The sequence below is a fragment of the Miniopterus natalensis genome, chromosome 1 (assembly GCF_054644295.1).
Source record: "Miniopterus natalensis isolate mMinNat1 chromosome 1, mMinNat1.hap1, whole genome shotgun sequence".
Taxonomy (NCBI): Eukaryota; Metazoa; Chordata; class Mammalia; order Chiroptera; family Miniopteridae; genus Miniopterus; species Miniopterus natalensis.
This window is the reverse complement of record NC_142081.1, coordinates 165,395,935-165,684,292: the sequence shown is the minus strand read 5'-3', so window position 1 is coordinate 165,684,292 and position 288,358 is coordinate 165,395,935. Positions and strand designations below refer to the sequence as shown.

The 288,358-nt window shown below is 37.2% G+C and overlaps 1 protein-coding gene across 1 annotated transcript; it reads right to left on the bottom strand.

Annotated features, from left to right (window-relative positions):
- Positions 1–130,480: 130,480 nt before the first annotated feature.
- On the bottom strand, positions 130,481–278,092 carry EPHA5 (EPH receptor A5). Its single transcript, XM_087827578.1, has 15 exons — positions 278,080–278,092; positions 274,417–274,572; positions 269,940–270,275; positions 212,368–212,492; positions 205,491–205,650; positions 197,805–197,910; positions 166,057–166,124; positions 164,625–164,750; positions 163,727–163,912; positions 152,164–152,225; positions 150,502–150,711; positions 147,549–147,698; positions 141,114–141,307; positions 137,623–137,778; positions 130,481–130,645 (listed from the first exon to the last, which is right to left on the bottom strand). The coding sequence occupies exons 1-15, from the start codon at positions 278,090–278,092 to the stop codon at positions 130,540–130,542; spliced, it is 2,154 nt and encodes a 717-aa protein (XP_087683704.1). The 3' UTR covers positions 130,481–130,539.
- Positions 278,093–288,358: the final 10,266 nt, after the last annotated feature.

The window sequence follows — 288,358 nt, the reverse complement described above, 5'->3', positions numbered from 1 at the left end:
CGCAACCCCGGGCATGTGCCCTGACCTGGAATCCAATCTCCTGGGTCCTAGGTCGATGCTCAACCGCTGAGCCACGGGCTCTCTTAGGTGTTTTCACTTGTTCCTTCCGGTGCCTAGGGTGTTTTTCTCCTAGGTCTCTGCAGGGATGGCTCCCGCCACCGCCTAGAACTCGGCTCCTGTGTGCCCTCCTTCAGGGCACCTTCACTGGCCACCGCCTCTGCGGCAGCCCTGCCCTGGCCGCAGGCCCTGCCCGTCCGGCGCCCTGGGGGTACCCAGCCCCTCGTGCGGCGCCCTCACTTTTCCTGAGTTTGCCACGAGCTGGCTCTTCCCGCTCAGCCCAGCTACTCGTTCCTCGGCTCGGTGACAGGGGGGCTCTCCTTGGCTGCACCTGAGAGCAGCTCTGAAGCCCCCCTCTGCCCTCCGCAGGGAAAGAAGGGGACTGATGGCAGGTAAGTTAGGAGGCGGGCAGGTGTCTGCTCCGCTGCTTTGCTTTGCCTGGGGCCTGGCTGTGTGAACAGAGCGTGCTCTGGCCCGTGTTCAGGGGTTCGTTAGCACCCCAGCTCTCTGGTGACCTTTGTCAGTAGCGCCTGTGACTGCGTAGCAAGCTTGCCAAGTTCAGAAAAGCAACGTCAGCAGTTGGCCGCTTACGCTCTGCCGCAGTGCACTGTGCTTGAGAAATGTGAGTTTAATCGAAATAATATGACCGTTATATCCAAGGTGTCTATGTTTGCGGAGTACGCTTTAAAAAGTAAGTCTCTTTTTCATTTCAAAGTTAGGTCTGAGCTATGTGATGTTATTTTGTTTGTTTTGACCGAGGGATGGAAAGGGCAGGGTTGGTTTTAAGTGGTGAAGCCCAGGTGAACAGCTTTAGGACTTAGGTGTTTAGCAAGCAGGGAGTTTTGATCTTGGTGTATTTGTTAATCTAACGGCAACTGTGCCACACAGGTGACAGACATTTTATACAGCAAAGCTTTTTAAAACGTCAGGCTCACGGGCACTCGCAAAATGGGCATGGCCCTCACTGGCCTTAGTAGATGAATGGCCACGTGCGGGTCAAACAGCTTGACCTTGAAATGTGGAAAGATGGGGCAGCCTGGCGCTCAGGAGACCGAAGCGGGAGTCAGGTCCTGGTGGCCTGGGGTCTGCAGGACAGTTGTGTGCCTCTGGGGTACCTCTAGGCAGGCCCAGGGCCAGGGCGCTAGGCTGCAATGTGAGCTTGTTTTGCAGTTGCTGCAGATCATTAGCGATGCTTGATCTTTACACGTCAGTGCATACCCCATTCTTTCGTATATTTTCAACGACTTTCAGGAGGAGGGGGGTTCTTGAATTTATGTTGCTTGTCCATGGGACCTGAATAATTTACCCTCGCTATGTGGTCTCAAGCTGCCAGCCCTCTGAAAGCTGGGGTTCAAACACCCCAAAACATCACTGCCACAGCTTCTAGTGGTCAGAGCCAAATCTCTGCAGGTGGGAAGGCTGACCTTTTGTTCCCTGTGTTTTTTGGTGCTGTTGTTCCGTAACCTGCACTCCCCTCTTCCCCCAGCCCCCACCACCTCATCCCCGCATCCCCGCTCAACTATATGTTGCAGTCAGTTCACAACAGTAAACACAGGTCTTCTTTCTCAACACTTTTGTGGCTACATAATATTTCTATTGTGCCATAAGCATTGAACATACCCTTGCCGGTCTAGAGACCCTTCTTGCCCTTGGAAAATTCCTTTCCCCAGAGGAAAGAGAAATAACAACTAAGCATCCCCTAATGGCTGGGACCAGAACTGCCTGGTGCCTGGCCCCAGTGGTGCCAAACCTCCCTGGGATTTGGGGGATCCCCAAGTGCTTGGTGTCCAATCTTGATCAAGGTCTGTATCCCCCCCTGCATATATAGGACTCACTCTGAGTCCAGCTGGTGGTGATTTCAGACTAGTCGTGTGAGTGGGAAGAGAGGCTTTGCCTTAAGAATATGCCTTTTGTGCCCTGGCCGGCGTGGCTTAGTTGGTTGGAGCGAAGTGTGGCGGGTTCAATCCCCGGTAGTACGATGCTCTATATTTCTCTCTCTCCCTTCCTCAGTCTCTAAAATAATAATAATAATAATAATAATAATAATAATAATAATAATTTCTTAAAAGCATGTCTTTTGTAAACTGTCTGTGCATTTGTTCTGAGTCTTAAGTTGCTCTGGTAGCACCCCTGGCTCAAGTGGGGTCATTCTCTGTGGGCCAACGTTCTGGGGATGGGAACCCCTAAGTAGCTTAGGGCTTCAGAAACACAGTTTCTGTCTCAGCGTTGCCAACGCACTGAATGGTCTCATCCAGTTCCTCCCACTCTGCCCTGAGGCACTCTACTGAATTGGGGTAAGTATGGAGTTGGAACCTGAAGACTTGGGGTCTATCATTTATCAGTTGGGGGGCCTAGGCAGGGCCTGTGGTCAGGGAGTTATTTTCACTGATCAAACTGGAACCAGGATCCTGCCTTATCCCTCTGTCAGGAAATGTGTGTGAAATCGTGAGTCTTACTCCACTTTTTCTCAGGATTACAGCTGTATCTCAGAAATCAGTGCAAGATATGGAATTAGCAGGGATCCCATGGCTTCTCTTTTAGCAACATTAACTGCTAATTATCACTTCAAAACATAACAATTGGGAGGCAGAGCGGCTTGAAAGTGAAAAAATTGTATTTCTGTCAGAACAGCGATAGAATGTTACCCTCGGTTCAGCCTTCTATATTCGAAAAAAAAGTACTATTTTTTGTTTTCTTTTAGGATAATATCCAATAATAAAAGCAGACATACATGTATGCAAAAGTAACATTCAAATTAATCAATTATATCTAACTCAGATTGCAGTGTTAGGAGACCCTGAGCAGAAGACCCAGCTAAACTATCCCAAACTCCTACAACATGGGAGCAATGAGATATTAAATGTATGCTGTTTAAACCACTCTTTGTGATACTTTGTTATGTAGCAATAGAAATTCACTATCACCTGAAAGGGGGGGGGGGAGGGATTACACCTGTACACTGAACATATATTGTGCATACAAACCACTTGGGAGTGATATCATGAGATTTTGATTGAGAAATATGGAGTGAAGCATTTCTTATAAGCTCCCACCTGATGCTGATACTGCTGGTCTGCAGACCACACTTGGAGTAGCAAGGATTTAGACTGCACAACAAATTCAAACCATATCATTAAAACAATTCTGGATTTGTGGCCGTCTGCTTTATGTTTGAGGAAATAAGTATGTAACTGAATAGAAATCCTATATAAGCTGTAAGAGTTTATGCTAAAGTACAGAGAAAATAAAAGTTTACATTCATTAAGTTTAAAAACAAAAGGGAGGAATATATTGAAAGAGACTGATTGTACCAGAAAAATCTAGGCAGAGAAAAGCTATTGCAATTGAATGTAAACCTTAATTCTGACTTTCTAACTAATCAAACAATATTTTCATCAAAGGAGAAAAATATTTTCCTGGCTCTGAGATTTTAATCTGTGAGTTTCATAGAACTAATTTTGTTCTATGCTATAAATTAGAGTTCTGATTATTTTCATTGGTTAAATTGATTAAGTTAATCATCAGATCCCATAGGCATATAGTTTTCTAGGTCTAATTTAGCGTAGGCAGCCTCCAAAGAGTATATTCACATACATCGTGGGAGTTCTAGCATTCTGCGCCTCAGCCTTTTTCAGTTCAACAGAGCTACATAGAGTGGTGTCTCCACGTAAAAAATGAGGATGACACAGATTCCCAGCCCAAGCTGGACATGGTCAAGGAGTCAGTGCCCTTGGCCCAGCCCCACATTGCCAGTCTAGCACATTTCAGAAAAACCCTGCAGATCTAGGGGAACGTCTGGCTTTTCTTCAAGGCTGCTACTTCCACCTGTGTTCGTAAACTCATTTCCTCCCCCGTATTTCCACTAGCGCCTTATTGCTTCAGGAATTTCAACTCTTGTTTACATGTTAAGCCACACCTCTTTTAAAACAAACAAACAAAACCCATTTGTTTTCCAGTATGTATGAGCATGCTCTCCCACTATAAAACAGAACTTTTCATTTAATCTTTCTCTAGTTTTGCCACACCTTTCGCATTCCCTTCCTGCCAGTTCCCTGGGGTGGGGATAGTGATAGAAAGCACACATTGTTATCACTTTCTTATTTTGCTAACACTTATTCATTTATCATATCAAGTATGAGTTTATATTTTCTCTTCTGATGCTCTATGTATGTCCAAATGTACCTACGTACTGTGGCCCCCACAGATTTCTGACTCGGCATTTTCTTGTTTTCATAACTATCTCTCCCACCAGATTTTCAAATTCTTAAGAGTGAGATCAATTACTCATGTTAATATCACCACCACCCAACATGTAGGTCAGTGCTTTCTACAAGGTCAGCACATCAAATACTTGCATGTATATCAAATGTGTATATATATATATATTATATATATAATATATTATAAACATATATGTTTACAGCTGCTGAATTTTCATAAATTGGACACAGTTTTGTACTCAACACCCAGATTGAGAGACAAAATATTACCAACATACCAGAAGCTCCCTAATTCTATTTTCTAGCCACAAATTCACTTCTTCATGGTAATAACTATTCAGAATTTACAGCATAGATTATTTTCAACATGATTTTATACCTTTAAAAATGGCAATATATTGTTTGTGCTCTTGTATTTGAATTCTTTTATTCAACATTTGTTTGTGAAATTCTTCCACATTAATTTTGTCATTTCCCAATGTCATCCATTACAGCTTTAAATCTTTAAACTCTACTTACCCATTTCTCATCTTTCATGTTATTGTTATCATCCACGGTAGTTTGACATATATTTCAAGCTTCATGTGTTAACTTTCCATGCTGTGTATCAAATTGCCATACACTTAATGGCTTAAAACAAAATTTATTAGCTCACAGTTTCCAAGGGTGAGGTCTTCAGGCACAGCTTAACTGAGTTATCTGCTCAGTCTCACATGGCTGCAATCAAGGTATCACACAACTGTGGTCCCATATGAAGGCTCTACTGAGGAAGAACCCACTTCCAAGCTCACTTAGGTTAATGGCAAAATTTATTTACTTGTGGCAGAAGGACTGAGGGCCCCAGCTTCTTGCTGACGGGGGCTGGAGATCATTGTTAGCTCCTAGAGGCCTCTCTAAGCGCCTAGGACCTGACCACAGTTTAGAGACTGGCTGCTGTTCTTTGTCACATGCCCTTCCTCATCGTGGCCACTTACTTCAGTAAGCCAGCCAGGAGAGTTCCTAGAGCAAGTGTGCTGGGAAGGCAGAGTCTCATGGAACCGAGCATGATCTTCAGAGTAACATCCCATATCTTTGCCATATTTTGTTGTTTATAAGTGAGTCAAAGATCCTACTCCACAGGGGAGGGCATTATTAAGAGACATGAGTACTAGAATGTACTCATGTCTAGTACTCATGAGGATTTTTAAGGGTCTCCTTAGGGTCGGACACATTCCAGGAGACAATAAATATTGTTTTACATTCTCCATAGTCAATTTTATGTACCCACACTGTTACCCTTGCTGGTGTTCTTCATTCCTTTCTGCATTTCCTGTTTCTTGGTTTTATTATTTTCTTTCAGGAGAAATATTTTTTATTATTTATTTCTTAATTGTTTTATTTTGTTTCTAATTTAGGTGTTTTCAGCTTATCAAAAAATTATCTCTGTATTTGTCCAAAACTCTTTTTATTTATTCTCCATGTTTAAGGTTATTTTTGCTGTAGCATAGAGATGGCAGCTATTTTCTTTCATCGATTTAAAGATGTCATTCCACCACCTTCAGGCTTCCATTGCTTGGCCCAAAAAGTCAGTTTTCATTATGATCATCATTCTTTTGAATGTAATATTTCTTTTTCATTCACTGATTTTTAACTTTTACTGAATATATTTTATGTTCTGTTCTGTATTCTCATTATTTTTACTCTTTTTGTTTTAGTTTGAGCATTTCTTTTTTCCCCCCAGCATTTCAAATTCAACATTTATGTGTTATGCCTTGTCCAATCTACTGTCAAACCTATTCATTATTTCAGATGTTGTATATTTTTTATCTATAAAATCCAGTTCATTTTACTTCAATTTCCTGAAAATATCCATTATTTTGTATACTTTCCAATTTCTTTTCTTATTTTCTTAAACATATTAACTGTCATTTGAAAGTAGTCTTATGCTAACTCTCATATCTGGATAAAACAGGATTTATTTATACTGCCTGCTTTTCTATTAATGGTAAATCACATCTGTTACCTTCTCTCATACATAGCAATTTTGAATTGTATTCCAGCAATATGGAAAAAAAGTGCAGGGGTTCAAGATAATCATATCTTCTTTTAGAGAAGGTTTTCTCTTTCCTCTTCCCTCTTTAGTCATATAGGTTGAGAGGCTGATTATTTAAACTCTATCAGAAATTAACCTGGATTGAGACTGGGTGCAATTTTGGTAAGACTGAGTCTACCGTTAGTCCACTTCTGTTCTTAGCTTGGGCTCTGGAGCCAGACTGACTGGGTCATAATCTCTTCTCTACATTTTCCTAGATATATAATTATAAGAAAATAAATTAATTGATTTTTTATAACTCTGTGTCTTCACTTGGATAATAGGAATAATAATATCTATAACATATTTTGCTTTGTGCGTTCCAAGACTCAACAAAAATGCTTGAAAAAGAATTAGGCCGGTGTCTGGCACACAGTAATTACACCAAATAACAATAGGTCTTTTGGTATTTTCTACACAATTTTACACATAACCTAGTTTATAGATATATACTCACAATTGTTAGTGAAATCTACTTTGGCTTTCTGACCCCTAAAGCTGTAGAGAAATATAAGTACAGATTAATGTTAAAAAATAAATGAAAAATTATTTTATAAGATATTATCAAATCCTGCAAGACAGCATTTCTAGTTGCTTATTCTCATATCCTGTCTACTAAGAAAACTCTAATTTTATTCAAATAGAGAAGATGGGTCAAATGTCTATCAGGAAAAAAAAAGCTACATTTCTCATCTCATAGACTTATAGGCAGGTTAGAGATTCAAGAGGAAGCCACTAAGTGGAGCTACCTTGAAAACTTTTACAGGAGAACAATCTAGGTGAGAATGTATTGTTTTGCTCTTTTGTTTTTTTCCCTAACGAAGCCAGCACAAACACTGGAGGCCAAGCAGTGATCTTGTAACAAGTTGAAAATCATGAGAACAAAACCCCTGTTCCAAGAATGCCTTGGTTAAGAGATAGGGATTGCTTCAGCCCTGTTGTAGACTTACTGTGGTAGCCCTGACTGTCTACACCTGCATATTTCATGTGAGAAAAATAAAACTGTTATTTGGTTAAACGATTGTAAAGCTGGTTTCGCATTATATTTCAACAAGAAATCGGAGGAAGGAAGTTAGACGGAGTTTGAAACCCATTCTGAAGAAGTTGAGAATGCTGAATGCAAAAATGAATCCTATATATTAAAGGTCACTAGAGAAAAATGTTGCCCATTGAATTCTTCTTTATTCACTTGTCTTTCACAAGCTCCAATATTTCTATAAATAATTCTTCAAATATTACAGGTCTCTTATTTGTTATAATGGGTCAGATAGTTGTCCATACACAAAGTTATTATTTTGTTTAAATATCCCAGAAGTATAAAGAAAGATTGGTTATTCACCCAGCTGACAAATTTAAAGGGTATTTATATATGTTTTTAGTAAAAATTATCTTAATTATTTTTATGTTTTCTTAAGCTTATTTAAAATACCTTTTTATGAGCTGTAAGCTCTGCTTCTTGAGGGTAAAAAAATTAACAATATACTGAATATAAATTATACTATATTATTGCTGTACGGATGCACATGTTCTTGTGCTAGTATACCAGGATTTTTTGTAATGCTACCTAGTTGTGAATTTACGGACCTTAAAACCTGTCTCCACTTCCTTGGCCTTAGTTGTCTGAATTAAAGTACACTAATAGCAATATTTTATATTCCTTCATTGATCCACTTTATAAGCTCTGCCCCTCCTTTGCACTTTCTCCATGTTCAGTGAACTTTTGTACAACTTATAGAAAGTAAAATTCATTCCTGTTCTTGATGTAAACATTACAACATCACATAAGTCAGTCCAGTGATGTAAGTTTTGTTTCCAGTACGGTTCCAGCTGATGCCCAACATTTTCCTGGTCCTTTTGTTCTCACCACTTTACTGTACCAGGTTCCTTAGGACAAAACATAGAGCATATCACTCATGTACATTTGTGACATATCACAGAGATAATTACATAATAGTTTTATTCCCAAATTGCGTTATTTCATCTTTAGTTATATTAAATTTCTCTTGCAAAACTTTCTGTATTTTCATCCTTGGTTTATTCACATGAGCTTGATATCTACTATTTTTTCCAGATAAGCAAATGATGAGTATCAACCATAGTGAATAAAAATAAGATCTTTCTAGACATTTAAAACAAACTGCATTTCTAACATAAACCTTTTGTTCTGGGAAAGTCATTTCACACTTTAATTATTTGACTTCCCAAAGCTTCCCATTACAAAATCTGGATGTGAACATAAAGATAAAAATGTAATTCCTTTGTTATTAACAAGACTCATAGCACTATTTAAAGTATTGAATAAATGTTAACCAAATTCTGGATGGCAGGATATAATGTTATAGACTCAGCTTGAATCAAACATAAGATGAACAGTAGTGGTCATAAGAAGAAAGTCAATGAATGCATTCTTAAACCAGAGAGGATTTTAAATTCCAAAGACCATTTCAGTTATTCCTTTTAAATAGAACCAAATTTCCCATGCAGATTTGTCTGTTCTACATATAGTGGAAGCCTGGACATTGAGAGATTAATATTCACCACAACCTTTTTTATTTCCACAATTTTACCTTATTTTTCATTGTGATAGTATTATAATAGTTATATTTAAATTATAAAACCTGCAACTTTTGCTATTAGTGTCAAAACATGTTGTATTAAAGCATATAGATTAACTTTATATTTATGGAATTAAATTGATTTATCTTTGGCCTTTTGGAGGTCGCTAATATGTTACAATTGAAATATATATTGCATTTTCTACAATTTCAATTGCTTTTCAGATAAATGAACCTATATTTCTCTTTGTAAGCTAGTTATTTGAGGGAAAATATCTGTATTTTGCAATAAAGTAAGCAAAGGCGTTGTAAAGTTAAAACCACCATCCAAATCTGCCTAATAATGTCTGGATGTGAACCAAATGTTAACATTTTAAAAAGTGAAAATTTAAAAACAGCTATAAAACATTATGCATGTTTAAAATAAATCAATAAAATGGCTAGTGAAATGTGTCAAGGCACAGAAATGTCCGTCTAACCGGTTCGATGCCCTGAAGTAGGCATGTGCTCACACCCGCAGTGAAACCTCTGCCCTGTGTGCGGCTGTTCCTTAGTCAGGTGCAGAGGAGCCGAAAACGCTTGTGAGTCTGTTTCCATCATCCCCCATCTCCACGCTGCTTCCTTTCCTTCCCCTTCCGCGTGAGGATGCGAAAAGCTAAGAAGGGGAGCAGGGAGGGGAAAGGGGATGCCGGGTGCCTCGGGGAGGCCGGTTAGTGGGGTGGAGCGAAGCAGGGGCGAGATGAGACGAAGGCCCACTGCTGGCTGAGAAGGTCAGGAACTGCCCTGAGGACACTGAGGGCCGGCTTCTCGCTGTCCCAACAGAGCTCACAGCGGGACCCGGCTGGTGCGGCATGTGGGGGGGTGTGAATACATATGTAAATACAGCTGTGTGCTTATGTATATATGTTAATGTAAGCACAAACACTCATTCACATGTTGAATTCATATACATGTGTGCAAACATATAGGTGTATGTAGATATATGTATGCAAGTTATATGTAACACTATATATGCATATATCTACACACATATCTTAGTAAAGGGAACGCTGGAGTCCTTTGTTCCTTAAAAGTTTTCTATTTTTATCTAGATTTGAAGCTATTTGAAAATAGAAAAGTACTTTCTAAAAATAAATTTCCTCAGAAAGTTGTTTTTTCATAGACTTCTAAAAATTAAGTCCTTTAAAAACTATTGGTATGGGCCAAGAACTTCTAAAGCAAAATATCAAGTGGTCAATATTAATTTTTTAAAAATCATGCTCAACAAGCAATTCCTGAATCTCCATCTTAAGTCATCTCTGGGATTGACTTAGAAAAATGTTTTGGGTAAAAAATAGCAACCTTGTAGGAAAGTTTTTTAATGCCACTTAAAATATTTTGAATATTTGAAAACACAAAACTATTTGGTTCCTAAAGAACTTCTTCCTTCTCATGTCTTAGTCTTAGTGTTGAATAGAAATGTACCAAAGTTATCTTCAAAAATCTTGAGGTGAGGACATATAATTCTATAGCATTGCAGGGTATGCTCTTAAAAGTCATTTTGATGATTTTTCTAATTTGGCATTTATAATTCTCTATTACACTGCCTTTCACCAGACAAATAATGTGAGCAGAAAAATTGCTTATCCCAAGAAATACACACATAGTATATAAGCCAGAAATAGTTTTGATTAATTGCTTAGGTGAACTCACTTAGTAAGCATACCCCTTTAAAATATAACCAATTTGCTGAAATTGATCAAATTTAGAAATAAAACAACATCCATTCATGAAATCATCAATCAGTCACCTAAGGTTATTCTTGTATAGTATTATGAGGTTAAACTAAAGTAGAATCTTGGTTTTTGATAATAAATATAATAGTAATAACAATAGGTTGTTATTTATTAAAGCTCTATAATATTTTTAGTATAAACTTTGCTTATATTATTTAATAGAATATTCATGATAAGCTTGGAGAATGAAGAGGAGAGTAAGTTAATATTTTGCAACTACTGTGTCAGGCAGCATTCCAGGCAATTTAAATATGTTACTTCATTTAATATGAATGTGTATATGTTTAAAAGATAAGAGAATTAAATCTGAAAGTTCTATCACTAGTAAATAACAGTGCAAGGAATTGAACTGATATATGATTTTAAAATTCAAGCTCATTTAGTCAGACATTAAATGTAACAATGTAATATGTATTTATTAATTAAATGAAACAGATCAAACTTGTCAGTCAAAAACAATTTCCATTTAATCCAAAATATGTATTAAGTACTTTCTGATTGCAAACAAATATTTAAGTTGTTGTGGGAAGTTTTAAAAATATATAATTTATGATTATTTTTACTTATAATAGTATTAGGAAGATAAAAAGATGAATATCTTTAATATTAGATACTTCAAGTGATTAAGAGTGAAGACAGTAAATTTAAATGCAGGGGATATTTTTCTCATTGTTATGGAGAAACAGAAGTTTGATCTGGGCTCAAAACTAATCCATCTCTTTCTCTCTCAATATCACTTAATTTAGAACAAATTTCAAAGTTCTAGAAACACTGGGATAGTTTCTCACAGTCTAGTCACCCAAAAACAAATATCAGAACCTTCTGTTAGGACTTCTCTGTTTTAAAGAAAAATTACAGTTAAGTATTAAGACACCATTTTCCCATTGATTGACAAAGTCAGTAGTTCAAAGTCCATAAGCATCATATATTTGACTCTAACTTTCAGTCATTCAACAAACTTGAGCTTTTAAGTTTCTACTTCTTTTCAGGTGTTCAGCTCTTTCATGAATGTGAGACACATTTACACCTACAGTATAGATATTATTACTAATTATTAGATAGAATTGGCTGCTGACATTGGTCATCAGATTCTCAGACTCGGATTTGCATACAGAATGGTTTTGAGGGAGTGTCTCAAGAATACCTTTTAGTGAAGCAGGATTGGGCAGAAGAGGAGCTGTCATACAGTCTCAGTAAAGGTCTCAGCAATCCCACAGGGACGAACCTGAGAATTACTATTCTCTTAATGGCTAGAGTAATGAGCATTTTAATCCTGAAGAGATCAGAGTATATCACCATAGCATCCGCTACAGTGTGAACAGCTTTAACTAAATGAGAATTTCTGAGGAACATGTGAAATTTTATTTTGTTAACTTTTAACTCAACTGTGATTTTTTGATATTGCAATGCTTCTGAAATTAGGACATCTCTTATAATCAATGATTACCTTTAGGTTCTTTTTCTGAAAAGTTTTGAAACCAGCATTATACTTTATAAGAAATCCCACTATAAAGCGGAGAAAACAGAGTATGTATCAAGTGGTGAAATTTAAGGTAACACATCATATCTTTATAGGGATATACCTGGCTTTAAGAGGTCCTTGCTGATGTCTTCAAAGCACATTAAGTATGTAACTAATATTCTACCTATGAATCCATGGAGAGGCCTTCTGCTAGGCTTTTGCTTTATGGTCTTTCTGCAAATCCCAGGGAATTGACCTTCAGTCATATTGATTCAAATCCTATCAGGCTGACCTGGGATAGTTGTGTCTTTTTATGTTTGAATAAATAATTTGTAGACTATTAGCATCCACAAGTCTTTCTGCAGACTTCTATACTTCCACTTATCTTCTCACTGCACAATTTTTAAATCATTTTGCTTCACTCCAATTACCAAACATAATTAGGTACCTATGGAATTCCCAGGCTAGTACATCCCTGTTTTGAGAGGTCATTTCTTTAATTGAGAGAAATGTCTTTAAGTGGACGTAGTAGGGTTAATAATTTTCAACAAGGTTCATGGGAGAATCTCTATAACATCATATTGGCTGACTAGTGAAGACTCCTTGAAACCACAGGTTGAGAAAGTGCACATAAAAAATTTGTATATGATAATTCTATAGTGAAAGTGCCAACATATCTTTCCACATGGAATCAGATTAAAATCTGATTAAAGTTAGATTAAAATCTGATTTCACATCTGAAATCAGAATGTTTCCTTAAATTTAATTTTCTAACCTTTCATACAATGTATTTCTAGGATCACACTTTTTTTTTTAATAAACCCACCTCTAGAGAACAAAGGCTCTATGATCTCTATACACCCTCCTTGAATGAAATACTATTAGATACTGACATAAGGAATGGAAATATTAAGAAGACTCCAGTGAAAGGTTGACTCCATTTCTATAATCTATAGACAGACAATCTTTACTTCTCTTCACAGAAAGCAGTGACTAAATTTATTACCAAAAATATTAATAGTATAATACATCACACTCTCAAGTTCTAGTTTTAAATAATCATACATTCTCAGTATTGGTACAACAAATAAACATTACTTGAAAAAATATATTTCTAAGTATGTATTACTCACTGTAAATCAAATGGTTTTTAGAGTTTTGCCTGTGTCAAAAAAACAAACAATCATGATCATATGTGGTCAGCCTAATTCACATCACTCTGCTGAATTCCATGCAGAACGAATGAGTCAGTGCAAGACAGAAATGGTTGATTTAAGGTGACTGAGTAGATATCTGTGTATGCCATTGAGTGGGTTCATATTAGAAGAAACATTCATTTCTAGGGTTCATATATGAATGTAAGCATCCAGGATGCCACAATAAGTTACAGATGATCTGAACATTGTGCTAGTCCAGTGGCTCACCATATAACCTCAAATGCTGAAAGCACATAAGCAACAGAGTGAACTCCGAGACTCAGAGAAATTGCAAGAAAAGTAACTTCCGATGAGGGAGGAAAAATAGGAATAAAAAAAATCAATGAAATATTTATGGGTTTTGCACGTATCATTTTAATAAGAATGCAAATATTGTGAATGCTTTCTACTCATACAGTACTGACATTTGCCAAATAGAATTCCGTTATTTGACCTCCTCCTGTAAACATTGACATTGCACTCCCATTTATAATAGGTTTCTGTCTGTTTTGCCACCGTCGAATGTTTCCACCGGGAATGTTATTAGTTATTATGGCTGAAAATGCACCTGCACCAGCTGTGCGGATAAGTGTAAAGAAGGCACCAGCCCAAATCCCGGAGCCTCTTAACAGACCTTTGCTGCATTATTGCCACGGATCCAGCATCCATCCTGAACGGCAGGGAAGAAAGCTGCTCCCCACGCTTCATTTCCATAGAAATAAGGATCTGACTTCTACACTTGCTTTCCCTCTTAGCAGTATCTACAGTCCCCTTCCTTGCTTTTACCCATTAGCTGTAGACAGTCTCATGTTGCATTAGTAAAACTATTGAAAACCGAGAATGAAGTCAACAGAGTTATAGGAATATAGAAATGTTAAGAGAAAGATCAATACAAGCAAGTTTACTTGAAAGCACAAAGAGAATGGGGAAAAGCAGGAGCTTAGTCTGTTTTACTTGTGTGTTTTTTTAAACTATTGAATTGTTCACACAAATTGCATTACTGAGATGCTCTCTGAGATCAGAAATTATTTTCCAAATAAATTTTCTATTTAGAGCAAGCTCTTTTAGTCATTATATTTCTTATAATTTTGTGGATGTTGGAGTTGGGGACAGAAATCAGATCAATTTAGAGTAAAACAGCTAAGAACAGTCTACGCAGCAGCTCAAGCTGGAAGAAGAAAACACCAACCCAAAATATGAATTAAAATACATCTTTCATAAATATTGTCTCTAAATCAATAAGTGAAATTTCATTAGAGGAAATCGGATGTGCAAAGGCCCAGCTATAGTTTGTAGCTATAAAATAATAATGATAGTGACTAAATAATAAAAATATATTTTATTTTCACCCTGGCCAGTGTGGCTCAGTTGGATGAGGATCATTCTATACACCAAAGGATCAAGTAGTGGTCAGGGCACATACTCAGGTTGTGGGTTCCGGTTGGGACCAATCAATGTTTCTCTCTGTCTCACTTTTTTGCCCTCTCTTTCAAAAATCAATTAAAAAATTAAATTAAATTTTAAAATATATATATTTTATTTTCATCATTACAACAAAGTTTAGCATAGCATACGGTAAACCTCACACCTGGAGTTCTAAAGGGTTTTGCAAAATATTTGAAGCTATAGAAGGTATGAATAGTGGTTATTCTAACCACTAATAGTGAGATAATATTTGTGTGTGTGTGTGTGTGTGCATATGAGTATGTATATTTTATCTGAGGGTGTTTTAAAAGAAGTGTAAACAAACAAAACCTTGCAATTTATGCTTTTCCTAAAACTATTTCCAGAAGCCCTTTTGCCGTCACAAAAGCAAAATCAGGCATACATGATTCCTCTCTCCTCCAGACATTTTCAACACTAGAAACTTCCATGCCCCCTAGTGTTTCAGCTACTCTTAGTCAATACTTTTATTTGAAAGAAAAATCACATTACCTTGAAAAGAGCATCAGCTCTGAAGCCACGCAGAGATGGGTCCCATTATGCTTGGGCACTAATTAATTGTGAGCTCCAGTCAATTTTAATTGCAGCTCTTATCCTTAAGGTTTTCCATCTCTAAAAGGAAAATGATACTACCACACACAGTTTTAAGAATTAAGAATAATTCTGCAGTATTTTTCAAGCATATAAAAGTATGAACTCTTATTATCATGAGGCTTTATTGCCTTGATTTCACCTCAATAAAGTAATTTTGAATGACTATGTTGGGCAGCCTAATATAATTTGTGTAGGGAGTAGGTCCCACTTGAAGTGGCCTTATGCATCATAACCCTTTCTGCTTTCTTGTTCACACCATTTTATAAAGTAACTGAATTATGAAACTGCCATATTACTACTTATCTCCAATTGAGATAAAAATAAAAATAGTAAAAACAAATGATAAAAGCTAGGTATAATATTCCTGTGATTCAACAAATGCAAAATCTAAATAAATTTTGATCAAATATAGAACAAAATAGAATGGAAGAGAAAAAGAATTTAACTCTCTTCATCAATTAATTTCTTTATCAAATATTAAGCCAAATTCAAAGCAATTCTCTAGATTTGTGTAAGGGAAATGTGAAGAATGAGAGAGAAATTATGATCACTATAGCTTTGACAGAAGTGGAACTTCATATATTCTGGAGATATAACAAGAATTAAATGTGTGAATATAATTCAACATAATACAGTTGCAATTAAAATTCTGCCAACTATTTATGGTCTTGGGAAAAGCAACCGATTGAGTAAGAACTAAATTATTCTTAGATCACTTTATATGTGTCATAGCAGTTGCCTCACTCACTTTATTAATCAATGTGTTCCCAAGTCAAAGTACCATTCTTATTATCTAGAAACTATTGTGGAGAATAAGTAGTTCCATGCTGCTCACAGCAGTCGAGGCAAAAAAATTAGTAGAAAATAAGGATGTCAAGTTTAGATGAGCAAGGTTGATAAATATCCTATATGTTATGTTTACATATCTTAAAAATATTTGCTAAATAATTAATGCAGTCAACAGCAGGATTGGACGCCTGAACCAGAAAGAAAATAATTTCAAACAGTCCAACATTTTAATCTGACTAAATGAAAACCTTGTACCAATGTTCTTTTTCCCCCCATAATGGTTAGTATTTTCAAAGAAGCTAGACCAGATATTATAGGATAGCCTTTCTTAGGGACAGGACAAATCATACTTCCACAAATCAGTGGAATTTCCTATTTTGTAAACTCAGGAATATTGTGGCTCCAACCATTGCTTTAGTAATTAGTTCTATGACTGGGCATTGTTTCAGAAGAATTTCCATTGCAATGACAATGACATTATAAATAGATCTATTTTATATAGAAAACTAAAAGTCCACTAAATAGAATTATAATATAGTTTTTTTGTAACATTAATATTCCAATTAGCTTTTCATTAGAAATATTATTTGCCATTGCAGAAACAACAATAAGAGCAACAACAAGATAGTTGACTTATTTGGAACATCTATTCTGTGACGAATTGTACAAACCATTAAAAAATGTCAGATGTTACTTAATGTTCACAAGAGCCTTGAATCAGATGTAATTATTACACCGTATAGTAAATGAGGAAAGTGAAGGGTGGAGAAATAATCTACTCTAGGTCAGTTATTCCGTGATGGAGTCGGAATTCAAACTCTCATCTGTATTGAACAAAGTACATGGGATTTAATTCAGGAGAAAAAACAATGTAAAAAGTTTCCTGGGTTCTATACCTTGATTTTTCCCTTCATTAAAATGATACTTTTAAGAATAAAACTGAAAGTACACAATACACCAAAATCAGTTTGTCTAGTTTAAGGCAGAATATAAAATGAACTCAGATCCAAGCAATGCCCCAAACACTGATAAATCTATCCTTAGCATTACATAACTCAAGGGAGCATCATTTTTAAATATTCAGGACTCTGTAATCTCATTAGGACTCTGTAATCTCATTAATGAAATAAGACTTTCTGACTAGTTGATTTCTAAGGTGTTTTTAGATCCTACAACCTATGTTTTATTTACGCAAAATTATCAAAGAAAAAGCCACCAATACACCCTGAAAATGAGACTGCGGAGGTCCCTGTAACCTATGTAATGAGAAGTAATTGAAGAATTGTCTCTTAATAATAACCAAGTTATTAATATCTATCAATAACGTAATGTTATTAAGAGATGGCTCTGCCCAGAGTAGAAGAATGGCAGATGTAAAGGGTCAGCATTTGATTTTGACTGCCCAGGGAACGGGGGAAGCGGATTGCTGAGGCGGAACGGCTGGCTGAGTAGAAGCAACGCTGACTGAGGCGACGGGCTTGGCTGGAATGGGGTTAGTCTGAGGGGACACGTCTGAGTGTTGTTTCGCACAGGGACAACTTGATGAGATGTGGTAGGTACTAGATTTGGCTCTTGGGTTGAATTATCCAATAAACAGAAGTAATAAAGAAGAATAACTTTAAGGCTTTAAAACCTATTGCCAAGTTATGCTTTAAAGAAGTTGGTACACTTTAGCATCCCATTGGCATTGTACGGGAGCGCCTGCTTTTGCACACCCCTGCCCGGTGCTAATATTTAATATCTACAAACACCCTTGCCAGTTTTACAGGCCAAAACAAGATGCCACCTTTAGGAGAGAAGCATAATAGAGGGTTGCTTTTAAAAAGCTTAATCTGTGATGTAAATTTTATCCAAAGATGTCATCAATGGCTATAAAAGGGTGAAATAATTAATAAAAATTTCAGATCATTGGAAAACAAATGTTATGTTGTCATAGAGGCCTCAGTTTGAGATTTGGTGAATTTGAGGTAATTGTGAAATTAAAAATACCTATTAGAACAAGTATTGGTGACCTGATGGGTTAGTCATCAAGTACTGCATCATGAATTACCCAAAGCATAGAGGCCTCAAATCGCATGCACATATTGTCCCATGCTAGCATAGTCGGGAATCCGAGCGTGGTTTGACCGGAGCAGGCTCAGGGCCTTACAGGACTGCAGTCAAGGCGTTGCTAGGCTGGGCTCTTTCCTGGAGCTCAGTGTCCTCTCTCAAGCTCGCTCTTTCTTTTCTTTTTCTTTTATTGCTGTCAGCCAGGGCTGCACTCCGCTACCTTCAGTTCTTTGCAATGTGGCCCTTAGGGGAATTCACTCTAGTCTGCTAAAAGAGAGTCTTATAATGTAAGCTAACCTAACCTAACCCCCTCCCCATACTCTCCCGGTTAGAAGCAACGTACACATTTGCCCACAAGGACAGGGGTTACCCATGGGCACGATTCGTGGTCACCCTAGGGTAAATCCGTCACGCCTATCCTTCAGGTTACTGAAGTGTGTTGTTCTTGCCATGAAAATAGAATCACTCTGTTTTGGTTAGGATATGTGGAGCTACAAGTATCATCTCACAATGTAAGAAGAATGATGGTAGGGCAATTCCAGCATTGATGCTGCAACTTCATGAAATAGCTAATGACGGTGGTGGTGGTCATCTCCCCCCATGCCATCCGCAGCTTGCACGCTGTTTCTCGCCTCATGGTCACAAATTGGGCTCAGTGGATGCCAGGCTTCATGTGCATACATCAAGCAATGAAGAGACAGAATGTCTTTCATTCACTTTTAATAAGGAGGAACATTTCTCAGGCTTCTCAGATCTGCTGGCTAGGATTGGATTACATAACCAGCCCTAGCAGCAAGGGTTTCTGGGAAAACATGTGTTATTTTCAGATTCTAGAGTTTTGGAAAGAAGTCTTTCATGAAGGATGGACCATGAGAGCACGACTGTTGGAAGTAGCAGCAGAAATTTCTTTTGTATTATTTAAAAATTCTTTTTAATTTAAAAAGTAAACAAACAAAAAACACCTTTTTTTCCAAAGCCTACATACAGGTACATTCAGTATATCCAAAACTTGTAGAACAAACTACACTCCTAAGAGACTCAAATTTTCATCTTATCAATAAGAAGCATCTGCTATATTTCAGTTTCAACTTTGACTCTTGCAGAGAAATGTGTTTCTAATATTTTACATAATGACTCCTCAGAAAAGAAAGAAAATACCAGTGAGAAATGTCCCACCCTTCTCACCCCCAAACTCACTGGAAACAAACTGCTTCCCTCAAGACTTCAAAGAGCCTCGAAATTAGAAATCCCCATAAACAGCTATGTTTTAGATCTCCTTTCAGTATGTGCCGGACAATGTGTCCAATTCAGCTTCTCATCTAAGGAAGGCTTTGCATGCAAGATGACACAGCGTGTGCTTGTTTTAAATGATGCTTTGGCTCAAGTCAAACGGAACTCCCTTCTATTATCCCTACTTAAAAGAAAAATGTCATTTGAAATCCCAAGATAAGGCAACAAATTGGCCATAATTCAACAATGTCTATGGTTTTATATGGCATTTGGCACATTTTAAATCCTCAAGCAAAACTGGAGTTTCAAATTAACTTGACTATCTTCCTGCATCATGAAAATTGCTTCAAAAGACTTTCAGGCACTAATATATTTAGGATCCAATTACAGGCTTTCTGTAAACAAGTAATTTCCCTAAGTAGCTAATAAAGTTTTGTGTCTTCATTCATTGTACTGTTGTTGATAAATGGCAAAGAAAATCCAACTATGTCAGAGGATTTTTGTTCTAGCAACTGAGCTTTTTAGAAATTGTTTATTCTCTTGTAATATAAATTACAAACTACTATTGCTTGTTTTCACTGACAAAAAAAAAACTGTTTTCCAGATGTGACAACAACAAAACAAAAAAATCAGATAACAGGATTTAGATAATTAAATAATTGAAATAAAACATAATTTAAAATAATAGCAGTTGATAAGCAGGATAAATATTACCCAAAGCTAACACATGTTTTATCTTAGATGCCAAGTGGAGGAAGTGCAATTTTATTCATCAGAAAATACTTTTATATCACTTACTGTTTATTTTAGCCTTCTCACAAAGTGATGCTTTTGTGGTTTGTTTGGCTTTTTTGGTAGTTATTGTTATTTTAAGTTAAAATGAGTCTCTTTGTTTCCAAAAGACAACTATGATTATGGGGGGAAAAAATTGCTGAATTTCAAATAAATTTGCTTGAAATCCCTATTTAGTTAAGATAATAACCTAAAAATACTAATAAATGAAAATTTGAATTTATGTAACAAGATGCATTCTTATACACGCTTTATTTTTGGATATGTAAATCATATCACCTCTTCAATGTCTAGAATAACTACAATATTTTCCATTCCATTGCTTAGATCATTGCAGCTGAAGTTAGTTTCTCATTTACCTAAGAACGTTAGCTATGCTGCTCTACTGACACCGCTTTTCAGGTCATATTATATTTACATTCCTGTCCTATCTATCCATGAACAACTTGAAGATGAGATATAAGCTTTTCTCATCTAAAGCCTCTCTCAAATCATTAATATTAAATGTTATTTAATGACTACATGGATGATTAAATATGTTGAATAAGCTGTAAACTTATCTACACTACCTTTTTCAACAGGTAGTGTTTTTCTAAGACTAAAGACAATTTATAGTTATAATGATGGACTTCAACTATTAGGATAGTTATGGAATGTATCTTCTATTAACATCCATACATCTGGAAAAACACTTGACACAAAGTAAATATGTTAAGATTTACAAAATAGATGTACATGGTTAATAGATATATTATTACACTGCTTCTTCAGGGGATACTAGTTATGTTGGTTTCTGAGAAGAATGCAGTTCAAGATAAAAGGAATGATGCTGTTTTAACTAAAAATGAATGCCTACTATGTACATGAAACTCTTACATATTATCTCAGTAAGTCAACAAAATAGCAGCACTTGGGTAGCATCTTTGCCTTCATCGCGCAGGTGGTGAAACCTGCCCAGCTTCACACAGCCAATAAGCAACAGAAGAGGAATTCAAAGGCAGAAGGTTGATGTTAGATCCATATGCTAAACCACAATTTGTTATGAAAAATTTAGAGGAAGATAATTTGGGGTTGGAAGGAGGAAATTTAGAGCTGAAATAAAATGCCTACAAATAATTTCTCAAATTCAAGGGTTGTAGCAAATACAGTTCTAGGATGTCAATTGAGGTCCCGAGTGGATTTAGAAGAACAGAGGAGCTTAATTAGAACATCTGATTCAGCTCCTGTTTCCCTAAAATAAGATAAGAGAGGCTAAGGAGAGCATTTTTTAGGATTGCATACGGGCCAAATAGGTAATGACCTGTCTGTCTCTTTCATGTCCTGAACAGGACACTGAAATATTTTGATGAAAGTGTCAGCTTTACTATGATAAATAGCTGAGTGGAGGTCATGACTTTGGATCTGTTAACAAAAGCCTTGGTAATACTGCTACTGAAATAGAGCACCTTACTGCCATCGTCTTTCCCGCAGCCCTTGGCACCGCACAGGTTCCAGCCAGAGGGCCCTGCCACGCAAGGTCCAGGACCTCCAGGCTCTTGACTCAACAGGAACTAATTCAAGAACAAGCCTGAGTGAGTTTTATTCAGGGAGAGAAAAAGAAGGGAGCCAGGACGCAGGTTCCTGGAGACAGGGCCAGGGGTTGAGCCCTCCGCTGCCCCCCTAGTTGCAAGTCTCACAGGGCACTGCTGTGAAAGGGGCAAAAGGAAACATCTGCGTGGACGTGGGCAAAGGCGCAAGTGAGTCGCACGTGTGGTCAGTCAGTTCTTGGGATTGTATGTGTTTCCAAGGGTGGGTTGTTTCTGAACTTTGCGACACCAAATACTGACTCTGCCTTTTGGTTGGCGGGGAGCCTTGTTCCTAATGCACTCATTTCTGGAAGTGTCATGGCATTCCCCTCCCCTCTTCTATTTGTGGTGTCAGTTTTCATTGTGATAATGGTATAATGAGCTTTGTGGTCATTCTCTGGTCAATTTTCCCTCCATCTCGGATTGATCTGAGTTTAGCCGGTCCTCTTTGTTGTTGACTTCTGCAACCAAGGAAGAAGTTTAAGGAGTTTCCTGCCATAAACTATTTTGCTCTGATTACGGGTGGAGGTAGGGGCTCTGGTGAGAGGGCCTCGCAACTATTGGCTGTGATGTCCTGTCCTGCTTTCTCATTACACTTGTGGGGAGTTTTCCCTAACTTCTTACCTTGCCCACCTTCGCTGGCTCAGTAGGACACCACAGGTCCCACACTGAGGGTCCCAGCCCATCACTTCAGCTTATTTCAGAGCAAAGAGCAAACCAGGCTGCACTGTCTCTGAGGCAGGAAGATTCCAAAAGAGGCACAGACAGAGCCGGCCAGTCTGCACAGGTCCCCTGCTTCACCTGGCAGGCACTCACCTTCCAGCAGGAGCGACAGAGGCCAGGCGGAGCTGTTTTGGGGGAGCTCCTCGGGATGGTAACATGGAGTCAGGGAGACAGAGGGTTCCCCTCAAAGGACTAAACCTCGGGAAGTTGATCTGCCTGGGGGGCGGGGGGGATAACCAAACAGACTAGAGCAGTCTAACAGGAACCCGGAGAGCATAATCCCAGTTATTCAGATCAAAACACGTGGATGGGATCAGAAGGCTATGCATAATAGTTCAGTCAGAAACACGACGAGTTAGACGTGGATACAAAAGAAACTCTAAGGAGACAACTTTCAAGAAGATGAGACGCTATAAAAAATAACATTTGATAAAATTTTAAATAATTCCAGTGAAAAAATAGAGGGAACTGTGTATAGGCCTTCCTTGCCTTGCCTAGCACATTTAATAATTCAAGATTTGTCATCCAGTAGGTCTCTTTACGATAGCAAGAGATTACATAGGATACTTCCTAATGAGATGAGATTTATTTTTAATGACAAAAGTGATTGATAATCATTGTAAATATAATTAGAAAGGCAAAAGGAAAAAAATTAACTCTTTGAATGCTCATTCTATACAAAGTTCATCTAAGTGATTTACATATAATAACTAATCTAATCATTAGAATAACTAAAGCAAATACTATTAATATTACCATATTTAATGGAGAAAATGAGCCACCGAGATTCAGATATTTTATAATTTGTGAAGCCAGGGTTTTGAAGTCAGAGACCCCAGCTCTTAACATCTAATAAAAGCTCTCAAAAGCTAATACCATCATAAATTCCACCATTTAGACATAACAATCTTTAAGAATTTGTTGTGATATTTTGGGAGATTTTTTTCCAATATGAACATATACACATATATACATTTTATAACAAAAAATCCAATTATTCTATAATGTTTTATAATCTTGTTGAGATTTAAACTATATCATCAATATTCTTCCATGTCATAATAGATTTAAATCATTATTAAGAACAAATTTTGAATTTATCTTAATTGTTTAACCAAATTTTATTATTGAACATTTAGTTTGTTTTCCAGTTTTTAATCTCATACAAAATACAAAGATTAGAAATCTGTACATGTATTGTTTAGAGATATGTGATTATTTACTTATGACAAATTTTTAGTTTATACATATTTTATGAATTTTGATATATTTAATTATAATTTACCAAAGGAACAATTTTTAGAATTTACATGAAGTAGACAGTAAGATTGTGTGTTTCTCCACACTTATTTCATTACTGATATATTAGAATCTTTAAACAATAGACATCTCATTTTAATTGGCACAGTTTTAACACCATTTCTTGATTGTTTCTGTTTTTTCCCCCCTAGTGAATGTTTAATAAAATAGTTGACTTTTTTACAATGTGTTACATATATGTTTTTGTGTTGACATTTAAGAGCAATTTATATAGTATGAATACTTTAAAGGTGTAAGATACAAATCAAATACTATTCCCAATTCATGAATGGCATTTCAAAATTATTTACTATTTCAATTATTAAAAATTATTGTAGGAAAAGATAGTCATGATTTGATTCTGGTTTCTATGGCACTTTAGGATAAAGACTGCAGGGCTCTTTCCAGAAAATGCCATTCACATAGTGTTCAGAAACAGAGACACCAATCACTTAATGTTCTAGGTAAGAATTTTCCTGAAGTTGAACAATATTATAACCCTTCTTAGAAAGGGCTTTCCTGTCTACAAAATCATTTAAATATCTACGAACATTTTCTCCTGTTTTTTATGGTTTAATTTTTCACAATTGAATTTTTAACTCACCCGAAATATGTTTTTATTTGGAATATGAGATTTATTTTCAAACTTTAAATAGACATTTAAAATCTTCCCTCAAAAAGTAAGTTCCAGCATTGGTTTCAAATAATCCATTTATTTACCTTTGATGTTAACAATTCTAAGAATTAAAATTTAGCATATATTAAATAGTACTAGGTATGTGAATGTCCATTCATCTCATTCATAGTTTATTTATCTTTGTGGAAGTATCATGTTGTTCTGATTACGGTGACTTTCTAATATGAATTTTTATCTAGTAAGATGATACTCCCCCCTTTTCCCATCCATTACCCATTCAGGTATTATTCTAAATAGAAAAAAATGAATAAAACCTTCTTTAGATTTCTGAAAAGTTATCCTACAGAAATAAAATGGAATCATTTGGTTAAAGGGCAAAGTATGAGGTTTCGTGTTCAGCTTGTGCTTGACCAATCAGTCATTTAGTAAGTAGCTGTCGATTGCCTTCTCTTTTCCAGGACCCACACAGTGGTTTGGGGACAAACAAGCAGACAATTAGTAATGGGCTGTACCTTTATGGAGTTTTCAGGCTATGAGGCATGGCATACCTTAAATCATGACAAACATGACGTGTTCAAAATGAAATATGAGGGATGCTTCACCTGCAGGAGGGAGGAACGGTCTGGGGGGTCAGGCCAAGCTTCCATGGGGAGATGCTCCAGCTTCCACATAGAGTATCAGTGCCCCTTAGTCAGTAAGGGGAGTGGAAGTCAACTTGGTCAAAACAAATATTTACTCGTATATTTGCTCATTTGCTATCTTCTCACGTTGGGTGTAAGCTCCACAAGGGCCTCGCCGTCTCTTATTCATCGGTGTGCGCCTGGCAGAGAAGGGGTGTGAGGAGAGAGGGAGCGGAGGGAGCACCCCGGGGGGAGTGTCATGTTTGAAAAGCCCAAAGACGAATGGGGACATGTGTGCGGAGTTTAAAGGTCTATTGTGTCTAGCGTGGAAAAAGCAAGAAGGGAAGCAGCTTTGGAAGAATTTTAAAGGCCGTCCTAAAGAACGAGGGTAATGCCGTGGGCACGGGGAAAGCACTGTGCGGCCTTCGAGGGGAAGTGATAATGAGGGACTTTTCTCTCCGAAAGGCCCTCCGGCTGCAGTGAGTGTGGATTTGACTTACAGGAATTACTGACGGGTTAGAACAGTGGCAGCGGTGATGCAATGGGCAGAATAAGAATTCCCGCAGGCTGTGGAAAAGCGGGACTTCATTCCAAGTTGCAGAGCTTGAGAACGGGATAAACTGAGAAGAGAAGGTGACAAGGAAATTGCTGGACGTGTAAGTGCGGCGTATCCATGGCATCTCCAGGCAGATATACCAAAAAGGCAGCTAAACCCGAATCTACTGCCAATAAATTAAGAACACCTCTGGTGGTGTATTGACCAACTCTGTTCTTCACTTTTTAAGTTTTCTTTATTTGTGGCATACTATACGTTTATCAAATTTTCAGATGACAAAAATCGAAAACTATGTAATTGGATAGAAAATGAAAATAGTATATTTTGTATATGATTTCTGCTAAGTAAGATAACTCCTTAGCACTGGCTGTGAATTACCAAGTGCTCAACAAATGTCAAATTTTAATAGCATGATAATATTTTCAGGAGAAAAAAAAATTGTGACAGCGCTGAGGAGATGTCAGGTAATAGAAATAACTATAAACATGAAGTTGTTTTACAAAGAAAATTCAACTGCAGAATGGAAGCTGTGGATTCATACCAGTTTGTGAGCAAAAGTTCCAGAGGTTTCAGTTTAATAATAGTTCAGTCTGAGCCCACAATGCGTAGTATTGAAGCAGCTACGGTGAGAGAGAAATCCATGCCCTGCACTAGACAGAGATATGTGACAGCCTGCCTTCAAAATTGAGTATTACACACAGGATTGTATTCAGACAGCAACCGATACAATGAAGGGTTCAGGAGAATTTCATATGAAATTGAAAGAATTATTATTTTGCTTCAGAAGAATTCTGGGGAAATAAGAGAAACTTGAGAAATAGTTACTAACTTAATCAGCTTTTCTAGAAAACAAAATAGAACTGACTGTAAAATTTTAATGAAATCTCTTTTTAAGGGAATCACTTATTCACTGTAAAGATTAAATCCACAAAACCTCAAGAAGTAAGCTTTCCATTAGTATAATATGTGAATGATGGTGAGGTACCCTTTGCTGGAATGTGGCCAGAAATTGAAGAGCATCTAAAACTTTATTATCAATAAAATTCATAAAATGACATCAATGATGCACTAAAAGAATATATAACAAACTATAATTCCAGAGTTGTCAGATAGCACATGGTTAACTGTGCATAGGTTTTACAGGCTATTTGTAACACTGGGTATTTGACTCAAGATGAATTTTGGTAGTTGTATTTAGTTTAATATACTTTATTTTTAAAAATCACATTTAGTCCCTCACAATTTGCTTAAAGCATATTTGTGACATTAGAGTGACTGTATATTTAAGAACATGAAATCAAAATAGCAGATATTAATTCAGATTATTACCTAAAGTTCTGGGATCAGGAGATCTTGAGCTCTGTCTTATTACTTAGATTCTGTATTTTATATTAAAGGGCTGAGATTTAGAGCCCTCCAAATAAATAACCAAGAAGAAAAATTTAAAAATATAATTACAGCCACTCTCTAGAATAGGATGAAGAAACTGAAGCACGGGAACATTGAGATTTTAAAACACAAAAAATTCTAGCCTCTATGTGTTCTATTTTCACAGAAAGGAAGAGTTAAGGTTCCAGAAAAGAAAAATTAAAAAAAAATGCTTAACCAACTAGCATTGTGAAGAAATAACTTTAATAATAATGCCAAAAGTAGCTGATTGTAACGTTGGGTATTTTACTCAAGGTGAATTTTCGAAGTTTGGAAGACTTCTAATTTTCAAGTATATATTAGTCACCAGGCTAATTTCCATGTATGAACTAATTCATGTATCATCACAGCCATTCTCTGGGGTAAAATGAAGAAGCCGAAGAACAGAAATACTGATTTACTAGTCCAAGGTCACACAGCAAGTAAATGCCTCAGCCAGGATTTGATTTCAGTCAGTGTGGTTACAGAATCTTTGTTTTTAACATTTTATTTAATTATTTTAAAGGAATAGTTTTAAAATTGAGAATGTCAAATTGTAAAGGGTAAAACAATAAATAAATTTCAAGGATAATGGTATTGATTATCTCCACAAATAATAAAGAAAAAAATCAGGACCAAAAATGCAGCCCAATATAATATAATAAGAAATATCTCATTTGCTTTGTTTTTTCTAAAGGTTTTAGTGATATAGAGAATCTTACCATAAGCACTCTTTAGAATTTCCTTGAAAAGATTTTAAAGGGAGGTTTGAAATCATTGCAAACTGTAGGCCTTTCCTCACCTTGTATAGCCAGATATTTAAAGAAACTTTATCTCATCTAAAGCTGGATGCATCTCACAAAACTTAGCTATTTGGTAACATTATGTTGTTGCCATTTTCCTTGACCTTCCACCAGATGGAAAGCATCAACTGGAGTAATTTTGCCTTGGAAACCCTAATGTTTGCTGTTTTGTGAGAGAGGAAATAGCATATTGTTACATCTTCTCCAACAGTGTCCTTATTATTAAATCAATGATGCCATTTTCCATAAAAAGGGTTCCATGAGAGCATAACAATCTCATCAATAAAACAGGCCCAGCTCATCTGGGAAACTTTCTTCCACATCAAATGGTGCCAGATGCTTTAATACTGGTACTGGTCCACAATGTTATTTCGACCACATTATTTATATTGCATTCATTCATCCAGTTCTTTCCCTAAATAAGTATCATTATTTTGTTAGCCTTAGCACAATTTTAAAGGCTCCTGGTAATTTAATAATGATTTTTCCAATAGGAAGCTAAATATTCAAATCAGATCCGAATCATGGAAACAGGCCAGGGCTACCTAGGAGTGACAGGATTCTCGTCATCTCGTCAGACTTGACAGTGTGATTTCTTACAGATCAAAACATCGCTATTGGTGGCTTGAGGAAAGTAAGCTGCTTTACCTTTAGAGAAACATTTTTTTTTCTTGATGAAATTCGTAAGCTTGTAACTCTTTAGCCAGACACTGTGTCCCATAATATAGAGGTTAACTAGCAGTGAACCAATGTGGGGATATACCCACGAATATGGGGAGGTTTGCTTTTATTCACGCCCAGTGACAAAGGAGCCACAGTTTCATTGTATACAACATATAAAGACATGCACACACCACCACCACACCCATATTGGATCCTTCAGAATTAAAAACGGAATAACCATATAATCACAAGGGAGACCATTTGGTTAGCATTTTTAGGAACCATGTTTAGGATTTATAATGCTTTTCTATATTTGATCTTATATGTATATATCATATATATCCTATATATATATATAATCACATATTCCCAGTTAAAATGATATAATTGTATACATAATCACATATTCCCAGTTAAAATGATATAATTGATATAATTGTAAGTACTGAAGGAATGTAAGATCCAAGCACTGTTATATAAATAAATGTATAATTGTTAATGAAGTCTTCTTTTACCCTTTGTGTTGTGTAACCTTAACACAGTCAAAATCACATTCTATAGTAAGAATATATTATATTCACCCTTGTAAAAACATACTCCTAATTCGTTATATATATGAAATTAAACCTTCAAAGTGATCAAATTATGAGAAATTTTCTGAGTATTTTCAGCAATGGCAAACCAAGAACATTAACTATTATTAATTATTATTAGCTCATATTTAGTGAGCGCTTATGTTCTAGGAATTTTGCTTAATGTTTTATGTTACTACATCATATAGCCTTACCTTTGGGATATTATAGAAATATTATTGACCCCATTTTACTGAGTTATCACGGTACTAAGTAACTGAGAAACAAAGAAGAGACATAAGTTATGTTTCTAGAACCTGGAGGGTCTATATTTTGACTAACAGATATAAAACTAACGATGCCAAAACATTAAAAAAATTGATAATTATAGCTCAAAATATTTGAAGATTAGTACGGATTGAAGCAATACATTTTGAGTTTGTAGGCAGTGTAAAAGCTGAGCTGAATTTAGCATAATGGGTAGAATTTGTATAATTAAAAGAATAAAAGGAATTCCTTCCAGAGTGAGGACCATGTGTGACAAAGCACAGAGGTTGTCATTCATGACAAATGTATCAAAAGGAAGCTCCCAAAAGGGCCAAAGGGATTACTCTGGGTAACAGGGAGAAACAGGATTAAATGGACAGAAGAGAAAACTAGTGCCACGATCTAGAATGCCGAGCGCCGGAGTTTAGGTTTGACATGAAAAACCACTGAGAACAGAGTTCAGAGCAAAGCCTTACCCGTCTCGACCTATCCAAATAAGAATCTGCGTGATAGTCAGCCATTCGACGGCCTTTTTGTGGTAAAACATAAATATTTCACTATAACTGATTCCCATGCCTGACTGCATGTAGCAGGCCATCTGTTAGGGGCTGTTCTTGCTAGCGGCGCGGGCTGAGGGGTGGGGTGGGTGGGCTGGGGGAGGCGGCAGGTGCAGAGCCGCGGTGCCTGCGAAGCGTCGCCAGTGCCCCGGCCGTGTGCCCGGTGGCTGGGGCGGCACAAGCCTATCCCCAGCCAAGGCCACTCCACCGGGCTGCGGGTTCAATCTCTGGCCCCCCGGGGAGTGTTCGGGAGGCAGCCAATCGATGTCTCTCTCACATGGACGTTTCCCTCTCCCTCCCTCCCTCCCTCCCTCCCTCCCTCCCTCCCTCCCTCCCTCCCTCCCTCCCTCCCTCCTTTTCTAAAAATCAATGGAAAAAATATCCTGCAATGAGAATTAACAAACAAACAAAGGAACAACGTATCAGTGGTGGGAGAAGAGCTGAGGATGCACCATGAGCCCAGACGGGAAGGTGTCGAAAGGGAAACAGACTAAGGAACGTATCTCAGAAGCCCCTGGGTGACGCAGTGTGACTGCTCTGGGTGGTGCTCAGAGAGGAGCTGTGGTGACACACAATCTGTGCTCCCCTTCCAGGCCTGGGCGGGTGCAGAGGCTAGAACTCAACGCTGGCGACAGTGATGAGCGACAGGGAAGAGCATCTGCGTTCAGGGAGCAGGTCGACTGGGCCTGACATTTATGTATCTCTAGTAAACAGGAAAACGCAGGCTTTCGTCTGAAGAAGAGCTACCTCGACAAATGCATACAGAGCAATTCAAGATTAGTCAACGCGTTTTCAACCTTTGATTGCTGATTCGATTTCAAAGGCATCGTCCTTCAGCAGGGATGGCGAAGTAGGCTGAAATTAATGTTAGGACGAAGCCCAAAATAAAGAGAAACGTCTTTGAAAGCACTTACATAACTCAAAATATCTTCCTTCAGTGTTTTCTTTCTTTTTTAAATTGAGTTAATGCAAATTTTCAGGAGAACAATAAATAATACTCAGTTGGTCCATTCTTTGAACAGTGTCCAACTTTCCTATAGACATTGCTTATGAAAACTAAAACACCCTTCAAAATATGTTTGTCTTTTTTATCTGTTTTTAAAAATATCTGTTTGATCAGATATTCCTGCTACGAGCAAAGTGACTGTTTCAAATTATAACTGTCAGCCTCACGGCATTTTCAAAGGCTGTTGCGTTTGGAGAACATCTTACTCTCATTTGTCTGGCCTGGAAGAATGACCGGGGCTACTTTGATCGCAATATGTGTGACCAAATTTAAATGTATCGACAGCCATTTGCCTAGAGAATACTCCATATGATGATCTTTTTCCATTTAATTCCCTCAAGGTAGTCTCAACCCATAGAATTTTTCATGTATACTTATCAGAGAGGTTATAATTTGACGTAATTTGGAGGGAAAGTTCTATTAATACAGCTAGTCCTAACTCTGTTTAGGAATCCGTTTAAAATTTTGGCCTTTGCTTATCTTCAGTAAGCAAAGTATATCCATAATAAATTGCTTTCAAAATGGTTTATTTTCTTAGGTATGCATGTGGTGCGAGTGCATATTTAACTCATTAAGTTGAATAATGTATACAAATCGATTTTCTTCTGAACTCATTTTGTTTCAATGAAACAAATATAGTTTAATAAAGTCATTATTGCTTGTCAATAAATGTCATTGCCTTTGGTCATAAATGGATAGACATTTTCATAGACCACGACTTTTATGCAGATAATAAGTGTTTTAGCTAATGAGTTGTTAGCTTTTACAAAATAAATAATAGGTGGCAGCATTGTCGATGAACGTGATTATATTGTTTACTGTTTATGGATAGTTACTGAGCTTTTTAGTCTTTAGCTTAGTAAACTATTCTTTCAGGATTTCACTTTCACAAGTTTCCAATAATTTGTATCCTGAGAAGGATTGCAAAGGTGTGGAAATACACATTCAGTATATGTCAATAATATGAATGGATTGAATCACTAGTCTTTAGAGGAGGTAGAAAAAGAGCAGGAGGGTAAGATGAAAATTGTCCTGTTTCACTCTTGTACGTTTCCCTATCCTAATGGTTCTGCACATTATAGGACTTTATCCAGATTTTCTGTTTCTCAGCTTAGAAAAAAAAATAATGTTTCATTTCTTCCTTCCTAATACCTTCAAGTAACAAACTTAAATTATCTAGAATGATTAAAACAACTGTTGTATAGCAGAAGAGCTACAAAATAAATAATCTCATCTCTAGCACATCCTAGCATAAGACCTGGCCTCTCTATGAGTCAGTTTCTTTGTTTATAAAATGGAAAAACCACCTAAATTATAGAGTGATTGTGACACTGTTGTGAATACATTAACCTTTAGCTGTTGCATTAGATTTCTATGCTGTATAATAAATAACAACTTTAGCTTCTAGAACAATACATTTTTATTATCTCACAGTTTTAATGGGCCAGGAATCTGGGAATGACTCATCTGGGTTCGTTGCTCAGAGTCTCACAGGGTTGCAATCATGGTGTTGGCAGGACCTGGGTTCTCATCTGAGGCTTCAGATTCTCTTCCAAGGTGATGTGATTTGGGACAGAATTCATTTCCTTGTGGCTATAGGGCATAGAGAACCTATTTATTCAAAGCCAACAGGAAACTGTTTCTCTTCAGGAAGGACCTAGTATTTCTTTCATTAATTAAGTCAGGCCCACTCAAGTAAATCTCCCTTTTATTTTTATTTTTTTAAATATATTTTTATTGATTTCAGAGAGAGGAAGAGAGACAGAGAGAGAGATAGAAACATCAATGATGAGAGAGTCATTGATCAGCTGCCTTCTGCACACCTCCTACTGGGGATCAAGCCCAAAATCAGGGTCTGTTTTCTGATCAGGAATGAAACTGTGATCTCCTGGATCATAGGTTGATGCTCAACCTTTGAGCTACACTGGCCAGGCTAAATCTCCCTTTTAATTAATTGCCTCAAACTCAACTGATTTGGCATCTTAATTACCTCTGCAAAATTCCTTTACCTTATAACATAACTTAATCACAGGTGTCAGTCATATTCACATGTCCTGCTCCAGGCAAAGCAAGGGGGTTATACAGGGTGTGGACACCAGGAAATGGGAGTCAAAGAACTTTCTTAGAGTTCTGCCTACCACAGTTACCTGTCTACAATGGGGTATTTTGGTTCTTTCCTTTCTGTACATCTGGTAAGATTTCAATTTTTTACCTCTTTGGAGTGAGCTGGTAACTATCTTATTTTCTTTGACCAATGAAATGGGAAAAGTGATAGGCATAATCTGCATAATATTACTTTAATAGTAATGGGAGCATGGTGGTGATGAAGCTCCTGTCAGCCTACATCCCGAAGTGACCATGCTATGCAGATGCCCTGCTCACCCAAGAGGGGCAGGTAATAAGAAAGTTATTGAATTAAGCCACTGAGATTTGTGGGATTCTTTGTTATTGCAACATAACCATTCTATCAGACTATTTAAGCCCCATTGATATCTGGCATGTAATAAGCATTAGTACATGCAAATTTCATATTGTATATGCTCCAAATATAGGCACAGTCAACCCACTTTCAGAGATGGGTACTCCAATTTATTATTTATATCTTGAATTGACAGAAAATAATACATTTAGTATAAGAAAATTTTTTATTCTAAGAAACACAGAGTGAATAATTATAGCAAAAAAAAAAAAAAAGGAACAAATTTAACAATATTGGTAGGAAAACAATTAGTGCAAAGTCATTTTACAAGAAACCCTGATCTATACCTATGTCTGCATCTATCTGTATTGACATGTCCTGAGTAGCAGTCCTTTGAACTGCTTCCTTAGTTTGCTGCGGATTCTCTCAGCAGGTCAAGGCTGTGAGAACTGTAGGAAATCTCAGCCCTCAGCCTGCAAGCTGGGAATGGGGGAGACTAAGTAGTAGCTGTGTGAACCGAACAGAGAACGCATAACAGGTGTAGCCAGTGCAGTTGTGACGGCTGCCCTGTGTGGCACCGGTGCCATGGGAGTTCGGGATGGCAGTGGCAGTGTGGCCTGGTTCTGTAAAGGGAGGCTTCATGGAGAAATGGGGAATCTTGAAGCAGGTAGACATTTAGATTAGTAAGAAGGAAAGGGGCTTTTCCTAGGGGTGTGTTAGAAATGTAGGTTTAATCCAGGAACCTCCTTAATTAGAATAAAAATTCACCACGACTTTTCTCTCAGCTATACATGTATATGTCATCTGACATTTCTATTTATTTTTGAAATTACAGACTTTCAATGTGTGGGAAAGATGCAGCACGTGTAACTGCTTTTTGAAGGATTGCACAATGTTTGTTTAAATAATCACTTATAAAGTTTTAACCTAAACACAGAAAGGTATGTGCATCATAGGTGTGCAGATCTACCCGTTTTCACAGAATGAGCACACTTTATGCCCATTGTCCAGATAAAGAAATGATAAAGAAATAAGCCTCACTTGTGCACTACCTGTCGTTCCTTCCTTCACCAGCATAACAATTACCTTCACTTCCAAAATTAAGATTAATTTTACTTGATTCTAAACTTTATATAAACCAAGTCAGTATTTATTCTTCAGTGTCTCTTTTCTTTTGCTCAGAGTTGTTTGTAAAGTGCATGTGTACTGGTGCATGTGGCAGTGGTCCAGTCTTTTTACTGCCACACAGTATTCAGTGTACAAATATACCAAATTTGGTTACGGACACTATTGATGGGTTTTGAGGTCCTTTCTAGTCTTTGGCTATTGAGAATATGAATATTTGTACCCACCTGTGTTAGGAGTATGATTAGCAGTAAAGTTGCTAGAACAGGTTCTACATATGGTCAGACTTAGTCTATAGTGTTCGTTTTCCTAAGTCTTTGCACCCATTTTAACTGCCACCTGCTGTAGTTCAGAATTCTAGTCACTTATTAACTTGGTCAATAATTGGTATTATCAGTCTTTTTGAATTTTATTTCTTAATGTGTAGTGTTACCCCATTGTTGTTAAGGATGCCTTTCTCATCTGAAATCTTCTGTCTCAAATAAAGGCAAGCAAATATTTTTTCTCTTCCTGGAGTGTCAACTATGTCCAAGAAAGCATTACCCGTGTCCAAGGTGGTGTATATACCAAGTGTCAGGTGTAGAAGCAGTCTTCTCAGTCACTTTCGTGATGTCGGGCTCTGTGGGAACAACTGTAGTGTTTTTCTTTAAAGCCCGAGAGCCCACAGTAAGGCTCCAAGTAGAGAACTTCCAGTAGTGGGCAGGTTTGGCCCGTGAGTCTGTACTGCGGAGATACTTGACTGTTCTCCGCTTTTCCACGTGCCCCACAGTCTCTCCCCGATAAACACCTTTCCAGCTGATCACCGTGCCCATGTACGTGCAGGCCTGGTTCTCTGAAGCTTCCTTTCTCCCAAAGTGCGAGCCCTCAGCGGTTGTGCCCGGGGCAAGTCGCTGGGGATGCTCCCCCAGCAGCTACAGGGCCGCTGCGAGCTGTCCTCTCTGATTTCCAGCGAAGAAGGCCTTTGGGACATGTGCAGCGTGCCCTCCACAGTAAACATGCCTGGCCCTTCTTTTCCTTTATTTGTCCTGAAACACTCGACCTTCTCTCTTTGGCAAGACAGTATGAACTTGACCAAGGGCGTCCCCTTCCCTCGCGGCGGCCGGGCAGCATGCTCCCTCTCTCTGGGGTCCCCTTCCAAAGGGCGCCGAACGGCCGTCGCGGTTCTCACCTTGACCAGCACAGGTTTCCTCTTCCCCCTGTTCCTCTTTAACAAACCATTTTGCTCTTGGTTCTACTTGTCACTTGCTCCCCGTTGCTCAGATATCCTTAGGCTCCATATTCAAGACAAACCAGACACCCAGGAAAGGCTCCTCCTGCGCGGCCGGAGACGGCTGCTGGTCGGAAGGCACTCGCCATGCCGCTGCGCAAACCTCGGTGTGTACTGGCTTCATTAGAAGCTTGGCCAGCTGGGCCTGGCCATACGAACTTTTTTATTTTATTTATCTTTATTGTTGAGATAATTATAGATGTCCCCATTTTTTCCCCATTGACCCCCTTCTACCCCACCTCCACCCCCACCCCAGGCCTTCACCACATCACTGTCTGTGTGGTGGAACCGCTATGGAAACAGTATGGAGGGTCCTCAAAAGACCCAGCGATCCCACTCCTAGGAATGTATCCTAAGAATCCTGAAACACTCATCAGAAAGAATATATGCACCCCGATGTTCATAGCAGCACAGTTTACAATAGCTAAGATCTGGAAACAGCCCAAGTGCCATTACACTAACTTTTTACAAGCTTCATTATTACGGACTAGTATGTCAGGACAAAATTTTCCTTGGCTAAATGACCATATTTGGCCAGGAGTGTTCCTCCATTCTCCTTTTGTTAGATGTTGCTGTAGTTTTCAATTCCCAATTCTCTCTTAGATCTGATGGTGGCTCATTTGTACTCCTGTCCTGATTCAGAGAGGATGCTGGTTGCCCCATAGAACCAACGAGATTAGTGTTCTCTTCCAGGGTCTGAATGACTCCTTCACTCTGAGCATGTCAGGTTTATCGGGAGCTGTTTTGGTGGTTAGCACGTAAGAGTCAGCTTGGATTCCTTCATGGTTTTGCTTTCTTTAGTTTAGTATGTGACTATAGTTTTTGGTTGTTTGGCATTTTATTCATTTACCACATCAACTTTTGAGAGTTTTGTGATTTTTTTTATATGAATGGAGTAATGGGTTCAGATACACTTATTTTAATCTTTTTAAACTTTTCTTAAGGTGTCAGGCATTGCTGAGGGCAGGTTTCCCCCCAGCTGTGACTAAAATGTGTCCTTCACCCTAATTTTCCGAGTTAAATCTCAGTAGGTCAGCTTGGATAACAGCTTCATTTCTCTGAAGAGGTTGGGCATTTCCCCTGGGTGTTTGGTTCAACAGCAACCTTGAAGATAGGGATAGTTTCCAGTGGAGTGGTGTAAATTCTGGGCAGGACAGGAAGCTTCACAGTGCTGCAGGTATCAGTGCAAACTCTTACAGACCCCTTATAGCACATGTCCTGGAGATAGCTCGTCCGGATCTTCCAGTTCCCAGTTCCATTCTAATCGGAAGAGCACTGAATGGCGCCTAATGGGACCTCAGTTAAAACCTCACTAGGACTGTACCTGGGGCCTCTTTCTTTTCTTTTCTTTCTTTCCTCTTCAAGCCAAATGCAATAAAACCTCCTTGATTATTTCCTTCCTAAGACACAAGTTGAGGGGTCACAGCCGCCACCTGCTGCATCTTACCTTTTTACCCTCCCCTCCTTGGATTTGTTTCAAGGGCATTCCTGTTTTGGGTGGGCCCCAAAGGTGCCTGCCTCTGAGCTGCTGCCAGCTTCTCCATGGGCCTTGGTCTCACCTCCTCACGTCTTTGAAGACTTCTTCTTGAGTGGGAGATCATGTCTTATTCTGAGGCAATATTCCCAAAACAAATATGAAAACTGGAGGAGTGGCTGTACTTGTACATCTCATAAAAGCTACACTCAGTGCCTGGGTGTCTTGTGGAAGGGAATCAAACATGTGCCCTCTTGTGCACATTAGTTTCTTCACCTACCTCAGCTATAACATCAAAGAAACTCTGAACTTTCTGACACACTTTTCAAGAACTGCTTGAGACATAGCGGCCATTGACAGCAAATGGCATTGAATGAACCTTATTATCTGAATACAGTGCCTCCTGTGCTCCAATATTTTATCCTAAAGAACTCACTATCTTATCAATGTTTTCTTTGTTCTTTGCCCACACAGCATCCTATAAACCCGATATATCTTCCGGGATCAGATTTAAATACTCGTTTCTTTCCTTTTGCCTGATCAATCCTCCTACTCTACTTATTCTTCATATTCATATAATAATCTCTTCACAGGTTTTCAAAAGAACTTCCTTTTTGATGACAATCTTTTGACAGGAACTTGTCAAAGAGCTCAGTTCCTAAGCCCGCCCACCCATTGCGCTGGGAAACACCACATTTCTTTGCTCTGGAGAGAAGTGAAACTGAGAATCATCCGTATCTTCCCAGCCAGTGCTCCCCGCAGACACTCACCCTTCTTGCTCAGAATCTGGATTCACTTGCAGTTTAGTCTCTCTCTCTAGTCTTCCTTCTAGGACTGTAGAAGTAAAAGAGTTGCTGTGAGTGCATTAATCTCTGCTGAAATATGCTTGAGGTAGGAACAGGCCTTTTGTGGAGCGAATTTCACTTCCACTCTCAAGCGTTCTTTCTTACTAATTACTAAAACTAGACAGATATATTTGATCTGGAATTGTCACAGAACCACCTGTATCTGCAGACAGAGTCCTTCCCTCACATCAACCACAGTGATGCACCCATGACAAATGCACCTGGCAGTTTATACTTCAAGAGGTGAAATCCACGTATCCTGAAGAGTCTGTGAGATTAATCAGGACTCCTCACTGCCTGGGTAGACGAAGGGCAGGGGTGGCCTGCCAGTCTATCTACCCTCGGGCCAGTTAGAGCTCTCTCTGTACATCTACTCCCAGACTGCTTGACTCTTTTGCATGATGTAGTGAAATGACAGTGGATTTCATAGCTATGCTGTACACCTGCTCATTTTCTCTGCAGTCCCTGTACCTTAACTGACTCTTCTTCAAAGGCATCTTGGCTATTACTGGCCTTTTGTTCTTCTGTATGAATAGTAGAGTCAGCATATCAAGCTCTTGCCTGCAGGGCAACTGCCATTGCCAGACAGAAGACAGTCAGCCCCATCTACATGAGCCAAAACAGATTTTCCTGATGTGTTTCTCTGGAGTTGAAACATTTTATCTCAACTAGTGAACCTGATGGCCACTTTATTTCTTGTGACAGCTTTGACTGCCAACTCAGCTCTAGCCCTTGGCACCCAGCTCACTACATTTAAGTGAGGCCCAGGGATCTCCAAGATTTTTTTTTTTTTTTTTTTTTAACAAATCAACCTCTCTTTTAAATAAGCTTGTGGTTGAGAAACCCTTCTGCTGCCAACTGACTCCTTTAAAAGCCTAAAGAAATGAATCAAACATCTCTGAGGCCTTGCTGGGTATTGGGCTAGTGGATGAGGGGGCCACTTGACATTTCCTTTGGAAAAATAACTCCTTTTGTGCTTGGAACAGACGCCTCAGCAGTCTCTTTAGAGGAGAGAAGCTAGCTAACTCCATAGTCAGCCTGCTCACTCAGAGCTAACAGAGAATGACCTGTCATCAAAATTAGGAAAAAAATAGTACACACCCATGAACAGACCAAAACCCATAGCCCTGCAAAAGTGGAGAATGTCCCTTCACGGTCAACAGCTGTCTTAATAAAGCAGTTGTGGAAACGAAACCATAGTACCATCGAATTACAGATATAAGAAGGGGGTATGCTGGGGAAAACTAAGACAGAGAAGGAACAGAGTGCCCAGAATCTCTTGTTAAGGATCCTATCCCACAGCTTCCACAGTTTATAAGTGAACGGCATGCATAGTGGCCAATATTTGAAGAGAGAGAGGGCTGCCTCAGTAATCCCCTACTTAGCTATAGGAGCAGGGAAGATATATGGGACTATGTAAAAGTGGAACTTCCTTGGCTTGGGAAGTGAGTTGTTAGAAGGGTGATGTTGTGAAACCCATGGACTATCAAACTCCTCTGCAACTGAGCTGATGCCGATGATGTGAGCCAGGCATCTGGAAAGGTACCAAAAGGGAAAAGAGATGAGCTACCATCATCTTTCAACCCTTTCTGCAGTGATGTTTAAAAATCTGGTCGTGAAAACATTCTTTTCTGTTACTTCCTAGAAGTGTGGGATTCTATTACATTTCTTATGTTTAAATCTACTATCCATTTTGTGTTTTTTGTGTGTGTAAAACAGAAATCAGTGTGTGTATTTGTGTGTAAATATATTACGTTATAAAGTAGCAGTGAATGGGATCTTGGCAAAAGAAATTAAATTATATTTAATATAACATATCTTTACATACACACGCATACACATTTTCTCATATGGATATCTAACTGATTAACACAACAGTTTACTGAGAAGGCTGCTTTTCCTGAGTGAGTGCCACTGCAGTGGTGCACCTGTAAAGTAACTACATCTGTAGGTTGGTTGCTTGACTCTCTCTCCCTTGGTTTCTTTTGCCAATGTCTTATTTACTTTTGCTTTATAATAACTCTTGATATTTCTGGAAGAAATTCTTCAGGTGTCTCTCAGATTTCTGTATGTTTTGTAAGCAGAGAAACTGATTTCCATTCTTCTGGTTTAACTTTTCAAGGGTGTTTGTAAAGCGAACAGTCTTAGAAGATAAGAGACACTGTCTTTTTCCAGAGCAAAGGGAAACTTGGCTTATAGCCTCAGCAGGTAGAGATAGTATCTATCTCTGGAGCAAAAAGCAAGAAGGCCCACTATCTGTTCTAAAAGATTCGGGCCTGTAAGCTCATGATTGATCTCCCATAATGCAGCCTGCATGGGCTGGTGTCATCCCGATCTCTTTGTATCACCTCCTGGGGATTGGGGCTTAGGGAACTGACACAAATATGCTGGTGCTCCGGATCCTCTCTTGCTGTGAATAACAACGTCCTGACCCTAGGCTAGATGCTCGTGTGATTTCCTTATGAGTGATGCTGGCCTCAACTGTTAGCTTTCCTTCCTTCATTAGACTGGATCATAACACCAGGCCAAGGGTGAGTTTAAGTCTGCAAAAGCATACTGCTTTCCGGTGAAGTGCATAGAAGCAAACCAGAAAGATTCATCCACGAGAACAAGAAAGGGAGATATCACTACAACTGCAAACAGAATCCACTCTCATGTTTTGAGCATGCTATAATGTGCTATGTCCTAGAAATAGAAATTTTATAGTGATATTTTAAGCAAGCTGAGGCCAGCCTAACATCACAGGTCTCCTTTTCTATTCATAGATTTATTTTTTGAATTGATACAGTGGTTAACACAATTCTCTAAAAGGGTGATACCTAAGCATTTCATTTTCAGACATTGAGAAGTAACTGGTACAACTTACATGGTATTAGAAGAGATTACCCTGGCTGGGTGGCTCAGCTGGCATCACCTCCTACACCAAAAAGCTGCAGGTTTAATTCCCCGCTGGTCAGGCCACATACCTAGTTTGCGGGTTGGATCCCGTGTCAGGGCCTTTACTCGAGGCAGCCGACTGATGTCTCTCTTTCTCTCTCTCTCATTCCGTTCCTGCCTCTAAAATCAATAAAAAACATATCTTCAGGTGAGGATTAAAAATTAATTAAAAAAGAGGGATTAGATGGGTGAGATTTAGACTGGCTAAGTTTACCCAGTGTTAACACTGTCGGTCCTCTTTGGTTAGTATCATTTTCTCTTTTCCTGTAGCTGGAGAATGTCCTTATATCCATCTTGTCTCGACAAAACATGCTTACAGGTTCGAAAAGCTAAAGAATGTCAGGATTTAGTATGACATTTAAAAGACAAAGTGTTTCAAACTAATTAATTAAATTTGGCCTCATGTCAGAGAAAAAAAATCGCCATATAATAAAGTCCTGAGAAACTGAGGCAAAAATCTAAGAATTAAAGCAGCTAGTTGTCGGCCTACATCCTATGGATTTAATTCGTCGAGATGTGGGGGTTCGTGTTCACCACCTCATACCCTGCCCCCACACACCACTAAACCGAAATGTTCTTGCATTTTTTGTTTCCTACTAGATCTTGACATCCTTTTGAATTTATTTTACGTACTTGGGGAACATGAATGCAGCTTCATGCTTTTATCTTTTATAAGGCATTCATTATGTGCATTAACTGACAGCTGTGAAATTATCTGCCACTTGTCTTAAATAAAAGCAAGAAAATTCAAAATAGATGTACATTCTGTACTTAGGCAAATTTCACAGAACCTTCTTTAATTCAAATTTCTCTAGACATTTCTTTTAAATATGCTTTAAGTACAGTGAATATGTTCAGTCATTACTGCGTATTGAGTGTCGGGTGGCTGTGAAAGCTCAGAAGGCAGTCTCCGCTTTTCTCACTTGTTTTTAGTGTAACTGGGTTTGGCAGCTCCGTATGAGTCTTTGCATCTTTTAAAAATCTTCATCTCTATTGCATTTCATTGTATATTAATGTTCTTTAAAATTCTTAAATATTCATTTTGCCATTTATGTCAAAGTTGTCCAGGAAGAAATGACTAGTGAGCACAACATCTGCAGCCATTGAAGCTGGTGCTATTTTTTTAAAGATCTTTTTTAGGGGGACAAATATGAAAAAATAGCTAGTGGGACGATTATGTTTCCCTTGGGGAAGGCAATCTGGAAAAAATAGAGATGTTCATTTCTAGACATAGGCCTTTGTTCTGTTTTTCAGAACGATGAAGATACGATTAGATCAGAAGACAAGGATTAGAAATTTTAAAAAGCAGAAGTGTTCAAAACGAGTAAAAGCCAAAAGCCGTATCCTGGAAATTCAACCGTGGCGACTCCCACCCTCTTTTCACTATTATTTAGGTTTTTATAGCAGCTAATTGCAGTGAACAAAGTAACAGCTGCTCTTTGGAATAAGAGAACATTCAGCCCTTAGTTTCAATTGCTTGGGCGAAAACATCAACTGGAACATGCTCACGTGCATTACCAAACTAATGCTCACTTTTACATTAAGATATAGATATTAGACAGATAAGTAGATGGATAAATAGATAAACAATGCACCAATCTCTCAGTAATTAAATCAGCATACAGATTTAATTTGGCATTATTGTTTTTTAATTTGACTTCTCTTTTTTTATTGCTAGGCTTATATTTACCTATATAAAAGTGTAGGTGATGAGCAGATCATACTATTTAATATCTTGTGCTTCAGAGATCTTCTTTGGAAAGTGTAGGTCTGCACTGGGAATCTGTTCGCTAAGACAGTAACTCTAGTCACTACGGTATACTGCATCTCGTCAGGATTTGTGTGTGTCTGTGTGTTGACTCAGTATTCGTGTATATGTTCTTCTTCTTATTATTATTATCACCATCATAAATGGGGAAAAATCATAGACAAAATCCCAGAGATAAATATAAAAATGTAACTATAGTGGTGCAACTAAACAGGTGTATATTTCAGGGAGATAATATGATAGGGGGATATAACACTCTTGGAGAAATCATGGGTTGTTTTTAAATAGAAGAATCAATTTCGATGACATTTGAAAGATGATTAGGTGTTAATTAAGTTAGGTATTTGCAATTCCAGTAAAACTCTATCAGTATTATTCATGTGGTTTGACAAGCTGCTTCTCTATTTTATTTAGAAAAAACAAAGTACAAGAAGAGTCATGTTAATTTGGGGGATGGAGAGAGTAAGGTGGAGACACTTGCCCTACATTATATTAAGGTACATAATGAAAAATATGATGTTAGCCAATGAAGAGATGATTAGAAAAATGAAACTAAATAGAGAATGCAGAAGGGAACTCATGCTTATAAGAAAATGAAGTCTGATACAGGGGCATTGTAGATAAATGTGAAGAGATGGACTATTTATCAAATGCTTCAGGGACAATTGGTTATGCTTATGGGACAAATATCCATACCTGATATCATAAATATTAAAAATGTTAATTTTAAAACTGGCTTTTTAATTTAGGAAGAAAATATAATAGACTATCTTTATAAAATTGAAGATTTCTTTAAAAAGACATAAAAACACAAACATTAAAGAAAAATGTTGATAAATTTGATTACATTTTAATTTCCAACCATTTGTATTCATAGAAATACACCAGAAAGCTAAAATGTAATTTCATATTCAGAAATATTTACAAGAGTTTTTATCCATAATATATTTTTTAAAATGAAAACTTAATGAGAAGAAAGTCAACCCAATATATTAGCAAGCAAGGTGTTTGATTAGACTACTTATAGATGAAAATAATAAACGTAAAAATCAGCTTAAAATTTATAGTACCAAAAGAATGTAATTAAAATTTAGTAAAATAAAATTTTACACTACATGATAATAAAGATACAGAGCAATGACATCTCTTTTATTCTGCTAAAGAAATATAAATTATTACAACTACTTTGAATAGCATATGATAATTCCTAGAAAAATTGAAGACATTCATACAATGCATGTTATGCAACAATACATACATACATGAGGGAAACATGCCACATCACTCATATTGGCATTTGTTTCATCACTCTAAGAAGGACGATAGGATGGAAGGATTGGGGGAAGGAAGAAAGGAAGGGAAAGAGGGAGTTTAAAACCTAAATGTAAACTTTAGAAGAATGGTTAACAAACCATATTGTATTTACATATGAAATATTAGGTAGCTATGAAAATAGATAAACTAGTTATTTCTATATAAATATGGATAAATTCCACAAGTAAAATTTTGTGTAACAAAGTAAATTACATAAGAATATATTCCATGATATTCAATGGTATATACCATGATCTCATTTCCATGAAGTTTGAAAACATGTAAAACAATGATTTATTGGTTAGGAATAATACATAAATATAATATAAAATATTTGTTAAATGTGTGGGGTTGACAAAACTTCAAATCAGAACATTGGTTATCTGAGGTTGAGAGTAGAAGAGGAAGTAGATATGATTGGAGTGCACAGGAATTCAGCTCTATTGGCAATGTTAATGTCTTAAACTGAGCGATGTAACCATGATTGTTGGATATATTCTCTACTATATGTGTGTGTGTGTGTGTGTGTGTGTGTGTGTATTTGATATATCTGACAGGACTTAAAATAGAAGGACTTTGCAAACGGAAATCGATGTATAGGTGCATAGGAAGGAAAAGGCATGGGACGTAAAAGGCCAGTGTGTTCAGATGAAGCCCATCGGGGCAAACTGAGTTGAGGCCAGATTAGTTAGGTCGGTAGAAATATCATGCAGTATTGCTACCTATGGTTCGAGAACTTTGTTCTCAAGGCTGTGGGAAATTTGGGGGGATATTAAGTAGAAAAATTATGTGATCATATTTTTCTTGTAAAACAATATATTCCCAATTTCATTGTTTAATAGTATTTCCTTCTGCCTGATCTCATGGATATAATCTACATTTAATAATATATACATATTATAATAATATAATTTAAATTTGTGCTGTCCTATGCAAAAGAACACCTACAGAGATATAGGGTGTGCTTGATGTTTCGCTGGAATTTTCCAGCTCACTCACTTTTCCTGGGAATGAAATTTCTAGAGGGCAACAGATTATTTACATAATGCCACTCATGTCCCTGGAAGAAAGTGTTTTCAAGAGTTAGTGTACTACAGGCTTCCAGTCAAGATGGCAAAGCAGGTAAAACTTCCTCCCACAACCACATTAAAATAACAACTAAATTACAGAATAACCATCAATAAGAACCACCTGAAATCTAGCTGAACAAAAGTACTATAAGTAAGGATATACAGAAGCCACCTCAACACTTGTAGGAGGGGTGGAGACGTGAAGTGGGCTTGTCCCACACCCACCTTTGGGGGATATGAATTGGGAGGGGTATCTCAGCTCTGGAGCTACCCTCTAAGGATCCAGGAGTCCCAGTCCCACACCAAGCTCCCCTGCCCAGGGTTCCAGTGACAGGAAGAGAAGCCCCATAACTTCTGTCTGTAAAGACCAACAGAGATCGTGGCTGACTGAGACAGAGAGCTGGTGGAGTCCCAGGCATTCCTTTTAAAAGGCCTGTGCAAGGACTGGGTCCTGATGGGCTCACTTGCTCTGAGCTCCAGTGTTGGTGCAGGAGCTCTAAAGACCCTAGGGACAAACCAGAAGAAACTGAATAATCTGGTTTCAGGAGGAGGAAGAGAGGGGTAGCTTTCCTCCAGACAGGAGTGCTTGCAGAAGCCGTTGTTCCTAAACCGGACCCTCCGCCAGCAGGTGCAGGCGGGCGCCCTATCTCAGCCTCCATCAACCTGTCTAACACTGTCTGCCATGTCCCGGTGATTCCCTGAGGCCTAGCCCCACCAAACCTAAGCCACTTCCAGTGACTTTCCCATACAAATGGCTTGTCTTGGCTTATGCTTTGGACTTTCTTAAAGTCTCTCAAAGGTTCACAAACTCTGAACACGCAGCCTGTGTCCTTGGCGTGACCCACACTTCTTGATAAGCGTCTCCTAGCTGAGCATTAGCAGCAGCTGCCTCAACGCACGCTTTAGCCCCTTCCAGGCACCTCCAAGCCCAGCACAAGCGGCAACCATTGCAGATCACTTTGTAGCTCACATCAGGTGGCCTTGGGCAGGGGCAGGCAGTGGCTGACCCTTGGGCTTGCACCTCCCAAGAGTCCCCTAAACCAACACACTGGGGGCCAGCTTCGGACCACACCCGAACACCACCTAATTACCTCCACAGGACACGGTTTAAGAGCACACTGAACAGGCATCAGAACCCCGCTAAAGTGAACCCTGCTTTGTAGGCTCAGGCCTTGCGCACAACAGCTCCTCCGCTGTGGTCACAGCCGGTCCTCACAACCAGTCAGCCCGAGGCCAATTCCTCCCGCTGACAACAGCAAGGAAGCCTCAGCCACAACAGGGGGGCACACACAGCCCCCACAAAGGACATACACGGAGTTCTCGGTTCAAATAAACTCACAAGAATTCTTCAGAGGTTTGAAATTTTCTTACATTGACATAAGTTTCTTTGCGGATTACAGACTCTTAGTGTTACCCAACCCAGGCTTGGCTGCCTGCCGCAATGAAAGCCGAACTCATCAGACAGGCGCTGGTGAAAAGGGAAGGCGGTGTGTTTGAATGCCAGCATCTGAAGAAGATGAGGGGCTTTTCACAGTCCTCAAAAACCTCTCTATCTTCTCTCAGTGCCCAAAGTTTTTGTAAGAAAGGAGAGGGAGACAGGACAGAGAGCCCAGGGGCAGGGGTGTGAACAAGTAATCTCTTACCAGAGTAAAGGGAGAGGGAGCCGAAAGGGAGCATGGAGCACTGCTTCTCCTGAGACAGGGGAATTCGGGAAGGGCAGGGGGCTGGTGGAGGGTTGCTTCCCAAGGTTTCCTCTTCTCTTTTCATGTTTATCTCTCCTCCTTCAAACTGGAATTTGTAGTTTATTGGGGACACTTCTAGGCTTGCAACTGGTTGGCATAGTTTTCTCCCTGGGAAAAGCCTTCTTTTAAACTGTAAGAGGAGACTAGATAAAAAAGAATGACATGAGGCTTTATTTACACACTCTTAAGAAACCAGAAGGTCAACTTCAGCTTAAAACAAACAGAATGCATAGCCTTTATCTCTTAATTGAAATGTTAATTTGTAGTTACAGTAGGGAGATAAGAATAGGATTAAGGAGACTGGTTAGTAGGCTATTGAAGTAGTGGAGATAATAGGGTGATATATTAGTGTCTGATTGCTGCTGTAAGAAATTACCACAAATTTAGCAGCTTAAAACAGTGGACATTTATTATCAATTAGTTCTCCAGGGTCAAAATTCTGAAAAGGCATTGCTGGGCTAAAATCAATGTGTCAGCAGGGTTGCATTTCCAGAGTCTCTGGGGAAGAATCTGTTCCATGCTTTTTCTGGTTTTTGGTGGCAACTCACATTTCTTGGTTCCTGGGCTTTTCCTCCATCTTCAAAGTCAGCCATGTCCTGTCGAGTATTTCTCATGCTGCTATTGTCGCTGGTTCTCCCTCTCCTCCCTCCCTCCTCCATGTATAAGGACCCCTGTGACTACGCTGGGCCACCCAGCTAATCCTGGGTCATCTTCCCTTTTAAGGTCCACTGATTAGCAACCTGAATTCTACCCACAAGCTTAATTCCTCTTTGCCACATAACTTAGCATATTTACAAGACCCAGGAACTGGGACAGGAACATATTTGGTGGCCTGTTGTTCTGCCTACCACTGATGGTAACAGTATAAGTAAGAAGAGGTGGTCAGACTCCAAATAAAATGACAGGAGAACCACCAGGATTTATAGATGCAGTGGAGTAGGAAGGAAAAAATAGTAAGGGAAGATTGCTCATTTTGTGGTCTGAGAAAAAGGTGGTACCGTTTGCTGAGAGTGGGAAGTTCATGATAAGAGGCTTGGGCTTCCCTCCCAGGAGTAAGCCACCCCTTCCCCCACCCCTTCTCCTAAAAATAAAAGTAAAAAAAGGTTTGATTTCAGGGGAAGGAATAAAGCTGGAGATACACATTTTGGACAATTCAGTTGTCAGTTTTTAATTTTTCTTAAAGATGTTCTATTCAGCTCTCTACTTTGCATGCCATGACACTAGTAAATGAATTATTCTTCACTCTTTCTCACTTACTTGATTGTATAATAGTTGTTTTACGTGTGTCTTCTTATGCAAATTTTAATTATTTGGTGCTAAACAAAAGAGTAATTTAATTTGGAAAAGAGACATTGCCATCCATCACTCATGTGTTCTGACAACGAAATGAGAAATCTCTTACTTGGTTTGCTCTCTTTAACAATTCAGAGCACTCATCACAGTCCTGCTGGAAATGCTGCATTAAACCAAAGAATAGATCATTACTTCTCTTACTTTTAAAGAAATTCTTAATTTGCTCCATTTAAAAAATGACTATAATTCTAGTAAAGAAGTCTGTAGATCTTCTGAAACTTAAATCACCTGTAGGAAGAGGTCACTGCCCTGAGATTTTTCAGATTATGCATTCAATATATGAAAATTAATATTATAACCACTAATAGTAGGTAAGCAATTTACATGCATGCACATTTTATCCTTACCTTTGTTGGAGAAGCACATGTAATAAAGTAGAAGGACATTTTATGACAATGTGTGCCTGTCTCTCACACCAAGTGTGCTTGTCCGGCCCCTCTTCAGGGCAGCTCTCTTGGGGCTGTGACTTGAGGATCCTCACGACGTGGGGATCCTGGCTCTCTCCTTGTTGTGATTCTGCCGACTCACCAAAAAGCCTAGGGAATTACGCATTTAGTCATGCAATTCACGGGTTAGAAATGGAGTCACCCAGCAGCTACTAGAAGATTTAGGAGGTTGTTAGTGAAAAATATGTTGTTAATGATTCTGTGACTTGCAGATTGGGTTTCATTTCATTGTCATCGCCAAGTTGCTGTGTGTAAAATAACGCTCTGTGGCCTCAAAGGATTTTTCAAAGACTTTTTTTTAGCAACTCCAGCCCTCATTTTATATAAAGTTGGCTTTTTAGGAACTAAGAAGAAACCAAGCAAACTTCAAAAGGATCTCTAAATACCCTTTGCCTCAGGACAGCGCCCTCCCTCTGCTGCCAGGGCACTTGGACCGAGCGCTCCCCTAACCTACCTTAATACGGTACGAATTTCCAACTCTCCCAGGCACAGCACCTCTTGGAGATCTCTCCATTATAAAAATATATTTTGTATGAATTAAGGACATAGGGCCAGATTCTCATCCTTTGTAACTCCTGGAGATGCCTAGTCATCAGACCTACTTACACACGGTATTTCCCTAGAGTTAGGAGAAGGGGACCTGTAGTACTTTATTCTCTTGCCTTAGAGTGCGCTAACTTTTTCTGAGACTTTGTCATTTGAAAATCATGTTGTTCCAATTTTCTCTACTTCTAATATATTTTGGCTAAAGTCTGAGTCTTATCACTTTGCCTTAGCTTTCATCCTTGGCTTCTTTGGCACATAATCTTCTCTGCAGTCAGATGCAGTGAGATGCAGTGTCTGTGTGTGCGCGTGCGTGCATGTGTGTGTGTGGGTGTGTGTGTTTCCATTTTGTTCAGATGAACAAGAGTAAGAAGTAAAAGGAAATGCTTGATTTTTTTTTCAGTAAACATAGATCGTGGATAGAATTTATTTTGAGACAAAGAAAAGCAGTACCAGAGATCTTTTTTTGCCTAATATATGTACTTAGACCTCAGACAAAAGGTAGTCCTTTATTTACTTAAAGTAAATTCATAGGCATATATGAAGCACATAGTAGGAAATCAATTGTTATTTGGTGAATAATTGAATGAAAAGAAAAAAGTGCAGCAACTCATTGAAAAATACAGGTCTCCTCAATATTTTTAACCATTGTGGCAGCTTCTTCATATCATTCAGAGAATGATCGTTCTTTAACTGATCTATCTAATTGATATGGGTGTCAAAAGTGCTGACATACAAACATATTCTTAATTTTTGTTTGATTTTTAGTTCAATCTTCTTGTCTTCAGAATGTGTTACTACCTTTATGCAGCCATCTCTTTCTATAGATCAATTAATAGGTTATTAATTCAGTCTATTAAGTCATTTTTTGTGTGGCTGGTGCTGGCACCGTTTTAATCAATCAGGATTTTCAGTAGGAGAGAAAATATACTCTCCTTAATGGAACTCACCTGAAAGAAGAGGTGTGATTAAAAAAACAAAAACACTTAGAAATTAGAAAATAATATGATATGGTACTAATTTAAAAATACAATGAACAAACAAAAGAAAAAATAGAGCAGAGTAAAGAGAAACAAAAGTGCAGCTTTCACTGGGGAGATCACTTCTCTGTTTCATATTCCTAAATCACCTCGGGCTTTTTGCCCTTGATGCTTTCTCTGCTGTGATTTTGTACCCCAGGTTCCAGTTCCCTTCCTCCCTTCCTTCAGGCCTTAACTCAAAGGGCATCTTCTCAGTGAGGCCTTTCCTGGCCAGAACCTACTCAAAATTATGACTGCCCTCTCCTTCCCACCACGGAAATATAAGAAGGTAGCAATAGAAACAGATCAGTAGGAAAAGACCAGGCAGGCAGCCCCTGGGGACCAGACCTCCAGCAGCTCCCTTGTTAATGCAAATTGAGACAAGAGCAACCGCTGACCAGCCTGCTGTGTGTCTTGCTTCAGCTCCTTGGTCCCCAGCGCCCCAGCCCAGTGGAGCAGGGGCCTCCGCATTGAAAAGGACGGCTTTGATAAAATGTTGAAAGTCCTTTAGAAAATAACGAGCTATATTAATTAAGGATGAATACTGGAAAATAATTGCTTTTTATCTTCTGTTTTTACCATCTCTAAATGCTTGTCTACACTTGAGGTTCTGAATTTGAAATGCTACCAAAACAGAAATTTTTAGAAACTGAGTTAATAACCCATGCCTGGCAATTTTAGGTGATTTCCTTTTTTTCTCCTTGAGTCAAATGAAGAGCTGCTCTTTCAGAGAATGCATTTGAGTTCAGGTGGAGGGAGAGGACCTGTCAGGAGGAATTGTACAGGTTTCCCCTACTTTTCCAAAATTCGCTTTACTCGAGTTCTGACCGTCTCTTCCTGCTTTCATAGTACTTCTAAAAAGCCCAACCTATAATAATAAGTAGATAATTAGTAGATTAGTAAAAAACATTTAAGTAAGCCTGAGCATTTACAAACTTGCACCCCGTACACCACCAAAGGGAGCAATGTGTCATGGTTGGCATTGCCGCTCATCGAACACTGGGCAAGTTGTAGGAAAATAGTATCTGGAGGGGGGGAAACCCCAACTTCATTACCACATATAACTTCTGCTGGAAGCACAAAGCTTCCCTTAAAGCTTCTGTTTACAATAGTAGTGGCTCAGGAAATGGTCAAATTGTTTTATTCCTAAAATAATATGTAATTTGTATATAAAGATGATAATGCTTTTTAATACCTTGTGTGTTTTTGTACTGAAGACTTGAATCTTTCCACCACCGAGGTGACCATGTGATAAGCAGGCTGTACACGTTTTCAGGCCATATTCCAGGATGGTGGCCAGGTTGCTTCCCACCGCCTCCCCTCTTGAGCCTTCCTGTGTTATTTTGGTCTTTTGTCCCCATCATCAGCCCTAGCCAGCATATTTTTTCCTCTCTCTAAGCATTAAGATGACCACAGAATAGGCATTTTAACCAAGGATTCAATTTAGATGGAAATATAATCACATCTGCCACTACTGTCTAATCCATAATGATTTGGGTTAACCACAAAGAGAGTTGTGATTCAGCTTTTGGAATTTGTCAATTTTATTGTATTAAAAAATAATCTAGACATTTAAGTGGTACCACATATATATATGGGCACAATAATATAATTCTGCAGGCCCCTTAATGATTTTAAGTGTACTTTGGTAAGGAAAGAACACTATTTTTTTCTTTCCTGAGAATATGTACTGTTCATCTAATTTTGTATAGAGAAATATGGGAGGGATGAAATAAACTGTTTGGATAATAATCTTCCATTGAGTAACAATTATCAGAAGAAATTGAGCTTAAGTCTATGAGTATTTAAATTAATGAAACCAATGGGCTCTTCTTATTTAAGGAAACATAACTGTCGTACTGAATTTATAATTTATAAAAAACTCAAATTCTCACTCATCTTGTTGAAAAAACAAGATGAGTTAGTTCCTTAAACACCTATTGTGTACCAGGCATTATTCTGAGTGCAGGATTCCAGAATAATAGATTCCCTGCCCTTACGGGGCTTGTAATCAAGTAGCAGAAATGGAAAGTAAATATGCAAACAACTAAAAATGTAAGACATATATTAAAATTTACTGTGAAGAAGAGTACTAGGAGTAGTTAGTGGGAGCTGCTCTTTGTGAGGATGGATTTGCATTAGGGTGAAGGAAGAGGACCAGGCCAAAGGAACCATACAGGTTTCCCTGCTTTTCCAAAGTTCGCTTTTCCTGACCTGGCTTTTATGAAAGACCGACATCAGTGCCTGCTTTTGCTAAAGAAAAGAAATCAGAGAGGATTTTTGTTAAACAGAAAAAGGCACAGAGCCAAAATAGCATTCTGCATTTGTTTTGCAGCGAGGCAGTGAGCACCCGGAGCAGGGAGGGAGGCCCCACCAAGCTCCTGCCCTGGGGCCCTCACTTAGCATCAGGCTGCCTTGGCTTCCTTCGAACTGTGTCTGCGAGCATCTGTGTTCTCTCTTGATTTATTTTGTGCATCTTTAGTAAGATGTGTCTTAAGGTGACTGCATCTTCACATTAGGCCATTTCAATATAAGAAAAGTTTCTTAGAAAGGCTGTACTCTCAGATAGCGGGGGAAACCTGTATTTGAATTCCTACCTCAAGGTGGGAAGGACACACTTAGGAGCTACAGAAAGAACAAAATCAACAAGACCCAAAGCACCATAAATATATAACTGAGTTCAATGAAATTTACAAAACCTAGGAAAGTTAAAAAAAAGAAAAAGAAAAAGAAAAGAAGGAAGGAAGGAAGAGCTGAGAATTAGAGCCAGTAAAAGGATTGATGTGAAATATACGTTTTCAAGAGTCAAGCAATTATAACAAAATTTAAGAGATTCCTGGGGGATTAAAAAAAAAAAAGGAAAGAATAATAATCTTTATCTTTGCGCATCTGATTCAGTTTAGAGGTTATTTTTCCACTGAACTGTAAATAAAATATCATCCTCTGGGATTTTGAAACACTTCACTTTATGAGAAATCAGTACCGCTATTCTGGGTTTCCTGTTTTGAAAGAAATCAGATAATTGCTACACAGAAAAGAAATAAAAATGTTCGGGACAAAAGTCTCTATATAAATAGCAATGAAAATCAGAGAGGAGCACTCTACTAACTAGACAAGGAGACGAAAAATCTGAGCAGCTATATCATTGCTTCTAATTTTGAAGCAAAAAAAGATTAAAATACTGTCAATTCCATAGTGGCATTTTCAAAAAGGAAGGACCACAGCTCTTTGGGAAAAATAAAACGTTTCCAAGAAACAAAATCTAAAACTAATTCTTCAGTCTCTAATTTCTTGAGCAACACCGTGATGCACAACACAGTCACCATTTTAACTGCACAAGTGAAGAATTTGACATGATTATTCTTATAATCTATGTTGTGTGGTTCTTTTTACAGTCCTCTGATGGAAGTTAAGGACACTATATAAAAATGCATTACACTGAAAATATTTTTTTGTGAAACTAAGATATTATACCGGAAAATATTTGGTTTTCTAATGATCAGGCTTTACTTCAGGGTGGTGAGGAAAGTGTAAGGACTGCACATCTTTTAGAAATTTCCCCTAAATTTCTTTGCAGTATGGGCTTTTGACAGGAATTTGAGAGAAAATACTTTATTTAAAAGGAACCTCAATTGTTAGTACATTAAGGTGCAAGGTGAAGTTGCAGATCTGCTGTATGAGGGTTAGAAAGCCAAGTAAAACAGGTATTCTTTGTGAAAAGTTAGGAGCCTAAGCCAAATTTCCAGTTACTGATTTTAGTTTAATTGGATTTTTAATATTATTTTAATGGCTTTCTTTTCTATATTACATCAGTAGACATCAGCCACTCATTTGGGTTAGTGACATAAGGCAGGCTCTTAATCTAACGCATGTGACAGTCCCCGGTATCCTCACGACGAACATGCTCTGGAGGCCGGCGTTTCTGTTCCTACTCTAAGCAGCAGGAGCAGATCACGCCAGTTTCTAAGGTAGTGTCGCTTTGCTGCTTTCTTAACTGTTCTCTCTTGTTTTTCTGTTTTACAAAGTATATCAGTATGAAATTAGCCACATTTTTGTAGTTCTGTCTTATTTGGAAACAACCATTGGTATTAATGTTATGTAAGTGCCTTTTTTTCTTCTTCTTTCTGCATCTTGATATCTTTCTGTCACTTTTCTCTGACTATAAGTGGTAAAAGCTGAGAGGGGGTTCCCATGATGACGCAGTATACAATGGAAATCCACCAGATGTCCAAGGTGAGACCCTTAAAAGGGTGACAAAAGTAACGGAAGCCAGAAAATAATTAAAATATTTCAACCCTGAAGACAGCTAACATACTATGTAGATAAATGTAGCGGTGTTTTCTGTGGGTCCTTTTTGGAAGCCATCAAATGGAGCAGACTCTCCTCCAAGTCTTGGACAGCCTTTAAAAAGGGCTTTTCTATTTTACAAAAGAAATTGTGGAAATAAGTTTGGGATATGCTAAGTTAAATAAAATTAAATAGATTATGGTAAGATAGCTCAGTCTTTCAAATACTAGCTCACTGTTCAAATTTCCATCAGGAGAAATATAAAATGTGTCTTTTCCCAGATGGAATGCTTCTTTCTCATGTGACATCTATTAATCTCATAGAACTTGTATTGTTCCGTAGAGTACAGTTGGGGATCTTGGCTTTAAAATATCAATTATCTTTCTGCTGGCTTTCTCTTTTATGTCACCGAGCTGCTATGAGTAACTCGGTGACATAAGAGAGTCCAGAGGGGTTTTCCATTCATCTGTTTGTCATTCCGCTGACTGTGTAAAGAAACTGAGTTCCTTTTCCCACACATGAAGGCTTGCGTGAGCGACACGGGGCAGCCTGAGCTGTACCAAGAGATGAAATGAAGCTGTTCTCTTTCCTGATTTCTGATTCACCATCGCTACCCACACACTATTGTTTCCTTGCCTGAATTACAGAAGAGCCATCTCTTTCCCTGTGGGCTTTCCAGTTCTCTGTAGCTTATACCAAGAAACACACTTGTTTCATGCATTAAGAACAGGTATCTAATTTTTGTCTTATGTTTAAGCTACAATAAAAAAATATTTTGGTGAAAGTTATATTGGCAATTTCAAGAGCTTTCATTCTACCCTTTTATTCTAAAACTTGATTTTAACTGTATCTCCCATTTCTCATCTTTCTAATCCAAGTAATGTTTGGTGCATAGCAGTTGAGGCAGAATTCATACAACTGCATATTGCTATATGTACTTGTCTACTTCTAGATTACCATATGTCTCTTATTAATACTGTATGTAGAAATATGATTGATTTGTTTCACCACATTTATTGTTAGTAAAGCTGTTTAAAACCTATAATTTAATTTAACTTACTTAAGTCATTCTATAGTACCTGCTCCCCCCCATAATGAGATATTTTACCAAATTTGTGAATACTTGTTTTTTTCCTCTTTTGTTCTATTTTAAACTAATATATTCTGATGAACCAAAACAGTGATGAAAAATATTGATAACTGAAAGTTCCTTGGATTTTTTTTCTTGCAACTACTTAAAGATTTACCTGTATCATGTGTTTTCTTTGGAACTCTAAATTGTAAATATTTTGTATTCAGAGTAAAAGGCCCACAGCTACTTCCACCTTTAATTGACAGTGCTCCTCAAGAAAGTGGTTGATTCATAATATATATGCTTTTGGAGAAGTACAATTTTATTTCATTCCTTTTGAGAACACAAGTCTTTCTGAAACTGAACATATGTTTCATTTTACACCCGGTCTCACTTATTGTAGATGTATTTCTTTCCAACCTGGCTTACATATTTTCCAAATAGTTTCATAGAGAGAGAGAGTGTTTAAATAGTTATGTGACAAAAAGTATTACAAATATGTGTATGAGTGTTTGAGTGTTTGTGGGTCTCTCTCTCTCATCTTTTAAAAAATGTGATGCTTTCTGGAAGCAGGGCAGAATGTTATTGTTTGAAATTAGCCAGTAACCAAGTACGTTTGAAACAAGTATTGGCCCCACTTAAAGCCAAAGCTTAAAATGGTAAAACACCGAAACTAAAAAGAACTGGTTTTCATGGGTAGTGAATAATCATAAATACCCATGAACAGGCCAAGTGAATAAGCTCATGAATGATGAATACCTTAAGTCAGGGATCACGTTTATTTTTGTATTGCCCTCATAATCTAGTTTATGATGTAAATGCTTATTGAGTAAATAATTAAATAAATTAATAGATGAACACATCAAAATACATCACTTTCTATATATAGATATTACTATTATTAATGTTTATTACTATGTGGTTATTACTGTATATAAATATAAGACATGCACACATATGTGCTATATGTTAATATGTGTATGTATAACACATGGATGCTAACATACTTACATACCTATACATATGTAGTGAAAGAGAGAATCTCACATCATTGAAGATGAGATCAACATGAAATATCAATTTGAAAAAAAATTCAGATTTATTTGTGCATTTATTAAAATATATATGTTGAAAAGAATACTGAAAATCTACCACATGCCAGCACATATATGCATTTAGAGCATTCCAAGTTGTATAATGTGAATATCTTGCCCTTACTATATTCCCAGGCTAGTTTTACTGACCCCAAAAGAATTTCTCTTTCTCTCTCTCTCTCTCTCTCTCTTTCTCCTATTTTCTTGCATAAAAAATATCTGTTAAAGAAGAATATATTAATAGAAAGCTTAAGAATCTATTCTGTCCTAAGGCTATGACAATACGCCAACTATTCGACAACTTTAAAAAATGCAAAGTACATAAAAGATTTTCAGCTCTGAACCAATGTTGCAATGAAAGCTACTAGGGTTCTTGTGATGTTTAAAAGTGTATGTGCAGCCAAGCACTGTTCTGCTTCTCAGGATGTGAGCAAAATTTCTGACTACTGCTGCTCTCAGCAGAATATAAATCCAGACTAGACTCCTTTTGACAGAGCAGATCTAAAGCAAGGCAAGAGATACCCTGAATTCCCAAAGTGTCTCACTATCTCCTGATATTCTCAAAAATCCTGTTGGGAATGTCTGTGGTTAGTTTCTATTCTGCTTCACCTAAGTAATTTTGATACTTTTGCTAGTATTACTGCTAGAGGTTACAGTGAAATAACTTATGATTAATGTGGTGCCAGATAATAATGCTATTTTATGAATTTTACTGAATTTAGATAATATTTATTGCTTCTCAACACAAGTACCTGTCTGATAGCAAGGCTGATACCGGACAGCTGCTATGATGAAGAAGGCAGGACTCTGAAAAAAGATTTGTGACTTTTCTCCATTGGCCTTCAGGCACAATAGTTTTACAGAGTCCTATACAACAAATTCTAATGGACAGTTTATATGTAATTTATACACTCAAGGTTTTGGATTTTAAATGTTGATAGTTTCTATAAAACAAAAGGTATTTTTCATATACCTTTGCCAAAAGAGCATTGGATCAAACTTCTGAAATATGCTGTTTACTCAATGCAGCTTCCAAAATATGATTATTTCACCTCTTAATAACAAAAAATATTGTGAAAACATCGTGTACATTGGGTTAGTATACCTGAAGTATAAATAATAGAAGTTAAATTCCTGGGTTAAAGTAAAAATACATTTAACATTTTGATGAATAGTAACATATTTCCCTCCTAGATAGCTGACAAGGATTTATAAGTTCACAAGTTTCCAAAAGGTATTTTTTCTTATACCATTGCCAAAAGAGCATTGGATCAAACTTCTGAAATATTTTCCAAACTATTCAGGTGAAGAAAAAACTATGTATTTTTAAAAAGTTTATTTAAAGATGAATATAAGATTTTTTATATTTTATTGGACATTTGTACTTATTTTTCTAATAACAACCTTTTAATGCCATTTCGATATTTTTCGTTGGGTTACTAGTTTTCTTTGGAAAAACTAGAAACCTGGATACTACACAACCTACCTTCTCTATATGAATGCTACCTGCTGAGAAAAACAAAAAAATTAAATCATCATTAACAATAAATAACACACACACACACACACACACACACACAAAATCCTATCAACCTTTCTTGAGGTAGAAACCGGGGAGGATAGTGGTATGAGATTCAAACCTTAGAAGTAAAGTACTTTAAAGAAAACAAATAAACAGAATGCTTGTAGGAGTATCAGGATATGTTAGTGTTTTATTTCTTTGCTCACATACTCTATCAGTAAAAAGTTTCAGTGGATTAGGCAGGGAAAACTATAGGTAATTACTTAACTCCAGCAGAACTGCACAAGATGCACGATTACTAGATTCTAGGAATCCGAGTGGCCACTGTTACTGCTCTCCACCAAGTCTGAAAAATCAGAATATGTGACAAATACTCTATAAGCCATTGGAAATGAATGCAATCTGACTCTTGGCAAATGATGAGTCATGAAAAAATTTTTCAAATGGGTATATTAAAAACCACTCACACACACAAAACTATAGAATAGTTTTGAGTATTGGAGTAAAGCAATTGTGTTTATGTTCTCAATGTATTTTCCTAGCAATGTGAAGAAGAGAGACATAAGCATGTACATAACCTCCTAGGTGAGTTATTAAAGTAGCCCAGGCAACATAAAAAATAATAAATAAATAAGAAGGATGGTAAGGATTCTGAGGTATTAAAGGTAGACATGGAAAAATGGTGACATATCCGATTTATTTCAAGATAGAGGTAACAACATTTGGTATGTGAAAGCATATTGAGTGGTGGCACGTCAGGAAAGGAAGCATCCCTGAGGACATGGTGGCAGCCTGGGAAGAGCTATTAGGCCGGAGAGATTAACCAGAGAACTTATATGCATAACCCATGGACACAGGCAATAGCGTGGGGAAGGCCAGGGTTGGGGGGGGGGGGGTAGAAGGGGTCAATGGGGGGGGAGGGGGACATCTGTAATTCTTTCAACACTAAAGATAAATTAAAAAAAAAAAAAGATGGGCTTGAGGAAAAGGGCAATGTTTATGTTCCCAAACCATCTGAGAACTGACACCGTTTAAATTAAAAACTTGAAAAATATTGGGGTTTTTTACAAAAAAATGGTCAATATATTTTATTTTGTTTGTGGTTTTAAAATGTTATAAAAGAGAACTATAATATCTTGAGACATTAAAGGTAAGAGAAGAATCGAAGTTTACTAATAAGGTACGGAGTAGGGAGTGACAGGCAATTTCAAACCGAACGATTGCATCTTTTCAGCGCTGTCATAGCTGCACCGCCAAGGAAACTGTCACATCTTCAGAGAACACTAATTTTAAGAGTCCCTGTCAACTTCTTTCATCTTGTTTTATTTCACCTGACAAAAGTATTTACCTCGTGATAGGAACAGTTTCATAGGAGTAATTAAGAAAATGTCACGAACAGAGGTTGGTGGCAAAACACTTTATTATTACTTTTTGTTGTGTTTTTCCATCGTACATACAACTTATAAACTGAGGGTATTATTGTCATTTATAGATTGAATACGATCAGGATCTCTAATAAAAATTGTGATATTTAGTAAGTAAAATCTCATAAACAAATCACATTTTTCAATGAAACACATTCCTTAATTGTGAAAATCACAAAATTGATACATTAGTATCATCAAATTATATTTTCATTCCAGTCATTGCCCTGTTTTCCTCAAGTTAACTACACGTTTTTGTTACATGATATTTTACCTTCCTTCCTCTAAGTATATATCACAACCTATATTTCCATGGCAGCACTGCCAGCAATCAGATATGGGGAAAATGGGAATATACCTTTTATGGTAAATGGTTAGGTAAAATGAAACCATTGGCCATGTATGAGACATATACTGGGAGATAACTTATACCATATTCTATTGGAAAACCTGAATTTAATGAAAACAACATAAATTTTAATACGTTTATCAGAGTGCTTTATCAAAACAAATTGCATTTTGGAAGATCAATCACTCAGTTGAATCGCTTACTACTTAACTGTTAGAGATATCTCAGTGTTCATTGTACAATAAATTTGTGGAATAATAACAAGCATTACAGGTTAAAAAAGTTTCATGGGAGAAGATATTTGGAAATGCTTATTTAAATAATGCAAATTATTACTGACTGAAGAACTTGTCAGAGCATTTACAAGATCTGTGAAGGTCTGGGCCTTTACCTTACTTGAAAGGTAACAAGTTAACCTGCTGTAGTTTCACGGATGCTGGCAGAAGCCCAGGACTCCTGGGTCAGAGACAAATGACTGTGTTGCTCCTGGCACAGCAGGCAGCAAGAACATCAGCACGTTTGCTGCAGGTCCCCTCGTCCTTACGTTTTGTGGAGGTGATAGGAATGGGCCCAGAGGAAGGCAGCGCATACAGTGGCTTGTAATGCAACAGAGGAGCCCTGAGCTCAGGAAACTCAAATTTTTTGTAATGGGTAATAAGAACGCTTCTCCTTTGCTCCTGTTTCAAGGCTGTTCACTATACAAATATACTTGAAAAGATAGTTCAGATGAAAAGACATCCTGTGCCTCCTTCCACCCACAAAACATTCAGAAATGCAATATCCCACAGAGATGTGTCCTGAGAATCTTTTAAAATGCTTACTTGTATTGTGAATCTTAAGGATGGACTAGGACTTCCCAGATTTAATTTGACTATGAAAATTGTGTGTGTGTGTGTGTGTGTGTGTGTGTGTGTGTGTGTGTGTGTGTAAAATTGTTAGAGGGTGTAGAAGTCATAAAATAATTGAAGCAATTATTTCTTATGCTGCCTAAGATTTCCAATCAACTTGACATTATCTTACCACTGCATTCTTAACATTTTACTGTAATAAGAAATATAACTCTTTCCTGAAGTTTAATTAAAATATTTATTTAGGTCTAATGGCCTGTGTTGGAATTCCAGCTCCAACACTTACTGTTTAGATATAGGGGAAAAGAGGAGAAAAACCTCTCAGAACTTCAAGGTTTTATCTGCAACATTTTACCTTGTGAATTTTTTTTTTATTAAATAAAATAATACATATAAACATTAATATTTATGTTTATAAACCATGGATATTTTGTCTAGTAAATAGATATTTTATATTATTATATTAAAATATATTTATTATGCATTGTTTTGTTTTGTAAAATATTAAATTATAAACACATTGTTTGCGGGTAGTTTTTATCATGCGCTCTACTACCAGTCAACGTAAAACGTATAAATACGTTTCCCACATACAATGTGTAAATAATTATACCATAAATCTAAAATTATATTAATATAAAAGTGCTAAAGTAAGGGTTAAGTGAAAACTGATGGAAGCAGTGTATACACAGAGACACATGCACATACACATATAAAACATTTATTAGAAACTTACAAATGCTAAAAACCAAGGAATTCAAAATTTCAAACAAAGATCAAATTTATGATAGAAACGTTAAGAATTAGGACCAAAAAACCCATTTTGTTTTTAAATTACCTATACTAATGTAATAAGAAAGCAAAGTTGTTAACTGTTCATCATACTTATAGTCTGGAAGCAAAAACCAGAGATATTAATATTCCACTTAAAAGTTGTAAGGACAACCTCTTGGGAAAGAGGTTGACATTTGTTAACTTCCTGGTCTAAATAGCTGCATCATATGCCCAGAGCATTTGTTCTTTCTACCTATTATCCCATGTGCTCAAGAGTATGTGAAAACAATGCCAACAGTCAAGTTTATATTCAAGTTTTTTTTAGTAAGAATTAATATTATAATTCAGAGGAGCCATAATCATGTTAACATTAACAGTTTAGAAATAATTTATTTTAGTTACTTACAATTGCTGTAATATGTGTTGAAATAACTTGTAAGTAGAAAAAAATATTTTCCTCTTACTGAAATCTAAACCAAAAGATCTTAATGTTTCAACCAAATTCCTTCTAAGATGCATGGAGTTCACATTAAAATTAACCTTGCTGGCCAGGTGTGGCTCAGTGGTTGAGCATCCACCTAGGATCCAGGAGGTCAAGGCTCGATTCTGGGTCAGGGCACATGCCCGGGTTGGGGGCTCCATCCCCAGTAGGGGGCGTGCAGGAGGCAGCTGATCAATGACTCTCTCATCATTGGTGTTTCTACCTCTCTAACCTCTCTCTCCCTCTCCCTTCCTCTCTCTGAAATCAATAAAGATATATTTTAAAAAATAATAATAACCTTAATAGGTTCCAAGAATAACAGCATCCAAGAATAAGATTTGAACTTAATGTCCTCATTACTTGTGCTGTACTCAATCGTTTCACCTTGTTTCTGTTTGTGTATAGTAGTTAATTAATACAAAAAGAAGAGCATTTTTTTCAATTTTACTGTTGATTGTCTCTGCCTACTTATTCTAATAAATTAACCAAAGTAAAATATATTTTTAAGTATGCAATTTAAAAAGTTATATAAAGAAATTGGTCTGGGAGTTGTGGATTGTGTAAACTACCAAAGTTTCAAAATACTTTGGCAGTGTTGCCTTCATTAATGAACTTGGCATAACGATTCTCCAGATGAGATATTAAATTAAAGTGTTTTCTGTAAAGTCAAATATTCTTACATGTATCTTTCCAGATGGCCTTATGCAGGCCATCATTTTTTCAGCTGTCCATGAAACAAATGCTAGGCCATCCATTTGTTTGGGAATTACTTTGCCAGAATCATTAAACCCATTTTGAAGGTAGCCCTGTGGGAATTCCATGAAAAGTTTGGGGAACGTTTGGAGATAGTAATGAAATATTTGAACAGGTAAAGTGCTTAAAATAGAGAGTATCTGTGAATGCAGGAAAGGTAATTTCTCACACAAGGCTAATTTGCCCGGCTGCATGGCCTTAGTTTAGTTGGATGCAATTTCTGTTCAAACCCTCTATAGGTTTTTGAATATTTCCTTAATAAAAGAAAATGAGCATATTATTTTTAGTCAAAATTATCATATGTGGGGCAATTCTGGAAACTTTAAAGGAGTATCATAAGTAAAACAAGAATAAATTATTTTCCAACAAAAAAGGAGGAAAAAAAATCTGACAATGATCGTAGTTCTGAAGATGTGTGTATTTGGCTATTTTAAAAATGTTCCTGCTAAGCAAAGATAACGGATCTATTACTCTTGAAAGCAAATAATCTTTACAAACATGTGGCGTTAGACTCTAGAGATAAGGTAATAGGGCGTTAGATTTAGGGAGACTAAGAATTTCTGAAATGTAAAATGGTTTCTATCTGTACTTAAATATATTTTAGACCGTATCTGTCTCTCTGTCTGTCAGCCTACGTGCTCATGTGTATAGTGTGTCCAGCTGCTGTCACTCACCCCTTCTTTCAACTTTATTTTCTTGGAATGTGAGTTAGTCAAAGGCTCTGAAATAATTACTTATATTAAATATCATTGAGGGTTTTAATTTTATCCCTGGCAGTTATAAAAAAATCACTCTGGCTATATTAATATATACCATATCAAAATTAGTGAGCCAAGTCAGGCTCCTTTTTATGAAGCCATTTTCTTAATCGTTTTCATTTTCTAAATAAATTAGTTTAAGGGAAAAACCAAATACAGTTGAATTTCAATGAAACTGCTCTGTAGAACCAAGCTAAAGTGCAGTCGCTTATTTCAAAGACAAAATGGAAATGGTTAATTTATGCACAGAATAGAAACCTAAACTGACTGGAATTTCTAGCATTCCCATGAAGTAGCAGAGGACACCAGCCAACCCCCAAATGCCAAGTGTGTGCACACAGTCTCCGGACTCCTTCAGTCCTCTAGCCCAGCTACCCTCATCCAAATAAGACCTCTAGGCAACCAACCAGCTGAAAAAGGCCAATGACTTCTTTATTTAGCCCATAAAAATTCCTTAGTCTGTGAGCACCTCAAAACATTGCTCCCCTAGGCTTGAATTTCTCAGCCTGCAGGTCGAAATGCTTGAAATAAACGCATCCTTCTACTTTGTTTCCGTCAGTGTGCAGAGCTTGGTATTTGACAGTTCTTACACAGCAAATGCATCCATTTTTTTCACCATATTTCTAGTAAAAGTTAAAACTATAAGAATCTAGAAAAGGGGCATACCTGGTGATAGTTAATAGAGTACAAAAACAAACAAACGATGAAATTGCCTGGAGAGAAAATATGGGGGGAAACAGTGTAGGAGCCACTTGAGGAACCCAGACACTTGGGAAAAGAGACAAACTGGGGAAAGGCCGGAGCATGTTGCCCAAGCGGTAGGGGAGGACCAGGTGAAGGGTGCAGTGATCAGCTAGGCCCCTGATTCTCAAGTGGCAGAGGAGTGGGGATTACGACCAAATGCAACAGAATAGATTCAAGGACATGGAAGCATGGATGAGACTGACGAGTGTCAGAGGGAGGGAGGAGGGCGGGTGGGTGGAGGGGGAGAGAGCAACCAGAGAATTTATATGCATATATGCACAACCCAAGGACACAGACAATGGTGGGGAGAGGGACTGGGGGGGGGAGGGGACAGGGTGGACAGGGTCATTGGGGAGAAAAAAGGACATCTGTGATATTTTAAACAAAAATAAAATTTAAAAATTAAAAACCAAAAAACTAAATGCAACAAAAGTGTGAGTTTGGGTATGTTAATATAAAATTAGGCTCAGAGAATTAGTGCATTTACTATATATTAAGTATATTATTAAGTGGTAAAATTTTTCATCTCATCAGCCAGAAGGGGGTGCTTCTAATATGTTACCTCTTTGAAACTGATACTTCTCAAGTATTCCGGGCACGTAATTGTACGTGGGGTGCAACACAGGATGGGAATAAGAACATTGGCCCCGAAGAGATAACACGTTGAATCAAAGCTCAGCTTGACTGGCTAGAAGTGTGCATCTTTTGTGAACCTCAGCACCTTGAATAGCAAGTTTAATGGTAATAACTAACTTATATCTAAGGATTATTTGAAGATTTAGAAAGAAAAGAAATAAGAAATATACTGGATAACTTTTTTTTTAATCTACAAAGGTGTAAAGAAATTATACAAGACTGATTGTGTATATTAATCTGATTGTGTATATTAATATCCTAAATAATGTTTCTACCTCTGCTCTTGCTGCCTAGTATTTCAACCTACACTCTCTGCCTTTCAGCCCCACTATTTTCCCCTCTGAACTTTAAGTAGTGAGCAAAATGTTTATGTCTTTTGTATCTTTGTGTGTTCCTGGAGTACTCAAGGCAATGCTTTTCACATAGTATAGCCTGAAAAATGATTATGGAAATCACAAAAAATATGTGTTAGATAAATATATTCTTTATTACGTGTTCAGACATACCTAGGAAGCTTCTCCTTCAGGACTGCCCTGTGTTACTGTGTTCAAACAATAATTATTTCTTCTAGTGGCTTTTAAAAATTGTAATTAATTGAAGTAAATAGTTACAAAGCAAATTAGTCAGTATTGACAGTTGTCTCCTTTAAAACATGTTGAATCAGCCTCATCTACACATTCATTTGAAGCCAAAATGTTGACAAACTGTTATTAAATACATTTATTTGTTCTAACTCTTTTTAAAACACATTGTGTTTCCCCTTCCTTCCTCACTGCTTTGTCTTCTACTGCTTCTGCTTTGAATCAGTTAAGGAGGGCCGTGTCTCACTCAGTGCTAAAGGATATACACAGACTTAGCTTAATAAATACCAAGTGGAATCCTGACAGGAATCGCTGTGCCCCTCTCCAGATTGATGGGCCCTTTCTAGGAAGCTTTAATGTGCACATAAAATGTCAACTCTGAAATAATTTGCAGAAGATTAGCTCCATGGTGATTCAATTTGATAAGAATGGGTATTAAGAACTACCTCGGTGGACTTATTTGTACCAGTCTGACTTATTGGTCATTTCCATAAAGATCACTGAAGTGTAGATGATAAACTAGCAGGAGGAATAGCTCCTGAACGCCCAGCCCGCAAACATTCCGACCTATGTGCCTCTGGTTGCCCAGTGCTTTTAGTTTGCCTAATGTATTTCCCCATTACATTTATGACCCAGGATGCGAATATGCAGCCGTCACTGCCAGCCTTTGGCCTCGAATTATAGCACCTGAATTCCAGTTGTCTTCATTACATTTTGTTTCTAAGTGAGGGACTTGTACTATTATTTGTCACCTTAAAAGTAATAAATGGAAGGGAAATATGTCAAAATAGAAAACATATTTGCCTGTGAATGGTGGAATTATGGGTAACATTTCAGTTTTGTTTCACTTTTCATATTAAATTTTCTTTACTTTTCAGATTCTTTGGTCATCAGGAAAAAAAATGAAATAGACTTAAAATAAAGAATGGATACTAATATATCAGCCACAGAGATCATTAAAAATACCCAGAAATAGTAAAACAAGGATTTCCCTCAAACCCAAAAAAGATCCCCTATTATTTTAATTGAGACTATGAGTATCATCAAACTTAATATATGAGAAAAAGTGTTAGGCAGACACATAAAAACTCTTTACACATAAATAAAGGAGTATGAAGAGTATTTATTGCAGTGTAGTAGCTTTTACTCAGCGAATCCGAGAATGAAAGTATGTGCTTTTCAAGTAACACTTAATGATTATTTTCTGGAGCTGAGTTTTTGTGAACCTTTTTTTTTTTTTTTTTACACTTTCTAAAGTCTTTGGAACAAGGCTCACATTCATACATTTACTCTCTTTTTCACCTCCTATTTCTTCTCTTTGAGCTTAAAAGTAGTACTTTATTTTCTTAAGAATTTTTCATTTGTTCACTCTCTTCAAATGTTTTTCTACTTCAATGTTGGGAAATACATTGAAATAGATTCTACAGAATCAGGTAAACTGAACTACAAAATTAGGCCTTTAATATAATACTTCGGCGACAACACTAAAGTCACTTAGAAAATGGGCTTTTAATACTAAACTTAACCTGATGGGAATGCGTGTGGTGATCTTGATCCCAGATGAAAATCCTGCATGGCCCTTACGCACACGGACCCGCACAGACGGACGCTGCATAGGGCAGGAGCCCTGGTTTAACGTATGTTTATTTGTACCTTCCTAAGTGCATGCGGTAGAGAGGGTGCCCAGGTGTTTTGGTGTTTCTCTGCTAGATGTCTTTTAAAAGGCATGAGAAGTGCAGCCTCTCCCGAGTGGTGCTTACACAGCAGCATCGCTCCTTCCCTTGGCCACGGACCACTCACTCCCGCTGTTCCAGGGAAGAGCCATTGCTGTCCCACGAGGGCACCGTTGGCCCCACGCGCTGCTGCTGCCGGTCAAGCAGGGCCACCTCTGTCGGCACCCGCACTTCGCCTCGCTCCGCCTGTGACCTTGCAGTGTGCTCCATTCCTCAGTGTGCTGGAGACACGTTTGGCACATAGAGGTCAGAAGCTAATGATTCTTTGTCTTTTCTCCTGTACTTGGGTAAAGCTACTTTAACTCCTAATCCCAATTCCACCAAGTTTTTCATGAAACTGCTGTTGCAGATTTGAATGGCAGATTGCATTTGTTTCCATGAGGTGGGCTAGAGAGGGGTTTGGGTGACAAACCACAGGACAGGACGTTAAAATCATTTCTTCTCGGTAAACTTGATACGCTCTTATGAAGTCATGTTTGATCCCACTAAATTCATCTTTACTTAAAAACATTTATAACGCACTTAATTTGTGCAAAGCATGTTTCAAATACTTTGTTAGCGTTAACCCACTTAATGCTCACTACAATTCTCAGAATCAGGTACGATTATTCGACTCATTTCACAGATGAGGATAGTACAGCAGTGAAAGGTTAAGTTACTTGCTCAAGGTCATACAGCTAATAAAAGGAAGACTTAGGGCTTCAAACCCAGGCGTGTCGGCTCCAACACTGCTCCTCGCCTCTCCAGGGGGGCAGGTTGCCTCTCCTCATGGAAAGCGACTCGGTATCTCATGTAAACAGACATTCGCAACCCTGCCCCACCAGTTCAGCACACACGCCGGTTAGCCTGAAACCACAGCCCACCGCAGGGGGATCACGCCCTGGCAAGGCTTCGTTCGTAACAAATTTACTACACATGTTGAGCAGTGTAGTTTCAAAGCTGAGGACGTTGCTCGGTTGCATGTGAATCCTCTTTGCTTACACTTCTAAACACTCCCCTTGGAATTATGCTCTCTTGTTCTTGTGAAGTGCTAGGCAGGTAGCTAGAACAGAATTAAGAGCCTGGATTTTGCAGGAAGACTGCCTGAGTGGGAATGCAGACCGTCACTTATCGCGTAACCGTAGGCAAGTCACTTACCCTCTTTGTGGCTCGGGTTACTTATGTGCAAAATAGGAATAATTACAGAACTTACTTTTAAGGTTGATACGGGAAATAAATTAGTTATAGTGTGTAAAGCACCTCAACAATGCCTAGTATGTGGTGAACTTATGTCAGTGTGTAGGTTATATAAGATTTGTATAGTATGTTATGGTTTTGTATGCTATTAGTTTGGCCTTGGCCAGTTATTGGATAATTATTATTCAGACTTGTTTTGTAATTCTATGGGGGGGCATAAAGAATTTGTTCCCTAAGTTTCAGAAGTATAGTAAAAAAAAGTTACTTATTAAACCCATTTACCTATACATTGTTAAGAAGCCAGTTAAAACTTAAAGACTTGAAAACTGGAACATAGCACAAATGACTCTGGGTTGCTCATGGCCCTGGCTTTGTGTAATTCCACCTAGACTTTAGATCGCCTTCTAATTATGTGAGAATCACACACATTAATTTACAGACACTTTCAATGGTAAAATATCAATGAGATACTGGAAATTTGATAATTTTTTAACTTTTTGGTTAATATACAAATAGACTGAGAATCAGACATATTTAAATGCTCCAAACAAAGCATACAATGGCCCATTTTCTCATGCATTTTAACCACTTAATGTATGATAGGTTGACATTAGAAATGTCAGGCCAAACAGTATACATATACATATATGTATTTCCCATAGCATGTATAAACATGAGCACAAAACAGTTCAGTTTGCATGGAGATGTTATTATTGAGTGGCATTTTAAAACTCTGATGAAGTAGGAGGATTTGATCATATGTGATTACAAATATACTCATGAACTGAAGTAAAATGTAAGATGATCAGTCGAGTTATATCTAATACTGTTATAATCCTGTGCTATTTAGAAATGTCAACTGAACAGGAACAAAAAAATTGAGACTCCATTTTCTTATCTTTTTTTAAAAAAATGTCATACCAAAGAGCAAAATAGCTGTGGACCAGAATATTTTGAGTTGTTTTCAGACTAAGAATTTTATATGTTGACGTCAATATGTATTTTCGCCTCATTTATGTGATAATATGTCAACTTATTTTAATGAAACATGTAGCAAATATGTTGAATTACAGCATGAAAGAGAAAAACCTAAAGAGGGGACAGCGAAAGAAAAAAAAGAGAGCTCACTGCCTCCAATTCTGCTGCAGGGACCGTTCAAGCTCGTGTCAACTCTTCTATGTACATTCGACAGGAGAGACGGGTAGAAGGAGTGTTCTTTCACGTGTCCTTTATTTTCTTCATGTTATCGGACACTTCCAGATTTAGAATTCAGATTTGATTCACACTGTGGCTCTGGGAGCTCCTGACATACATTTACCGGCTTTCCACTGGGTATGTAACTCCCTTTATTCGTGCAACATATATTCGTTGAAACTTTAATATGTGACATTCTCTGTGCTGGGTTCTGAGAGAGTCCCCACTATGGAAATGTTGACAGTTCACTGAGGAAAATATACAAGCTAGCAATCTCAGTCTGAATGATAACTTCACCTGGGAAATGTTTGTAAGATGTGACGGAGGCTCATGGGAGAGGCACCCGATTCAGAGGGGGGCACGCAGAGAAGGGATCGGACAGAAGGAGAGACAACGCATCTGAGCTTGAAGTATTGACAGGAGCTATTTGCGAGTCTGAAGCGTGCAGTAGTGACAAGCACAAGCCTTGGACTAGCTGAATCTCATTTCTACCAATAAAAGGCTGCATGGCCTGGCATGGATACCAAACAGAGTTGTGCACAGTGTTCACTGTACCAAGGTCCCTGGTCAAGGGAACAAGTCACGGTGAAAACCAACCAGAGCTCTACTTACTAACCCATGGAGAGGACTGTGGCTGCTCAGAGGGGGCACATTTTTTCTAATTCATGTGCACAGTAGGCGTTAAAGACGGATCTGATTTGATTAGTTACTTAACCACATTAGCCCTCAGATACCTAAAATGGTTATAATAATAGTAGTATTTCACAGTGTTATAAGGATTGTGAGAGATAATTCCTATAATTTGCTTTGCATGCACCTAGTAACAGCACAATAAATGTTATTTTAAATAGAATATATTTAATTACTGAGAACGAAGGGCTGCCAGACTCTATTCTACACCAACTGAATGCAAATCAATCACTAGCAAAGATGACGGGGGAAGGTAAGCATGGATGAGTGGTTACCACCAACACCTTCCTCCCAGATTGAAGGCTCGTGATATCAAAATGAAAAAAAGGTAAAACATTCCGAGATACGGGATAATCCCAAACATGAACTATATCTGACATCCTGGATTTAGAATGTTACTTTTCATTAGATGAAAGTTTTTCTCTACTTCTTGTATATTTTTTTCTTTCTACCTTCCATCCACATTTTATTTCTTCTTTTCACGTTGTTTCCTCTCCTTTCCCCACACGCACAGTGTGTCACAGCAACAACTAAAAAACGTCAAAGCCCCAAAACACCCACATGGTGAGCCAGGAACTTATTTTTTATATATAAATGTCTCTGAATCTGCTAATAGAGAAAAAAATTAACTTTCATTTTAATATTTCAACAAAATAGAGAGAGAATGATATTTCAGATATCATACGCTTTGCCCCTGCTGATTCTGTGTCTTCTTCCTGAACTACTCAGACCGGTGCCAGTGCCAAGGAAATGACCCTTTTGATTAGAAAATAAATGGAAATTGAAGATCTGTCACAATGTACCCAGTACAATCGCACAAAGCAAAATAATTCTTCAACTCTGTGATGAAAGGATGAGCTCCCTCTGTGATCATCACTTCCTAGGATTGAAGAGTTCATGGTTGTGTGGTTTGAAATTAAACCGAGTTCAAAAGTGTGAAAGAATTTTTTTTTTCTGTTTATCTCTCTGGGTAAAAATCTTGAAAGGACCATACCGATGGGATATTTGGATTACTATGAAGTGTAACTCATTATTAATAGGTAAACAAGTGACAATGGTTATTAATAATTTCTTATATTGTTATAATAATCAGGAGGACATAAAATTAAAACAGAAATTATTATGATTTTAGCCTACATATTTTGATCTTTAATTTTCTGTTATATCATATATTTATGCTGCCAAGCACATATGAAAACTTCCTGAACATATTATTACAGACTATGAGAGATAACAATTATGGTTAGTTTATATAGAATGATAAATAAAAATAACCAGGAACATGGAAACATTTTTATCATAAATAAAATGAGGTGCTGAGTCATCTTCTTCTTACCTGAGCCATCCCTATCTTACACTATCCTTAATGGGTTTTCTCTGCCAAAAGACATAACTCCATTATCTTTAAACTATTATTCTAATTGCTCAACTTGATCATCTGTTATCCACACTTTCTTTCAAATACTATATTCAATACATCACCCTTGGGTATTAATATTTTTACATCTATTTGTTCCTACTCATTTTAATTTAACAATGAGCTATTCATATACTCAGCACCTTAATCTTGAGTATTTCTTTCTAAAATACCAGATTTTAGGCCAAATATGTGGTGACAGAGATGATTTGGCTTTGGGTAGTGGGCACACAATGCACTACACAGATCATTTATCCTAGAAATGTATACTTGAAGCCTGTATGATCTTATTAGCCAATGTCACCTCAATAAATTTAACAAAAATAAAATAACAGGTTTCTTCTGTTTTAAAACGTTTTAATGTCTTAGATTAAACTCCTCCTATGGTTGCCCAATGCATATATACACTGAAGGAAGATTCCTCCTTCCTCAGCTGTCTAATTATATTAAAGAAATATATTTCCTCAAAGAAAAATTCAATTCCCACTTTCTCATCCTTTATCAAAATGCATTAGTCACAATGATGATACTATTGAATTTATTTTCTATATTATATTTGATTACTTAATTACATGGGGCTTTATAGTCTTTTACTTAATTATCATTTTTTCACTATTCACTTAATTATCATTGTTTCACTGTTTCACAAGGAAACTGTTTCACTGTTTATAGTCTTTTACTTAATTTAATTATCATTGTTTCACTGTTTCAAAGGTCCTAAACAAAATTCTTTGAGGTAAACTTTGATTTGCATATCTTCTCAATGACTAGTAAAATGCTCTATGTTAAAGGGTGCTTAGTAAATATTATTTGCATAAATACAGTTCTTACTGATTTCAACTAACAACATTGCACAACAACTTAATTCATTTTGTTCAAGCATTCTTTAATTGTACTGATTTGGGTGGACAGTCAAATGAGTATTTGGAAAGAATGCTTTTTTAAAAAATTGAAATTGTGATATGAAAAGCCACAGCAAGAAGTCTTCCAAATGTGCTTTAGGGGAAAAAATATACCATGTGGTTCTAACAGCAACAAAATCTAATTCGACGCAGTTCTGTGTGTGTGATGGATGGAGTTGTATCCCAAATATGTTGGTTTGCTAATGAATTCATTTCAGTGTGATTAACTTCTGGATTGCAGCAAACCTGTTTATGTATGAAATTAGGGTTTAGAATGACCACTTGTTGGCTTCTAAATCAAATAATTTGGTTTGTTATGTAGAAAAATCCATTGTGTGTATGATATAAATGCCAGTGTAAAACTATAATTCATAGAAAATGGATATGTGAATTTGTGGTGACTTTGTAAATTGGCTGACAACTTATTTTGTGACATACACCAGAAAAAATATTTTATTTAGCCCACAAAAGAGGGTTTAAAATCCTAAATTTTATTTTCTCCGATTACTTTAATAACTTAAAAAAATTGTGAAAGAGCCATATGAAATATTTTTAACAATTCTATGTTCTTATATGTAGAGTATTTATGCTCTCTGCATTGCATGACTTTTAGGAAGTGGTAAAAATTAAGACATCTTCAGACCATTGAAATCTGCGCAATACCAGGTAAGACAAGGAAGGCTTTTGAACTAAATGTTTACAAGGGTTTTTTATAGCAACCATTTTCTTTAGTTTCACCTAGAGAATGCCATTTGAGTTAGTTCATCAGGCTATTTGTAAAGATTTCAATTTCTGAGAATATAGAAAAAAACAACCCTAAAAAATTCTCCTGACAAAAAACAACTGGAAATGTTCGACTGCATGTTTAGCTTTTAAACTAACTATAAATCAATAATAAATACCGTATGTGAATTACTGATTTTCTAACATAGAAATCTATTTCACTATAAAGATATGTGTGTTGCCCCCCAACCACTGAATACCTTGAACATAATCTTTTCCCCATTGCTGTGTTTTGTTTTGTTTTGTTTTCCATTAGTGTTGACACCGCAGTGATCCTCTCGGAGCACCCAGGCTGTAATACAGTTTTGTCAGAATGATGTGACAAAGCGAAAGGACCTCAACCCATTTTAATATCAAGGGATGAAATACACCTTAGTGCTGTGCTCTGTCCTCACTATAAACCCCGCCAACCAGCAAGATTCAGGCAGAGCTAGAGGGAAGCAATTCAGCAGTCACTGAGTGCTTAGCATGGCCTAACAATCTGCTACACTTTATAATGGAAAAAGACAGTAAATGTTTATTTACATAGATTCCAGAGGTAATAAATAGTATTTCCTCTTTTGACTTGACATCTTTCCCGGTATGTTCCCAGTAGTGTCAAATATTTAAAAGGACTATATCCCATATCTAGCACCAGGCCTGAGAACCACACAAGGACTTTGGCAAAAATGCAATGCTTGTTATGATGGAGTTATAATATTTTTTAAATAATTGAATTTTAAATATGAAATCTCATCAATATATAACTGCCATTTCTTATTCCATTTACTAAAGCCTGTTTAAATTGATGGGTTCAGAATTTTGTTCTGACTTGAAAATTTTGGATAAAGATATCTGAGTGTGCTCAGAAATAAAACTAGTTATATCACATGAAAATCAGGAACTTTCCCAAGAGTCAGAAAGATTAAGGGAATGATTGTGGCTTCATCAGAAGTACTGCAGTATATCTTTTAAGACTGCTTTTTAAGAGCCATTTAGATTCACAGCATAATTATGAGGAAAGTACAGAGACTTCACACATACGCAGTGACCCCTCACATGCATAGCACCCCCATTCTTAAAATCCCAACAGTTAGTTGATGAACCTACATTGGCACATTGTAATCATCTGAAGTCCCTCATTTACATTAGGGTTCACTCTTGGTGAACATTCTATGGGCCTCGACAAATATATGACATGTATTCATCATTATAGTATCATACAGAGTATTTTCACTGCCCTAAAAATCCTGTTTGCCTTACCTAGTCATCCTTCTCAACCCCCTGCCCCAAACCCTGGTCACCACTGATCTTTTTACTTTCTCCTTTTCAAAAACATATAGTTGGAATCATTCAGTATGTAGCCTTTTCAGATTGGCTTATTTCACTTAGTAATAAGCATTTAAGTTTCTTTCATGTTTCAGTGTTTGTCTTTATATGCAATATTCAAAGGACAACTTTTTCACTGAAAATTTAAAAAGAATAAAGTAGAACAATTCATAAATTCTGATGATGTAGACAAAGGTGAAATAGTGATGGGAAAATTTTGCTAAACTTGACTTTGGACTTAGTGTCATAGGCTCTCCTTTGCTCCGGGTATCTAAAAGACATACTCCCAGAGGATTCTCTAGCAGATGGCTTTTGGACCTCATCTGCATGGTCACCTCTCTTAGGCCTCCAGCCTGCTGGCCTTTGGCCTGGAACTGGAAAGTGAGCTCTCCTGGGTTTGCAGCCTGCCAACCCACACTGCAGGTTTTAGACCAGCCAGTTTCCTTAATGGCATGAGTCAATTCTTTGTAATAAATATCTTTCTCTATTTAGTCACATCCTATTAGTTATCTTTCTCTGAATAATCTTAATAACCCTGTTCTCTCACTGATAGGCATTCCAAACCTGAGACCTGTATATACGTTTATGTGTATATGTGTGTATATATGAATGTGTGCATATGATTATGTGTGTGTATATGACAGAAAAGATAGCAATAACCATAAAGATGGAGATAGAGTGAGAGATGTGGCCAGTGATCTTTGAACAATCCTGCCTCTAGTGGTCTAGGGGATTTTAGGCCTTTCCCATGTGACAATGCTCTGTCATCTATAAACACTTGGAATTGTTAAATTGTCACAAAGAATACTGATAGAACCAGGCATAAGCCCTGCCATTCCCATGAGGTAATTTAAGTAAACTATAGTAAGGAAATGGAATGAAAGCGCACAGTGTTTCTTTGTTTTTGTTTCCCACATTATGTCATGAGAAGTTCTTTCATGCATACCACGTTTTGATATCTCTGATGGTGAATAGAGAAGCCAGCCTCTTAGTGATGCAAATGGGAATGAAAAAGTTGTAATTAGATGTCATGACAGTCAATCATTTTAGGCATAAATGAGGGAGGGAAGTTATCTCAGGGGGCGGGGGTGGGGGCTAGGAGGAGTAGTGTGTCCAGATTGTGTCCATGGAAACACAACCTCTTTGTCTACACTTCCTCAAACATAGGGCCTGGAATCCTAAGATCAGTAACTAGGACCTGTCAAGGAAAGAGATTTCATCATCAGAAGACAAGGAAACAAGGGTCAGTGGTTGTATTTATTGCCTCATGTTAGCTTTGTTAAAGGGTAATACGCTCACCTTGATTAAAAAAAAATTGCTTCTGATCTACATCTCAGGCTTTCTGATATCTCAAGAGTTCCAATTGGCAAAAGAAACAGATATTACTAGAAACTTTGGCAAATTGGACGACATCTTTTCTAATGTTGGCCCAAATTCCCTTCAAACAATATGTTTATCCTTAATTCTAAAGACAAAACTTGTGATTTTAAGGAATTAAATAACTTGCCCAAGGTAACCCAGCTTCTTAGTGTCCATACTTTCATTTCTGAAGGAGACTGATTCCCAATCCCAGGCCTATGACTAGAGCATGCTTATCACAAAGCCACCCTCCTCTTTCTTTCTCTCCCTGTTGGAACCTAAGTGCCACAGGACAGTGTTTTGTGTGTGTGTGTGTGTGTGTGTGTGTGTGTAAACACATGCGCATATATATGTACATATATGAGAAGCATTATTCAAGCTAATGAATAGATTATTATCTGTATCTTTCTGTATTCTAATCTGTTTCATTCATATTTTCCACTGGCAAATCAAGTAAGCAAGAAAGTGGACATATTTGCTATTTAAAAAAAAACAATATACTATGTAAAGTCTATGGTTGGTTCAGGCCTTGAATCTTTTCTCTGATATCAGTCTTGGGCACAAGCCACTGAGCAGGCCAAACCTGAAAAGAATGTCATTTACTTTTGTCAACATTTACTGCTTAAGTATGTAAATATTTCATGCGAGATTTTGTTGATATTAGAATACTTGAGATAGCTTCTTGGTGTCCCAAATGAAGTCAATGACCTGTGATATTTGCTGCTAGAAAGATAAAAATAAAATAAATTAATTACAGTACTGATAACTTGAGCCTCTGCAGTGTTTTTCCTTCTCACCCACTATTAGAGGCTTATTTTCTGTAGGTTGATTCGCTCACAGAAGGCCTCTTTACTCCAATACTGCAGCATTTTTGCCTGTGTACAAGAACTGCATTTTGGTTTAAGAACATTATTAAACCTTGGGTCTATGTTTAAATGTCAACCTTGAAATGTATTGCACTTCAAAAAATCAGTAGTGTTTCAATTTACTTTTGGTAAATATATCTTTTATTTGAAGAAACATAAGAAACTGTCAGAGGATCTACTCTCATGTGGTCACTAATATAGTATTTCTTCTAATTTATGTAGAGCCTTCTAAAAAAACACTCTGTTGGTCAGTGTCACTGTTTTGGATTTGTGTGTGTTTCCAAATTCTTGAAAATCAAGCAAGTCAGATGTTTTTTTCTTAATGATTAGATGGCTGATCCATGTCTATTTGTCTGCTTGTTTGTTTATTATTTATCTATTTTACTTAAAAAACCTTATATTCTGAATGAAAATGATGTGTTAGATGCATTTATAATAGTTAATTTTCTAATTATTTTATCATTGGAAACACATGACTTACTGTTTCCCTTTTGTTGTAGAGCACGTGTGTGTTTATGTTGGGGGGAGGGCAGGAGCAACCTCTGATGCATCCAGAAAGATGTACGTTTTGTTTTTTTGTTTTTCTTTTCAGTTAACAATCTGTTGTCTGACTTCAGTCTTTTCCAACAGCAAAGAAATGTCAGTCCATGGCTCAAGAGAGAAACGATTCAAGGAATTGTTTCTTTCAATAAACCTGCAGTTGACTCCCATGGTCTATTTAGAAGATATGGGTCAGACTGGCGAAATGTTATTTCTGTGGTTTGTCTTTTGCAGTTTGTAAACTTGGAATGCTGCAGGAGTGCAAGATCCAAGAGCAACACTGGCATGATCTTAAGCTCACCAATATCTTAACACATGCCCAAAACAGGATGGTGGAGTTCAAAACACCTTAAGTTCAAAGAAAAAGATATAGAAAAGTTTGTATGCCAAGTTTTCAGCTGCAATACTTCTGTGAAATTATTCTACTAACCTAAACCATTTGATGTGTACTTCTGTAGCTCCTGAAGTCATCTAAAAATATGGAGCACCTGTCTAAACAGCAGATGTATGCTATGTATTAACTATATTTTATGGATGTCAACACTTGGTTTCCACTAGAGAGCCTTGGGTGCCTCTGAGGACTGGCAGATGAAGCAGACTCTGCCAGTAGCCCTGCCCCCAAATACAAACACGTACCATCATAACTATGCTATATTCAGACATATGGACTTTATATTTTATTAAGAACACAATTAGCCTGCCTAAAATTAATTTCTTAGAGCTTTTGATTCTCCAGAAAGTCTGTATAACTACCACCACCATCTTCATCATGACTAAGTATTTTATTTCTTGGGACTGTTTTGAGGTCTTCTGCTGTAATATGTCATTTAATCTTTGGCAAAAACGTTATGAGATACAAACTACAATTATTCTCATTTTACAGATGAGGAAATAGAGACACAAAAATACTAACTCACTTGCTCAAGTTCCAACAGCTCATAAGTATAAAAGCAAGATTGAGCTCAGGAATTCTGGCTCTAGTGACAAACCTGTTTCTAAATATGAACATAACTATATATGACTTAAAAATTCTCACAGTTCTGGATGCGGGAAGCCTGAGAGCAGGGTGCCAGCCTGATCAGTTCCTGGGAGGTCTCTCCCCTCAGCTTGCAGGCAGCACCTTTTCCCTCATTTCTCAGAGGGCTTTTCTTCTGTGTGCACACATGGAGAGAAAAGTCTCTCATGCCTCTTCTTTTTTTTTTAAATAAAAACAGCAGTTCTATTGAATTCAGGTCTCAGCCTTATAACTTTTTAAACTTTAATTACTGCTTTCAAGGCTCTACCTACAAATACAGTTACATTAGAGGTTAGGGACTCGACATACGAGTTTGGGGAACACAATTTAGTCTATGACAAAAAAAAAAAAAAAATGCAATACTATCCAAAAAAGGTTGCTCTAGAAATCTAAGCTTTTAATTACATTGGTTCAACTTATTTTATATCCAACCAGATTAAAAAGATTTTATGCTTCGCTAATGCCAAATCTAAAATATCCTTACTGTTGCGAGCTTTCTGAGCTGGAGAGAGGTCAATAACCTCTTGGACAGTCCATGCCTAGACTATATTTTAAAGTGTAAATAGTACATGAATGAGATTTTCAAGTGTAACTATGAAGCTGGGTATGAAAGAAGGCAGAGTTAGAACTAAGGACATGGAACACCTTCTAGACTCATTCTAGTCTCAGGCCTCACTGTCAGCCTACTGAACCAGAATCTAAGTTTCTCTCAAGGTCCTTCAGTAAACTGCATAACAATTGTTGCCTAAGAAGCACTAATATAAGGACCGTGTTCATGTAGTGATGAGAGATTGGCAAGTAGGCACAATTCTTGGATATTTGTCTTGTTCTGTTCCATTACTATAGAACAAGGATCACATGCTCTGACTTTTAGAGATCATATTAGAACTATCTACTGACTGATTTATTTTTGTTAGATTATCAAAAGGGATCATAAGGAAAATGGCTTTAAAATGTTGAAAATATTTCTTCATATAAAAGATATATATTTGTTGTTTTTAGACAGACTTTATTGCTTTCACTTAAACTTGGACTTTTGCTTTAACTAATATATAAAACACATTTGATTCAGAGACAACTTAACAATATGAAGCAAATACTGAGAAAACCTTCAGACATTAATCAGTCCATTAAATAAAAATTCTAAAACTGTTCTACCGATAAAAGTGGACTAGTGTAAAAATCAGAAAGCAGAAGCAGATTGATATAAAAATGGAATATGTTACTATTAAAAAGTGGACTATAGTCAACTTTAAGTTCCTTGAAGGCAGGTATTCTCCAGAATTTTTTTTTTAATATATTCCCATTGCCTATCAGAGTTCTTGGCTCATAAATGGTGAAAAGTAATACTTGACAGAACTAATGAAATTTTGATAGAAAGTTTCCTAAAATAAAGAGAGGGTTCAAACTTTTATAGCTTTTCAAATAGAGACCTCTAAGTCACCATGCCATCTGACCTGTGGATGGAATTCAAGGATGTTCTCATAGCTTTAGCTGATACTAGTCTAAATGATTGACCTTGTTATATTTTTTACTGACACTTAAGCTGTTTCCAAAAGTGTAGCTGTTTTGTCTGCCACTTTGATGACTACAGACTGACATGAAAAATATCCATATCCTGTCAATATGGAAATAAATCATGGCTGTCAATTGAACTGTCCAGGTGACTCATGTAGATGTCATGGAAGGACGTTATCTGATGAGCCTGACTGAAATCAAGCTACAGGTTAAGTCTTCACTCCCCAGATTACCACCCTTGCTTCCTGGAATCATCATCATCCATACATGGCAGCACATTTTCCATCACAAACTGGGCAGGAACAAATCTATGTTTTTGATGCACACATTACCACCACATGCCAGTTGCATGACACCTGTCAGAAGTTGACTTTTTAGTTTCTTCATAAAAATAGCGACATTGCATGGGATGTGGCTTCTAATTGCCCCTGGCAGATTTATTACATTGGACCCTCGATCACCACCACCTCTTTGGTCTATTAGAGTGATTTCTCTGCTGCCGGCACATTTTCAGATTAAGCTGTTGTTATTCCAGATTTATCAGCTCAATCCAGCCCCACTGTAGTAGTTTCCTATTGCTGCTATAACAAATTACCAACAATTTAGAGGCCTAAAACCACACAATTAATTCTCTTTGCGTTCTGGAGGTAAAAAATTCTGGGGGAAAAAAAAAGTCTTAAGAGGTAAAATCAAAGTGTCAACATGGTTGGTTTCTCTTGGAAGCTTCAGGAGGGATCTGTCCATGTCTCTTCCATCCTCGAAGCTGCCAGCGCTCCTTGGCTTATTGCCTTATGGCTGCATCACTACGGTCTCTGCTTCCGCTGTCACATTGTCTTCTCCTAACCTGCTGTGGTATCTCCTTCTGCTTCATTCTTATAAGGACACTGTGATCATACCATTGGGCCCACTTGGATAATCCAGGGTAATCTCCTCATCTCAAGATTCTTAACCTAATGTCATCTGTTAAGTCCCCTTTGCTGTATAAGGTAACATATTCAGTTCTTGTGATTGGGGCATACACATTTTTTTTTTTTAATTTTTTTTTTTTAATATATCTTTATTGATCTCAGAGAGAGGAAAGGAGAGGGAGAGAGAGAGAGAGAGAGAAACATCAATGATGAGAGAGTCATTGATTGAGCCCGCAACCCAGGCATGTGCCCTGACCGGGAATCGAACCCCGATGGCCTGGATCCTAGGTCGACGCTCAACCGCTGAGCCACGCCCGGCTGGGCGAGGCATATACATTTTAAGAAAACCTACTCTGCTCACTGCACCCACTGTTTTGACCTTAAAAGTAAGCTGTGTTATGTTTTTGGCTTTCTGGACACTTTTCAGTCTGGCTATGGTGTTCCTATTATCACAAAAGCCACTCAACAATGTGCTGAGTATTGATTATTTAATGTAACCAGTGCTCTCTACCAACCACAGTAATCAGGTGCTGTTGAGTGTTGGAAGAGCCTCTTCAAACATTGACTCAAAATATCTCTGAGCTTCCTTCCTTTACTTCTTCTTGAACCATACCCCTCAGTAAAGCTTTTTGGTCATTAAATGTGGCTATCTTTAGAAAAGGATCTTCTCTTTTCCCATGTGTTTTGAGCAATGATCAGTATGAAAGGGGTGGGAAATTGTATTGACCTACTTGAAAACTCAGGACTCTCCCCTGACCATTCCTGAACATGCTTCCCCACTCCCAATTCCTCAATGATAAACCAGGCTGGCTTGGTACATATATCATGCAGTCTAAGGGCTTTAAACTTAATTCTGATTCAGCCACTTGTACTTTCTTGTTGGACTGACATAATTCTGAATCATAAAGATAATGGATCTTTGGCTGAGTACACCGCTCACCAAACATGGGCCAAAAAATATAAGTAATTAGTTTCTGTACATTTTATAAAATGTCCTTGTTCCTCTTGCCCCTGATCCTTCTGGATGAAAGGCCTGGTGTGAGTAGGAGATGGTTAAGAAAAAAGGTGATGTTATGATTACTGGAGTAACACATCAGTTTCGTGGAGAGAAAAAAAATTATGGCACATGGAGAAAAAGTACATTAGACTCAGAGAAGTATAATTATGAGAGAGACATTAATAATCTTTCAGAAACACCCCTGAAGGCTTCCTGAAGAAACAGCAGGAGACTGTCCAACTTCCTGCTTCTCCCATGCAATATATCTGCCAGAACCTCCCAAAGCCTGCACCCCCACTCCCATAGCTATCTCTTAGTTATTCCATTTTTGGACAGATATCATCCAGTTAGCGAACAGACAAACAAAACAGGTTGTATTGACTGCCTTTAGGCAGCTTTTTCCCAAAAGCATGCACTAAGCGTGATTATTCTAACTGAACTGGAAACTCTAAGGCTTTCCAGCCAGCCAGAGGCCATGTTGAAGGTACCACCTATTTGCATTTCCTGACTGATGTAGGTCAGATCTGCAGATCACCAACAATTGTCAAAACTTTCAGTTCAGTGGCATCACATACATCCCCAAACTGTACTTCTTGTGGAAAGCCAGGAATTTACTTGTCTCCATCCTGGAAACATGGTGATTGCACCTTAGCGGTGGTTCTGACAGACCTCCAATTGTTTAGGGAAACACCACAGTAGACTATGTAGCCCTCAGATGACTATAGAGATAATCTAAAAAAAAACACCACTAAGCTATACATGGTTATTTGTTGTACTTAGCTGAATGGTGACCTCCAAAATAGATATCTACACCTTAATCCTCAGAACCTGTGAAGCTTTCCTTATGTAGAAAAAGGGCCTTTGCAGATGCAATTCAGTTAAGAATGTTGTGATGAGAGTGCCTTGGGTTGTCCAAGTGTCCTTAACTTCAGTGACAAGTATGTCTATGAGAGAAAAGCAGAGGGAGGTTTGACAGACAGAGGTGGATAAAGCATTGTGCCCACAGAGGCAGAGATTGGAGTGATTTAGCTGCAGAAGAAAGGAAGTCTGGAGCCACCAAAAGCTGATAAAGGCAAGAAACAGATTCTTCCTGAGAGCCTGTACCCTGTCAACACCTTGATTTTGGACTTCTGGCCTCTCAAACTGTAAAATAATATATTTCAGTTGCTTTAAGTGACCAAATTTGTGGTAATTTGTTATAATAGTGATAGAAAACAAATACATTTGAGGAAGTTTCCCAGATGGATAACATTAATTTTTGTGTTTCTTACAGACCATCATCTCAAAGAAAGGAGTAATTTAATTACAAAAGATCATATAAAATCGGTACCTGACTTTAGTCAAAGTGATCAGTTACACAGCCCTGGGCCTTGGAAGCAGTTAGGTCATCCTCAACTTACTGGTAAAGGTTGTCATGAATGACAGATTTGCTCTAATTTCCTCCCTATGGACCAAGGCAGCAGCTGTATAGTGGCTTATATATCCTGCTGCACCTAAAGTAATACCTTCTGTCAAGAGGAAAATCAATTCATAAACCTAAGAAGAAAGTCACTTGACTTTCTAGGGACACTGATGGTTTGGTTTACGGGTTTGTTCTCCAGATTTGATTTAGGACTCTAGAGTACATGGTTAAGGTCAATATGTCAAACTAACCTCAGCATAATCCTTGGAATTTTGTTGATAATAGTCTTAATTAAATACTGACTAGATAAACTGAGCAGTTTTGGTCCCAGTCTCTGTTATTGAGGTTAATCAGTATACCCATGTGAAAATTCACTGGAAGCCAAGATGGTGGAGCAACACAGAGTGGATATTGGTGAGACATTTCTCCAGGGTCCCTCCTATCTCTAAACATCTTACAAGCAGAGGCACTGATTTTTTTTTATTCTGACAATTTTTTCAAGAGTATTTATAGGAAAAAAATAGTCTTAGGAGATAGAGATGCTATCTCCCTCCAGAAGAGAGGGCAGTTTTCTTTAACTGTCCAGTATAATAAAGATAAAGCCTCCCTCTGGGAAAAAGTTGACAACCATTATAAAATATTCAGGTTCCCTAAACTGGGGAGTCCTTTCCTGTAATGTACCTCCCTGTATACGCAGGTATCATCTGGCCCTCTTTGCATTGTGCTGTGGGGGTTGTGGTTCAGAAAACTGGAGGAAATGCTGCTATTGTGAGTAATAAAGTCCTTTGTTTCTGATCCAAGAGTCTCTTCTGCCAGGCTAACTTGTTAGCTTGCATTCCTTGTTTTTGCTACTGTAAAACAACAAAAATGATGAATTTTATTGTATACACATATACTTTATTAAAAAATTATAGGACAAAGTGATTAAAAATCCAGGGGGCAAGCTTTTTGTTTTGTTTGCATTACTGTTTCTTTTTCCTAAAATACAAATCACATCTGTTACTTCATTTGATTAATATTAATCTTATTAAGTTTAGTCCTAGATTATGTGTATATAATCAATTCTTCAATAAGTTTATTGTATTATACAGGGTATAGGTAAATTTTGTTAAATTCCATTCAGGTTGATAAGTGTTACTGCAGAAGTATAGAATGAGATGTTTGCTCTAGAATTAAATGTGAGGGACATTAGCACTGATGTGTATTTGGTGAGTGGGGGGAAGGAGGTGTCAATCATGAAGAGCTTCCTGACTGTCATTACAATGATTTTAGAAATTGTGACTCGAGAATTTCTGGAGATACATAGAATCAAGTCAGCTGTCATTTAAAAGTATATAAAATTACGAAAAGAATATTAAAATAATTCATCGTAAGCTAGAATAATAAATACATTAGTTGAATCCAATTAAGTAATACAGCTACAGGAAGTTTGACTGTTGGGCAGTGAAACTTGAATTATGGGGGCATTGACTATTAAAGTAGCCTTTGGACTCAAAGTCATATATTTTTGTAGACATGGTACATGAAGGCTCAACATAGCAGTTTAAGTGTGGGAAAACTGGCTTAAATTTCTGGCAAATACGCAAATATTCTGAGATGCTATCTTCAGAATTTGCTTGGGACTTATATTAGTTTTATATTGCTTCTGTAACATCACAGAGTTAACCACTTAAACAGTACCAATGTATTGTCTTAGAATGTTATGGGTTATAACTCCTACACGCTTCATAAAGCTAAAATCAAAGTATTAACGAGGCTATATTTCTTTCTGGAGACTTTAAAGGAGACTCAGTTTTCTTGTTCATTCAGGTTTTTGGTGGAATTCTAGTTTTTTTGGTGATTTTCAGACTGGTTGTCAGCTGAGGTACATTCCCAGCTTCTAGAAACCACCCACATTCTTTGGTTCACATCTTCCGTCTTCTAGCTTCAAAGTCTGCGTGAGTGCTTTCAGTCCTTCTCATGTCACATCTCTCTTCCTTTCTTCCATTGTCATATTTCTCAAGACCAGGCCAGGAAAATTTCTTCCTTTTAAGAATTTATGTGATGAGAGCAGGCTAAAGCAGAAAACCCAGGACCATCTCGCCACCTCCAGGTCGACCCCCCTTAATTTCTCTACAAAATTACTTTTTCCACATTTGGTTTCCACAGATTAGGGTGTGGGCATCTGGAAGGAGAGGAGTTTTATTCTGCCTGCTGAAGGACTACATAATTGTTCCTTAGTGGGTCAGTGTGTTTTACCCACAGGAATATTTAGAGTTTGGTGTAGAAATAATGAAATAAACACATAGAAATTGCTTTTATGTTAAGGAATATGTCCTGTGCATATTTGGTACTATTAGAATGTATAATGCTTGAGGAAATTTAGCTTAATTGAGTAACAGTTCTTCCCAAAATATATTATTATAATATGTGTAATTACTATTATAAGTTGAAATTTTATTCAGGTTATAAACTTTACTGGAACACTTAAATGAACTTAAGAATAAAGATATTTATAATTTCAATTTATCAGATTCATAAGTATTATTTAAGTACTTGTGAAGATTTATTGGAGTACTTAATAAGAAAACCAAATGTATTAAATATGTAAATGCAGTTTAAAATTTTGCTGAATTATTCTGTTTATAGACTGGAATGAATATTAATCAAAAGACCATATAAAGTAATTGTTAAATTTTCTGGTTTTATAAATAGAGGAGTAATATTTATAAGGTGTAAATAACATTTAAGAAAAATACAGAGCCCTGGCTAGTGTGGATTAGTTGGTTGGAGTGTTACCCTGTGCACTAAAAAGTCAGGGGTTCGATTCCTTGTCAGGGTCCATACCCAGGTTGTGGGTTCGATCCCCAGAGGGGGCGTGTTCAGGAAGCAACCTATCAGTGTTTCATTCTCACATCGATATTTCTCTCTCTCTCTTTCTTCTTCTCTATTTAAAAGTTAAGAAAAAAGTATGTCCTTGAGTGAGGATTAAAAAGAAAAATATAAAGTTTAATCACTTGAATTAATAGAATTAAATTTACTTTTATATAAAAGAAATATCTGAGTCACATTTTCTGTACGTAGGATGTTAACGGGCTAATGCATATATTGTATTTGTTAGCTCGGTCCCCCCACATGTATGAATCAGCCATGCTTAGAACAGGGAGGGTAAGAGGGAGAATGGGCACCTAGTGAATTAAGTGAAGAAAAAGAGAAAAGTGGGTTGTTTTAAGCCAACAGAACAGCTTTTATAAAGACATCAAGATAAGAAAGCAAGGAGCATTCTTTACCCCAAGCTATTGGAATCTTTTGTTGGTTAGTTAATTCTAACAATCCATTATGGGGAAAATGGTAAACATACATATATTAAGCATTTCATTTTAAATTCAAATATATGTAAATATGTTTATTAAGGATTTTTTTATAGTAAAGGGGCCACAAATTGGACTTCCATGTAATTTTTTGTAAGTCATACTCATAATTCGTGATCTATACTTTCTATTATTTTTCTTTAGAATGGAGCTAAAATGTAAAGAAGTTTGTAAAGCAATAGAAGTTCATATTTTCCCCTGATATAGTTATCCATTTCACTTAATTAACACAGCTTCATTCTATCTAAAATATTTAATTTAGTTTTCATAGAAATAATGGCTTTTTCTCATGCACATTTCATTGGTTTACTCAAAAGTTAATTAAATTGTAATAACAATAACATGATTACTACATAAAAAAGATTTGGAAACATATATACTTTTAGCTTGGATCAAACTCACTAGACAAGAGCAGAAGTCAGGGAGATCCATCAGTAGGATCTGCAGAGGAAATAGAGAACCTTAGTCAGAGAAGAGGTAAAGTGGAGATGGGTTATTTAGGAGATTAACTTTATTTTGTTATCAAAGCAGCATGGAGTTTGGTAGGTGAAAAAAGTTCTGAAATTAAGAAAACATTAGATAATTAAAGTCCTTGTATGCCATAATGAATAGATTAATTATCCTGAAGGAAAATTTTTAACATTGTTTTTCATACCTTTTATCATATTGAGTATCCTGCCTTCTGCACAGTTACTATATTGAATCTAAGTGAGGTGCGAGCCAGAAAAGAAAACTTGCACAGAGGAGACATGCCTCTAGAAACAAATTGTACCGTGGAGCTTGGAGGGCCTAGTAAAGTTGGAAATAGCATGTGCAGTTGCTATAGTTCACTGATTTGTAAACTATTTTTATCATCTCAGATGCTCAGGTTATTATAATAACATCTCCTCAAGTGAAAGAAGAGATGGTGGGAAATCCACAAACTCCTCCATCACTAAAGGGATTGAAATACCTGATTCTCTTTTAGCAGCGAATCCTAAACCTATCAATTATCTTCTCTCCCATTGATCTAACCAGGTGACTTTCACAGCCCTAAAACTGCACTGTCTTTGGCTCACGATGGAACATGATTGAATCTACTTCTCATGAACTAAAATCAGGAGTAAGAAACTCACATGTTCTCTCTTTCAGAGCCAATGAAGCTGTAGGTATCTAACGAAAGATGCTCCCTAGAAGAATGGCCCCTCGGGAAATAGCTTTCTAAGTAGATCTCTAGTTTCCAAAGCTTTCTTTCACATGAAGACAAAGCTTAATAACTGGCAGTGCTTTGCATCCCATGCATCTCATAGGATTTGGTGACGTCTCACCATTATACTAAAATGAAATCACCACCCTATCCAAGTTTAAATATGTGAAAGTCAGTGAGAGCTTAGCAAGAGAAGGGAACAAAGGGAAATGAACAAAGAACCAATCTGAACGACTTCAGGCTAGGTGAGGTTTTTAATTTAGCCAGGTGTTATCTCATTAGCAAGGTGTCTTTATGCCTAGAAGCTGTCTTCATTCCAACCCTCCTCCCCCTTTTTTTTCTATTAGAAACAAATTACTCAGCTGGCCCCCTTGTTATCCAGCTGCATCACACAGTCTTCAATTCTGAGGTTTCTCATGATTTGTAACATGAAGACAGGAGGGCAAAAGGGTTGCTCAAATTCATCATGGATAGTGTTCCATTCAAATTGTCTTATTATATTCCTAGGAATGTTGACCTCTCAGTGCAGGGGAGGAGATTTTCTCTTTTCAGTTGCAATTTTTCATCAAAATGATTTTAAAACGTTGGATGTATAGTTCATTCCAAATACGACCATGGAAGCAAAGTGCTGCTGATTATTCAGAGCCAAATTTATAGTCAGAAATGTTCTGTCCCCATGCACATCACTATTTCATGGAGTCAGGACAGTAATGAATAAAATATTTGTGCAGGAGAATTTATTTTAAGTGAATGGAATATTTGTTTCATTGGTGCTCTGCTAACTAGTGCTCTACTAACTAGTGTTCTACTAACTAGTGCTCTATTAGTTTTGCTATTTTTAATTGTATGTAAGTCTCCAGACACATAAATAGCACCTGGATGGTTTAAATTTCTGTTATTCAAAATAAGCTGAGAACTTTGCTTTCCGATATCACACGGATCCCTTTGCAAACACTCCCACAGAATGTTGATCTCCAATTAAATGTCACAGAAGCTTGTGGCTGGGAGTACTGCAGATTGCCAAAAATTTCCCCCTGAACCTGCAGCTGGTGTGCCACAAGAAATACAAACCATCCAACTCCACAGAACTTTTAAAAATAGTCTTATATCAGGGATCACCCTCTATTTTCTATCCAAATAATAGCATTTCTCAGCCTCCACACTCCCTGGTACATTCTAGGCATAATTTATATGCAAATCGCCTTCTTATTATAAACCTCGATCTTTCTTAGATGAAGCTTACAGAGGATTTTTAAACGTCCTTTTGGCTTGCTGACAACAAACATGTTTAGAAAAGAAAGATTGCAACTTACAAAAGCTTCCTTTCAAAAGCTAAACTGGCTTCGAGGCCTCTGAGCTAATCACGTAGAATTAGCAGGGAGGAGGGTGAGGGTGAGTGAGGAGCCTGCTAAGTGTTAAGAATCTCATGGCGGGTTGCTTCCTCTCAGGGCCTGGCAGCCTTGATCAGCTAGTTAGGAAACCTTTGCCCAAACTAGTGTTAATTTGTTACTTAACCTCATGGGAAATTTTCACAGCCAGAAGTCACTTGTGTTAGAATATGTAGAAATATTTAGTTTGAAAACAGGGGGAACCTAGAAAGCTATGGGGAGATAAAGGGAGGGCCTGCCTTCCAAGTGATCTTTTTTGTTATTTTATGCCATATAAAGGATCATCTTCAGAATGAGAAGAGACATTCCTGTGCAGTGTGTCAGCTTCTGATCATTTGACATATAATGTGAATCATATGGCTGATTAAATCCATCTCTTATGCTAAGCATGGAGCTTAATTATATCAAAAATCGCTGAAGCCCCACTGGCTGGCTGAGCCTGACTGACAGGAACAGTATTTACTGTCAGGTTCCATCTAAGCCTGGACTCTCTCTTCATGTCTTAGGGCTTTCATTCAGCAGACAGTATGAATGTTAGACCCCATCTCTTGGGATGGGATTTCTCAAATAATGAGAAGCACTCTGTCTAATGATTTACTTATGTTTTTGAAAGCTAACTACAATGGGCGCCTGCACAGGAAGAAAAGCAGTAGCTTGCTTGGAGGCCTGACCTTTGATTGTTTCATTGCAAACCACAATTTTTAAGGGGTGCTGTTTTTCTGTATTACACATGTTTTACTTCTAGGGAATAAAAATGGTCTTTTACAAAATTCAAATACTTAGAGAACTCTAGCATGTTAAACACTTCCAGAAATAAAATACTTGATTCAAATATATGTAAAACCTGCAGATTTTATTTTCCTTAAATTAAAAAAAAAAATCTTTAGACAAAAACATTTAAAATTCACTTTTAATCTTTCACAATATTACAAATGAATTTAAGAGAAGCTGAAGAATTCCAGTTTAAGATAAAGAACACAATATTAGGTGAAGGAAACTGGAGTACGTCACCCCAAAATATTTCCCTTTGACTTAAAAATTATTTCGACTTGAAGGGAATTAAGAAGCAGTAAATGCAGAAAAGGCTCCCCCTTTTCTGCCTCAGGGAGAAAGTAAATTTTCCTTTTACTAGAGACAGACTCTTATCAGCCCAAAGATGGCACCAGAGGAATCTGCAAGCAACCTTGTTAAGCTAACTAACCCTTATCTTCCAAGTTAAGGCAGATAAGAACCACAAGGCCCTAGTATGACTGTCCTTGGCCCAAGCCCTTTTGGCTTGTCAATTCTTCACAAATTTATTGTTTCTTTGTCTCAAAGGTAAAAAAAAAAAAAAGCCTGTTTCTGGTTACTTCTTGGGTTCTTTGTTCTCTTGTGAAGGCTCCCATGAAAAAGTCATCAACATTTCTAAGCTTTTCTACTTTTAGTCTGTCTTTCTCAGGTTACTCTTCAGCGCAGTCAGAGGTCCCAGGAGAGTTGAGGAAAACTTTTTCCTCTGTTACATGGGCGTTGTGAGCACTTTATGTGAACTAACTCGTTTAATTCTCACAAGCACCATGTGAGGGAGGTTCATTGCTGTCTCCATTATGGAAGGGTAAGGCTGTATGAGGAACATATTGGGCGATGAATTAAAGGTTCTGACTTGGGCAGGTTTTGCTGGATGTACGCTATCAGACTTTGAGTGCAGATATCTCATAATAAATTGGGCAGCATGTCTTCAGTTAAAGGCCCAGGTCTAGGAGGGATAAATCCAGAATCATCTGCATAGAGATAAGATCATGAGACTGAATGAAATTCCTAGGGGACGACAGGAAATCTGAGCAATGATTCCCAAGGGACCACAATGCCTATAACATCAGACACATTGAGCAAGAAGCCTGTGATTTAGAAGTTGCTCAAAATGGACCAACCAACTGTAGATTGGTGACACAAAGTAACATTATGGAGTTAAAGTGTATGGAAACATACAGTAGAGTTCAGTAAATATAAACTGAAAATTTCACACACGATCTACTGTAGTTTTCATAAAATTAGCATTCTCCAGGTAAAGACTGTCAGGGCTTAAGCATCACTGCTCCCCAATGTTTCCAGGGCCAGAAAGTTGTTTATTTGAATTGTGATTTGAATCTGCTTACAAGTGTACTAAATGAGTAATCAAAAGACCTCAGTGGATTAGGATAATGTCTTTTGTTCCAGGAGCCTCTCTTATTAACATTTGCCTTTTGTATTAACATCTGATTTTGCATTGCCACCTCTGTTCCCATTTTTATGTAAATAAAGGCTGACCTCTGGCATTAGATGTGTTATTAAAAATGCACACTTGAAAGCACGTGTGTTTACTAATTAGAATGACTCAGAGGCTTTGTAGGAGCAGTAAACAGCGTTCATGGTGGCTAAGTTTTTCCACTTCTTGCTGTTGCTTAAATTTTAGAACGTTATTCTTTGTTCAACTGAACTCCATTTATTTTTTTAAAATAACATTTTAAAAAACAACACCAAAGGTGCTCAGCAAATAATTTAAGGAAATCTTACTCAGTGGACCTAAAAGATTCTGAAAGCTCCATAAATCTAAAATAAATTTGAAATCTGACATTTTCTATTAAGTTTGTATGTAGGAGAACTTAGGCATTTTTGTTATTGTGTGGGAAGCTTAAATTCATATTTGTGATCTCATGAAGTCATTCTTTAGGATTTTCCAACTCCAATTTATTTTAAATTGATTTTTTGCTGTAATAACATTTAAAAATCTTATTTTTGAGTCCCCAACAAAAAAATTATATAATAATATAGTTACTTCAGATTAAATAGTAACACACTGGAATTTCACTAGCATTTATAGATGATGCCTTGTGTTACTTAGAAGAAAGCGTGTCTCAGGACATTTTTTAATATTGGTGATTTTGTTATTGGGGAAGCTGGGGTATCTCTTTCCTCGCTGAGTGCCGTGGCTGATCTCCTTATGATATCTCAAGAAAAAGAATTTTCTGAGATTTGAATGGGATCATGAGTGATTTTTATTTGCATGAAATTACATCCCTGTGTTTCCAAAGTCCCATTTCCCTTAACCCTGGAAGAAGTGTAGACGGGGATTCAGTAGAGCTAAAGCAAAGCCAGTGTCCAGCTTCCGCTCCATGGTGCAGCCGCGGCCAGCTCAGCGTCCGGCTGCTTGAAGTTCATTAGTCCAAACTGTGTGGCGTCCGCGGGGCTGCGGACAACGTGGCAGATGCAGGGAAGCAGGAGCATGAGAGCCCCACAAGCCGGGAGTTGACCAAGAGCACAAGAGGAGCCAAGAGAGCAAACTCCTTTGTTTAGGGAACTGAATATCCCAAATTTTGCACCCTTGCGGGGGCCATACCCATTCTGGCCAATGACCTGTTCCCAGGTGTGACTGACCAGCAAGTGCCTTTGCTAGTCCCCCAGCTTCCCTGGGCGAGCGTCTGTCTCCCCTGCTGGCTCCCTGGGGGGTGTAAAGCTGTAGCTTCCTGGGAAGCTGCCCAAATGAATGCCTGTAATAGTTGGTCTAACCTTTGCTCCTTTCCTGTCATTAATAACTAGATTAATTACAACGGTATTAATTTGATAGCAAATACCATTAAAATGGTAATGTAATATTAATAACCATTATAAAAGTTTTTAAAAAGATACTTTAAACATTTAGTATTTTTTTTCTTTCATTTGATCACATAAACAGAACAAATATGAACAGATAATTGAGTTCATTAGCATTACTCTTATTTTTATATGTAGGTATGGGTGTGAGATACTCTCTCCCCCTTAAAAAAAAACAGTGGTAGAACTTCCATAATATTTTATAATTTGGTTGTTTTCATTTAACAGTATATGGTGAATATTTCATAGATTCATAAATATTGTTATTATCCTGTAACGAGTATATAGCTTTATATTATGTTGAGGCATTATAATTTACTTACCCAAACCCTTCTCAATTGACATTTTCGTTGATGTTGCTCTTTTGACACCATAAATAATACTGTGAAAAGTATTTTTTGTACATCTCTGTATTTTTTAAATTATTTTTCTTTGCATAAATCACTAGAGATGAAATTGCTAGGTCAAAGTACATGCATATTTTTCATTTTTATGCATATTGCCTTACAGAAAGATCGAACAAATTTCCACGCTGATCAATAGGATATGATGGTGATTATTTATACACACCCTCACCGATTAAATGTGTTAAAGTCCCAATCAAGAGAAATGATATCTCTTTATTTAACTGGTGACTTTTTCAAAAATTACTGATGCTTGCAAACACCTTTACATATGTATATCGTAGTTTTATAGACTTTGAAAAATAAAATTTATCTGCCATATGTGGGGCACATTTTTTCTTATTATTTCCTTCTCAATGTTGTTTACAAGTGATTGGCATTGTTTGTCTCAGAGCAGAAGTTTTACTTTTCTATGAATTACTAGTTAAATTGATTAAAGTTTTGAAGTACAAATGAATGTGTTCACTACTTCCACAGAGTTATTTTTCCTTATTTATTACTTTAGCTCATTTAAAAAATTCAAGCAGTCCTCAAAGCAATGTGACCTTATATTTTCAGGCAATTCGCTCTAAAGTCAAGAATAGGCTCATCTTTCTGTAAAACAATTGCAGTAAAAAGTACGAACTTAGCTTCTCTACCACTTGTCCCCAGAAAAAACAAAGACTTTTATCCCCCTTTTGTCTTCTTTCTCTCCTTCCTATTGTTGCCAGAGAGGGGGCCTGGCCTTGGCGGGTGTGCCAGGGCCAGCTGGTGGTGTGGGTTCCTGACTTCCTGCAGGAAAAACTTCACAGCCCGAGTCCAGATGGCCGTGAGGGAACATTTATTAAACTTGGGGACAGTCAGACAAGAAAGGGCTTCGCACAGAGGAAGCAAAACAGGAGAGCCTAGGCTGGGCTGCCCTGGCTCTGGGAATTCAGAGAAAAGGGGGCCTTGGGAACAGGTTCTGGGGATTCGCCTGCCATGAGCCGCCTCTGCCCATTGCTGCCCTGGTTGCAAGTCTCCTGGGGTCCCTTAGAGTTTAGGAGATGCAGGCCTGTGGGAAGAAAAGGGGAAAGGAATAGCGGGGGGGGGGGGGGGAGGTAACCCCCAAAGGGAGAGCACACCGGGTCCTTTGTCTTGAGGCTTTTATTTCTCCCTTGAAGGCTGGAATCTTAAGGGAGGCCTCAGGGGAGGGTCTCAGTAGAATATTCACCAGCTTTCCAGGTGTGCTCTTCAGGGTCATGGTCTCCACTGACTGGTAGGTGCCAGGACAGGGGTCCTTAGTCAATGTAGCTGGTCCTGAGGCAGCCAGGGCACCACTTGTCTGGTGGCCTCACTGCTTATCTGGGCCTGGAGCTGAAATACAACTGAGGCCTAGATGTTACCTTTAGGGAGGAAAGCTCAGGGGTCTAAACTGCATGACCATTGATATGTTGGGGAAGGTAGGTTACCCTGGGGACAAAGTTCTTGTTTTCCCAGTTTCTCCCCTTACTAGGCATCCGGGGCTTCCTGCCCTGCTGAGTTTCTGTACCTGGCCCATTAACACAAACCATTTACTCTCAAGTGTCTTTGATTTAGGGAAGACAGGATATACTAGGTGGCTGCAAACTGCTCTTTAACAATCTGTCTTAGTTTCCCTATTCTGCTTGTCCTGGCTTGCTGGCCTGTCTCACTATTTCCAAGATTTGTGTGTGTGTTCCTATTGGGTATAGGTAACTCTAGCCCATGTATATTTCATAGCTATATTTTGTATTTGTTGTGACAGAAGATTTTCTTGAGAAATATTGTGCCAGTATCTACCTAAAAGTTAGGCACACTGCCTGAAGCCCCATAAATGAATCACAGTGCAGACTTAGGACTTCGGAGCCAAGCTTTCCCATCCTCTCTTGACAACTGCGGTCTTTTTGAGAAGCAGCTTTGGTCTGCTACTGACCTTTAGTAAAGATGGACACTTAACCATGGGCCATCATTACTATGCGATCTGAACCACCCTTTGTGAACTGGGCCTTATCGGACCCATAAACCCTAAAGTTGGGCTTGCAGAGCAGTGCTCCACCATCAAACAGAATTAGCACATGTGAAATCCAGCTGAGCAGGGCCTCAGGGCACAAGGAAGTCCCATGAATAAGTGGCCCAGGTGTCATGGTCTCTGCTTCTGCTACGCCAACTTCCCTCTCCCAGCCCTCACCTGTGGCCTTTTGGGGTCTCCCTGACCAGGGAAAAGAAGACCCAGGCCAGGGCCACAGACGGTTCAGCAGGACGTGCTGGCACCACCTGCAGGCAGACCGCTGTAGCCCTACAGAGCCTTTCTGGGACAAAGTACAAATAAAGTTGTCAAAGGCTGAGTGAGTTATGCTGAATTTTAGGTGTCAACTTGGCTTAGCCACAGTGTCTATATATTTGTATTTGGTGAAACGTTATTCTGGATGTTTCTGTAAAGGTGTTTATTTGGATGAAATTAATATTTAAATCATTGTATATACATGCACACTATATATTTATATATACATATATATGCTATATGTGTATGTATGTGTGTGTGTGTGTATATATATATATATATATATATACACACGCACACATACTACCATCATTCTCTGAATATATATGGAGCTTCTATCTTCCATGCATTGCTAAAGGAAGTCTCTCTGACTGAGTTTTGTCCCTCCCTATTTCATGCTAGCATATAAAACACAAATCTAATTTTCAATGCCAAACTAAAATGCTATGTACTTGCAGGTTTAAGATAGACTCAGGCTAAAAAGCATTGTGCTTGAAACTGTACTTCTAGTTGAAAGATAGAGTACTGAACATTCCCAAAGAAACCTGGAGAAAACATCGAAGAATTTTATAAATATACTATTGAATTCAGAACAGAGCTCAGAACAAGAACAGGAACTCTCTCAGAACCAAAAACAGGGCTAAAGAAAGAAGCCGACAAGATACTGTAGTGTTATTACTTGTGAAAACCTCAGCTGTTTTCCCCATCTGCTTCAAACTAGATTCTTTGCTACTGATGTTGTAACCTAGAAACCAGTGTAACCAGGCCCTGAAGCATTTGCAAACACACTCCACGAGGAGATGGGATCATTGTGATGCAGAACGTGACCCACAACTATTAAAGGCAGATGCCTGAAAATAGACACAAAATAATGAACAGGGAAAAATATAACTTAAGGAGATGATTAATAGAGAAATCAGATAATATCTTGAGATAAAAATGTGTGGGAGTCTCTGAGATAAGGACTGTCATTGCATCTATAAAAACAAAAAAGCTGGAAGAAACTGCACAAATATAAGGCAAATAAAGGCAATGAAGAAAATCCATGGTTGAGAAATAAGAGCTGTTATTTTCTCTGAATTGGAGAATAAAAGTAGTCATCAGTTTCACTCCTTGCAGCCACTTTTAATACCAGGGCTATAGAGATGGCTAAGCCAGACCTCACCAAGCCTCTCTCCTTAGTCCGAGAAGGCTACATGAGAAAGACAGAGCTGCACAGGTTATTAATTCCAAAAATTGCCATGCACTATTAATGCTCTTTTCCAGGCTCCGCCGTTGCTTTTGTTGTACGTAAAATGTGTACTTCAGATCGAACTCACTTTCCTTTGCTCATCCCAGTGTTATCTTTATGCTAACAAACTTATTTTTCATAGAGTTCTCAATAACTGCATGTAAGTGATCAATAAATAATGAATGCATGAATAAATATTTGACATGGAGTAAATATAACACTTGGTGAGCCTATTAAAGAAAACAGAAGGTATTTTAGAGATAAAATAATTATGTGGGCTAAAGTGAAGACCGAGGCCTCCAAAAATTGTAGAAACCCTGTTGGCTCATCTCACATTCTAAATTATTCATGAAGGTGCTAGATTGAACTAATAATTTATACACACACACACATACACACATATATATATCCCCAATTATAATTATGTAATTTGTCATGAAACACTGGGAACTATATCTATTCAGATGAACCAAATATACAGATGTTTCTGGCATATTATAGAAATAAATGGGTTTACTTGTTTGTGCCCTAGACATTTCTCTCCGTTTTATTCTCTCTGTGTTTATCCTATGTTTATGCAAAGTAAATCATTTGGGTAAATTTCTTTATAGGGTGATATAATACCAAGGTTGAAAGAGTCCTTAAAAAGATTTTAGCCACTCACATCCATCAGGAAGTAGACTTAGGCTACTCCTTAGGTAATGTGTACTTTGCGATAAGAGAAAGCAGCAATAGGCTAGGGCTAGATATTCTGTCATGATAGACCTCCAAATTCTTGTACAGATAAGAGCTGCTCATGATATAAACCAGATGATCTCTTCTCTTTCCCTGTCTGCTTTTTAAGGCTGCAAGAATGGGAAAGCAGAAGTAGTTTACTATTTCAATATAATATTCCAATTCTCTACCAATGGAATAAATATTACACATGCCCTTCTAATTGTCATGGCGTGTTTTTCTAAGGCTCAACATGAATACAGAAACTGGAAACCATTGGGATGCTCTTATTCTTTCACCTGTTCTCTCACATACATTTAGACTGTACTGTATCCAGTTCATGGAGATACAAAGATGAACGGAATAACTCTTCGTTTATGTTCTCAGGTTCTGCAGTGTGGACCAGAGTTGAAAATATGCATGTGCATGACTATGTCTATTGGAGTTTCAAAGGAGGATCTCAGAGACATAAAAGTAAAATGTTGCAATAAGGAGAGTTTGAAATAGGGCTTCGCAGACCATGTACTTGAGAGAGGGTTTATCGTGAGGCTAAAAAAGAGGGACATTCTGACCAGAAGAATGAGTATATAAAGAGTGCAGGGGCAAGAAAGATAATAGGATTTTCAAAAATTGCAAGTGTTTAAAGTATCTAAAGACTCGAATTTATATGCCATTGTGACACGATTGGACTGGGCCCACACATCATAGGCCTTGTATGCCAGGGATTTGAGTCTTACTTTAATAGGCCTAGTGGAAACTATTATACATATTCTAGCAGCAAGATCATCTAGTTTAGTAATGTCACTATGGTGGTAGTATTGAGCCATGGTTTTTATTTATTTTCATTTTTTGCATAGGAATCTTTTTCATACTAGAATATATTGTGATAATGTTGCAGTGTCTCAGAGCTGAGAAGTCATTTCATGGAGAATAGGTTGAGGGACATAAAGGCAGAAGGCACCTACAGCAGGGATTCTCCAACTTGAATGTGCATGTGGATGACCTGGGCATCTTGTTAAACGTAAGCCATGATTCTGCAGGTCTGGCCAAGTTCTAGAGACTGTGTTTCTCACAAGCTCCAGTTGGACACATTGAGTAAGAGTACATTGCTCTTTGTGCATCCAAGTTAGAAAGCCCAGTCACTGGTTAAAACCACTCTCTTCTCCAGTTCTGGAGGGAGTGCTTGGTGCTTCTCATGCTAAGAACACAGTAAATATTCTCTATAATAAAACAAAAGCAGAAAGCCTCAATCCAATTGAATAGCATCTAACACTGCTACTAATTTTATGTCAATTTCAAATTTTTCAACTAATTTCTGCCTGATTTTTTTTCACAGTGATCACCTAGAATTCAAATACTTTAAATGTGTACTCCTATGAGAAATTTTGAGTGGTTTTAGAATTCAACATGCTTAGGATATTTTTTTAATCTGTATGCATTTTACTTTCTCACCTGCATTGTTGGATAACTTTAATGAGAATTTCAGGATAATCTTTCTAAATCCCTAGTATCTTCCTTACTTTTATCTCTCAAGACAAGTCAAAGGGAACATCTAACTATTGCTGCTTACATTGATATGTAAATTTGGTCATACATATTTTATAGAGGCTTGTAAATGACTCAGCTGAAGCAGAGTCACCTGTTTATCCCTTGGATAGATGTGTGTACCCCTCTTAACTGCACAACAGTTGCAGACATCTGATTAGCATAAGCAGCTTATTAAAATGCAGTAAGGAGGAGAATTGTGAGCAATTTTTTTATAGTATTAATAATCCTGATGGAAAAACAATAGAATCAGATATGGACCTTTTCACCATTGAACTGTCTTAACTTCTCAGTGTGAATGAATACAAAAGGCTTAATAGTTTCAGGGAGGTTAATGCCCAATGAAAAGGTTCAAGTTACTTGAAAAGGCCCAGGGGAAGCAGAATGAAAGATTTCTCTTTGACCTGAAAAGAAAATCCATGGAAAACACTGTAGAATTTTTTCAACAATATAAACTAGGCCTTTTACTGCCTTTCCTGGACTTTCAGCAGCTCTTACAGATAGAGGCTGACTGTGGAAGGTGGTGGTGATGGGAGTTGTTCCTCTTCACAGACGGTAATGAATTACGTTGGGGAGACGCAACTGGCTCTCAGCTCAACTCTCCAGGGTAAACTAGATCATTCCAAATACTACATTTTCTTTTCTGTTTGATATCACTAGTTTTGCGTATATTAGCACATTTATTTTAGCATTGCCAGTGATCTGTTTACCTGTCTATTCTTAGGAATCTCCTGAACTGGTTTTAACATCTGACTGGCTCCCTTATCAATTAATGAGTCAAGTGAGATCTTTGACACATGATTTTTTTTATTTATGTATATGTGAGTCCCAATTTTACCTTTAAAATATATATAGCCTTTGCCACTTTTTGATAAAAAGATAGAACCTCTTATCTTTAGGCATCGACTATTGTTCAAATTTTAGAACATGGATGTCTGGAGAAAGCATACTACACTCACGGCCACATACATTTTCAGGTTGATGTGAGAATATCATGCAAGTGGAGACATTTCTTTTACTTTGAAAACCATTGAATTATTAAGTAAAGTAGTTCTTAAAACAAGGTATATGGGAAAGTCCATTTGACAAATTGCAATAATCTCATTTTTTCACACTACATAGCAAAGGCTACATCTTTTCATGTTCAGAAAATTCTGTCACTACTTACATTTTAATTATGTACTCCAGTTTTATTTACCGTTCCACATAATTGGTCACTTATTCGGTGTGATGAATGGCCCCCTCCAATCTTAAAATATGTTATATACCTTTTAGTTTTCTTTGCAATTAACAGGAATCATTATTCACATCATTTATATAGACAAAAGTATTTAGGAAATGTATAATATACTATTTGAGAAGCATAGAATCATAAGCCAGACTAGATGTAGAGTCTTGTAACCTGTGTGCCGGAAACAGGTTACATTTTAAAAGCTGATGTAATGATGCAGTAGAGAGGGGGACATTTATGATTCAGACCAGAAAGAAGATAACTCTGATGCAAAGACCTTGAGACAGTAAACAAAGAATGGGCTCTGAAGCACGTTGGAGAGGGGTTGGATTCGGATGGGAGGCTGAATACTGCATGTAATGACCGAAATGCAAAAAAAGAAAAAATAGATTGGTAAATACAATAGTGGTTAGTCCTTAAACATTTGCAGCTATTTCCTCTCTGTAGTATGAGGTAGGGTCATCAGATGAGACTCAGCCATTGTTATTCCAGTTTTAGAAATGAGAAGATGACACTCAGAAGCGAAGGGAGGAACATGGACAGGTGGAAAAACATACAAAGTCTTCAGGACACTATGAGCTGACTGGTGTTAAATAAACTCTCTCACACACACCACACACACACACACACACACACACACATATTAAAGAGGAAATAATTTATGACCCACTATTACCAGTAGTCGAAAAGCTCTGTTTTCTCTTTGGTAAGAACCTTATCATTCATCGTATTTTCATCTTATATGTAGGAAAAATTAAACAAAAGACATTAAAATCTAAATTAAACAGACAAAAGCAACCTGTGATAGGTTACTTATAATGAGTGATAAAATTGCTTTGTTTTTGTTTTTACAAAGTCTTTTTTATATTTCACTTGGATTCTTCACAGCTTAGAAAAAAATCGCCCGCATCAGGATTCATGGTTTGCACTCAAGGACGGATGTGCCGTATTGGTGTATGACAAAAATGGTTTTGTCTGTAGATGCATAGCCACTTCCCTGGAGTTATTTTTCAAAGTGCTCATCATAACCTCCTTCCATGTGCCAGTTCAAGTGTGCGGAGACCAACTCTTTGGACAGATTTTGAAGTGTCCTCACTTTCATATCCCCGAGGTCCCTCTTTACTGGCCATGTGACAGTCCTCCAAGAGTCCCCAAGGGTGAGAGGACATGGGCGACACATGCGACTGCCAACCTTTCTCACTATATAGAAATTTAAAGACATTCAAAATAGAATCTATAAATGTATCATTAAGTAATCCGGCTTACTTAAAAGTCATGTTTATAACTAGCTTAAGCATTTACGATTTAGGCTTCAGTAACATATGTAATATTCACATTATTTAGTTTCTCTATAAGAATTATTTCTAAGATTTCTTTTTTTTGATCTTTCAGGATATGCCAGAAGATAAAAAGCCATGATAAAGATAAATAAAAATAAAAATTGCGTTGTATTTGAAGAAAAAATATTGTAAAGAAAAGACATATACTCAATAAAAATAAATAGCCAAAATATTTATTTTATCCATCGACAAGAATAATACCAAGAGCCCAGTTTAAGAGGTGTGCTAGGAGTTCCTCCGGTTATTGCTGGATGATTCCAAAGGAATGTAAGGGGGGAAGGGGCAGGCGCTGCCCAGAGGGGCCCTGAGCCACTAGCTCCCGCCCTCCAAGAGGGGTCTCCGTGGACATCAACTCTTCTTCCTATTATTACATGTTTTTTTGTTTCCCACTTTGTTAAAGTCTTTGGACCATTCGCTTATTTCTTTTTTCTTTTACATAAACTTAAAGAATAATTTTAATAAAGCTGCTGGTGTCTGTCCCTTCACGCATATACATGCATAGACTTTTTTACTTCCCCGATTATTATCTGCAGTCCTTTATATCTTTTACATTTGTTTCATTTTTTTGTATTTCTAAAACCACACATTCCTGTCTCGTTTTCTACAAATTTCACTTTCATATAGAATTCTTTCTAATCTCCAGCTTCCATTCTCATTCTTTAAGGAACTGTAAATGTGGACATGATTAAAATAAATTATGTTTTACTCACGAGAGGCACGCGTAGCAAGAGACAGTAACATCGTGACAAAATAAGCGCGGTGGGGCGCGATGGGGACATGGCAGGAAGATACGCGAGATGAACAAGAGCTTATTCACGTAAATCAGGGGCCATATCGTCATCACTGTCCGATAATGTGCACAGAGAATTAAATAAAAAATCACACTCTCTTTTAAACTTTAAATTTTTTTTCTTTAAAGAAATAAGAACCACAATTTGTTGTATGGCTACATTTGTTTTAAAGCCCTTTCCTTTACCGCCTTAATATCATTGCATTTTGCCCTGGTGGGTGTGGCTCCGTTAGATGGAGCTTCAGCCCTACACCAGCAGGTTGCGGGTTCGAGTCCCAGTCAAGGCATGCACCCAGCTGTGGGTTTGGTCCCTGGTTGGGGCGCGTAAGAGAGGCAACCAGTCCATGTTTCTCTCTCAGGTTGAGGCTTCTTTCTCTCGTCCTTCCTTCCTCTCTCTAAACTCAGTAAACATATCCTCGAGTGAGGATTTAAAACAAGGCGTTACATTTCATAGTACTTTTCCAAAGTGTACCTTTTTCCATAACACCTTTTATAAAAATGATTGAATATGCCATAGAGAAAAAACACAAACAACAACCAAGAGGGCAGCAGGAGAGACACCTGTAGCATGAGAGAGGGACAGTGGCGACCGTCAGGCCGGGCGCTGTCCGGAGCTGGGGCGGGAGCTGGAGGAATTGCAGGGCAGGCGGCTCACTCTGCGGAACAGAGAATACATCCATTACCAAGGAGGGAACTTTAACTTCCTTAGTTTCAGTAATTCTCCATTGTAAAAATGAAATATATTTTTTAGAATTGCATTAAAAATGATGAAGAAAAATGAGCAGAGTTTTAAAAGCTTTTTAAATCTGGTTTCCATGCTTATTCTATTACTGCGTTCCAGTAAGTAGACTCAAATATCTCATCTTTTATGACTGGTGTTTTTTTCAGTGTAGAGACAGAAAAATAGATTTTATTATGGATCACCCTCTAGAGGATATTCTTTTTGATTTAGTTTCTTCTTTTCAGTATTGTTAGGTACTGAAAGCAATTAGAAGAATTAAGGCTAATCCAAAAAAATTTTAATTACATTAATTACGTTTTATCTATGATAGAAAATCTTAACATAATGGTCCAAGTATCAGAGTGATTTGATTGTATCATTACTGCATAACTATGTGTTTGATTGAAAAGCCCAGTTTTAAAAATATACATGATGACATTAGGCCATATATTATCCAGAAATTGCCCAGAAATCCTGTAATCTGCTTTGTGATCTTTTATTAAATTGTTTTATGAGGTTATATGATGTTAAGGAAAAAGAACATATTTTGTCTTGCTATAACTGAAAAGAAAAAATTTTCTGAAAGCAAATCTGAGGGTATTGGGAAGACTATAAAAAGAACATTAACTATTGGTCCAAATGCATGCACCGTCTTACTGGGGCCCCTGAAAACTCAAAATAACCACTCCACTAAATAAGAACGGGTGATAAGACCATAATGATTAATACATTTAAGAAAATCTGATGAATGTGCTCTTTGTTATTTGAAAAAAAATTAAAGCAAGAAAACGAGATGAAACAAAACTATAGGAGTGATATTCTACTTCTATAGAATATTTTGTGGAGATTGGAGTAGGGAGAGAGATGAAGAAAGATGCCTGTGGCTAATACCTTCTGCCCTTATATATTACTGTAAATATAAATTACACAATCTAAGTTTCCTCTAAATGATAATATTGCTTACATCCTATTTTGATCATTTTAATAACCTACTAATTTTCAGGTAAGTAAAAAATTAACTCCTTACAGGAAATATAATTAAGAAACATGAAATATTAGTTGTGGTAAAGCAAAAATAATAGGAATTTTAATTGATCTCATGCCCTTCACTACCTAATATTAACTGTGATTTTCTTTACATTGGCATTTAATTTTCAGGGCTGGAGATGTCAATAAACTTGTGCAAGAAGCTAGGCTACCCATCTAAGATAAAATAGAATGCAAGCCTAAGATACAGTATTTTGCTATTACTAAAATATATCTAGTATAGTCATCTAAGATGTGATTCTGTGCTCATGAAATTAAAACCAAGTAAGAGAGAGAGCTATTAATGTAATAGAATCACACTATAAGAGTATACTTTTAAACTCAGGACAGTACTCTATCTCAGTCATTCAGAAAGCGTAATGTGCACACAAACCACCATGAAATTTGCCAAAATGTTAAAATGTAAATTATGTGTCAGTAGGTCCAGGGTGGAACTCAAGATTCTGTATTTTAATCAAGCTCTTTGGTGAAATTGATGCTGCTAGACCATGGACCACATTTGAGCAGTGTTTTGTTCAAAGTTCTGGAGATAAACAGAACCAATATGAAACAGGTTATATATATGTGTGTGTGTGTGTGTGTATAATTTATATAATTATATGATCTATTTTATATATATATATAACATATATAATATATACATGATTTTTAAGGAATTGGTTCTTGCAATTGTAGAGGCTAGCAAGTCCAAAATTCATAGGGTAGGCTGTTGGCAATTCCAGAAGCAGCCAATGCTGTAGTCTTGAGTCCAAAGAAAGACTGGAGGCCAAATTCCTTCTTTTTTGGGAAACCTCCGTCTTGTCTCCTAAGGCCTTCAACTGATTGAACAAGACCTACTCACACTATGGAGAGTAATTCATATGACTAAAAAATATACTGATTTAAATGTCAATCACATCTAAAAATTTCCTTCACAGAAGCATCTGAATAGGTGTTTGATCAAACAAATAGATACCATGGCCTGGCAAAGTGAATATGTGAAATGAATCATCACAAGGATCTACGTGCTAAGGCAGACATGGGCAAACTATTACCCCTGGACCAAATTTGGTCAGCCTTTCGTCTCCTTCTGTGCATCTCACAGACTAACTATGGTTTTTAAATTTTAAAAATGGCTGAAAAAGTTAAAAGAATAGTATTTCAATGCCAGGAAAAATTATATAAAATCCAAATTTCTATGCACCTAAATAAACTAATATTGATGCACAGCCACACATTCATTGCATCCTGTGTAGACACAGAGTTGAACTATCGTGACAGAGCTAGTATTACCCACAAAGCATAAAGTAAATCTCGTCTTTTACAGAAAAAGATTGTTGACACCTGCTTTAAAGGAAAGAACATGGTTTTATGTGAGTAGATTTGAGATGCGAACACAGAGTAGGAGAAACGAGAATGAAAAGTAGTTCTCACACTTTATTCTGCATCAGAATAATTTGGATCACTTGTTAAATACAGATTTCTGGCCTCCACTCTGAGTTTGTAATTCAGATATCTTTCTTTATAAAAGTACAGAATGATGAAAAACGCTCTGTTACTCATTTTGTATTGTTAAGGTTGAGCAGTTTGTGGACAATGGAATAGTTGCAGTCTAGCAGAGCCAGATTCAACAGACTTCATATAAGCAATTATTTTTCTACTACTTTTACTCTAAAAGTTAGATGATATTTTATTATTAAAAATTAGATTCTTAGATGGAATACACTTACAGCATTGCAAATTTTCCAAATTAACCTCAAAATGACAATTAACTTTCAAAGAATAAAATAATTTCAAGGCAAAGACAATAACTTTCTGATAAAATATTAACCATGTTGTAATACTGAACACACTCAAACTATGAACAGTTCTACAATGTTATAAAAAGTTATCAAATAAAAATACAGGTAGAATATAGTATAGTACACAAACTTTATTAGACAACTGTGTTTCAAATATGCAAGTTTCAATGTTTAAACAATTGCAATTTGAACAATTTTAGGATTTTTACAGTTTTTAAAAATGCTGTTATTTAAGCTAATGTATTTTTATGGTTACTTGTTTTTAACGACACGGATAAAACATATTGTTTAATTATATAAATATGTTCCCAGTCAATATGACCTGTTATAATTACGTGGCCTGTGACTGCATTCTTGTAGCAGAGAAGAAGAGAGGAGATGAGAGAGGGAAGGTAGGGGGAGGGGGTCAGAGAGAGACAAGGCAGAGCAGGGAGGCGAGGAGGAACGAAAATAGGAGGAAAACCTACAAACAACTAAGGCCATGGTGAAAAAGAAAAGGAAGTTATATGAATATAGAGCATTCTGTTACAAACCCAGGGATTCTTAAAATCTGCGGCTTCATTTAGTTATTCACTGAGTGCCAGGTAGATTTGGCTGGATTTTAGTAAGGTGCTGGACGAGCCTCAGAGATGTGGGAAATAACCATTTAGCTAGAGGAGACCAGCAAGACAAAGCCTTGTCAGATCTCCTTATGCTCTAAGTATTCTGTATTATTTTCCTCTGTTCTATTGTTCTTCTTAGAGTGGACATGTGACTGCATTATTAATTTATAACTTCTGACTGAATTTCTGGAAAACGTTGTTTATAATTGAATAGCTTGTTTCATTTGTTCACAGATAGAAACATCCAAAACAACACAGTTCAGTTTTTACTGCTGTGCTAATCATGTACTCAAGGTATTGAATAATGTAACATTTATCTCACTATGTCAGTGGGTGTTTATGAAATAAGTTTTACCCTTTTATCCATTATAATTTCTGCTGTAATAAAAGTTATTTAAAAGCATATTGATACTATTTATCAGATTTATTCAAAGTTTCTTCCACCCACTACCTTATTTAGTTTTTTCTTAGCTCTGTGGTGGACTTGCAAGTAATTTCATCATCATTATGGTGATCATGTATGGGAAATCAAATAATTTTCCCCAAATAAGAAGTTTGTCTATTTCTCCAGAAGCATTTATTTTCCTCAGACAAAAATAAATGACCTAAAGGGACAACTATATAGTTTCACTATACTGACTGAGTTCCCTGAATATACATATTGTAATGATTACACTTAACTCCTAAATTGGTTGTGTCCCAGAGCCTTTTTTTAATCTGTTCATTCAACAAGTTTTTACAGGGCAGCTGATTTTCCCTTTAGTCACAGTGTTTTGCGACTGAGATGCAATGGAAAGAATAAATATCACTTGGTGTCCTCTAGACATTACAATCCTGCTGGATATTTAGATAATATACTGGCAGTTGTGGTAAATACGGTCATTCCTCTTACCAAATTGCCTTCTCGTTTTTAATAAAGATTTAATCTATTTCATTTTTGTGCATAATTCAACACCATTTAAATCATTCTTCTCCTTCCCAAAGGATGACTTATTAATCATTTTTTTTTCCTGTTGAACACTTGTGTGTCAGTTACTTATCTGGACAATGTAATAATGGGGAAAAGCAAAGCAGATGCAATCTTTGTTCTTAGTGAGCTTACACTCTAGCAGTTCAAACAGACACTAGGGGCACACAAAAGCATACACAACTTAAAGTAGTAATGAGTTCTGTGATAAATAAAACAGGATGAAAAGTAAGAGAATCATGGTGAGCGGGGAAGGGAAGTTTTGAGCAGAAACCTGAGGAAAGAAGGAGAATCATGAAAATGTCTTTGCAAGAGTAGTTTAGGAGGAGAGAAGAGAAAGTGGTGGGAGGAACGTGCTGTACTTGAGGCCCTTCCGTGGGACCAGGCCAATGTGACTGAAATTAATTAAGGGAAGGAAATAACAAACAACAACAATTTAGGAAATAGAATCCGAGAATTATGTAGGGCACACTCTAAAGTTCTGTCAGACACCTTTAAAACTTGGATTTTGGAACAAGATACTAACGATTGTAGAGTAGGCATAGCAGGCTAACATAATGCAATTTAATTTATTTTTTTTGTTAATCCTTACTTGAGGCTATTTTTTCCATTGATTTTTAGAGATAATGAAAGGGAGAGAGGGAGGGAGAGAGAAACACACACACACACAGGCACCTATGTGAAAGAGACACATCAATTGGTTGCCTCCCACCAGGACCAGGGCTGGGGACTGAACCTGCAACCCAGGTGTGTGCCCTTGAGCAGGAATTGAACCTGCGACCCTTAGGTATTCTCACCACTGAGCAAGGCCGGCCAAGGCAATGCAATTTAATTTTTTAAAAAACCCACAATTCTAGTCATTTTATGAAGAATTTACTTAAGGGAATAAGAAAGAACAGAAACATGAAGATCAGTTCGGACGTATCTTATGCAATAGAAATGAAGGTGATGGATGAGAAGTGGTCAGATTTGAAATGTATTTTGAGTGTAGAGCTCATAGAACTTGCTAAGAAATTTAGGTCGAGAGGACAGTAATGAATTCTAGGCTTTCAGCCTGAGCAAATGGGTAAGAGTAAGAGAGAAGCAGGCTTTAGAGCACAAGGATGGAACAAGACCTCTGTTTTGGACCTGTCAAATTCATGGTGCTTTTTACATACCCAAATGGATATATTGGAAAGACAGTTGGAAATGTGTCTGTAAATGAAAGAGTGTCAGTTTTTAAAGGAAGTGTTTTGGAGATACAGAAATTAATTACAGTTATGAACCTGAGTGGGTCTAGTGTAGACTGGGCATGGATAAAGACAAGTTTGCTTTAGAGGGTCAAGGGTGTGTTAGGGAAAATAGTTTGATATCTCAAAGGTCGAGTAAGAGAAGCACTAAGACTGACTATTGCATTTGTCAATACTCTTAGTAAACTTGACAGAAAAAGAATAGTTAGAGTAGGTTAAGGAGAGCACATGAGTTGGGAAAATGGAGCAGTTATTTAGAAAAACATTTTTAAAATTTTTTCTGCATAATGTAGAGAAGTGGAACATTAACTGAAAACAGCTGAGGGACCAAGGGATGGCCATTTCAGGATGGAGGATATTGCTGCATGTTTGTATCCTGGTAAAAATGACATAACAGAAGATAGCATGGATGGTGATGTGGAGACAGGAGCTAGTTTCTGGAAAAAAATCACTAAGTGAAGGGGATGACAGAGAAATGACTAGATACAAATGCAATGAGATTGCTATGCAATGCTATGAGCTCACTTGGAATTTGTGATACCAAGTAGAAAGTGATTCCATTGAAAATGGCCTATTTTTCTCTACCCAGGCTCTACAGGCAATTAGGAGACAAAGAGTAAATTTAAATAGGGTGACACTTTTGCCAATTGAGGAAGACAGATGGAGATGGAGCCAAAGATTTAAGAGTGTCTATGAATGTTATTTTATTCATATAGTGATGGATCATGACATCTAAATTGTATAAGGACATTTTGAGATGGCCAATGGAAGTGAAAATGGCACCATTAAAGGACTGGAAACTGCAGAATTATTACAATGGGTAGGATAAGTGAGCTGGAAATGTTAGTGATTGTGGCCAGAGAAAGGGTTGAATTTAGTGGCGTTTTGGGGGTTATTCAGTTATAGTAGAAGTTATGGTATGAGCCTGGGAGTTGGTGGCAAAGGTAGGGTAGAGGTAAAGTCATTGACAATGATGAAAATTTGAAAGAGAGAGAGAGAGAGAGAGAGAGAGAGAAGAAAGAAGGAAGGAAGGAAGGAAGGAAGGAAGGAAGGAAGGAAGGAAGGAAGGAAGGAAGGAAGGAAGGAAGGAAGGAAGGAAGGAAGGAAGGAAGGAAGGAAGGAAGGAGAGAGAGAGAGAGAGAGAGAGAGAGAGAGAGAGAGAGAGAGAGAGAGAAAGAAAGAAAGAAAGAAAGAAAGAAAGAAAGAAAGAAAGAAAGAAAGAAAGAAAGAAAGAAAGAAAGAAAGAAAGAAAGAAAGAAAGAAAGAAAGAAAGAAAGAAAGAAAGAAAGAAAATTGAGGGACTCTTTGCTTGGGATGATCTGGAACCTACGGAGTCTACGGTCTCTACAGTCTACTTCCTGCTCTGGGCTCTGGACAGAAGCTAACCTGAGATTGATGAAAGTAACTCCTTTTAAAAATCATCTGCCCAAAGGTAGTGCCTCTATTGAAATTGATGCACACAGCAGAAGCCGTTTAAAATAATTTAAACAAATACACTTTTTGTGCCACTGGGCCCTGGTTTGAAATCGTCAAGCTGTAGTAACGAGATAAGGTGTTAACATTTTCAATGAATGAGAAGGACTGTCAGGAAGGTTAGCACATGAGCACAAAAAAGGGTAGTAGATTATACTGTTGAGTTGAGGTTTTAGCTAAATGAGGAGAAGAGCCACAGTCTTGAAGAGCTCTGAGACACATAGAAGACACCTCTCTATTGCAGGTCCTTTGGATGTAAAATCATCCATTACTTGATAGGGCTGCAAGGTAAGCCAGGTCTTGAGGTGACAGATTTCAATTAGATTAAAAATGATGAAGAAAATTTTTTTGTTTTTTTTCAGAGAACAGTTTGTATATAGCTTTACAACTTGTGCGTTGTTTCCTAGTTATTTAATTTCTTTGTGCTTCAATTTTTTCATATAATGTGGAAATAATAATACTATTGAATTGTCAGGTTGCTGTGAAGCTTAAAAAGGTAGTATACACAAAGGACACAAAACATTTTCTAACACATAGTAAATACTTAAATATGACTTACTATTCCTTATTAAATAGTTCTGAGTGTGCTGTTGGTATGTGTACATGACACAGAAGGTGAGTGTGGGCGTGGTGTGTGGGAGGGTGTGGGTAGTGACAGTCTTACCAGGAGAACTCTTAGGTGGGAGGTTCCTTCATGGGTGCATTGCCAATCACTCTTCCCCCTTTGTATGTAAAACCTCTTCTGTTTTATGAATGCATGACTCAAATACAATATTCACTACCCACACACATTTTCAACTATTTTTGAAGTGTTTTACCCTGTCTTATGTTCTTCTTACTCAGATTTGTTTATTCTAATTTTAACTGTGTGGAATGGTGGTCCAGCTAACACCTGGCCTTTCACCCCTGAAATTCTCCATCTTCAGAATCACCAAGTCAGACATGTCCATTTACAATAATGTTTATGTCAGGTGGCTTGAGGGACAGATGGAAATTAAGGTGAAGCTAACTTTCCTATATTACTCCCACTTTGGAGTAGAGCCTGGGATATTGGAGAGTATAGCAGATTTTCTTAACTACCAATGTCACATATTCTTTTCTGATGTCTGCATTTCAGCCGCATGGGTTGGACCATTCAGACTTACTCTGAGTCAGCCATCTCCAGGACCTAGCTCTTTTCTCTTCACTTTGCTGGAATGGGGGTGGGGGTACAGGTAGTGATTGTTTAACAGGCAGCTGAGGCAATGCTTAGGAGGGGAGGGCAGGAATCAAACCCTGACTTATAGCATTTGATGATTTCCATGGTGTAAATATCCCCACCATGGACAATTTCAAGTTATAACATGATGTACTGAGTGCATTTCTGGGAAGAGATATGCAGTAGCAATCCATTGTATTCGTATTCCACCATAAAGATAATAGACGAATAATCACAAGAGGGTAGATAATAGAAAACAATTAGGACAAGATGATTTTGAGTGTTAATTGCTTTTGTTTTTATATAATTTATTTAATTATAAATTACTGGAATTGAAATTTTAATGATAACTGTGTTTTACAATAGGCTTTCAAATTTTCTGAAAGATTTCTGCAGCAGGAACATCTCTAAACCATGGCTTTCTTTAGAGCCATCATAGCTCTATTGGCAAACTAATGCCGCCTGAAAGAATGAAAGAGTTGACACCCCCAAGGGCAACCTGCAACAAATACAAATGAAAGCTATTAAATAGGTACCCCTGCATCCCATGCCTTGGACAGACATCTATGGAAGGGAATTTTTTATGCTTCTTGGTGATTCTAGCTGAAATCTCAATTACCCACCCACCCCGATGTTTTCCCCCTCTTTTCCTGTCTTACTTTTCCTGCTCACCAGCTCCTACTCTCTAGAAATCTCATAAATAGATGGCCTACAGCCATGGCTTTCACCCAGGCTATGCTTTGGAAAAATCCCCCAAAATTAAGAAACTAAAACCAGAAGAGTTCCTGGTAAGCAACAATTCAGAAAGAGATTCTGAAGCTAGGTCAGGGTAAGATAAAGTTATCTTAAAATGGAACTGCTTGTCTGTCTTATCTGTGGAGATGCTAGAACTCTGATTCTGACTCTAGGCCAAGGTAATGAGCACATAGGCTAGCTAGTAATTTAGCTATTTAATGTTTGAAACCCCTGCAGACCCCAAACCACCTTGTTTATGTTGTTTAGGGATGCTTAAATTGATGACTTGCACCTGGCGGAATCATTTATCAGCTGGCTTGGATACATGTCCAACGGAACATAAAAGACCCTCCTGGAAACCTTTGCCCTAGGTCTCCTGAAACCAAGGTGCCTCATATACATCTTGGTAGTTCACAATTCAGAGTTAAAGAGCATTCCGTGTGACTGAGAAAAGGCTCTGAAGAGCTGTGCCTAGAAGCTTATTGGGCCCCCATGCTTACTTACACATTATTTCTCTTGTTCTGTACAAAATCATTTAGCTTCATTTATGCCTTACATTAGGATGCTCTGTGGAGTTCAGTGAGTCCTTTCAATGTGTAATCATTGTAGCTCCCATCGTCAGAATGTAGCAGGATTCCGTGCTGCAACACCGAGATTAATAATATTCTCATCTGAGCTGATTTGGGATAAGGTACAGGCAAAGTGAAAACACCGGGTTATGTAGCCTTGTAGCATTCCTCTGGCCTGATGAACTGCTGGGCAGTATTAGATACTGATAATAAGGGACTTCATCACTTGATAGAGCTTCTGGGAATTATCAGTTCTAATTCATAGGATGCACCTAATTCATGAGGTTCAGTGGGTATAGCCACAATCCATCTTTCAATAGAAAGGGCACATTCTGGATCAAGCTCTAGCATATCTGGTGGACCTAAGTCAGTGGCAAGAAGTGGTGTCTCTGTCTCCCTGCTTGTGTGGAACTGGCATCTCTCTTTCAGCTCACACCTATGTGACACAAGGGGGTAGGATCCTCGTGACTAACTGATGACCATGGAAAACTGGGGGTCTGTTTTACAAATTGTTTAGCTTGTTGCATTGGTATTAGTTGAAGAACCACAGACTGGATGACTTAAGCCTCAAGCAGACCTGTGAGAAGTACATGCAGGTGCATACTTTAGAGGAGTGAGAAGAGGCCTGAGGTAATGATATACCTAGAGCCTGGGTAGTGGTGGACACCTTGATAGCTTTGCTTAGGTGCCTGGAGGGGAAGATTGGAAAGTCAGAGGCAAGGGCATCTGGAAAAGTGACATGCTACTTGGATGGATCTATGGGAATGAGCACGAAGTGAGCGAATTTTTGTATTTCACAGTGATGACCATCACAGGGCATCCAAGCATGCCAGCTAGCCCTATCTGCTGATTCTTCAGGGCTTATACAATGGGTTCATGAGTGGAACAGTCATGGTGACAGAGATTTAAGCTATGCAGGGTCCAACAGCCCTGTAATTACAAGGCTGATTTAGCTACTGCTTTTCTGGCTGTGGGCACTTGATATCAGACCAATCATTTGGCTACAGATAAATCATATCTGATGCCTTCTACCCTTTCATACTTATACCAGTATGGGTTTACCCACCCTGATTATAGTGTCTCTGCCAGAGCCATTAAGGGAATGCTGATACTATGGCTGACTTCCTCATATTGGATGCCACATAACAGGACCTCAAACCAAAGATCCATTCTTCAGTAAGGAATTTGTGACTGAGTTTATGATCAAAGAACCCACTGATCCCACCATATGCACATTATTCCAAAATACTTAGACAAATATAACCCTGGATGCCCTCACCTAAGGCATCATATGGGAAATGAAAAACTGCAAAGTCATGGTGCTGTCCTCTGGGATGCAGTACTTATAATAACTCAAGAACAAATTAATGCTCCTTTATCACCAAGAGCTACAATATCTGTGTCCAGAGACCAAAGATTTAAAGTAAGATTTATCATTAAGCTCAGTGACTGATATGGGCTGAACCCCATCCCTTCCCACCCACCACCCGCCCCTGCCCACCAATTCATATATTGAAGTTCTAATGCCCAGTATCTCAGAATGTGACTGTATTTGAAGATAGGATCTTTACAGATGGAATTTGGTTAAAATTAGGTCATTAGGGAGGCCCTAATCCAATGAGAGATGATGTCCTTATAAGAAGAGATTTAGGACACACAAAAGGGAGACCATGTGAAGACATAGGGGGGAGAAGGTGGCCATCTATAAGCCAAGGAGAAAGTCTCAGAAGGAACAACCCTTGCAGACACCTTGATCTTCAACCTACATTTAGCCTCCTGAATTGTGCAAAACGAAATTTCTATTGCTTAAGTCACCCAATATGTGATATGTTGTTATGGCAGCTCTAGCAAACTTATACAGTGACCAACTTACAGAATTTACATTTTCTGTGTTTGCACCTTGGGCTCTTCTGTATTAAACATTCTGGTTTGGGACTGGAAGGAAATCTTCCTTTACTGAACTTGAGTTTTTATTACTGAACCAGCAGCCTATTGAATTATTACTTTCACAGGCATAACTGACCCTCATTATAATGAGGAGCTGGGACTGTCCTTTCATAATAGGGACAAAGAGTAATGTGTCAAATTTGAAGAAGTCACTGGGGAATTTCCCCAGGCTTCAAAGCTTGTTGAACAGGTAATTGCAGTGACTAGAGTGTGAAAAGACCAACACATTTAAGGACTCATATCACTCAGGGTTGACAGTGAAGCCCCTCATCAGACAGGCAAACTCAACTGGCTGCAATGCTGGCTGAGGGAGAGAGGAAATTAGAATGGGTGGTGGAGGGGAGCGGAGATGAATATCATTTACAGCTTTGGTGTAGGTGTAACCGTTGTTTCTTCTGTATTGCACCCTTTTTTAGTGATCTTGATTGGCCACTTCCTTGTAACTGGCTGGCTAAATGATTTGTGAGGCCCAATGCAAAATAAAAACACAGAGCTTCTCTTTCAAAAGAGAGAAAGACAATGCTGTTGAAGATACTGGGATACTATAAAAAACTGTTTCCTTTCTTTGTTCCAGTCTCTCTCTTAACCAGTCAGGGTGTTTCTAATTTGCTTTTTAGTGCCATGCTCCCTCCAAAGAATACAACTCAGGGATAGCGTAGACCTTTGCAGGTGTCCAGGATGACCCCTCAACTCAGCCTGTACTCAAGTGGCCTTTGGGCTGTTGGGCTGGCCCTCCTGCCAGCTGCAGGACCAACACGCCATGCAGGGCAGGGAGAGGGTGTGGCAGGGCAGTCAAGTTTTCTTTTCCAGGCTCTGCTCATAGTCCCAGCCCACAGTGGGCTGGTGGCCTGCAAGGGAATTGAGAGCAGCCTACATGTTGGGAAGCACTGTGTCTTTGCTCACAGGTGGGTTATGGGTTTGTTCCTGATTAGTTGCCTGCGATGATGCTGCAGATTGGGAACAAGACTGCCACTGACATGCCCCACTGTGACACACTGTGAGGCAGGCAGCCCAACACCAGCCCTCTTTTCACTTGTACCCAGGCCTTGGTAGTGTCAAATGGGGATGGTGGTACATAGGTTTTTGACATTGATGTGACCTGGTCTCTGCAGGGGAGGGGGGGTGGGCAGTGGTGCTCTATGGGTGAGGGCTGGTGGGGGGAGCCAGGCACCTGCAGTGCTGGTGGGAGGGGACAGGCAGCCTGGCACCCTTCTCATAGATGTGGTGAGAGGTGGGGCGGTTCCAAAGTTATAAGGCAGTTCAGGAGCCCAGGCTCCATGTACCTGCCTCCCTTGTCAACCGGCACAGACACACAGACACAGACACAACACATGCTTCATTGTTCCATCAGATTTCACTTACAAAAGTTCAAAGATAACATTTTATTTTTTATTTTTTTTTAATTTTTAAAATATATATATATCTTTATTGATTTCAGAGAGAGGAAAGGAGAGGCAGAGAGAGAGAGACAGAAACATCAATGATGAGAGAGTCATTGATCGAGCCCACAACCCAGGCATGTGCCCTGACCGGGAATCGAACCCCGATCGCCTGGATCCTAGGTCAATGCTCAACTGCTGAGCCACACCCGGCTGGGCCAAAGATAACATTTTAAAGATTTTCAAGAAAATTATTGCAAAGCATTAAACTTCAAGTACAAAATCTTACTGAGCATGGCCCTTGTAGCATTGCACTGGTCACAGGCCAATGAGGATGGCTCTGTCCTGAAGAGTGGAATTACTATGAGGCCTGGTGGATCTGAGCAGTGTGAGAGTTAGGCTACAGTAAACGCTTGTGGTGTCATGAGACACACTCCCTGGCCTGACTCTGACTGTATCTACACTTAGGGTGGATAGTTCTGACCTGTGAAAACACAACCTTGACTGTGTGTTGTACATACAGCTCTACTGCTCTTCTTTCGGGCCATTGCTGAAGCCAAGGAACTGGCAAGCCTGTGTGCAAGTGCAGCGTGAAAGTCTGTGGATGTGAAAGCACCTGAGAGCACCTTGTAGTCAATGTGGGATGGGAGCTGGTGCACAAATGCCCACAGCCTTTCATCCACTAGAGGCTCAATTCTGAGAGGCCCTGTCAAAGCTTCCCTGAGACCCTGGTGGAAATGGAGTCCGGAGTCTCTACAGCAGCATCATGGTGGCTTCTGCTCCTCACCTTTTCCTCACTCTTGGCTTTCTGGAGTCATCTCCCAAATAAATTCCATGCATCCAAGTCATTGCATTAGCCACTCCCTTCAGGGGCAGCAAATCAAGATGTGAGTGGGAGAAATGAGCCTTGGTACCAGTATATCTTTCACACTGTACCCCTCAGGCATTCTCCAGTGCTTTAGCGATAATTTCTAATAATTTGATTATGTGAATCGTAGTCTTGAACGAAGTTCCCAAGATGTTGATGAGACTCCAGAATCTGGGGCAATCAAAGCTTCAGTTGAAAGCTGCATTTTTCTGTCTTCCAAAAAAGCGGAGATCTTCAACCCTTCCTCCCCTAGCCATTTTTCAAACATATTTTTCTCCTTTATTCTAATATTCTGGGAGAATCTCAAGAATTATCCTTCAACTCCCGACATTCACAGCAAATACATAAACCACTGTTTGGGATGAAATCTTTGAGGTAGTAACGGAATTTTAAACTTCTAAGCCCAGTGTTCTTTTAATAATGTAGATTGATGGTCATGCCTTTTTGAGTCAGCGCTTTGTCAATAAAAATCATGTTGCTCTTTTTCAGAGAAATGATTTTTTCCCAGATATAGATTGTACCTGCGCTGTGTGGCATGCCGATGCTTATTGGTGTGGACATGAATGATTTCATATTCAAACAGTCATGGAGGCCAGAGCTGAAATCCAGTGGCCTGCAGACAAGATATAAAAGTTTGGTTGGCCTTTCATCAAAGAAATAACCTTGAAAATGACTAGGCTAGATTGGTTGAAGCTTACCCTGTTCCACAGGATACAATGTTCTTCTTTAGCCACCAGAGCCAGAAACTTGGGACTCATCCATCTCTTTTCCTAACCAAATGACATTGGTCCATATGTGTGCTCTATTAATTCTCTTTATTTTTTATTAGGTCCTTCCTCTCTATCAGCCCCACTATCACCACTATGCCCTTGGTCTAAGCATTTCTCATCTACCTCACTATACCTCTCTAACTGGTCTTTTTGCCTCTCTTCTTTCCTACTCTAAGACATCTACACAGAGTAACAGTAAGACTGTCAGCCTCTAGATCAGCGCTGTCCAACAGAACTCCCTGCAACACCAGGCATGTTCTATACCTGCAGCGTCTAAGAGGATGACCACTAGCCACATGCGAGCGCTTGAAATAGGGCCAGTGAGACTGAGAAAAAGAAATGTTTAATTTTAATTTATTCAAATTAAAAATTAAGCAGCCACATTCGGCTAGGGGCTATCATATCGGACAGTACACATTTAGAGTATAAACTCCATGAAGAGGCCTTTCCTTAGCCACAGAGATTGACCATTATTTCCAACTTGCTCCTAAAACCCACACACACATGATGCTTTACTGTACTTAATTTCTCTACTGGTGTGTCTCATCCTGATCAGTTGTACCTTCTTGAGGACAGAGATCTCATCCTGAAAAATCACAATAACAATAAAACAATAACCTCAAGGGCAATAATTGGGGATGATTAACACTTACTCTTCTATGTTCCTGACTTATTCTCAGAAAATATTCCACAAACAATTACACTTTCTTGGAAATGTCATTGGAAGATCACCTTTTTCTCTTACTCAACCAATTATAAACTTGCTCTTCTTTATTGAGAAAAGATTATGATACCTGATTGCAGAAAGCCTAACACTCATTGGGATGCACCATATGTACTAATTGGTGGGGTTACTTTGCTTCAAAAATTGGTAACAAAGAAATACATCTTGACCAGGCTTTGGGACAGCCTTTTGAAAGAAATCTTGGTGACTCAGAGACTCTCCATACTCTTTTCTACCTTCTACTATGTCAGAAACTGAGTTCGTGAGGTAGGCTACTTTTCTCTATGAAGGGTGTGTAAGTATATTTGAAGTTACCTTTGTAGACCTGATTTTACCAACAGGAGGCTTCCAAAGTCTTGACTGGAAGGGGCAACTATAAAGCTCCAGTTTGCTCTCGAATGTAAACCTCACACTGCAATTCAGTGTGGGATGTTGGAGCCCTCTGCATTAGGACTTAAGTGTTTCATCTAAGAATGCTTCAACTCCCATTGGTTCTTCTGTCTTGTCTCAACTGGTTAAAACCTAGAGGGAAGAACTGATTAAAGCTTGGTATTCCTAGTTCCCCAAGACTGATACTAGCATTTATTCTGGACTTTGTGCCATGATGTGATGAATACTTTATTCTTCCTTTCATTTAAACAGCATGTTCTAGGAACCGTGCGAGGTGATAGGGATACAGCAGCAGCAAAATAGACCTGGGCTCTGCTTTTATCGAGCTTATGTTCCAGATGGAAGACAGGTAATAAACAAATGTGAAAATAGGGGAAATTTTACATGTTTGAAAGGTGTTTTGAAGGAACTACACCTACTGCCATGACGAAAAAGTTGGGGCATGGTGTGATACTTTAAACAAACTGAGTGAGGAACCCCAACAGACATTTAATCAGAAATCTTAAGAACAACAAAGTTCTGGGAGAGGAGAGTCCCCAGTGTTAGAAACAGCACATACAGTGATCCTGAGGTAGACAGCAGCTTGAAGATCCACGGGACAGGAACTCAGAAACTATGGAGCAAAATCCTCATAGTAAATTTGTTATTATCCACACTGCAGATGAGGAGTCTCGGGCAATAGAGATGTGTAGACTAACTTTCCCAAAGTCACAGAGTTGGTAAGTGACAGAGCCAGAATTTGAACCATGTCTATAGGTCTCCAGAGCCCATGCTCTGAACCTTGAGTGTGTAACAAAATCGGTGCTTAAATGAGTAAGAAGATGAATGAGTGTTGGAAAGAATCTATGTAGACCATTAAAGTTCATCTGATTAGCCAAATTGCCCGTACTAGTCTAACAATAAGGATGTTATTTAAGGTAAAAGTCAAATTAATGATAGTCACTGAAGCCATATAGGCATATAATGCCACCAGCTGGGGATAAGCCTTGAGTTTAGGTTTAACAGGATAAAATATGCTAAAAATCCTGCTGTGAAAACAAGCCTATTAGACTTCACATCCATATAATTTAGCAGTTAGGTTACTTTTTATTATTTTAAAGTTGTTCTCTAAGTTAATATCATTGTTTTAGCTACACAGTAAAATATGTTTAGTGTTGAGTTTTCTATTTAAGGTAATAAAAAAGCAGAAATCAGACTATGTTATCTCTAGGTCCCACTATGGTTCGAGGCTGTGACTATCAATATATTTTATATGCTGCTCATGAAAGAAAGAAGCTAATCTCCTAAGAGTAATATCTCAGAACAGCTCCCTAAGACTTGGATTACATTTTGGAAAAATAAGTGGAAATAGTAGGAGAATATTATTACAAATTGTGTGCTTACAGATCCAAGATGTCACCGGTTAGAAGGTAGTCAATGATTACTTTGTCATTATTTTTAGTATTTTATGGTCAGGTAGTCCTTTGAGGGTTCATGAAGACTGAGTCCTCTCCTTCCAAAATATATTCAGACAAATTCTGAAGTTTTGCGGGGTTTCCCAGGCCCCTAAGGCTATCACCAATGTTTATGAATAACATTTTATAAAGTTAATAATGTTTGCTTTAAGCCTTTGGGTTCTATATCATTTCTCCAGAAATATCTATACAAAACTGCCACGTCCTTCCTTTGTTTACTTCACTTATTCCTTGATTTTCTGAGTCCTATATATATGTACTTCTATTTTTTTATACTTTTTTCACATCAAACATAATATCCGTAAAGTTTAACACAATGTGTGTATGCCTGTGTGTATACACACGGTTGATTGTTTACGTATGTGCATCCTTCTAACACCTCCTCGATTTTGAGCCTTGCTTCAGGTCAGGCCTGGGGCTGACGCCCTCGTTTCCACTGAGATGCTGCCTCCAGGGACAGCTGCTTGTCACGCATTTCTTTCCCCTCAGACAAGCTCTGCTCCCCAAGTCTATTGCCTTCTTTGGCTTAGAAGGTGGAAGCATTTTTATAACTTTTAATATCAAATGACACATTTGTTAAGGTAATGCGAGTAATAAAACCAATGTTAAATGTTTGTTTTAACATTTTATTCAGTAACCCCTTAGTTTAAGGCCATATCCTGAGTATGAGAAAATAATGAAACGCAGTCCACACTTCCAAGGTAGTAAACTGAAGTGGTTATGCTCGATGTTTCGGGGCCCACCCCGCTGCACCCGGGTGCACGGTGACTGTGCCACTGCGCTGGTCTCCGGGGGACGCGGCCGTATTCAGACACATGGCACCGACAGAGCTGGTACAACTCAGAGCTGATATTTTTTCAGTGCTTTGGTTGAAAACACACAACATTCTTATCGCTACCTTGAGAGGCGCCCAGCACAGGGACAGCAATCCTCTCAGTTCCCGTGTGGTGGTGGTAAAACAGCTACCAGCTAAAAGGGTCCCTGGGCAGGCCTTTGGGAAGTCACTGAATTAAACTCGGTTAACTTCTGTGCTTTAGGCTGTCCTGTGGAGCTCCAGGGGAGGAGAATCTAGGCAGCATCCTGATCTATGTAACGCTGACCTTTGGACCAGTTCTCTTATAGACAAGGAGCATCTATTTTTTGGACACTTTCTTCCGTATTATTGAAATCAGGGTCATGTGCTCTGACAGGAATGAAAAGGGCAGTTTATGATTAATCATGGGGAACAGGCGACCAATCCCGAAAAAGACCCAGGCTTCACCACGAGAATATCGTAATTCCTTCCCCTTCCTCGGTATTAACAGAGCGGAGGGCTGAGAAGCCTGCAATGTGCTCGTCCTGAAAACACACTGAGGCTGCACATTTCTGAAACACTTCCTTTGATTATTAATATTAATTATAATTGGATTTCACATATTTGTAGAGCATAGGATGACTGAAAAACATGCGTTCTTGGGTCTGACCTCCATACGCAATATAGTTAGGACGGTGATCACTCCAGGGAGGATTCAATAAATCGTTTTACTTTATCCCTAAACCACAGTAGGAGCCTTTCAAGGTTTATCCTTTCAAATGGCTGTGACTAAATTTTATTATCTTTGGAAAAAAATTTCCATCTAATCCAAGCCACCTTATTTGCTGACATGATTCTGAGCACCTTCTCTATGGGGTATATCTATTTATTTAGACAAATGATCAGTCAACCTGATGCTTTCTAATTATTTCATTCATGTTCCAAGATTATTCTAGTTGGCAGTTGTTTGGATAAAAATATGCTCTATAATGTTCATAACTGATTGCTAAATGGTGTTCAATTGCTACTAAATTCCCATTATAAAAATACATTAATGTATCAAGAAAGAGTGTCTCTTTGGTTCTGGGTGATGTATTTAATTTTCTAGGCTATGTTTCCTACTTTGTGTTACTTATTTTCTAATTTTTTCTACACTCTCTAGTAATAACAGGGGTGGGAAAAGTAAGTTTACAGTTGTGAGTACGCAAAGCAAGTTTATTCTTGTGTCATTATTTATTAATTATTGCATTATTTATTTGTATTACAACTGTAAACCTGCTTTTGCTCACCCCTGTATATCTGAGAAACATATTCAGTATGAAACAAATAAAATTTTCTGACAAGTTTTACATGGACCTGAGAACAAAGGAAACTTAAAATACAAATGTTAGCTATCTACTCTTGTTAACAGTATATAAGGTAGTATCTTCCACTGTAAGTATGGGAGGAGATATAAGTTACTTTGAAGGTAAGATCAGCGTGAGATATGCTTATTTTAAAATGCTGACATTAAAGCCAATTGGATATCATCAGTTAAAATGTATAGAAATGAAGCTATATTTCAACAAAAAAGTGGGCATTGGAGAATAAGTGTGGACTCCCATTCCCATAGATGTTAAAGTTGAAGGCTTCTGAGTTGATGAGGTTTTTGAGGGAAAGCATGTGGCCTGGGATGGCAAGAGGACTAAGGCCCAGTCCTGGAGCCCGGCGGGCGGCTCGGCCGTTTGGAGCACCTCCCGTACCGGAGGCCGCGGGTTCCAGTCCCCCGTCGGAGCACAGGCCTGGGCGGTGGGACTGGCGGGCTTGGGAGGCAACCAACCCATGCTTCTCTCGTGCGTCAGTGTTTCTCGCTCGCTCGCTCTCTTCCTTCCCCCTCTCTAAGAAAATCAATAAAAACCATATCTTTGGGTGAATATCTAAAAAACAAGATAAAATTGTTGCAATTTAGCATTTAAAAGGAACGCAGAATAATAAAAGGTAGTGGAATTGACTGAGAATAAGTGGCCAGAAATGTGGGACAAGATTGAGCTCTAGGATGCCAAGAGAGGAGGGCACTTAAGGTGGGCATAATATCAAAAAGACCTTCTTGATGCTGGTAAGACTTTAATCAAGATGAGATTAGAGAAAATGAGGAAAGACAGACAATCAAAGATGACATCAGGCCCAATAGCCACAGATGGGACATTTGAGCATTTGATCATTTAAATATGACAGAAAACACACCACCGATCAGCTGTTCTGTTTGCCTACACAAACTCAACCTCAGAGTAGCTGAACAGTTAATGAAGGGAAATTAGTTGTTATAAAAGTTGCATGACAATTAAATGAAGAAAGAATGATGAACATCACCATTTTGAATTGATTAATGAATCAGGATTTGGCAATGATCACCAGCTACTGTTGACAGTACAGAAAGATGGCTTGACTTTGTTCATTGATGCAAGCACACAAAACTACCTATGATATACTTAAAAAAAAAAAAAAAATCAAACCTGAATCTGACTCACCTGAATCTATGAGCCCAACTGCCAATTCACAGAAAATAAAGGGAGCATTTGCATACTGATTCAAGTGAACTGTAGAAAATACATAATGAAAGAGGGGAATACTGATAACTTGAAAATATTTTAACAGGTTGTGAAAGTTTAGGTAGTGTAATAGGATTATAAAAACATTCAAAAATAATCCCTCTATTTTGGAGATACATACTGAAATATTTTATGAAATGATAAAATATCTGGGGTTTTTAAAATCTGGAAGTCTGTGGAGTTATATGCAAAGCAAAACTGGCATTGCGTTGATAATTGTTGAAACTGGCTTCCATGTACAAGGGAGTTTATTAAAGTTTTCTCAAACTTTCTACATGTTTGAGGTTTTGATGACATTAAGGTAGAGAATGAGAGGAAAGATTTCAGTGAAATGAATGAGACGAGGTGATAAGAAATAAAACTCCTGTATATGTTTTGAGAGTGAAAAAATGGTGAAGTAGAATTTATAAAATTACATTTACTGAAAGTTTATCACATGGTGGGCACTATTTTCACTATGTATGTATTTTTAGATTCTCATAGTAGCCATAGTATTTCCTCATGTACTAGATGAGGTACCTGAATGAAGGGAGGTTTAGTGGTTTCCTGAGTTCACACAACTAGTTGGAGACAGAGCAATTTTGACAGCTGGCTCCAGACCACAGCCTGCTACGTATTCCCTCCTGTAAGTGCAGAGGGTGAGGTGAAGGGAGCCACGGAGACTCATAGCTCAGGATATTCAAGAGCAGGGACAATTGATGAACAGATTCAAAAGCAGGAAGGCATCACCTGGAACTCAGAGGCAGGATTCCCTTTAAAAGAGGGAAGGGATGCATTAATGAGCTGTGTGATCTGAGGACAGCCACTTAGCCTTGAAATGGAGTAGGCTCCATCTCTACCTCTGTTCAAAGAAAAACAGAATAAATGTCTCGCTTAAAGAATTGCCATGAAAACTGAATGAAAAGTTTTACTTTCTGGAAACTTAGAATCACTAAGAAACTTAAAGATTGAAATTAATAACCCAATACATTAATATTTTCCATTAACAATTTTTTTAAATTAAAGATTTAAGAATAACTTTTTCTGTGAAAAAAATTTACCTATACTCCAGCATTTCTGCTAACTTTATTCCAATTTATTATTTTTAGCCTGCTAAATGCAAGTGAAATTATATTTATTATACAATATGAAACTCATGCTTGATTTGGATGGCTACTGTTGATTTTCATAAATAACAACTTACTTTACTTTTGCTTACTTGGTAATGAATCACCTATAGATTTCAAAAGTTCCAGAACTAAAGTTTAATATCATAGCTGGAAATGTCATAAGTATTTATAGCAATTTCCTGAGCTCGTAGTTGAAAAAACTATGACGAACACTAGAAAAATATACTAAATTAGATTGTGCTATTCAGTGGAAGAGTCACAGGCATAACTATTTTTGACTCTAAAAGTTTGGCTTATTCCAGAAACCAAATATGTTAGAAATATAATAAGTTAGACCCTGGTTCCCACCCAAGTTTTACACTTTGCTTAGTGAAAATGTGCTAATCACTTTGTTCTCATTTACCTTCATTTCCTGCAGCAGTTGAATGAGGCTGGCCTGAAAGGCCCCCGTCTAGACGGCATGGTCAGCACGGTTCCATCAGTGTAGGGAAGGCCACGGGTTCCCTCTGACATAAAGGGGGGTCCTCCTGCCTTTGAAGAGCGGTCGGGGCTCGGGCAGTTTCTCAAGAGCTTTGACTCCTGGTTTCCTCACGAGTAAAGTGGAGACAATAAAATGCATCTCGAAGATGAGAGTGACAAATTCTAATACAGAATAGTGCCCGATTCTTAAACGTTAACTTCCCCACCACCCAGTCCCTCTATCTGGTCAAAGATGCCTGTAGGATGGGGGGGGGGTCCCTCTTATCATAGAATAGTCACCTCTGTAGCAAAGCAGGGGCAAGAAGAGTCTACTTGCTGAGAAATAATTCAGAGTCTTTACATGAATACCTACTAAAGTATCAAATAACATCCCTTGTAACGACTTTATGCATAGGAACAGGAGTTACGGATTATTTTCATAGGCATGCGATGTCACTTTTTAAGAGTAGGAATGCAACAAAACTCCAACATGATTCATTTCCTTGAATACAGCAGATTATTGTCTGTGCTCTTTACAAAAGGAGACAATTCATCCAATACGGAGGGAGGAAGCGGGAGCCGCGAGCGCAATCCCCCCACCGGCCACGCCGGCGCCGGCGACCAGCTGGCCAGCTGCTGCCCGGCCAGCGCAAGGTCGAGCCTTGCAGATGGGAAACACAGTTTTCTGTTTTTCCAAGTAATGTTACATTACCGTGTTACAAATCAACTTCTAATTAGGTTCACATAATTAAGCTCATGTCCCACAATCTCAGTGTCAAACTCTAGTTGAAAAAACATTCAAATACAAAGATTCATAAATATGTCTTTGAGAAAATGGATGCTGATTGCATTTAAAATATTTAGCAAAAGAAATGCCAACATTTTTATTAGAACTAACTGAAATCATTATACAAAGGCTGTCAATTTAAAGTCTTCTGGGAGAGGGTGAAGCATGACAGTCGGATTTAACTGTGTTCAAAGGATTTTTATTTTTTGAAAAAATATAAAATTTCATATCTTACACTACAAAAACATGTACACAAACCAAATGCACAGAGAACTTCAAATGGGGAAAATGCAGAAGTGCTAATCCTTCCTTGAATTAACTCTGAGGCAGGGACTGGAGACACCCTGATGCCTGGCATAAAATATGATACACTTGGCCTGAATCTAAGAGATCTTAATTCACATATTAACAAATGAGTGAGTCTAAGTTTTATTCTCAGACTGTTATAAGTGAAATTTACATACTTATAAATAATTAATTGTAAAACTATAGCAGTCTAAAGATTCACAAGTATGTTGACCACTGAAATTTCTACTGTTAATATAACTCAGCCTTAATAAACATATTTTGCCACCTTCCATTTTTTCACTTATATTTAGAAGAAACAACTAATATTTGATGCTGATTATTATAAATAGACTTTTTTTAAAGAATTGGTTTCTTCTTTATAATTATGTGGTCATTCTGAACAAGGACATTTAATCATTTATGTCAAAAGGCTTTTTCATAAGTCAACAAGAAATGAAAAGAAACATTTTATCTACTTTTCCTTTGATACATTACTATGTAATTAACAGCATAATAGAGACAAATATTCAATGTAACCAGCTATGTTATATAGTTGCAAAAATGATGACTTAGTGTTTTGTTTCATCATCACTGTCATCATCATCATCATCATCATTTTATTGTACCTACTTTAATTTACTTTGAGATTATGCATCTGGTGGGACATAAGCAGTTTACTATCATACTAAGCTTTCCTCTTTTTCTTTTTTAAGAAAGAACAACATGAGAAATGATCTTATTCCACTATGCAACAATATTCATCTAGTAAGTGTCTAACAACTGACTCAAATAGCATTTGCTACCCAATCCACAATTACAGCCACTGATGTCTCCCATGGGTAACTATCTCTGCTTGTGCTTCCGAGAACCCACTTTGGGAGAAAGAACGGTGTCAAAATCCTTTAACTTTCACATAGAGATTAAATAGCAGACATGCAAACATATAAGTATTCAACTGATATTAATTTTTCATTTAGACTTGAAATGTGAAACTATTTCTTCACCATTGCACACTGGTTAAAACTCCATTACAAATTGATTCTTAACTTTTGGCAACTCTGACACTAATAATGCTGGCCACATTTAAGTTCGATGGAATACTGGAATATAATTTTTACAGTAATCTTACAACTTCAGAACACTGGCTTGGTGATTAAAATACAAGAAATCAAAGATCATGCACATTAATTTTTTAAATAAGAAGATTAAAAATCTTTACATTTTTACATATAATTCATACATTTTGATGGCCAAGAAGAACAACAGGTTATATGGCATTTTTACATGTGAACAAAAGGCAAGATTAGGAAACAAATTATGATTGATATAAGCAGTATTTATGTGACTTCAAATGATATCAGTAAGTTGAAAACTACTCCCTGCTTGTAGTCATTTTTCAAAGTAACATTGAGAAAGACTCACACCCTAAAGATATTGCTACTGATAGTTACAAAAACATTATGTATCATTTGACAAATCTATCTTTTGTGGTAAAATTATTGAGTCTATGTTTTGTTTTCAGTTGTCTGATGGGTGACAAATTGAACCAAAATGACAGGAAATCACACAATCAAGATTTGTCAAACCTGGCCCCAGGTTACCGTCGCACTGCATTTCACAAGCGCCCTTCCTCCCCCTGTGCCACTTCTCACATTTATAGATGAGGCTGGCACTTCCCAGTTGGTGATACATCCAGTGGTGAACAAATATTTTTTAAATGAATTCCTTCCTCTTTTAGGGAAAGTACATCTTGTTTGAGAGTCTTCTTATTCCTTCTAAAATCATACTGACATTCTTTAGAAATTCTGAACCAAAATCAGATATGGATAAAAGTTAGGTGTCTATTTAACATTTATCTTAATTTACTTTCCAAAATAAACACCAAGATTGCAAAGGAAGCAAATCAATTTGATCCAAATTAATACATAATGTTCTTTTGTGAAAAAAGAGGAAATCTATATTGTTACTTCAAATTCTAATCAAATGTATTCTATCCTGACCTTCTAATCATATTCGAACATTTAAAGCTGGAAAACAATTTAGAAACTATATTTCTTATGTGTAACTAATTGTGGCTAGTCTTTCAGCTCTAAAATTTATGGTAGTTTCTTTTTTAAGTCAATAACTCTATTCTTGAAAGTTTCTCAATTACTACTTTATCACTTAGTGTTTTTTTTTTTTTTTTACAAAATCCAATACAATGCAACACAATCTCCAATCACTTTATGTAAAAGAAATTAATTTTATGTTTACTGAAATGAACAAACGCATCTTTACTAATGGTGATGCCTACTAATTAATTCCACCTCTCTACTTTCTCTTGAAATTTCACCGAACCAGGGTACACTGAAGCATAGATTGTGTGGAACCAAAGTGCAGTACAGACCTACTAAGGAGTTATAGCTATAATTAGAAAGAACTCAATATATCGTTTTCTTTTCTGTTTTTCTTTTGGGCCTTGTTCTTTAGCAATACGGCTACTTCACTGCTTACATGAAAAGAGGGCATAGTAGAAACAAGTCATTTCTCTAAAGTTTACTCACTTATGTGCTAACGTTCAACTAATACAAGTGCTTGGGAAAGAGAAAGGAGGTGCCGTTAGTATAATGCAGTTTTTTCTTTCCTATGTATTTCCCTAATCCAGCCTACTCCAACATACCATTTGATGTTTAAATGCTGTGCTCTTTGAATCACATGCCATTCCATGATTTCTATAAAGTGTAGTAATACAGAAAAAACAGTTGGTTATTTTTACCAAGCAGCACGGTTTTGTTCAAATTCTAATAAACTTTATAATTGGTACCACAAATGTCAGTCTTCATCAAGTATGGTATATAGAGTAGACATAGGATATATCTTATAATCCTTAATAAAGATGATTAAATAATACTTTGGATTAGTTCATCGAAATAAATTCAATTTGATGTAACTGAATACAAGATGACATTTTCAAATGAGCAGACAGCCATCAAAAATAAAATGTGTCAAGTCTTGAAACAGAAAATTCTGATGGAAATATATACATTTGCCATCATTTCATTGCTGCCTCAATATCAAAATTCCTAGAGCTGAGCTACAAGGGAAATGCTTACAAAGGATTAACCCTTAGGGGTGGCGCTTAGTGCTATGTGCCTGGATTTCACAACATTAACAGAAGCCTGCACAGCTCAATCCTCCTACATACTTCTGAAAATGTGCCCTTCGGTGTCAATGTTGCTTGACAAGATTTTCTGGGACTCAGAAAGGTGAAATTTCTTACAGGGGTGCAAGATTAATGTCTGGAAGAACTGCATTGCCATAGATATCACAAAGTGTTTTTAAAAAGCTGAAGGGGATTTCATCTTACAGACATTTCCTGTTAGTGAATAAAGAGTTTTAGTAGCCGTTGGAAACACGAGAGGAGGAAAGACACAAGCTTGTGTTAAATTTTGTTTCACTGCTTCCCTATTTCTCCTATTCACAGTCCACTCTGGAACACTTGTTCCTGCACGTTGCAAATGAAAACTACTAAAAATGCAAGCAGAATGGTCCTTCACACACACGCACAGCTCAACCTAAGCCGAGTCCTGGGTGTCCAGCAAACGATACAGTATATACACATTTACTACCTAATCGTTTCTAGAAGAGCAACCGCAAGTAAATTTTATAACACAGAAAAATAAATACACACCCTGTATTGTACTTGTCCTTGACCAAGCAACATGTTTATACACTCGTTCCTATAACTTAACGCTGTGTAACAGCACTTTACAATTACAAAAGAAGTTACCTATTAAGAAACCATCTTATCATATTGCTCTTCAATACACTTATGTAGACAATTAAGACTTGAAGTAAACTTTAGTAAATTGCAGCTTTTGTTAGCCCACAAGTGACTATAAAACTTTTCCTTTCAAGTAGATTCTTGGAAGTTTTGAAAGGTGCTGCCTCAAGGTGCTGTATATAGTTATATATTTCACGTATAAAATTTTGTCGAAGTAGCAGGAAGAACTTTTTGCTGTAAGATGATGTTTAACCTTGTGGTGTTATCCCCAGCAGGCCGCATTTGTTTCGTACAAAATGAAGACACTGAGAAGTAGCTAAGGAGATCTTAGTAAAACACTGATTACAAATTCTGTGGCTGAAAGAGATGCTCTCAAAAGGTTTAGAAATCACTGAGTTTTCCCTCCCCCCCCCTTTCTTTGTTAAAACAAATCTCAGGGCTTGTTTACAAAGTGCAGAATCATTCATTCAGCGGAGTGACATTACAGTGTAGTTACAATGGCACCATCCCATTGACCAGCTGCACCTTCATTTCTTGAAGGCTGTTCATGATCTTCTTCTGGTGACCGACAAGAGTCACTCCAAGGCGTCTCAAATCCCTGCATGAAGAAAGCACACATTGGGTGTATGTATTGACTCGATTTGCAGCACACCTCCCTATCTCACGCTGGCACAGAGGTAAACACTCTGCAGACACTGACTTGATCACAGGCCCAATTTGGACATACAGGGTCCGATTTTCAAAGGCAGGCTCCAAAATCGTACTTCGAAGACCTATTTGCCGGCCAAGAACTATTTCTAATGAGGACTGATGTAATATATGTTTGCCCCCTTTTTAGACAACATTGTGTTGGAGGCACAGAGTGGTGGGAAAAAAACCCAAATTTGCACGTTTACCAACAAATATGTACATTTACAGGTACAGTTTCATAGAGCAGTTTTGAAAATGTGTACCTATAACAGGAATAAGACCTTTTTTTGCTAAAAGCAGTAAGCATAAAATATACTTTCAAAAAATCAAAGCTAAGTAATTGAAGACTAAACTCTTCAAATGACTCAGTCAGTACAATCATTTTATATAACAGATATATTTAGAATATAGTCACCACTACATTGCTTTTATAAAACTTCCAAATATTTTATTTTTTGCTTGGAATCCAAAGTACCAGAGCTTTATTCCTTTGCTAAACAACATCTAGGCATTTAGAGCATTCTGAAGATTATACACTCTCAGAAAGTCTTTTCAACCAAGTTACTTCCATTCTGTTTCTTTGAAACAAGTTTATTATCCAAAAGAAAATTATAAATGGTTAGATTTCAAAACTAACAGCATATTATGGAGCTCAAGGCCAGTGCCCATGGTTTTAAAATGTTATTTCTTGGGATATTAGGAATTCTATCACCTTCAAGTATATATTTGGCAACTATAATGACTCATGTATGTTTGGCAAATGATAACATTAATTATAAGAAAAAATGACCATGAGCAATTCAACATTTTTAAATAACAAAGTTGTCATGTTAGGTTTCTTAGATAATTACTTTATAGAACACACTATGCTAGAATATGTTTGCATTCAGTCCATGTATTCATTTCAGATTGTCTTAGAAGTTTATGAAATTGGATACAATGACATTAGAATAATTATATATAAAAGTGAATAGTCCTGGAAACTAAAAAACATTTCTTAGTTATCAGAGGATAGAATTTAAGTAAATGGGTACTTAGGCCCCATATGCATTAGTATTGGAAATAATTGTTTATTTAAATAATGTCTTGGGTTTCTTTTTCTCTTTATAGGTTTTTTTTCTTCTTTTTTCTTTTTCTTATGAGAGATTTAGGAAATGGCAAGCAGCTAAAAAAAGAAAAAAAATACTTATGGTGGAAACACATTTCTTAGAATGTGACTATTAAACATTAAACTTAGAAATTCTCATAGCTACAATATACCAGAGTACAATATAAGAATAATAATAATGGAAGGCATGGAAGACGACCATCAGCAAAACTAAACAGTAAAAATTCACTTTGAAACAAAATCACTAGTTAGTTATGAAATAGCTAGTTATACTCACATAGAAATAAAAGTGGTTTCAGTTTAATCTTGTTTCTTTTAAATTAAATCAGAGTTTCTCAGCCTTGCCCCTGCTTAGCATTAGGCTGGACAGTTCTTTGTGTAGGGCTATCTGGTGCATCCCTGGCCTCTCTCTGTGAAATGCCAGAATGGATGTCCCACCTCTGGCCATTTTTTTGTGACAAGATAAAATGTCCCCAGATATTGTCATATGTCCCCTAAGTGGCAAAATCTCCCCTGGTTCAGAACCACTGCACCAAATATAAAAATAATAGGTGACAGTTAAGATGCCTTATTTCTGTATGTTTGAAAAATATTCATCCCTATGAAATAAATATTTGGTAATCTCCTTTTATGAATGAGGAAACAAAGTCTTAGGGATTCTAAATTAGTTGGCGAGGTAACACAGCCAGGGGTGGCAGAGCAGGAATCAAACGAGGAACCTGACACCAAGTTCATACTCCTTTAACTTCTCAGTATTCTCAGATATGATATTGAGCAAAGTACTTCAAATTGCTTGTAATTATTTATTCATCTGTAAAATGAGAACTCTGTAGACATACATCAAATATCCAAAGTTCTCAAAGAAAGAAGACAGTTAATGAAGGACACTGAACACACACTTCTTTGTCTGAGGCTGTGGTTCCCCAACCTCTACCGCATGGACATTTCAGCTATGAGCTAAACAGTCTTCTCGTGTTTCCACATGTAACGTATGAATCATGCAGAGTTTTGCAGAGGTGGGTGTTCATGGGTGCTCGCTAGCATACTCTGGGCCTAAGTCAGGAAAAGGGAACTAACATTTCTTAACCTAAAACAATCAATACTGACTGGAGAATTTAAATAGCCAGGATTTGAAATAAAGTTCTAAAACGCGTTTGATCGTATGCTGTATAGACCCCAGGTTCAAAAGTACTGATGTAATATATGTACTGAAATTACACAATTCATAGGGTTAATCCAAATATTAGGAATGAGTTTTTGAATATAACCATTATAGTTTATTCTGAAAGACCTTAAAAAAAAAAAAAGTATAGGTTTCCCACTAAAAAATGCACGGGTTTTTCATATACACCAAAACATTAATTTGAAGTGTGTGTACATGTGTTTATGCATGTTTGTAGGTGTCTGTGTTTTTTCCGTATTCCACCTCTTGGTTGCTTCGTCTAACTGATTTCCACTGTTTTGACTTACTATTGTATTGTGGGTAAACAGAACTGCCTTCTCTGAAAATAACACAAGACAGACTCTGGTCAGTGCTTTCTAATATTTGTAACAATACTGCAAATGAGAATGAATATTGTATTAGAAAAATGTTTCCAGTAAAGGTTAAATGACTTTATCTCTATATTGTTAAATGTATTATTTTCTTTTAAGTAGTTTTGCCTCACACTTTTGTAATTTCTAACAATTCCCATTTTACTCCTCAAAGTACACATTAAATGATCAATTTAGCAGTAAAAATGTGAGAGAAATTTGATAAAAATTAAAGTATTTTACATTTATTGGTAAAGTTGATGCTCTAGTTCAAAAAATTTTGAAAAACATTTAGAAACAATGCATGATATTCTATTTTACTCATCTCATTTTTCTGTATAGAAAATGTTATAGCTAGGCAAGGTTTTAAGTATATTACCTTTATAAATATCATGCTAACTTTATCATGACCACGTGGAATCTTAATACCAAAGCCACTTCTAATGATAAAAACTACATTTTCGCATAAGCTTATATAAATGTAAACGTGGCGGGAATAGCATTGTTACGTGAAAATAGTTTGGGCTGCGCCAACAAAGCGGGGCTAGTTTGGGAAAAGCCGCCACTCCAATGACCAGCCAGTGCGGCTTTGTCCCAGTGTCACTCATGATGTAAACAGGGAGAGCGCGAGGACGCGAAGGGGCGGGATGAGGGGTGAGGCAATGGGGGGCCTCGCGATGGGGAGCACCTCTTGACTACTCGGGACTTCACGTGTCCACTGTGGGTGGGCCCCTCATTCTTCCCGCTTCTGCTCTACACACTTGTAGCCATTTCCCTGGTACTTAGCCCCCAGCACTGGCCGGACGGGGGGAGGGAGGAGAGACTGAGGAGTATCCCCGGATTCAGTGTTGCTCCTTGTGTCCTGCACTTGTACGTCTGGAATGTTCCGGTTCTTTAGAGGAACCCTGAGAACCACCTACAGGTCTATTGCACAAGACAGATATTTTTACTTTTGGCAGGAGAAGGCTCACCACGGCCTGGTCATGATCTTCAGTGGACGAGGCATCGTGAGGGTTGGACTGGAAGTTTTGGCTTAATTACGTGGAACAAATAGGATAGTAAGTATTCTCATGGGCACGTTAACTGTATAAAATTAGCACAATGACTGTATCTAAAAGTTAAGAAATCTATTTGAATTAGTGTGCACAAATCCTGGCTCGGGATTTAGGGAGTTTTCATTTTAGTAGTTTACGACCCCATCTTCATGAATGGTATTAACAGGAGCACCCTCCGCTGAAGCACCATCGGTATAATGCTTAAATTCATTGGATTGCAATCACTTTCTGAATGACCAGTGTTGATAATACAGGTCTGACAAGAAGTTTAACAAACAACTGTAATACTGCCCTCAAGTCCAATCTCTGGATTCGCTGCGCAACTCACCTCCAGCTCACCCCCGTGAAGGAGCTCGCTGCGGGCCCCAGGGCGCAGGCGGTGCGGCTCCTGCAGCTGCTCCAGGGTGAGCGCTGCCGACTGCCCAGGGCCCCCGGCGCCGCAGGCGGGGCGTCTGGCTAGAGCCGCTCCCCCGCACACGCCTTGGCTCTAGGATCCCAACAGGTTTTATTATTTCCTTTCCACACTCAGTCATATTTGCATGTGTTGGCAAAAAAATTCATAATCAAATAAAATTAAACCTTTACGAAGAAAATTTTTACTTAAGTGTGTGGTTTTAAAAACCTAATCGTTTACTCTTCTTTTTCTAAACCCACTATGAGAACAAATTTGATAGCATGAATTATAGGTATTTTCTAAATTAGGTATATGGCAATTTGATCTTTTGCTTTATATCGATGACTTTCACATTTTTTCTAAGCATTTATTACAAGTGTGACTATATTCTTCCAGTTCTCAGTTTCTATTCTGGCAATAACACTGGCGATAGCATTTTATTATAATATTATACATAAATCATAAAATTAATATTAGATATGGGTAAAGACCACGTGTAAAAAATCATTATCAAAGTGTTTTAAAAGCTTGTTTTTTGTTTCAGCTGGCATTCCAGCTCCTTTGCCAAAAGTCATTAATAATGACTGATATTTTTTTGGTGAAGGACAAGCAGAATTCACAGATAATCTTTTCTGTATACTTTATATTTCTGACCAAAGAAGCAACTGATTACTATTTTGTGAGTTATTTACCATAGTATTTGATAAATATACTCTTACCAAATAGGAAAAACTGTGGTCAAAAACACAATAAACAAGAGGACATACAGTCTGAGGTGCTGGACTCTCCAAGAAACCGGGTGGACTGGCGCTAGTTAACCTTCAGCGGCCCAGTTCCTCGTAGGGAATGTGACGGGAACACATTCTCACGGCCCCGGCTCGGAAGCTGCGGACCCGCGAGGGCCACATTCCCTGCACTGGAAGGTTCCACCTTCCTCTCCTGCTCAGAGGAAATGAATTACAACACAAAACTCTGACGGAGGCACTACAGCAAGACGCAAGAAGCTGCCAAAGTAAAAGAGATACAGAGAAGAAACTGAACCAAGCAGAGAAAAATTCACCAGTCAAAAGTTACTGGAGAAAACACGTGAAGTGGAGAACCATTATAGGAGATAGAATAGGCTCTCTGGGCTCGAAAGAAACAAACCAAATGAAGAGAGTTTGGGGCTAGGAATGCAAAAAGAAAAGAATGAAAAGAAATAAGAAAATGTGAAACCATAATGCTAAAATATTACACACAATTCTAGTATTTTGGAGCCCCAATGAGTCATAGTAAAACAGATAGTGCAAAACCCATTATTTGTGGTTATAACTATTCTGTGAAGGCGGAAGCTAAATACTAGTAGATGTAAATATATATGTGTATGTGCTATTTAAATAAAAAAAGAGACACTGTTTAATGCAAATAATTTTATTATATATTTACAAGTAATCTGACATTGGGTAGAAGAAATACCTACAGCATCATTTTAATATAAAATGACAAATGACTTTAATAAATAAAAATGACCATTTTTACTGAAAAATTAAATAGCAATCATGTAAAAATAGTTTAAAATTATCAGTAAAATTTTGTTTACTATTTTAAATATAGCACAAATGAGCTCTTTGAGTGTCCAAAGAAATAATGGGCCAACAAAATGTGTGATCGAATAGATATGATTTAGCGGTGACAGTGAGAATGAGATTCAGTAAATTAGGAGAGCAAGCTGAGTGGTGGTTTTCGGTCCTTTCAGTTATAGGTATAATGGAAGAGAAATGTTGAGAATGTGATATTAACCGGTGAAAAATGATAGTACCCTGTTACCTTTTTTGTGGATGTGCAGTGGATTCAATGAATCAGAGCATGCCAGGATAATACAAATGGTGAAAGAGAACTGCTCATATTTTGTGAAGTAATGGAATATGGACTGTGGCTTACCGCTTTAGAATGTTCTACCATGTTCTAATCCTTATAACAATATTTTAACCTTTGAATCTGCAGGTCCTTTGAAGTAATTTATCATTATATTCACAGGTTAAAACATCATTCATGTTTATGTAATCTAGATGGAACCACCATAATGACAGTTCATTTTCACAAATAACAAATATTAGGCTAAAATAATTACACATACAGAGTATATAATAAAATACAAACAACTTACAACCTTAAAGAATTTCATATTTAACTCTAGTGATTTTTATTCAATAAGATTTGATAAATTTCATCTTAAACGTGCAAACAGAAAAGGGCACAATTGGTTCCACTGAGACTGTACCAAATAACAAATCAGAGGCAGGACCCAATATATGCTTGGATTGCAAGACTATAAGGTGCACCACTTAGAGATTTCATGAGGTCCCTGCCCGAGAGGCTTAGTTTAGGCTGCTGTTTCCTGGGTGTTCATCACAGCTGAAATTTAAGGATGTTTTGTTATGTAGGACTGGTCAGACCAATTGTGCTTACATTTGTTTTGTATTTACAGTCATATAACACAGGTACCAGTATAAAAATTTTGTCAAGAAAACATCTTTTCCACAACATAAAATACCAGTATTTTGCCAAAGAACTGTTATTCCAAATAATTCAAATATTCAAATGCTGTTTGTTTAAAGCAAAGAGGCAAAGATACTGGCCGCAAGTAGCATTAACCATGCAGTTGTTAACAATACAGGCTAAAAGGTAGCGGTTCTTTGAAAGCTGCCGCACACGGGCAAGAGTTAATTGATTTCCCTTGACCTCATCCAGATTGGTTTCTGAACACATTTTCTCGCCCCAGCAATTATGTAAAAATTATCAGAAAAATTACTCACTCCAAGGTCACCTGAGCCACAGCGTCCATTGAACTGTATCCATTTTCCATGAAAATCTCTGTATACCGGCCCATTTTGATTGCTTCTAGCCATTCACCTACTGATCTGTAGGCCCCAGAGCCCAGCGAGACATGTTCTGCCAATAAATTAGATACTCTAAAACACATAAAACATAAATATTAAAACAACATTTTAATTTTTATAACAAATTATATTGTAATGTTAGCTCAGTCAATGGATCTTCGGGTGTGTAAGTATATGGATAAGGGGGAAGTCTATGAGTGCAAAGGTAGAAAATAATGTTTTGAAATATAGAACACAAAATCAGTCTGTTCAGATGTTTTTCTATCCTTAGTTTATGAGGAATTATAATGGCTCAATACATTAATTCTCTTAATATAAAACATCAGCTATAATTTTCACATAATGGTTTAGATGCATTTATTTCCTACTATTATTTTGTTTGCAAAAATTATATAGAAACTGCTACCAAATACAAATATGCAGGATAATCTGTACAACACCAACTGCTTCTAGACTTTGCTAGAGAAACTTAATTTAATTTCTTAGGAAGTCTAGGACTTATTCTTTATCTCATTCTTTTGTGTAGGGGCACTTGTAAATTCACTTAGGAGTAGTAGAATCTGGAAAACAAAATGTAACCCCAAACACATAAGAAAATTAAATAGGACCAATCAAACCATGACATGTTTTTCACTATACTAAATTCATACTCTTTGGACAATAATAATATGATGACAATGACAATCATTTTTAGAAATGTATCTTAAGGAAATAATTGGGGGAAATGGCAAAGAGTCCATGGATGATCTTTTTGCTACTGAGATTAAACATTAATGACAATTTGAATTTCCATCGATGAGTGTTTAGTTAAGTAAATTTCAACCATAAGATATAGGATATCTTTCTTTCTAGTTATGTTCGCTCCATTTTCTCATATCCGATTTACATCTCAAACTATCCCAGTACAGTTTCTTCCAAACCAATTCTATAAAAATTGCTCTGGTTGAGGTGAGCAAAGACCTCTATTTTGTCAAAATCTGTGAACATTTTCCAAAGTGTAAGGTGACTGACCTCTCAGAAACACCCAACAACCACCACTACCATCTCCCTCTCGAACCCTCGCTTACTCACTTTTTGAATCCCTCTTTCACTTTCTTGGCTACATGACATTGAATGTTCCTGGTTTCCTCTTACTCTCCTTCGCCTATTATTCCTTCTTTTCCTGACTTTAAAATCTGGAGGGAACTATGACTCGACCTTATACTTTTTCTGCTCAGGCTATCACTCCACTCTACGTAGACAATTTTACCTAATTTCTTGCTTCAAATAGAATCTACAATTACCCAATTTTTATCTCCCATCTAGGTCTCTCATATAGTCACGTGCCTACATCATACCTCCAGATATCTCACAGGAATATTACCCCAACATTTCCAAAAACATCCTCATCTTTTTTACATCCAGTTCCTCCTGAAGTGCTCCCACTATTGCATATGACACAATGGTTTGCTGTCCCTTGTCTTCGATTCCCTTATAATCTATCATTGTGTGTACTATCCATTTGACCTCCCAAATGTCGCACATCTGAGCACTTCTTTCTATCTCATTTGTTACCATCTTAGTTCAAGACAGCATCATGTCTTACCCACACAACTCCTCTGGCCTCCCAGGTATTCTCTTAAATTGTACTCTCACTCTCCATTCCAAAACCAAAGCTGTATTTAATGTTTTTATTTTGTTCAGTGTCCCCCTCCCATAACAGTGAGTTGCTCAATGCTGTACACTCAGCACCTAGCTCACAGCATGACACAGAGTAGACACATGAGGATCTGTGGCACGAGTAAATGGATATCTTATAGTGATTTGTAGCCATGAAGCATTGGGGTCAAAGATTCCTTGAAGATGAAACAGAAGGAAGCAGCTGGAGAGTAGGATCTTGAAGTTGAGGTTGTGGAAGAGTTGCCATTTCTGTTAATAGCAAAGTTTAGAATGTGACTAGGACAAGAAGATTCCAAGATATTTTAGAGACCAAAAATTGCTAAAGGAGAAAATTTCAAGGTACTGAGAGATATTCAAACATCATGCACATGGCTACTGAAATCACCGAGTTTTGTGACGAACAGGAATGTAAAGAAAGAGAATGAATCAGGAACTAACACCTTCTCAGGTCAGGATTTGTAGATGGCTGAACAAAGACGGGTAATAAGTGGTATAGTTTTAAGCCAAATCTGTTTCAATGAAACCTAGCAAGCTGATTCTACATATTACACACAAGAAAATGTGAAAATTCTTTGCGGATTTTTAAACTGCTCTCAAGCTGTAATGATAATGCTGATATAAATTAACACAATTTAGAACATAAAAATGTCTTTTTTTATTTCCTTTCTTCATGTCCATTTGTGGAAGCTTGACATAATTCAAACAGACAGATGAGAGAAATGTTTAATATTTTACATGACAATAAACAATTTAAAAGCAGATATTTCAGGAACAACACAAGGAATAATTGTTAAAAAGATGCATTCTCCAGTTGCTGCCAGAGAAAGTTAATGATCCCTGAACAGAGTCTGAAGACTCATTCCTCATTTGTATTTAAAAATGATTTTTTTAAATGTCACAATCATAGAACTTATGGAAGTTTATCAACAAATTGTTTCTCTCATTTAGCTCATTTTAATATGTGGCCAAATCAGTTCCTGGCATGACACTTTTTTTCTTGTAAAAATAAACAATTGCTTCAAATACAGTGAAAATAACAATCTGCAAGTTTTATAGCAAAGGATCAAACTGATTAATTTTTTGAGAGGATAATTCTGTAACTTTTCAGGTTAATGTCTGCTTTATAAACATGCAACATTATTTAAATACATTCATAAAAGTAAAAAATATGCTTATTTGCTCATATAAAATCTTTCCACAAAATTACTCATATTTGTTTAGCCAAATATCTGTGTACAATTAGATATGAGTCAAGGGTCCCTAAAAGGATTATTAATATTCATAAAATATGACAGACACTAAAATCTATTCTAAAGAAATCAAAAGTAATTTTGGTAGCTCTCTCTAGTGTAAAATATATCAGTGCTTAATTGGCTTTTCCTTGTGGTCTCACAATCTTATTTCTTCCCCAGCCACTTCCCATGTGGGATCCAAACACAAGAAAATATATGCACTTCAGTGTGTGTGTTTTTTCGGTTTCTGTTTTTTATAATACTACCCGAACTTGGCTACAGTTAGCATTTTTCTGAAATGGTCATGTTACTATATTAGATTAGGTATAGGTGTTTTTAGGTCTAATCACTTATATTTCATTCATTGTAAGAAAGTAACTTTATGCAAAAATTGTAGGCAGATAAATTAGTGTCATATAGATTTAGAGGTTCACATGTGCACAGAAATGGTTTAGTATTTGTGTCATCAGCCAGAATTAGCTAAATTCAGGAAAAACTCTCAGGTCTGGCCTGTACCTGCTCGATGCATTAACCAGCGTCTTCAAGCTACTTGGGTTACGTATCAGCTTGTCCAGCATGTTCACGATTTCGTCGAACTTGGGCCTGCTATTTCGGTCTTTCTGCCAGCAATCCAGCATTAATTGGTAGAGGGCAGCGGGACAGTCCATGGGGCTTGGCAGACGGTAGCCTTCCTCGACTGCCTTAATCACCTGCGTAAAAAAAACAGAACCGGTCCCAACACCACACATTTAGTGGAGAAATTTCCCCCTATTTAACTTTTACCCTTTCTTGTGCTTACTCTTGCAATAACACCCAGGTTCACTATCTCTAAAATCCCCAATTACGTCCATTTGCTGTGAAATAAAACAACATAAAGAAATAAATATGTTCTCACAATATAAAAAGATAGGTTTTCTTCACATACTGTAAGGAAAATAAATGGTAATCACTTTTACCTAAGATCCTGATGAAGGGTGATTTGTAAAATTAATTGACAAAAATAAACAGTTCATGTTTTATTTATCCTTGAATTCTGGAATCAAATCGAGATTACATCTTGTGATTTCTCTGAAAAGTTAATGTCTTTTTAATGAAAATTTATGAGCAGAACCACATTTTTGAAAGTAATGAAATGGCAATTTTATTTCAAAAGAGAGTTTTGGATGGTAAATGATGGGTAAGTCAAAGGCTAAATTAGTATAACTATCTCGTGTATCATTTAATAATGTCTAGGTCTTGCTGTTTATTATCATCTGCTGATTTCTGTCATGAATTTAGAATAATTGTCTAGTAGCAGAGGCATTACAAACATCACTGATTTTAAATGTAACCACACGTATGAATATCAGTCTAATTGTGAGATTGTTTTATCAAAAACATTTGTAACGTCTAAGTCTGGAAAAAATTTATTTATGCTACTGAATATAATAATACAGGTTTTATTCAATTATTAAAAATTAAACGTTTCAGTGATACCAAAACACAGTAATAATGAATATATTTCTTAAAATCCTATTCTGAATGTTTCCTTAATATTGAAAATTAACTACATTTTTTCATAAAAACTTTAGATTTGATCTGACAAATGGAAAAAAATACACTGATTAGAACAGGAAATTTATAAACATACTGTAAATGATTGCAAAGAAACCAGTCTCTCTGTGACAAAGGAAATGTCCTTTGGACGAGATCAGTGACAGATGGAAAGAGCATAAAATAGCAGATTTAAGGAAATTTACGACAAAGAGGTTGGGGGGAGACAAGAGAAAGTATTCGAGACAAAACAAGTTCAGGCTTATCACGCTGGATAGTTGTTGCTGCTAAGTTTAAGCAAGTACATAAATGGGGTAATGGATGTTGACAGATATAATTTGAGCTAGTTTTATTTTATATGAAGAGGGGACATTCATATGGCAATTTGCAGAAAGAGCACAAGAGATATTTGGGCTGATAATACAGATGTGAGGGTCATCAGCACTCAGCACTTTCTTGGGAAAGGCTTAAGATAAAGGGTTCTGAGAAGCACCAACAGTTAAGTTCAGGCAGAGAAATAAAAAATAGTTGAGGATCTAAAAATAAATGGTTAAATAAATATTGAATTACTATGAGCAAAATACAAATGCTCCTCCACCTACATTGGGGCTATGTCCCAATAAACCCATTGTAAATTGAAAATGTATTAAGTTGAAAATTCACTATAGAACGTCACAGCTTAGCCTAGCTTACCTTAAAACTGCTTAGAGCACTTACATTAGCCTACAGTTGGGCAAAATCATCTAACACAAAGCCCATTTTATAATAAAGTGTTGACTAGCTCATGTAATTTATTATTTTTCACCATCATAAAGCTAAAAATTGTAAGTCAAACCATTGTAAGTCAGAGACTATCTGTACCTGAGAGTCACCTACCACTTTAGTTAGCAGCTCAAAATCAAATTAAAAAACAAAAAGGAAAACTACAGTAGAAAATAGTAGAAAAACTATAACATGATTAATATATCTAATGTATTTAAAGCTCATGCATATTGAAAAATGAAATAGATAAATGAGAAATATTAAAAAACATAAAAGAAAAATTTAAAATGTTAAATAAATTTGGAGAAAATGTTATTCTCATTGATGATATTAAATAAAAAGTAGAAAGAGAATAAAAGTACCATTTGCACTCATATATTAATGTAAGTTCATTTATTAATTTGCCTATAGATTCCTCATTGCTGATAAGGACAGTGGCACTTTTCTCACTATCAAATCTTGGTAATTTACAGTACTTGGGTGAGAATGAAACTCCTCATACTTTAGTTAATTATATTCGGTGTCACTGTAAAAGATTCTCTTTGCTTTACTATAAACTATTCCAACAATATAAGAGGAATCATATATACATGTACATAATTATACCTATATTTACACCTGTATCTATTCTGAAAATTGAAACAAATAAGAGAAAGAAGAGAGGCACACCCAGTGCAAAGGGGGGTGACACCCTTTTGGAGTCAAATATTCTGCTTCTTTGTAGGTAAGATCAAGGCCAACAGAAATAGTAATAGAAAACTGCCCCCACCTGCAAAAAAGGCAAAAGTAATTCTAACGTGAGAAGACTGAAAAACAATTACTTAAGTGAATTATTAAAACACTTTATAATCTATGTGCTTAGTATAATCTATATGTTCATATATTTCACAATAAATACAAGAGAAAAACACTGCCACTAAGTATAAAAATGCAATGCAATGAAATCTCTTTTTGTCATTTGAAGTTCTGAAAAATGTTGACATTTAAAATGTTCGTTATCAATAAAGAGGCTTCTACTGACGATAGGATATTATCTTAGCTCCCAAGCTTGAATGAGAGTTCATGGTCTGGTATTTACCTAATTCATTCTAGTCATTCTGGCTTATATTTATTATGCATTGTTATGATTTTTCTCTGTGATGACACAGGCAATCCTAAATCAAAAGAAGCCTACTGCAGCATTCTCTCCCCCTGACACAGTGAAAGGTCTTCTTTGAAGGACTGAGATGATTCTGCATGTCTTGGTAATATAACATTTTCATGGTGGCAAAGTCCTTTTTGAATCAGATAGTATCTGGAGTGTAGAGATTATTAAATATATCATTTGAAACGGCTAAATCAGTACTTCTTTGTTCTCTGATAATTTTTCCAAAGAGATATTAAGTAATCATGATTTTCAAATATAGTAGATCTGTCATGTTTCCTGGATACAAATTTAGATAGAAACTGAAGCCTATCAAAGTCAGTGCTATATCTAAAAGCTAAGTGCCACTAATGATTTCAAACTTGCTGAGGGAATACAAAGCACATGCTGGACAGTCTAGTAAAGGCAAACATTTTAGAAAGATGTGTAACTGTATAATCATTTTCTGTAAACCTCATTTAAATTCTCATGAAACCCAGCCAAAGCCAAAATATTAGTTCTTATTTTTATAACTTTCTGAAACTATTACATTAGCATTTCCTTGTATTTTTAAAAAATATTTTGAAATAAAGTTATCTGGAAAAGTATCAAGACTCTCAAATGGCTGAAATCAGGAAAAAACTATGTCCCAAATTCTTCACATCTCCTTGTTCTTATGTTCTTCCCCTTGTATCTTTATACAGTCCACTCACCTGGCACCATGTTCTACTTTGGTCTATAATTTTATTTGTGACAGATACAACTATCTCAGATATAACTGCCAACAATATGGATGGCAATGCTGCGCATATTATACATATAGTTGGGACATACAAATAATTCTGAGTGACAGATTCAGAATTCAAAATATCTCAATTATGAGATGGTAACTAAGGGACAAATAAGGGACAAATGTTTTTCTTAAGTAAAGGGACCAGGCTTGTTAGCAAGACACAATAAAATACTTTCACAAAATGTCAACAAAAGAATAGCATTGAAATGAGCCTTGAAAGAAGACAGAAGCCAAAGCATGAAGAGCTCTGTAGCTCAAATTAGCATTTGGCATTTATCTGGAGAACAGAAAGTAGCACATAGGTCTAACCATTGTCTAGACTAGATCAATCCAGAATAATCATTAAATATTGAATTGAATATCTTATATTCAATTAGAAGGGTGATCTAAGATCACTGGCTGGAAACAAAAGAAAGAGACATTGATTTAATTAGAAATGGTGGTGGTTAGGTACAAAAAATCTGTAGAATCAGATTGAAATTTCTGATACAATAATTTTTGTTACCTTAAGAAAGTCATTTAATCTCTCTAGGTCTTAATTTCTTGACTGCAAAATAGGACCTCTCTGATGGTTTGTTAAATATATACCAAGAGTTCAATGATACTTTTATCATAGTCCTGCCCCTAAAATCGTAAAGTTGAGGACAACAGATACTACGTTCTCTCAAATTTAACGGAATAGAAGTCTGCAGCCCCTTCTTAAATCAGGTGAGTCTACATAGCACAAAGAAAGCCAATTGTGGCAATTTTAGATGACTACAGAGAGATTTTAGATGTCTTGCTGTACACTTGCTGAGAGGCAGGAATCCATCGGCCCAGCTTACTACTGCTCTCAGAGAAGGATGCTATGAGATGCAGGTGACCCTTGAGCGACACGGGTTTGAACTGCATGAGTCGTTGACCTGTGAATTTTCTTCATTAAGTACTTTACATGTATATTCTCTCCCTTATGATTTTCTTAATATTTTTTTTGTAGCTTACTTTATTGTAAGACTACAGTATATAACACATATAACATACAAAATATGTATTAATTTACTACGCTATCTATAAGGCTTCCAGTCAATAGCAGGCCATGAGTAATTAGGTTTTGGGGGCGTGAAAAGCTCTATGTGGGTTTTCAAGGGTGCGGGGTTTGGTCCCCGGAAGCCTGCAGGGCTCAGAGGTCGGCTGTCGTCCTTGGGGAAGCTGCAGTGCGGCCCTAGCTCCTCTCCTGGGGGGGTCTGAGTAAGGGCGGCTGGCCGGGCCGGCCTGCGGTAGCTTCCAAACAGCGCGCACCGGGAGAGCCTCCAACATTCCTGCTTCAGCAGGGCCGCCAGTCACGGGTGCGGTGAGTGAGAGGCTGAGTGGGAGCCGGTGCAGGGAGAGGCGCCGGGAGAAGTGGGGCGGGGTCACCCTCTTCCTGAGGCCTCGGGACAGGGCACCGCCCCAAGGGCCTGTGGAAGAGCTCAGACACGAGCCTCGCTGGAGAACAAGGTTGGCTTCCTACCCGGCGGGAGGCCCCAGCAACCCAGCTTTACAGAAACGTGCCCGCCCCTTCCTTTCTGCCTCTCCGTCTGGGAAGATCCTGAAAAGTCAGGCACAGGCCTTGGCAGAGGAGGGGGAACAGCAAAAACCTGACCATCCTTCCTTCCCACTCGGGCACCGAGGGTGAGGCTGGCCCCTGGTTGTGGAAAACACTTTGAAGCGGGTCTGGTATGGACTTTCATTCAGATTGGACTTGAACTTTTAGATCTGAAAGTGAGTCTTAATCACTGGCACGGGACTGTTGTTTCAACAAAATGAGGTCAAAAGATATAGCACTTACCAACCCTAGAAGGCATAAGAGAAGGAGATATTGCAGAGTATGGGTGAAAGAAATAATTAGAGGGAAAAGTGTTTTAAAGCATGCTATTGAGGTAAGACTTCAATACACTGGTTTTATAAAGGAGTAGTAAGATATTAGTTGGTAAAGCACTTGAGGCAGTGTATGGCACATAGTGAGGGCTCAGTAAAGTTTAGCTGCTTTTATAATTGTTGTCATTAGACAGACATCATATCAAATTTAAAGGTGACGCAAAACAGAAAAGGCTTCATGGAATAGCAACAATGGAAAATCACAAAAGCAAAGGCCACAAAAGCCATGTGTTAGGTGTCATGTAATAAGCATTCTGAGCTTGACTAGAAGATTCTATCATGGTTCCTTTAATTCTAAATTCTATTATTCTACGCATGAATTATTTTTTTCCATGTGAGGAAAAATCTGTTTTTTCCCTAAATTAAACAGACAATACAACTCTTCCTACTTTTTTTTTATTTTTTATTTAAAAAAACACAGACTGTTCCTTTTTCCCCTCTAAGAGCATCCACTATGAAGCCAATATCATTCATCCTTTTGCACTGGAGTAGTAGCTGCCTCTATCAAATGCAAATCACGAAACCTCGCCTGTCAGTGCTGATTCTTTGATGGCTCTTCCTTTATCTTTGAAATCGATGCTGACATAAAATGAGGGGAACAACACGACAGTGCAGCTAGAACTGGCCGGCAAGGGACCGAGCTTTTACACGACAGTAACTTGCTTTCCTGTGTGCTAACGCGTCTTGAGCTTCCGCAGACAGGGTATTTTAACAGCAAAGCAGATCAGAGGGTAAGCAAGGCGTTCCATTTTTTTAAGCAACTGCCATGTTCAGAGATGAAACTATTATAGTGTCCAGAGAGCGGAGCATTTCACCCCAAGCCGAGGGGCAGCTCCGTACTTACGTCCTGGTTGGTCATCTCCCAGTAGGGTCTCTCCCCGTAGGACACGACCTCCCACATCACGATCCCGTAGCTCCACGCGTCGCTGGCAGAGGTGAACTTTCGGAAAGCTATGGCTTCGGGCGCCGTCCATCGTATCGGAATTTTGCCTCCCTGAAATTGAAAAGCAATAAAACAATTCTCACACACGTCGAATGTATTCGGGGACAGCGCCGCCTCACCGAACAGGCCTAGACAGAGGCGCGGCCCTTTTAAAGGAATCTGTCTTTGCCATCCCGTAGTCTCTTTTCACCTATCAGGCCACAGGCGCTCGCGGACTGATTACTAAGTGGCTGTCTGGAAGGCTTCGGGTTAAATCCAGTCTCACGACTGGAACACACACGGCACGCGCCGCTCCACTCCAGTATCCGGGTGGCCGCTCTAAGGGGGCGCGAGCAGTCGCGCAGATCGATGAGGTGTAAGGTATACTCTCGTGACTTTCCACCACAGTAAAGCACTCGGCTTCCCGGTGCTTTATTTTTCTCTTCTATGAGAATTGTCAGTGTTGTCTCAGTTGCTGAACGCAAGCCTGAGAAATTTAACAGTTAATAAGACAAGCATGAAAATCAGATATATTAAAAACTTAGCTATACTTTCCCCTAACATTGTGCAATTTCTTTTAGACTTGATTTCTCTTATTTTCTGTTGGCATACTTTAATATTTGTCCGGATAGGATTTTTTGTTTTTTTAACCTAAGAAGTAGGTTTCTCATTTAATTCAACCATTTAAAAAAATTTTTAATTAGATGATGGGGAAAAACTTACCCCATTATCAAGTTTGAGATTTTTTTAACATGGTAAAAAAAATTTGCTTCTGTGGGTTTTTCTCTTAGTTCACAAAATAAACATTTAACCTGCTCCTTTTAAGGGTGAACATTTTTCCTCTTAATTTTTAAAAGCAGGCAACCCCAAGCAACCAAACATTTCACTTATAAGCAAACTAACTAACTAAATCGATCAAGTGGGGATGGGGGGAGAGAGGTGTAGGTTTTGAACATGTTCTCATAAAAAGACTAGCATATGCCTCCCCATTTTGCAAGAAGGGAATAAGTACTTCAAAGCAGAAAAATGGAACTTAAACTGCTGTTTATGCACCAAAGTTTGAAGACATAGGAGAAAATCACAGTATCAGGTGATGCCTGAGACCCCTGAGGTGACATTAATTTGAACGATCCAAACTCCATTTGGATTATTTGTTTCTTGGAGACATGGCGATGCCACTTTCAAAAGACTTTCCGGAAACATACTTCTGTTAATTAAATATTCATAGGTATGGTCACACAATTAGCCCTGGCTGTTAGATCTGTGACGTTCTACAACATATTATCATTATACCTCTTATAATTACAGTTTGTGGATTACTTTAAACTTCAGCCTAGAATTTTTCTCTTGGTCTCTGACCATCAAATTTGCCATCAGTGTTATCTGAAGTTCCCTTATTTTTTAACCTCTTAGGCTATGCATTTTCCACAAACTGCCACTATAACTCATTTCATAGAAATAATTTTTGATGGTATCAGGATCTCTGCTTTCCCTGGGCTTCCCTCTCTCCCAGCACAACACGTTGACACACACGTTTACAATCTACTCTGTGCGTTTAGGACATCAAATAATCATACTGGGAATGGACTTTCCTATAACCGCAATCTTGTGTAGGCCAAGTTTATTAAGTGTAACATAGCACTAAGTCTAGGGTAATTCTTAACTGAGATTTCATTTAATGCAAATAATGACAGAGATAATTAAGTCTAGAAAAAGAAGATTGATATGCCATCAATTCTTTTATTGATTGATTAAGCTGACCATTAAAGGACTTTGTTTGCTTATAAAACTTGCTCTTGATCTTCAGCATAATAGAGTCTCTAAGAAACTGAGTCACAAAACAACATTGAAAAAGAAAGCCTTATAATCTATGAATGAATGTACTGTTAGACTATGAGTAGAAGTAATTTTAAAAAGCTGAATTAAATAAGAAGATGTGTAACACATCTGTCATAAAAATAAGAGATGACAAAAGTGTTCTTTTGTATGGGAACCAAAGTGAATCAAATTGCTGAGTGGAAAAGATGCACTGATAAAGTCCTGTCTTCACAAGAAGTTTAAACATTGATCTTGATGACATTGTAAAGATAAATAAATGTAGTTTACCATACAGTACACAAACTGAAGAGGTACAATATATAGATTGCCCCCAAAATCTCACTGTACTAATACTCACAGTATTCCACAGAAAGAATGGTCAATTATATAACTTATCAATTCAGGAACCAATTACATTGCTGGAATGGAATATTAATTTATGCTAATTACAATGTAAGTTAGTGACCAACTTTCCAAAGATATGGGCTTAACGGTTTACATAGTATGTAAGAAAAGACATTAGATATACCTTCAGGAAATTGAAAGTTTTTGAAGGAATAGTTCATTTATTCCATACTATGTGAATACTTAAAACATAGGTTTAGATATTTATGTATTTGTTTTACAGGTCAAGATACTACACTGCAGAGAGTTTAAGCTACCTAATAATGCTAGTACATTCATATATACTGTGTATGTATATACAACATATTTATTGTTTCTAATATAGGATATTCTCTAAATATTTTTTACATTTAAAACTTTATATGATTTTTACATTGTGTATCCACTCTAAATTTGAACCTTTCTTATTTTCAGCATCCATAGGAAAAAATAAATGATTGAGACTCATACGGTGAATAATTTTCTTACCTGAGTTTAATAGTTGAACTTTCTGATATCTAGCAAGGCACATCATCTGGATATTTTATTCCCCCACACTCCCTCTCTCTTTGCCTATGTTGGAGAAATGTCCTTTTAACTATTTCCTTTAAAATCCTTAAAAATTAAATGCCTCTAGTCTAGTGTTTCAGAAATGCATTCTGTTAGATCTCACCCGTGTGGTGTAGGCTGCCTCAGGATCATCTTCCAGTACCCTGGAAAGTCCAAAGTCAGACACTTTGCACACAAGGTTACTGTTGATTAAGATGTTTCTGGCCGCGAGGTCTCTGTGCACGTAGCCCATGTCGGAGAGGTACTTCATTCCCGCAGCGATGCCTCTCAGCATGCCAACAAGCTGAATCACAGTGAACTGCCCATCGTTTTTCTGTGAAGACGATGCAGAAATATTAGCCCAGCAACATCAATCACTGGGGGAAAACAGGAAAGGGTCTTCCTTCAGTCCCAAACTAATACCATCACCAAATTCATAGGCAAATTCTATCTGAACAACAGAAAAAGTTGGAAAATACATAGTGAGTTAACTTGGTAACGCTTATCAGCTCTTTGCATAGTCAAAGCAGATAAAGGTTTTGAAAGGCCTTCTGGAAAATCTCGTTTAATTGCCCTCCTCTGCACTGTAACTCCTTTATTCTCGGTCGGAGGAGTGTGCTCCTCACTCAGCCTGGGGTCTGCCTAGGGTTAGCCCTGCACACTGCTGAGGTGCTTTAAAAGAAGCTGGCTCGGCAGGCATGTTGCTGTAAAGATGAAACGGCCAGAGGAGAGAGAGAGAGAGAAAATATTCTTCAGCAGCAGATGGGGGAGGGGGGGAGGCTGAGCAATGGCCAGGGCGACATCAGCATTTGTTGGAAGCTTGCTGTCTCTGTCCAGGGCACTGAACTTAATGCAGACACACAGGCAAAGGCTCATCTGATGATTATTTGGGGGGGGGGAAAAAAGATGTGACCTTATGAGACTGGAGAACTGGAAGATATGTATAAGAATTTTGGCAACAGAATCTGGTGGAGGCTGGGGAGTGGAAGGGAAGGTTGCCTTGTCAGGGACCACTGTCATATTCAATGCACGGGCCCCTCTTATGATCGTTATTAATGCCATTTCCTATCACCTTTCCTAATCCACAGCAATAATCATTATTGAAGATGAAAAACTGCCAGCCTACAGGTTTAATCAGGCCTGCAAATGTGTTACATTTCTATATTTCTAGCACGAACTATTTATTAATAAAATTAGTTGCCATCATTTAAAATTTGGGTACTTGAACATTAAAAAAGAATATCTTTTTTTCTGAGCCCACGAGACCAGACGATATAGGACTGGTATTGTCTGTTACCATATGATGGCTCCACCGGCCCAAGCGAGGCTGGCTTCAGGTGGGTTATAAGCCTATTTAACCTCTTACTGTAGATAATTAGTGCGGACCTTCTAGACATTTTTTCCTTGCTCTGCCTGATAATATAAACTTTGAGAAAGTTAAGTATGTGTACGAGCTTCTTTTTTTCCTTTCCTTTTTCCCCCTTCTTCCCTACTTTTTATCTCCCTCCCTCCCTCCGTCCCTCCTTTCCTTCCTGTTCCTCTCTTCCTTGCTTTCCTCTTTCTTCTATTTTTTTCAGACAAATCAGAATATAAATAAATAAAACAGTAGATACACATAAGTTGAGTTTGTATAAGTTTTCTGAGAAGAAAAATTATTCTGGCTCCAGGTATTTCTGTCTGTTTTAAAATTTAGCTTTAAAGAGGGTCAACTTCAACATCAATAGCATTATATAAATAACAATATATAAATAACCCTTTGAATAATTAAACTTGCCTCAAATCTTACCTTTAAAAATGTATCTAAAGAGCCATTTTCCATATACTCTGTCACTATCATCACTGGTTTGCCTGCAAAGAAAACAATGGGTGAGCTGCTGTTATTTTACATTCTTATCTAGAACGTTTACCTGGAAGTTTTTATTAGTGTTCAAATGATACACATTTATTTTTTCTTCTAAAAAGTCCCCCATGAGTAGCAAGTAAGTTCCTGCCACTGGGGTATCTTAGTAAAGTGGTGGGGTCAGTGAGGAGAAAGCGTCACAAGAGCAGTACCAGGCTGACACGGCGACCGTGAGTGTGAAATCAGCGTGTGGACAGCGAGCCGAGGGGTGAGCATTGCTTTAACAGAGGCGGCGATGCAACGTGCCAGGTGACAACAGCCAGCAGAGCACCGCGGGCACAGGCGTCCTTTCCAACACCGCAGCAGAGCTCCGACCCAGCCTAGCGCCTTCTTCACGATCCCTTGAGTCTATGTTGTATTTTTATAACTCCCTTTCTATGTTCTTGTAACTCCTTCCCTTATGGCCGCCTCCCTTTTCCCTCTGTCACACACTTAGAATCTCCATCTAGCCAAAGTTTATCACTCTTCCAAGTGCGGTCCTAGCTCCTCTTGTTATCTGGAGCTTCCCTTGCAGTCATCATTTCTGAGGGAAGGGTCCTCCTACGTCTGGAACAGGAGGAGGGCCTGGCAATTAGCTGGGAGGACTCTGGAGCCACACTGCTCGGCTCTGGGCCACATATCACTCACTACTATGTGATTTGGGGCAGATCAACTATCTCTGTGTTTCAGTTTTCTCATCAGTAAAATTAGGATATTAATCGCACCTGCTCATAGGGTTGTTGTGAGTATACCAGTCAAATGGGCATTCAAGGCCCTTAGAATAGTACCTACAACTTAGAATTTGCTATGTATTATTATTTTAGAAACTTAGCCAACTTTGTTTCTGTGGGTTAACTTCCTTGTTATATGTCAGTTGGCTAAGGGAATAAATCATAGTTTATCCCCCATAAAATTATGCTACTTTGTTTATAATATGTCTGTGATACAGGATAAAAAATACAAGATAAAAAATCCTTGTTAAATGAGAAAATACTTAGGACACGGTTGTTAGTTGTATCACTCCACATTAACCTCACTGTACTTCAGAACATGCCCCCTTTTATATTATCTACTACATACATTTTAAATGTTAATTTAAACTATTCTGAGATTAGTAAAACAAGACTTTATGACAGAAAAATTACTATCTTCTGCATCTACTAATTAACTTTTGTGTATTATGAAGGGAAAAAAGCCTATACAACCATCATGAAATACATTATAATTAACTTAATGGCATTCTCCAGAGGGGCATCTGTATTTTACTTGAGAAGTGGTTAATTCAAGTCATGGAATTAGAGCTTGCATACTGACCCATTCCCCATCATCCAGGAGTGTAAGTAGAGATATGGAAAGTATACAATTACCTACAAATAAGAAATAACTAGGAGGAAAAAGGATCTTTCATCTCAAAATCACCTAAAACTCACTGTTTAGAATAATAAGGTAAATCAGTGTTATTGCTCACTCAGATAATTATCTTCTTTGAAAATATTTTAGGAGCAATATTCTTCTCATGGAATGTGACAAGCATGTTACAAAGGCAGAGACATTCCTCTCCTCCTTTTTAAAGTTTATAAAAGTTATAAAAATACGCTCACCTAAAATAATTCTTGGCATATAATTGTAGATGCCTACGTTAGGGGAAACATCATATAGGCATAGAATATGCATTGGGGATGTCATCTGGTACAAAGCTTGGAGACTGAAAGGGTCACTGGTGTAACAAAAGGTGACAGATATTCCAAGAGGAGGAGGCAGGGTGTGCCAAGGGATCTTGTCATGAGAGAGCCTATCAAGTTCAGATATAGTCATATATTTAATTTTTCTGAAGAGCTGTGGATTTTTTCTTTGTAAATCAGGAAGTGACAGGAGATGAGTTGGGGAATACTGATTTTAAAACGGACTGGAAATACAATATCTTTGTTTTGTTTTTTTTTTTAAAGGAAAGATTCATATTGTATTTGTAAATGGCTCTGACAGCACAAGAGTAAAAAAGATTAAAAATGTTTTATCTTTTTAGTATAATTGTAATCTAAGTTCAAGAATAGAGAAATGCTTCCAATTTAACTTTATTTTCATGATATTACCTGTTTTAATGGACTTCACACAAACTCTAAAGTAGACAAAATTCTGCTTTGGGTCCCTTTAGTCCCATTCTCACCTGTCAGAGCCCATTTCAACCTTTTGTTAATGTTGAAGCCCTTTTTCTTTCAAAAGTCCAAGCTAATATATATTCCCCAAGGGTAATATCCAAAATATTTGGTTACTGCTTTGGCACAGGTACCCACATGACAGAAGTTACGCCAGCCATAAGGCGGGGTTTCCTGGAAAATGCCCTGCACCAGGCATCACCCATTCATTTGCCTCATTTCAGGATTCAGAGGTACCCGGGGATGAAGCTGAGCAGCCGGGTGACGGGGGCACACGGGTAGTCCAGGCACCAGCTTTCAGTCAAGCACAGCAGGAGTATTTCAGCAAATTCACAGCTAATAGAGCCAAAAGGCTATCGCGCTTGCTGAAAACACCCGCCCTCGCCCAACCACATTTCCTGGAATCGGCCTGTGATTCCAGCATCCCGAGGCTGGCCGATTTCGTCTCTTGCTTACAGAAATTCATTGAGAGCGTTGTCACACTGTAAAGGATGACAAGAGCTGAACTCGGGCGGATATCCAGGATCAGCTTTCTCGCATGGCACCTCTCAGCTCAGCCACACAAGCAAAGCGAAGCCCTAATCTACGTCTATCATCTACTCGACCCAAGTCATTATGTCTCTGCCCTTTCCATACGGTTCTACTTACAAAACTTTGTTCCTTCTCTCTTTTTCTAGAATGTTTTCCTGCTGTCCTCTAATGTTTTAGATTCTCTCCTTACAGTTACAGGTCCGTGGTAAATATTGACTACTGCGCACCCAAGGTCTACTGAGCAGGAATTGGACAGAATTCCCATGTAAAATATCTCTTTTGGGGTAAATATGTTCTTTAAATTCAACCCAAATCACTGAGTTTAGAAGAAAGAATTTATACTCTAAAAAGAATGAACTGATCAGAAAACTCATTGACATTTAATAATATACAGCTGGAAAGAAAAATGATTACTTTTTAGGGAGATGGGCACTCGGTATTCATCCTGTAAGATTTTAAAGCTAGCATCACCTGGTTTTAAAAGTCAGATTAATTATGTATGACAGCGTTGGTTGTAATGTCAATAACAAAAATGCTACTTGAGAAATATGATAGGGACCTAAAACACCTCTCATATTTCAGAAAATGAGGGGAAAGCAATTAAAATGAATGCTTGCAAACAAGCAGGATATTTTTTTGTTGACAAAAATAAGACACTTCAGGACCTATTTGATTATATTTTATGCTTGAGTCATTTGAATGCTAATTCTATTTAGTTTGGCTTATGTTTTGTCTCAGTTCCTGCTAGCCTGCAAGAATGACATAGCAATAATTAACGTGGCTTACTCTAGCCCTTGTAAATTCAATAAAACTGTATAAATCATTTTCCATTATCCAGCTTCAAGTACAAAGAGATCTGCCAATAATTTTGAAAGCATATTATCAAAAATCCATACAAAGAGAGCTCATAAAGCATGTCAAAACATGATTTTAATCACAGACTAGGGCTTTTATATTACTGTATATATTTACTGAAGACCCAGCCCAGGCAGAGTCTAACTAGTAATAGAAACATTATCTGAGGAATTCATATTTATTGTTGATAATTATAAAAGAGCTACACTTTATTGATTTATTTTCTACTCTTTATAATGCACAATGTTATTTTGAATTGTTATCAAAACTCTATAAAAATATTACAAGAGACATTTCTCAGAGAAAGAAAAGTGAAATTTAAAAAGATTCGATATATTTATTTGGCTGATTAGAGCAACTTGTGTAAGCAGCAAAATTGGGAATCAAATTTATGTCCATCTGACTATAAAAGCTGTTTTCCTTTCTTCCATACTATGATGTCTGTAATTTCAAAATATTTATTTTAATTTCAAGTTTTATTTCTATATCTCACAAATATTTACTATTCTGTATTAATACAAGCTCAGTAATCATGACTATGCCATGCCAAACTATTCAACCACTGATGGCAGATCTGGTGGGAATTCAGCCTCTTTCAGTAATTAATATATTCTTACATATGATCATTACACATACATGCTGTGAGTGTTCCGGAGTGTTCTACAGTGGAATGGCCCTGGATTCTATTTATCTGAGGGATCCATAGTAGTCAGAGCCATAGAAGCAGAGGTAAGAAAGGTGGTTGCCGGAGGCTGGGGTGAGGAAGGAGGAGCTGCTGATCAGTGAGTGTAGAGTTCCAGTTATGCAGTCTGAAAGTTCTAGAGACCCCTACACAACACTGTGCTTGTAATTAATATTGTACTGAACACTTAAAAAGTTAAGAGGGTAGATTTCATATTTGAGGGTTTTTTCCTACCAAAATTAAAAAATTGAGTTTGTTTTGCTAGTACATGATTTTTGGTGCCCAATGTTCATCACAAACCCAAGAGAGAGGAGAGTGAGCCACTTTTGGTAAGTTAACCCTTTTCCATAAAATCTCACATGATACCAGTTAAGGACATAAAGGAGCATCTGATTTAGCAGCTTTGTGATTCACTAGAAAATAACTGTCACTGGGTTTAGCTGCAAAACAATTTACAAGACTTGTAAATAATTAAAAGTAGGCCAGTGCTTACATTTGTGGATCTATAGTCTTATTTCACTATGCCATTCTATTTGGGTTGTATACCATTTAGTATACTCACACTTGTAATGGTTTGAAATTACTTTTCTTTTTTACCCAAGGAAACATGGGATAATGCAAATGTCATGATTCAATTATTCATGGTTAATAGACACGAAATGGGATTTTGTGCTTTTAATAAAAATAGAAAATGTTTATAAGGTGGGGAGGGTGGGGACACAGTATGGGGCAGTTAGAAGGATGCTCAGATATTTTCATTCCATTATGGTCCTTATTTGTTGGTTAACACTTTAGGAAAAGTCAATCATATATAATTATTTTGGGAAAGATGATAAAATCTAAAACCTGTACTAATGCAGGAACATAAAAACATCAAATCTTTCTTTATGTAGAAGTTCTAAACTTTACATATTTTTCTCTTTTATTTCATATTGTTTATATTGATATAAACTTTTCCATTAGATATTCATTTCTCATATTAAAAATGGATTAGAATTATTCTGACATTAATGTAAGTAGATAACAATTTGTTATGGAATCAGAAATTATAGACTTTTCAGAGTAGGTGAGGACTCTAAGAATTATCAAATCTAGTCACTCTAAGAGGCATTAAATCTATTTCCATAGATTTATATTCTTTCAGATGAGTAGGACTTAGATTTTATCAGGAAGAGCACTTATAAATCCCTAATAATTATTTTATATGTATTTATTAAACCTCTGTATATGCCCTAACAAAGGAAAATGAGTGCCAAATTAGTGAGCTGACTTCTGTCTCTACTTCAGTTTTAAAGTTATTTCCATCATGGTTTAGCATATTCATACTTCAAACAGTTCAATATACACTTCCCAGGACTAAAGGTAAATCACACTTTATATACAACATATGTAACTAGATGCTTATAAGCATCTCAACTTTAATTTATCCACAGCTGAACTACTAATTACCAACCATAGTCTTATTCCTTCCAGATGGCAATTCCTTTCTTCAAGGTTCCCATGACAAATAATTTACAATTATCATTCACTCCTCTCTTTTCCTCACACTCCACTTCCAAACCATAAGAAGCTGTGATTGCCCTCAAAAAAATATACGGAATTCGCCCTGCCAGTGTGGCTCTGTTGGTTGGGTGTTGTCCCGTGCACCCAGAGGCTGCATGTTCAATTCCCGGTCAGGGCACATGCCCCGGGTGCAGGCTGGATCCCTGGCGAGGGGCGTGCAGGAGGCAGCCAATCAATGTTTCACTTTCACATCAATGCTTCTCTCTCCTTCCCTCTCCCTTCCCCTCCTACTAAAAATCAGTTTAAAAAATCTTGAAATAAAATATTCAAAGAATTCAACTACTGCCTTCCATCTTGCTAGATCACTACCCTGGTCTAATCAATAATTGGGTGTGAACACCGTCAGCGGCCTCCTCACTGCTCCCTGCTAAACACTGGCTCCCACCATCTATACTCAACAGAGCAGCCTGACTGATCCGGTTAATGCACAAATTAGATTCCATCTTGGCTACCTAGGCTCCAAACTCATATTAAGAGGTTGTTTTCACAGGGACCAGGCTTCTTACGTTTCTCTCCTCCTACCGCATCTTTAAGTTAAGCTCTTTCCAGACTGCTCTCATTCATTCTACTGAAGCGACAGTGGCCTTCTTGCTGTTTCCTGCACACTCCATACAAGTTGCATTGGAAGAGATACCCCTGGGATCTGTAAGGTCTAAACCTTCACTTTAGTCAAGCCTTTTCAGAGAGGCCTTTCTCTAAGTAAAATAGAAACCACCAACCCTTGATAGAACCAATCCCTAAGATCCTAACTTAGCTTTAGTTTCTTCATTTAATATAATGTAAGAGTATATGTTCATTTAATTTGTCTCCCCCACCCAAAAAGGTAAGCTCCATAAAGTCAGGAACTCAGTCTGTTTACTCTCTACTGGATCCCACTGATTAATAGGTATAAACATGTATTAGGTGATCAGTTAATACTTTAAAAATATACATGTCTTTATTGATTTCAGAGAGAGAAAGGGGGAGAGAGAGAGAGAGAGAGAGAGAGAGAGAAACATCAATGATGAGAGAGTCACTGATCAGCTGCTCTCTACGGGGGATCGGGCCCATAACCTAGGCATGTGCCCTGGCCTGGAATCGAACAGTGACCTCCTGGATCGTAGATTGATGCTCAACCACTGAGCAATGCCAGCCAGGCCCACTTAATGTTTTTTGAATAAATAAATATTTCTTCTCAAGTGTATACTGAATGACATATGGTTGGTAATGCACACTTTTTAAGAGCTTGGGTTCTGGGGTCATACAGAACTGCTTTAAAATCTTACATTATCCTGTGCTTAGTTTTATTATATTGGGTAATATGATATTTAACCTCTTTAAAGTTAATTTTTCCCATCTGTAAAATAAGAATAAATACTAGTGTCCACAGGATAGTACTACTGTGCAGACTAATGGAGAAATTCATAAATAGCATTAAGTTTAGTAAACTTTTAAAGTAATGTTAATGGTAAGTAGCAGTGATAACTTATATGCAAGATCCTGTAAAAAGATTTCAGGCAATTTCCTTTGTATGAACTTTAATTGTTTTCTGAAACACCTATGGTTTTATAGAACAAAAATTTCAAAATTAAAATAAAAGCTCTGGGTTTAAATATTTGCATAATTGTAATTTAGTCATTCACTCATTTAGTATCATTTATGCCCTTTAAAAATTATTTAATGTCTCTAGTCCTATCATAGACTATAAAAATATATCACTTTTAAGAATGTTACTGTGTAGTAAGGAGAACTAACTTTATTTTTACATGATCCCAGATTAAGAAATGTAACTATGAATAATTTAAGATTCAACAGAAATATTCATTCAATCAATTTTGATAATAATTTCCATGGGTGAGAAAAAAATCTTAAAGTACGGATGCTGCAATGGAAAATTATAATTTCTTCTCCTTTTAATTTTATTCCTGAATCTTTTTACATAGTAAAAGCTGGCACTGTGTATATTACACTAAAGCATCTTGCATTGCCAATGAGTCAGTTAAGCCAGGACCTGTGGCTTTTTTACATCATGTGTCATGAGGCCTCTCTTGAATATGTATCTATGTGTCTTGCTTAACATCGAAACACGGAAGGAATCTGAATGAGGGCCCACGGTTCTGGTGTGTAGGGCAGTGATACAGAAGAGATGAAGGCTCATGATGGCACCATGCATGGGACTACTACTTCAGACTCCACCTCAGCTTCAATCAGAAAAATCACAAGATTCGGTTGCACTTATGTCTCATTATCTGTGTGCTGCAGGTTGAGAATAATTGCTGAATAAATTAGCATCAGATCAGAGAGCATGAAATTAAGGACACAAATAAAGTGAGTTGCAACATGGTAAATTAAAAACAAGTTGAAGACTTCCTAAGTTGAACATCAAGAGCTACATTATTAAGGGGAAATATAATTTTGATTCACATAGAACACAAAATAAAGAGAAATACTTAAAATATTTACATTTTGCTTTACTCTTATATGTGTAGCCTTATGGAAGCTACATCAAATAGGATATTTGGTTAGGAGACTGGACATTTAAAAACTATTTCCAACTACAGTACCATTTTTTAGATTAGCATTTTTTAGATTAGATATTGGTTGTGGATATTGATACTTGCTTCTATAAATAAAGTCTTCATGTGCATATAAAGCATGTGACAAATTCAGTTGTTTTACTCTGAGAAGTTTAGTTCTCTTAGTTTTTCAGTCATGGTCTATTCATATAAGTTTGGTAACAAATCAGGAATCTATAAAAGTAGGTGAATATTAGTTCTAATAAATATTGGATGTTGCCTACTAATATCTGATACATTCTCTTAAAAAGATGGAGATAAATGCTTACTCACTACTATAATTGTCTGTAATTTTGTACATACGCATGTGTAATTGGATGCGTTTAGTTATCTCAACTTTAACTTTTCCACAACTGAACTAATTATCAACCAACAGTCTTAATTTGATCTGAACAGCAATGTTATAAAGTAGGTATTATTTCCCCTTTTGTGTGTGACATTGAGGTTCAAAGTGTTTAAGTACGGTTAGGTGCAATAGGTTTACATAAATATTTGTGACATGGTCTGTGTTCTCATGGAGCAGATTTTTTTTTTTTTTAAGCTAGGAAGCTAAAAAATATATGAAAAAGAGCCAAAATTAGATGGACCAAGAGTTTGGGACAAATGAAGCAACATTATAGGCTGTTGCAAAAATCCTTACATAGGCAAAGTGTTCAAAAGAAGGAAACATTACTTCAGGGTGAAATGATGAGGGATATTTCATGGAGGTGATCATTTGAATAAGGGTTTGAAGGAATTTAAAAAGTAGTGACTATGAGGGTGTCAGTTTCAGAGAAAGAGGCAATGTAGGTAGGACAAAATATCAGGTACATTAAAATGGACCAAGAATAAAATGGATATGGGGGAGTTCAGAGCATAGCAACAGAGATAAATGAATAGTAGTAACTATATAATCATTCAGTACCTACTCTGCCACGCCCATACTAAACTTTCCCTGTGTGCATGTCACCTTTACAACATGACTATGAGGCGTTCTTACTCCATGTCCTTGATGAAGACACTGAGGCTGCTGAATGTTTAACTCACCGGTGCAGTCACATAGTAGTTTATGGTAGAACCACAATAAAATCAGATGGCTAGATCCATGGTCCATGCTCCTGACCAATACACACGACTGTCTCCCATGGTAGCAACAGTAGTCTGGCACAGTTCTAAACATTACCTGAACTCATTACAGAGGGTAGAATGGCTGCCCCAGGAGCTTTACATTTACCCTGGCTAGTAGGAAGTCATGGTCAGAATTTAGTTTGAGGAAGTTAAATTTAGCAGTCATAGTAAATGTGAAACGAAGACACAAAACTTTTCAGATATTTGCATGCTATTCTTAGGATGAGTATCGTTAAGAACTGTTTTATATTAGATAAGACCATTCCTGCATAGGAGATAATTACTCAATTGTCATAATTCTTGTTCCTAGCATATCTAGCACATATGCTGTCGCTGATATCCCTTCAAGGTACTTCCCTTGACAGAATATAGTCTAGCAGATAGACTATAGGCAAATTCAAATTGTAGCTCATTTTATTGTACCCGTGACCATGTTCTTCATACTCTATTTTTATTTCAAATACCCCCGCCAATTCGTTCGTAGTGTATAAGTTTGTAACATATTTTTTAGTTTATTTCTTTCAAAAAATGTAGTTATTACATGGTCCCCACCTGCCTTTCTGTTGTCCCTGCCTCCCAACTTTCTTTAGCAACTCGGTCGTTCCCGTAAGGCCCCAGGGTGTTCTTGCTCCAGCAGTACTCTCTCTGCGTTGCTGTCCAGGGGTAATAATGTATGGGCGAGTGCTCAACTGGAGGAAAACCACCTAAGTTATGCAGAAACCCACGTGTCCTGCAGGCTATTCTACTCCTATGCTACAGTCCTCTACAGGCATTCTTACTGCAGATGTGTGTCTCCTTGAGACACGGGGCAAAACATTCTCATAGCAATACGGACTCATTCGAAAGTTCAGCCAATCACCAGCACGATACTTTTGCTCTGGTCTTTTTCTTAAACTTGTGAGAAGGCTTCTGTATTCTCATCTGTGACCCACTGTGACTGCATTGTGATCTGGGAATTAACTTGTTATATACTAAATATCTATCTTGTTTTGTTTCTTTTGTCCCTATTTATTTTGAAAATCTGTGTTTTGTTTTGTTTTCCATTTTTAAAAGCTAAATGGAGTAAATGGATATCTAATTAATTAAAATTCCTTAGTCAGTTCAGATCATTTATTAAATACACATTACTAGTATGCATTTGGGCATATATAATTTAAAACTTGATTAATAGGAACTGGAGGTTGAACAAATTGCTTGAAAGGAAGTCTAAAGAATGTTCCTTGCCATAGTTTTTCGATGATTTAGTAAGTGATATATAGGGCATGAATGGTAAAGAAAGGAATGAGAATAAATAGAAATGGCAAAGAAAAAATAGGTTAAAAGAGCTCAGTTATGTGCCACATAAATACTTTATTAGATGACTGAAAAATTATTTGAAATCCTTATATTGGGAAACTCACCACAAACCTACATTTATAAGACACTAATACAAACTCAAAAGAGATGTGAAATTCTAAATATTTCTGAGTAAAAATCTGATTTAACAAAATTAGTCTCAAGGAACTTCCAATACCTTCTGAGACTGTTGCTCTCCCTAGAACTATTAAAATACCCCAATGGGAAAAAAAGTGAACAGAGGAACACATCTGGCTGTAAAAACTACATAAAAGGTTTTGAAAAAGGCAGGGCACCTATGGTTATAGTAATTCTATTAGATGTTTAACTTCAATGCCTCAATCAAAACTTTAAAGTTAATATTTCATTAGAATAAAAAGTGAAAGAGCCAGGAGAAAGAAAAATTGGTACCTTTGCTGCTTCTTTTATCTGGATACATTTGCTGTGGTGCTGAATTAATAGTAAATGAGTTAATACATAGGTATTGAAAAAAATAAATAGAAATTCAGGTTCACTGAAGATCAGCTTTGACCAGAATCTACTAAAATACAGGATAATTATTATTTATATTAGAGAAATTATTGATAACATTACTATGGCTCTACCCTGAAAGTAATAACAGCCTAACAGAAGAAACCCAGATATTCATGATACACATACACACACAGGGAATTTGTCGCCGTACTTACTTTTGGTCACCACACCTTCTAAGTGAATGATGTTAGGATGATCAAACTGCCCCATAATACTTGCTTCACCCAGGAAATCTCTACGTTGCTTCTCAGTATAGCCTACTTTAAGGGTTTTGATCGCCACAGGTAATTCTCTTTTGCCTGGAAGTTTCAAACGTCCACTACAAACTTCACCAAATTCACCTGTGACAAAGATGGGAAAAAAGTACACAAAATCATCTGAAATCCTTAACCTAATAATAATAATATAAAGCACTTTTAGAATATCAAGGTATAGATGAAAGAGAGTTAAAAGGAGAGTCCAACTCCATTACTGTTGTTAACAGAAATTAATGGTGTGCTGGGAAAAGTCATCTACAGGTGATCAGGAAGCACTACAGGGCTATTATCTCCATCTCACCCTACAAAACCCTTAATGGAAATGGTGCAAGGAAATTAAATGCAATGGACTTAAATCATTTCTTTCTTCCTTCTTTTTCTACTCTAGCAGTGCCATTAATGAGAAGAGAAAGGTTATAGCAGGACAAAAAAGAATAAGTGTAAGGAAGAAATGATTCTTAAACAGAATAACTGTGTGCTTGAATTATGTAAATATTTCTGGCATTACAAAAATTATATTTGTATATGTACTAACATAAACAGTAGATGGTGAAACACTATGTTTGAATATATATATATATTTTGCAGATTTATTTTTTATTTCATAAAGTAGACATTTGCTGGTTAAAGTGTGAGCTACACAGAACGTAGCATTAAAATATGATCAATTATATACCACTTTGAAAATGAGTCGGTTACAAAAGATCAAAAACATCTCTGTTAGATCAGGACACTGACATATTACAGCCTATTATTAAACACAAGTTAACAGTCTGAGTTAAATACACTGTGGTACCTGCTCCAATAACTCTTTCAATGGTGATGCATGAAGCTTCTATCTCCTTGGCAAATTCATGGACAGCTTGATTGGGATCCTCATAGGTATGTGGATCAATATAAGTTCTTACTCCTGGCAGCTTAACTGTAAAAATAAATGGGCATTAAAATAGAAGTGCTTGTGATGGATGAGTGAAATTACAAGTATTGTTAACATGCAACTATGGCTTAAAACCCTAATTCCTAAGTGGCTGAGCTAGAAAGACAGACCCTCTCCTGAATTATAGGAGTCATTTATTCAGCTATGTCACTTCTGTAATTTTAGAAATCTGGATGGTTTGCACGTACAAGAAATGTATATGTGCCAATATATATGAGTAAATACATCTTTCAACATCAATGTTCAGAGTTAGTCTCTGAGGCAAATTAAGACAGTTTCATTTACTAAAGGGGACAATGAAATGCCGGTGGTTTATTTGTTGGCTTGTTAGTCTGTGTCCCACTTAAATTATCATCAGAGATAATTAATTTTGGCTTTACAGAAAAGTAATTTAAAATAAATTTTCAGGTGTTTTGGTCCAATAAGACTTACAGAAAGAGAAGTCAAAGAAAAAGAGAAGCTCTACTCCTCACTCTGCCTGTGTTACTGCACAGACTCTATGTTCCATGACCTACAGTTTCATCACAATTAAAAGATACCAATATCACCCTCACAGTGTTTTTGAGGATCAGTAACATTAAATAACATAATAGTATGAAAAGGGACTCCATGCTTTGCAGCATGACTTATGGCTTTATGATCTTGACTTTAATGGTCATGGCAGAGTGACAAAAGTAAAAGAAACTCTTTTTGTCATTTCCTTGATGAAACATCTCATGCTGTAATATTAATGGCAAAATAAACATATTAAAACACCATTTAATTAAAAATTATTTACTAATTTTTAAAGCTCATTGTTAAAACTTGATTTTCTGCATTTCTTAAAGGTGTGGAAGTTTTCAAATCATTTGAACCAAGGTTGCTGCCACAGGATCTGCTCCGGGAAATTCCTGCTATAACGCTAGAAAAAATACTGAGGAATTTTATTCCTCTGATCTGGTGGTGTTATTTTTAAAAAGATTTCTACTGAATGAGTTGCTAGCAATTAGAATCACCTTAGATATCTGGTCTGAAAAATAATAGCTTTATATTAAGCAAAGTTTTTATTTTAATGATTACAATAGGTATGCTTTAAAGAACTGAGGACACCATCTCTCTGTTTCCCAGGGTCAGCTGGCAATGTCCCAAGCTTACATGCTTTCCAGAAATGTAAAAAAACACATCTTTAAAACAATGTAAGTTTTAAAAAATATTTTTGGTCAGTTATTAGAAATCTCGCCTGAAAAGAAACCAAAATAACAAAAATGTCACCCCAATGTGGCGTTCTTCTGAGTTTTTACAATTCGCTTACTGTGCCCATTATGAAAATGCATCTTTTCCTCCTCTGGGTCTTGCTTGGCTTTGCTGTAACCGCACCGCCTGGAACAGAGGAACCTGCCATTAGCCGCATCTCCGGGTGGCGAACCCCCCGAGCCCGGGCGTGTGAAATGCAACAGCGATGAGCGCAGGCCTAGCTCGTGGTCACACTGGCCCTGACGTCACCAGCGCTCCTCTGGTCACACCCCTCTAGCCCACGTCCCTCATTCTTCCCATATTTCATGGAGGACTCTGAATCCATCCAAGCCCATTTTTTAACTTCTCTTCAACATACACTTAACAGCAGAGATTTTTTGTTCCACTTTCTCTTTTACTTTTTTATTTTCCGCCAGTTCAGAAGTCACTGACTCTTTTCAGGATGAACAGTCCAAAATGTTTCTGCCTCATTAGTCTCCCGCCTTCAGCTCCTTACTCTATCATTTATTTTTTTCCTCTTGTTTTGGAGTCGTTTGTTGCTCCACTAGCTCTTTTCCACTCGGATCACTATTAAGTTGATCACGCCTGCCTCCCTCTCAGCTCCATTCTCCAAATCTTACTCCTTTGTTTTTCTCAGCTACTCCCTAATTTGCAAGTCCTTTAAACCTGCTTCTATTACTTACAAAAATCTTTCCTTCAAAGTTTCACTAATGACATATTCACCTCTAAATCCAATGACCTTTTCTTAGTTTTTAAGCATTCATGATCACCTGAAATCCCCAACTACTTTTTCATGCTTTTCGCTCCTCTTCATCTATGTCAATAGGTCTTCAGCATGACCTCCTCTGGTTCTCTCCTGTCAACCCATCCATGTCTATCAGTTTAATTAATATCATCTATTACCTCTGGTTGAATTGTTTTGAAACTTACACTCTTATTTCTCATAAATTTATTTTATAGAGATATTCACTGGCATTCAACTCAATAGATTTGAAAAAGGCAATCTATTTCTCTTCACTTTTGATCTTGATCTATAGCCTTTTTATCCTGTTAATAATACTGCCACGGCCTTGGTCCCTTAAGATCAAAGCCCTGTTCTCTTGCGCTTTAACAACAAATTAGTTGCCAAATCCCAGGTATTACATAACCTAGATGTCTTAAGATCCATCTCTTCCTTTTCATTAGCTCGATTTCTTCGTTTAAGGCCTTGTTATTTTTCACGTGGCTCGCTATTAGTGCCTCTGAGCTGATGGCCCTGCATTCCAAAACTGCTCTCCCAAACTACACTCGACACGGCTGGAGGCAAATTACTGTAAATGAAATACTTTTCTATTGTTAGCTGCCTCCTGCAAAGCCTTCAATAAAATAATAAAGGTTCCTAAATGTAGTGCTAATGCACATCTCTTAGGTCATCTCCAACTGTCATCAAGTGTGCTAAACTTTACCCCTCTGGTCTCCAAGATATTTCTCCATGCTTCCATACATTTGCACATACTGGTTCCTGAACCTAGGATGTTCTTCCTAACCATGTCCACTTATCAACATCCAGTTCCATTTTTGCATTTATGTTTTTTTCCTGATACCTCAATTTTCTCCTCTCTGAACCCAGTAACTTTTTATACCCCTTTCATGGTATGACTTCCATTCTGTTATGCAACATAGTCATTTGCATATAGTTTTGGCTCTCTTACAACTTGTCAGTTTCTTGAATGGCAGCAACTAGCATTCATCTATAAATTTCTGTAGTGGCCCACTGCCTGGCTCAGAGTTGACATTAAAAATATTTGTCACATTAATGAATGAATGAATGAATTAGTAGATGATATTTCAATTGTGTTTACACAATGACAAATGTTTGGAGAAGAAATTCACTGATGAGTACTGGGTTGATATGGTACATAATTAACCATATAATATTAAAATAACCAACTAAAATGAAAATATTTCAATTATTTTTAGTGAAGCTCCAAGGATGCGAATTTACTATTCATAAACTCTCATAACAAAATTGAATGTATTAACTACAAAATTTCCATTTATTTCTGTATAAAGAAAATACAGCCAAAGTGATAGATTCACAAAATATTTTCATTACAAAATTGGTTGAAAACTACTATGTGATCTAAATGAAATGTCCAGCTAACATGTGCTAATGAGGATTAGTCCTTGGTTACATATCCTAAGATGTTTCATAGGTACGTGTATATTTTGGTATAAAAATAAAACCTATTTTATTGTATATTATTTCTTAGTGAATAATTATATACATATTATAAAAAATAGATAACAAAACTCACCCATGTGTTATTTTTTGGAAAAAAACACACAATTATCTTCATTTTATCATCTTAAAGAACTGGCAATTTATTAGTAAAGTACAGCTAGTAAAATTTGAGCAAACTTAATATATTTAACACATATAGTGTTCTTGAATGAGGAACAATACACAGTTGAGATCTGGTGGCTTTTCAAGTTCTGTTCATAACACTTAGGTGCATTTGTCATTCAAGAGCCCTTAAGACATCTTGCAATACCTCACCACAGTGAAATGAAGAGAAAAAACAAATACAATTATGCTGCAATTAAGTCTGGTCTATTCAAGCTGACATTTAAACTATTCTAATACAGCTCATAATTTTTATAAATATTACATTATTCTTTCAACTTTATGTATATGCCTCTAGAGAGAAGTTATTGATACTTTTATTTTTACCAATGTTTTAAATACAATTGTGTTAAATCTTTCTAAGGTTTATGCTATTTAAATAATACTGACAAAAATTTTTTTCTAAAGGGAATTCTAAAGAGTCCTTAAAAAATACCAGTTCTTGCAGTCTATGTTAGAAAACAAACATCCAATTTTTTTGTTGTTGTTCTATTTCTTTAAAAAATGCCCTTGGTATTTTGATGGGGATTGTTTTAAATCTGTGTATTGCTTTGGGTGCTATGGTCATTTTAACCATGTTGATTCTTCCAATCCATGGACGTGGAATATTTTTCCATTTCATCGTGTTTTCAATCTCTTTGACTTATGCTATGTAGTTTTCAGCGTATAGGTCCTTCACGTCCTTTGTTAAGTGTATTCCTAGGTATTCTATTCATTTTGTTGTAATGGCAAAAGCCATAAGAAAAGATGAAATACTGCCATTTGTGACAACATGGATGGATCTTCAGAATATGCCTAGCAAAAGAAAAAGTTAAGAACCACGTGGTTTCACTCATACATGGGATATAAACCGAAAGCAACAACTGAACAAACAAGAAAAACCAACAAAAACTCCTAGACGCAGTCAACAGTATGGAGGTTACCAGAAGGAGGGAGGAAGGGGTAGTAAAGAGTCAAGTGGATCAAACAGATAGTGATGAGAGAAGACTGGACTTTGGGTGGTGGGCACACACTGCAATATACAGATGATGTATCACAGATCTGTGCACTTGAAACCTATATAATCTTATTAATCAATATCACCCCAATAAATTTAATAAAAAAGCAAACATCCATTTCATCTCCAACTTCTCTACCTTCAAAAAAATTAAGCTTTCAAACTTGTTTCCTCAAATAGCTTTTATCACTAAATAAGCCTCATAGATATGTAAATTGCATGCAGATTCCTCATATGAAAATGGAAATAAAACTTTGGATCTTATCTAAAAATTTCTTTGGGAATACCTCGGTGAGGAGCAGTTGACATTTTAATACCCAGGGTGAGATTCAGGAGGGCAATGGAGTTATTTTTGACTATGGGCATCTCTGGAGCTCTGTAATATATACAGCTGCATGTCACATTAACATATAGAAATTAAGTTCTGGAACCCTCCTCCCCCCAAAGCATCATTAAAACAAGGTGCAGCAAGATCAACAAATAAAAGTGCAGCTGGCAGAGACTAGCACTCAAGCAGTGGATCAGCCTCGCTACGCTAACAAGGCATTTTGGGAAACCTGCTCATTCAGTATCATCTTCTGTACCTGATCCGGATGCATCATTTTAAACCAACAGACAATCAATAAACATGCCATTCTGTGCATGAATTATACCTCCTACTTCTTAGAACCATTTTTTTTTTTTCTGAAAGGAAAAGAAACAGTTTCTTCATTTTGCTTCCTATTACAATTTTAATGAGCTTTGATATCATTGTATTAAAAATATCTGTAGTGTAATTAGGGGAATCACCTAATAGCCATTTATACTCATTTTCCTCTGGAAAACAATGTTTTATTTTTAGTAGTAGAGATGAACATGATAAATCGTATAAAATGTAGGCATTATTCATATTCATTAATATTTACTAAGACATCCTAGAGATATTCTTAATATATAAATATAGCAATGCCTTTATAGGTAATTTAGAAGTCAATCTATTTTCTTTCACACCTGTCTTAAGAATTCGAGTACCACATCCTTGATGACATTAATGGTGAGTTTAAAAGCTTGGACCCAGCCATAACATCTTAAAATTGGATATTTGAAATTTCCATTATACATGAAATAGTAAACAATAATATTTATGTAGGGATGAATATGCTAATGAATAATTTAGTTCTTAGATGCAAATTAAGGATTTGATAAGAAATCTGAGGTTTAGATGCCAAGCCCTCCAGAGCACAAAGCGATACACAGAATCAGTAACTTACTAAACGGCAACCTTTGGCCAATGAGGAGAGATGAGTGAATGAAACAGCCTGAGGAGATAGATTTCTTGCTCAACTATAGCTTCCACTGAATCAGATTTTTCCATTGCTAGCCTACAGAAATAAAAATTGGATATACAACTTTTCACCTCAATTCTAAATAAAGATGGGGAGGGGTGGAGTGGTGGGAGAAGGAGTGGTTTTGCATTCTGATTTCTTTAAAAGACTGAACATAAGCAGCCACTGGATCAGAAATGGTCACTCATATATGTATTGTTCCTCAATTTTCCTGGTTGATTAAGAAATGCTTTCCTTGTGCTTTAAAACAAAACTCAGCCTCATAAAATAAAGGAGCATATGAACATTAGTTTATTAATATATCTAATAAAGACTGGGTTATATATCGTTTTGTTTTACAGGACCACATTCTTTAAAAAGAATGTGAGTGCAAATGCAGTAAAATAGGACATCTGATAGTAGGATGCCCTGCCAGCAGGACTGAGACTCCCATTCACACAGGCCTCATCTGTCTACACAAGTCCTGGGACTTTGAGTTCCTTACTATGTAAGGTACACAAAAAATGCAACTAATCTACTATTGTTTACTAAAATTCTTAAATATACTTCTCAAAGGAAGTGTGCTTATGCCGAAAAACATACTTTTCTTGAAAATGGTTTGCAGTAATGATTATACCACATAAAATGAGGACATAGATTACTAGGTTCCCATCTCACATTCTATCAAGGATACGAACTACTCAGTGATGAGTGGCAATGTGAGAAGCTAACTTATTTCTTATTTTATGTCTTAAATATAATTTTTTATTTCCATAGTCTAAAAGACAAAGAAAAATAACTTTAGAAATAATACCTTGCAAAATAATGTAGTACATATGAATTTGTCAATTGTTCATTAATGAACTATTCAAATCCTTTTAGAATAAGCAATACTAGGAAGACGAAGAATTTCAAATACTTCAATAAATTCAAAGATGAATTATAGACTTTCCAATATTGAGTTAAATTTTAATTGACTTAGAAATTTAATATAAAGACATTCATAAAATATGGTATTTGTGGGTTAAGTCCCCAGTTTTCAGTAAATTTTGTCCTAATGCTAGAGTAGCTAATTTTCTATTAATTTTAAACTATTTCATGAAGTGACCTTTGGATATCTCTAATACAGTAAGCCACTTAGTATCTCCTATAGTCTGAGATTCCCTAGAAAAAGGATTTTGGAGCAATTTACATAGCAAGCCTTCAGTTGGAATTTAGTATGTTCTAGTAGGTAAACCTTGGATCTGCTGCTATGAGCAGTTTAAATAGAGTCTAGAATTATTACAAAGGGATCACTTCATTCTCTTTTTCCAAATTCTATAAAATAAAATAGTCCTTCCACTATTCTCCAGCAGAAATCTCATGGAAATAAATGAAGTAATCTGGGTTAAGTATAGGTAAAAATAAAATAATTACTTACTTCAAATTTCAGGAAACTTTCAGTTAAAATAGAGGAAGAAATATGGTTCATTGAAAAATTAAGATACTAGTTAATGTTTCAATGTAATTCAGAATACATTTTTTCAGTAAGATTTGTTTTTTTAGTTTTAATCTCTGCATTATAAGAGAAGATAGAATTTATCCCTTGTGTTTCTGATTAAAAATATTTTTTAAAATTCTAAGAAATTGAAGTGATTGTCTAAAATCACAGACTGGATAAATAAACAAATTAAGAATATAATATCTTTACTTTCAGAATAATAAACTATTTCCCTTGCCACTTAAACTTTTCAGAAGCACTAAGTAATATGAAATCACTGGGAACCCTAAAAACTTATAAATGAAGAAACTAGTCTGACACAGCGGAATACTACCCTGCCATAAAAAGGAAGACAACTGTTCCCTTTGCGACAGAAAGGATGGACCTGGAGAGTATTATGCTAAATGAAATAAGCCACAGAAAGACAAGTTCCACATGACTTCACTCATATGCGGAATTTAATGAACAAACCCAACTACCAAGCAAAACAGAGACAGACACATAGATGGAGAGCAGGCTGACAGCACTGGGGGGGGGGGGGGGGGCTGTTGAGGGGCTGAAGGGATTGAGCAAAATAGAAAAAAAATATAGAGAGAGAACTCAGGGACATGGAAACTGGTGGTGATTGCGTGGGGGAGAGGGTGAGGGTGTGGAAGACGGCACAGAGGGGATAAATGGAGATGGAAAAAATAAAATAACAAATATAAAAAGAAATAAATTTTTTTAAAAAAATGAATGAAAAAACTACTTTGGGACCATGGCATATTTCAGACTGACTTCTAATAAATATTATGCTATAAATACATAATTGTTTCTATAATTATAAGTACACATGAATATCAAGAGACAAGTTATGTTATTTATAAATGTTATTTTTGAAATTACACACAGTATCTTACATTAAAAACAATTCAACATTGAATGTTTATAAATATAGATTTCTGTGTGAATTGATACAATGCTTAGTCTCACGCCAGTTGTAATTGTGTAAAGTCAAAGATCACTAATAAAAAATACCTCTGCTAAAAATGTAGGCAGTCTAGGGGATAAGGTGCCTAAAATCCAGGCATTTGCGTTTCATTCAGAAATATTACAGAAATATCTTCCAGCACTGGGTAGATTTCAGTCAAAGCTGGAAACAATATTTGAAGTATTACCATTATGTGTATGTGTACTAGAGTGGGGAAAAGTTATTTGGGATCAAAGGTGGCCTCATGTAATTACCGATTTCATCTTATAAGTGGCACATCACACATTTGAAAAATAATGGAGGAAAGTTGCATTAAAGAGCCAAAGATCTAGGTCAACAGTTTTCAAATTATGCTTTTTAGACCCTGAAATTTCCACAAGGTATATCTAGGTACTTCTAAAACCCAGTACATTTACAGTGGGCATTTTTCATGTAGATGCTTTGCATTAAATTAAGGTCAAAACTAACCACACAAATATTCATTAGTGGTCTTTCAAAAAGTAGAAGACAAAAGAGTCCAAAATTTCAAAACATCTCACCACCTCTATTTTATAATTGTAATATCTATTCACAAATGATGATGACAGAATGTTCCTTGGGGATTATTTATGTGGTAACTGACAAATGCTGCTTTGATTTCACATACAAAATCAAGTGGCAAGATATCAGGTCAAGACTTCCCAGTATTTTGCTAACTCTACTAGAAAAATTATTCTTCTCAGCCTTCATTTCCACTATCTAAGGTTTTCTCCCCTAACGACTTTCGATTAAAGCCCTTACACTAAACAAATAGTATCTTTAACTAAGACCTCATAGTGACTTGACATTATAAAGTGGAAGTTCAGAAAGTACAGCAATAAAAACATTTTTAGCTTCCATTCCTCCCCAGTAATAATTTTGGATAATTTTCTTACTGTCTGATTTATGGGATCTCAATTAAAGTGTGTTTCTTTTGCTTTATTTTGTTTTGTTTTATTACAAATGCATTAGGAACTCTTGGCTGTTCCATAAATCTTTCCACGAAAACTATTACCATTTTATTGGGTGTACCTAAGCACATTTTTGGATAAATCATTTCTTTTCCTTTTTGGTTGTGGGTTTTTTTTGTGTGGAAACACACACACGCACACGCACACACACACGAGGCCCTTGCTGCCTCCATAATTACTAACATTACTTGAAGACAGATATTAGAAAATGAGTCTGCCTTAGGTTTCCTGGTGTGTTCTTTGTGAAGGAAGTGTTCCGCCTTCCCATTTTTCCTCTTTTATTTTATAAACTCTCTGAAGTCAACGACACAGTAGAGAATGATACTGTTTTAAAAATCAAGCATTTTAAATTCAGCTAAAGTTAGTTTTTGCCAATACTTTCTAAGTCATGGATGGCTTCGTAAATGTTCATACTCCCATTAAGATAGCTTTAAGATTTAGGTCAAGGTAACTCTGGATGCCAGTTTTTCTCCCAAGATGTAAATTCTGTCTTTTCTGCTTTAGTGGTGATTTATCTCTTATAACACTATACTCCAGACTCAAGAAATTTTTCACAGAAAAAAACAACAACAGTGTAAGTCCATTTATATCACACTTTAGCCATTGCCAGATTTCAGGGGTTTTTGGTTTATCATTGAAGCCCCAGGATCATATAAGACTTTCCTAGTAAATTAAATAATTTGGAACAAATCTGTAATTTCATATTAATGTCCCATTTTTTTCAAATATAAAAATTTCAAAATGTTGAGAAAGACATTTCTGAATTTTATCAATTTGTGTTTGATGACTTTCTCCTGTTCTCAGGTCACTGGTATCCGTTACACCACTTCTCACATCTATACATGTGTGCACATTCATTCATACTACAGGTTTTTCAAACAACAGATACTAATCTCCACCTACAGAATACAAGTAACAACTTAAAATACCACAAGGTAACCCTATAATTCTCTAAAATGCATTTCAGAATAACTTTTCTTGGCAGATTTTGACTACAAATAACTCAATACATTAGCACGGGATTTGGGCTCTAATCTAGAAAAAAATCATCTGGAGAACTTCACTTTTTACACGGTTGTTCAAAGTCCTTCTAAACCTGTGACTAGAGGTCTCCTGTTTTATGTTCTAGCCTACAGTTTATAGCTATCACCCAGCTATATATTTAGGATTTGCATTGGTAAGTAGTTAAGGATATCCCATTTGGACACTAATCCTTAGAATGTGCATATTTTTTACTTCAGAGATATCAAATTCAGAATATCACTTCTAATATCTGAAATAATTCAAGCGGAAAAATAGGAACTAAACCCTTTACAATTCCACACGGTTCTGTTCTCCAAGTCCACAATGATTATGAAAACAGAAGAGCCCAGCTACGTTATGGCCATTCCATGGTTCTGGGAGACAAAGAAGGTGATTCCACCCTGACAGGGTGTCATGCTAATTCCACGTATGATATGATTTTAATCTTAATGGGACAACGAAAACAGTGACATGTGACATGGAAAACAGATGCGACAGCCTTCTAAATTCCTGGTTTAAATGAGGACCACGGCAAAAGCCTTGGGAGAGGAGCATGAGCGTCGGACACAGGGGCGATGGACCGTGCGGACGTGTCACTTGAAATCACTTATGATGACATCGCTTGAGAGTCCCCTTTGGGAATCTGTTTCACTCTATCCTGTTACAGCGTAACTGGCATACTAACCGTTACAAGGCACACAAATGGGAAAAAAAAGAAGGAATGCTGACGGGAGCACACGGGCGGGACATGGCGCGGGAGCGCGAGCGGAGGGGACACTGACCACATTAGGCCTGGGTGGGCAACAGCGCACAGGGGGGAAGCCCGTCCACAGCCCCACTCGCAGCAACTGGAAAGGAAACAAGAGAGCCCACGTGAGGAAGAGTCCCGCTCCCTCCGCGCAGCACCAACCCTGCCCTCGGCGCTCCGCCTGCACGCGGGGCCCGACCTGCAGTCAGCGGCCGCCGTGCCTTGCAAGTTAAGCGGCACGTTATGGACTTACTTGTCCTTATTTTACTTAAAGTGCTTGTTCCGCAGAATATAATGAGCCAAAGCATTTGCTTACGCAATTAATATAGAAATACGAAAAGATGTAAGCCCATGTAAATATACATCTCCTCCTAAATTCCTGCAAACTTTATATTCAGAAGACGTTTCAAATAGCCCTCCAAATACATGCTTCTCACAGGGCCTACAAATTCCAGATGGAGGGAGATGTCTTGTTCCTTTGACCCACTGATTTCTTACGCCACCAGCATGGTTTATCACAGCCTATTGAACATGTTATGAAAGCGTGACTTCGATCGCTTATGGAAGGCTTCCGATTTAAATTTACATTTTCGGATTTTAAAAATGCATCTTCAAATATATATCTGCAAAGCTATTGCTATGTTAAAAATAAAGAAGCTATATATAACACATGCACTTTCTGGATATTGAAACATTTAAGCTTATTTTAAATTTTCCGCACATGCATGCATATTCACAGTAAAAAAAAAGATCCAGAAAATACCAAGCAAATTGTCTAATAAAATGCACTTTATTGTTGGGAATCTGCATAAATTGATGGCAGAATATAACACAGAAGGTATTTAGTGCTTCAATGCATTCACTTTTAAGTGTATTTTATGAATAGCATTTATAGTTATTTTGAGAGAACTGTGGAATCAGCTTAGAAATGGACCCAGTAAATTTAGGCTTTTGTTTAAAATCTGTCTATTTTGAATTTTAATTCCTTGACATGTATCTACTCTATTTTGTATCAAATAAGGAGAAGAAAATAAAACACAATGCTAGAGAAGGTAGACAAGTATTTCCAAATCAAATTCCAATATATCTTTTTCAAAGAAAATGTAGGCAATGTTCCATATATTTTCTTTGCAGTATTAATGATGCTTTAACTTTTAGTGCTATTAACTGACAATTTGGTTGTCATGAAAAAGGAATCCTAGTACACAGAAATGGCTACTATGACATTTATTTCCAGTTTCACAACTTATTATATTTTAAAGAATATCCCGAATAATTATTTTCATTATAAAGATATTGAAAGTCAAAGTTACAGTACATCAAAATATTAAAACACAGAGTAGGTAAAGCATCTGTAAAATTCTTTGGCACATCTTGATATATCTCTTTATAATTACATTTATTTATTAACATAATTATAAGACATTTATTAATGTCTTATACAATTATTGATATTTAAGTTAACTTTCCCACTGCTTCTGTTTGTCTTAGCACTCAGATTAGGGGTTGGCAAACTATGGTGCATGGGCCAAATCCAGCCTACCACTTACTTTTGTAAATACAGTGTTACTGGAACCAGCCACACTATTTGTTTATGGCTTCTTTAGTGCTGTTCTGGCAGAGTTGAGTAGCTGTGAAAGAGAATATAGGGCCTACAAAGGCTAAAACTTACTTCCTCACCGTTAAAAAAAAGTTCATCTTCCCCTTTTCTTAGACTGTTAGTTTCCTGACATGAAGGTGATTCTTTAATTATTTTTTCTTCTTCACACTTTAAACATAATAAATGAAAGCCTATAAGTAGTCAGTGTTTTAGTGTAATTGGTATTAACTAATGGCACAATTATCTCAATGTATTAGTATGAAAAATTTGCATATGTGTTCATTTTAATTAGCCCAGTTCCAACTCGATAAATAATAATTGATTTTTTAAAAAATGCACCTGATTAATTTTTAGTGATAAAACAGATTATGTCATCTCCTAATAAAGTATAAATGTTCTTCTAGATGTGTGTGCACAGTCTGTAAACTCAGGCAGGATTATGCTTAGGAAGTGGCTGCATGCTGTGGCCACTGCCTCATAAGATTGCTTTACACTTAGTAGGTGTTCTAAGACTCAAAACGCACACTAATGATTCTACAAAAAATAATATTTTATTCATTCTTCTTAATTTAAAAAATTATAAGAATTTTGTCTTAAAAATTAGTACATGCACATACACACACACACACACATACAATTCACTATGACACCGTGTCCACAAATTTTAGTTCTGAAGAATTTAAATCATCTTGCCTATCATTAGAACTCTAATTCATAGTTTTAATAATTTAATGAAAAATCTGAAATCATCTAATATTCAGTATTTGTATATCTATCTTTTCTGAGCCCTTTTTTCAGATTTTGTACTGATATTTTCTTTGACTTGTTTTAAGATAGTGCAAATAAATTTCCTTGGGTAACTGTGTGTTTCAGTTGACAGATAAGAATCCTACTTCATAGGTTTTGTGAAAATAAAGTGAGAGAATATATATATTCACCTTGGTCAGTATCTGGCAGATCATATATTTTGGGGAAAAAATTGTAGCTATTACTCTTAGTAATATCATAGTTAAAGTGATAGAAAAAAAAATCATCATTATATCAGAGGAATTGATATTTTTCATGATTCATATAATATTACCATATTAAATACTTCCACTTATACTATAAGTAACTAATTACACTCAGACCAATTCATATACATACAAAATGGCCAATGCCAATTTTTAAAGAATCATTTTCACAAAATAAATTTTCTAAAAATTTAGTAATCAGAGCATACTGTGCTTTAATATGTTATTAAGAAAATTAAAATTGAAGTATCTTTTCTATAAATATCTGAAATGAGATAGATCCTGTAAGTGATTTGAATCCTCTAAATAAGTCTTTTAAAATAACCCCAGTACCTCGACACCAGATGGTATAAAGTTCATGTTCTTTCCTTAATCAATAAATACTTGCAGAAGTACAGGTTGAAAATGCTTATAAGCCTCAGAGGTAATTTGGGAATAGAAACCCAAATGTGCTAAAAATAGTGGCTAATCTGATGTATGTGAGCCGTGGTTCAACACAGGGCACATCTGCATCTCCATCAGTTCCCTGCACCTGGAGGCCTGTGAGTAACTGCGCGGAACTGAAACAAGGTCATTATTAACCCAGTTTAAAATAGCTTAGCCCTTCTAGGCTTATACACAAAAATGGTTGCTCTTTGTCTTAAGGCTATTTCGATTTGTCCTTTGGATGATTAAAACGTGATAACAGAAGCTTTCCAGGCCCAAAGAAGATTTAAATGAAATTACTTCAGCCAGGCCTTACCCAGAGTTGATCAATATATGTATTAAGCGCGTCAGTGTAAGTGAGATAACCTCTCTCCTACCGAAGCAAGGTGATTGTAACTTTAGGGAAGAAATTCTCACAGATACTAGATCAGAGAAGCAAGACTATGGGCTGTGGATAAAGGATGGCTTAAATTCTAAACAAGAGATCATACAAGTGGGTAAGAAAAACAGCAAGATCCTGACAGATAAGTGAGAGAAAGGCAGGAAAAGTAATTTCACAAAAGAAGTATTTTAACAAGACAGAACATATTTTCAGTTTACCAGTTTAAAAAAAGGAATATATTGAAAAGACTGCACAGTTTACCCATTTAAAAAAAACAACAGAAATGATGGTATCAATGCAGAGGAAAAGAGTAGAGCTTGTGCCCTCACAGGTGGCAAGCCACAGTGAAAAGTGACACCAATCTTTTAGAAAACAATCCTCCAAAACCGATCAACGAGTAATAAAAATGTCCTTAACTTTTGACACCACTGTGTAGCAAAATAGTTAAGATCCTGGCATTTGTACTCAGATTAGGAGCAGTCCTGGATGTATACTTTGGGTAAACTAGTTACTGATGTAAACGAGATAATAATGGCAACTACACCACATAGGGCTGCTCTGAAGAATGAGCTTAATAATATGTGTAAAGCTCTCTGCATTGTCATGGGCTCACAGTCAACACTTGAATAGCTTTGTGTTTTTTTAGCTGATATAATAACCTGATCTCGGGCAAAGAGTGCAGTACAGATAATGTGCCTCAGGCTGGCCATAGATTTTACAGGAAGTAAATAACTAATAAATATTTTGTAGTGAACAAAATATATTTGTGGAAGCTATGATGTAATGAAAATCAATATAGTATAATATTATTTTTCTTAATTAGGTGAAAATTGTGCAGGAAAATGAAATGGTGGCATGAAAGTATATCAAACTTCTAAGAGCTATTATGTTGGAGTGTTACATTAATTCACATTGTGGGTTAAATTTTAGTTTTCTCAAATTTCAAATTGTTTGTGGTTATTTAATTTTACACTCTGTAGAAAATTAAGAAAAGAATTCAAACAATTCCAATTATGATGCTTATCACAATGATATCACGAATGTAAACATGTAACAAATATATATAACAAAAGCAGCTGAGGAAATTGTTCACTGGTAATTAACACTGATAATGTTAATTGTTTTATATATTTCTTAACCGTTTGCGGTCGTTTGTCTACTCTCAGCCACCAAAGCTTTTTTACTGTTCCGGTCATATGTCTGCTCTCAGCCACCACAGCAAGGAACCGTACGAATCTTAACTCCATTCATGTATCAGGTCATAATTTCTCTGAAAGCCCTTAATTCCGACCAGTATGACACCCATGTCCAAATTTAATATGACCGCAAAGGGTTAAAATGTCTCATAATGCAATATCTTTTGCATGTGTATCTTAATTCATTGCCACTGTCCTAAGATTTGATACTGATTTTCTGATGAAGCCAAGCTAAAACTCTGCAGATTTTTTTTTTTTTTTCCCCAAAAACTGGGAAAGGGCGAAAAAGCATAATGATTATATATGAGGTTCCCAAACTCTCTTCTTTATTTCCCATACTTCTGACACAAAGGCATAAAATTATTCCACCCACAGGAGAGAAGGCGATGCAAAATGGTTAGAAAGACCTTCCTATTTTATTATTTTAAGCGTGCTTTTGAATAACTCTGTGGGGAATGCCACATCTACGGCACATGCTGGGATTTATGTGCACAATCCCATCACTAGTCCCAAGCTGTCATCTAGGCATATCGGGATATAGTTACATGCGATCATTTTTAACACTTTCGTTTTTAGTTCTCTGCTTCCTTCTCACTGCTGAGCGTCTTGCCCCTCCCTGACGATTATAGGTGTCTACCTGTTACCTCCTAGGGCCCTTTTCCAAAACTGTACTATCTGAGCAACAGTCCCTGGTCCATGGGTCCTGAAGCATCAGATCTCTCAGTGCCTCCCAATCAAGTGCCAAGCCTGGCACTCTCACATCTTGATGGTGAGCAATAAGAAATCTTTATCCTGGCCTCTTCCCCGGTTCCTGATACAGATCTCCTATAAGCCTTGCAAACAGGGTGCTAGGAGAACCTTTTGTCTGTCATTTAGTCTTTGACCCTAGTTCCTGACACAAAGCTCCTAAATCTCTTGGCATTCCCTGGTTGGTAAGACTGTCTTTGTTCTAAGGAGGCAACTCTTGGTGGCTCCCTGATCCATCATAACTTGGCCGAGTCATCACAAAGACCAAGTTATGATTAGAAGCTTGGAATTTTCACCCTCACCCCTCATTCTCCAGAGGAGAAAGAAGGGCTGGAAAGAGAGTAACTGATCAATGATGCCTGCATGATGAAAACCTGGAAAGTAAGGGATTCGGAGCTTTTCTGGGTTGATGAACTCATGCATTCCGCAACTCCAAGGAACAGAGAGTTCCCACACTGGGGAGCGTTGTGGACTCTGCCTTACACATCCCCTGGTCCGGCTACTCATCCGTGACCTTTATTATATCATTTACTATATAATAAATGGTCAACCTAAGAGTGTGATTCCCAGAGTTCTATGAGCTGTACTAGCAAACGACTGAATTCAAAGAGGGGGAGGGTCGAGGGAAAACTCCAATGTGTAATGTGAAAAATGATATAAATGGAGCTCCTTAAAATAGAGGCAGCTACCATCCCAGAACGGCCTTGCACATCTGATGCCTCAGTCTTTGCAATGTTAAAATTGGGCAAAATAACCTTTGGCCTGGGCTTAAAGAATCACTGTACCCTAAACAACTGTTTGCAAAGATAATAAGAATGCCCACTAAGGGACTGGAAATTAGAGGCATTCTTTAGAATTAACATCACTATATTAGTTTATCTTTATCTATAGAAATCCCTTCCTTCTATTCACGTAATTAGTCCCCTTTCCTTTCTCATAAATACCTCTAGCCTTCACCCCCTAACGGGAACACGACTTGGGTTTCTGGCTGAATAGTGTTTCTGGAATAAAAGTTTGTTGCCTCTCACTTTAGCTGTCTATTTTTAAATTAACAGTAGCCATGTGGGACAGAAATTGTAGGTAACCAAGGGAGCTACTACTTGCAATTGGTATCTGAAGTAGGGAGCAGCCATCTGGGGTGAGCCCTGAAACCTACGGTGCAAACTCCAGTTAGTGTCAGAATGGAATTAAATTTTGGGAAACCCAGGTGAAGTTACAGAGAATTACCTGGTGTGGATAAAAAGACAAAAAACAAACACGTATCAGGCATCAGAAGTGTAGCGTGTTTGGCAGTAATGTGACAATAAACTAAAAGCACATAGGAGGAGTATGTCTGTCCAACACGTTTGCTTTTCCCTGGTTTCCTGTTTCAAGACTGAAATGTTCTCTTATGATTTTCACCTTAGAGCTGAGAATCCTGGGACTCGGCGAAGGAAACAGCTGTCCCTGGACGGCAGGGCCGCGGCGCTGCGGAGGCGCGACGGGGCAGCAGGCACCGCCTGGCACTGCCCTGGCAGCCCAGCTTCTCCTTCCACACCTCCCAGCTTCCTGCATCCCCGCAGGCCCTCGGCCTCTCCTTTTCCTCCCCTTGAAGAAAGAACATTTCTTTCTTCCTTCCTTAATAGATTATTACCAGGTTTGCCTGGCCGTGTGGCTCAGTGGTTGAGCATCGACCTAGGAGATCCCGGTTCGATTCCCGGTCAGGGCACATGCCCGGGTTGCTGGTTTGATCCCCAGCAGGAGGCGTGCAAGAGGCAGCCAATCAATGACTCTCTCATCGTTGATGTTTCTATCTCTCTCCCTCTCTCTCTGAAATCAATAAAGATATATTAAAAAAATAGTTTATAGCAGGTTAAAAAAAATTTAATAAATTAATTCACAATAAATTACATACATATTTTAAAATGCCTTTATGTAAGTCTAGCCCTTACTGTAACAAAATTTACCAAATATTGTTTGAAAGTATTAAAAGATGAAGGCCATAAAAGTACTCAACGATGCAAAGTCTGCTATTAATTATATTCATATGTAAAACAGAGATTAAATAAGGGAAGTGACTGAGATAAATTTTAAGTAAATTATACATATTTCAAGTTCTAAAATAAAATAAAAACCCCACAAAACTACAAATCTAAGTGTTCCATGTGCATATATTCCTTTGTCTTAAGTACAACATCACACACACAAAAACAACAAAAAACTAATTCACTTTAACTTTGGAATCAAGAACTGTCCTATTTCTTTCTCTAAAGACAGGTAGGAGGACCTAACAACAGCAAACTGAACGAAAGCAGAAAGAGAACTTGAGGTGAGTTATCTTTAGATTGCACTTGACTTGGTTTATATCCCAAACTATACTTTACTGATGACTCACTGTTCTCTTTTAATCAATTTAATGGACCAGAGATCATAACAATACAGGCTCTTCTTCCATGAATACCATAGGTAAAGGCATTGATACAATTAGTGTATATTATTGAACATGGTAGATTCAGTTAGCTTACTCTAGTATATATTTGGGAAATCAAAATAAATGTCACCAAATATTTACCACCTTTTGGGAACTGTGCAGTTATAGACATAATCATTCTCATTATTAGCAAACATGCACTGAGAATCTAGGTGCTAATGCTTTAAGAATAATAAATTAATTTAAAAAACAGTGTTCTACTCACATTATACAATGCTTCTAAACCTGTATACAGATTAGAGTCAACCAGGGAGATTAAAACAACAACAAACAAATAAAAACAAAACACACACACAAAGAAAAACCAAGGCCCTGGTCTCACCCCAGAACAATAAATCAGAACATCTTGGTTGTGGGACCCGGGTATTATTTTTCAAAATCTGTTAGTTGGTCCTAAATTTTCTTGAGGTTGAGAACCACTGATCCAATGGGTACTCAACAAATACTTGGAGTGAGGTGTCTTACAATAATCTTAGAAGAACTGACTTAATCAGTAAATGGGAAAGGTTTATAATTAGCATATCAATAGTCTGCATGTTAATAAAACTTCTAAAGTTCCTATAGGTGTTTAAAACAATTTGCTTTCTGGTAAGTACTTGAAATAATTCTCCTACGATTTGTTTACAATGTTACTTTATCTACAAATGAAGGCTGGTTTAGTAATTATAAATTTCATCCTAGCCTCTATCTTTTTAAACCACAAGATTTTTTCTCTAACATTTATCTCTACTGGTTTCTTTTCACTGCAAGTTTAATGTTAAATGGCAGAATTTTTGTTCTCCTGTATTTCACTACTAGATACTTGTATTATCTGGGAATCATAATATCTCAAACGAAATAACAAAACTGGAAAATTATCTTTATTCTGTGTCTCTCTTTTGCCCTTCTGAGTTACTGAACCACAGACTCACGATATAAGGTTGTGTCAAAGCAAAGCTTAGTTTTGCCACAGACGGGTCAGGAGAGCTTCAAGAAGTGGTGAACATTTTGACAAACAAGGTTTTCTCTTTAAACTGTTACTGAGCTACAGTAAACCAGAACTATATATATTGTCCCCCCAAAATGTATACACACACTTTGAACAATTCTAAAGGCAGTGTTTAAAATACATTTCATTTTCTAAATTGAGCTGTCAGCTGTTAAAGTGTGTGTACATTTTGGGAGGACGCCCTGCAGGTACACACGTGTTTATTACATTTGTATACGGCAGAGCTCATGCTGTCAGTGAAGCAGGGAGAAATGGGGATGCGGCTGGGGCCGGCCGCGGCAGAGGCCGAGGAGGCCTTGCAGACCCCTCGCAGTCAGGGAGCTGGACGTGCCGGGCGCCTTCATGCCTCCAGCCTGCCTCATACACACCAGCAGCCGCCTGTAAGCTTCACCCTCGCCCTCCAGGTCCGGCTGAAATTTGCCATCTCTGCAACAATTTCTGTACTCACTGAGGCAAAGATAACCATATCCTTTACTTTATTCTTTCACCAACTTGTTTAAAATACAACATTAATTGTGTTACATTAAAATTATCTGGTTGCATGACTATCTCACTCTTAGACTGTCCACGTTAAATAACCAAAAACCGTATCAAAGAGTCAGATTCCACCACAAAAGCAAACTCTATAGCTCACCAAGGTCAGAAAAATCTACTTTAATGAGCCCCTGACAAAAGAGGGGTTACATGATCCACAAGTAGTTTTGCAAAAAGCAGCTCCAGTGTGATATTTGGAGCAGGAAAATTAGATTGTTTCACCTTTATATACATTATTTAATTTTTTATTATTCAAATTTAAATAATTAAATGTCAGTACTATATTAGTATAGACACTTATGTGTTTACATATGTACATATGTATTTATACATAGATGTATAAATATATATACATGGGTGTATATATATATATACACATATACATATACATATATGTGTGTGTATATATATATATATTTACAGTTTTGTTAAGTTATTTGATAAATCAAAATCCTTCTTAAACAATTTCTATTCTCTAATATCAAAATCACATTGTTTCATAAATGAGTAACATTCAAAGCGATACTGATTTGAAATAGTTACTCACCTGATCACTTAATAAAAGGAATTCACAGTATTATGACTGCACTCCTTAAAGTGCTTTCTCCTCTTTTTAATTAAGAAAAAATATTGAACACTAAGTTTATAAAAATATGTACTACTATTTGATAAAATGTATGAAATAACAGACTGAATATACCGATGGACAATGGTTAAACCAAATAAAAATATAAAACTCTGACCCCAAATCTGCAGCAACCAGTCCAGGTAGCCAAACCACAACTTCTACAGCAATCAACCAGACAATCAGGACTTTATAAAGAACTGCCAGCTTCCTTAATTTTTGCCCCCACTTCCAACTTAGGACCAGCTGGAGGAAGCCAAATATGCTCCCCTAGCCAACAGCATAGCACGTCCCACTTCTAGCGAGCCCGCCTCCAGCTTCCTTTGTCAATAATCTCCAATCAGGGTAAACCTGAAGACGTTGCTTTCCTTTTTTTCATTAAAAAGCTTACACACTCCGCCGCCTGCCTTTGGGTCCCCACCAAATGCAACTCATGGTGGCTGATCCCCTTGCTCCTAATAAACAGCCTTTGCTTGTTCTCATTCGGGTACTTCTTGTCTATTTCCACGGAAGAGATCATCTTTACCAGCTCAATAGAGAGAAATCACAGAGGTTCTCCTTTGCAATCACCCACCATCCTAGTTCTGTTCTGGCCCAACAATATGTTGATACACAAAACACTGAATGATGTGTTTGTGTTGCAGGATGACACCTTGACCGAACTAACACGTTACCTCCGTTTCTAGAAGCTTAAAGTTGCTCTGAGCGCCTCCCAGGGGACTTCCTTTGGCAGTCACCTCACAGCTGAACCAGGCCTGTCTCTAAGTCCTCTTAGAGAAGTGTCTGTCATGCTAACCTGCCCGTGCTTAGTATTTTAGGTTTCAATTTATTTTGAGAGAAGTAGAAAGGAAAAAAGTTAGGGCAGACAAAGTTGCAAAAAAGTCATGCTAATTTTGCCAGCTTAAAAAATAAATTCTTATTTGAAGCACAACTCTGATAGGAGCACTCATGTCTTAAACAAAGAGTAATATTAATTAAAAACATGAGTGACTCAAAAAAGGAGATTAGTCAAAAAAAAAAAAAAAAAGCCAAATATTTAAGTTCTGATTTATTTAGCTCTCTTCATTATGGCTGTTGCATATTTTTCTAAAGTTGAATCATACCTATCAAAATTATACTTATAAGGCAGAGGAACAAGAAGGACTAATGTTTCAATTTAATTACTTCACTCTCAAAAAATTAAAGTAATTGTGGAAGTATACTGAAATTATCAAAACACAGGAATGTGTGTATCTTGTGAGAAAATATTACGGGAATTGAATGATGAGAACTCTTTAAAAGGAGGTTATTCATTTTCACGTCAAACTGTTCAAATTCCATGTAAGGACATTTTTTTTTCTATTCATATTGGTCAGTAGGATTAAAATCATACAGTATGATAATTGTCATGTATTTAAAATTAAGTGTAATGATAACAAATGTTAACTTTTAATATATTACACTTGTATATAACATAACAGTGATTAATTATGATTACAATTGCTTTATATAAGACAATGGTGTATAAATGTATGTGTGTAAGTGTATAATGGTGTATAAATACGTATGTGTAAGTACAAAAGTATTCATATAAAATATTTGTAATTGTGACCATATGTGATTTCCCAAGAGGAGTTCACCTGGCTAAACATCAAAATATGTTTTTATACTATAATATTTAAATGGATACGATCTTGGTACAAATTAGATTAAAAGAATAGATTTGATATCCCAGGGACTATATAGATATGCAAACATAAAATAATATCTATATAAACACTATTTAGTATGCCAAAGGTGAAGACCTACAACAAGTTGAGGAGAGGGTGATAAACAGTGCTGCTACATACATAAGCCTGTAGAAAACATCAGTTTAGAGACCTAAAAATAACATTTTTCATATCCCATGCAAAATAAATATTATTATAAAGCAAACAAAGCTTGCCAATTTTAATGATATACGTTTACTATAGGAAAAGCTAAGATCCTAGTAGCCTAAATGGTAAAGAGCATGCACATGTAATTTATAAAACAGGTAATAAAAATAGCAAATAACAACTCTACTTATTATATATATTAATGAAACTATTAAATTTCAAAAATAAAAGAACAATTAAAAATATAGAACTCTTTTTCCCCTATTACATTAGCCGAAAGCGACTACCTTGTGAACCACCAGTCCATTCCATGCACTGTTGTAGGGCATGGTAATTGGTACAAAGATTTAGGAGGGCCATTGCCATTACGTATCATCAGTCTTTAAAATATTAATACTCATTTGCCCTTACTCTGAATTATACAAATGTGTTCTAAGGACATTAAAAATAGAAATCCCTCTCCCAGAAAATAATAGAAATAAAACAAAATAAAACAAAAGGGAAAGCATATAGGAAAGTTTAAATATTAGAATAACAAATAGGTATTAAATGTTTGCTTTTAAAACATTTTCAATTACACAGGGAATGTCTATTATAGTGTTAAATAAAAAAAACTACAAATTATGAACTCAATTATGTATAGAAAAATTTCTTAAATAAATGGCAAAATATAGTGATTGCTTCTGGAGGAAAACTATTACTGATTTTTCTTTCTACATTTTGTCTTGTGTGTCCTATATAATCTTTTTTTATATGCATATATCTTTATTGATTTCAGAGAGGGGCAGGACGAGGGAGAGAGAGAAACATCAATGATGAGAGAGTCATCCATCAGCTGCCTCCCACACGCCCCCTACTGGGGATGGACCAAGCCTGCAACCCAGGCATGTGTCCTGACCAGGAATTGAACTGTGACGTCTCGGTTCATGGGTCGATGTCCAACCATTGAGCCACGCTGGCCTGGCCTATATAATCTTTAACTAGAAAATTAAGAAATGCATACATAAATATAATAGCAGCTAGTAAGAAATTGGCACAATCATTGTAACCATGCCAACTATGCAACATGCGATATATAAATGGACTGTAATGTGGAGGAAGGCAGTCAACAAGATGTCTTAGAAAAAACAAAACACAGTAAGTACGTATAAGGAAATGGGCATTAATCTAACCTCCAAAGATATGTTGGAACACAGCTGAAACCACCCAGCATTTTGAATATTTGAGGTCTAAGGAGATGCAATGCAAGGGTGGTCAGATGGAAGCAACATCGGTGGTGACTGTCACTTCAGGGCGTATGATGTACTGAGATGGATCCCTCGGACACTTCCAAGCTGGATTATTTAAGAGCTCTCTTAGAGTGGTGGGATTTCAAAGGGCTGGAGACACAGGAACAGGATCTAGTCACCCTTGCTTTGGGAACTGATGGGAATAAATAAGTCAAACTTCCCATGTTCCAACCATATATGTAAGATATACAGAAGGGCTTTGCATTTCAATTTATTGGATGGAGATTTAGAAGCCTGGGGGCTTGAGCAGAAAGACACTGGGTTGAAATTGAGATGCTAATCTATTAGAAACATTTCTTTCCAGGTTCACACAAATTTTAAAACAGGGTGCAGATCATGAACAAATGTGACTTTTAGCTGGTGTTTAATAATCATTTGGAACTTCCAGTGCTCGTTTGCTTCATTTCTCCGCAATGGGCACACTCCTAGACATGGCTCAGGAAACTAGCTGGCTGTTTTGCTGAATAGAGTCCTACCCTTTGGCCTAGGGCGGTGCTATTGACTCTCCCTGGAGCCGGTATCGAGTTCCTGTGAGAGCCTGTGCTACTGTGGTCTCTTAGAGACGTGGTAGGGTTCCCAGAAACCTAGCGGAGCCTTCCCGCAGAGGCCAGCATCCCCTGGCCTGCTGCTCTGCCTTTCAGGTGGGGATCACATTCTCAGAGAACTGAGGCTGCACAGAAAAAATGCACTTTTCTCTTGTCCTTACTCTTCTGACCTGCCCTGTGATTAACACTTGAAATCTGAGTCTCCAGATTCTTTGCTCAGATCATTTTCAGTTTTGCAAATCAATGATATTAACTTGTTTCCATTACCTGAGAGTTTTTCCTTCCAAACATTTGCTTCAGTGTAACTTCCTGAGTGTTTGATCTGCGAGAAGCCACAGGTGGGATATTCAATAATGTTGAGTAATTTAGCCAGTAACCCTCTTGAGTTCAGTTTCCTAGGACGATTTACTTCCCACGGTGGGTAATTAGTTGCTGCGATGCTCCTAGTCTTTCTGGCACTACTCTGCCCTGATCCCCATTTGTCAGTTATTAATAAATTACGAACTGCTCACTAATTATCTTTGATTCAGAACCTTTGAAGAAAAAAGCACACAATCATGAGAAAATAGAAGGGATAACAACTCTTAGAGAATAAATCAATACACACACCTGGATTTATTACAGTCTTATAAAATCACATCTATTGCTAATTCATAAACCACTGAGATTTGCTTTTGATGAGCTCTTTTCTAAAATCAGTGATTGCATATGTGATTATAAATGTTTGTCTATAATTATTTTAAAATAAAATAGTATTAGATCAAAATATGTTCATGTAGTATTTTTAATCAAAACTTATCAAGTTCTGAAACTAAATAACCACAGTTATATTGGAGATGCCAAATATCCATGATGCCCCTAACTTGAAGGGAATCAGGAGAGAAATACAAATACGATGACATATATTGTTACTTATAAAAATTAATGCCACTTGAGATCACCAGAAGCATCATCACACTGTCATTAGCATGTCCCAATGTCAAATAAATAATATAAACTAGTGAAGATTTCTTAACTCCTATGTAATACGTCTCTGAAATCATTCCATTTATTTTGTGATGATACCAAAATTTTCATTTTTCAAGAAGAAAGCACGTTCACAGGTTAGGTATTCTATTAATTTATGAACTATTCATTCAGTTAGGTCACTTGGGAGAGCCACAGAAGCCTTCACCCTCTAAATACTTACTGGTGCCGGAAAAGAGAAGATAGTTATTCAATGCCCTATTGAACTTGTGGTTGAAAGTGTTAAATTCCATGGGAAACAGCGATGTGCTGTTCGAGACTGCAGCTGCGGGAGAGAATGCCTTGGCCACGGAGCCGAGGAAGGTCTGTGGCAGGAAGAACGGCTGGGGTGGGTTTTGACGCATGGGCAGGGGTGAGTGTTGGAAGCCGAAAGGGAGGCACCGAGTGAGACCCTCTTTCCTCCCCCTCAGTCCCCGTGCACCAGAAGAGACCGACCCTCTCCCGGGTCAAGCGCGAGTCTCACTGTGCGGGCCCTGCAGCGTGACTCCTGTGCTCTGCCTGCGTAGGCCCCGGGCTGCTGACTGCACCCTGGCGCCTGCGCCGGCCGAGCGGAGTGGCGGGCGAGGGCTCTGCAGCAGGAGGGGTTCAGCACAGTGACCACCCCCCTTCGGAGAGCCGGCACTCTGCTCCTCTGCTATCTCATGGGCCACCTCTTCTCCGTCGCCCCTGCTGGATCTTTCTCCCTCACTTTTCCTCTCAATATCAGAGTGCCTCAGGTCCCACCCAGAGCCTCATTTTCATTAGTGGCATCAATACCGTATTTATGCCAGAGCATTACTGAATGATGTGTCTCCCATGGCACAGCAGATATTATTTTACCACCTGAATCTATACGTGCCTGTCCTTCAGATATTTTTTTAAATCTCTGGAATTTTTCAGCTATATGATATGTAATTCTCTTTTGGATTAAGCCATTTAAATTTGGCATCTGTCATATGCAACCAAAGCAGTCCAGGTCAAAAACATATAGTGATAATGCTGGAAAAGCATATTTTCAAGAGTCTTGAATTCCAGCTTCACTATTCCATTCATATGGTCATTGGATGTGTACTGGAAACCTATCCTTTAATCTGAGTTCAAGATGATCATATACCTATCAGGGAGACATATATAAAATAATGACCTAAAATTACTTCAATGGGGGAAAAAAGTTTTGAGGGAAAGCAAAAGTGAAATTAACTAGGTTTCACAAAATCAGGAATGGTCATGGAGTTGGTGTGTGATTCTAGAATAACTATAATTCACCAGGTATAATTTTTATGTGTAAGGACAGAGGGAGAATCCACTAAAACCCAATGTATTTCTTTCTTACTTTAGTGTCAAGATATCATTGATATTAATTTCTAAGAGGTATTTTATTCATATTACTGATCAGTTTAGAAAATTTTTAAACATTAATACCAATATTTTTAGCTGCAGAGAATCAGCGACTTTGCACACAAGAATTCAGTTTCACCGAAATTGAGTAGCTGAATAATTATAAGCCATTCATTGGGAAGCTTTTGATGAAGAGATGACCCTAAAGCCAGAGTTGGCTTCAAGCCCCAGGCCCTCACTAACTGTACACAATAATTTATGTTCTAGACATTTTCCCAGAGGGAATAGAAGCCCACAGATAAAAATACCTCCCATCTTGGAACTTATATTCTGGTAGGGTCCACAGACAAAAAATCAACATAAGAAAAATGTGTGATACACGATGGCAATTGCTCTCATAGTATATAATGTAACAAGTGTCATAAAGAGACAAATCCGGCGGGGGAGGTCTGTGTGCAGCGGAAGGACTCGGGGGTCATCGTTTTAGTCAGTTCAATTGAGAGGCTGCGACTGAGGCCGAAAGAGGAAGCCGCGTGGTTCTCAGGCAAGGAAGGGTCAGGCAGCGAGAAGAACCAGAGCAAAGGCCTTCGGAATGGACTATTTTTACTGTGCTCAAGAAACAGCAAGAAGATGCTTCTATCAAATATAAACTGGAGACAGAACTAATACTTAGGCATGTGTTGTCAGTTATTACATGCAAACCCCCTGAAACAGTGCCGCCCGTAGCAGGTATGTAATTCATGCTAGAGGATATTATACTAATTTTCATCAATATTATTGTGTTACTTCCATTAGACAAAGGGGCTTCTCTGGCAGTTTTAGAATACTTCACACTCTTTAAAAAGTATTCACTTAAGAAGCTATCATGCTTTAATATCAAAGGTAGGCAGAACTCTGGCACTTGTGTGAATTAAATACTTGCATTCAAAACGCCTGCCTAATTATTTTATTTGGCTCCAAATGAACTTGGAGAAACGTTTCTAAGTCTCGTGAATTTTTCCATCAAGCCACAGAGCAGTGGCCGGCATATAAGAAGAACTCATATATTTCTTGAATTAACAAACCGGACTCCCATTTTAGTCCAAGGAAAAAAGTTACAATGAAAGGAGTGATTCTAATATAAACTCTTCTTTTTATCCATAGCAGCTGTAACTCTGTTTATAAAATCCTGTTCATCTGTCAGGCTACTAAACGAAAGTGGAGGCTGTGCGAGAACAAGACACTGCCGTCTTCCGCCACACGACGGGGACCGAGCGTGGTGTCGGATGTGCAGTAGATGCTTAATGTTTGTGACAAGACTGTAGTTTACGACCTGTTACACGTTTCCAATTTTAAAACTGGCAAACAGCTTTACCTTTTTTGTGCTTATATGCAAAAACGTGTAAATATGTGTGGCTCGTATGTGTGTAAAGTGTGTGTGTCTTTAACCACTGAGTGTACATGTGGAATTAATTGAAATAGAAAAGCAAAGCCCAGATTTTTTTCTTAACATTTAAATAAATTTGTGAATGTGTAATAAATGAGGGGTCAGAAACAAGGTATTCAAAATGTATTCTTTAATCCCACATTGTCTATGGTGAGTCAAGTTCAAAGAATAAAGTTCCTGTCCACTGAAAGGTTTTTCCTTTGTATTTTCTCCACCACTAACTCCTGTTAATTCAAGCTTTACATCTAAGAAGTGTCCAGTAATCAATTTTCAGAATGAAGCCCCATGTGCAAAATGGGGACTCAGAGAAAAAATGTCAACTGAATAATATGAGTGATCATCTTCAAAGGAAAAGAAAAAGAGGGGAAGGGCACAGGAACAGGCTTTTCAAATGTGAACTGGAAGACTGTGAAATCGCCAGTGTCTGGTAAAAGATTCATTGATTAAACAGTTTGTATCTATAAAATAGTATGTAAAGGAGGAAAAGCCACAACATTAGGATATAATAAGAAAGTTATCAATGTGCAGTGTCACTGCCGATTAAAGAGAAAGATTAAAAAACAATTACAACATGCTGTGCATATCAGGAGGTTCCATTCATACCGTCCCGGAGTAATTAGCTCATAGCTGGCTGAGGGCACGTCAACTGTTCGGCTGTCCCATGAAAACACCATTTAAAATTAATAAGAAGGAAAGTGAAAAGGAGACTGAACCCTGCACACAATGCTCTATGGAGTGATTTTCAACCTTTTTCATCTCATGCTACACATAAACTAATTACTAAAATTGCAGCGCACCAAAAAATATATATTCTTTGCCATTCTGACAAAAAATGGATATAATTATGATTCCTTCACACCAGGTGCTTATCGCTGTGTTGGCTGTTGTCATTTTTTATTTGACAATCTAAGGGCAAAGAGGCCGGGCTCCTTACTCAATAGCAAGGTATTGCATGTTTTGAAATTTCTTGCGGCACACCAGCTGAAAATCACTGTTCTAAGAAATACTTAGCACCTTTAAACTAAAGATTACACAAGTTCTAAAATTGATAGAATCCTAAGATGTTAGAATTCTTTACTATTTTTTAAATAAGACTTTTTCCTTTCCAAGAATGATGCTTGTCTATATTATTTAAAACCCGTATCTAGGTAGGACAACTCCAAAATATTTCTGCATAATCCATTTTATCCTAAAAAGATTTAAAGTCTCTGTATTTGATTTACTTTCATATTTCAGTGTATTTTAGAATAAGAGAATTTATTTTTTGCTTCGAAATAGGTTAGTGCCATAGTATTCAATGTGTTATAGTCCTCAATGTTTTCTTTAGTCTGAATAAATACAAATTGCCAGTGAATATAGATCTTCAGGATATATTTTTCTCCTGGGCCCAAATGATGATATAAATGGTCAATAAATATTACATATAAGTGATATTCAATCATTTTTGCAATATATCAAAATTGATTTATCTATCTCACCACTGAAGAGCCAAATTGCTTGCAGTTAAAAGATATTTTACCTAGGAGCAAACACCTGATTTATAAAATATTCAAAAGATTAAAAGTGATAAAAGATAGTGAGTTCTAAGTGAGAGAAATGTCCAAATATTGCCATGTTTTGTGTGTGTTTATCCATCATATTTTGGGACATAGAGGAGGGAGAAACGTAAAAAATTCAATATCCTTAGACATTCCTAGAACAGGCTTTTTTCCATAATTTGCTAGTGTTCAAAGATAATTTCTCAAAGTTGTATTAGGTTTTGGAAACATTTCTTCATTTAGTTTTTCCTTTTTTTTGAAAACTCTTTACCGAGTTGACTCAGGATACTACAATACCACAATACTAAGATTTTCTTAGTCCAGGCACAAAATGTGAAGGTCATTGTCTTGAATGAAAAGGTAAAAGTCCTTCAAGAATAAGTATACTTATATAATACAATCAAAACAACTTGTCTAGGAAAAGTAAAATACAGTGACCAGATGCTTCTACTGTCTGACAAATGCCCCCTGAAAGTCAAGAATATACATTCAACAAAGTGAATAAAACTTTTATTTAAAAAATTTGCTGGTAGAAAAATATAAATCTCAGACTGTCTTTTGGTAAACTTTGTTTTCCTTTAATCTGCAAATTTCTGGTTTCAGCATCGTAGGCTGAAAAAATTAGTATGAATCAATAAAATTCACAAGGTGTTGTTATTTTTAAAAAGTAACATACACCTATAAGACAATGCATCTAAAATTTATCTTACCACATCTTGGATTTAGTTATGCTGAAAATTTAGATTTGTGTCTTGGGTGGAGGTGTGATTCCAGTATAACTGAGTAATTACACTAAAATTTAGTTAAATGCAGGAAATTCAGGTACATATGGAATTTATGTGTGCAAGTGTGCTAAGCTGTATTATCCTTCAGTTACCAAATAAGGGGTAGGTTGGACTTTCTTTCAAAAAAATTTGCCTAATGCTACAAATGTAACAAAATGAATTGTTTTTAAGTCAATTTTATGTATATATTGGGGAAGAAATGTTTTTTAGAACAATGGCTTATTCACATACAGATATAAATAATCCATAGCTGTGTTTCAACAAATTCACGTTAACAATACTTGGGTTAAATAAATACAGTGTGCTAAGTTTACAATAAAGTGCTTTTTTATATTTGATTTGTCTTTTAATAAACACACAAATTTACTGGATTCTAGACCTTAGTTCATTCCTCCATTCTTATTCATTTCTCCTAAGTACGGGTCCAGCAAATAAAATACTCTTATGATTCCAATTCCCTAAATATAAGTAACGCTTCTGGGTTTATTGGAAAGGAAGAAACAACTCACACTTCAGTCAGAAGTAAAGAAATTATATTCCACACCAGCTCTACAACTGTATCATAGTCTACCTACCCTTATGGGGTAGAAAAAAACACAGTATCACAAGGCAGTTTTCTTAGTAGTTACAATTCATTCAACATAATTATCTTATTTGATCAAAATCTGAGCAAAGTTTTTATGACAAGACTGGTGGAATTAGTTTATCTTCCAGAAATCTGGGACAAAGGGAGAGAATTCTCCCCAGGTGGCTTTAGAGAGAAGAGATCAGTGGGCACTAGATAACAGCTTTCTGGCTAGAAAATGCTACTTGCCCTCAACACAACACAAACAGCTTCCCAGAGATTTTCTAAAAATGTACTGCTGTTATTTTAACATTAAAAGTAACAATGGATTTCTACATATATTCTTAAGAAAACCTTGAACACTCTTAAATGACAAGGACCAGAAGAAAGGGAATTTTCAGATACAAAGAGAAAGGATGTTCAAAGGAAGTAACAATGTTTCATGAAAGTAATTTTAACTACTGTAATTTATAAAGAAATAAATCTTTTCAGAATACAACATGTAGCTTATTGAAAATGCCTAATTCTGTATATTTATAACTTGAGTAGGTGCTGAAAATCAAAAGTAAATGAATAGAACAGTAAAAAAAAGTCAATATGAATATTGATTTCCTGACTTTTTGGGGGGACTTTACAGTACATTTCACATATTTGTCCAGGTTTAAATATTTACATAAGGACTTTCATCAAGTTTTCTGTAATAGTCTAACACCAGAACATTTTCAGATTGATAGCTTTCATTACTGCATATTCCTTCTAACGATGGCCTAGTTAAAAGTGAAAATATGCTTGTTGTAGAAATAGAGAAAAATCATGCCTCTGTTTGTTTGTTTATTTATTTATTTAGGAAAGTTGATAATTCTCAGCTCAATGTCAGAAAACACCTTCTACGAAAGTTCTTATTGGGCCTCTACCTATTTTATTTTTCTTCCAAATGAAAAACATATACATTAGTGTATCTACTGACAAAACATTTAATAAAATTTATTTGAAGTCACATATACTATGTTTGATGTATTCAGCTTGAAAGCATTCAGAAGCTGAAAATAAAAGCAGTCACTAAAAGGGCTGGTTATTTCTCAAAAACTTGTTTGTCAAAGTGTCTGCTTTGCATCCATCACCCTCTTAGGCCAGAGTCCTGGCTAACAAGAATTATCAGTCCCATTCCTCTCAACCTATCAGGCACAGACATAGTCCTTCCCAAGTGCTAAAACTGAAGCAGGCAGCCACCGATGCCTTAGAGAGGAAACAAATGTCAGATAAAAAAACTAGATCAGACCATATAGATAATCAGGTCATTAATATAATCACATAAAGACATGGTTATATCAATGATAGAATAAATAAATTAATGCTATTCTTGTAAAGAAAGCATACCTGACAAAGGGAAATTGTGTGCTTAAAGGTCAACACTACCAGGGCCAAGGTAAGGCTAATGAAATGCATCGTGCACAGAGGTGATCTCCTGACCTCTGTATTGCCGGCCTGATTTGCTTTGGGATGTGCTTCACAGCCAAATGGTCAGATCAAGGTAGGACAGAGACCAGCTCCAAAGCTGGGGATCGCAGCTGCCTCACTTACCTTCCACTGAGGAGGAAGCCGAAAACCACCGCCAGCAAAATGACTCCCACTGTCACCGACACCGCAATGATAGGGATCTGGCTTTGATCGCTGGATGCTGCAACTGCTGATAGAAGGCACAGAAAATGGAGCTGGTGGTTATTGTAATCGATGCATCCAAATAAGAGCCGCTTAATAGTCAGGAATCAATGCACGGTTTAAGCAATTCACCCACACTTGGCTGAGGATTCCCTCTAATACCCCTTCTTAAAAGTGTGTAATTGAAAAGACATCTTTAGGGGAAAATATTTATTTTCCAAATGGAAATTCGAAAGAATCACTAAGTCACTGATTATTTCCTTGTCATCATAGAAAAATGACTGTAATTGTTTGCACAGTAGTCATCTAGGGGTCTTCGGTTTGCATGATAAAATGGAACTCAGCCCTTGATTTCAAACACCTTCATCCACATAGGTGCTAAGTCAATGAGATTTGACATGTTTAGAAATTGCATGTGGCTGTTCTCCAGGAAATAAAAAAAAGCCTCATTACCTCAGACAGGACTCTTCAAACAGACATGGGTTGAAGTAAAAGTGATGTAACTATGACCTCAGTGAAGTTAAATATAATATCACTGTTCTGAATATAATTTTAGACATCATAATTTGAAGCAGAGTATGATCAGGAAGTATGTTTTATAAGTGGGACCGCTTTTTCAAAATATATCAAGGCATACAGTTAGTACTTTAAGTCTGCAGTAAGATTAGATTCATTTACATTACTTTTTCTTTAAAATACATGGATTTAGATGAAATATTTTATATTTTTATTTTTTTAAATTATTTGTTGTTGTTACTAACCCTCATCTGAGGATATTTTTTCCATTGCTTTTCAGAGAAAGTGGAAGGAAGGGGAGGGGGGAGGAACACCAATGTGAGAGAGAAACGTCCCGGGGTTGCCTCACGGAGGCGCCCTGACCAGGGGTGGTGAATGAACCACAACCCAGGGACATGCCTTTGACCAGAAATCAAACCCATGGCCTTGGGTGTGCAGGCTTCCGCTCTAACAACTGAGACACACCCACCAGGCGGAGATATTTTCTATTTTAACAATACAATTACAATAAAAAAGGAATATGGACAGGGTTAGATAGTTATGCCTAAATAATTAAGAAAATGTTTCTTTGTGCTGATAACTAAGCCCAATTAAAATAAGAAACTTATAGAGTAAAATAAATTTTACTGATATTCTCAGGAAACTCTCAACAGAATACCTAGTATGCTTACAGTTTAACGACAATCCTTTTGATGAATTCAGAGTGACGCATGAGTGCACCTCCAAAATAACAAATCCTAAGTCATCCAAACAAATAATAACCCCACTTCCCATGTTTTGTTGTTTACAACCCCTTCTCAGATCTTGGCCAAGATCTTGACCCCAGATAAGAGATGGACATCCAAACACTTCCCTTTCTATTCTTGCCACCTGTCCTTTGATTCTTTCTAACCAAAACTGACCTACTCTGTGACCATCTCCTTGCACTGATACACACTTTCAGTCCTTTCAGACCAGCCTTCAGAGCCCAATATCGTCAACAGCTGGTTCATATACAAGAAAAGCTATTATTTACAATCTAAACTGATGATTTATTCAATTTCTTCTTGGATGATAATAGTTGCAATTTAATGGGCCTTCATTCTGTTTTCTTCTATTCCTTCATACCAAGGCCTGTGGTAGGGATGGTAATACTTGTGAGCAGTGTAAGGTAGGGAAAAGATACCTCGCTATCACTAGTAGCCTCTCCTAAGATTTGCTTTATTAATCTCTAAACTCAGATTACTTATGCCATTGCTTTTTCTCAATTTTAATTTTCTTTTTGGCAGGAGCGCTGTTTCTAGAGAAAATCATGCAGACTTGGCCCATGTAAGTTATTTGGATTGGGCTCCAGTTGCTGCTCCAGCGCTTTTGAATTTTATTAATTTTCTAACAAAATCATCCCCATAATGAGTATTCCTTATTTTCTCAGTACACAAATCCATTCCCACCTCCTACATTTTAGTCATGTTAAACTTTATAGATAAAAGAGAGTGGCCAAGTCCACACTCCATTGTTAAGTATAACTGCACAGCCTTCTGCTTTACCTAACGCCACTGTTAGAACCCTTCATGTCTCTCCCAAGAGGTTGCTCCTTCAAAGATCTCCCTCAAGAAGGGGTTTTCATTTCTCTTCATTCTCATTTCCCTTTTGGCTACTTCTCTGCTACTTGCAAATCTGAACACCTATCTCCTCTTGGGGGAAACAAATCCTTGTACCTAAACTTACAGACATTAGTTCAACTTGAATTTAAAAAGAGGTTCAATATTTACTAGACATATGGGCCAAGATAAATGATTTAACCTTATAAAGTCTCATTAAGAATAACTTCCCTGAGTGATTATAGTTCTGTTAAGATTAGAGATAACAGAGATAAGCACTTAGCATAGTGCTTCAACTATGGCCAGGGTTATGTAAACTGTAAACGTTATTTCTATATATTGTTATTGCCTGCTTTATTCACCATCTTATTCTTTCCTAATTTTCAGTATCTTAACTGAATGATCTAGAACTAGCCTCTTTATCTAAGAGCCAAGTTTATTAACGTTGCTCTGAAACTTCTCTTCGGCCTTTGAGTTCTAGGCATGGTGTAATATTTGCTAAGTGCAATGAGTATTCTCCATTTACCTCACCATGCGCATACTAAGGGATTTACCTTGCTGACCACAGAGCTCACCCTTGGAGCTCTCCTCTCGGCTTCTACCCCACCTGATGAGCCACAGCCTGTGGCCCCTCGAAGCGCTGCTTTGTCAGGCCCGCTGGCCCCACATCCCCCCCACCCCTATGTGCGAGTATCCCCAAGAACGCTGGCTCCCGATCACCTCTTTCCTTCTCTGCCTTTCCTTCTCTGCCTCTTTCCTTCTCTGCCTTTCTCTCCTCTTTCCTTCTCTGCCTTTCTCTCTTCCTCCCTCCTTTCACCCCTCCCTCTCATAAATACTTCTTTGTTCAGTGAACTATAAGTTGAAGAGTGCCAAATTTATGTCTCTGACTCTTAATCTCTTCAAAGCACCACTTTATTTTAAAACAGACTGTTTTCTCTTTATTTGGATTTTATTTTCACATAAAAATAAACATTTTTAAAATTGGCCCGTATACCAAATTCAACTCTAAAAGTCTTAAAAACAAACAAAAAATGCATCAATAAATAAACATTCCATAAATCAGACCAACAAACCAGACTAATTCAATCTCTTTCAGTTCCTTTTAACTATCGATACATTTCCTTAGCCCCTACTTGCCCATTAAGTACCAAATATTTTTGTGTTTATGTTTTTATCTCACACTTTCCTTTTTTTTTTTTTTTAATACAATACTCACCTATTTGGTTCAAATTTGCTAGAAAATAGTCACAGGTGTTTTGAGGATTAAGGTCTAAAGTTTAAAGTTTATAAATCAAACTGATGGGATATTGTTCAGTGTTTTAAGTCTTTTATTTGTCTTCAATGTACTTACATAAAATATCCAAAAATATTGCTTTTATCTTATTTCTCTGATCAAGAAATTAATAGACACCTACTACCTATGGAAAAAAAATTCCCAAATTCTCCACCTAACATTCTAAAGCTCTTCTATTCTTACTCTGACAAATATTTCTGGTTTCAATATACCAGCTTAGGAATACTTGGAAATATAGTTTTGAAAGCAGAGGGCATGATTAATCAGATGCAGAGATAAAAACAAGGCAATTTCAGGCTAACCAAAGGATCATTTTTGAGATAAAAATTATGGGTGCTTAGTAGTGTCAAATGCTTCATTTTTAATAACTGGTGAGATCAAATTTAACAATGTGCTAAAATGTATGCCTAGGTATAGGATATTATCTTGCATTAAAATAATGGTCAATGTCATACCAACATTTTTCAAATGCTTAAATTAATACATTTTATATTTTTAAGTAATATCAAATCACAAATATTCATATTTGTATGTCTTTATCGACTGTCCACTGAAATAATTTTTTTTTTTAATCCTTGCCCAAGGATCTTCCTTCCATTGCTTTCCAGAGAACAGAGGGGAGAGAGAGAGAAAAGAACATCGAGGTTAAAGAGGCCACATGAGCCCCAGCCGGAGCCAGGGATCAAGCCTGCAATCGAGGTGCATGCCCTTGGCTGGAGCTGAACCCAGGACCCTTCAGTCCACCTGCCGAAGCCCTAATCACTGACCAAGACCAGCTAGGGTGAAATAAAATCTTTTTGTATGATAGGTTTTATTATACAAAATCTGGTTAAGGGGCCCCAGCCTGGAATCAAACCAGCAGCCTCTAGGTGCATGGGACTGCGCTCGGCCAGCTGAGCCACACCGGCCAGGCTGTCATGCACTTAGGTCCTCTGGCTCACACTTTCACCCTCCGTCCCTCTTCCTACCTCCCCTCCGACAGCTGTCAGTCTGTTCCATTTATCTACACCTCTGTTCCTGTTTTGTGTGTCAGTTTATTTTGTTCATTAGATTCCACATATAAGTGAGGTCATGTGCTTTTTGTCTTTCTCTGACAGGCTTATTTCACTGAGCATAATAATCTCACAGTCCATCCATGCTGTCAAAAAGGGTAAGGTTTCCTTCTTTTTATGGCCAAGTAGTATTCCATTGTGTAAATATACCACAGCTTTTTTATCCACTCATCTAATGATGGACACTTTATTATAAAAAATGAAAATACATTTAACATACCATAATTCTTGCATTCTATTATTTTCGGACTCTGTTAGAGAAATTATATATGCCTGTGAAGTACTAAATTATGATACTAAGTAAATAATTGCCCAATAAAATAATTAAAGTTATTGCACAAAGTACTACACAAACAATTGTCAAATGAATGGCATAGAACACAAATGCTACAGAAATTCTGAAAAGGGTTATTTTAATTATCAACATGCATCTACTTTAACTCCCTATTTGACGATACGCCTTGAGAGTGATTTTTTGCTCCTTAAAGTTGAGTCACTTGCAGTACCTACAATAAAAGTCCTTTAATGTGTAGAAAGTAAATAAAATAAATAATAAAAATAATATCCTAAAATGGTTTTGTAACAAATATTCCATCCTTCAGAATTAAATAGACTGCATTCTTAGTCTCGGGAGAGTAGTTTCCATGTGTTTGTGGCTCATGGAGACTTCTCCAGAGCCTAACAAAGACTAGCATATAATAGGTGCTCAATACATCCTTGTTGAATTATATCCAGAAAAGAGTCTACATAAAGGCCAAAGGGGACTGGTATGTAACAGATACATTGTACAAAGAAAAAGTCATTTGTAAAGGCTTGCAAATATGTGTAAATATACTAAAGTAAAAATAACATTCCACACGAGTAAGTAGGAGGCAGAACAGCTCTGAAATATTTTTAGTATCTATTAATAACATTAAAGTCAATTTTTGTAGTAACAAATTCTTGGGTGATATCATTTTCCCTCTAGAAATTATGTAGAAAATTATAAAAAGTAGACAGCCTCACTTGAGCCTTTGTAAAAGTATATGGAAAATGACCTCATATTAGTTCTCTCGGTTATCAGATTGATGAATTTTGTCATATCCAGAATTCAGTATTTAATTTTAAAAAGTAAAGAAAGATATTAAAAAGTCTTAAAAAACAAATTGCTGGACATGCCAGCATCCTAAAACTAAGCAGAATGTTGTAATATTTAATAACAGGGTCTTTTATTTGCATTGTTATAGATGCACTCAAGAATACTGAGAGACTGGTCAGGGACTTTGTTCCCAGAGTGGGTAAACTACCTACGCAGTGTGCACTACTGACGACACCAAAGCAGAAACAAGGCCTATTACAGTGGCCACCTTACATATAAGCCTTTTGTCATAAATCCAGTTTAGGGTTTAAGGTGTGAGATTAAATAATCAATACATTGCCAATATTATAAGGGTTTTGTGACTAATTTATTCTTAATTTAAGGAACTTTACTGAATGAGATTAAATGCTTAGTAGTTTCAATTAAACCTCAGACACAGAATTTTTTTTGCCTAGAAAATATAATTTATCAATTTTCACAAAGCACCCTAGTCTGTATAAAATTAAGTAACACTTTAAAAGCTACCTTTTACATAATAAAAATTATTTTCTAGATAATTCAGTTAAACATGCTTAAAGCGAGTATATAAATTTTTCTAAAGATTTGTATCCTAAAGTTTTATTGAAATTTTAATTTAATGCTTTTTCTAATCAGTACAAAGTAAATCTCAGAAGTAAGCTCTCACTTTGCTGGTTTTCAAAAGAAGGGAATATGAATTTTATTTTCTTTATTTTAAAATCACTAATTCTTACAAATTGGCTTTTTAAAGTGTGTATAATTATATGTACATGTAAACAAGGAAGTTATCCTCTTCTAATGTGCTTTTAATGTGTGCTTTAGGACAAGTAAGTAATCTAAATATTTTGTTTGACCTTAAAGAGGAAAAAGTTTTGTGCTATTTTATGGGGGGGGTGGGGGGGAGTTGCAAGGGTTTCCCAGAAATATTTCCAGGCCCTCCACTCAGAGTTACTGCCAGAGATTTTGATCTTTTAAAACCATCCAACTGGTTCCTAAAACCACCATTTTCTTGCCAAAATCAATACCCAGGAAAGCTCCCCGTGGAGTCTTCACAGAAAGACGAAGGCTGGTAGCGTTGTTCAATGAACCAAGTGAAAAGTAAATGGCAGCAATTCGATGAGGGATGGCAGCGTGGAAGCCAGTCTTTAAAGGAGGCTTGACCACCTCCTAGGGATCTCCTGGTGCTTCATCGCCCAGGGCAAGTAACCCGCCGAGGAGTGGGGACCGCAGTGCCAACCCCTGGCCCCCCACCACAGCCCGGCAGAGGCCCGAGGAGTGGGGACCGCAGTGCCAACCCCTGGCCCCCACCACAGCCCGGCAGAGGCCCGAGGAGTGGGGACCGCAGTGCCAACCCCTGGCCCCCCACCACAGCCCGGCAGAGGCCCGAGGAGTGGGGACCGCAGTGCCAACCCCTGGCCCCCCACCACAGCCCGGCAGAGGCCCGAGGAGTGGGGACCGCAGTGCCAACCCCTGGCCCCCACCACAGCCCGGCAGAGGCCCGAGGAGTGGGGACCGCAGTGCCAACCCCTGGCCCCCCACCACAGCCCGGCAGAGGCCCGAGGAGTGGGGACCGCAGTGCCAACCCCTGGCCCCCACCACAGCCCGGCAGAGGCCCGAGGAGTGGGGACCGCAGTGCCAACCCCTGGCCCCCACCACAGCCCGGCAGAGGCCCGAGGAGTGGGGACCGCAGTGCCAACCCCTGGCCCCCCACCACAGCCCGGCAGAGGCCCGAGGAGTGGGGACCGCAGTGCCAACCCCTGGCCCCCCACCACAGCCCGGCAGAGGCCCGAGGAGTGGGGACCGCAGTGCCAACCCCTGGCCCCCCACACAGCCCGGCAGAGGCCCGAGGAGTGGGGACCGCAGTGCCAACCCCTGGCCCCCCACCACAGCCCGGCAGAGGCCTGAGGAGTGGGGACCGCAGTGCCAACCCCTGGCCCCCCACCACAGCCTGGCAGAGGCCCTGCCGGCGGGCAGGCCCGGGGGAGAGGGCAGGGCGCCGACGGCGGGGACTCATCCCGACTCCTCTCTGGCGACCGTTAGGGACGCGAGCTGACCGATAAAAGGACTTACACACTGGGATGGTCTCGAACTCAAACCTCCGGCTGAAGACGCCGTAGCCCGCGGCGGTGCGCGCCCGGATCTGGAAGACATACACCGAGGCCGGCTTCAGGCCCTCTGCCGTCACGCTCGTCTCCTTCGACTTGATGATTGTGTAGCTGGTCTCTTGGTCCTTGCGTCACACATGTACATACAGTGGAAAAAAGCCAACATATGAGTGACGAATAACAGCAAAACTTAGAACCACAGATGAGAAAACAAATCAGAAACTAATAAATATGCTCTCTGTGCAACTAGAACGTTCTAGAAAAAACACCTGCAGGTTTTCGGTGTGCTCTTCACAGTGTCGTCTAGAACTCAAAGGTGGTAGGTGACACGTTCATCCACCTACCATGCTCGCCTTTGGGAAAAATAAAACTGCAAACTTTTAAAATACAATTTGCAGGAGGTAAATTATTTTACACTCTGTTTCAGTATTGTTATTTGTGTGCTTGTTTTCCTCATAAGTGTTTTATTGGAGCATATCTAACATGCTGCCTGTTCGTAGAAATTGGTGACAGTGTCTCGTTCCCTACCAGGTAAGACACGCTTTACACCTTCCGTGAATTTGATTTTAGTCACAGTTAATGGTTGGCACAAGGAATGAACACTGCCCTGGAGAACTTTCATTTCAGTTCACTAAGTCTAAACAAGGAATATTTAAAAATGCATATAAGCAAACATGATTTTTATTTATAAAAACTTTCTATATTTTTACTTGTCTTTAAACCTTTTTTAAACTTTTATTATTTGTGTTAAGGCTGGGTGGGTAGTGAATGGAGACAGAGCAGGGAAGCCACCGCTGGAAATGTAGTTTGGAAACTGAAACAAAGAGGAACTGCTCTAATTTTGACTGTTAGCAAGCGTGTAGACCAACACCTGTAACTCCTCATATCTCTGAAGTCACTGTGCTTAATATAAAATCTTAGACCTATCAAGACTTAAAACGCAAAGTCCCTGTTTTGGACTTTCTCCTCTGTTGTATTTTTCTGTGTGAGTTCTTGGCTAAACTTGTTTTTTCCTTAAGGTCTTTCTATGTGTATTACATTTCTGATAGACATTATAAGACACACTAAAGATAAGTAATGGTTGGAGATTTTTTCGCCTTTTAAAGAATTGGTCTTTAATTTCAACAACTTGATTGATGATTGTAAACCATCATTTGCAAGATATTTCAGGGAGTCTTGTCTTTACAAATAGAAACATGTATTGATTTTTTCTGCTAAGAGAAAAAAATTAAAACAAAAATATAACGCTTACTTCTCAAGCACTCTAATAGGGGATATGGTTGTTATTTAATCTTCATAGTGCTATTAAAATGCAAATCCAATGCAAACCATGCTCCTTCTCCCTTGAAGTCTACGATCAATGACAGGATGCCAGGATTTCAGTGAGAACACTGAAATCACCTGCTAAATTACAGCAAGTCCATTCTTTTATCTCCAGTTTCCTTCACTGTTAAAACTGGGATAGAGAATTGGTGCCTGGGTATCCCCTCAGAGGTGTTGTAAGAATGAAATAGGTAATACGTGTGAAACACTAACTAAACTGTAAAAATACGTGTTTTAATTGTCATTACTTTAATTTTTAAAAATAATTTGACATATCAGTCAACTTCTATCTATGTTCTATACTATGTGCCACCAATACAACCTAAAATATACAACCTTATAAACATTCTTCTTTTATAGCAGTTTTATCACCCTGATTTAATATGTTCAAACATATAAAATTATCTCTTAGGGTTAAATATATCCAAACTTCTCTCCAAATCAGTATGGCCTAATTTCTAATCCAAATAGGTTTTCTGACTTATTCCATGAAAACAATTGATCTTCCTAATTTTTAACGCAAAGATTAATTTAAGTGCCTAATTTTTAAAGTGTTTAGGAAAACTTTTTAGAGTTTTGCAAAGGATTTAAAGTAGATAAATGTTATAAAACTTTACCTAGTCAAGTCAGTGATTTTCTTCATTCACAAATATTTACGGACCTTCTCTCATCTACTCTGATAACCGCCTTCTATATGCTAAAGATACAGCAGTGAAAACACAGACAATATCTTCATGAGTTTCTTTTAAAAGAGGTAAATAGCTCCTATAAACAGTTGTGGTCACTGATGTTCTGAGTGTGCTCCAGACTGACTGAGTATGCAAGACTTTCTCAATTGTATTATATTTCCCAGTTTGGCTGTGATTGAAGCAGTCATTTTCACTAAGAAATGATGAAATATCTGTTTGCTATTATTTTCAATTTGTTTAAAGGGAGTTTAAGTTGGTGAAAAAAATCTGGGCAAAACTAAAGTTAGGATTCTGATATATTTGATATAGTTAAGATTTTTACATAAAATATTGACATTTATAATGTAAAGTAAGAACATTTTTTTTTAAATAAAATAGCACAGGGAAATCAGTGCTAGAATTTCAGGCATGTAATTCAAGTACATGTGTAAATGTGAGTACACAACTCAACCTCAGTTTTTTCTTTGACATGTGAACCTAAAAATAAAAAGCCTTTCAAAGACAAAAGCAACAAGCCTTTATTTGAGATCAAAGAATAGCTATTCAATAAAGCGATGATTCAGGCAGAAGCCCAAATAGTGTTCCGATTAGAAGACAAGGGCAGGGGATATTTATGAGAAAGGAAGGGGAACAATGACATCAATAGAAAGAAGGCATGTCTATTGATGCAGATAAGCTAACACAGTGAGGTCATTCTAAAACATTTTTTTAATTTTAATTTTCAGTTTGGTAGTCAGACTGGTAGTCATATCTGCTTTCTTGTTATCTTTGCGAACAGAACAGTTGCATTAGGCCCAGTCCAAAGGTTATTTTGCTCTGTTTTAATGTTTCAAAAGTTTGAGGCATAAGATGTGCAAGGCAGTTCCTCTAGGAAGGCAGCTCGGGTTCTATTTTAAAGTTTCTCCATTTATTAGTCTTTGACATTTAAAATGGGATGAGATTATTTATCGAGAGCTTTGTGAGCACACACAGAGAGAGATAATATAAACAGCACCCGGCACAACCTCTACGGTGCCATGGGTTGTAGGTAAATTTGATTTGACCCTATAGCATGACAGCCAATTCTCCTACGGAAAAGAGCAAAGAAGTAGCAGCTTACATGGTTAGAATTCCTAACTACTGAAGTCGCAAGAACTACCAGGAGTGCATGTTGCCAAAAGAAAAAACACTGAATGCCAGGAAAGTGGAAAGCTCCTTCTTGAAATAATGCAGAACCTTATATCAGATGCACGAAATTATGCAATATTCTGATTAACCCGTTAACCTCACGTGTATCTCAGTGGTCCCTTATCATAGGTCTGACTGCGCACTGTCTCTCTGAGTGGTTGAATACTATCTTATTAAAGGGGTTTAGCAAGGCACGTATCTAAGGGATCAAAACCTATAAATACACATCTTGAATTACCTAAATATCTTCCCAAATTTGCCTCTGCTGCACTTTCGATCACTGCCACATTATAATTTCCTCCATATCACGAAGCCCGTGTGCACGCCTTTAACACCCACAACCACATGACAGAGGGCTGCCAAGTCCTTGGTGAGGGCAGTGGCTTTTGCTGCCTTCTTGCCCCGCGCTGAGCAAATGAGCTGCATTTCCCCAGCTGCTTAGCGAACACTGTTCACGCAGGGAGGGGAGGGCCTCAACGGGAGGAGCCAGCTGGCTGCCACCCTGCCGAGGGGCAGCTTCCCTTAGCCTCTGCCTTTAATTAAGAGATGGCAACGGGCCCATCGCCAGGCAGGAGCAGAGAGGCCCAATGACCTCTATTAGAGCAGGGCAATTGCAGGCACGAACGCCAGCTGGCAAATGCATGAGCCCGGGAAAGCTCTGCCACCTGTGTCTGGCCACGAGCCATCCAGGAAAGTGGTGGCATTCTGAAGGCTCAAAACGAACTCTGGAAACCTGTCAGGACCCCTATCTTAATACACGCTACAAGAAAGCTCATTAGCCCCCTTTTTTCTTCTTCTTCTGAAAGTGTTAAAAAAAACAAAACTTTACATGTTTTTTTATTGCTACTCTCAATAAGTGAGCCTGGCAAAAAGGTCTGGGCGTTAATATCTTCATTATAAAAAGAAAAATATTAACCAAAAAAGTTAATAAGTTCGCCAAATGATATATTATATAAAAGGTCTTGCTGACTTTATTTCATTAAGTAGGCAACTTATTATTTATTTATTTATTGGGGATGTGTGTAGAACTCTTCTTCCTGCAAATCATTTTCCCTACTTTGAGTTATACAGATAATAAAGTGCATAAATACAGCATTATATGTAAAATATTAAATATAAAGCCAATTCTTACTGAAATAAATGATTTGAAAGGAAATGAAACTATAAAATTCCACAACGTGAATAAAATTCATTAAAAGAAATATTGATAGAAAAGGACTCTGCTCCACCACCTGAGTTACTCTTTATAGCAGCTTCGATTTTTTGAAAAAGAGAAACCCTTGCTTCTGTATTATACAGGGTGGCAAAACTAGGTTTACGGTTGTGAGTTTATGCGTGTATTATTATTTAATAATTATTGTACATTTCCCATATGAACAACTGTAAACCTCCTTTTGCCCCCCTCTGTATATATGACGCTCATGCATATGCAGGGAAGTAACAGTAAAACCAATCAAAGTTTATTCATAAAGGGGAAAAGTAAGATCATTTCCTTAACGACAAAAAGGAAAAACTAGACATTGGTCCAGCCAGTTGACTCAGAGGAAGAAAGACTATGCAGGAAAATAGTCCTTGTCAAACGTTTAGTCTTCCTGCCTTTGAACTTTAATTCATCTAAGACACAGGTATGCAAATGTAAGGGTTTTGGTGTAAAGTTATTTTTAAATGCCAATATGCATTTCAACTTTTTAAAAAAATCAAATTTAATTACAATAAAAATGTGAAGACTTGGAATGTTTACAACAATTCAGTCTATGTTCCTATATCTATATCTATGTCTATATCTATGTCTACCTATATCTATATATCTATATCTATATCTATATCTGCACATATAGCTCTAGTTACCTAGCTTTGCATTAGTATCTGGTAATAAAGTTTATAAAAACTTGAATGAGGAATGCAAACTTTAATTTAACAAATTATGTTTGGCTAGAGAATGTGTTTAAATTGCAGACCTGTAGCAGTTGCACTTCAGTTTAGAGAAACAGGAATCAGTGAGGGATATTAATATAGCAACATTTTATTAATTTATTTGCTTTTTACAATACACACTATATGACATATCCCAACATCACTTTTTCCCAGCGGTATTCTCTCAGAGCTTTGTTGGTGAATAATGCATTGGTGATAACGTGTTTTCTGTGAAATATCTTAAGTATCTTCATTTATGTTCCTTAATGACCCAATAGTTTACATGTAAACTCATTCCTAAAAAGACAATTTCAAAAAAAAAAATTTCCTGTTTATTCATCCATTTATAAAATCAATATATGAACATTATACAGACATACAAGACCTAGAAAGAAAACATAGCTAGCCCTGCTCTCCCCTCACCACACCCCCAACTGTTTTGTATTCTGTTGTACCTCTACACAGGTAATTGCCAAATTAATAAATAAAATAAAAACATGCAAATATATATATTCTATAATGCTATGAATTATTTCACTACTTCAATGTATTAACTTGCACTCTTATCTATGCATACACATAAAATGTTGGATTTTTAAGTAATTTTTATTAATAAGGAATCAGCATTTTTCATGTTTTGGCATCATATAGGAAGAATCATTCACTCCCTCTCTTTCCCAATGCATAGCTTGGACCATTTCTTAGGTGTTGCAAAGTTAAGCTTTTGACCTTTCTCCGGGCTCTCCGCTCTTCCTTCAGAGCCAGCGCGATGGCTGTGGGCCTGGGGAGGCGGAGTGAGTGTGGCCGGCTCCTCCCTTCCCTCCTGGACCTGCTTCTCTGCATCACATCTACGGCCATTCCCACTCCCACTGCCATGGACACACGCTCGGGGTCAGGGTCTCCTCCCCCAGTTAGCGGCTGGTGCAGGTACCCATCTGCCTTGATCTCCTGTTAGAACCGGCCTATCCTAGGTGGTGTGTGCCACTCAGGTCCGGGCCACGAACATCACAGTAAAGTGGGGTGAGCAGCGGAAGACTCATGTTGGCTACATATCAAAATCAAATACTCCAGTCCGGCTTTAGAAACGACAGGCTCATCTCGAGTTTCCATCTGTACGATTCCTTTACCAATAACTCAGTTGGTTGTGGATCCAGAAAAGAAGTAGAGGGATGCTTACTGCCTTCAGGCCTCAAAAACTATTATGGCAAAACATGTAAGGATGGACCTAAGAGCCAACTCAAGGAAGAAGAAAGTGAGAAAGTACAGGGAATGTGAGGCATGCATTTCCAATTTAGATTTTGTTATAGATTTTTAAAAATTATACATTACACACCTTATCTGTTCATAGTTCCTTAGCAGTACAGGTGTGATGCAGGGTTACTGTACACAAGCGTTTTTCCTTGTGCTACACCTCAGCCATTAATGAAGGTCAGCAGCTTGAGTGTTTGTGACACTTTCAAAATGTCCTATGACTTCATCTCTTAATGCCCATGAAACCTCATTAAGCTGATGTTAGGCTTTATGGCAGTATCCGGGCGGCACAAACTATTTGGCAGCAGAAAAGCACAAGCAGAGTGCTCCCTTTACACTCCTAGCCTCCGTAATCACGACTGCAGAATCAATTGTCATTGATTTACATTGATTGTGAAATTGCAGCAGGCTTTTTTACAAATTGGATAATTGCAGTTGCTAAAATGAAAAGGAAAAAAAGGAAGGAAGAAAGGACATTCTTAATTCTGTTAGTCCCACCTTTTCAAAATATTTGATTTCATACTCCAGGATGATTCCATTGGGGCGATCTGGCTCTTGCCAAGACAAAGAGATGCTGTTCTTTGCAATCTTCCCCTTTTTCACATTGGTGACTGGAGAGGGGGCTGCAAAATAGTATAAACAAAGAGTGGCATGATTAACAGAGCCCTGAAATCACAACTGTGTATAACGTATACTGGCATTCTTGGAACGTGCTGTAATAAAAGTCCAAAACAATTAAATTTTCTTTTAATCTGGAAACAATTTTACTTTCTCTACATGATACAAGTTTTCATAGACTGTAAAGTTGTTTTACAAATGTAAATCAACTAAGTACCCTGAGACTTTTCTATCATAAAACTGTAGTCACACAGAATCTTGTCTGCATTTTTTTCTATAAAGTTTAGAAACACAAATGAATGATTTTACTTTTCCTTAAAGAATAAGCTGTTTTAAAAATTTATGGACTTTGTGTAATATATGCCATTATGGTAACAGATACATAATTATCTATTTTACCACATTTTTGCATCTTGAAGGTTCTTCATTATTTTTGAAATCATGTGGGTTCTATAATCACTATTAAATTTATATATTAAATATGGTGCATGTTTTCCTTCAAAAATATATTATAAAATGTGTTATACTTTGAAAACAATAGCAAATAAAACAAACATTTCCTTCATTTCCATTTCCCGCAAGTATTTCATGAGAAGTAAAAATCACCTTTGGTTTGGTTGTTATTTACCAATGTCTATTAAGTGACCACTTTTCTGATGAAAATACAAAAAAAAAAATTGTCTGTTATTTCAGATATGTCTGGATATTTTTAATTCCTAAACATACAGACATTTGACTCAACATCCATTGCTATCAGTTTGTTCAGACTTGTATGGACACTGGGTCTGACGTCATCAAGGGGTAGTGACTAATATTTTCTGTTGCAGGTTATCTTTACTTTTGTAGCTTTTAGGTTTTAGAAAAGACAAAGGAGAGACTATGACGGACTAATTGATGATGTGTGTGTGACATAATACACGTCAGATAAAATATGCACACGTATAATGTACATATAAGATGCCAAAGATGTCAGCCTTGACTAGAGTGCAACCAGAGACGGCCCCATCGGCATCGGAACATCATGCACAGTAACAGGCCCCTGGCAACATTAAATTACATATATTCACATTTTACATTTATGTAAACCTTACATATATCCTGAAGAGCAAAACACAACCCAGGATCTCGAACGAGGCTCAACAGCTGCAGGTTCCCTCGCCTCACCGCCTGCCGCCCCCCAGCAGCTCGCCGGGCCCCCTCGCCCCCGCGCCCAGGCCCCGCGGGCGCCCCGGCCTCCTCTCCCGCCGGGGGACGACTCTCCCTCAGCCCTCGCCTCCGGTGCCCTCTGCGCCCCGGCGGTGCACTTTCTCCTCCGTTCTGCGCTTGCACCACCTGGTGTCACACCTTAACTGCGGACGTGGTCTTCTTCTGTCCTCTCAAGTACAGTGCAATTTTGGGAGGGGAGAAATACAGTGATTTTATTCACTGCTGGCCGCCTAGATTTAGAACAGTGCCTGGGACAGAGGAGCGCCCAGTAAGGACACACGGAATGAGAGACTGGTGGTAGAACATCATCAAAGGAATATACAAAAATAACCAAAACACCGCCTTATTTTTAAATTATTATGTCAACAAACTCAACTATGAAACACAAGGGTGAAGTGTGTTTTTTAATAAAATTAAAATAAATAGGGATGTTGGTGATGACCTGATATATCTTCTGTTTTTAAAATTTATGGACTCTGTGAAATATATATCATTATGGTAATAGATAATCTGTAAGAGAGAACATTTAGTTAATTGCTTCATGTTTTATATAGCCATAATAGGGTGACAGCGGCTTTGTATTTTAATGTGTATTTTGTTGTTGTGGTGGTGTTTTGTTTTTAAGCACAGGTCTTTGTGATATTCAAGTTCAGAGGATGCATACTTTTGTCTCTATTTTGTTTTCTTAAATGTGTCCAATTCCACAAAGGTTTTCCTGGAATATTATAACACATGATATGCATATAAGCAAAACTTGTCTAACAGATTGGAAATTGCAATATGTTTACTTCCATGGTTCTCACAGTCACATTTTGGCATAGATTCAAAGTCCCTATTGATTTCCTAGTGATGGAAAAGTCACGCCCTATTCCGCACTGTGGACAAAGCATCCAGAAGACAATAAATGAGAAAACATAAGCTACGGGGCCCCCAGTTCATCAGAGTGTTTGTAGCAAAGTAGCAAATTTACTGAAGGAGAAACAGTCACAGAGGCTTAAGGAAGGCAGTAGATTTTTTTAATGTACTTTGATCAGTAGTGAAGAGCTTGTGAATTATCTTGAACCATGAATTACACTGACTTTATGATTAGCATTGTATTTTTATTGCATTATGTTAGTAAATATACAGACAAAGGCTGTCTTGAAAGTTTTTCACTCACTTTACTACTTTGCAAACATTCTCTTTTTGACGGATGTATTTCTCATAGATAACTGTCAGATTTCACCTAATAATTGATGGTGTCACCTCTCCATTCATAAGTTGCACTTAATGTGTAGCCTCCATGAAGGCGGGATTAATCTGGTTTCACTCACTGCTCTATTTCCAGCACCAGATAATTATTTTGCACATAGAGATTTCATAAATATTTGTTGAATGCATGTATGCACGAGCGAATAAATAGGAAACACATACGTCACCATGTATCACTCAAAACTGAGTTTGTCTCATCTTAGTTGCATATATTAAGATTTTATTAGTTAGAGATTTGTGCTTTATTTCAAAACATAGTCAATTCTTTTATAAAATAATCAACCATTTCAGAGGGAAGCTATCAAATAACATTCCACCCACAATTAACCAGCCTGAAGGGGAAAACTTTGTTATTTACTTAGATCCATCAAAATGAAACAAAAATTAGGTAGCTTGCACAAGGCTGCTTGACTGAGAACCGCCACTGTTTGTCAAACTTGGTTTTCTCAGAGGTTAAACACAGAGTGTTCTTTAAAATGGTTCAGAATCGGGGAGAAGGCAGCCCTCAGCTCAGGAGAGTTTAGGAACGATGTCCCCTCTGCATCCCACGGGTAAAAGCTGATCGAAGCGGGGACCCTGAGCTCCTGGGGCACAATGAGGATGCACAAATTGTCAATGGAGCGCCCATCCATGACTGTAAAGTACTTTGCAAGTTTGTGCACATGAAAATAGCTACAGCCGGCGTGGGAGCTTCGAGGGCAGGTTTCATGCGTCTTACTTGTCCTGGCGGTGCCTCAGGCCCGTTCCTTAGCCGCACGAGCTTTTGGCAAGCCTGGGGCAAAATGAGGAGGAGGATTCAGGACATGTCTGCTTATAAAATGAAACTATTACTTTCCCAGGGTGAGAAGAACAGAAACATACTAAAGAAATCAACTTGTGACTAAACAAGTTAATCTACATAATTCCGAGTTCCACCTTTTGGATCTGTGGGAACATTCTACATTGTTTCTGTGTCGTAGCTTTTACGTGGAGCTGACCTTTGGGTACCAGTGTGATAAGCAAAATAGTGCTCCTTTAGGCCAGATACAGTGTTCATTGTGGACTAATTATTTCATCTCTTTGAATTAAAAAAAAATTTTAAATAGTTTTATATTTACAGAAAGATTACAAAGACGGAGCAGACAGTTCCCATATGCCCACACCTAGTGTCCCCAACTGGGAACATCTTACAATAGTGCAATACCTCTGTCCCTATTCATGAACCAATATCGATCAATACACTATCATTATTAAGCTCAGTCCTCCCTTTATTTACATTTCCTTAGTTTTTTACTTATCCTTTTTCTGTCCCAGGATCCCCCCAGCACACCATATTACACTTAGTCATCACGTCTTCTTATGCTCCTTTTTAGTTATTATAGTTTCTCAGACTTTGCTTGATTTGATGGCTTTGACAGTTTTGAGGCTTACTGGCCAGGTATTTTGCAGGCTGTCTCCACTGGGATGTATTTGATGTTTTCCTCATGATTAGACTGGGGTTATGAGTGCGGGGGAGAAAACTATAGAGATGAAGAGCCATTTTCATTCTATTATAGCAAGGATGCCTACTATCAACATAACTGTCCACTGTTTTGTTAACCTCGCTCACCCGACTAAGACTGCATTGCCCTGTCTTCTCCACTGTTTTCTATGCTGTGCTCTTTGGAAGGAAGTCACTCTGGGTGTCCATGCTTAAGGAACAGAGTTATGCTCTGCCTCCTTGAGGCTGGAGCATCTGCGTAAATTATTTGGAATTCTTCTGCACAAGAGATTTGTCTATTATTTACTCGTTCACTTATTCATTTATTTATATCAGTACGGATATATGGATATTTTTATACTTTGGTTTCTAATCAAGGAATTTATTTTGTTACTCAGATTTTTAAGGTTGGCCATGGATTCCTCTTTCAGTTAGTTCTCATGTCTCTCTGACATATCTCCATCACTGTTTGTCTGTTTGTTTCAGATACCACTTTCTTACTTCCTGGCACTATAAACTATAAGGCCATCTACTCTAGGCCCATCTTGCTCATTTACTGCCCAGTCTTAAAGGCAGTCATTTTTCCTAATATCACCAGTTTCTTTCATTGGACAATGCTGTTAGAAACCAAGATCTGGATGACAGGTGTGCTCCTTGCTTCTGGGTGTGATTGCTTCTAGGCCCTCCCAGCTGACACAGCTAGGAAATAAAAGTGTCTATACTAACCTGTGCATATCTATAAATATTTCTATATATCATTACAAATGTATACACATGCATGTATATTAAGCTAAACATAAGTATATACTGATGTCACCAACTCTCATCAGTTATCAAATAGACCGTTCTAACCTCTTCGCCTTACCTATCTGTAACCTCCCTCTCCACCAGTGGCTCCCACCACCCACCACCCACTTACTTCAATTCTAGTATATATGTCTAGTGATTAAAGAATTGCTAATCTTATCTCTTTGGCTTATTGATAAAGATATAATAATGTAGAAATCTCTAACATCTCAGTGGCACAAACAATGATATACAAAACCCTGCCATCCATTGTGTAAAACACAGCGTGTCTTCCTAACTTTTCAAATACAGAAACGTAGTGTAGAGCAGTGTCCCCAGGTGGAAAGAGTGCCAGGGCACAGACAGCTCTGAAGTCAGACAGAACCGGCTTCAAACCCTTTGGCAGCCAGCCGTTTTCTAGCTGTGTGTGACACTGTTCAAGTGATTTAGCCTCTATGAATGTCCTTTCTGGCTTTAAAATAGGAAAAATGATACAAACATCATCTTTTTGTAAGGCTGAAATCTGATTCTGTATGTACATCAGATAAAGGCTGGGTGCAAAATAAATACTGTTTTAATATCATTGGAAAATAGCAGACAATTGTTTAAGAAGACTTCAATAATGGATTCTCTATAACTCCTTAATCCTGTCTATCTCTATCAATCAAAATTATTTGTCTCTTCTCCCAACTTGGCACTCTTCTAAATGCTGGATAAGATCAAAAGGCAAAGCACCTATACAGGTAAGATTTTCTAATTTTCTGCATCCACTGGATTTTACAACTTTGCATTAATAATTATAGGCAAACTTCCTTGCTTACCATAAAGTCTTTAATGAATCAAAAGTGTTGAATTTTAAATGTTAATTAAATAATCCACAGTTCACTTAGTATAGAATGATGTCTGCTTCATTCTCTAAAAGAGAGTGAACCTGATGAAAACATGAAAGATAATTGTTACATAGAATAAGAAAGTACCACTCATCAGTCCCCGTACCTGATGCTATTTTTGCTGACAGATAAAAATTATAGGTAGGATCAAGTATTGGTTACTTGCATTTAAAAAACAAATACTATATATCCTCATTAATTTGACTTCTCTACCTACATTTTGAGTCTTTGCAAAATCTAGGACAATATTGAAACCCTTTCAGTCTATCAAAGTCCATGAATGTGTAAAATCTTACTCAGATAGCACTTCTTTTACTTTCCTTCAAGAGACTCTCCATATGAATAATGTATTAGTTTATTTACACACAAGTTTTAAAAATACATGTATTTTATATCTGATTCCATAGGTCAAAAATTGGCCACGTAGACTGTCATCATCTGCCAGCTAGAAGCCACTACTTTTCTCTGCCACGCACAGTTTATCACACTTAGGTGCTTCTTGTTATCCAGGTGAGTCTAGGCCAGTTTTTCCTAAAACAACCCGACCAGTAGAATTCTCCAGGTAATACTGACTCAGAAGGTCAGACTGGGGCCAAGGATTCTGTGTTTTTAATAAAGACTCCAGTTGAATCACTGTATCAGCAAATTTTGAGACATACTAAAGGCAAACTACACTGGGATTAGTTCTTCTTTCAACAAAATATATAAACAGAAACCTGAGGCTAGAACTGGATTAGTACTGATGTTTTGTGAACTACTGCTTTTTGTTGTTGTTTTAATTTTTATTTATTGATATTTTTTAGAAAGAGAGAGAGAGAGAGAAGAAAGGAGAGGGGAGAGAGGTTTGTCGTTCCACTTACGTATGCATTCACTGGTTGATTCTTGTATGTGCCCTGACCGTGGGGATCGAACCCTCCACCTTGGCATATGGGGACAACGCTATAACCACCTGGGCTGCCCCACCAGGGGGAACTGCTGCTTTTTTAACCCTTTGGCTCAATATTATTGCCTGCTACCCCGATCTCTCTTACTATGTTTGCCTTTCTCCTTTTGGGCACTGTTTCTTCTTATATTTGATATTTTCTTGGTTCTTCAGTATTTAGATATATATATTGAAAGTTACAGGTGTAGGTATAGATGGTAAAGGTGTAGATAAAGATATAGATACATAGATAGATATAGGAAGTACAGTGTCATGTGCATCTTTCATAGCTAGCTTAGTGAAACGACATTACTCTGCTTTATTTGCTTTAAAGTACATATCTATCATTTGAAAGTTCCTAAAGTAAATGAGAAATGCAGTTCCTGAATTAAATTATAAACATCTTTGAAACTGTTAAAATGAAAAAATGGGGTAGATATTTTAAAATATATACACAACCACTAAATATTATATCATATTTTTATATTTATATTATCTGTAGTATGTATTTATTCTATACTTAATACATACTTATTACTATGTTGTGAACTACAGTGCATTTTCAACACAATTGATATTCATGGTCCCTTCTAAAGAAAGGAATTTTAGAGGTTTCTTTCTCAAATGAAAATTCAATCTGTCCATTCAGACAAAACCCTTCTTAAGAGCCTGCAACTGGATTTTTAAAAATAGGATCTCAGTGAAGTTTCGAAAAGACCGTTTCACAAAAACCTGGCTTTAAATGTCAACAGATCTAGAGAGGTGATATCCTTTACAATAAAAGGATCACCTATGGACTGAAGTGTCCCATTAAGTATAGTTTGTTTTTTTCACAGACTTGAAAATCATACTAAACAAAATTAATTATTTTTAGTAGGAAATAAGAGAAACTTAATTGCATGAAACCATATGCTTCAAACATTGTTTTAAAGTCATGTTCACAATAATGTTAATTAGAAAAGAAAATGTCAATAATAGAAATAGAGAACTATTTCACTGGTATTTATACTCAGAATAATCATACATATTACAAAAACAAATATAAATGTGACAATGTCTAAAAGGACTACAAGCCTCGTTTTGGATAATAAAATTAATCCCACTTGAAATAAATTATCATAGAATTTGTTTCTGACTTATTATCTCTTATTGCCCTATAATAGAATTTTTAGTGCATAAAGTGGTGCTAGTGTCAATAATTATGGACTCTTAATAACCACAGTATCCATTTTATGAGGAACAAAGTTTATACAATTTTTACAGTATCCTTTAAAAGTAAAATGAGGATATATGTAGCAAATAACATGGCACAATTAGAAAACTACAATTAACCAGTATTCTTCATTTATATTATATTCTAGGGAATATAGTCCCTATACATGGGACTATATACAAATAATATTGATATATTTATCAACATTAAACCTCAATTATAGGGTATGGCAATTAGTTTTATAAGTGAATAAATAGTAATTAGATCAACAAGCACACTCTCATAACTCATTTTTTTCATAAGAAAAACACGAATTTCCACTTATAAATATATATTTTATGAGGCCTTGTTAACCACATAATAAGCTACTAACAGTAACAAAGCCATCAAGTGGGAACTTGAATTCAGTTCTTGATTGCTTCAAGATTTTCACAAATCTAAATTAACCTAACATTTAAAAAATCAAAATAAATACATTATAAATACGGACAACACATTTTTTCCTTCTCAATTCCCATTAGTCTTATAGAGCTACATTAGCAATAGGCATTACTATTTAACTCAACAGAAAACATGATAAATTATCATTTATCTATTGACTGTTTACAGAACCAGACTAGATTTCCATTATACCATTAATGCCATCAAGGCTGTCACGTCCTTCCCTATACATATTCTCCCAGAGGCCATCTGCCTAGAGTCCCTTAGAAACTGAAGCTTTGCCAGTAGAAACAAAGCAATAAACTTTATGGCTACTAAATAACAGGAAAGACGTGGGTAGTGTTTATCAGCTGATTTCAAAAAAATCCCAGTCATAGTATCTTTAAATAGAATAATTCCTAGCAGCAACATGCCAGCCTGTACCTAGAGAAAACACAAGATTAATGATTCCAGCTAAACTTTCAAAGTCCACAAGATATTTTGTTCCAAGATAGTAGTTTTATCAGATATTTAATTCCTGAGCTCTTACCATGGGACTAATTTTAGTGAATCAAATGGCATATTCTCCACGCTGTGGGAAATCTCAGCCAATGCTCAAACTGCACGCAAGACCGTTTCCTCGTTAGAGTGATCACACACAGAGACATTTCTAAGGCCAACAAAATACAACACTATATATTTGCTATCAAGTTCAAATGGCGTAAATTTCTTATTTTTTGTTCCAATGCAGTGGTTGTATCTATTCACATTTACAAAGAGAAAAAGAAAAAAGCAAAACGCAGAATTCTGGTTTTAAAATGCCCAAGATAATGCATTTTGTAAAATTTCAGTTATTAGAGCTAAGTCCAAATTTTACTCTGAAAATGTTTAACTACTTTTGGCTAAACAGATGAACAGAGACCATGGATGAACAGGTGGCGAAGCAGCTGCCGGGGGCCCGACACTCCAGCCCGGCCCTGCACGCACAGTACCTCGCTCAGTCCCTGCAGCCCCAGGACGCGGGCCCGGGACCGTCCCTTCCCAAGCCCAGGGAGGCCAGCGACTTGTCCCAGCAGCCCGGCAGGGGTCGGGCCGTCTAAGCGCCTGGCCTCACTGTTGGTATTCCCAAGCGTCACGCCACAGAGTAGTAAAGGAAAGCCTCGTGAGAGATGCCACCCTCGGTCCTGAGGCGGAGGAAAAAGAACAGGCGCTGCGAAGAGTCCCTTACAGGAGCCAGAGGCCGCTGGGGAAGGGGGCCTGCCCGTCTGTGCCACCGTTCTCAGGGCTGCTCTTAGCTGCTAAACTCAGCTCAAGGCTGAGCCACAAACATCCCGGGACAACTGCTGCGTGGACCTATATGCACTTCACCTTCTGGTCTTCACCTCCCCCGTTCACACAGTGAAGCCAACCACGCCCTGGCTGCGTAGCCAGCAGCCCTTCCTTTGGGGGAGAGAATCACGGCTTGTGGTTTTTGCCTTTTTAAACCCTGCCTTTCTTTCTTCTCTCCGGAGAGCAGTGGGGATTGCTACCCGTCTGCGTCTCTCTAATTGCAGCCCTGTGCTTAAACAAACACTTTACATTCCTTATGACAGCCTCACCTTCCTTCCTAGCCCATCGGATTATGTTAAAGATTACCCGGATTATCCACATTTTCATTTACAAAGCTTAACCTCCGAAGTTTTGTTCACTATTTTTAGTGTCTTCAAGAGCTGATTAGAGACAACAAAATGTAAACAACGACAATCTCTGATAAAAATTAGGCAATTCTGTTTGGTCCCCTATGCTGTATGCATTCTGTGGTGTATAACTGTGTCTACTCTGAGCTGTGTTTCCTAAAGCAATGGGTCACAACCATTGTGTCCACCAGCACACACCTAAAAGACAGCATTCAAATATGTGAGAGCTCTCTCTATACACGTCTGCACTAACGATCCGAAAATTATCTTCCAGAAATAAAGCCCCACAATGAATCCCAATCCGTACAACCATTAACGGTGTGCACAGGTAACGACTCCCCTCCATGTGCTGTGCCTCAGATAAGAACAACTGTGGATTTTTAATGATTTCCTGCATGCTGCGTGCAATTCCGTCTCCTCTACCACTCAGAAAGGTGTATTTGAACTGTTTGAGGCAAATGTTATCATGGAGATAGCCATGAATATCCCCTAATTTATATATAGTTAAATACACATATTTCACAAACTTCGATACTTTATGGTTAATAAATAGTAACTTGAAAAGTTAGAATAAAAACTCAAAGTCCCCATGGGGAGTAACACGGCAGAGATGTGGAAAACTCAGGTAAATCTCTCTCTTTGTAACCAGCACATACATTTCCCCCAAATGCGAGCCACTTCTCTATTAGGTTATCTAAGAGGCCCCAAGAGGGAGAAAGAGTGGTATCAGAAACCCTCCTCTTCCCTTCCCTCCCATTCCTCTTTCCTAATATTACTAAAAAATTAATATTTGTCAGAAACTATTGGTTTGGACTGTTAGAATCAACAACTCCACATGTCCCGGCAACTGATCATAAAACAGGAAATACTAAAAATAAATTGTTTGAGGAAATATTATATACCACAGATATAGAAAATAAAACCTTCTTCTGAGAATCTATTTCCTTGCCTCCAAGACTATCTAACTCGGAGTACAGTGAGCGGCTTCATTTGTCTTTGTATCCTCTGTAACTAGAAAAATAAGCGAGTCCATGGTGGGTGCCCAATAAAAAAATGATCCAATCAATCAAGAAGTCAATGAAATAGGAAACTGCTACACAATATTTTTAACAAGTAGTGAGATGTAATATTATCATTAAAAACATAATGGAACCTTGGATTTTCAGAATCTATGGGTAAAACTGACAATGTCATTTTACTAGTATGTGAGCTTTTATTGAACAGTCGAAGGAAAAAAAAACTTGAAAAGGGTCTTCATGACATTCTGAGTTTGATTTTATATTATGAATAAAATGAAATACAAGTAACGAATTCTTGTGTATACAAAAAGGAATTGGGAAAGGTGAAAACTGCTACATGTGGCAATAAGTATAACTTTCATAAACTTTTCAAAGGCATGGTACATAATTGACTGATATAACACCATGTTTGTGAATGACAAAAATTACTAGAGAGATAAAAGTGAAATAAGTCAGAGCAATTTTGATCCAACAAAATTATTCAGCAATATTAGAAGTGATTTTTGGTTGCACTTCTTCATAGTGAGTTCTAGAATATTTCATATACACTATTTGAGAATCACCTTAACAAGCCCTAGATTGCTGTGCTGAGTTTCTGTTCCAATGGAACTCATCATTTTTATTTTATTTATTTGTCATTAGTTCACTGGGCACTACTTCCTGCTACTTCTATTACAATAGCCTGGGGCCAACTATACCTTATTTTTTGGGAAACTAGGTTAAAGAAACTACTAAATCAATTCATATTTATATACAGGGGTGGGCAAAAGTAGATTTACAGTTATAATACAAATAAATAATTATTAATAAATTATAAGAATAAACTGTATTTTGCATCTTCACAAATGTAAACTTACTTTTGCCCACCCCTGTATAGTAAATGTATATATGAATACATATGTAAACATATGTAGTAACTCTATTTTTAATACTAATAGCTCAGAAGTAGTGGAGTTAGGATTTAACCCCAGGGGTGTGTGTGTGTGTGTATTTATTTTACCTTTATTGTTGAAAGTATTATAGGTGTCCCATTTTTGCCCCCAATTGTCCTCCTCCACCTTGCTAACACCCCGTTCCCAGGCCTTCACCCCATTATTGTCTCTGTCCATGGGTTATGCATATATGCAAATAACTTATTGGTTAATCTCTTCCCACCCTCCACCTCCCTTCCCTCTTTCCTCTGAAATATGATCATCTGTTACATGCGTCAATGTCTCTGAATCAATTGTCATGTTCTTTTGTTCATTAGCTTCTTCCTAGAGAAGACCCATCGACATTTCCTGTAGTGCTGGTCTGGTGGTGATGAACTCCTTTAGCTTTTCCTTGTCTGAGAAGCTCTTTATCTGACCTTCAGTTCTAAATGATAGCTTTGCTGGGTAGAGTAATCTTGGTTGTAGTTCCATGTTTTTCATCACTTTGAATATTTCTTGCCACTCCCTTCTGGTCTGCAAAGTTTCTGTTGAGAAATCAGCTGACAGTCATATGGGTGCTCCCTTGTAAGTAACTAACTGCTTTTCTCTTGCTGCTTTTAAGATTCTCTCTTTGTCTTTAACCTTTGGCATTTTAATTATGATGTGTCTTGCTGTGGGCCTCTTTGGGTTCCTATTCTTTGGGACCCTCTGTGCTTCCTGGACTTGTAAGTCTATTTCTTTTCCCAGGTAGGGGAAGTTTTCTGTCATTATTTTTTCAAATAGGTTTTCAATTTCTTGCTCTCTTTCTTCTTCTTCTGGCACTCCAATAATGCAAATGTTGGGCCTCTTTAAGTTGTCCCAGAGGCTCCTTATACTACCTTCGTATTTCTGGATTCTTTTTTCTTTTTGCTTTTCTGGTTGGGTATCTTTTGTTTCCTCATGTTCCAAATTGCTGATTTTATTCTCAGCATCCTCTCCTGTACTGTTGATTCCCTGTCAATTATTCATTTCAGTTCATATAGCCTTCATTTCTGGTTGGTACTTAAGTCGATGGTCTCACTTGTTTTCTTAACACTCTTACTAATATCCTTAAACATCCTTATAACCGTAATTCTGAACTCCGTATCTGTTAGCTTGCTTGGATCTATTTCATTTAGTTCCTCTTCTAGAGATTTCTTCTGTTCTTTCCTTTGTGACATGTTTCTTTGCCTCTACATTTTGGCTGCTTTCAGGTGTTCGTTTCTATGTATTAGGTAGAGCTGCTATGTCTCCTGGGACTTGTAGAGTGGCTTTGTGTAGTAGGTGTCCTGTAGGGTCCAGTGGCTCAGCCTCCCCAGTCCCCTGAGCTGGGTCTTCTAGGTGCTCCCTTGTGTGGGCTGTGTGCACTGTCCTGTTATAGTTGAGCCTTGGTTGCTATTGGTGTCCCTGGGAGGAACTGACCCCCTTGCCAATCGGCTCTGAGGACCAGCTGCAACTACAGCCAGAGAGCTGCTGTGCTGGAGACACCCCTATGGAGCAGGATTTACTTCAGTGGAGCTTTGGTGTTCACCAACTGTGCCCCTTGAGTGTGTCACTCGTGGATGGGGTAGGGTTGTAATCCAGCGTGGTCTAGTCAGACCACTGGGTGCGCTGTCTCTGGGGCCTCCAGGGAGGTACAGAGTCAGCCTGTGCCAGTGCCTTGCCCAGGGCCCCCCAGCATGAGCTACACAGCAAACCCTAGTTGGCTGCTACTTGTGCTGGGCTTGGAGGTGCCCAGGAGAGGTCAAGCTATGAGCCAATGCAGCTGCCACTAGTGCAAGGCCTGGGGCCACCTATCAAGTCCTATGGGGCCCACTGCTGCTTGTTGGAGAGATTTTAGTTAAGTCCTAAGCATCAGGCTCGAGAGGCCACTTGCACAGAAAAGCCCCTGGAAATGGCCTGGATGAGCCTGCAGGTGGGGAGGGGCGGGGCCCCCGGGAATCAGGGGGCAGGGCCAAAGGTGGGAGTCAGGTGCTGGCAATTCAAATATGGTGCCTGCCTGCCAGCTGTGTGTGGGGAGGACTCGCCACAGGAACCATGACCTCTGCCAGCCCTTCTGCCTGGGAGGAAGCCATTCCTCCAGTTCTCACCCTGATTTCAGGCAGGTTAGTTCCTCCCTAAGTGTCCCACATCCTTTCAAGCTGCTGCCCAGCGCTGGGCTCAGAGGGGGTGTGTCTCAGTGAATTCGTGCGCCGCCCTTTAAGAGGGGCTGCTGAGGCTCCTGCAGCCTCCTCGACCCTCAGGGACAGTCCCTGCTGGTTTCACAGCCCAAAGGTGTGGGGACGCCTCTTCCCGGCCCTGGGACCCTGGGCTGGGGGTGTGCTGTGGGGCTGGGACCCATAGCTCCTCCGGGAAACCTCCCCCACCAAGATGTCCTCCTGGGTTTAAACTGCAGCACCGGGTGTGGGCCTGCGGCCACGTCTCCTCAATTCAGCCCCGATTCCCCTTTGTCTTTGCCCCTCCTACCGGTCTTGGTGCTTCTTCAGGTCCCTGGTTGTAGGGCTTCTGTTCAGCCGGATCTCAGGAGGCTCTGAGTGATGGTGGTTCTGTATTTAGTTGTAATTTTGATGCGGTTGCGGGAGGCGGCGGGTGCAGCTGTTAGCTATATCGCCAGCTTGTTTCTCATTCAAGCCCAGGTATATTTGATTCAATAGGTATCTCACCTGCTGTTTCTATATTTAATGAGATGTTTTATATATATAATTTTTACCCTCTATTTTGAAAGCATTGTAAGTAGATAATTAAGTACCTAACCATGAGCAAAATAAAGATGTATTAGATACAATTTAGGACTGAAATAGATTCTTCTTAGTTTATTATAAACACTACATGGTATTTATTTTTAACATCATTTTTTATATATTGGTCATTTTAAGAATGACTTCAGTAATATAGACATTTCCCTTATTCTGTAAAAATTGAATCCAAAAATAATCTAGCTAAAATTTAGGGAAATTTCCATATTAAAAAATACATACATACACAATAAAATATTATAAAGCTCAGTATAATTATTAGACCTATATTTGGTAAAGCCAAGTCTGAAGATCATACTGATATCTTTGACATTTCCTTATCATGTATTATGATAAACATAATTTTGTCAAAATACAGACATATGACTCTTGTTCCATTCACTCAGACACCTAGACACATTTTGACTCAGCCTAAAATCTAAAATCAATGTGTTGGCAGGGCTGCATTTCTTCTGAAGGCCTCAAAAGAAGATCCATATTCTTGCCTTTTCCAGTTATAGGCACTGTTCCCATTCCCTGGCTCCAGACTCTTCCTCCAAGCATACCACTCTAGTTTCTGGTTCCATCTCTTTTCTCTAACTCTAACTCTACTGTCTCCTTTTCATAGGGGCCCTTATAATTTTACTGGGCACACACTAATAATACAGGACAATCTTTCAATTTTAAAGTCCTTACTTGAATCATATCCACAAAGTCGTTTTTTTAAAATTTATCTTTATTGTTGAAAATATTACAATAATATTTTCCTTTTTCCCCATTAACCCTTTCCACCCCCACCCACTCCCTACCCCGGGCCTTCACCATACTGTTGTCTGTATCCACGGGTTATGTATACATACATACAAATTCTTTGGTTAGTCTCTCCCCACCACCCCCACCTTCCCTCTGAGATTTGTCAGTTTGTTCCATGCATCCTTTTTGCCATGTAAGGTAGCACATTCAGAGATTGGGGAGATTAAGATGTGGACATTTTTGTGGGGCCATTATTCAGGGTACTATACATATACATATTCTGATTGTCTATTCTATTTGTTGTATTTAATCTATATCACTTTGTAGGCTTTGCCTTCCCACATAATACTAGATTAAGTCAATATATTTAGGATAACATCTCTATTATGAAATTGTGAAATGCACCTATCAAATTTTATTTTTTAATGTATACATATTCAAACACCTTCAATGGGGTTACTTAGACATAGCTAGCATATTAATATCTTATTTGTATTAATTTATGCAGGGTTTTTTTGCTGTTGTTGGAAATTGATCTCATTCTCTCTGAAACATCACCAAATATTTTTTAAATGCATCTCTTTCCAAAACACTATTGCATTCATCACACGCCTTCTACAGTAATTACTGCAACCTTCCATCAATTGTTTTGATATTCCAATGAGCAGAAAACTCCCCCTTGAATCAAGATTGCTGCCTCAAATAATGTTGCAACCCACCTCACTAACAAACTGTAATATTGACACCAACATGTGTGCTAACATTTGTAAGATGATGAAAGGCATGCTATATTCAAGAAGAATCCATGTTGACTTTTCCAGATTGTTCCAGAAAATACTCTAGCCAGACAAAATGCTTTGTGAACATATTGTGATTAAAATAAAGTATATGAGACAACACACAAAAATATAGATTCTCATATGTTCCCACTGCCCTCCTTGTGTGCAAATTGTGGTATATATATAGAGGTAAGAAATTTATCATTAACAGCCAATATTACATATAATAACTCCATAAAAGAAAGAGCAAATAACCTACAATATCCAAATCCTAACACTTGGTTATAAACGAAATGTACACCCTGGAGATGCTCATGAATGTTTTATTAACACACATTAAACCCTAATGTACTGTCACTGAGAATTTAAGATTTGTGAAATAGATGTTTGGGATCAGTACACGATTTGCATACACTGTTACAAGTCTCTCTGCACAGAGTGAAGCCCTTGCATTGATTAGACCACACACATGCGCCTAGGATAGTATTAGCAGCGTTTAGATGATGAAGTTTACTTGAAGGCTTAATACATAGTCATAATAGCATTTATATGATCTTTTTCATCTTCAAAGGATTTTTTTAAGTGTAGAAGAAGCTAAGAAATCAAAATATTACAGACCTTGGTGCTGATTCACATAGTCATCAGGAGAAAGCTGAGGTATCTAATTAAATTAACAAATTCTAGAAATTCTTCCAAGAAATTAAGAATTTATAAATAAAGCATTTTTCTAGATGTGGGCTGCTTTACTACTTCCCACTCCTTGTTCTCTGAAAAGTTTTTGTGGCTGCTGGAAAGCTCAGATCTGAGAATGAGAAGAGTTTCTGTTCTAGCTCTGCCACTATCTGAGCATTAAGGGCAAATCAGAGAGCCTTTGTTAAGTGTAAAATTGGGGTTCTAGAGCAGACTATATTATTTACTTTCACATATAAAAAAATTCTGCATGCATAGAAATGAAGCACTGAGGGGGGAAAAAAGTCCATCCTGAACCGATGAGAGAAACCCTGCCATCTGATAATGTGTCTTGAGCATTGGTACAAATAAATGCCTGCATTAATGAAAATTACCTACTCTATAAAATTTTAAATATGATTGCCTTTCAACTTTGGGGTCCTAAATATTTATTATAATGTTAGAATTTAAAAAAACTTTCTTCACCTCATGTTAGACACTGTAATATTCTCAATGGGCAAGGATAACCGTTAGTGATAAAGTAACTACAAGATCAAGTTGTGTTTGATGAGGTTGACTCGGCTGTTTTAGTCGAGCTGCGCAATTCAGCCTTTAATTACAGGAAGTAGGCCATTTAGGGCAGCTTCATCTTTTGAGACAGATTGTTCTGATGAAAGAGAACTTGGGAAATTTGGACCATCTATATAAATAATTTTAATGGAATGATTTATATTCTTCAGACAGTACTTAATAATTTGGAGAAATGTTTCTTCGTTTTACAACCAACTACTATCAAGGGGGTTTTACTAAAATTGTACTACAAACAATCACCAAAAATTGTAACTAATCATTAGTGATAGACAATTTTGGGGGGGGGGGCGCTTTCATGTCATATCTTGATCCTTTCCCTTATATATATATATATAAATTTTTTAAGATTTATTACTATTATTTCTTTTAATATATCTTTATTGATTTTAGAGAAAGGAAAAGAGAGGGAGAGAGAGAGGCAGAAACATCAATGATGAGAGAGTCATTGATCGACTGCAGCCCGCAACCCGGGCATGTGCCCTGACCAGGAATCAAACCCTGATCGCCTGGATCCCAGGCTGACGCTCAATCGCTGAGCCACGCCCAGCCGGGCCTTTCCCTTATATTTTAAAACTCCTACTTTCTTAGGAGATTCAATGATTGTATCTCCTAATTAAATCATTCTAAAGTAAGATAATGGAGGTATTGATGGGGCAATCCAAAGAGTCTGATAGAACCACGCTGATCTGGCACTGCATGTGTATTAAAAGCTAACTAATTTAAGACTCAATTGTGGTGGTGTTTTTTTGTTGTTATTTTTTTATTTATTCAGTAAAAAATTCTTAGATTCAGCAGGTAATACATATTTAAAATGTATATATTTTAAACAGTCAAATCAGAATGAGATCACAGGAATATAAGAAGTATGACAACCATATCTAACTTCTGCAATTTTGACATGAGGTTATGTATCCATGACTCACTTGCATCTACTGGGACTTGGCAAGTTGACTTTGTAACCAACCACATAAGGAAAGGAATCTCTTTTTGCAGTGTCACTGCCAGGAATTTTTAATGATGTGCTAATTTCTATAAGAGTGCCTAAATGTAGGGAAAGGGGCATTTCATGAATATGTAAACATGACAAAAATAAAAACCAATAATTTCTAATTAGGGAAAACTAAGTACTACCACTGTTATAAGTTATTTTCTCTTTGCCCTCTTTAAAAAAGTATTTTTCTCAAAGTTACTCCAAAATCTCAGCTCACAGTATTGTTGCAAAGAAAGCAAACAGAATGTGACACTTGGGCCTGTAAGTTCTCGCATAGAACTTCTGGCTTCCTGCCGGTCAGAGCTATTTCTGATAGTACTCAGGGGGCATCCTTCTTAGTAAGTTCTGGGAAACATTTCCAAGTGGTCTTAAGGGTGTTTGTCACCAACCGTTAAGGTTTGGCATTTGTTTCTTTACTTCATTAAGTAAGATAAATCAAATTTTGACAATCCATAAATAGTAATTATTTATTTTTATTAGATATTAAAATGAAGTTGATCATATTTTACTAAGAGCACCAAGTAAGAATATAATTTTTTTAAATCCATAATACTTAAGGAATGGCCTGAATGTCTCATATACAGCCTAAATTACCAATTTCACTACCTACAAAATCACTCATAGGATTTTAAACCTGTTGTTTTCAACTATAAGATTGGATTCCATATTGAATTCTAGAGTGAATCTGGAATCCAGCTCATGTTCTGCCAAAATGTCCTAAAATCAGAAATCCTACAGTGACTTAGTTTACCCATTTGTCAAATTGGGATTATATTTCTCTCACCTAAATCACAAGGCCACAGGGAACTGATGCCATATTAGATGTAATATTTAAACCATAACATCTCTAGTGTTAAAAAAATCATGGATTTAGAATTAATTTTAAGCATCCATTTCCTTTCCCTCTCCTGTGGTTTCTTATCAAATCTCAAAGACTTCATATTGCATCATATAAAAATGTGTCAGATATAAAATCCTCTGGTTTAAGAATTGAAAACAGTATTTACCTGTTCACAAAGCCCCACAGCAGAATCATTCTTGCATCTAATTAAATACTTGCGGAGAGGCTACCATGTGCCAGGCACTATTTTAATGGCTGGGAAAACAGCACTAAGCAACATCAGCAAGTCCCTTTATTTTTCTTGAAGCTTATAATCAAAATGCTATCAATTTATCTATAAACCCATTCACTTAATGATCAAGAGGTCACCAGGAACATTCCACTGAGCTCAGATTACTGCAAAAGGCTCTCATCTCTTCAACCTTTGCTTTCCTACATGAATTACCCTCATCAGTTAAATTAGTTAATCAAGTTCCTTCGCTTCTTGGAATTATGTAATTATATGTAAACATGCATACATATGGAAATGTAAATGTTTACATATATACACATGTAGATAGGTGTACACACATATACCTATATGCATGTGTTTCCATTTTCCCATCTCTCTGGAACACCCTGCCTCATCTTTCTTCTAGAACACGAGACAGAGGCTATTAAAACAGTAAGAGGACAGTGAATCACTTCATGGGGCTGAGGAGTGTTATGAAAGGATTTCAGTGAGAAAATGGGGGAGCATGTGGGCTTAAGCTAAAAATGCAGTCTATTTATTTACTATATATATTTGCATCATGAAAATGGCATAGAAGAAAGATATCTTTGCCGAAGTGTGCAGGTCGTCTGGGAGAGGAAGAAGATTGGTAGATTATATGAGATAGTGAGAAACCATAAAATCATGGTTTTTCAGTGAAAAAGAAAAAGAAAGGGAAAATAGGTCCTGACAGGCTGCTTCGCCATTTCTCAAATAGCTGTGGTCTTTCCCACGGGAATACAATGCTGTAACTTCTCAAACATGCAGCCGCATCCCCCCGCAGTCCCTCATTTGTGCTGTGGAAAATGAGCACCTACCCAGCTGAAAACCTCGACGATATGCTCCCCAGACTGGCAAACTGGCCACAAATGAAAATAACCACAAACGTCCCCTGATTTATTTCTACTGTTTCTTTTGTAAAAATCTCCCCTCACCTCTATCACGGTGCCACCACAGGTCAGCGCCTTGCAATCTCACTGGGCAATTTTAACAGCCTGTGAAAGGGGACGTGTTTCCATCACCTGAAAAGTTCAGGCCTCAGCCTGCCTGGCGCTTCCCGAGCCTGTGCTTCCGGTCTCACCTCCTTTCACTGGCCTTTCAGACACATTTCATGCCAGCCACCCAGATTTTCTCTTTTTTAAATATCTTTATTGATTTCAGAGAGAGGAAGGGAGAGAGAGAGAAACATCAATGAGGAGAGAGTCATTGATCGAGCCTGAAGCCCGGGCCTGTGCCCTGACCGGGAATCAAACCCCGATCGCCTGGACCCTAGGTCGACGCTCAGCCGCTGAGCCATGCGCGGCCGGGCCAGATTTTCTTATTCCACCCTGGCTGGAAGCAATATTTAAAATGTCTGAGGGCTGACGTAAAGACAAACGCCACAGAGACGTGAAGCAGGCTGGGAGCTGAAAATGATATTTTGGAGTTGGCTACAAGACAGCTAGAGCTTCCTTTGGGGAAAAAAAAAAGCAAGAATATCAACTTAAAATGAGTAAAGAATAAAAACAAAAAGAAAATTAAAGGTAAGTTGTAACTACAAGAGATGATAATAATGTGTAGTTATGTAAAAAGACTGAGGACTCAGAACTCTAGTCGAGGAGGGAGATGCAAATAAAAGAGCTGAGGCTGTTCCTATTTAAAAATACGCCTAGTAGCTAACACCCACAAAACTCACTAAGATACACTAAACCCCTACATGTGCCACAGCAACCCTGTGAGACAGATGCAGTCATTACCCCATTCTACAGACGGGAATGCTGAGGGAGGGAGCACTACAAACAGGGCGGAGTTGATCAAATTGAGGGAGTCTGGGTTCAGAGTCCACGTGCTTGACCACCGACAATGCCATACTTTATGTAATGTAGCTATTGTGTCCTAGAAGACGCAGGGAAACAGAAAGCTTGGAAAACTTGAATATATTCAGATATGTAAAACCACAATTCTTAAAGGAAATGGAGATATTTAACACCGTAGTATCGTTTAGATTTGTTGCACAAGTTAGGTTAGTCAATGAATGTTCTATTTGCGTCTAATTCCTAAGAAAACTGATGCACTATCTTTGTTCAAGGCAGAAAAGCCCCCCCCCGCCCCCACAGAACACCAAACCATCAGGATCAATCACTCTCTAAAACACTTAATAGTCCATGAGTTCTTCTCTTGCAAGTGCTTGTTGAAGATTTTGTTCTAAATCTGAGCAGAATTACAAAATGCTGACATTAAGTGACATAAAAGCATCTGAATTGAGAAGAAAATGTATATGAATCAATGATTAAGGAACCATTAAGTCAGATAGCAGGGTATTTTGACTTGTCTTCTTAGCAGTTTGATGCATGACTTTTTTCAAAAGCGATTCAGATTTATTTTAGTAATTCCAGCAGCAGTTTATTATTCTGTATAATATGCCTATAGTTAGTCTATTTTTTTCATGTTTGCATTTACCAAAGGAAAGCCAAATGCTTGGGGTTAACTGTATGTAATTGATTTAGGTAAAATAAATGCTCTTAATGTTTTCAAAAACTAGAAAATATGTTTACACTATTACAGTTTCTGTCATGTGTGGAGCTACAGTATTAATTCTACTTTATTTCATTTATCTTTGTGCAATGCTTATAGGTTTCACTAGTTTCTGAAATCCTAGTTATTAGAAAATAAATCATACCTTTCTTCAGAAATACCACTAATATCCTAAGATATTATGACATGAAATCTTGGTAAATGTTACTGTAATATTTATATGGATATTTAAAACAAAATAGAGCTCTTTGTCTTGAAATAATTCTTTAAATAATTATTTGAAAATAATTATATCTAACTTTAGAAATGTCACCATTAACATTATGAAGTATTTATACATAATTGGTAGGAACACTAATGAAAAATGTTTGCATAGATGTTACCAACCAAGAGAAAGGTTTGCTCTGGCTCTTACTAATTCATTGAAAAGTCTATAGTACATGTGTGAGTAACACTAAGAAAGAAACAGTGTGATGAAAGAAAAGATTCCAGAGGAAAGTTTGAGATGTGGCTAAATATTGAAATTTAGGACTGTGTCTACACAATTTTTAGTTATAATTATGCAGAAAGAATAAAATTATGGAAAGTATCTAAATCTATTTTTTATACAATTTAGTAATAATTTTCCTAAATCTTCACAAAGAAATAAACTCAGGGTGAAAGTCTTTATTCTTATTAAAATAGAAATATATTTATTTTCTATCAATTTATAATATAAAAATATACTTCCATTGAATAAGATCTTTCTGTAGTAGTTCAATACCTATGACAAATATTATTTTTTTGAGATACACTATTGTTAAAGTCCAAGCCCACCCACTGCCATGTCTTCATACCTTTCTTTTGAAGCTACTGGACATCAAAACACATCACATCAAATCTGATCATTGCAACTCAAGGGCTTCTTGCTCAGGCTTATGCAAAGCAGGGTGTGTGTTTGGGGGAGGGGGACCACCACGAATAGGGTTCTCAGGTCTGGGGGGAGAGGGAGAGGAAAAGGTACAGCCTGGCCTCAGGAGCCATTTCCTGTAGTCCAGCTCCCTGGGAGTGGGGGGGTGGCAGTTTGGGGAGAGAGACCAGAGGAATCAGGTGGGTGGTGTTGTGCAACTAAGCAACTGCAATAAAAGAAGAAGGGCTGGGGCTTCTGTCTGCCCAGGCCTGTGTTAACTGTCCAACCAAATGTCACTTTGCTGTGAGTGACTTATTGCTCCCAAACTTATTTCTCCACAGTTAAAACATCAGACATACACTCGGTTATTAATTTTCTAATAACTTCAAATTACCATATTATACCATCAGCACATTTCAATACTCTACTATAAAAATGAATGATATGGAGTCATTAAAGAAAAATACAAATGACAAATAAACACGAAAAAAAGGTCCTTCATTTCATGTAAATTAAAGCATTACTCATCGAACTGGCAAAATTAAAATAATCTAAAACCACCTTATATTACAAGGGTATGAGAAAGCCGAGGCTTACATCCTTTATTTGTAAAACCACACCCTTTTGAAAAAGTAAGTTTATGGTATTTCCTTAAATTTAAAATGTGCACACCTAGAGCAATATATCTTTACCACGAGGTACACACACACATAAAGTAATGCACATGCTAGCGCTGTTTCTAATAGGAAAAAAACAGATAGGAGGGGAGGAAGGAAGCAAGGGAGGCAGGGAGGAGGGAAGGAAGGAAAGAGAAGACAAAAGGGAAATCTAAGCGATGTGGACAATACATCACGGTACAACCGTTCTGTGGAATACACTGCTATAGTTTTTTTGTTGTGTGAAAAACAAAAGGTTATATATAAATACTGACTTGGAAAGTTCTGCAAAAGATATTAAGGAAAAAACTGTACTTCGTAGCCTTTGGAGAACTCCAGCTGCCAGAGTGAAAACCACCTCAATTCGCATCTATGGTCGAGGCTAAACAGAGCGATTATCAGGGAGGCTCCAGGGTGGCCAACTCCACTGACTTCTTGGTCACATTTGCTGTAGCCTAAGTGCAGACCTAAGTTCTCTCTGTTCTAACATACAGAGCTTTCGCTGAGCGTCAGGGCTGTGTCAGGCATTTTCCATGGATGACATCATTTAATATTGCATATAACCAAGCGAGTTAGATTCTATTAGTTTCCCACACAATACAAAACAGACTAAGTAAGAATTCCTGGGTAAAATGTCCACTGTCCTTTAGCTTATACGAAGCTCCATGCGGTCCAACTACAGCACCACTCTTCGCCTGTGTGCTATACTGACCCCACAGGCCTTGCCCGGCCGGGCTGGCTCAGCGGCTGAGCGTCGGCCTAGGATCCAGGAGATCGCTGTTGATGCCCGGCCAGGGCACATGCCTGGGTTTCGGGCTCGATCCTCGGTGCGGGCGTGCAGGAGGCAGCCGATCAATGACTCTCTCATCATTGATGTTTCTCTTTCTCTCTCCCTCTCCCTTCCTCTCTCTGAAATCAATAAAGACATATAAAATATACATATATATCTTTAGATGAGCACTGCTGTGCAAACCAGTTTGTGTGTGATGTACCTGTGCATAGGAACTGGGCATATACATATGTAAATATCCACATATACTCACATATTCAAGTAACAATGGTTATTGTATACTTCATGTAAATATATTACATTTTAAAATCTTGAATTCTAGAAATAAAGAAGAATATTAAATATACCTACTACAACCATGTTTTTCTTACAGCTAGCAACAAAAAGTTTTGTAGCCACCCTGTGTTGCCTAGAAAATCATTGTTATTTAGCAGTGCTCTCCAGGTGAGAAGAATGAAAGTGCAGAGGAGGGTGAGTACTTGTCTGTAGTCACAGTCACTGCCTAACACTGGGGATGACAACTCTCAAGTCTCAGATCTCTACTGAGTTCACCAGATCACGAACATTTATACAGTGAACTTCAGAAGTCAGAAGCCCTTTGAAGTCCCTATTTGAACAAAGTATATTTTCTAACAGTTCTCGTCAAAGAACAATGCTAGAAACCTCAAACACCTCAACGACTTGCTTTTTCGCAAATCTGGAATGTCGGGAAGAGGGGATGAGAGGTCCTGCTGCAGTATCCTGGGGTTTGCCTTAGCTGTTCTCAACCTGTCTGCACTGAGGTATTGTACTCCACAGCTGAGCCTATCACTCATGGTTTTCTTTTTTTAAGAGTACCCATTCATAAACCTTTCTTATCTGAATTATGTAAAGCTGATCTTTTTTCAAAATGGAAATGAATTTTATCTGTGCAAAACTATCATAGCTGCCTAGCTGGGGTCCAATCAGAAAAATGGAAACCATAATAGATGTTTCAACACAGAGAATTTAATATAAGGAAGTGTTTATATTGGTGTTGCAATACTAAATGAGACAGAAAAGGAGTACTGAGGAAGTCCAGTGACAAGAACTACCGAAAGCAGCTATCATCTCTATGTCAAAGTGAGAATTGGGAGACATCAGGATCAAAAAGCCTGGCTGCTGCTGGGTGTCATGGAGCTGGTCCTGGGAATGTCCACAGAAGGGGAGGCTGGAGCCACCTACTGCTGTGGAGTCAAACAGCAATAACTGGCAGAGTGATGACTGGAAGGATGATTTCCCTTCTTCCCCCACTGCCGCCCATCTCCCTCTATTGCCTCTAGTTAGTGGAATCTGAGAGGGAGCAACCTAGCAGAAAGAGAAGGGCTTTTCTGGATCTCAGCCCCGGCATGGCAAAACTGACTACAGTGGGGGGGAAGGATTCCACTTGAGAAAAACTTAATAAGCAGGTCCCCCCGAAAAAGAGTTTCTGTTTCTAGGCCTTTGGTGTGTGGGGCGTATACACATATAATTGTGCAGCCTTTCCAGAGCTCTGGTTTGTATTGTAACAGTAATTACCTCTTAGTATCTGGTTGTTCACTGACACCTGAAAGCCCCTTCGACATGGATGGCCTGTATACTAAATAATCATTGCCCGGCCACTGTGGCTCAGTGACTGAACCACCCATGAACCAGGAGTCCCTGACTCCCGGTCAGGGCACATGCCCGGGTTGTGGGCTCGAGCCCCATGCGGGGGCACATGTGCTGGAGGCTGCTGGTCAATATTTCTCATCGATGTTTCTCTCTCCCCCTCTCCCTTCCTCTCTCTGAAATAAATAAAAACATATTAAAAAGAAAATAATAATTTACTAATATTGCCACCAAGGAATGAGGGTAGAATATTATAGTGGAAAGAATTTCAGCTTTGGAGTAGCACAACCAAGCGGAAATCCCAGTTCTGCCACTTTCGAGCTGAGTAACTTAGAAAAAATTGCCCATTCTGAACCTCTTTTCATCTCTACAAAATCATAATAATACCAAACTTTAAGTTGTTATAAAGATTAGTGATATAATCTTTATATAATCTAGCCAGGGCCTATTTTTTAGTAGTGCACAATATAGTTACTGTAGATACCAGACACTTCTATTTGAATAACTGTATTTAGTCTTTATAAAATCTCAGTAGGAAAGAGGAAATCAGAACTCTGTTGAATCCTTACTCTGCACAGCACACTGGTGGGAGACTTACAGAGACGGTTATTTCTTAGATCTATGAGATACACACATTGTTGTGATTTTCCAAGTGAAAGGAATTAAGTTTAGAAAGGTGAAGTGATAGCTCAATTCTGCACACTTAGCATTCAAGGCCACTGCATTTGTTGTTGTTGTTGTTATATTTTTGTTTGTTTTCTGGTTGTTTTCATCAATGGTCTAGACATATTACACAGACCAGTTTAATTCCCATGAGTTTAGTTAAAATGGTTAGTGCACAACCAATAGATTTACTTTTTTATTCTGGATCAGGAACACGTTTCTTTTTTTTTCTTTCTTGCCACTGTAACCTGTATTTCCCTTCTTTCTTAGTTCGGCTATAGAACCTCATTGGCTACCTCATCGCGAATAATTGAAACACAAAATAGCAACACAAATTACTGGTATATTTTGCTTGGTTGCTTTTAGGAGTATTTGTATTTTATTCTCAAAAGCCTAAAATTTTTCTGTCAGTGTTGTTGCTTTTTTGACCACTAGTAACTATAAAAATAGAGAGTTTTATTCTCAATTTTTGTTTGGATTAGCCATTTAGCCCATTTTATTTTGTAGAACCAGAGCAAAAAACACAAAAACAATACACACACAAAAAACACAACTAAGCAAAAAAATAGGGATGGGTTTTAGAAAAGTTACATACAACTGTCAACTTTGCTATGTATGACCATTTATTCTATACTTCTAATAAATGAAATACTTCCTTTGGGTTTCCTTCTACTTTGTAAATATTTTTTTTCTTTGTTCATCTCTGGGGTACATATTTTTATGGTATAGTAAGAAACCACAGCCTGTGGTAACTCTAAATTAATCTTTTAAAAAAATCCTTTAGAGTTTATTGTTTTAATTTATGATTTAATTTGTGGTGTATGCATATTTTAAATTCTCATACTAATTTTTCAGAAAAATTTAGATTTTCTTCTCTTAATGCAGTATGTGGCTATAGAGTTAATAATCGAATGGACAAATACATTGACATTTAAAAAACAAAATGTTATTTAATCGATTTAATATCAATGTGGAAGATTGTTGATAATGACATATAGATGTCAGTTTGAAATAAATAACAGATCATAAGAGGCCTTCAAATATTGGCGCTTTATGAGGAAATGTAATGGATCATACGCCTTCCTGGATACGCCAACAAGATTTTGAGCAACCTCCAGGAAATTTATCATCAAGAAAGGTAACTACATCTGAAACTGCTGCTTTGCAGACCAGAGTTTTAGCTCTGCTGTAGAGAATTAGCCATAAAAATGAAACATTAATACCGGAGAAGTAGAGGTTCATCATTTTTATTACAAGCAGTTTTCCCTTTATCGCATTAAATAGAATGTCTGTGCATGCCAGCCTTAACCAGTGAGCATCAGAGAACTTAGTGGTGACATCTAAATTTTAGCATTTTTTCCCCTACAGTTGAAGGGCCATTCATATACTGAGTGACCTTCTCCTTGACCTTCTCATTCAGTGCATTCATCATTCAAATATACCCACTGTATATACATAATATATATTATAATTCTGAAGGCTGGGCTTCAGAACAATTGAAAAATAAAAATAGAAGACTGCTGAATCCTACTAGATGTTATTCGTGCTTAGACAACCTTAAAACAAAGATGGGCACTCATAGCCATTCTTTGCCAACACGTAAAGTTGAAACCATTGAAATCTTTGCTGTAGATGATCTTACAGAAAATGCAAGACTGGATAAGAAGCGAACTAAAAAGTTACTGAAAATCCCTGGTATTCTTTGAATAAATTTACCCTTTTTGGGGAAGAAAAGACAAAGAAAGATCGAGAAGGTAGATCTGAAGAAGTTACACCAAAATGAAAAATATTGAAAAAATGACTGTGTAATAGGGAAGAGATATGGGTGATATTATAAGAAAAATCAGCATTTTTCTAATAGCTCCAAAAGAAGAGAGTGGATAAAGCCAGTTGAAGGCAGGATTTGAAGAGACGGGTGAATACCATGTATCCCCATGTATCCCCATGTATCCCTATTTCACCAATTGCTAGTGTGCTTCAAGAACTATAAATAAAAGTAATCTTCATGTTAATTTCTTGTCATATTGAAACTTTAAAAACCACAAGGACAAGAAAAAAATGTGAGAGACTCCATTGAATAAAGAAAAACAATCTACCAATAAACAAAATTTTACACGGAAAACAGGCCACTCTATAAAACCACCAAAAGTATAATAACAGAAATGAAAAGAGATATTTTCAACCTACAGCAAAAGCAGAAATTTGCCACAATCCCCACCACCACCAAAGAAGAAGAGTGTACAACATTATGGACACATTATAAACTTACTATAATTATTACATTATAATTACTATAAATAAACAAAAGCAGCACAATAGAGGGTCTAGGAAAAGAGCCATGTATACATAAATGCATTATATATTACAGGGGTGTTATTACCATCGATAATGAAATGATAAACAATTTAAGAAGTAACAGTGAGAAAGCAAATAATTTGGACTAAAATGACCCCAGAAACATAATATACAATAAAATAAGTTATAGATGAATTAGTGGTCTTTAGGTGAATATCCAAATAGAAATTTTAAGATGAAAATACGAGAATATCTTTATAGCACATTCCAGGCAAAGATCTATAAAACTGTCAAAGAAATTACCATATAGAAGAGAGTGATAATTTTGAACATGTTAAAATAAAAAATGTATAACAAAATTTAAAAAAAATGAGCACAGATAAATGAAAGAGATTTGCATTGGTTAAAATCAATGAAATTGCTATATAGTGAATGCAAATTTAAAAATAAAATAGTCCAATTTCTAAAAATAGTTTAGAAATGACCAGGCAATTCATAGAATAAATGCAAATGCCCACAATTATATGAAAACTTTAGGTACATTTTATAAAAATCAGAAAAATGCAAATGAAAACAAAATGGGGTACATTTAACACCCCAAATTTAAAACTTGATTAAACTAAGTATTAATGTGGGTTTGAGGAAAGTATTTTGCATTGACTGACATTTTTGAAAGTGTACACATTTGTACATTTTGAAATTTGAAAACAAAGAAAAATTTAAAATAGAAGAAATTTAATTCTATGTATCTGACCCAACCAAAACTCTAGACAATGTGCAGAAAGAAATGCATACAAAGATCGTTTGTAGTAAAAAAAGTTGTCAAAAGTTAAACTTTTCTTCAGTAAAAGTATGGATATATTGTGCTATAATCATATAGCAAATATATTCAGTAAAGTTGGCCTATAAGTATTGTTATGGTTTAAATTATATCTTCCCAAAAGATGTTGAAATCTTAATACCCAGTACCTATAAATGTGACCTTATTGGAACTATGGTCACTAGAACTGGCCCTAACCCAATATGACTGTGTCCTTATAAAAGAAGAAACATGGACACACTGATATTCTCACAGGAAGAATGCCTCGTGAAGACTGGAGTTACACCACCTAAAGCCAAGGAACTACTGGAAGCGAGGAGATGGGCCAAGGACAGATCCTTCCCTAGTGCCTGCAGAGGGAACACGGCCTTGTCAACACCTCCCTCTAGGAATTCTCAACTTCAGAACCATGAGATGAAACATTTCTGGTGTTTAAGCCCCTCAGTTTGTGGTACTTTGTTAGGCCAGTCCTAGCAAACTAATGCAAGTATCAACAAGCAAGATGTTAGAATGTATAACATCAAGAGTGAACCCCAAGGTAAACCATGAACTCTGGATGATTGTGACGTGTGAGTGTAGGTTCATCACTTTTTAAAAAGTACCCCTCAAGTGAGGGGTGCTGATAACAGGAGAGCCTGTTCATGTGTGGGAGCCAGAAGGCGTATGGAAAATCTCTGCACCTTTCTCTCAACTTTGCTGTGAACCTAAGGCTGCTTTCTAAAGTATTTTTAAAAAGCAATATGTATAAACATTCATGACATATAATTTTAGAGTAACCTGTGCTTTTTTTTATTCAGTGACATTGGCTCTAAAGGTACAAAAACACATGCAAACAATACAAATGCATGAGAAGCGTGGTTTCTTCTAGGAGGAGTGTCAGGAAGGAAGAAGGGGAGTTGGACTCTAGCCATAACAATTTCAGTGTTTTTTTTTTTTTAAAAGGAAAAGAGAATTTAAGCTAATGAGGAAAAATGGTTCTTTATGCTTTAGCCTATTGGTAAGTACATTGCATCGTTTTCACTATGCTTTTGTTTCTTCGACATGTTTCACCATTACAAATTTTTACCACTGAAAGTGAAACACAGAGCACTGTATTACTCTACATTTTCAAGTCCAATGGACTCAGGTCCATATGCCAATATTTCACAGGCAAAGGCATTGCGACCACAACATGGACCAAAAATGTAGTCATCACTTGTTTTACTTGAACATTCAAAGTCATGTGAAATATTAAAAATAACATTTTCTCCCAATTATGAATTATATCAAATCATTACATTTGGAGAGGATTAAAATACTGATCCAGTTTGAATTAAAAGTGAAAGTGACATTAACAAATCAGTATTTTTCTCATCAGAACCAAGTCACCTACATATTGATTTCTCCACTGAATTTCCCAGACAATTAATTTGATCACTTTCTAATTTCCTAACAGAGTATAATACTCCTTAAGAACCTGAAAATAACTGTGGCAAAGAATTCATCAGCATGAATCCGAAGTTGCTTTTCCCTTCTCTGTCTCTGCCTTAAAAACGAAACACAGGCGGGCAGCGCTTTGCCTCTTTAAGTGCAACTTTCTACAGTCTCAGAAGGGGATTCCCATTTTGACGAAGGCCTGGAGGTGAACAGTGAGCCCTATTCCTCACTGCAGACCTTCTAATGATACTTCAAAGACTCACTAAGCACCCTGAGGCTGCTCCAAAGAGCACAGCCTTCCATGGCAACGCCCGGCCATCAGAACAGGTGGCTTCTATCACTTTTGTAGAAGTAGCTTCTTTCTGTGAGATATTTTGTATCACACACATTGATTATGCAAAAGGCAATAGTAGCTTTTAATTTTTAAAAAGAAAATCACTGAAGAGAGAGAACACCATTTATATATTTTTATATGTTCCTAAGTATTTTTCTTTTCTATAAAAAATTATTTGAGACAAAATTCTTAAAACACACTATTCTTTTACATTTTAATCACACTTTACAATTCCAAATACCTACCAAAATAAACTTGCATTTCTGCTAGCTAGTAAATATAGCAAGCTCTTGGTACATTAATTCAAAGTTATTTTAAGAAGTATATTTAAGAAATACAATTATGACATCTAAGTGACACTCAGTGGATAGAATGCCACTTTTATAACAACTGAACTTATAGTTAAGAAACAATTAAACAGTATAAAATGAGAATTAAATAAAATATATCCCTGAGCATGGCAAAACTATTTTATCAAAAGTACGATTAAAATTATGGCAACTTTTCATAACTATAGTCAAGACCTGTTAACACTAGATTGTTTTCCCTTACATCATAGCATTAATATAGCAAGATTTCTGATATAATCAGAGTAGGCCTGACACTGTAGTCAGATACAAATAAATAAGCCATGTCGACTGTGTATGACGTGTTGCCAGTTAAGAGGAAGGATGAATGTGACCAGGAATGGGAGAGCCTGTGAAAACCTGGAGGGGAAGCAGGCACAGGACATTCCAAAAACTGATCCCTGTTTTCCCTCAAATTTAATTCTCATTTTCTCCTGTAAATTTTCAACAAATTATTTTTTATTTAATGATATTTTTCCAGCTTTATTGAAGATAAAATTACGCATATTTTATCTTCAATATGATGTTTTAAACTGATGTTTTATTCTATTTATATATTGTGAAACTGTTACCATCGTTACCTAGTTGTTAATAAAGAAAAGAGCACAGGGAAGTCAGACTTTGCGCATAGTCAGCTGGGAAGCAGAGGCCTGTTCGCTTCGCCAGGAAGCTACCGCTCCACGCTCTCCCCAGGCAGCCACCAGTCCATCCCCCCAGGTCACTGGGGGAAGGGACAGAACAAAGAGGAGGTGAGCACATGTGCAATGAAGTCAAATGGCGCAAGGGGAGGTGCTGGACTATGGAGGCCTGTCAGGCTAACCTGGGGGGGAATCATCGGCCAAGGGGCTGGAGCCAATGCAAGCCAGCAAAAATATGGGAAGCTGACTGGTTAATTTGAATAAGCTTCTGGTTTTCCCCAAGTCTGAGGATACATGCTTCCAGGCGAACAAAGAAGCTCTCTCTCTCCCCCTCAGTGACCCACACTTGCCCCATTTGTGTTCTCTCCTGTCCAGGAGCACGTGACCCTGGGGGTCTAGAGGTCACCTGGGGCCTAGGGCAGACTGTGGGCTCCAAGGGACAGTGAAGCAGAAACTCAGCACTGGCCTTGGCCTTGGCCTTGAAGACAGGGTTGCACTTTTTCCATGGTGAGAATGAGAGAGATGGGACACGGGAAGCCAGGAGAGCTCTTCTGATACTACGTCACATGTAAACCACACCACTGCACCGCAATCTCCGGAGTATGGGTCCTTGGAATTCTTTCCTCCAGATCGCATGGAAGAGCCTGATTTTAATCCACAACAAAATGATCACCATGATCAAGTTAATTAAGAGATCTGTCACGAAGTCATATTATTTTGACAGTTAAAGCTCATGTTTCACCTGGCTGGGAGTGGCTCAGCAGCTGAGCATCGACCTAGGATCCAGGAGATCGGGGTTCGAATCCATGTCAGGGCACATGCCCGGGGTTGCAGGCTCGATCCCCAGTCAAGGGCATGCAGGAAGCAGCCAATCGGTGACTCTCTCATCACTGATGTTTCTCTCTCTCTCTCTCCCTCTCCTTTCCTCTCTCTGAAATCAATAAAGATATATATAGTTTTTAAAAAAAGCTCATGTTTCATTTCTTTAAAATTAGTTTACAGATGAAGGTGAAGCTTGAGTAGGTGAGGAAAGCTATCCAGTGAAATATTGCAGAATTCTTTAGGATAATGTACTATAGAGAAAAACTAAATAAATTGCTTTTATTCAAAATGTTGATGATATCTATGTATTTTATTGGTAAGTTTTTTTAACCAGTTCAGTGATTGCTACTTAGTGTGGCAGGAGTTAAAACTTATAATCTATTTCTGCTGAGTTCTTTAAACAAAGAGTGATTGATACATATTTCTTTCCACATCAGATATTTAACTTTTGTAATAAATATCCAATATATTAACATGATTATTCTTTTTTTTTAAATCGTCACCTAAGGATATTTTTTCCATTGCTTTGCAGAGAAAGAGAGAAACATCGACGTGAGAGAGACACATGGATTGGTTGCCTCCCCCACACTCCCTGCCCGGAGCCAGGGGTCAAACCTGCAACCAGATACGGGCTCTTGACCAGAATGGAACCTGAGACCCTTCAGTCCGAGGGCTGACACTCTAACCACTGAGCCAAACTGGCTAGTGCAACATGCTTATTCTTAAGTGAGAATGTAACTCACATAAAACCTTTTAAAACTGCCAAGGTATGTCAGAAAACTTACATTAGTCATCATTAATTTACACACAAACATACAGGCACAAGGCAGGTAACATGTAATTATTCTAAGTAAACTTGTGATACAGAAAAATCATTGTTTAAAACAAAGTATCTTAGCAAGCTCAGCTAAAATACAAAATAAAACAACACAAATAAATATTCCATGGCTGTGGGAACTCATAAATTGAAAATCAGACAGTAAAGTTTTAGTGTTTACACATTCACTTAAAACAATGTGTCATGTTCTTTGAATGCAGGCAAAGAAATTAAAATGTCACGTTTTTAAATTTGAAAGGGGTCTCATAGAAATAAGGAGGAAATTATTCAAAATATCTACAACTAAAAACAGTTTTGCACTGTATTCTCTATATTCTATTTAACATCTATACATTTTTGGTAAAATAACAAAGAAGAACAAATTTAAAGAAGAAAAACTTTCCTCCAAAACAGAAGAAAGTCATGCTGAGCTGGTCGGCATTATTTGTTCTTCCTGTTTCCATTTTCACTGAGTAACAGTTTCCAGGGACTTCTTTCCCCAATCTCTGTTCATATAAACTGGTTCTAGTAACTTAGAAAAAGTTAAAGGAGAAAGTTTGTGGTAATAAATGAACATAATTTTCAGAAGCACATGACAAAAAGAAATGTTTCCTTTCAAATGCCTTTGCCTTCATGCAACTATTATAAGTTAAATGCATACAGGTTTCCAACATTATGTTCTGTGGTTCGCAATATGATGTTATGTTACTTATTTTTTATACGTACAAACTATTTTTCTTTCTAATTTTACTGTATCAGCACGCAAGAAAAATTATACTCAAAAATCCTAATTAAAATAGTAGAGAAAGGTATGTTCTTAAGTTATGCATAGAAATTAGGATAAAAAAATAATAAAAATCTACGCAAATAACTTACTATTCTACTGAGCAATGAGAGTTGTAAACATGTTCGTATAATCTGTTATCTAACTTCCTCACCAAAATATGTGAAAATGAATTAAGACTTTAAATTTTCTACCAACTCAGTAGATCAATGAAACTGCCCTAGAAAAACACCAAATTACTTAAATATAAGAACTGAAGAACATTATTTATTGAACTTACTGAGAGGATAGTACCCAAATTCAGATTACTATGAACAGTATATTTCCATCACAAGATCAGCATGGCTTTTCCTGGTCCTATCAAATCCTAAAACAGATTCTAGATTCTGTAAACTGACAAGTGCATAAGCTGTTGGATTTTCCAAGAAAACCCTTTCCATCATGACAAACTTTTCTGAGAACTAAGAATACCTTGAATTAAACTCTGCATGTAGTGAAGCGAGAACGAGAGCGGGATGGGAGCAGAGTGACAGGACCATCTACCAGGCCCTCGGGCCACTGCTTTCTCCATCAGGCTTGTTTTGGTCACATAGCTGTGACTTCCCTTGATGCGAACAAGACCAAGCTCCAGTGGCGAGAGCAGTGGGTATCACTTTAAGTAAAAAGGTTGCTAATTATCATTCATGTTTTCTGAGCACTGGCTTAGTTATTAAATATCTGAAGAACATGTTTAATCTTACGCGTTCGATTGCAAAATAACGGCAGCAATGAAAATGCTATTGAGGAATGATATTTTACTGTCACGGAAAAAAGCGATTAAAAAGTTAATGAGGGCCAAAAGGAGAAATATTTTTTATTCATACGTATAGAAATAATTAGATATTGAACAGTAAGAAAAATTCTGAGGGACAGAGCAAATTCTGCAGCCTCTGAAAAGTGTTGGTCTCCTGCATGGTCAACGGACCCTCAGCAAACACTGAAAAGCAATTTATCAAACGGAAACCCTTGTTCAGAAGCTCAGATCAGTGTCAGACGCCCACTCCACAAACGTTAATGCAGGAAAAAGGCTCGGACTTGTTCTATTTAAAGGCCAAGGATGGTAAAAATCACATCTCTATGTTTACGAATCGAGTTTAGACAGACTGCTTTCCCTCCCCTTCAAGGAAAGATGGGATTTCAGAGCCATTCTCAGACCATTATTATTTTCTTCTTAACTGGAAAGTAAAGGCTGCCGAAAGGAAAGCTGGGAGAAACTTGTGAAAGGAAGAAACCAGGTATCAGCACGAAAAACTACTATGCAAATGGGCTTGAAAACAGGCAGTTCTCGCGAAGGCCGAGCGCTGGCTCCAGCCTGCAGCTGCCAGGGGCCCTGGAAGCCGCCCCCTGCCTTCGCCCTCCGGGCGCTGCACAGCACCCAGCTCTCCGCTGCTACTTCTGAAGCCTCTTTACCCTCTTCTTCAATTTTCTTCTCCTTCATGGGGATGGGGGAAGAAAAGGAATCACAGTATAAAAATACCCTATGTTTTAACATGCTATGGAAGCTGTTGTGTATTCTCCAATTTCTTAAAAACTAATAAAAAGGAAAACCATGCACTTCGTTTCAGAGTCGTCAATGAAATGCTAATGCTGATTAGTGTGTCACAAGAAGACTGTACTTTTAACTAATCACGAGTGCTGCTTAATTTATTATGGGAGAGCTTGAAGGGAGCCAAGTAATTAATGGGTCTTGGAAATGTTTAATTAAAATTTTAATCAACATAAAAGGTGCAAAAAACAATTATTTTAGTCAAATATGATTCTATCAAAGTATATCAGCTATGAGAGGGAAAGACATGTAAAATAAACACGCACACCCATACACACCACTATTAGTTGATTTATAATATGTCCCCTACCCACTTTGTCAAACTTGATTGGTAATAAATGAAGATTTTCTTTTCATTTCAAACCACGGAAGCACATTAATATACAAGAAGTCATTACTTTCTTCCTTTCAATCTGATTAAACTGCTCAGTACCTGAAAATCCGTAACCCCAAGAGCTTATTTGCTATCTCATTGCAGCAATAAATATCATGCACATTATAAATATCATTGCTTTATTAGGGTATAATGTAAATCAGTGTAACCAACGAAGGACAGATAGAAGGAAATAATTACCTTGGACACGACCTCCAGGATACACTATATATTATTATTCTTAGAGGAATACAGGATACACTATATATTATTATTCTTAGAAAAAATAGACCTTTAAGAAGCTATACATACTTTCATTTGGAACTGAAATAAAGGTACCACATCCATTTCTCTATTAAGAATAGAAGGGGGAAGTTTGGGCTTTCCATGAAGAAATGGCATCATGTTTTGGTTAATGGAATAAAGTCTAGATCAGTCTGCCTGGGTTGTTTACAAGGTCTGCTTATAAGGTCTGTGATTTAGGCAAGTTGCATAAATCCAGTGTCTTTTCTTAAACGGGGAAAACACTATGCCTACACCATAGGGTCATTATAAGGATTGGATGGCTTAATTTATGAAAACAATATAATAAACTTTCTATATGTTATGTTAAATAAATATTGATTTTCCCCTTTTTTGTTCCTCTGTTGAAATAGATTTCTCTTTGAGCATATTCTATTTCTTTGAACTAATATTTGCTAAAAGTAATTTTTAAATGTATATCCCAGAGGAGAACTCATAATTTTAAATGAATATTTTTTTTTTTTACATGCTAAAGCAGTGATTTTCTAAGCATAGCTCAGCACATACTATATCAGAATTACTAGGCATAATTATTTAAAAATGTAGATACTTTGACCTACACTGTATCTTTTACATCAGGAGACCTGGATTATTTGAAACGCCGGTATAACATACAAATGTATGCTACTTAGATTCATTTTTAAGGCAATTTGCTTAAGAGTAACCTTCTTGAAAGAGGTCCCTATACTTGGTCCCTATAATATGATATATTACTATATAAACTTCCATTGTAAGGAATTTTTTCACATTTAATATTTTATTGTCAATTAATTTATCTTTTAAAAAGTTTGAAGCCATAGAGTAACTTTCATGCTAAAAGAATTTAATGGCTCTTCAACACATAGAGGATTAAATATTTTTATTCTAGTATTAATGTCCTTCAAAACCTTGCACCAGCACACCTTCCCAAACATATAAGCCGACTGTCTCACATACAGCACCAACTAGACCATTATAAGTCGTTTACATGCATCTTTGCCAACACTGCTCATCTGCTTTTATGCGACATACCTCCACAGCCCAGCACATACTTTTCAGTCTCCCCATGTCCAAATGCAACCTACATTTACTGACCTTACTCAAACACTATGTCCTAAGAATGCCCACATTATTTATTAATCTCTTTAATAGACTTGCTTTTAACTTTAATAGTAATGAAGAGCTTGTGGTGTGTGTTTGTCTGTGTGCATGCTTGAGGTGAAGAGACAGAGAGAGAATTAGGTTATATCACAGTGAGTTTCATTGTAGATAGTGTTTTTAATGATTTTGCCCTCATATTTTGTATGTAACAATTTTGCAATAATGATACTGTGAGAAATCATCAATGTGCTGCCAATGTCACATATTCTTTGTGTAATATCCATAAACACTGGAAATAAACATAAGCATTTGCTATAAATTTCCATGATTACTACATTTCCATTTATTTATTGTAAGTATCTCCACAATGCTATACCATTTCACCAAATTTTAACGGTTTGAGATTTGTGTTCACTTATCATCAAACCAACAATTACCCAAAGAGATGTACTTCAAACCTACAACTAGCCATAAGACTAAATAAAGTTAAGCCTAAAAACTAGGATTGTTTATGATGAAGATTTTAAGTGGAGAACACATCCTGTCACTATTAGTAATTTATCATTATATTTCTACTGGGCTTCAAAATTTGTTGTTGTTTTCATGTTTGTTATATGTTTGCTTGTTTGTATATCTGCTTTCATGTAGTTTATTTATAGGCATTAAAACTATCACTGCAAATCATAAGTATATACACAGAAAAGTTATATCACTGTAAATCAACTATGTACTATTACCATTCTTTCAAAGAACTTTCAACTTGCTCTATGTTTTCGATATATAGAGTTACTGAACATATAGCAGGCAAATTAATAATGCTTCCTCAGAATTTTCTTGTGCTATTTTAAAAACTATTTATTTTGTTACATTCTTCATATAAAAATTCCACTAAGAGATATTACAAAAGAGCAGATTAATGAAGAGATGGAAAGGAAAAGCTGTTAAACTAGCCTATAATGCTTTAAGACATGACTTTCATAAAAGATATAGAAACTTGGCAACTTCTAACACAAAGTGACACATTTAATGGATACAACAAAACTCCACTGACAGCTACAAAAATGGGGCATATTTAAAAAAGTGATATAGAGAGAGAGCTAAGTTTTGTAGGCTTTGAAATATGGACATGAAAATATTATAATATGTAAGAAGGAACAAAATAAAAGCAAAAGCTAATGAAGATATATTATCATCCAAGAAACTCAGGTCGGGTCGGCAAAGACACAGGGACAGAATAGAACTGATGAGGCATATGCACACAAGGCCTCCACTTGAATAATTACATGGTTAACTACTCAGAACATGCCTTCTACTGAAGGAATGAAGCATATGCACACAAAAGATTATGGAGATACAGGAAGCCAGACAGATAGACAGACTTAAATAATACAATTCATACATATTAATGCATAAAACAGGGCTATTGGAGAAGTTTGTGGTCTTTTGTATTTTAATAACAAATCATCTGTGTTGATTTCTGAATTAACTTTGAGAACTAATAAAGGATAGTGGTTAGTGTGATGCTTAGCAAAACTCCCTGGGTTCAGATGTGATTTCTCTATTTACTGGTTGTGTGTAACTTGAGTTCTTTATGTCAGTTTTCAGGCTGGGCCAGGCTTCCTCAGAGAATGATGATCTCAGAGATCCAGGAGCATGAGAGAGAAAGCCGCAGGTCTTTAGAGGCCTTCACTACAGATTTTACACCACTCTTGTGCTGCATCTTCCAGTCAAGGAGAGTCACAAACCAGCCCAGATTCAAGGGCTGGAGAAACAGACTGTCTCTCTTGATGGAAGGAGCTTTAAGAATCTGGGGTCATGTTTTTATACCCGACTGTAGCTATTTTTTATTTAATCCACACCCAAGGAAACATTTTTCATTGCTTTTTTCAGAGAGAATGGAAGTGCAGGAGAGAGAGAGAGAAACATTGATGTGAGAGACACATCGACTGGTTGCCTCCCGCATGCACCCGGATCCGGGCTGGGGGCTGAACTTGCAACCGAGGCACGTGCCCTTGACCAGAATAGAACCTGAGACCCTTCAGTCCGAGGGTCAGAGCTCTAACCACGGAGTCAAACTGGCCAGGGCGCTATTATTTTTATCCTGGGAACTGGCAGCTTAAACAGCAACTTCTATGTGGGCATATAAAAAGAATAAAACAAACACTTTACCCAGCTCTCGAAAGTCCTACGATAATAAATGCAATATTGAGAATATAAAACTAAACCTAAAAGCCATGGCCCACAGGAAAATTAATTTTTAATATTTTCCCAAGAGGTCACTGTATAGTGCACAGAGGTAACTATCTTCTATAGTGTTGTTGTTGAGGTTGTAACTAACGTTCATCCTAGTACCTGACACGGAGAAGTGATATTATGAAAATGAACATACACATATAACTGATATTTTTAACTGTACAGCACTGATAACACTTTTACAAGAGGACAGGATCTCTCTGCCAGTTACAGTATATACGCTCGGGTATGATGCCTGTTTGTTAACAGCCCCTGCAAAGCCACTGCGAAGCCACTCAGCACAGGTGACTCTTTACTCGGGCATTTAACAGCGACATTCACAAGATGAAAGCTAATGACATCTACCTCTTATAACGGTGTTAGGCATGGAATTCGTGGTTCCAGTGATATTAGTAAAGTGCCTCCTTTTGTCTAAACTAGATTTTAGTTATTTAATATATCTCAGCCTTGAGTTTGAAAGGACTCTATAGAAGTTACAGTAAATACCACTGCTATTAACAAAGGACCTTTGAAGTCATAGGAAGCACTTTAAATCAATATTTGCACTATTAGAATGGAAGAACAGCGAAAACATCCGTAAGGTTAACGGTGAAGAGGGATACCAGGCGCCTGTACTGCAGTGCGGGCCTTCCAATGACTGAGCACCTTTGACAGTTATTTCATTTTCTACTGTCCTCATTTAAGTACAAATCCATTCAGATGTTTTCAAAAAGCCACTGTCTGCAATGTAAGTAATAAACTAATCTTTATGGAAATTTTCTACTGTCATTTAGTTCTTTATTTTGCACAAATATGTTTCTCTTCGCATAGGTAGGAATATTTGGGGGATTTAATATTTTGCAAGATAACGGATGCATATGTGTACAGAGATCCTCAAAAATAATAGAAAAGCTATTAGCAAATTGGTAAAAATGTTTCCTGACTTAAATTTAAGATCTATTTCTAGATTTCTTTTTCACTAGTTAAGGTTAAGCAAATGATTTCTTTGTTATTCCCATTTATTTTCCTACACTTAAAAATCTATCCCCATTAAGACTGTCACAACATAAAGTGTAATTTTACTTTAGAGACCTCACAAAGCTCTGCCTCTCACCCATTCTAAGTACAAAAAATAAAGTTGCTGTGTATCATAAAAAATACCAAACTTCAGACATACACTAAATAAAGTAATAACCTCCTATAAATGTACATTGTACAAGTTCTGCAAGTGTGTATTGATTGGGACTAAATTTTATTCATTATAATAAAGTTTCAAAAGCCATCAGTATTCCCATATGTAGATTATTTCTACACTGTTTTTTTCTATTCAGAACGATTTAAAATAACTGGCATGTCTACAAATTAAAAAACAAAGAGAGGAAGATATGTAAAATTTGCTTTCATGAACTGATAAAGCAACACAAAGGAGAAGCTGGCACTTTTATTTTAAGACATTCAATTAACCTAACCTAAACAGACAATAATTTACACAATCTTACAAAGAAATGAAAAAACAAAGCTGTGATAGTTTTATCTAACAATGATTTTGATATAACAACTTATGAAATTTAAATTGTAAGATTGAATAATGTACACATGATGAAACACACAGCATTTCAAGAGGAAATCAAGCAAGATTATTATTAAAATGTAGAAATTATGACAAAAGGGGAACATTGCATAGAGTCAGGAAGTATTTGCATTAGTAAGAAAAATAATGGTTTTCCAGATATACATTATCTTAATCCCTGGAACCTCTGAATATGTTATATTATATAACAAAGGGGAGTTAAAGTTACGGGTGGAATTAAGGTTGCTTATCAGGAGATGAAAAGATCATCCTGGATTATATCTGAGTGGATCCAATGTAATCACAAGAGTACACGGGAGGTCAGGGTAAGGCAAGTTGGAGGCAGGATGCCACAGGTCAGAGAACACAGGGATCCTCTAGAATCTAGAAAGACAAGGAAATGACATTTCCTAGAGTCCCCAAAAGGAACACCGTCCTGTGGACACTCTGAATGTCTCCATAGAAGACCCTTGTTAGCCTCTCAGTTTATGTTAACTTGTTGCAACAGCCCTAGGAAACTAATAAAATCACCCACCTACCCTGCATCTGACTGTATACGAGAGTAAGCAAACAGAAGTGAGAAGGAACATCTAGCAGACATGCAGATTCAGGGAAAAACACCTGGTTCTGGTTTTAGGTCACTGAGTTTGGAGGTGCTCTGCTCTGCAGAACATGGCCAAGCACCCGTGTATACTAAAACATCATAACAATTTTTTTAAATTTTATCTTTATTGTTGAAAGTATTACAGATGTCCTTGTTTTTCCCCATTGACCCCTTCTACCCAGCACCTACTCCCTGCCCCAGGCCTTCACCATAACGATATTTTAAAGCAGAGAAAAGGCTCTAGGTAAGTATTGTGAAAAACAAAAATATACAAATTGATGGAAAGAATAAAATTATTTTACAAATAACTGCAAAAAGAGCCAAAGAAGAAGCCCCGGCCTGTGTGGCTCTGCTGGTTTGACATCTTCCCAAACACCAAAAGGCTGCAGGTTCGATTCCCCGTCAGGGGGCACACCCGGGCTGTGAGCTCAATCCCCGGCAGGGAGCTTGCAGGAGGGAGACGATGGATGTTCCACTCTCACATCTCTCTCTCTCTCTCTCTCTCTCTCCTTCTCCCTTCCTCTCTTTCTCTAAAAAAAAATCAATAAAAATACTTTTTTAAAAAGAAAAATTAGCCAAAGAAGATTTTTTTTAAAGGAGGGTTTGGTGTTCCATGTGCAAGGGAATTTTACCTATGAAGACACTTGGAATACTAATAGACAACCTTTTAGAAAACATTTATGGATTAGATCAAAGAACACTGTTCTTGGTAAAAAATAAACAAGTTTTAATCACCAAATCCATTCCAGATGTGCCACAGTTTAATGTGCCCCAGTTTTAGAGTTTTGACGGGGCTGATTCTACATCTAGGTCTTTGGGGAGAACCAGGGGGGATCCATGGAGAAGCAGATGGTAACGAGTCAGTGGTCTACTCCCAACTCCTAACCAGAGCGAAGGCTTCAGTGGCAGGCTCCCTCTCAAGCTGGCCTTGGCGAGTGAAGTCGGGGACTTTTACCTGATGACTGGAGGAAAGGTTTTCTCTCCAGTCGGTGACGTGTATGCCTATGTGAGGTCTGAAAATGCTAGTTACTCTATCATGAGGCAAAGCAGATCCAGAATAGGGTCAAGCTGTGTGGATTTCAGAGACATGGAGACAGATCCATTAACAAACTGTTCCTGAAACCAGTGTCTTTCAAGGATAAAATATATTCCCTATATTAAGTATATTCTATGTGAACGTATGTTAGTTGCCGGTCCTTGGCTGCTGTAGAGCCAGACAACTACAACTTTCCATCTCTAGTTTATTAACTGTATCTAAAATAGCGATATAACTTACATACCTCAGTAAGTTGGTATGAGAAATACATAAGATAATGTGTGATCCTTTCTGTTGTTTGTATTTTAGAAAATACTGTGTAGGAAAAATGACTCATATAAGAGAATTTAAAAACACACACAAAACAACCAGAGCTATGGTTAGATTAAGTGAAAGGGGAGATACTTTTAGTTTTCCAGAGCTCCAGGGCTAGCTGCAGGTGAGAAATGGAACTGGGCTATTTAATAGCTGTTTGGGAAGAGAGGACCAGCTTCAGGGATAAAAGGCAAAGTCTGTCTCCATTGCCAATTTCACCAAAACAATTTTAGATATTTTGTTAGAAAATTTAATTAACACATATCTATAAAATTGGGACAGCCTGGCACACAGCGATACTGTTTTTGCTCTCATTGCCATTATAATTTGTCAGTTTACTTAAAACATGCTTAAAGAACATACGAGGAAGAGTTTTAAGATGAATTCTGATTAAATATAAAAAATTCACATTTCTAAGAGAAAAACAAAATCAAGGGAGAAAAGATCGCTGTTAAAGTATTTGCACCATTTATGCAGGTTTCTGACAAAATAAAGAACAGTTATTTTTCAAGACAGTCACGGTTAATCCTTATAAAAGTTTGTACAATTTTGATCCTAAGAACCTCAACTCATGTAGAAGTAGCTGAAGCAGGTTTTTAGGAGTTTTCTAAACACATAAAAGCAGAACACTTGTTCTCGCTGCTGTCCAGTAATAATCAAGTTCATAAATACTATTTCTCTCCATTAAAGTCAGCACAGTGATGGAGAGTGTTGAATTTTTTCTTTAAAAGTGATACAGTAATAGAAGGGTTAGACATGGTAATAGTGTTTTAAGAAGTAGAGAAAACAGTCAGACTAAATGACATTAAGATCCCCTACCAATTATGTATGTGATTTCAGTTTTAGGGGTAAGCCACTAATGTTTCCAGTCTTGGTCCCCAGAAAAATAGACATAAACCCCAGAAACGAATGAACGCCCAGCTTCCCTCTGAGAGTGCCAACATCAGCGTCCTACCAGGAAATGCTAAAAAGTATGCATTTGATCTCGAATCCTTTTATTCTCATGTACAAATTTCAATTCTTGAAAAGGGACCAAAATGAAAAGAACCACTAAACTGCCACCACCACTTCCATCACTACCAATAACTCAGACTTTTTTTCTAAAATAGTATTTCCTTTTCTAACTATAGCCCATCAAGGGTTAAGTATTAAGTAACAGCCAGTGAAGTCTTATTAACATGAGTATACTCTTTATGAGAGAAATTATAACCTGAAGAAGTATGTCTTCAAATGTCATTTTCTGGTTTATTAGGAAAAATTAAAAAAATAAATGCCCCCTAAATTTAGACACTTTAAACGGGCAGATGTAACTAGAACAAAGAAAGCACACTGATAGAATAATGTACTTATATTTGATTCATACCACAAGTCTAAAGAAATCATTGCTTGAATCGTAATTTGAGCATCAGTTTGCAACACAGTACATGTCCTCAGGCCTTCTAGGCTTGAAGATTCAATAAACTAGCCTGTATTTTCTTACTAATGGAGAAAAATTTACTAAAAAGTAAGATAAAAAAGCCAGCACTCAAAGTACATTTTGTTTAACAGAAAACATTTCACATCAAAAAAATTCCTCAAGCTAGATGCTTGTTTTTATAAGATATCAGTGTCTGTGCCAAGCTACAAAATAGGTAATTTGCTCTCACTGCATTCCAATAATGTATCAAGTGGGCTTTTATTTATTAATAAATTAGATACATACCTAGTAAGTGAAAATGTTCCCAATAATCAAATAATCTTGACATATTTCTTTTTTTTATTAATTTTGTGTTAACATATCGTTCAAGAATAGATCATTATCAGTAAAGATTGATTATGCTAGAATTGATGTTCACCAAACAAGGCGTAACCATTTAAATAGATATAGGGGCAGTTATGAAATGGTTTATCATCTCTCCCAAAGAAATGCAACTGTTTATCATGACTAAGTGGATCTCAACAAATGCCTTTGCAGGCTTGTACATGTGATAAAGGAGGCAAGATAGAGATTTAAAAAAATAATGTGAAGTCAACAAGTCAATCTGAATCCTCATTTAAAGACAATGAATTTGATACTATTGTTGCCAAGTTTAATACCCAAATTGTCATTAATGTCTTTCTAATTGTTTTACTTTATTAAGCTTTATTCTTCGATTCTTTAATTCCTCAGTGGGAAAATAAAATCCTCTAAGGATGGAGCATGCCTTCAACTCCTTTGTATCCTTCAGAATGCTCAGGAGGTGCTGAACAAACACTGGGTTTTTTAATGCATGGCCATCTATTTAAGGAAAACCACATGAACAAGTCATTTTATACACTGTGGGGGAAAAAGTTTCAGCATTCTAAGTAAACTTGCTTCAGAACCTAATAAAGGATGCATGCATATGGCTGATTTAAACCTGATTTTGCATTGTGGTTTCAGTATCACACTACATCTAAAGAGCGCACGAAGGTTTGAATCACGCCAGGCCACTGGGGATGCTTTCAGAGCTTTGTTCTCAAGCACTAGTAACAAAAGCCAACAGCACTTCAGAGGGAGGTTTTGAACAACTTTATATTCCAAGCATATCAATTTACAACACGCATCTTTACCCAAATAAATTCACCGCATACATGCCAATGAGACGAACGACGGAGGCGTTCGAACACTGAGCTGCGCCGAGTCTGAGCTGGGCCACAGGCCGTGCGACACTTCCACGGGAAAGGGTCAGCTGACAGGGAATCGGTTCGCAAGCAGAGCCCACACAAGAAAACTATCTCCCAGATGAGCAGTGGGAAGCTCTGAGGCTCAGATGAGAGAAAGCGGGTGGTATTAACACAGTCACCCCCAGGGGAAAACAGGCTGCCAGCAGGTATTTTATGAAGAGCTTTTGGGAAAAGGAACACCAGGCGACCCTGATTACGGGCTGTCACCGTTTCCTCACAGAGGAGGGACAGGAAACACATATTAGAATCTCCTGAAAGTGTAGTTCTCCTCCAAAAGTAGGCCAAACACATCCCACAGCAGAATCATTCTGTGTGTGTGTGTCAAAATATTCTTGGGTATGTTGTATCGTAAATTCAGGGTGTGGAGTCCAGGAGAAGGTAATTATTAAGCACACTAAAGGCAGAAAATACCATGCACTGCACTTGAAGAGCACAACAATCATTACACAATTTTTTTCTAGAATGGATTCATTCTCAGTGAGTTCTTTAGAAAAGAGTAGAATGTCTAAAAAGGGGAGATTAAGAAAGTAGGCAGGCCAGCTAAGCAGCAGACCTTAAATGATAATGTCGTACCTCAGAGTTCTGAAAAATCTGTGAATTACAGTCAGAGCTGTGTGTCTCGGTCATTAATTTTAAAAAGGAAGAAAGACCCAACATAAAAAAGTCAAATAACTTGGCAGAGAATTATTTGATGAGTTAAAAAAAAATTAAAACATACATATCATCATTACTGCTAGTAGTGGAATTATAACACTGATTTGAGTAATAGAGAAGCCATCAAACTCATTCATTTATAATTTTTTTAAAACAAACACAGGTGCTAGGCACTGCTGTGACCCTCGGGGGAAAATTACAGAAAAACAGACAAGAGAACACAGAGTTATAACGGCTTTTGCTCCAAGTTATGTGAGAGAGGCAAGCCCAAACTGGAGAACGGGGCAAGTTTCTCCAGGAAGCGGCAATTTAGGCGGACCTGAGGACTGAGCTATCTAGAACGATTATCTAAGAAATAGGTTTTAGGCAGAGGAAACAGCTTGTGCAATATTTACTAGTGACTCAGATGGCTCCAAGGTAAGAATCCCCTGGTTTAAATTCCTATTCCCTCACTTACTAGATTTGTGACCTTGGGCAAATCACTTCACATCTTTAAACTTCAGTTTCTTCATCCTAAAAAATGGGAATAGTAATAATATTATGTCATGAGGATATTGCTAGGATAAAATAAGAAAATGTAAATAAAGCTCCTGCATAGCAGAGTGCACACAGGGAGTGCTGGCCCTCACTGTTCCTGCCACCATGACCACAGCAGGCGGGCGCCAAGGAGAAGACCCGAGGTGCCTTTTCAGAACCCAGTCAGTCAGTCTCCAGCAAGGTTCTAAAGCCAGTGAACCAAACATGAAATCCGATGGCTTCTAAGATATTCCACCCCCTTTGCTATTCATTATTAAATAAACCAGTCATGAATTATGGACAAATCCATCCTATTAGAGTCTCATCCTCCAACTATGTTTTTGAAACAGCAAACAGGCCTGGGGACAAGCACAGAACTCATGCCTCGCTGAAGCCAAGTGTCAGGGTAGACGGGCAGCTTCTGTTGGCAAAATTAAAAGCTTCTGTTGGCAGCCACATAATCGGCACACTAATCTGGTGACAGCAGCAGCCGTGTGACGCTAGTGTAGAGATATCTGCGATATGTAACTAAGTAAAACATTTGTCTCCAGATATTTTTCCTTAGAAATTTAAATAATTGACCTAATTGATATCTAACCACACATGACAATGATGTAGTTAGCAAAATTTGTATTTTTCCCTCATCTATATTGATGAAAATGGGAATTAAGTGTCTATTTTCTATATGTGAAGTGTTTTCCTCCTTTCTGCTCCTACTTTGATGCTGCTGTTCTCTTGCTTCTTTATGTTATTGCTCCAGATATTTCATCAAAATTAGAACTTTAATGCTAATACACAACTTAGAGTTCTAAGAAATCACTGAAAATAGAATCATGCTTTACTCCTTCAAGTTGGAAGCAGTCACTTTTGTTACCTGTTATTTTTTGTTTTTTAATGTTTTTGCTCTCTCCAACTGACTTCACCAGTGGGTCTGTCTATACAATACTCATAAAGTCTAAGACCTATTAATCGCATAGTTTCTTTCATGGATTCACACTATTTGGAATATTATTAAAAAGTTTCTTAACTACTACTATAGTAAGATTTAATACCTAATTAAATGCTAATCATTACACTGATTGTTTCACCAACATTAACTCGTTTAATCCTCACAACCACCCTACATCATAGATACTATTTTTTTCTCAATTTTACAAGTGGGAAAATTAAGATTTGGGGGAGGTTTAAGTAACTTACCCATGTCACAAAGTGATGGAACCAGAAAGTCTGGCTCCACAGTCTAGACCTTTAACCAACATACTAATCTAGATCTGTCACTGGGTTGAGTTGATATGTAAAGTATAGTGTATGTATGAAAATTTTAAGCATTGCATGAGATGGCCAAAAGCACCATGGGTGAATCTATAAAATGTTTTGATTATGGTAAAAAAAATTAGTTCACATAGAAGATATTTAATGTAACCATTAAATTTAAAACATATGCATTCAATATTAAATAAATTTTATAAGAATAGTTGTAAATAAAAACAAACAATTAACATATAAAACAGTTGCTCTTTAGTGTAGGGAATGGCAAATGGATTTGGGATAGAATCGGTACATAAAAAAAATATATAAACTAGATGAGTGCCTCGCATGATTCAAAGATGGTATTAACGTATTATGAGTTGAAGAATATTATTAATTCAACCCTCAACTGCAAATACAAAAATAAAATAGAATAAAAAAAAGAATGGAGGAAAGAAGGAAGGAAGGAAGGGAGGGAGGGAGGGAGGGAGGGAGGGAGGGAGGGAGGGAGGGAGGGAGGGAGGGAGGGAGGGAGGGAGGGAGGGAGGGAGGGAAAAAGAAGAAAAAAAGAGAGGAAAGGAGGGAAGGGAGAGCAGATAAGATGAACAAATTTCAATTATTTTAAAAATAAGACTCTTCCAAAATATTAGAGCCTGGCCAGCCGTGGCTCAGCAGTTGAGCGTCGACCTAGGATCCAGGCGATCGGGGTTCGATTCCGGGTCAGGGCACATGCCTGGGTTGCGGGTTCGATCAATGACTCTCTCATCATTGATGTTTCTCTCTCTCTCCCTCTGCTTTCCTCTCTCTGAAATCAATAAAGATATATTAAAAAAAAACACACAACAAAATATTAGAGATAATGTTTAAAAATTATACGTAGAAATTTTCATTCAAAATCTAACAAATTCATTGGCATATGTCTGCATTTGAATGTCACTTTATATATTTATAAAACTCAAGTGATGAACCTTTTCTAGCCAACAGAGAAATCAGAACTTGAAAAACTCCAGGTTTCTTTTCTGCTAGGACAAAGGCATTGGGCTTGGGATTCACCAAATGACTTGTCCAGGCAAGATACGGTTTCAAACAGGCAACTTAAAAAATAAGATCTTGTGAAGGTCTCAGGTTTTACTTTCTTCTGGTGAAGATGGCAGCAAAACATGAAAATTTTTCAGGGTCTTCAAGTTTGAGATTCCGAAGTAGCAATGCTACTAGTGGCAGTAGCTACTGTAATAAAGTCAAGTCCCTGCCATTTATTGTTTGGCAGCTGCTAGAGCAATGTTCCACTTCATCAGGCCAGATCTGTGGTTGACTCTTGGGCATTTTTCCTGGAAACTTAGCTTCTAATCTTTTAATCTGTTCTTCTCAATGACTGTATGAGCCACTATTGAAGGCCTTTTCCATGTGAAGCAGGCAGAGTAGATTTTGTTTGCAACTAAGAAAACAGACCATACAAAAAAAAAAAAAGTTTCCAAAGAGAAGTGTTGTAGGTAAGTCTTTTAAAGGAATGGGAACACTGCACCAGTGATTTGACTAGCTGTGATTCCCTGTGGCAAGGTTCTATTCAGTGTTAAATGATGGTGACCTAACAGTAGTTAGCAGAGAGTGGCATACGTCTCATCACCTGTGGTCACCTCAAATAAACTGATTCTTGAGGATAATATCTTTGGTTACCAAATTCCACTTGTTTACCAAATTCCACTTGTTTTAAACTATAAACACACAAGAAATACTAGAAATATGGGAAGGATTGGCTGTGTCTAACTGCACTACAGAATTTAAAGAAATAAGCAGTATCAAGTTTGAATTCTCAGCTCAAGTCATATTGAGATGATCAGGCCCCATTCCAGAAATATCTCACATGCTCTCACACTGGAAAGAATGACAGAGCCAGGCATCACAATCCAAGTCTTTTTCCACAGAATTCCTGAATTACAAAGATGTGTGAATTTACTGCTTTGTCTTCTAAGAAGATGAGGTCATGTATTGGAAAAAAGTGAACTCCTGAGCATTGGGATGTGGGTATGTATGAGAATTCAAAATACTCTCAACTTCTAAAATGTACTGAGTCTCTCTTGCTATAGGATTCAGTTATCCCATAGCTGAATGAGGAAGCTGGTCCTCTGTGTTGTCAATAGCAAGTTTACACCTTATCAAAGACCATTAACTGATGGAAGCAATTTTCTTCCTGCCCAAACCTATTGCTCCATCTGAACTCAAGATCCCAACAGACACTTATCTGATCACTACTGGGGACAAGAAGTTTCTTTAACATGAGACTCACAAAATTCTATAACTTAAATTTGCAGAAGCACTAGAAATAAGTATGAAAATGGATTTTATGCATTCCTTACATAAGGGCGAGAAACAGTTTAATTCAAGCCGGTATAAACTGATGATTAGAGATTCTAGATCTAATGTGCTTCTCTAGGTAGCTGGCACAGGTGCTAAATGCTTCTTCTATTATTTGACCAAAATCTGAACTGAAGGGTCACCTTAGATGAATAAAGTTCAGGTAATTCTTTATTGTAAAAGAAGACATTAAATGACCTACTGAAATAGAAATGTTAAATTAGATTTATTTTTAAAGATTTATGAAACTACCCACTAGTGACATTTTTTTTAGATTTTTTTTTTATTGGGGTGACAATGGTGAATAAAATTACACAGGTTTCAGGTGTACAACTCTACAGTACACCATCCATATATTGTATTGTGTGTTTACCAGTCCAAGTCAAGTCTCCTTCCATCACTAAAAACATCTTGAAAAGGGGCCCAGAAGATACTTTCTTCACCATAATGATGAGAAATAAATTGATGAGGATAGTGCTACACCTATATTTTTATATATTTCTATTTTTTTTTCTGTTTTCTGAACTTGAGAACACAGAGATTGAAGCTATGGTAAAACAATTTCTTGATTTCTTTAGGGTTCAGGTGAGGCAGAGGCCAAGCAGTAACACTTTATCACTGAAAAGAAGGGGGAATGGATTTCAAAATAGACAACAGAATTTGAATAGTAAAAAGTATAATACTCTGGCATTCAGAGACCAAAGTAATGGGACAACTGATTTGTACCACCAATGACATCAAGGTATGAAGCATACAAATCAACATTCAGTGATCTAGTTACGGTCTCTCACCAATTCCCATACCTGAGTTAATTTACTTACCCTGTATCTTCTTAAATGAAAAGAAAGGTGGCTACCCTTGAAGAAGGACTGTGCCATAGCATCAGATGTTAATACTGTACATCTTCCTTTTAACTTTTCTAAAAAGTTATCTCCAGACATTTTTAAATACAGTGTGTGTATTTCAGAGATTACTGCGCACTGCCTCTGAGCTAACACTAATCCCTGTGGATCCAGAATACTACTAAGAAACAGTGATCTGGGTGGAAGCTGCGGGGTCATATGATGAGTGGGTTTTTTTCCTGAGCCCATATCACAGTTAGCATAGTGATGCCTCCATTCTATCATTTCATTAATTCATCAGATCTTTGTTGCATATTTGGAAGATACCCTGCAACTGGAAGAAATAACTTTGTCTCTGAGGCCCAGGAAGTAAAAGATTGTAAAACTATAGTAATGGGCAAACTAAAGCGTATTCCTACTGCCAAACGAGTAAACACCAATCTTTATTTTCTCCTTGGTGAAATGCAGCAGTTAGTGCCACCATACAAAATATGGAAGAACAAACAGTGAGGGTTAGGAACGCACGTCGATTGAAATGACCTGTTTGGTATGTGTAGAAGCCAAAAGAATCTTTGCAAACAAGGACGCATTTAATCAGGTGGTAATTGCAAGCATGGCCAGTATGGTTTGTCCAGTGAAGAAAGTCAACAAATATCCTTGCAATAGTTATTACAGAAACGATCTAACAAGAGGCAATTAACTTTTCTTAACTATCTGTATAAACAGAGACCACCAGAAAATGTCTGCTGCCCTCTTGGCAGCAACAATGCTGTTCTTTCACTCTCTTGTTTCAGCATTCTCTTAAATTTCCAGCTCTACAGCCTAATTTAGTCTTCAGGAACCCTGACCATCTCAGCATCTTATCAGACAGCATGCTGGTCGACTGCATGAATGGCATCAAACTGAAAGTACCTGATGAAGTCGTAGTATCATGTCCCCCAGACACCTTTGCAAGAACTAAGAAATAAAACCCATCAAAATAGAGAGAACACCTGCACCAGTGATAGTTCTGATAGTCTGGGAAAGGTTGGGGCATTCCCTCCAAAGTGTGTGATCCCCTCTGAGGAAAGAGTCCAAGAGTCTAAGACTAATTCAAAACAATTAAAATGTGGTCCATTACAGCTCAGAATTAAGATTCTATACCTTTGCATATTAAAGTATTAGTGATTTTGGTTTTCTGTTTAGAATGAACTTTTTTTTCTTGGGATAATATATACATTTGTGTATATTAAACTTTAGCTTGATACAGTATGCCTAGCGCAAAATTATCTTAAAATTTTAAAAAATGTATTCACAGAAGAATATAATAAATGCACACTATTGTGTGAGCAGATAAAAGTTTAAAGTATTTGCATTTTATGGAATTTTTAATTTTAATGCTATGTATTGAAATATCACTATCCATGTATCTATCTAAATCCATCTATACATCTATTTAGACATATATTATAGATACCCTATAAAAGAATATAACATTCTATAAGTGTTGTCATATAAATGACATATATATATTTTTACAAAGAAATATGACCATATGTAAGTCAATTTTTAGAAAGGATACATTAAAAAAGAAAGAGAAACTTACTAGAAAGCTGGAGGAACTCAACAAATTTTTATTATTTTTCTCAGTTTAAGAGTTTAATAATGCATGGTTTGCATATCCATCATTTTATCCACTTTGCAGTTTGACTCTTTGTTGAGTTTTTTACATAATTAATGCATTCACATTTAATAATTTTCCTATCATTGTCCCTTTCCCCATAGACAGTATTTCTTTACCTTTATGTAAATTACTTTTACTTGCTTTTTTCTCTGTAAATGTGTTTATTTTTCCTGACTATGAAAATTCTTACAACAATTTTATAATTCTTTCCTGTCAACCTCAGTTCTGTTTGCTACATTTTACAAGGAACAATAATTCCAACTAATTCTAGTATTTAGTTTTCCTTAAAACTTTGTTTTTTGACTTGACTATTAAGTTATATGTAAAAAAAGTAACATTTAAATTTGGACAACTTCTCTCAAAAGCAAGGTGCTAGACTCCATAATGATAGGGAAATGTTTTAAATACTGTATAAACATCCATAAATTAATTAAAACCAGCAAAAAAACCAACATTATTTCTTTTTATAGACTGATCAGCCAAGGTTATCTGATTAATTTCAGTTCCTAGCTTAATGCAAGATTTTCATCTTAAAAAAATTACTATTTCACTTATATGGAAATCTAAAGAACAAAATAAACAAAATAGAACAGACTTGTAGATACAGAGAACAGACTGACAGCTGTCAGAGAGGAGGGAGGGGTGGGGGACAGGTGAAAAAGGTGAAGGGATTGAGAAATAAAAATTGGTAGTTACAGAACAGTCACAGAGAAGCAGATTACAGCACAGGAATGGAGTCAATAATACCATGATAACTGTGCAGGGGACCAGTGAATACTTGAAACAACGGGGTGACCACTATGTAAAACGCATGATTTTCTAACCACTTTGTTGTACATCTGAAACTAACACAGAATAATACTGAATGTAAACTGTAACTGAAAAAATTTAAAAAGTAAAAAATAAAATACACAATGAAAAACTTCAAAGTACAAATAAGTACTATTTTTTCTTATATTTTCTGAATATAATTTCAAATCTGAACAGTTCACACATGGATTGATGTCACCAAAAATAAATTAATTAGAAAATGCCAGGGCAAATTACAAACTTGAGACAAATCAATTAAGAAAAAATGCATATATCAAAAATATAATCCTGATAGGGGATCGAAACTGAAGTGAAAATCTGCTGAAACAAGTTTTATTCAAAATGCACATATGGTACAGATAACTTTCTTCAATTTAATGCTTTAAAATATTCAGGCATTGCCCAGTCAGTGTGGCTCAGTGGTTGAGCATCTACCTCTGAACCAGGAGGTGATAGTTGGATTCCTGCTTGGGGCACATGCCCAGATTGTAGGCTTGATCCCCAGTAGGGGGTGTGCAGGAGGCAGCTGATCAATGACTCTCATCATTGACTTTTCTATCTCTTTCCCTCTCTCTTCATCTCTCTGAAATCAATGAAACATATTTTTAAAATATTCAGGCTTTAAAAATTAATTACCACAGCCCACTTTGTATAATGTTGGTACTTGATAAATCCCAAGTCTAGGTAACATTAAATCTAAGACTTTTTAGGAGCTACTTGAAGTCACAATTTTTGTGGAAATTGACACTTAGTTGGTTTAGAATGTCAGATACTAAGGAATATCCCTTCACTGTATTTAGATTTTTTCTGGTAGGTTTATAAAGATTTTAGAGCATATGTACCCTGAGAATTTGGAAAAAAGCACAAGTCAACAAAATTTTTCTCTGAATACTTAATTTTTTTTTTTTACATGATAACCATGCCTTGAACAGCTGGACAAAAATTATCCTTTCTTGGTATTTAAGGTATTTATAGTCCAAAAAAATACACTTTACAGTTTGAACAGGCCAGCAAGTGGAAAAAAAACTAGAGCAAATACTTATTAAGCACATCATTTAAAAAATAAACAGTCATTTCCTACAATTAGTTCATCAGAGAAATATCTTTCTATCTTTTAAAGAAGTTAAGGGTATTCAAGCTAGAGAAGGTTCTCCCAAAGGAGTACAGCACTTAGTGATTGTTCGATATGCTTTCAATATGCTAATGAAAGACTCACAGAAGAGCCAAGTCAGGTTGAACGATGTTGCACAAGAAGCCTGAACTCACACGTTTAAAGCCAGTACTTTTCTGATGTGGGAAGACGGTTTACATTTACTGAACACATGTGACATTTAGTTACTGTGATGAAAAATCGACATATACTAGTATTGCTGACAGCTGAGTCTATACTGAAAGAAAACTTAATTTTCACTATTCCTATCCATCTCTTTAGCTCCCTTTTTTTACTTCCACCTTAAGTTAAAGAGTAAACAGAGAAAAATAAAATTCACTGAGAAATGTAGCATACATGTGTGCAATGTTTTCTCTCACAGAATTAAAAAATTCTGTGAAATGTATTCAATGTTGATCAAACATCTACACTGTTCAGATTGATTCTTAGTGAACTGCTTAAGTATCTTCACATTGTCTGGATTCTTTATACTATTTCCTTCAGTTTTATCAATCAGAAGTAGCTATGAAGTCAAGTGCGTACATTTTCTTATTCTTAATGATAGACACTTGATTGACTTGATATATCCAACAATTCAAATTATTTTGGCCAAGAGTTGATTAGCATCAGCACTCTCTTGTCAACTCAGTCATTCTACAAACCACAGTCTTGTACTAAGACTATTACAAGACTAAGGACGATTCCGTTCAAACCTATCCTATTTCACTGAGTACTCCTGGCAGGGATGTCCACACAGACAAAGTCCACCTGAGGTACTAACAGAGTGACAAGCTTATGCCCTTCAGCTGAGAGTGGTAGCCAGGGAAGACAGGGACGCTACATACAAGGGGTTGGCTTTTAATGCCTCCCACCCCTAGATAACCACTGCTGGTAAAAACGTGTCATAAACTCTACAGGCTTCGAATAATTATTGTCGGCTAATAGCTGAACTATTTATTCAGCCACAGTTTATCTTTGGTTCTTACTTTACCAGAAAATAAGCTTTCTGTGTTGATTTGCTTAAAAGAATATTTGAGGGGAAAATATAGAAAAATTAGTGTCTCAAGCAGAACTGTATTCATTTCTCCCTAATAATTACTACCTAATAATTCCAAGATCTTCATATGGAAGATAGATGTGTTTTCATGTGGTTGTACACAGTTCGTAGTTATTCTAATTTTGATAAATGGATTATAAAAAATTCATTTCATGCACTTATTATAGTAATAGAAAGAATAAGAAAAGACTTTTTCAATCTGCAAATAAAACTCAGCTGTGGTGCCAAACAAATGAACAAATAAGCAAATGAACTGGGCCTGATTATATGTTAAAATAGTAAATTTTTAAAAAGTTGAAGTAAACAAAAATGACCAAAAAATGTAGACTGAACTATAACAGCACTAAGTGGATTTAAGTCAAAATGTATTTTTAATGAAAATTCAATTAAAACTTTTTTTTTTTTGGTCCATGAATGTGTCTGCTCAGAAAGCCTCAGCCTTTATTTGTTTAAACTATACAAAGCATCTTAGATGCATTCTACTTCAAGTCCTACCCCTCTGGCTCGTGAGACGTTCTCACGGGGCTCGGGCAACGGGCCCGCCGCCTGAGATCACTGACCGAGCCCGTCTACGGTGTGTTATTTGCTTGGACATCACACTTACCTGCTTGGTTTGTGGTTACATTTACAGACACATACTGCCGGGCTCCTGGGCTCAAGTCGGACACTCCGTTCACTGCCTCAATCTCAAAGGTATAGTTTGTGTGAGCGAGCAGGTCCACCATCATGACAGAGGTGTTTTTCAGGCCGATCTGCCGGGGGAGGTACCTGACATGACCTCCACACTCGTCACACACACCTGCATGGGAGTGGCACTTCTTGCATGCAATATAATACGACACATCTTTCCTTCCACCAGCGTCAGCAGGGGGAATCCATTCCAGAAAGACACTAGTTTCATTAACATTCGAGATGGCATTCCGAGGAGCTGAAGGGGGTCCTGGTTTGCAAAGTAAAGTGAGAAAAACAGATTTTAAGACAGGCATCTTTACTACACAAATCCCTGGTCTGAAGGAGAGAAAAAATAGATTTGCAATTCGTCTCTTAAGTAGGGAGAATCAGAGTTGTCATTTGAAATGATCTTGGAAAAATCTTGTTACAGTTTTGTAGGGACAACGCTGGAATGTATAATCTATACAAATGACTTATCTTGGAATTGTTGCAACAACAGTTCAATTAAAGCAGATATTTTGCTTCGTGTATGTGTAAATAATTATGGAGTAAAAACTGTATTTGCAAAAATAGTGTGAGATATAATTATATATTTAAAAAGGGCAAGTCCTTTACCAAATACAAGGAAAAATCTTCATTAGGGAGTGAACTAATTACTTCCTCATTATTAATTGTCCCTAAAACCTAGGAAGTAAACATGAAGGCTTACTGAACACTGAGCACAGGTAAAAACTATTTTTCAATGTGGTTCTTGAAGACAAATTCTGCAGTAAGTAAAAAATAGCCTTAGCTTACCTCGAAATAGATTGCCTATCTACTCATAATTCAACAACAGAATTCGAAACCTTCCTTCATACATCAAGAAAACACTAGAATTTAAGTAGTTGGTCAACATTACAATATGTAATATTTTTCAAAAACGTTTGATATTGTTTTAAGATGGTGCCTTTCCGCAAATTATGAATTTTACTTAATTGGGAAACTAAAATTTATTTTAAAAATAATTCAAAAACACTACAATGGGAAAATAAAAGTATTCTGATCTTGAGGGATTAGCAGAAAAAATTTATCAATTCATAATAAATAGCATATATTTGTATATTTCTTTACATACTTCTGAAACTAATAATTAGCACACTAAAGAGAACTAAAATTGATTACATATAATTACAGTAACTGTACCCCTCTGGTGGGAGATGTTGATAATGGGGGAGGCTACACATCTGTGTGGACAGGGACCATATGGTAAATCTTTGAATCCTTCTGAATTTTGCTGTGAAGCTAAAATTGGTCTAAAATTTTTTTAAAATGTCCTAAAAAATTGACTGCATAACGTCTAACATTAGAGTCAATTTTTAAATACTTAGAGTTAAAACTTCAGTCAGCTATTAATGTTATGTAATCAGATGTTCTCAAAAATAAAATAAAATTGTATTTGTTTCAGACTTAATTAGTAAAGATTTTCTGACGGGATAAAATAGACTATGGTGGTAGTTGAATGGTTCATAAGCAAAAATTAAGCCAATTTAAGATGACATAGCTTAGTTATATTAATATGCATTGTCTGTTCTAAATATAGGGGTTAATATTAATTTCTACCTAAAATTTATAAAGCCATTACTGCTGAGTTATAGGAAAGCTACCTGCCATTTACAAAATATTATTTAAATTAAAGCACTTCATAAACAAAGAGTTGCCGTTTTTGACAAAACAGTCTCCACCCTGACTACATTTGTGGTTAAATCCTGTGAATTTTTCCATAGTACAACCTCACACACTTCAATATAGAATAGTCACTTTTAAATTGAAACAATTACTTAAAATGGACTACAAGTACATTACTATTACTATAACTTTTACATTATTTAATATTAAGTGGAAAGTTATGGAGAAAATGTAATTTGAGTTCAAATGTTACAGGTTTCCTTCTAAGAAAATGGTAAAAAATACCTGAAATATGTCTAGTTCAGGAAGATACCAAACTTCTGGGATTTTTCCTGCCAATTAAAATATACTCACATGTAACACCTTTTCTATAAATCTGTAAAAATGCAGCTGTCTGACTCTTCTTTTTCTTCAGACTCTGCTACTAACAGCCCCTCAATATTGTGGTGGGGGCACATACGGAACTCAAATTTAAAGTCAAAATGAAACTCAAATTTAAGTGAAGTCCTAAAATAGAAGTAAAAAGCAGAAGCTCAGACAGACTCACACCTAAAAAATAATGTAGTGAGTCCAGCCAGTGTGGTTCAGCAGTTGAGCATCACCCTAGGATCCAGGAGTTAGTGGTTCGATTCCCGGTCAGGGCACATGCCTGGGTTGTGGGCTAATCCCTAGAAAGGGGCATGTAGGAGGCAGCCGATCAATGACTCTCTCTCATCATTGATGTTTCTATCTCTCTCTCCCTCTCCCTTCCTCTCTCTGAAATCAATAAAAATATATTAAAAAAAATAATAATGTAGTGAAATTACACTGCCAGTTTTTATGTGATGTACGAACCAAAGTAGAACTGTGAGAAGTACCCTTGATTTAAGAAGTTTCATTAGAATCTTTATTTTTGTTGGATTTTTCTTTTCCTATAGGTTTATAACATTTTGCTTTCCAGATTATATATATACCAAAAAATATTAAAAAGAGTTGGAACCACAAATTTAACACCAAAATGCCAAAGGGAAAGCAAAATTCAAGATTGTCACCTGAGTGTCAATCAAGCCATCTGTTCAACGGGATCATATGCAGTGTTTGTAGTGGTATGAATGTAACTAAAAAGAGAACACACACTCCCACAGATTCTACATTAGAAAGATTGTCTACACAAGTCCCAATAGTCTTTTTGAGAAATACATACAAATTAGTGTTGTTCTGAGACAGTGTTAGAAATCCCTACACCTGGAGACAGAAAATATGAAGCCTCAGGTACTAAAAGAGTGCTAAGAAGCTCTTGCCACCAGAGCACAGGCCCTCTCCATTCCCAGACTTGGCAGATTTACAGAAAGGGAGGCTCACTTTTATGCTAAGAAAGAGAAGGATCATGGCTGGACCACTTAAAGAAAATAATGACCAGAAAATTAATGATTTATGAAGCTATTTCAAGACATGGTTTTCTCTCCCTAATTTACCCTTGTATTGTCTACCCAACATTTCCCCCACTATTTGGGCTTTCTTTTGCTCTGAATAATCAAAATAATCTCCACTGCAACCAAAATGCTTCACATTCAATCACCTCCTTTATTCAAATGTAGTCTCCCAAAAGTATATATGATAATGTCATTTACTAATTTGAAGAGGACTCATTTATAATTAGAAATTGCTTAACCCACGAAATTATCAGTCTTGTGATAAAAAAATAAACTTTAGCAATGTAAAGCTAATATCAACAATTTGAGGAATTATGAAAATATGTTTCACTGACACTGAAATTCAGACACTGAAATTCAGATATAACTTCAGTTTGGGATTATTTAATTAAAGGTACTGTATGTCTCTTTATATTTAATACTAATTAAACTATATTTCAAAAATCTGTCATCACCTTTGAGAGCAATTATAACTTGATGGAATCTAAAAGAGTAAAACAAGGCAGGTCGTGAAAATGGACTCTTATAGGCAGAGGGGACCCACTTTTCTTCTCTTTCATGTTTTGATTTGGAAACTATGAAAATATTGTCATGAAGCAAACAAATATATAAATTTGCTTCCTTCCCAGAAATATACAGAACACTAGAAAAACAAAACCACCAACAAAACCATTAATGGATGTGAATGCATCCATGGCAAATATTGGAATTAGGTGCCTAATATTCATCACTCTAATTATATGGTTATCTGATCATATAACTAATAATAGTTAAAGACACTCATAAGAAACACGGCAACTGCCTGAAGATGCTAGCTAAATAACTGGTTTTATGTTTCACACTTAAAACAGACTTGCGAACCCCCAGTTGTCCACGCTCCTGTAATGTTTCCTGTCTTCTGTTGTAAATGACCTTCGCACTGGCAGCTTAGTGGCTCCAGTTAGAACAAACGGTGAAGTGCCACTGACCGCATGGTTATGTGATTAGAAAGCTGGCCTGGAAGAAGAGGAAAACTGGCCACGAGCAGGGAAATGGACTGTCAAGGCGGCTGCCGCTAGAAGACCTCACAAAAGAAAGGGAAAAATCCTATGTCTGTGTCATAGATGTTGACACTGAAATTGGGGAAAATAGATGCTTCTCACAGTGAATGATGACAGCGCGTCAGATTTTTCAGTGCTTACTCGAGAAGACTGCAATGCGGTGAAACTACACTGGAAGATTAAACATTAGGCCTGTTGAAGGGAAATGGTGATAGAATGGAACAGGCTCCACCACGTTCTTTCATCAAGCTGGTGAAAGTCAGCATCACCAAATACCCGTGGGTTTCCTTACTTGTGCATGCCATTGTGGGTGGATCAGACTCCCTCCTGAAATAATCCTTTTCACAGACACAAGAGGTTGAAGCTTCCTCATGGGTGTAACTGTGAGGTGGACATTTGCTGCAGCTCTGGCTGTGAGGTGAGGCTTTGAAGAACCCAGGTCTGCACACTGTCAAAAGAAATAAGAGACTAAGCTTTTCCCTGGAACAGATGCAGGGTTTGTTTTGTGAGTAATGTCATTATTTTGACTAGTAGACACAGATTACAGATAACACAAGCTTTGCATTAATTTCAATTTTTTTCATAAGCTTCTGAATCATAAAAACCAGGCTATTCATTCAGATAATCAAATGTGTACTTTAGGTTTTTAAATTAAATGTGTTTGAAACGTTACATACATTTAGTAACTTTTTATGCTACAGGAGCTTACAAGAAATTATAACAGGTAGTAAATACTTATTTGTATTTAAAACGGAAGCAGCGCTTTGAATATAATTTTCGTTTCCTCTATTAATACATCTTATGTCGAAGAAATGCAAATTTGCCACTATGCTCATAAAATGGTCTTATGCACGGTAGGTGCTCAAAATTTTGTTATTAAATTAATTAATTAATTAGTAGGTGCTAAAGACTTTAAAATTCTGTTAGATTGGGGATGATGCATGAATGAGCTGGTGCATTATTCACATTATGCTGATTTCTGGAGGAGTTAGATTTTAGGCATTTGTTTTACCTTTTACTCCATTGTAGATTTTGTTTTTCAATTCAACAGGCATCTATTCTAATATTGTTCATACTTATACATATTATAATGATCCATAAAAGGTAGAAAGTGTGTCTTATTTTATTTTGCATTCACAATACTTATCACAGTGTTTGCCCACAGTAGGTGTTCCTAAGTTGTTATAGAATGCACAAGTAAATTAATGGCATGGCATAAAGACTGTAATTGAACTATTTAGAATCACAGGAAGAAAATGTTCCCTGATATTTTTGTTAAGATTTCTAGGTTGGTGCTCAGGTAAGTAAGTGCTAAAGAAGTAAATCTTTTTATTCTGTTCATTCCCTAAACTTTTGTGTCTCTTTTTCTTCTCAGTGGCTAATAAAGTCAAACTTCAATATTCCAATTGCCCAGTGTGAGCAATTTGAAGACCAATAGAAGCCAAGCTGACGGCTTGATTCCTTTTAGGGCTTAGTTTACATAAAGCTAATAACCATCTATGTTTTTTTCTATTTTTAAAATTCACCGTATATATATTTAATAACATTTATTCATGAATCAATAACCATTTGCTAACACCCAAAGGCCAACTTGTATTTCAATGACAGTTTTTGACAGACATAACGAATGAGGGGTAAGGTTCCCGTGCCGTAAGTGATCTGGGATTTTAGTAATCCATGCTAAGGTGTTCTTCCATCACCACGAGTAATCAGGCCCTGACAAAAATGAGAAGGTACCTTTTCAATAGATCTAATTATAGCGATAATAAAGCCTTAATGCTCTTATGATTTCAGAGAGAATGTGAAGGTATTTGAAAGATAAGAGCTTTTTGATAGTATTAAGGGCATTCTTGTAGTTAAGTGATTAGGAGAAGATTTAAAATATTATTTTTCTTATAATAGGATTGTTGTAGCAGCCAGTACCATCCTTAGGTAAGTTATCCAATTTTCTTCTTTTATCCTTTTATCCCTACTTTAAACACTTTTTTGCTTTCAAAGACATGAAGTGCCAATCCACTTATTCTACGTAGTTGAAATTCAGTTATCATTCATAAAACAAAAGTCATATCTTCTCTTTTTAATGAGTGCCTTTTAACTTAAAACTTTATATGATATCGTGTATAAAACTGCTGTTCAACTTTGGAAATAGGAAACAGTATAAACGTAAGTAAAAAGTTGATCAATGTATCTTTCTGTTCAACAGTCTAACAAAATTCTCTCAGCAGGTGTGCTAGGCCAGAAAAGGTGCTTGGTACTGGGTTACGGAGGTAAACAAGACAGCAATGGCCCTGCCTTTATGAGTCCTAAAGGTATTTCATAAATAATTACAAATATGATGATGCTAGGAAAGAGAGCTATGGCAGTGAGATTCAACATCTAATTTAGGCTGGAATGCCAAAGAAGACTTTTCTAAGGAAGCTGAATCTCTGCTGAGTTATAAAAGATTAGTATCCAACTTGAATAGGACCAAAAAAGGCACAGAATAAATGGGCAGATTGAGGAAGCTAAAGAACTGATCAGACAGATAGCAGTAATAAAGTGGCAGAGATTCAGTCAGAGAGGAAAGAAGACAACAGGTCACAAACACCTTATAGCTATTATGTGGGGCTTTAATTTATGAATAAAGAGAGGTCATTACAAAGTTATGTGCAGGGAAATAATACGATCAAAGTGGTGATAAAGACATCATTTCACAGCAGCAGAGGTAACAGACTGGGGAGGAGCAGGCAACTGGCCCTTTTGTTTCTATTGCACTGATCAGAAAGGAACTCTGTTGGACAAGAGTAGTTCCAACGGTCATAGATAAGAGTAGGTGAATTCTGGAAAAGTGAAATAAACAAGATCTCGTGGTATTTAATGGGTCAGATGAGTAAGAAATCCTAAGAACGACTCTAAGGTGGTTGACAAGCTGCACAGGAAAGGCTGGTGCAATTTTCTCATAGAAAACACTTGATATAAAATGTGTTTTGGGGAGTATAATGATTATGGTTAAAGCATTATTTAATTTGAGGTTAGCTGAAGAAATCCAAACACAGGCATAGAGAGGAAAACTGTGGGGTTCAATGTCATCCAATAAAAATATCACATTTCACTGTCTTCAAATCACGGTCCCAAATCCAAATGTGACATACAATGCTATTAGACAATCTTAGTACTGCTTTTTTAGTTAACTTCGGTTCCTAGGATCAGCATGATTATTTTGTAACTTCACCTCTTTCTTCTAAATCCTTACAAGCTTGGTTCCTTTGTGACTCCTAGCTGGTATACTTGTCTGCGTGCTGAGAAAACAAAAGTCATCAGAGAGGAGATTCATTATTTTCTACCACCAAATCTTCAAACCTCTATACGCCTTTACCTACCCCCTTTACCTTTGTTCCTGTTATAACAGAAATGTGTCCTTGCTCCTATCTTTATTTGAACTTTATTTGAATTAGGAGCCCCATATTTAGTCTCTGAGAATAATCTTTCAAGCGTCTATTACCTTTTTTGCATGCTCAGGCTCTCTCTCTCTCTCTCTCTCTCTCTCTCTCCCCCCCCCTCCCTCCCTCCCTCCCTCCCACATACACACCTAGTCAGTCATTCATACGAGCCCAAAACAATTTTCCAGAACTCTGGAATGAAAACAAAGTGAAACATAACAGATATCTTAATTCTCCCTGTAGCTACCAAACAGTTTTGTTTCCCTTCAGAACATAGTTTCTTAAATTATTTTCCATACGTGCATCCTTAGCTCCTCATTTTAAATCACACACTGACACACTCCACTCCACTGAAACTAAACTAAAACTGCTTTTGTTAAGACTGCAGTCGTCTGCTGCCACACTTCTCAGCAGCATTTGATCAAGTCTTCTTTTGAGAAATTCCAGTTAATTTTACCACAAAATGCTAGCATAGCCTACATATTTCCACACACTATGTAAGAAACCCTTCAAATGTGGTTCCCTGCAACACTCACCATCTCCGTCCATACTGACCCACTTATAATGGCCTGCACTTGAAGAACTTCTCTACCTGCCTCTAAATGTTGCAGGAAAAGCATTCTAGGTCAAAAGACAGAAAGTGAGAGCCAGGAAAAATAAACAGTGTGGGATCGATCATCTACCCATATCTATCTATCTATCATCTATCTATCTATCTATCTATCTATCTATCTATCTATCTATCTATCTATCTATCTATCTATCTATCTATCTATCATCTATCTATCTATCATCTATCTATCTATCTATCTATCTATCTATCTATCTATCATCTATCTATCATCTATCTATCATCTATCTATCTATCAATCTATCTATCATCTATCATCTATCTATCTATCTATCTATCTATCTATCTATCTATCTATCTATCTATCTATCTATCATCTATCTATCTATCATCTATCTATCTATCTATCTATCTATCTATCTATCTATCTATCATCTATTATCTATCTATCTATCTATCATCTCTCTATCATCTCTCTATCATCCATCTATCTATCTATCTATCTATCTATCTATCTATCTATCTATCTATCTATCTAATCTATCATCTATCTATCATCTATCTATCATCTATCTATCTATCTATCATCTATCTATCTATCTATCTATCTATCTATCTATCTATCTATCTATCTATCTATCTATCTATCATCTGTCATCTATCTATCATCTATCTATCAATCATCATCTACCTATTATCTATTTCTTATTTTTTGAGTTCACTCTTTCTGTAAAGCACTGTGACAAGGAATGTCTGCATGGTAGTGAGAAAATAGCAATTATACTCCACAGCCTGAAGTTACAAGATATTTGGGGAGACATAAAATAAACAAGTAATAATAAAAAGGAGCAAAACTGACTTTTTACATTTTAATCATGACAAGAGCAAAGTTGTTTCACATGATACTTGTACATTACCTAAATATTATTTGGAAAATACTATGCAAATCCATTGAAGTTGGGCAAGAAGTAGGAGGGGAAAATGCATACTACATTGATATGATTCATAAGACCACTCTGGCACCCCGTGGAAGGAAAGAAGTAGCTGTTATTCTCTCCATGCTTCCTGGCTCTCTTTAAGTGCTACCTCGCCCGTGATGCTTGTGCAGAACCCCACTGTTTACATATTCTTTCCTTACACATCCTTTGGAACTTTGAACCGTTTATTTAGTGTCTCTCTTTGCAGATAGCAAATTTTTGTCATACTTTTATGCGTATAAATCCTCATTTGTTCCCAACTCATATACACATTCTGGAATATGGAATCTGCCCATTGGATATTCATCATGTAGCACAGTCCCTGTAGTGAGTACATGCTCATCACTATTTACTGGTGAGGACAGTACATTTGTGTATTCAGGGTTTAAATGACATATTAGAAACTCAATAAAAGCTGGCTAACATGAATTATTTAAATATTAAGTGCAGGCAAGTACAAAATAGTATGTATTACATCTGCACTTGCTACTTTAGTTTTTCAGAAACTATAAACACTGTGGGTTTCATATTTACTACTTCAAAAACAAGGATTTTAATGACATATATTAAAATACAGTTTTTAAATCTAACAAGAACAAAAGCATGTCATCAATATAAAATGAATGAGACTTACATTTGTTAAATTTTGGAAAGATGCTGTATAATCTGATTAGGAACTTTTTCTTAAGTCCTCAAAATTATCAAAAATTGTTAAACTGACAATTTAGGATGTTGTTTTCACATTTTTAAAATTGTCAATTAAATTATTTTTAGTGTTTCAAAAATATTTTACCTTTAAAGATCCATTGCACTTGGAATACCTACGTAAATTAATTTTACAATTCAGTAAACACTCCAGAAGCATGGTCACCAAGAAGATTAAAAAGTGAGGTAATGTAGAGAACACTGTTTTAGTAATTTAGAATTTTATAATTTTCCCCATTAGAATTAAAATGCATAGACCATTTTAAATAAACATTTTTAAATATACAAAAAAGGAAATGAAAATAAAATGCAGACTGTTGCCATCTATAGTGTTCAAGATATAACTGACTTTCAAAAGAGTTATTGAATTTATCCAACTATGCTTTATTAAGAATGACAGAAAATCACTATGAACAAGATTTTTACCACAGTTTCATCATATGTGAATTATCAGAGGACATAAGCCAAGTCAAATTTGTTTTTTAAATAGATATTTCAAAATGAGGTACCCACAGATAGTTTAGTCCAGTTCAAAATATGGGTTGATTAAGAAAAGCAACACAATACAACCTGCTATAAGATAATTACAACTCAAAGTGCATCCAAAAATATTCATACCAAAATTCAACTATGACAGCATATTTATCCTCATATTTAAAATATATGTTCAGTGTAAAAAATAAGTATTGGGTTAAAAAACTGATACCATTAAAATAGATTTTAAACTAGGAACTCTAAAATTTGGCACTGCCTCTTCAGTGCTTGCCAGTAGAAAAAGGAGAAATATCCTATTTAAGAATTTAAAATGTCTAGCTAATTAAAATATAAGTTTAAATTACTAAAAGCAATAAGGCTAACTCTAATATTGGAAAATAATATCACAGAATACTATTGATAAATACATTAAATCTCTCTGTATAGATATATTTTTAGCTCAGGCTCACCAAATGTTGATATAAGCTCAAAAAGTTTATATGATATTTATAAATGAAGAATAAAATTAATTAGGTTATGTATCCTTCACATATTCATTCATCCAAAATATGTAATGAGCCAGGCTTATGTGTCATGAACAGTACTGAACATTGGACATAACAATATAATTAAGGGATGTTCACTGTTATTATGTCATTAAACTACTTAGCCATGTAAGGTGATTGTTTGTATATTGTCTGGCACATATCTAGATAGTCATTAATTGCTTAATGCTGCTGAATATTAATAATCCAAATGAAAAGGTGACCAATTCTAATACTGACATCCCTCCTGTAGTTTAAGTTGAGAAATCAGAACTTCATTTAGAATTTAGAAGAGCAGAATATCATTAGTAAAATGTATTTTGATAAATATCACTTCCTGCTTTATTCCTAAGGTTAGAATTTATATACTTTATAACTAATAGAAAAGGTAGAAAGTATGCTTAAAATTTAAAATATACTGAAGATATTCTTGACAACATCATAAGTGAAATAAGTCAGACAGAAAGAGTTAAGAACCATGTGACATCACTCAGATGTGGGATATAAAGCTGAAAGCAACAAATAAACAAACAAGAAAAACAAATGAAAAATCAGACAGACAACAGTATGGTGGCCACCAGAGGAAGTGGGGCGACAGGACCAGTCAAGGGTAGAGGGGATCAAACAGAACGAGATCTGACACTGGGTGGTGGACACACAGTGCAGTGTACAGATGATGTACCATGGAACTGTACACTTGAAACCTATAAAATCTCATTAAACAATGTCACCCCAATGAATGTAATTTAAAAATATACTGAAATAAATATATATAGCTATAACCCATTGACAAAACAACTAGAATGGAGTGTTCGTCGTGTTCAAGAAAAGCACAGCAATTCAATGATTATTTCTGTCAAAATTATTCCTTGACAAATGATGTGGCTTCCTAAAATATAATTGTTAAGCTATCTGATTTCAGTTTTACAAGTCAAATTGCAAGTCTTGCAGCATATTTACAGAAAGACATTCTGCAGTTATGTGATAGTATATCTCCCCACCTTGGCTACATGAACATGCTTGAGATAATAGTAACTAAACCACGAGGCTCATTTTGGCTTAGAATGGACAGACACATGGCCCTTACGCTGTGGAAGATTATAAATCACAATATTATTCTTTTATGTTTATCTAACTCAATCTCTACTAAAATAAAAGCCAAATAATTTCAGCAATACTTCAAACAAATAAATGTGAATCGATTCAGATGATAGGTGCCCTCCAATAGAAGTGTGTAGGACATGTATGAGAGTGTATGTGTGTGTGAGAAAACACTTTTGATACTGTATTTGGGTACATATTTTCCATGTCATCAGAAATTTTAATTAGATAAAGATTTCCAGGTTAGCAAGGTATATTTCTGCTGTTAAAATGAACAGAATCGAAAAGAATATATTGAAAGACTAGGAAAATTTGTTATAAAATGTTTGAATTAAGCACTATACTTTCTCTAGTCCACAAACATTATCCCTATGTTTTCATATATATAAACAAAAGGTATCTATCTAAAAATGAGTTAATCTTCACAACAAATACTGTATGTAGCTGTTTTAGTATGTCATTTTGGTCTATGAACAAATGGCACTTTTGAACAGTCTCACAATTTAAATTCTTCCTACATAAGGAAGTATCAGCTATCAAATATGTCTGAAGAATCTAGTTCTCATTGAATTTTTAGTTTAGAAGAGCACAAAATTGAAATTAGGTTAAATCAAATTGAATGGCTTGTTAATTTTAAATGGTAAATCTGGTACTTCCTTTTATTACCCCTTCAAAGGGTGAAAGCATTAAAGTCAAAAAGTCCAGGGCGATGGCTGAATTATTAAAGCATTGAGAAAATGGACTTTTACACTGTTCTTTTTGGGGCACTTAATTGCAAGTATTTTCAATGTAGTTTCATGGGTTGATTGAATATCCAAAGTGTATAATTCCTTTATGTTTTCACAAGCAAATTTCATGTTTATAGTTATTTTGTAAGTTTTGAGAAAAGCCAGAAATCCATGTTTTTGAGAATGGATTTATTATGGAAAATTGTTTGAGTGGAGAGATCTGTGGATAAGTACTAACTCACTAAAAACCTTAACACAAAGTTTAGTATTTGTTTATTGATAATAAAACATACATTACCTCCTCTAAATTGGAAGAAATCTAAGTACTCCACTGAGAGTTGTTTTCTCATCAGAAGTAAGGATCATTACACTGTGCAGCTGATTAAATATGATGTCATCTAGGCCTTTTCACCTTGTTTCATACTGTATATGATGAAAAATTAAATACTCATGAAATATCATGAAATACTCTTGTATCGGCTTTTAGTGTTTCTTCTTCATTATTCAGTGTTCAATCATGTGCTTCTCTAAACAACATTCATGATAATATGAATGTTTATTGCCTTGAGAGGTGGGATGTACAGTTTAAATATTATGCTGAAAAATTTATTTCTGTAATTGAATGAAAAGCTTATGGGCCATTTATTTGATTTGAAGTATCCATTATCTTTAGAATCAGGTAGTGAAACCCAGTTTGTTTAACTCATATCTCTATGGTCATAAAATAAGTCCAGTTATGGATCATGACGTGAATATGTTCCAGTTAATGCAATAAAATTTCTATGAAGGGACAAAAGCATCCAACACAACATTTGTTATGAAAGTAGATGTGCGGTCTGACTCGGTGTCAGCCTTGACAGCTAAGGTAAAATTTTTGTTTTCCGTATGAACATTTCTCCTTGTACCAGTGGGCATTTACAACTTAGTTCACTGATTTAGAAGACAATACTGTCTGTGTAACAGAATTATATTTCCTTTCATATTAATGAAGAAGTACAGAATAAATATGTACTGTTTTGGGACAAAGGATAAATCATTATATGTAGTATAAATGCATTAGTTATTACATTTTCTCCTTAAAAATCAAGCAACAACCACAACAAAAGGTAAACTTATTCCTGAGTCCAGTAAGAGAATTACTGCCCAGACTGATTAAAATCTGAGATTTACAACATTAAAAATGCAGTACTTTAGAAAGCATAGACAGACATAGAAGGATTAACTGTAACAAGTGTCCAAAAACAATAATTTGCCTTAAAACAAAAAAATACATTTTAAAATTGCCCTAGTTGAGAAAAAGTATGCTTGGAATATAAGATATGACACATTTGTAGTTATGAGTACACACACAATGAAGGAAGAGTCAGAGAAAACATGGGATATACAGTTGTTCTAAATCTGTTTTCTCCAAATTGTACACTGAAAATTAAAATGAATTAAGTCATTTTGCAAATGATCAATCCATATCTATAAAATGTTCTTTTGAATTGAAAGTCTGTGAATTAGCAAAAGCAGCTGGATAATGCAGTTCATTTGGCAAAAGCAGTCATCTATTTGTCCCTAATTTTCAGTGTGCAAGTGTCCTACTGGGTCTCAAATTAAACAATTTCAGATGTCAACATTTAGGGGGTAATTTTTTATTCACAGAATGGGAAATTTGTGACCAAAATAATTTGGTAAAGACTGTCCTTTACCTTATTTCTAAAACCTTCACCCAGGCAAACTCTCAAATATATTTCATGGCAGCAAATCTTATGTTTATTTGTACATGGTTAGCTCATGTATATTTTCTTCCTAGTTTAATATAATCAGTGCTATAGAATTATTCAGTCATACCGGAGTTTACTTTCATGGCCTTGTTATCTGGGAATCTCAATTTCACACCCAGAATGGGTCTTGGCTTTTTTTCAGAAGCCAGAACAAGAAGAAAAACGAAGCCAGAAAAACAGTAACTCTAGATGGCTGATCTCAAGGGGTGATCAGAAAGCAGATTCTTTATTTCGTAATATAAAAACGTAGACTTTAAGGTTATAATCTTAACCCCAATGAGATTATATTTTAAAGCATATTCCTTCCTCACTGTCCCTTTATGACTACCACTGTGCCACCATCGCTCCAAACATTCTCTTTTTTATAACCACATGACAGAGAGATAGCAGCAGCCACGCCAGTAAAACAAAGGGACATATTTTCAGCACGCCCACTAGTGTCAGTCAGATCATTTAATTAGCAAAATAATAGCAGTACTCCGATTGCCATTTTACAGATTCGAGGCTAAGCAACAGCCTAAATTGTTACCACCAGCCAGCAAGCGGGGAAGCTGGGCTCATACGGCTCCGCTCTCCCACCGCTGCTCCGGGGCGTCCCCGGCAGGTCCCGAGGCGCTGGAACCGGCCACTCTGCCCGATTAACAATCCTCAAGGACTGCACACTACGGAGGACATTTCAAGCGTAATTCTGTGAAACCTCAGGAACCCAGACTGCTATCAGCAGGATTTGAATTCGCTACTTTTTTCCCTACTGTGTTCTCCATAGTGCCTGTTCCTCAGTTCAGTCCATGTGGCCACAGGCCATCTTCTCTTTGGTTAGAGAAGCAAGGACTTCGAGGTCACACAGCAATGTCATATTGTACCCTTATGGCCCTTGAGAGAAGATGCTTTACAGCCTTGAGGCTAAATTTCCTTAGCTGTAAAATGGTACCTTCTGTAAGTAAGGCACAACAGTATCTTCTTTACCTAATCGTAGGGTTTGACTGGAATATATGCATATGTATGTACAACACGTAACACACACACATATAACCCACATATGTGATGCACAGCGCTTAGCGGACAATAAGCAGTCAGTAAACGTTAGCTCTTTAAATTATAATTACCCTGATTAAGACGCCAATGGGAATACCGTTTTAGCTGCCTCTGTGTCCATCCACTTCAATTGGAGTTATATCTCAGTCACAGCGCTACAGAACTAACTGGAGATGACTTTAGAAGCGAATGCCATGTCTAACACAACAAGCACACACACTGTGCTGGCATATAAAGCTCAGCGGTGCCCGGCCCGGCTGGCTCAGCGGTTGAGCGTCAACCTAGGATCCAGGTGATCAGGGTTCGATTCCCGGTCAGGGCACATGCCCGGGTTGCGGGCTCCATCCCCAGTTGGGGACGTGCAGGAGGCAGCTGGTCAATGACTCTCTCATCATTGATGTTTTTATCTCTCTCTCTCCCTCTCCTTTCCTCTCTCTGAAATCAATAAAAATACATATTTAAAATAATAATAATAATAATAAAGCTCAGCAGTAACTCTTCCCATCCCACTTTGTTTTCCCATTGAGAGAACCACACATAACACTTAAGTGACAGTATAAGGCGAGGCTTCAGAAAGATACCCTAAAGTCTAAATGAAGGAACAATTTCACCCTAGCCGGTCTGGCTCAGCGGTTAGTGTCAGCCCACGGACTGAAGGGTCCCAGGCTCCAATCCCAGCCAAAGGCATGTACCTTGGTTCCAGGCTAGATCCCGGGCCCAGACTCGGGCAACCAACTGATGTCTCTCTCTCATCGATGTTTCTCTCTCTCTCTGAAAAAATAAACAAATTTCAGGACTCTTAACTATTTAATCAAGGCACAAAGAGATTAAATAACCTGCCAAAAATCACAGAGAAATTTAGGACTAGAATTTTGTTCTCTGATTCCAATATAATACTTTTACAGTTACATTATTAAACTAGTCTCAAAAGAATAAAAACTTGCTTTTAAGGCAAAAATAAATCTCACAGAACCATGTCACAGAAAGCTTTTTGTTTTTCTGTTAGCTTTTAAGTCTTCCACTGTTTCTGTTACCACATATATCTCAGAATATTTCACTATTGTTTTTATTAATATCTACTCCAGACTTAACTGGTCACCACACTATAAGCATGGACTGAAAACAGTCTCAAAATTGATATAAACAAATTCAAAATATTTCATTAGAATTTTTTAAAATTTAAGAGGTTTCCATATTACAAAGTTTATCTTTTTAGTACAATCAGACATAAACTTTTTTTAAATTAAGTTTTGAGAGAGAGGAAGGGGGAGAGAGAAATATTGATGTGAGAGAGAAACATTAACTCATTGCCTCCTGTATGTGCCCTAACCAGGGATCAAACCTTCAACCTAGGTATGTGCCCTGACTGGGAATCGAACCTGCAACCTTCCTGTGTATGGGACAATGCTCCAACCAATTGAGTCAACTGGCCAAAGCCAGACATAAACTTTTATTTAACGTATCAGTAAGCGTAGTACTGGAAGCGCTAGGTAAACATACAAAAAAATAAGTATAAGAAATAAATATCATAAACTATTTTAATATTAATAGATATTTTAAATATAAGGGCTGTAGTGTTTTACATAAATTTTACAATGAATCATTTAAACATTAAGCAATATATCATGAACATTAAATATAAATGAATACACCTGTCTGCAAACCTCAAAAATTAATCTATGGGCAAAATCTGAAGAGAAAAAAAAACACACACAAAAAAAGAAAACCAAACAAACAAAAAACACCCTATTTTTCAAAAGCAAGATGTGTGTTGTTATATTAGAACTGAGAGTCTTCCGTTCTGTGATCAAGATTGCCACAGATTTGGCCCTGAGCCTACAGAGAAAGAGGGATTCTCAAATTATGATGTGGTTTGGACAATTGGAGTAATTTGTGGTTAGGAAATATGACGTTTGGGAGAACTTATTTGGATGATTTATGTCATATGTGTTTGCTCTACCCACATTTTAGTACTCTAGTCTAAAGTAATAAGAAGTTACAAATGTTCTTAAGAAGCAACTAAATATTCTTGATTTTCATTTATATACGCACATAATTAGCAAGATTTTTTTATATTTGTAAACTATTTCTCAGGCACACAGCATATTTAAAGTTAAAAATGGAATCATTTTTAATTCTAATAAATCATATTTCATATGAAGTGAAGTATTTCAGATAAAGACTCCTAAGCTCTTCTGAATCACAAAGTGTGTGTGTGTGTGTGTGTGTGTGTGTGTGTGGTTTCTTTATGATAACTGTCATTTGCCTAGAAACAAACATTAACAGAATCAACTGCTACACCGTTTAAAACTTTTGGAAAGCTATTTCAATAATTAATCTTTGCCTAGTCTTTTAAATTATTTTAATATGCATTACAATTTTGTCATGAGAAATTGAAAGAGTTCCGGCGAAAACTGCTTTTCATACTTACCTGCACAATGAAAGTGAGTATTTGACATTTACTGACCATCTACTATCCCCCAGGTCCCGTGGTCAATGCCGTGCATGTGTCACAGAGGGCCTCCCGCCCGCCCCTTTCCTCGGGGACCCTCCTTCCTCCCTAACTCTACATGCCTTTCCCCCGCCCGCCTCCCGCGCCCAGGGTCCCCGAAAGCCTGCTCCTGCGATTCCTGTGCCCTTCGGAGGAGCGACCCCCTGCCCCTCCCCGGCCTCCTCCATCCCCCTCGAGCCTCCAGCTCTGGAAACGCACGCTGCTCCCGGGACACTCGCGCCCGGTGGCGCTGGCGTCTGCCACACGCTGTCCTGCCAGTGGGGCTTCCACGCGGGAGCGGCGCCTTGCCCGTCACGGCGCTTTGCAGGCCGTTCTCCTCGTGGCAGGCTTCATTTCCAAGCAGCGGCCGCTGCGCGATCTCCTACGGTAGCATCTTTTTAAAGCCCGCTTTTCTGAGG

Bases quoted from the DNA above. Each gene is read 5' to 3' on its own strand.
- EPHA5 (XM_087827578.1), bottom strand. The intron at 197,911-205,490 runs GTAAGTCCTTTT...GCCTTCTATCAG, and splicing joins GTTCGAGACCATCCCAGTGT to CAGTTGCAGCATCCAGCGAT. The intron at 164,751-166,056 runs GTAAGCGAATTG...TTATTTTTACAG, and splicing joins GCATTTTCATAATGGGCACA to TTAAGCTGCCAGGAGTAAGA.